This window comes from Rhinolophus sinicus, chromosome 18 (genome assembly GCF_057876585.1).
Source record: "Rhinolophus sinicus isolate RSI-liver-muscle chromosome 18, RSI-T2T, whole genome shotgun sequence".
In the NCBI taxonomy this organism is placed as follows: Eukaryota; Metazoa; Chordata; class Mammalia; order Chiroptera; family Rhinolophidae; genus Rhinolophus; species Rhinolophus sinicus.
In genome coordinates this window covers 71,263,886-71,552,243 of record NC_142518.1, presented here as the reverse complement: position 1 = coordinate 71,552,243, position 288,358 = coordinate 71,263,886, and the positions used below count along the sequence as shown (strand labels likewise).

The window sequence follows — 288,358 nt, the reverse complement described above, 5'->3', positions numbered from 1 at the left end:
TCTCTGCTTCTTCTTGTCTGCTGGTGATTCCTTCTAGTACATTCTTCATTTCAGTTACTGTACTCTTCATTTCTGACTGGTTCTTTTTTAAAATGATTTCTGTGTCCTTTTTTATGCTTGATATCTCTCTGTTGCAGTTCTCACTAAGTTTCTTGAGCATCCTCGTAACCATTGTTTTGAACTTTGTATCTGGTAGTTTGCTTGACTCCATTTTATTGAGTTCTTTTTCTGGAGTTCTCTCCTGTTCTTTAAATTGGGACATATTTCATTGTTTCCTCATTTTGGCTGCCTCTATACATATTAGGTAGATCTGCTATGTCTACCAGTCTTGACAAGGTGGCCTTATGTAGTAGGTGCCCTGTGGGGCCCTGGCAGAGTCTCCATGGTCACTTACTTTGGGTGCTCCAGGAGGATCCCTTGTGTGGGTTGTCTGTGCCCTGCTGTTATATTTGAGACTTGATTGCTATTGGCATGGCAGTGTGTGGGGCTTGCCCCACTTAGTGGGATTTGCCCTAGAGGGCTCTGGTGCCTGATGAGACTGCCCTTTGTGTGTGTCACTTGTGGGGATAATTGGGTATTGCTCTGCTGTGGTCTGAAGCCAACCCCCAAATATGTTGGTTCTGGGGTCTCTTGCAATGGGCTCTGGTGCAGACTCAGTTTATTCACTGCCTGTGACCAGCCAGGGGCTACATAGTAGGAGATACAAAGTGATGCATAGATTTTCACTACCTGTGCTAACCCTGAAGATACATGGGAAAGTCCACACTGCAAACAGAGGATGGCTGTCACCAGTACCAGGCCTGAGGTAGCTCTACAAAATGCCAGACACTCCAAGGCCTGATGCCATCTGCCAGCTCCCTTAAGGTTCAGCCACTGATAATGTCTCATGCAGTACACAAGTTGGCTGAGGCAGGGTCTCCGGGCTTCAATAGAGTGGAAAGAGTTGTGTTCCACAGTTTAATATAGACTCTGGTTTGGTGCCAGTGCTGAGTCTTGAGCTATTCAGAAAAAGTCTCAGAGCACACCAAGGCCAGTTGCCACCTACCTGGGGCCCATGAACTCCAATAGTTTTCCAAGAGAAAGTGCAATGTGGGCAGGGCTGGCCACTCACTGAGAAAGTGCCTCTGGTGTTGGTCGAGTTGAGTGGGGTGGGGTATCAGGGAGTAAGCAAGGTGAGCAGCAGAGCTCACCAGGTCAATCAGATTCAGATTTGGCCTGTTGGGGAGGGCTCAACACAGGAAAGAGGGCATCTGCCTACCAGCTGCACAAGAGGAGAACCACACACAGGGAAAATAGCGACTGTTCTCCAGCCCTTGCTCCAAAGCCACACACTTCAGTCTGCCCCCCGTATGTCTCCGACACCCCCCAAGTTACTGTCCCTCTTCCAGAGCCCAAGGTGAGTGCCTGCAAGTGAGAGAGTCTGTGGGTGGGCCATTTAAGATGATCTCTGGGTTTCCTGCGATTTTCCGTCCCACCAGGATGGCTGGAATCCCCACTGTTTTTCACAGCCAGATGTTGTGGGGACTCCTCTTTCCGGCACAAGTACTTTGGGCTGGGGAGGCTGGTGTGGGGTTAGGGTCTCTCACTCTTCCAGGGCGGTCTTCCATGGCTGAGATGTCTGTCCGGATTCTCAACTGCCACATGGAGGTTTGGGGCCAGCTTGTTTCGAGTCTCTGCCATTTGTACCAGTGTCAACATGGCTTCTTCTTTACATACTTAGTTATAAAACTTCTGTTCAGCCAGACTTCAGACGGTTCTCCAGTTTGATTGTTCTATAACTTAGTTGTGATTTTAATGTGTTCACAGAAGGAGGAAGCAGAGCATTTATCTACTCCACCATCTTGGATCCTTGCAGGGTTTAAAATACCAACTACTGCTGAACTCTAAATAGAAAAACTTCAGGCTGAAAAAGTCTTTAAGCAAATAGCTCATTAAGTCTGCTCAGTTAGAAATAAAATGTCAGATTAGAGAGCTTTATAGCTCATTCCTTAACAAAGATAACTAATAAACTGGCAAAACTGGTCAGAATCAATGTTTCCAAACTCTGGAAACTAATCAAAATTGTTTAATAATGAGGAGTTGGTGGGAATATAGACTGGTGCAGCCACTATGAAAGGCAGTGTGGAGGTTCCTCAAAAAATAAAGAAGAGAATTACCATATGACCTGGCAATCCCTCTCCTTGGTATCTACCCCCAAAAATCTGAAAACATTTATCTGTGAAGATATATGTACTTCAATGTTCATTGCAACATTATTTATGGTGGCAAAGACATGGAAACAACAAAAGTATCCTTTGATAAATGACTGGATAAAGATGTGGTATATATACACAATGAAATACTACACTGCCATGAGAAAAGATGAAATACTGCCATTTGCAACAACATGGATGGATCTTGAGATTATTATGCTAAGCGAAATAAGTCAGACAGAAAAAGTAGAGAACCATATGACTTCACTCATATGTGGGATATAAAACTGAAAGCAACAAAGGAACAAAACAAACAAGTAAACAAAAAGTCATAGACACAGTCAACAGTTTAGTGGTTACCAGAGGGTAAGGGGGTGGTAGAAAAGGGTAAAGGAGGTGATGGAAGGAGAACTGACTCTGGGTGGTGAGCACACAATGTGATATACAGATGATGTATCATAAAATTGTACACTTGAAACCTATGTAATTTTACTAACCATTGTCACCCCAATAAATTTAACTAAAAAAAAAATGAGGAGAATGCTTAATCAAGAAAAAACTGCTGAATCTAATTAGGCAGAGAGTTTTTTGAAATTTTAAATTATCTTGTTTCCATCTTCTGCTTCCTAGCTCCATGGCGGTCTTGAAGACAACAGTCTACATTCTGGATAGAGATTCTAGTACCAGAGCGAGTAGAATAGACTTTTTTTCTCAAAGAATTACAGTTGTTTGCTTCGATGGCTCCCTGGAGAACAGGATGTAAAAGCTTGCCTTTATTTCACCTAACTCTGAATTGTTCTACTGCTTAGAAAAGGAGTATTTGTTGAAAATATTTAAAGACCAATGACCTAGTCACTATTGTCTGAGAAAATCAGTAACAATTGGGAAAAACAATAGACTAACCAAAAACCTTGGGAAGGAAAGCTGGACAATGAGATGCTTTGGGGAATAAAGGCCTTCAAAATCTCTGGAATATTTTTGGCAATCTATAAGTCTACACAAATGCCCAGGGCTGGGTACATTCTCAGAAAATAGCTGAGAAAAACCTAAGCCTCACCTCTGGCTGATCTTCAGGCTCTGCGACAACAGGAAGTAAAGTCTAAAATACAGTTGTAAATGATCATGCTGGGTATGTGAGGAGTGCGCTAATACACACACAGATCCCATTTGGGCAGACTTTTTGTTTGTTTCAAGCATATGAGGAAAACTATGTCTATTTCCTACCTGACCACTAAGCTAATGGAGCAAAGATTTCATTGGCTGCACATGAAAAGGACATAGACTTTAAAAAATTGTTTCAGAAAAGCAACTAAATAAACAAACAATAACAACTGAAATAAGCAGCAATAGCCAACTCTGCAGATGAGGGTATATCTGATATCCAGAATTGCCAAAATATAATATTCCAAATGCTTAGTTTTTAACAAAAAATTGCATGACATAAAAATAAACAAGAAAAGATAGCTAATATACAGGGAATAACAAGGACATAATAGAAACTGTCCCTGTGGAACCCAGACATTGGAATTCTAAGACAAAGAGTTTAAAATAACTGTTTTAAATATGCCCAAAGATCTAAAAGAAACCACATAATAAGAATGAAAGGAAACCACAAAAATGATGTTTTACCACATAGATAATACCAATAAAGAGATTGAAATTATAAAAATAAACAAAATAGAAATTCTGGAGTTAAAAAGCACAGCAACTGAAATAAAAAAAAAATCACAGGAGGTACTCAATGCAGATATGAACTGGCAGAATAAAGAATTTGCAAACTTGAAGATAAGTCAATTGAAAATCAGAAAGAAAAATTAATAAAGAAAAAATGAGGAGAGCCTATAGTACCAGGTGTGATCAAACAATGTGGTGGATTTTTAAATAAAAAATTATTACACTAAAAGACGCAATGCCATTAATCACACTCAAAATATTCCGTCTCATTTCACACACACTTATCCCAACGTTCTTGCCACTTTCTGAACAATTCTGGAAGTCCTCTTTCCTGAATGTATTTAGTTGCACTGCGGTCGCTGCCTCCATGTCCTGAATTGATTCAAAACATTTACCTTTCAAGGTCATTTTGCCTTTGGGGAAGAGCCAGAAGTCACACGGTGCCAGATCTGTTGAATAAGGTGGATGAGGAAACAATGTAATGTTTTTACTTGAAAGAATTTTGGTACCAGAAGCGATGTGTGACACGGAGCCTTTCCATCCTGATAAAAACATGTGGTGAATGCTGTTGCCAAGTGCCATCCAATGGAAAGGCACGGATCTTCAATATGTGATGCAGCACATCAAACCTTAGTAAGAGTGAGTGACAAGTTTCAACTTGTTCGGTGCAGTCAGGTGTGAGCTATGATTGAGAGAAGGTGTGTTTTAAAGTGTGCTATACATCATGGATCATGAACAATACATTAACATGAGCTGGGAAAATGGTTTCATTCTCCATCATGAGAACATTCAACCATGGAGACCAGAAGGCAATAGGAAGACATGTTCACAAACTGAAACACAAAGGATTTCAAACAAATAATTATGTATACAAGAAACTATCCTCAAAATGAAAGTGAAATTAAGATTTTGCCAGAATGGAAAAGGAAAAAAAAAGCTGAAGGAGCTTGTCATTGGCAGACTTACCCTATAAGAATTGCTACAGGGTATCCTTCAGTCTGAAATGAAAGGTCACTAGATAGTCACTCAAAAACGACATGAAGAAATTAAAAATGATATCAAATGTAACTAGAGAGAAAAATAAAAAATTCAGTATTAATATATTTTTGTTTTGTAACTCCTCTGTTTTCTTATATGATTTAAAAGAACTACAAATCAATAATTATAAATCTATGATAACTGACTCATTATGTATAAAAATAAAGATATAATTTGTGACAATAACACTATAGGGAGCAGAGCTACATATGACCATTTTTGTTACGATGTCATAAATAAGTTAGTATAAATGCAAAATAGATAGTTACAAATTAAGATGTTAATGAGAATTACAGGGCAACAACTAAGAAAACTGAAAAATATAGTTTAATAAATTACCAGAGAAATAAAATGATACACTAGAATATATGTATTTACCAGAAAAAAAGGCAATGATTGAGCAATTGAGGACAAAAAAATATATGACATGTAAAAATCAAGTAGAAAAATTACAGATGTAAGTCCTTCCTTATCAGTAATTATATTATACATAAATGGATTAAACTCTCCAATGAAAAAAGGCAGAGATGGAAGAATGAATAAAACTCCTGATCAAACCTTATACTTTGTACAACAGACTGACTTTAGATTCAAATACACAAATTTTGAAACTAAAATGAAGAAAAATAGTAAATAAATGAGAGCTGGTGTAGCTATACCATTATTAGACAAAATATACTTTAGACAAAAATTATTAAAATTACATAAACACATTATATAATGATATGTTTTCAATTCATTAACAAAATATAATAATTATGAACATATATGCACCTGACAGCAGAACCCAAAGTATGAGACAAAAATATACAGAATTCAAGGAAGAAATAGGTAATTCAACAATAATAGTTGGAGAGTTCAATATCCAGTATTCAATACACAGAACAGCTAAACAGAATACCAGCAAAGAAACTGAAGATTTAAATAGTACTATAAAGCAACTAGACTAGCAGACATATATAGAACACATCACTCAAGGACCGCAGAATACATAACCTTCTCATGTTCTCATAGGACCTATGATAGGATAGGCCACGTGTTAACATACAAAACTTGTATTGACACATTTAAATTATTGAATCACATAAATTATCATCTCTGATCAGAAGAGAATAAAATTGGGAATCAATACCATAAGAAAATCTGGAAATTTCACAAATATGTGTAAGTTAAATATCACACTATTAAACAACAAAAAGTTAAAGAAAAAATCATAAGAGAAATTAGAAAATACTTTGAAATGAAAGAAAATGAAAAAATGGCATACTAATACTTATGTATGGGATGTTGTAAAAGCAGTACTTAAAGGGAAATATACCTGTAAACACCAAGATTAAAAAGTAAGAAATACCTTAATCCACCTTAGGAAACTAGAAGTACAATAGAAAACTAATCCTGAAACAAGCATAAAATATAATAATAAATATTAGTTTAGAAATAAAGAAAACTGGGAATAGAAATACAATAGATATGATTAACAAAACCAAAAGTTATTTCTTTGAAAATATAAAAAGAAATATTGATACGCTCTTGATAGACTCACTAAGAGAAAATAACCAAATTACTGAAAGTAGAAGTGAAATTGGAGATATTACCACTGTCCTTAGGGAAATCAAAAGGATTATAAGGATACGGTGTCTTATTGTAGGCCAATACTTAGGTTACCTAGATAAAATGGAGTATTTTCTCGAAAGATACAACCTATGAAAACTAGCCCAAGGAGAAATATAAAATGTAAATAGTTCTATAACTGATACAGACAATGAATAATTTTTATGCGTTAAAAAGGTTTTTTTACTCTCAGACCTCACATGCCCAGGCCTCCCCATTTTCCTAGGTGCTGAGACAAAGTCGGGGCTTGGGTGATATATATAAATATATATATATATATATATATATATATATATATATATATATATATATATATATATATATATATATATATATATATATATATACTTATCTCCACGGGGCCAAAATAATGTACACATGTGGACACTTTGGTCAACATTGCTCAAGTAGTAGTTCGCCATAATCAGAAGTGTCTGGACCCTGATGATAACCTCTTTGAGCAACGCTTCTAATTGCAGAAGTCAAATGTGACTTGTATTCATCTTTTGTTATTGGTATATATCGAGTATTACAATTAATACAGTTTTCCTTTCTTAAAATGTGTACACATTTTTTTGGCACCCTCTGTGAGTGTGCGTGTGTGTGTGTGTGTGTGTGTGTGTGTGTGTGTATCTTTACTTCATCCTCCATCATGGCAATACTCCATGTCACACATCGTTTCTGGTACATGGCAATTTCTGTCAAATAAAAACATGACAGTGTGTCTTCATCCACCTTATTCACTAGATCTGGCATTGTGGGACTCCTGACTCTTCCCCAAAGTCAAAATGACCATGAAAGGTAAATGTTTTGAATTGATTCAGGACATGGAGGCAGCATCAATAGCACAACAAAAGACTCTCACAAAAGAGGACTTTTACAGCACCTTCAGAAAGTGTCAAGTGTGGTGGGATAAGTGTGTTCCAAGCGAGGGAGAATATTTTCAGGGAGATTAATGGCAGTGTGTCTTGTACTGTAATAATTTTTTTAATTTAAAATTGACCATCTGTTTTGATCACATCTCGTGTGTTTGTGTGTGTGTGTGTGTGTGTGTGTGTGTGTGTGTGTGTGTGTTATGCTAGGGAAACATTACAGATGAGGAAATAAAGGCTCAGGGGTGTAAGGAATTTCCCCCCATACACATGGATTTTTAGTGTTAAAACCAGGATTCTCACCCAGGCCATCTCACTCTTGAGCCACTTCTTTTGGCTTCAACCCCATTTGTCTCCTGGAAAAAAGAGAAACGGCATTGCCGGCAGTACTGATATATTTCCAAAGTTGCTTTCCACTGCAGCAATTCACCCACAAATTAAATCGAAAATAATAAGTGCAGTCAGAAACCTTCATCAGCTTTTCAGTAGGAGCCATGAGTTTCTAATACACCAGTTGGAAAGTTGGAACTTGGTTTCAGAGACTCAATATCTCCAACAGAAGGAGGGACAGATCACAAGTCCTCTTGATGATACATTCATTCACTCATTCATTCAGCAGATGTGAATGGAGGGCCTACTGTATGTCAGAATATGTTTTAACAAAGCAAAACAAAAATCTTCATGGAGCTTACATTCAAGTGTGGAGAAACAGACAGTAAACTGTATAAGTAAAATTTACCAGGTCTTACATGGTGATGTGTACCATGAAGAACAATAAAGCAGGAAAAAGGAAAGTACAGCAATTCAGATATAATGGTTCCTTTCTGCAGACTGGAAAAACAAGAGTTACTCTTTTTGTTTGATATACTACATTTCCCAGAACTTGAGATGAAATGCCCCCACAAGGTCTAAGTTGATTTTTCTCCGCTATCACTTATTTGTTTTATTTCTTTGCAAATTATTAACTTTGCAAGATATGATGTTGCAAGGGTTTGTCTCAGTCTGCACTCCCCTACCCCCATTCCACTGTGGCAACTGTCTTATCTACTTTCCCTGTCCATACTGCCCACTCAAAAGGCCTGCTCTTTGCTGGTTGTGAGCCTATGATAAAATAGAAAAAAAAAAGAAAGAAAAAGAAAGAAAAAAAAAACTCTCTGATTTGTTCCTCTATTTTTCTGCTTCTTACCTCAGGTTTTACTTTCTTTTCAAGGACCTGGGGTAGCATCACAGGTGTGAATTTTGGAGTCAGAGAAGCCTGAGTTTAAACCTTAGTTTTTCTACTTACTGACTATGGAAACCCTGACAAATTACTTAATGCCTGCATAGTATGAATTGGATATAATTCTAGTGAAATGATCTGAAGTCATGATCTAGATAGAGAAGTTGGCACCAGAATGTAAATCAATGCAACTTTTCAGACAGGGAATCACAGAGCTCAGATGAGCCCAAAATTAAAAGTTTGAGTATGCCATTGAACAATGAAATTGAACTGCTGAGGTGCTGCTAAAAAGAGAGGGGGTTATTAAATGGAAAGTTGAGGAATGAAGTTATAAATACTAAATATGACCTCAATATCAACTACAGAACTGAAGGCTTCTGTCTATACAAATAGGTTCTTTCTTCTTGATCATGTATCTTTTTCTATATATTTTAATTAACATATATTTTCTTTCTTTTAAAATTGTATAAAAACTGTGATTATAGTGGCTAAATTCACTCCACAGGTTTAAGAATATGGAACCATAATCACAGTGGATGTAGAGGAGGTCTGAAGTGGCTGAAGAAATGTTGGGAAGTGACAGAGTATTTTTTTGGGTTATACATGAAATTATTTTATCTTTTTTAGACAGAGACATTTTGGAAGAAAGTATATGAAAATAAGGGTATGTAGATGCTGGGCAGCCATAAGCATGGACTCTAATGGATATGTATTGCTTTTTGGCAAACTAGCATTAAATTTGCCCTCCTGATAATGCTCCACTTTCCTTTTATAGATTTACCGTTGCCTTTTATATTAAGTCTACTTAAAGCAATGGCACTGCTCTACTTTAACCAAGAGGCACATCCTGACCTAAATCAGGATAATGTAATGCACTGTGGTTAGATTTTGGATTTTAATAATAAGGACAAAAAAATAAATAAATAAATCAAAGGGCAATGTATAAAAATCCACTGCATTCCTATATAGTAACAATGAAATTTCAGAAAATTAAATGAAAAATACATTTCTTTTTGCAATTGCAACAAAAATAATAAAACACCTAGGAATCAATTTAACAAAGTATGTGAAGTACCTATACACTGAAAACTATGAGACATTATTAAAAGATATTGAAGAAGACACAAAAAAATGGGAAGATATTCTGGGTTCATGGATTGGAAGAATAAACATAGTTAAAACGTCCATACTACCTAAAGCAATATACAAATAAAATGCAATCCCCAGCAAAATCTCAGTGACATTTTTTAAAGAAATAGAACATAAAACTATCAGAGTTGTATGGTATCACAGTATAAATAAACCCTAAGAACATTACACTAATTGAAATGAGCCAGTCACAAAATAAAAAAAATACTTAATGATTCCACATACTGCGGGTGCCAAAAAATGTATTCAAGTGGACACTATGGTCAGTGTTCCTCAAGCAGTAGTTCACCATAATCAAAAGTGTCTGGACGCTGATGCTAAAAACTTTGAGCACCTCTTCTAATTGCAGAAGTCAACTGTGACTTGTTTTCATCTTTTGATATCTGCACATATTGAGTATTACAATTTTAATACAGTTTTCCTTTCTTAAAATGTGTATACATTAGTTTGGACTCTCTTAATATGATGCGTCTAAAGTAGTCGAACTCTTAGAAAAAGAAAGTAGAATGGTGGTTGCCAGGGGCTGGGGGAGGGAAAAAGAGGGAGTTACTGTTTAATGGGAACAGAATTTCAATTTGGCAAGATGAAAAAGTTCTAATGATCGGTTGGAAAACAATGTGCATAGAGTTAACAGTATTGCACTGTACTCTTGAGATGGCAAATTTTATGTTAAGTTTTTTTTTTTTTAATCAAAATAAGAAATAAAGGAAAAAGTCAACTAGGAGTGACATAATAAAAATGGCAGCGTGAGGTGAGCCTCTTGAAATCTCCCTTGGAATTTACAAGAACTTGAACAACTACAACTCCACAAAGGACTCCCTGTGCAGCAGACAGGGAAGATTAAGAGGCACACTACAGAAATAACCTAAAGGTGGGCAAATTGCCTGAGCGGGGTGGGGGGAAGGGAGAAGTGTGGAGACAGAGCCATGCAGGTGCAGAAAGCAGACCTAGCGCAGTGCTCCAAGCTCTCTGCATCCTGAAGCTAACACAGCTGGGGGAGAGGGAAGATCTCGGACTGCTAGATCTCTGCTTATGGCCCACAGGGCTGAGGGGGCAGCATATAACATGGCTGAAGCCAATGATCACAGCAGAAACTTCAGAGCAAAGACTGAGGGAAAAAGGCTGAAAACGGTGGTTTAAGCCCTCACTGCCAAGCAGAGAACGGAAGCCTTAGGCACTGAGACTAGCCTCCCCCTCCCTACCCTCCCAGTGCTCGCCCCACCCCCACCTGTCCGGTGCTAGAAGCAGAACAGTAGCAGTATCAGATCAAAAGAACAGAATATTTACAGTTCTGAGAACTGTGGTCTGCAGACACAGATTCGCAGCACAACTAATTCTGGCAAAGGGGAGGAAGCTGTGGAAGCAGGACTGGCTGTGGTGGTGGTCGCCGCCATTGCTCTGGGCCACCTCTCACAACTCACCCCGCCCCTGGCCCCACCTATCTATGCGAAACCCTGCAGGAATAAACAGAACCGCTGAAACACACAAGCTCTGAATCTGGTGCAGGAAGAATTTGGAACTTCAGAAGCTCTCCACATCCCCCTAAGGAGGTGGCACCATATGACCCAGGCAAACTGTTCACAGAGGAGGTCACCTTCCAGGGAATCCCACCATTGTGTGAGAAGCTGGAATACTGCAGAGAAAACATAACACTACAGTGTGAGAGAGAGAAAAGGCTGTAGTCGGAGAGAAAATAAAACATTTTACCAACACGTACTGGAAAACAAAAGAAAGACCTCTTCCTATCAACCTATTGCAGAAACCACTCCTGGAGATGTCTAGGTAGAGAAACAATAAATCATTAATTGCCATGCATTACCAAGGCAACAAGACAGCTCAGAAAGAAAGTGAAATATCTCCAGAAAATGAACTTAAATATATGGAAATATGTGACTTAAATGACAGAGAATTAAAGATTGCAGTTCTGAAAAAACTAAACGAGAGGCAAGAAAACACAGAGAGACAGTTTAATGCACTCAGAAACACAATGAAAGAACAGCATGAACACTTTACCGAGAGATTAACATTTTAAAAAAAGAACCAAATAGAATTTCTGGAGATTAAGAACTCAATAGAAGAAATGAAGAACGAGATAGCCAGCTTAGGTTGTAGAGTTGACCAGACGGAGGAAAGAATCAGTGACATCAAAGATAGGAAACTGTAAATGACATCGATGGAAGAAGAAAGAGACTCGAGACTTAAAAGAAATGCAAGAACTCTACAAGAACTTTCAGACTCCATCAGAAAGAGGAATATAAGAATAATGGGCATAGAGAAGGAGAAGAAAGAGAGAAGGGAACAGAGAGTATATTCAAACAAACAGTCGACGACAACTTCCCAAACTTGAGGAAAGAACTGAATCCTCGTATCCAGGAAGCAAATATAACAGTTAATTACCTCAACCATAACAGGCCTTCTCCAAGGCACATTGTATTGAAGCTGTCTAAAATTAATGACAAAGAAAGAATCCTCAAGACTGCCAAGGAAAAGAAGACGGTAACCTACAAAGGAAAGCCCATTAGAACATCATCAGATTTTTCAGCAGAAACTCTACAAGCCAGAAGGGATTTCAAATATTGAAACTATTGACAGAGAGAAATTATGAGCCAAGAATAATATATCCAGCAAAGATATCCTTTAGATATGAAGGAGGAATAAAGACCTTTCCAGACATTCAGAAGCTGAGGGAATTTTCTAACACATGACCTGCACTACAAGAAATACTAAAGGAGGCTATTTGATCACCATCAACAGGGACAATTTGTGGCAACCAAAACATAAAATGGGGGAGAGTAAAGGCCAGAACCGGAATATGGGAATGGAGAAAGTAAGCATGCTGAAGAAAAGGGAATACTCTAAATATCAAACTTTCTTTTACATAAACTTAAGGGTAACCACTCAAAAAAAAAAAAAATCCAGAACTGAAATATATACTGTAATAAAAGAAGAAACAGAGCGATGAATCATAGAATACCACCACACAGAAATAATAGAAAACAACAAAAAAGCAAAGAAACAATGGAGACACAGTCTTACCAGAAAACAGAAGATAGAATGATAGGAAATTCTCACATATCAATAATCACCCTAAATGTAAATGGACCTGAACTCAGCAATAAAGAGGCACAGAGCAGTAGGTTGGATCAAAAATCTAAACCCAACCATATGCTGTCTCCAAGAGACACATCTCAGCTACAAGGATAAGCATAGACTCAAAGTGAAAGTGTGCAAATTGACACTCCAAGCAAATGGTATCCAGAGAAAATCAGGTGTGGCCATAATGATATCAGATAAAACAGACTTCAGGGTGAAAAACGAAACAAGAGACAAAGACGGACACTTCATAATGTAAAGGAGACTATACAACAAGAAGACATAACAATCATCGATATTTATGCCCACAATCAGGAAACACCAAAATATACCAAGCAACTAGTAACAGAACTAAAGGAATAAATTGACCAAAACACAATTACACTAGGGGATTTAAATACATCATTGACAGTTATGGATGGATCATCCAAACAGAAAATCAATCATGAAATATCATATCGGACTATACATTATTTTCTAGTGTACATGGAACATTCTCAAGGATAGACCATATATTGGGATATAAAACTAGCCTCAGCAAATTTAAGAGGATTGAAATCATGCCAAGCATATTCTCTGATAACAACGCTTTGAAAGTGGATATCAACTGCATGGAGATTAAACAACATACTTTTAAAGAAAGACTGGGTCAAAGAAGAACTTAGAGGAGAGATACAAAGATACACAGAAACAAAAGAGAATGAAAATATATCCTACCACATTTTTGGGATGCAGTAAAAGCAGTTTTAAGAGGGAAATTTATATAATTACAGGCCTATCTCAAGGGAGATGAGGGTAAGGGGGATCGAATATATGGTGATGGAAGGAGAACTGACTCTGGGTGATGAACACACAATGGGATTTATAGATGATGTAATACAGAATTGTACACCTGAAATCTATGTAATTTTACTAACAATTGTCACCCCAATAAATTTAATAAAATAAAATTAAAAAAAAAAAGAAACAAGAGAAATCCCAAATTAATAACTTCACATTATACCTTAAAAAACTAGAAAGGAAGAACAAATGAAACCGAAGGTCAGCATAGGAAAGGAAATAATAAAATCAGAGCAGAACTAAATGAAACAGAGAACAAAAGGACAATAGAAAATATTAATATGACAAAGAGCTGGTTCTTTGAAAAGATTAACAAAATCGACAATTCCTTGGCTGAATTCTAAGATAAGAAGAGAACAGACACTAACAAACAAAATTAGAAATGAAAAGGAGGAAGCTTTCACGGATGCCACAGAAATACAAAGGATCATCCAAGAATACTATGAAGGACTATATGCCACCAAATTCAATAACCTAGAAGTAATGGACAAGTTCTTAGAAATATGTAGCCTTCCTAGGCTGAACCATGAAAAACTGGAAAATCTAAACAGACCAATCACCAGTAACGATATTGAATCAGTCATCCAAAACCTTCCCAAAAGCAAAAGTCTGGGACCAGATGGCTTCACTAGTGAATTATACCAAACCTTCAAAGAGGATCTAATACCAATCCTGCTCAAACGCTTCGAAAAAATTGAAGAAGCGTCAGTGCTCCCTAACTCATTTTATGAAGCCAACATTACCCTGATACCAAAACCTGGTAAGGACAACACAAAAAAAGAAAACTACAGACAAATATCTTTGATGAATAAAGATGAAAAAATCTGAAACAAAATTCTAGCAAATCGAATGCAACAATGCATTAAAAAGATTATTCACCACCACCAAGTGGGGTTCATCCCAGGGCACAAGGGTGGTTCAACATCTGCAAATCCATCAATGTGATACATCACATAAACAAAATAAAGGACAAAATCATATGATTATATCAGTTGTTGCAGAAAAAGCATCTGACAATATACAACATCCATTTAAGATTAAAACATTTAATAAAACAGGCATAGAAGGAAAATACCTTAACATAATAAAGGCCACATATGACAAATACTCAGCTAATCTCATAATTAATGGTGAAAAACTGAAGCCCTTTGCTCTATGTTCAGGAACACGACAGGGCTGTTCCCTATCACCTCTGCTTTTCAACATAGTGTTGGAAGTCCTCGCCAGAGCAATCAGGCAAGAAAAAGAAATAAAAGGCATCCAAATTTGGAATGAAGAAGTTAAATTGTCACTCTTTGCAGATGACATGATGCTATATATATGGAGAACTCTAAAACTCCACCAAAAAGCTATTAGAAACAATCAACGAATACAGTAAAGTTGCTGGCTACAAAACCAACGTACAAAAGTCCATTGTATTCCTATATACTAACACTGAAATCTTCAAAAAAAAAAAAAAGGAATAAAAATAACAATTCATTTTGCAATTGCAGCAAATAGAATAAAATACCTAGGAATAAACTTAACCAAGGATGTGAAAGACCTGTATACTGAAAACTATAAGACATTTTTAAAAGAAATTGAAGAAGACACAAAGAAATGGAAAGACATTCCATGCTCATGGATTAGAAGAATCAACATAGTTAAAATGGCCATATTACCCAAAGCTACATACAGATTCAATGCAATCCCCATCAAAATCCCAATGGCATTTTTTAAAGAAATAGAACAAAAAATAATCAGATTTGTTTGGAACCACAAAAGACCCCAAATAGCCAAAGCAATCTTAAGAAAAAAGAACAATACTGGAGGTATCACACTCCCTGACTTTAGCGTGCACTACAGGGCTACAATAATCAAAACAGCGTGGTATTGGCAGAAAAACAGACATGTGGACCAATGGAATAGAATTGAGAATCCAGAAATAAAACCACATAAATATGAACAGATAATTTTTTGACAAAGAAGCCAAAAACATACAGTGGATAAAAGACAGACTCTTCAATAAATGGTGCTGGGAGAATTGGATAGCCACGTACAAAAGAATGAACCTGGACTGCTATCTGTCACCCTGTACCAAAATTAATTCAAAATGGATCAAAGACTTAAGCATAAGACCTGACACAATAAACTGCATAGAAGAAAACATAGGTACTAAAATTATGGACCTTGGGTTCGAAGACCATTTTATAAATTTGACTCCAAAGGCAAGGGAAATAAAAGCTAAAATAAGTGAATGGGACTATATGAAACTTAAATCTTCTGAACAGCAAAAGAAACCATTGACAAAAGAACGAGGCAACAAACTGAATGGAAGAAGATTTTTGCAAACAGTGCCTCCATTAAGGGGTTAATATCCAAAATGTACAAGGAACTCATGAATCTCAACACCAAAAAAACAAACAACCCAATTGAAAAATGGGCAGAGGACCTGAAGAGACATTTCTCCAAAGAGGACATACAAATGGCAAATAGACATATGAAAAAACGCTCAACGTCACTAATCATCAGAGAAATGCAAATCAAAACCACAATGAGATATCACCTCACCCCAGTCAGAATGGCTATCATCAACAAGACAAATAGTAACAAGTGTTGGAGAGGCTGTGGAGAAAAAGGAACCCTCATACACTGTTGGTGGGAATGCAGACTGGTGCAGCTGTTATGGAAGGCAGTGTGGATGTTCCTCAAAAAATTACGAATAGAATTATCATATGACCCAGCAATCCCTCTCCTGTGTATCTACCAAAAAAATCTGAAAACATTTATACATAAAGACATGTGTGCTCCAATATTCATTGCAGCTTTGTTTACGGTGGCCAAGACATGGAAACAACCAAAATGTCCTTCGATAGATGAATGGATAAAGAAGTTGTGGTATATATGCACAATGGAATACTATTCGGTGGTAAGAAAAGATGAAATAGGACCATTTGTGACAACACAGATGGATCTTGAGAATATAATGCTGAGCGAAATAAATCAGACAGAAAAAGCAGAGAACCATATGATTTCACTGATATGTCGTATATAAACCAAAAACAACAAAAGAACAAGAGAAACAAATGTGAAACAAAAACTCATAGACACAGACAATGGTTTAGTGGTTATCACAGGGTAATGGGGGAGGACGGTGGTAGATGAGGGTAAAGGGAATCAAACATATGGTGATGGAAAGAGAAGTGACTCTGGGTGGTGAACACACAATGTGATTTATAGGTGATGCAATACAGAATTGTTCACCTGAAATCTATGTAACTTTACTAACAATTGTCACCCCAATAAACTTTAATTGAAAAAAAAATAAATAATAAATGTTTTTTAAAAATGAGGCAAAAACTGATAAAACAGCAAACAAATAGACAAGTCCACTGCAATACTTAGAAACTTGAAAAAATTCTGTCAATCACTGATAAATCAAGTGCGTAGAAATTTAGTTAGAATATAGTAGATGTGAACAGGACAGTTAAATTGACTGAATTGACATGAATAAAATAAAATGGGATCAAATATGTGATGATGGAAGGAGAACTGACTCTGGATGATGAACACACAATGTGATATATAGATGACATATTACAGAACTGTACACTTGATTCCTATGTAACTTTACTAACCATTGTTACTCCAACAAAATTTAATGAAAAACATAACATACTTGCAACAACTACAGAATATACATGTTCCTCAAGCTCACTTGGAGTATTTACCATGGTAGAATACATTCTGAGCCACAAAATACATCTTAACAAATTTAAAAGTATAGAAATCTTACAAAGTATGTTTTCAGAATGCAATTGAATTAAACTAATAATCAACAACAGAAAGGAATCTAGGGAATCCCCAAATATTTGGGGATTCATCAACACACTTCTAAGTGAAACATTGCTCAAAGAATAAGTCCCAAGAGAAATTTTAAAACATTTTAAACTAAATGAAAATGCAAAATATATATAAAAAAATGACAGGCTGCAGAAGCAGTGGAGTACTTAAGGAGAATTTACAACATCAAATGAATATATTATAAAAGAAGAAAGATCTAATACCAGTAATCTGTGCTTCTCTTTTAGTAACCTAGAAAGGAAGAGAACTTGACCCAAAAGCAAGAAGAAAATAAATAATAAACATTTGAACCAAAATGAAAAAAAAGTTGGAAAGAGAAAAACAATAGACAAAATCAATGAATCCAAAAGCTAGTTCTTAGAAAGAGGAATAAAATTGATAAATGTCTGAGTAAGCCAACCACAAAAAAAGAGAACACACAAATAACAAATATCTGAAATGAAAGATGTCACTACTACTAATCCCATGGACATTTAAAGATAATAAAATAATACAAGGAATAATTCTATGGCCACAGATTTGATGACTTAGATGAAATGGCCCAATTCCTTGAAAAACACAAACTAAAAATGCTCACAAAAGAAAAAAATTAGCTCCTCAGAATAGGCCTATATCTATTGAAGAGATTGAAGTAATAACTAATAGCCTTCCAAAAAAGAAATCACCAATCCTATAGCTTCCCTGGTGGATTCTACCAAACACTGAAAATGCAAATGATATCAAATATCCACAATCTCTTTCAGAAAATAGAAGCTGAGGGAATGCTTCTAACTCATTCTATGAGGCCAGTATTACCTATCCTAATACCCAAATGAGATAAAGACATTACAAGAAAAGAAAACTATAGACCAATATCTATCACAGATATAGAGGTAAAAATTATCAACAAAATATTAGCAAATCCAATCAAACAATTTATAAAAAAATTATACACCACTGCCAAATGTGATTTATTACAGATAGGCAAGCCTGGCTCAATAATTACATATCAATGTACTTCACCATATCAACAGGCTAAAGAAGAAAAATCACGATTGTATCAACTGATGCAGAAAAAGTTTTTGACAAAATTCAACACCCATTGAGGATTTAAAAAATATTAACAAAATAAAATAAAGAGTAACTTCCTCAACTTCATAAAAACCCACAGCCAACATCATACTTAACGGTGAAAAATTGGAGCCTTGTGCTGTAATATCAGGAACAAGGCAATGATGTCCTGTTACCACTCCCATTCAACATCATACAGTAAGTCCTAGCTGGTTCAATAAGGGAAGAAAAGGAAATGAAATTATTGTCTATAGAGAAAATTACATGGAACGGACAAAAATAATCTGGAAATAATGTTACTGTAGCAAGGTCACAAACTTCAAGGTTAATGTATGTTGCGTCCTGCGCAACACTGGCTGTGGGGAGGTGAGAAGAGGCGGCTTTGGGTTAAGCTGTAAGAAAGAAGCAGAGACTCAATGCAGTTAAATCTCAGAGAGCCAAGGGTCTCGCAGCCTCGAAAGACTAGAGCACCGAATCGGACCAACTGAAGGTATTTATTGATTACACACAAGGAAGTTACACTGTTTAAGACACGGTCTGTGAAACTCAACCACTACGTCAGAAAATGACTTCAAACAGAAATTATTTGTCCCGAAACAGCTGAAGCATATAGTCCCATGGTGACTAAGGTGCGGTATGCACCTCCCTGGGGGGATAGTCTCTCGTGGTAAAACAATTCCATGAGCTGAGAAGAAACGGCTTGATCTTATCGCTCTAAAGACCTCTCTCACAATCAGGTGAGAGGAAGCAGCAAGAGTCAGCAGCAGCTTTTCTCAAGCACGGGGCAAGTGGAGGCAAGGCCCCTTCCCAGATCTTCCAAGGCAGCTCATCGGGGCTCTCAGTGGGGTTCCGTCTGGCTTAAGTTGCCCCCCCCCACCCACGTAGGGAATCTTACTCGTTTTTGACTGCAAACCCTTCTTTTGGAGACCAAACAGAGAGACACAAGGTGTAACAAACTCAGTCCCAGAGAAGCACGGTCCCACAGACTCTTCTTTCCTTAAGGAAACGTGTGGAGGGACAAACGGCTAGGCTGTTGTGTGACCACAAATATATAACAAATTAAATGCTTTCCTAAGTACCTGCAATGAACAGTTGAAATTTGAAATATATATATATATATATATGCACATATATATACACACACACACACATATATGTATATGTATACACACACACACACACACACACATACACACACACACATATATATAGCAATAGCACCAAATAAAATAATTAGGTATAAATCTAAAAAAAAAAAATCTGTGGGGTCTATATGTATTTAAAAGTTTATATGGAAATACAAAAAGCCTAGAATAGCCAACGTAATACTGAAGAATAGAAACAAAATTGGAGGACATAAACTACTCAATTTTAAGACGCACTATAAACCTATGTTTTAAACAAGACAGCATGATATTGGCAAAAGAATAGACATATAGAACAATGGAACTAGAGAGAAAGCCCAGAACTGGACCCACACAAATACAAAGTGTGATAAAAAATATGCTGTTTAAACAAAAATTATTACAGTAAATGACACATTGCCATTAATCACTCTCAAAATACTCCCCCTTGCTTTAACACACTGATTCCATCGTTCTTGCCACTTTCTGAAGCAGTTCTGGAAGTCCTCTTTCATGTCTTTAGTTGCGCTGTCATGGCTGTCTCGATATCCTGAACCATTTTGACTTTGGGGAAGAGCCAGAAGTCACATGATTCCAGATCTGGTGAATAAGGTTGATGAGGACCCACTGTAATGTTTTCATTTGACAGAAATTGCCATATACCAGAAGTGATGTGTGACATGGTGCATTGTCATGATGGAGGATGAAACTGTTTGTCCATTTCTCAGGCCATTTTCTATGCACTTTATTTCTTTAATGTTCTAATAAGCCCTTATAATATTCAGAGTTTACCGTAATGTTCCTGGCTACTAACTGAGCTCGCACAATTCCATCAAGGTCAAAAAAAACAACAACCACAATTAACATCATCTTTCCATTGGATGACACTTGACAGCATCATTCACCATATGTTTTTGTCACACCTCCTATAGTCAATGGACTTTTGACAAAAGAGCAAAGGTCATTTTATGGAGCAAGGGTAATTTTTCAATAAATGGTGCTGGAATAATTGGATATCTATATATAAAATAAATTAACCTAGACATCGACTTTGCACCTTTCACACAAATTGATTCAAAATAGATCACAGGCCTAAATGTAAATCACAAAACTATAGACTTCTAAAAATATATTGGGAAAATCTAGGAGTTCGTTCATTTGGTGATGAGTTTTTAGTTTCAGAATCAACATCATAATCCACGTTAAAAATAAATTGATTAATTGGATTTTAACAATTTAAAAGCATCTGCTCCGAAAAAGACACTGTTAAGAGAATGAAAATAAAAGCCACAGACTGGGGAAAATATTTGCACAATTATATCTGATAAATGACTTGTATCCAAATATAAAAAAATGACACTTAATATTAAACAATAAGCAAACAAACAACCCAACTGAAAAGTGGGCAAATATCTGAACAGAAACCTCACCAAAGAAAACATACAAATGAAAAATAAGTACATGATCCCTGATGATGTAGATGCCTGATTACTGCACAGTACAGCTGAAGCTGTAGCTGAATAATAATGTCAATTACAATTACATACATATATATATATATATATATATATATATATATATATATATATATATATATATATATGTATATACACATATGTATATATGAAGCACAGTACAGCATTAGGAATAGAGACAGTGGAAATGTATTGGCTGTGTGCGATGTCAGAGAGGTAGTGGATAGGAGGGGGGGTTGTCACTATGTGAGGGATATAAATTATAAATGTCTAACTATTACATTGTTTTGTGTACCTGAAACTAATAAAAATGTTTTTAAAAGTATATGAAAATATGCTCAACATCATATGGCATCAGGGAATTTAAAATTAAAACAATGCAATACCAGTATAAACCTTTTAGAATGACTAAAATCCAAAAGACCATCAAATGTTGGTGAGATTGTAGAGCAAGAACTCTCATTCAGTCATAGTGCCAATGCAAAATGGTCCAACCACTTTGGAAGACATTTTGGCAATTTCTTACAAAGGTAAACATAGTCTTATCATAGAATGCAGCAATTGATCTCCTGGGTATTTACTTAAGTGATTTGAAAACTTATGTCCACACAAAAACCTGCATGTAAATATTTATAGCAGCTGTATTCATAATCACCCCAAACTGGAATTAACCAAGATGCCTTTGTGTAGGTGAATGGATAAATAAACTGTGGTATCGCCATACAAGAAAATATAACTGAGTGATAAAACGAAAACAACTGTCAAGCCATGAAAAGTAACGGTTCAATTTTAAATCCATATTGCTAAGTTAAAGAAGTCAGCCTGACAAGACTACATAGCGTATGATTGCAGTTATATGACATTTAGGAAGAGGAAAATCTATAGAAACAGTAAAATTATCAGGAGTTATCAGTGGTTCAGGAAGAAGGGGAACTGAATAGATAGAACATAGGGAGTTTTTAGGGCAGTTAAACTATTCTGTATGATACTGTGTTACGGGATATATGTCATTCTGCATTTTTCAAAATCCATAGAAATTTACAGCACAAAGACTGAATCTTAAATTATACAAATTTAAAAAAAATAATTTGGAAGGTCAGAGGACCCCAATAAGGAATGCAGACTGTGGAGAGAGAATGTAACTGTATTATAAATGTAAAAAACAACTTCACTTTAGAGGGTTGGGTGGGAAAGGTGCTAACCTATGTAACTTTGGAAAAGACTAAAGTCTGTAAGATGTAAAGTGAAATGAACTTCATATTATCATTGTACTCTAGGTCATAAAGTGTTTTCCCCTGGGGGTGTCATTTAACAATTCCCAAACCACTACACATTATACTGGAATTGAACAAATAAGTGAATGGATGGAGATTGGTAGGAAGTAGGATTTTTCCTATTGTAGTGGGATAGAAATAAGCAAGGAGAGGAGGCTAGAAAAATCCATGTGGTAACAGACTAGAGTTGGAGATATCAGTATACACCCATGTTTAGATCAATATTAATACAGATGGTTGCATATAGAAATCTTATAGATATGGGTACATACACTGGTTAGCATGCACACACGTATTTTCTTGCTCTGTTACCTTAGAGGGCCTAGAAGCAATGACACTTCAGTAGCAAGGAGCACACCTAGTGCCCAGACCTTGGTTTCTATTACTATTCTCCAAAACAGTATTCAGAGCTTCTTGGAGCAAATAATGATTCTAAGAATGAGGTGAGAAATATACAAAATAATTCTTGAGCCTATTGTAATGACAAACTAAAGAAATGCTTGAAACAACCACAACTTTGGAGGCATGTCAAAGATACATAGGAGCCAACTGCAAGATCTTTCACTGATCAATGCTGGAACAATTTAAGCAAAGTAGTGTTGGATTATAATTCAAAGTATAAAATTCATATACATGAGTCCATACTTACATAAATAAGTGATTTAATAAATGAATACATAGGGGGAGAATAGACAGATAGCCTATGCAGTTGAATTCCAAATAATCTATGTAGATACTCTGCCTTCAAAAAAGTGGAGCATAAGTCCCCCTCCTTTAAGTGTGGGCTGCACACAGCGACTCCCTTCCAGAGAATACTGGATGGAAAGAGGAAAAACAAGAGCAAATTTACAAGGAAGAAACCTGACAAGCACAACTCTATCAAGGTGATCAAGGTGAACATCAACAGTGATAAATCAGATTGACCGTATGAACCCTTGATATGACATGATAAAAATGGCCATTTACCTCTGTTATCTTCCTTAGAAAACTCAAAACCCCAGTCTAATAAGAGAATAGCATAAGAAAAATCTCAGTTGAGAGACAATTTATAAAATATGTGACCAGTACTTTGAAAACTAAGCCATCAAAAACAAGGAAATCTGATAAACTGTCAAGCTAAGAGTAGCGTAAGGGGACATGGCAAATAAATATAATATGACATCCTGGATGGAATTCTGGAACAGAAGAAGGACATTGGGTAATAACTAAGGAAATCTGAATACAGTACAATCTTTTGTTAATAACAATGTATCAATATCATTTCATTAAATGTAACAAATGTACTATACTAATGTAAGATGTTAATAGTAGGAGAAATTGGGTGTGTGTATATGGAAATTCTTTACTACCTTATGCATTTCTCTGCAAATCTAAAACTATTATTAAAGAGGAAGTTTATTTTGAAAAAATAAACTTTTTTGAGGTATGACTTATGTAAAAGAAATAGGATCTGGATGGATCTTGAGAGAGTAATGCTGAGCGAAATAAGTCAGACAGAAAAAGCAGAGAACCATGTGATTTCACTGATATGTGGTATATAAACCAAAAACAACAAAAGAACAAGACAAACAAATGAGAAACAGAAACCTATAGACACAGATAATAGTTTAGTGGTTGCCAGAGGGTAAGGTGGGTGGGGGGTGGGGGGTGGGAGATGAGGGTAAGGGAGATCGAATATATGGTGATGGAAGGAGAACTGACTCTGGGTGGTGAACACACAATGGGATTTATAGATGATGTAATACAGAATTGTACACCTGAAATCTATGTAATTTTACTAACAATTGTCACCCCAATAAATTTAATTAAAAAAAAAATTTGGGGATTAGAAAGGAGGAAGTAGTGGCCAACATCTGCTTAGAAGCCCTAGTAGATAATTGCAAGATAATTCTGGATAAGACAAATCACTAGTGACTGGATTATGTTATGTTCCCTTCTCTAGTTCTCTGACAATTTTGTGATTCAGCTATTGTTTCCTTTTTACTATCAACCAACTGTGTTACTATCAACCAGAGTGATGAGCTCCAATAATCACCAGTTACAGTGGAGATTAATACTGGGTGGAGACTTTGTGCCTCATCAACCTTCACTATTGGTAAATTTATAGGTGACTTACTGGGTCAGATCTTTATCACTAATTCAAGTCCGTGTAGAGGGCCATTTGAATAGATACTAATGTGTGGTGGGAAGACATTTGGTTGACACTAATAAATATTAATTTTCTCCTTCAAAAAAAAAAAAAAGAAAAAAAAGAAATAGGATCCATTTAAACTATCTGAAGAGACTTTTAAAATAATGTTTTTTTAAAAGTCATTGTAGATTCACATGCAGTTGTAATAATACAGAGAAATTCCATGCACCCTTTACTCAGTTTCCCATAGTGGGAATAAAACTATAGACAACACTACAACCAGAATATTAACATTGATACAGTCAAAACACAGAGCAGTTCCATCACCACAGGGATACATAGGTGAGGGAAAGGAAAAGATGGAGAAGATCGTATGGTTATAAAAGGGCAATAGGAGTGGTCTTTGTGTTGATGGAACTATTCTGCATCCTGACTGTATCACTGTCAGTATTCTGGTTGTGATACTGTGATACTGTGAGATATCACAAAGAGTTACTACTGGAATAAATAGGGTAAAGTGTACACAGGCTCTCCCTGCATTATTATTTTCAATCTGTTTCAACCCTACGCTGTCTTTTTCTTCCAATAGAACTTATCACAGTCTAAAATTCTATGCAGTTTGCATATTTATTATATTTATTAATTTCTGTCCCTAGAATATTATACTAGAATTGTAATTTTCTTAACTGCATGAATCCCTTGGTGTTTTGCTCCTGCTGTATCCTTAGTGCCTATGACAGTTCCAGGACATATTATGGGTTCAAAACTATTTGTTGAACGAAGTGAAGTTTATAAAAGTATCGCTCTATTTCATTATGGTATATTCAGACCTAAAGGGTGTTTCCCTCCAAGAGCTCAAGTCTGAACTTGGTGTCTCTCACATTCCTCTTGTCCTGTTGGCAATGAGTTAGCACTTCTAATACTAACACAGCTCAGAGTGGGTCTACCTACAGGCTGCTGTTCCCAGGATCCTTCCTCTCACGAGAATCTAACTGGGAAATCCTAAAAATGGTATCACATATGGTCTGCCCCTTGATCTGCACTTTTGCCCTTACTCAGCATTAGCTACCAAGCACTCTGCCTCTTATTAAAAAAGTTGTTTGCTATTTGAAAAGAAAATATGGACATCTTTAAACGTCGACTTCTAAGTATTTCAACAATCCTCAAATTGATACATGCTCCTGTTCCATCAAAATATATACATTTTCCTCCAGATTTCTAAGAAAGCTATATGCTTGTCCAACTGATTCTCTAGCATCAACTTCCTCAAATTATAGGGCTATAGATATAGCAGGTTCAGGAGAAAAGGCATCCTTCCATTCTGCTTCTCTCCATCTCCCAATGGAGACCGTGCCACAGCTGTACTCTTGTTCAGCATCCTAATTGTTCAAAATATTTGCTTACATTTATTCACTGTTTCCTATTCTTTTGCTCCAATTCCTATTATTCCCATAATTGCACTGAAAACACTCTCATTGATGTTACTAAGGACCTCTCTGTTATTAAATCCCATGGCTAGTTAACTGGCTTCATCTTACTTGACCTATTCATTTTTGACATTGTTGCTCACTCCCTTCTCTTGGAAATACTCCTTTCACTTGACTTTCAGGACACCACACATTTTTGGTTTTCCACCTAACTCACGGTCACTCTTTTTTTTCATCTTATTTTTGGTTTCCCCTACTTATTTGAACTTCTAAATATTAGAAAACCCCAGGTTCATTTTTTTAGACAATTTCTTTTCTCAATGTACACTCACCCCCTAAAAATGTGATTTCATCTCATCTGTTGGCTGTATTACCATCTATACACTTCTTCGACAGCCTAATGAAAATTTCAATTTTAACATGTTTTAAAACAATTTACTGAGCCACTTCCAAACAAACAAAATGAAACACAACAAACAAAACCTTACTGAATTTTTATTTTTATCTATCCATTTCAGTTCCTTCTACTTGCATGGAACAAAAACCTTGGAATCATCCTTGACGTTTCTCTTACTTGTACTCCTTAAATATAATTGAACTGGAAATCCTCTGGCCCCACCTATGAACAATATCTGACTCCCTTCAATGCTACTACCCTGGTCCAAGCCACCATCATCTCTCAATTTGTTTATTTTAATAGTTTTTTTTATTTAGTCTATTGGGGGGACAATTGTTAGTAAAATTACATAGATTTCAGGTGTACAATTCTGTATTACATCATCTATAAATCCCATTGTGTGTTCACCACCCAGAGTCAGTTCTCCTTCCATCACCATATATTTGATCCACCTTACCCTCATCTCCCACCCCCCACCCCCCACTCTTACCCTCTGGTAACCACTAAACTATTGTCTGTGTCTATGAGTTTTTGTTTCTCATTTGTTTCTCTTCTTCTTTTGCTGTTTTTGGTTTATATACCACATATCAGTGAAATTATATGGTTCTCTGCTTTTTCTGTCTGACTTATTTTGCTTAGCATTATACTCTCAAGATCCATCCATGTTGTCACAAATGTTCCTATATCATCTTTTCTTACAGCCGAATAGTATTCCATTGTGTATATATACCACAGCTTCTTTATCCATTCATCTATCGAAGGACATTTTGGTTGTTTCCATGTCTTGGCCACCGTAAATAAAGCTGCAATGAACATTGGAGCACACGTGTTTTTATGTATAAGTGTTTTCAGACTTTTTGGGTACATACCCAGGAGAGGGATTGCTGGGTCATATGATAATTCTATTCGTAATTTTTTCAGGAAACTCCACTCTGCCTTCCATGACGGCTACACCAGTCTGTATTCCCACGAACAGTGTATGAGGGTTCCTTTTTCTCCACATTCTCTCCAACACTTATTACTATTTGTCTTGTTGATGATAGCAATTCTGACTGGGGTGAGGTGATATCTCATTGTGGTTTTGATTTGCATTTCTCTGATGATTAGTGATGTTGAGCATTTTTTCATATGTCTATTTGCCATTTGTATGTCCTCTTTGCAGAAATATCTCTTCAGGTCGTCTGCCCATTTTTCAATTGGGTTGTTTGTTGTTTTGTTGTTGAGTTGCATGAGTTCCTTGTATATTTTGGACATTAGCCCCTTAATGGAGGCACTGTTTGCAAAAACCTTCTCCCATTCTGTTGGTTGCCTCTTTCTTTTGTCGATGGATTCTTTTGCTGTGCAGAAGTTATAAGTTTCATATAGTCCCATTCGTTTATTTTAGCTTTTACTTCCCTTGCCTTTGGAGTCAAATTCATAAAATGCTCTTTGAACCCAAGGTCCATAAGTTTAGTACCTATGTTTTCTTCTATGCAGTTTATTGTGTCAGGTCTTATGCTTAAGTCTTTGATCAATTTTGAATTAACTTTGGTACATGGTGACAAATAGCAGTCCAGTTTCATTCTTCTGCACATGGCTATCCAATTCTCCCAGCACTATTTATTGACGAGGCTGTCTTTTCTCCATTGTATGTTTTTTGCTTCTTTGTCAAAAATTATCTGTCCATATTTATGTGGTTTTATTTCTGGGTTCTCAATTCTATTCCATTGGTCTATGTGTCTGTTTTTCTGTCAATACCATGCTGTTTTGATTATTGTAGCCCTGTAGTACAAGCTAAAGTCAGGGAGTGTGATACCTCCAGTATTGTTCTTTTTTCTTAAGATTGCTTTGGCTATTAGGGGTCTTTCGTGGTTCCAAAAAAATCTGATGATTTTTTGTTCCATTTTTTTTTAATGCCATGAGGATTTTGATGGGGATTGCATTAAATCTGTATATTGCTTTGGGTTATATGGACATTTTAAGTATGTTGAGTCTTCCAATCCATGAGCACACAATATCTTTCAATTTCTTTGTGTGTTCTTCAATTCTTTTAAAAATGTCTTATAGTTTTCAGTATACAGGTCTTTCACATCCTTGGTTAAGTTTATTCCTAGGTATTTTATTCTATTTGCTGCAATTGTAAAGAAATTGTTTTTTGTATTTCTTTTTTTTTTTTTTTTTAGATTTCATTGTTAGTATAAAGGAATGCAATGGACTTTTGTACGTTGATTTTGTAGCCGGCAACTTTACTGTATTCATTGATTGTTTCTAATAGCTTTTTGGTGGAGTCTTTAGGGTTTTCTATATATAGCATCATGTCATCTGCAAAGACTGACAATTTAACTTCTTCATTCCCAATTTGGATGCCTTTTATTTCTTTCTCTTGCCTGATTGTTCTGGCAACGACTTCCAACACTATGTTGAAAAGCAGAGGTGATAGGGGACAGCCCTGTCGTGTTCCTGAACACAGAGCAAAAGGACTTCAGTTTTTCACCATTAATTATGAGATTAGCAGAGGGCTTGTCATATATGGCCTTTATTATGTTAAGGTATTTTCCTTCTATACCTATTTTATTAAGTGTTTTAATCATAGATGGATGTTGTGTCTTGTCAAATGCTTTTTCTTCATCAATTGATATAATCATATGATTTTTGTCCTTTATTTTGTTTATGTGATGTATCACATTGATGGATTTGTGGATATTGAACCATCCTTGTGCCCTGGGATGAACCCCACTTGGTCGTGATGAATAATCTTTTTTAATGCATTGTTGTATTCGATTTGCTAGAATTTTTTTTCGGATTTTTGCATCTGTATTCATCAGCAATATTGGTCTGTAGTTTTCTTTTTTTGTGTTGTCCTAACCAGGTTTTGGTATCAGTGCAATGTTGGCCTCATAAAATGAGTTAGGGAGTACTGTCTCTTCTTCAATTTTTTGGAAGAGTTTGAGCAGGATTGGTATTAGATCCTCTTTCAAGGTTTGGTAGAATTCACTAGTGAAGCCACCTGGTCCAGGACTTTTGCATTTGGGAAGATTTTGGATGACTGATTCAATTTCGTTACTGGTGATCGGTCTGTTTGGATTTTCCACTTCTTCATGGTTCAGCCTTGGAAGGCTATATGTTTCTAAGAACTTGTCCATTACTTCTAGGTTATTGAATTTGGTGGCATATAGTCCATCGTAGTATTCTTGGGTGATCTCTTATATTTCTGTTGTGTCCGTGATATCTTCCCCTTTTTCATTTCTGATTTGTTAATTAGTGTCTTCTCTCTTTTTATCTTAGTGAGTCTAGCCAAGGGTTTATCAATTTTGTTAATCTTTTCAAAGAACCAGCTGTTTTTCACATTAATTTTTTCTATTGTCTTTTTGTTACCTATTTCATTTAGTTCTGCTCTGATTTTTGTTATCTCCTTTCTTCTGCTGACCTTGGGTTTCATTTGTTCTTCTTTTTCTGTTCTTTGAGGTGTACCATGAGGTTATTTATTTGGGAGTTTTCTTGTTTCCTGAGATAGGCCTGTAATGATATAAATTTCACTCTTAAAACTGATTTCGCTGCATCCCAAAAATTTTGTTAGGATGCATTTTCATTGTCATTTGTTTCTATGTATCTTTTGATCTCTCCTCTAATTTCTTCTTTGACCCGGTCATTCTTTAAAATTATGTTGTTTAATCTCCATGTATTTGGGTTTTTTCCTGCTTTCTTTTTGCAGTTGATATCCAGTGTCAGAGCCTTTTGATCAGAGAATATGCTTGGTAGGATTTCAGTCTTCTGAAATTTGCCAAGGTGATTTTATGTTCCAATATATGGTCTATCCTTGAGAATGTTCCATGTACACTGGAAGAAAATTTATAGTCTGATGTTTTAGAATGAATTGCTCTCTATATGTCAATTATGTCCATTTCCTCTAATGTGCCATTTAGGGCTGTTATTTCGTTATTTATTTTCTATTTGAATATCTATCCATAGCTGTCAATGATGTATTTCAGTCCCCTAATATGATTGTGTTTTGGACAATTTCTCTGTTAGTAGTTGCTTGGCATATTTTGGTGATTCCTGATTGGGGGCATAAATATTGATGACTGTTATGTGTTGTTGTATAGTCCCCTTTACCATTATGAAATGTCTATTTTTGTCTCCTGTTACCTTTTTCACTCTGAAGTCTGTTTCATCTGATGTCAGTATGGCTACATCTGATTTTCTCTGGATACCATTTGCTTGGAGTGTCAATTTCCACCCTTCCACTTTGAGTCGATGCTTGCCCTTGTAGCTGAGATGGGTCTCTTGGAGACAGCATCCGGTTGAGTTTAGTTTTTTGATCCAATCTGCTACTCTGTGCCTTTTTATTGGTGAGTTCAGTCCATTTACATTTAGGGTGATTATTGATATGTGAGGATTTCCTGTCATTCTATCGTTAGTTTTCTGTTAAGGCTGTGTCTCCATTGTTTCTTTGCTTTTTTTTTTGTCTATTATTTCTGTGTGGTTTATTCTATGATGTTTTCCTGTTTCTTCTTTTATTACAGTATGTATTTCAGTTCTGGATTTTTTTTTTTTGAGTGGTTACCCTTAAGTTTATGTAAAAGAAATTTGATATTTAGAGTATTCCATTTTCTTCAGTACGCTTACTTTCTCCATTCCCATATTCCGGTTCAGGTCTTTACTCTCCTCCTTTTTGTTTCGGTTGCCAGAAATTGTCCCTGTTGATGGTGGTCGAAAAGCCTCCTTTAGTATTAGAAAATTCCCTCAATTTTGTATGTCTGGAAAGGTCTTTATTCCTCCTTCATATCTAAAGGATATCTTTGCTGGATATATTATTCCTGGCTCATAATTTCTCTCTTTCATTAGTTTAAATATTTGGTTCCACTCCCTCTTTGCTTGCAGAATTTCTGCTGAAAAATCTGATGATAATCTAATGGGCTTTCCTTTGTAGGTTACCGTCTTCTTTTCTCTGGCTGCCTTGAGGATTCTTTGTCATTGATTTTAGACAGCTTCAATACAATGTGCCTTGGAGAAGGTCTGTTGGAATTGAAGTAATTAAGTGTTCTATTTGCTTCTTGGATTTGAGGATCCAGTTCTGTCCACAAGTTTGGGAATTTCTCATCGATGATTTGTTTGAATATATTCTCTGTTTCCTTCTCTCTTTCTTCTCCTTCTGGTATGCCCATTATTCTTATATTGCTCTTTCTGAGTCCATTAAACTGCCTTTCTGTGTTTTCTCGCATTTCGTTGAGTTTTTTCAGAACTGCCATCATGAATTCGCTGTCATTTAAGTCACATATTTCCATATCTTTAAGTTCCTTTTCTGGAGACTTTTCACTTTATTCTGAGCTGTCTTGTTGCCTTGGTTATTCATGGCAATTAATGATTTATTACTTCTCTTCCTAGACATCTACAGGAGTGGCTTCTGCAACAGGTTGATAGGAAGAGGTCTTTCTTTTGTTTTCCAGTACTTGTTGGTAGATCGTTTTATTTTCTCTCTGACTGCAGCCTTTTTTTCTCTCTCACATGGTAGTGCTATATTTTCTCTGCACTATTACAGCTTCTCGCACGATGGGGGGAATCCCTGGGTGACGGGCTTCTCCTCTGTTAAGAGTTCACCTTGGTCACAGGGCGCGGTGTCCGTGTGGGGATGCGGAGATCTTTTGAAGTTCCAAAGCTCTTCCTGCACCAGATTCAGAGCCGGTATGTTTCAGCAGTTCTGTTTACTCCTGCAGGGATCCACCCAGATAGGTGGGGCCAGGGGCGGGTTGAATTGCGAGAGGTGGCACAGAGCAATGTTGGCGACCAGCACCAGAGCCGGTCCTGCTTCCTCATCTCCCTACCCTTTGCCGGAACTAGTTGGGCTGCGAATCTGTGTCTGTGTTCCACAGTTCTCAGAACAGCAAATATTCTGTCTTTTGATATGATACTGCTACTGTTCCACTTCTACCCCTCAGCAGGTGGGTGTGGGTTGAGCCCTGGTAGGGTAGGGTGGGGCTGGCTTGTCTCAGTGTCTAAGGTTTCCGTTCTCTGCTCGGCAGTGAGGGCTTAAACCACTATTTTCAGCCTTCTTTCCTCAGTCTTTTCTCCGAGGTCTCTGCAGTGAGCGTTGGGTTCAGCCATGTTATATGCTGTCCCCTCAGCCCTGTGGGCCCTAAACGGAGCCGTAGCAGTCCAATTTCTTCCCTCTCCAGCAGCTTCGGTAGTTTCAGGATGCAGCGAGCTCAGAGCACAGAGCCTGGTCTGCGTCCTGCACCCATGCAGCTCAGTCTCGGCACTTCTCCCTCTCTTCTCCCCTGCTCGTGTGATTCGCCCACCTTTAGGTGATTTCAGTAGTGGGCCTCTTCGTCTTGCCTGTCTGCTGTGCAGGGAGTCCTTTTTGGAGTTATAGTTGTTCGATTAGTTGTAAATTCCAGGAGAGATTTACAGAGGCTCACCTCATGCCGCCATTTTGATGACATCCTCCTATTTTTATAGCTTTTTAACTGATTTTACACTTGCTCGCCTACACTTTATCCTCAAAAAATCAGATTAACCATTTTAATACCTAAGTCATCTCATACATTTCTTATGCATAACATCCTCTCAGAATAAAATCCAAAGTCCAAATGTTCTACAAGGTCTTGAATTTATGACTTCTACTATTCATCATGTGAATCGACAACAGCAATTCTCATCTCTTTTCTTTTTGAACATACTAGGAATGTTCCCATCTCATGGTCTTCGTACTTGTTATTTCCTGTTCCAGTAATTTTTTTTTGAAATAGACATGGGGCTTGCTCCTTCACGTCTTTCAAGTACTTGATCAAATATTCACTTAATGAGCTTACCCTGACCACCTTATTTAAAATTTCAACCAACTACTCCAGAACTCCTACCTTTTAGAATGCTTTATTTTTTAAAATAACACTTAATTTCCTAAAATACGCTATAATTTACTTATTCATTTTATTTATTTGGTGTCCCTCTCTGCTAGAAATTAAGCTCCACAAGGACAAAAGATTTTGTCTCTTTTGTTCACTGCAATGTCACCAGCAATTAGAAGAGAACCTCACAAACATTAGGTACTCAAAAAAGTTGGTGAACTTTGAGTCATACTCTACCTGGACTGTTTTCAAGGCTTCAAGGCTGTTCTTACATGGACATGTGTCACAACTTGAATTTATCCATCCTCACCACTGTTATGTTGCTGTCACTGCATAGCGTCAGGTGATTGTTATTGTTGTAAGTGCTAGTTGTTGCTGTTACCACTTGGGGCAAACTTGTACATGTCCACTTGCATGGACCTCTTGTCTGTTCAAATGCCACTAGTCATCTTTGCCACCTCATACCACAAGTTAGAGTTTGTCTGAGTCTTAATCTGAACCATCACAGTGTACTTTTGATATAGTCATTTGTTATAATTATCTCTTGGGCTTAAGCCTTTTGGAACTAGAAGGAAATGACTTTTTATCACATCTTTGTGCTGGTTTAGGAAGGTCTAAATATGCAAGGAACATTTGTGTTATAACACATTAAGTTTTATACTCACTCACAGTTATTTCTTTTCCTAGGTTACAAAGGTGCTTCTTAGGCATGGGGTCCTGGTGGGTTCAGTCACCTTGGATTGAGTATGTCTTAATGTCGGAATGTACATATTGCACTAATACTGTTCTCTAATTTCAGTCTCTGATACATGGTTGACTCATATTGCTGTATTGTATATTCTGTCATGTTGGATTTATTTGCAAGGCCCTGCTATCTCTTCTGTCATACTTTTCCCATACAGTTTGTCTGATGTGCCTCTATGCAGATCACATAAACCTTTAGTGAACAATTTCAAGTTCTTTCCTAGGAGATGAATTGCATCTAAAAACCCTTCGTCAAGGATGGCATCACTGAGGTCTTAAAAAACAAACAAACACCAGATTCAATGACCTCCATCTATCTGTCAAATGTGTATAGGAAGGTGTTTACATGACAACATGAAAGCAGATTTATTCATGGAGTCAGGATGCTTTTATTTCAGGAAGATTGTGTCCCAGGAGTATGAAAGAAAAAGTACCCCCTGTGTTTCTTTTCAGCTGTATTTCGGGAAATATCACTGAGGAAAAGATACCATAGACTTGAGGACTGGGTTTCCCTTTCTGGGAAAGCAGTGTTCTGATTTAGTCAATAGGGCCTAAGATCTTACTGCATTCCTGGCTCTTAGTTCTTCCTTTGAAAAACACTTTATGATAGTTAAAGTTAGGATATGCTGCCAGGACAGAAAAAAAAAATCAAAATTGCAGTTGCTTAAATACTTTAGAAATGTATTTCCTCATGGAAAAATCTGGAGTTTCACATATCAGGGGTGACATGGCAGCTCTGATCAATGAAATCATCAAGGACTTAAGCTCCTCTAGTTCACACTCCACCTTACTGAGAGTGGCCCTCATCATTAGGTCTAAAACACCAACTGCATTCAAAGCAGCAGGACAGAAGAAGGAATGAAGAAAAAAGGCACAAAGTGCCAACTTCAGTGCTTTTATAAAGAAGGGTGTTGAAGCTGTCACATAAAAGTATAAAGCACTTCTACTTTCATCTTATTGGCCAGAACTTAATCCCACACCACAGTTAGGGAGGCTTAGAAATTTACTCTTTATTCTGGGCAGCTGCATTTCTAGCTAAAGTACTAATACCTGGCTGATTGAACCTAAGAGTCTGTACCAGGCTTTAGAAGAACAGATATTAGGAAGTCTCTGCTACAATCCTTTTCAATTAAACTAACTTTCAATTACATATATGTGTAGCATAGTCAGCATTTATAGGTGTGTGTGTGTGTGTGTGTGTGTGTGTGTGTGTGCATGTGTGTTTGTGTAGTAGTAGGAGTAGCCATTATGGGAGAAGTGGTATGAGACGACGTAGTGAGTGGTTAAAAACATGGACTTGAAAATCCCCATAAACTTGAGTTATCAGACCTCAGATTTAAACCTAATTTTTCTACTTATAAGCTTTATGACTTTGGACAACTTATTTCACCTCCCTGAACTTCAATTTCCCATCTGTGAAGCAGAACTAACACTAATTTAGGTGGTACTGTAATTTTAGTATAAGATATATATATATAAAACTTGAGCACAATATTTGACACAGTTTTTTTTTTTGTTTTTTTTTTTCTTTTCCTTTTATTCATTTTAAGTGTGTTTTTCCAGGACCCATCATCTCAAAGTCAAGTAGTTGTTTAAATCTAGTTGTGGAGGGTGCAGCTCACAGTGGCCCATGAGGGATCAAACCAGCAACCCCGGTGTTACGAGCATCACGCTCTAACCAACTGAGCTAACCGGCCGCCCCCCTCTTTCTCTCTCTCTCTCTCTCTCTCTCTCTCTCTCTCTCTCTCTCTCTCTCTCTCTCTCTCTCTCTCTCTCTCTCTCTCTCTCTCTCTCTCTCTCTCTCTCTCTCTCTCTCTCTCTCTCTCTCTCTCTCTCTCTCTCTCTCTCTCTCTCTCTCTCTCTCTCTCTCTCTCTCTCTTTTCTTCCCTCAAGCATCATGAGAGGTAACGGGAATGCAATAGAGCAAGTATAAAGTACTTCCTCCTTAGCATCCCTGATCTCCACACACTACATGCTAGCAGCACCCACCTCACTCATTTATGACAATGAAAATTGTCTCCAGACATTGCCAAATATTTCCTGAGGGGGTGGGCAAAATTGCCCCAGGTTGAGAACCCCTACTCAAGACAATAGGATACTGAAATAATAAATGATACAGTTATCACTTTAGAATGTTGACTGTTTAACAAAAATTGTTCTAAATATGACATAAACTTAAGGCATTTTTCCTCTTTAGTCTCCTGGTGTGTAAAGTTATATGTCTTTTAGTAATCACAGATTTATACTGGAATGGCAAATGAATGCAGGGAGCTGGAATTTTAAATAAAAAGACATTCTATAATGCTGAAATTGTTTTACGTTCTATAATACTACACTTGTTTTAAAGAATCTGGTATGAAGTGAAATAATGAAGCTGAGTATCACCTATATATCCCACCCCTAGGCCTTCCAAGTGACTTCATCCAGCCTTTCACCATCACAGTTTCTGAACTCACTCATTTTGAGCAAGGGAGTGGAATTTTGGGAGGAAAATAGGCCTGAATTTTTATCATTATTCTTGAAGGACTCCAAGAACATCACATCTACTTTCATAAAATAGTGGAACTCATGTCTCACATTTCTCATACTTGAGCCTATAGCTCCACTTAGTGGCTAGTATGGTTCAAAAAAAAAAAAAAAAGCAAATTTAAGAGTAATTTTCCTCATAAGTCCAGTAGGAAAATAGATGTTATTTCTATCTTCTGATTTGTTTTTTCATCTCCACATGTTTGTGGTTTTTCCTGCTTTCTTTTTGCAGTTGATGTCGAATTTCAAAGCCTTGTGATCAGATAATATGCTTGGTATGATTTCAATCTTCTTATATTTGCTGAGGGTAGTTTTATGTCCTAATATATGATCTATCCTTGAGAATGTTCCATGTACACTAAAAAAAAATGTATATTGTGATGTTTTAGGATTAAGTGGTCTATAAATGTCAGTATTGTCCATTTCATCTAAGTGGACAATGACACATTGTCCTGTGTCACTTAGGGCTGCTTTTTCATTATTTATTTTCCGTTTCGATGATCTATCCATAGCTGTCAGTGATGTATTTAGGTCCCCTAGTATAATTGTGTTTTGGTCAATTTTCCCTTTTGTTCTTTAGTAGTTGCTTGGTATATTTCGGTGCTCCCTGATTGGGGGCACAAATATTGATGACTGTTGTGTCTTCTTGTTGTGTAGTCCCCTTTACCATTATGAAATGGCCATCTTTGTCTCTTGTTACCTTTTTCATCCGAGGTCTGTTTCATCTGATATCAAATGGTATCTTTTCTCTGGATACCATTTGCTTGGAGTTTCATTCTCCACCCTTTCACTTTGAGTCTATGCTTCTCCTTGTAGTTGAGATGTGTCTCTTGGAGACAGCATATGATTGGGTTTAGTTTTTTGATCCAATCTTCTACTGTGTGCCTTTTATTGGTGAGTTCAGTGCATTTACATTTAGGGTGATTATCGATACGTGAGGATTGCCTATCATTCTGTCTTTGATTTTCTGGTACGATGTGGGGAGCCATGGTTACAGGTGACTCTAAGCTTTACAGAATGGCTCCGTTTATGCTTAACCTGTTTCCTCCCCTGAGGCAATTGTCTCTGCCTGCACCTGGGGGGAGCTTGAGCTTGTAAGCTGCTGAGGAATGTGGTGGGAAGGCCAGTTCCTGGACACAGAGGGCTGATGCCTATCAGGGCAATTGATAAGATAATTGCTTGTGAGAGTTTCAGTGAATTTTGTATCCTCTATGTGAAAGTTAAAAAATTTACATTTGTTATGTTAATACATACTTGCACGTACTCAAACTGCTTATATGGGTGCAGTAAAATAAACTTAGTGGCTTCAGCATCACTGAGGTACGCGATCGCCATCATCATATGTGTGTCTTTTATTCATTCCCACTCCCCCATTCGGGAACCTATCGACTTGTGGCGGCTGGCCCGTCACAGTACGACCGCGTCTCTATTGCTTATTTGTCTTTTTGTTCTTGTGTATTATTTCTGTGTGGTGGTATTCTATCATTTCCCCCTCTGTTTCTTCTTTTATTATGTTATATATTTCAGTTCTGGAATTTTTCTGTTTGCTTACCATTACATTTATTTAAAAGAAACTTTCTTATTTAGAGTATTCCCTTTTCTCAGCATACTTACTTTCTCTATTGCCAAATTCCAGTTCAGGCCTTTGCTCTCCCCCTTTTATGTTTTGGTTGCCACAAATTGTCCATGTTGATGCTGGTCGAATAGCCTCCTTCAGTATTTCTTGTAGTGCAGGTCGTGTGTTAGAAAATTCCCTCAGCTTCTGTATGTCTGGAAAGGTCTTTATTCCTCCTTCATATCTAAAGGATATCTTTGCTGGATATATTATTCTTGGCTCATAATTTCTGTCTTTCAATAGTTTGAACATGTGAGTCCACTCCCTCCTGGCTTGTAGAGTTTCTGCTGAAAAATCTGATGATAATCTAATGTAGTTTCCTTTGTAGGTTACCGTCTTCTTTTCCCTGGCTGTCATGAGGATTCTTTATTTACGGTTAATTTTTGACAGCTTTAGTACAATGTGTCTTGGAGAAGGCCTGTTGGATTGAGGTAATTAGGTGTTCTATTTGCGTTCTGGATTTGAGGATACATTTCTTTTCACAAGTTTGAGAAGTTCTCGTCAACTATTTGTTTGAATATACTTTCTCTTCTCTTCTTTCTTTTTTCTCCTTCTGGTACGCCCATTATTCTTTTTTTTTTTTTTTTTAATTTTATTTTGTTAAATTTATTGGGGTGACAATTGTTAGTAAAATTACATAGATTTCAGGTGTACAATTCTGTATTACATCATCTATAAATCCCATTGTGTGTTCATCACCCAGAGTCAGCAAAAGAAACCATTGACAAAATAAAGAGGCCACCAACTGAATGGGAGAAGATTTTTGCAAACAGTGCCTCCGATAAGGGGCTAGTATCCAGAATATACAAGGAACTCATGCAACTCAACAACAAAAAAACAAACAACCCAATTGAAAAATGGGCAGAGGACTTGAAGAGACATTTCTCCAAAGAGGACATACAAATGGCAAATAGACATATGAAAAAATGTTCAACATCACTAATCATCAGAGAAATGCAAATCAAAACCACAATGAGATATCACCTCACCCCAGTCAGAATGGCTATCATCAACAAGACAAATAATAACAAATGTTGGAGAGGCTGTGGAGAAAAAGGAACCCTCATACACTGTTGGTGGGAATGCAGACTGGTGCAGCCCATTATTCTTATATTGCTGTTTATGATGAAGTCAGAAAGTTCTTGTAGAGTTCTTTTGTTTCTTTTATCTCTCAACGTTCTCTCTTCTTCCATGTGTGTCATTTCCAGATTTTTGTCTTTAATGTCACTGATTCTTTCCTCCATCTGGTCAACTCTACTACCTAAGCTGGCTATTTCATTCTTCATTTCTTTTATTGAATTCTTAATCTCCAGAAATTTTATTTGGTTCTTTTTTTAAAATTTCAATCTTTTTGTAAAATGTTCGTTTTGTTCTTTTATTGTGTTTCTGCATTCATTAAACTGCCTGTCTGTGTTTTCTTGCATCTCATTGAGTTTTTTAAGAACTGCAGTCTTGAAATCTGTGTCATTTAAGTCACATATTTCCATGTTTTTAAGGTCATTTTGTGGAGGCTTTTCATTTTCTTTCTGAGCTGTTTTACCTTGGTTATTCATGGCAATTAATATATATTATTTATCTTCCTAGGCATCTACATGAGTGGGTTTTGCAACAGGTTGATAAGAAGTGTCTTTCCTTTGCTTTCCAGTAGATGTTGGTAGAATGCTTTATTTCTTTCCAACTGCAGTCTTTTATTCTCTCTCACACTGTAGTGTTATCTTTTCTCTGCACTGTTCCATCTTCTCACACAATGGATGATTTTTGGAAGGTGGGCTTCTCCTCTGTGAGCAGGTAGGATGGATCTCAGGGCATCGCCTCCATGGGGTATGTGTAGAGCTTCTGAAGTTCTGAAGCTCTTCCTGCACCAGATTCCAGGTCTGTGTGTTTTAGCGGCTCTGTTTACCCCTGCAGGGATCCACCCCGATAGTTGGAGGCTGGAACCCAGTGGATTGTGAGAGGTGGCTCCTAGCAATGGTGGTGACCACCCACCAATCCTGCACCCAACCCTCTCTCCCTTTCACAGAATTAGTTAGCCTGGGAGTCCATGGTTGCAGGCCACAGTTCTCAGAACTGCAAATATTCTGTTCTTTTGATCTGACACTGCTAGTGTTCAGCTTCTAGCACTGGGCAGGTGGGTGTGGGGTGAGCTCTGGGAGGGTAGGGAGGGTTTCTGTTGGCTTAGTGCCTATGCCTCCCATATTGTGTTCGGCAGTGAGGGGTTAAACTGCTGTTTTCAGCCTTCTTCCCTCAGTCTTTGCTCCGAGGTCTCTGCATTGAGTGGTGGGTTCAGCCGTGTTATATGCTGATCCCTCAGGCAGGATTGTGAGCCATAGACAGAGGACTAGCAGTGCGAGTTCTTCCCTCTCCAGCGACTGTGGTACCTCCGGAATGCAGGGGCCTCGGATCTCCTAGCTTCATCTGCTCTCTTTGGCTGGTACAGCAGCCCATGTCTCCACACTTCCCCCTTCCCTCCTCCCCCACTAGCCCAATTTGCCCACCTTTAGATGGTTTCAGCTGTGAGTCTCTTAATCTTGCCTGTCTGCTCTAGGCAATCTTTTGTGGAATTATAGCTGTTCAATTTGTTGTAAATTCCAGGAGAGATTTCAAGAGGCTTACCTAATGCCACCATTTGTATGACATCACTCATCACATACGTTTTTACTCCCCCTTTTTGTTTTTAATGTCACACTTCTTTTTATATTGTGTATTCATTGACAAATTATATTAGCTGTACTTACTTTTGATACTCTTTTTCTTTAACATTTATACTATAGTTAAGAGGTTAACACAATTTCATATTATAGAATTTGAATTTTCTAAATCTGTGTATATATTTACCTTTACAACTGTGTTGATATGTTCACATGTTTTAATATTACTAATTTGTGTCCTTTTTTTTATCTGTGAAAGCCTTTATTTCTCCTCATTTCTGAAGGATAAATTTGCCAGGTCGAATATTACTTGTTGGCAATTTTTTCTTTCAGCACTTTAAATATAACCTCCCACTCTCTCGTGCATGTAAGATTTCTGCTGAGAAATCGACTAATAGCCAGATGGTGGTTCCTTTCTAAGTTACAATATTTCCTTTCACTTGTTGCCTTTAGCATTCTCTATCCTTGAATTTTTTGGTTAAGTTTATTGGGGTGACATAGTTTAGTAAATTATGTATGTATCAACTGTATAATTCCATAATTGTGTTTGTTTTTGATAGTTCTACTATGATGTGTCTTGAAGAAGTTTTTTTGGATTGAAATAATTGGGTAATCTCTTAGCTTCATAAACTTGGATGTCCAAATCTCTGCCCAGTTTTGGGAGGTTCTCAGATATTTTTTTTTTTTTCAGATTTGTGTTTTTTTAAATTAAAGTTTATTGGGGTGACAATTGTTAGTAAAGTTACATAGATTTCAGGTGTACATTTCTGTAATACATCATCTATATCTCACATTGTGTGTTCATCACCCAGAATCAGTTCTCCTTCCATCACCATATATTGATTTAAATAAGCTTTCTGAATCTTTCTCTCTCTTTTTACCTTGTGAAACTCCAAAGATATTGATATTGGTTGTTGTTGTTGTTGTTGTTGTTGTTGCTGTTGTTATGTTTTGTTGATGTTCTCCCATAGATCACATAGGCTTTTTTCACCCTTTTTCTTTGTTCTCCTCTGACTGGGTTATTTCAAAGTTCTTATCTTTTATCTCACTGATTTATAAAAAAATTCTGTTTGACCTATTCTGCTATTCATGCTTTCTATTGCATTTTAATTTCATTTATTCAATACTTCAGCTCCTGAATATCTGTTTGGTCCTTTTCTGTGATTTCTAATCCTTTGTTAATTTCTCATTTTGATTATGTATAATTTTTTTTCTGATTTCATTGAATTGTCTTTTTGTGAATTTTGTAGCTCATTGAGATTCCTTAAAACAGCTATTTTAAATCCTTTATTGGGTAACTCATAGATTTCCATATCTTTGTGTTCAGTTATTGGGAGATTATTGTGATCCTTTGGTGTCACATTTCCTTGATTTGTCATATTTCTTGGAGTTTTCTGTTGCTGCTTTCATATTTGAAGCATCAGTCACTTACTTCAATCTTTACTAACTGCATTCAAGGTAGAAATCACTTTCAACAGTACTGCTGAAAATTCTGTGTCTTTCTTGGACTTTGCATGGATACAATTTCTTCACACTTCTTGTTGCCTCTTGTGGCAGAATTCTTAAGCTTGTAAGTCCTCTTTGAATCCTACAATGCAATAGGCCAGCTGCTGATATCCTCTTTTTAATTTTCTTGAAGTTGGCACTACAATTCAATTTTGTGCTTTTACCTTTGCATGCAGACCTTGGCCTGCATTTGTGCATGTTCCCTAATCTTTTCCCAAATCTCCCTCTCATCACCACCACAGGGAGAAAATTACAGAATTGAGGGAATGTGGGTTTCCTTGTGGGCCAGTTGGGAGGATCTGTGGGTGAGATTTTCTTGCAGCACATGAGCAGGCTTTCTGATGGAGTCTAAAATACAGTTCGCAGAAACCGTGTCCCTTTAATACCCTCTAGGAATCTGACATGCCACTACCCCCTGATGTGTTCCTTCCTCCCAGTCATGGAACTCCCAAGTTAATATTCTGGATGCTGTGAGAGAGTAATAAGTCTCTTTGGCAGTGTTCCACACAGCTGGGGAAGCCAGGTGTTCACCCACCCACTCTTTCATTTTCCCATGGGCGAAATCATGGGCTAATTTTCTTAGCCCTAAGCTGTGCTTCCTTGGGGGAAGGGTGATGCTGGCAAAATTGAGGTTTTTTTTTTTTTTTTTCCTTACCCATTCCAATATGTCCAAACTCATTTTTTTTTCCTCCAAGGGAGTGCTAGAATTTCTCCTCTGAAAATCTGGACTTGCACCAAGTCTCTCTCATTCATAGCTATTTGCCCAAGTTTGTGTTTCCCAGGTGCTCCCAGACCATGGCCAAAAGGGAATGGAACTGGTTTAGTCTCATGTAGTTTCCATAACCAGTACCAACGTTTGCTGTATTACACAATTCATAAGTGGGCAAGACTTTTCCAAATCCTTTGACATATGGTGCTGCATCCCAGAGCTCCCATAAAGGCACTTTCTTTTTTGTACTATTTTTAATTAAATTGATTGGGGTGACATTGATTAGTAAAATTATATAGGTTTCAAGGGTACATTTCTATAATACATCATCTATATATCACATTGTGTGTTCACCACCCAGTCAGTTCTCCTTCCATCACAATATATTTGATCAGTTTTACCATTTTCTATCACCCCTCCCTTATCCTCTAATAGCCATTAAACAGTTGTCTGTGTGTATTTGTTTCTTTGTTTGTTTGTCTTGTTCCTTTGTTGCTTTCAGTTTTATATCCCACATATGAGTGAAGTCATATTGTTCTTGACATTCTCCGTCTGACTTACTTTGCTTAGCATAGTAATCTCTAGATCCATCCATGTTGTCACAAATGGCAGTATTTCATCTTTTCTTATGGCAGAATAATATTCCATTGTGTACCACATCTTCTTTATCCAATCATCTATCGAAGGACACTTGGTTGTTTCCATGTCTTGGTCATCATAAATAATGCTGCAATGAACACCATGGTACTTATATCTTTATGGATAAATGTTTTCAGATTTTTGGGGTAGAAACCCAGGAGAGGGATTGCTGGGTCATATGGTAATTCTATTCTTAATTTTTTTAGGAAACTCCATACTGTTTTCCATAGCAGCTGTCCCAATTTACATTCTTACCAACAGAGGCACTTTCATTCATGGATGAATACCAAAGTTTTGTTGTCAAAGAGCGAGACAAATCAAGGGTTGTCATATGCTACCATGATCTTGATGTTTAGATGGTTCCAATATTTAATTCATCTTACAATTGGTATCTGTTTAATATATTTTCTTATTCAAGTTGTGATTTCCCTGATTCTTAGTATGACAGATTTACATTGTTTCCTACACATTTTATTTATTATGTTAAGAGATATCTATTTAAATCTGTTATCTGAATAGGCAGTTACCCTGCCTTGTTTCAGTACCCAGGTCCTGGTCTACTTTTGTGGTCTATGGTTGCAATGACAGTTTACTGAATTTCAGAGGCTTTACAGTATTATTTTGATCAACTTGGTTCATCTGGTGCTATTGTAGTTCCCACTGGTACCTGCCGGTGGAGCAGAAGATATTTCCCTAGTCTTGGGTGCCCGGTGTCTCTGTGTGGGGGAAGGGAGTCTTAGGCCATGGAGTCAAAGAGATTTCCCTAGCAGTGACGTGTTGTGGCATGCTTGCCTCTGTCTGTGGATGATGAAAAGTATTGCTCTGACCGGGAACGTATTGTAGGAATCCATCTACTTGTACCCTAGAGACTCTGAGTGGGGAAGGGGAGTTTAATGACAGTGGAGACAAAGAAGCTTTTGAGGCTGGGCTGATTATTGCTAGAATTACCAGGTTGCCCTAGCGTCATGCAGGGTGTCATGCGGGGTCTCTGGTCTCAGTCCCCACATAGGAACACAGGACATGGTGAGGTCAAAAAGGACCACCCACGGAGCCATAGATAGGGGAGTCATACCACTATATTCTCACTGACGGCTGGGTTGGAGACACAGGAAGCGGGAGCCACACTATCTGCCAGCTGCTGTACACGTCTCTCTGCCAACCAACCTCACTTGCTAGCTGCAATCCGCTCTTGCTAGCTCAGCCACCATCTTCTTGCTAGCACCCATTTTTCTGCTAGTGTAGCCATGGCAGTTATATTAGTGGCCAATGGCTCACTGGTTACAGATGACAGCCAACTAGCCACAGCTGATGGTCATTCAATCACAGTTGATGGCCATTTACTACCTGAGCCAGCACCTTTCCACGTGAGGGTGAGAGCCTGGAAACTGCACTCCTGGCTCTGTCCCCACACCCAGTATCTTCCAGTGTGGGATTGGAGTTTCTGGCCCAGTGGAGAAAGAGAATGACTCCCTTGGCACCTTGGCGACTTATTCCTCATGAAGCTCCTGATAAATCTCTTTTCTGGTGGTGTTGGGCTTGTCTGATGTTGTCAGAGGAACTCTTGTTAGATCTGAGAAAGATGTGAGCTTATCTGGGCTACTTTCTCTTACCCAGTTGAGGGTTGGGAAAACTTAAGACAATTTGCCTCTATGTTGTTCCTCCAGTCTTGAGAGTCCCAAAGCACTTTGCCTTCCTTTTACCACATTTCAAAGCTCTCCTTTGGTTTCCAAGAGTTTCCAGAAAACTCAATGAGATGCAAGAGCCAGGAGTGCAGTTTCCAGGCTCTCAGCCTCACGTGGAAAGGTGCTCACTCGGGTAGCAAATGGCCATCAACTGTGATTAGATGGTCATCAGCTGTGGCTGGTTTGCTGTCAGCTGTAACCAGTGAGCCATTGGCCATTAATATAACCGCTGTGGCTATGCTAGCAGAAAATAGGAGCTAGCAAGAAGATGGTGGCTGAGCTAGCAAGGGCGGATTGCAGCTAGCAAGTGAGGCTGATTGGCAGAGAGAAGTGGACAGCAGGTTGCAGAAAGTGTGGCTCCTGCTTACTGTGTCTCCAACCAAGCCGCCAGCGAGAAAATAGTGGTATGACTCCCTTATCTATAGCTACATGGGTGTTCCTTTTTGGCCTCACCATACCTTGCATTCTGTGCAGGGAGCAGGAGCTGAGACTCTGCATGACACACATGCCTCATAAACCCAGAGATTATAGTTGTACCTGGTGCGAAGGGACAGGGAGAAATGAGTGTCCTGCATCTTGTACCTAAAACTTGCAGTGACCTAAATAATGCATCCATGAATTTTTTATTGCCTTTTCTTTCTTTCTGACTCACTCTACCAACTCTCCAACTCCTGTTTTCTGAGATCATCTCTCAAATAAACTATCTGAACCCAAGTGCTTGTATCAAGTTTTGTTTTCACTGAAAGCCAAAGAAAGATGAACCCAGTAGGCTAAAATAGGCTAAAGACATGAAAAATACGATCGTCAAAAGAAATAGGAAAAACTTATAAATTTATTAAAATATGTTTGGCCCACTCATAATGAAAAAAAATAAAAATGAGAACAAAGACACCATTTCCTATCTTTCAGGTTGGCAGAGGGTAAAGATTTTGATATTACACCACCTGTATGTGCTGTCACTGCAATCTCTTCACAAGGCAATTTGACAATAACTTTCAGCACATACATTTCCTTTGATCCAGTAATTTTACTTCTAGAAATATATACTGCATATGTACTAAAACCTGTATACTGGTAAATGCACAAGGATGTTTATTACAGGGAGTCTGCCCACCATTGTGGCCCCAAGAAGTGGAGAGAGAGAGAGAGAGAGGAAGAGGAGCATGTAAAAACACGAGACAGGCCCCTTCCACCAACTCCCAAGTGTGAGGTCTTGTTTCTGGCTTCACAGCAGGAGAGGGGGCAGATGGAACACTCAACAGAATATTTGCAGTTCTGAGAACTGCGACCCGCATCCACGGACTCACAGCTCATCTAGTTCCGGTGAAGGGGAGGGAGCCCAGGGTGTAAAACAGGCTATGCTGATGGGCGCCACCATTGCTCACAGCCACCTCTCACAAACCACCCTGCCTTCACCCCCACCCATCTGGGCAGACCCCTGCAGGGGTAAACAGAGCTGATGAAACAAACAGGCTCTGAATCTAGTGAAGGAAGAGCTTTAGTAATTCAGGTTTCCACATCTACCAATGGAGGTGGTGTCCTGATACCCAAGCAACCTACTCACAGAGGAAAAGCCCACCTTCCAGGGAATCCCTCCATTGTGTGAGAGTATTGAACCATGCAGACAAATATAACACTGCAGCATGAGAGAGACTTAAAAGCTGAAGTTGGAAAGAAAATAAAGCATTCTACCAACACCTACTGAAAAGCAAAAGAAAGACCTGTTCCTAACAACCTGTTGCAGAACCTACTCCTGTAGATGCCTAGGAAGAGAAATAATAATTTACTAATTGCCATGAATAACTAAGGTAACAAGGCAGCTCAGGAAGAAAGTCAAAAGTCTCCAGAAAATGAACTTAAAGACATGGAAATATGTGACTTAAATGACAGAAAATTCAAGATGGCAATTCTGAGAAAACTCAATGAGATGCAAGAAAACACAGACAGGCAGTTTAATGAACTCAGAAACACAATCTAGCACAAAATGAACATTTTACCAAAGAGACTGAAATAAATTAAAAAAAAAAAGGGATTTCTGGAGATTACAAATTCAATCAAGTAAATGAACAATGAAATAGCCAGCGTAGGTAATAGAGCTGACCAGAATGAGGAAAGAATCAGTGACATTGAAGATAGAAATCTGAAAATGACACAGATAGAAGAAGAGAGGGACTTGAGAGTTAAAAGAAATGAAAGAACTGTACAAGAACTTTCTGACTTCATCAGAAAGAGCAATATAAGAATAATGGGCATACCAGAAGGAGAAGAAAGAGAGAAGGGAACAGAGAATATATTCAAACAAATTGTTGATGAGAACTTCCCAAATTTGTGGAAAGAACTGGATCCTTGAATCCAAAAAGCAAATAGAACACCTAATTACCTGAATCCCTACAGGCCTTGTCATAGGTAATTATATTGAAGTTGTCAAAAATTAAGGACAAAGAAAGAATCTTCAAGGAAGCCAGGGAAAAAAAGACGGTAACCTGAGACTTCCGGAAAAATGGTGGAGTGAGGTGAGCCTCTGTAAAGCTCCCCTGGAATTTACAAAGAATCGAACAACAAAAACTCCACAAAGGACTCCCTGCACAGCAGACAAGCAACACGAAGAGGCCCACTACCGACTGAAATCACCTACAGGTGGGAGATTCGCGCGAGTGGAGGGAGGAGGAGGAAAGGGAGAAGCGCGCGGAGACGGAACCGCGCGGGCACAGGACGCAGACCTAGCTCAGTGCGCCGAGCTCGCTGCTTCCCGGAACTACCGCAGCTGCGGGAGATCGGACTGCTAGGGCTCCCCCACGGCTCCACAGGGCTGAGGGGACAGCATATAACACGGCTGAACCCAACGCTCATGGCAGAGACCTCGGAGAAAAGACTGAGGGAAAAAGGCTGAAAACGGTGGTTTAAGCCCGCACTGCCGAGCAGAGAACGGAGCCTTAGGCACTGAGACTAACCGCCCCCTCCCACCCCTCCCAGAGCTCGCCCTGCCCCCACCTGCCTGGTGCTAGAAGCGAAACAGTAGCAGTGTCAGATCAAAACAACAGAAAATTTGCTGTTTTGAGATCTGTGGACCGCAAATACAAATTCACAGCCCAACTAGTTCCAGCAAAGGGGAGAGAGCAGTGGAAGCAGGACCGGCTGTGGTGGTGGTCGCCGCCATTGCTCTGGGCCACCTCTCACAACTCACCCCGCCCCTGACCCCACCTATCTGGGCGGATCCCTGCAGGAGTAAACAGAACTGCTGAAATATACGGGCTCTGAATCAGCAGCTGGAAGAGCTTTCGAACATCAAAAGCTCTCCGCATACCCACCGGGACACTGCGCCCTGTGACCTAGACGAACTATTAACAGAGGAGAAGCCCGTCTCCCAGGGAATCCCCCCCATTGCGTGAGAAGTTGGAATAGTGCAGAGAAAACATAGCACTACTGTGTGGGAGAAGAAAAATAAGTTGCAGTTGGAGAAATAATAAAACATTCTACCAACAAGTACTGGCAAACAAAAGAAAGACCGCTTTCTATCAACCTGTTGCAGAAGTCACTCCTGTAGATGTCTAGGAAGAGAAATAGTAAACCAGTAATCGCCATGAATAACCAAGGCAACAAGATAGCTCAGAAAGAAAGTGAAAAATCTCCAGAGAAGGCACTTAAAGATACAGAAATATGTGACTTAAATGACAGAGAATTCAAGATTGCAGTTCTGAAAAAACTCAACGAGATACAAGAAAACACAGATAGGCAATTAAAGGAACTCAGAAACTCAATCAAAGAACAGCATGAACATTTTACGAAAGAGATTGAAATCTTAAAAAAGAACCAAATAGAATTTCTGGAGATTAAGAACTCAATAGAAGAAATGAAGAATGAAATAACCAGCTTAGGTAGTAGAGTTGACCAGATGGAGCAAAGAATCAGTGACATCGAAGATAGAAACCTGGAAATGACACAAATTGAAGAAGAAAGAGACTTGAGACTTAAAAGAAATGAAAGAACTCTACAAGAACTTTCTGACTCCATCAGAAAGAGCAATATAAGAATAATGGGCATACCAGAAGGAGAAGAAAGAGAGAAGGGAACAGAGAATATATTCAAACAAATTGTCGATGAGAACTTCCCAAATTTGTGGACAGAACTGGACCCTAGAATCCAAAAAGCAAATAGAACACCTAGTTACCTCAATCCCAACAGACCTTCTCCAAGGCACATTGTATTGAAGATGTCTAAATACAACGACAAAGAAAGAATCCTCAAGGCAGCCAGGGAAAAGAAGACGGTAACTTACAAAGGAAAGCCCATTAGATTATCATCAGATTTTTCAGCAGAAACTCTACAAGCCAGGAGGGAGTGGAACCAAATATTCAAACTATTGAAAGAGAGAAACCATGAGCCAAGAATAATATATCCAGCAAAGATATCCTTTAGATATGAAGGAGGAATAAAGACCTTTCCAGACATACAGAAGCTGAGGGAATTTTCTAATACACGACCTGCACTACAAGAAATACTAAAGGAGGCCATTCGACCACCATCAACAGGGACAATTTGTGGCAAACAAAACTCAAAAAGGGGGAGAGTAAAGGCCTGAACCGGAATATGGGAATGGAGAAAGTAAGCGTGCTGAAGAAAATGGAATACTCTAAATATCAAACTTTCTTTTACATAAACTTAAGGGTAACCACTCAAAATAAATCCAGAATTGAAATACATACTGAAATAAAAAAAGAAACAGAGGGAAACATCATAGAATACCACCACACAGAAATAATAGACAACAACAAAAAGGCAAAGAAACAATGGAGACACAACCTTACCAGAAAACTAAGGATAGAATGACAGGAAATCCTCACATATCAATAATTACTCTAAATGTAAATGGACTGAACTCACCAATAAAAAGGCACAGAGTAGCAGATTGGATCAAAAAACTAAACCCAACCATATGCTGTCTCCAAGAGACACATCTCAGCTACAAGGACAAGCATAGACTCAAAGTGAAAGGGTGGAAACTGACACTCCAAGCAAATGGTACCCAGAGAAAATCAGGTGTAGCCATAATGATATCAGATGAAACAGACTTCAAGGTGAAAAAGATAACAAGAGACAAAGATGGACATTTCATAATGGTGAAGGGGATTGTACAACAAGAAGACATAACAGTCATCAATATTTATGCCCCAATCAGGGAGCACCGAAATACACCAAGCAACTTCTAACAGAACTAAAGGGAGAAATTGACCAAAACACAATTATACTAGGGGACTTAAATACATCATTGACAGCTATGGATAGATCATCCAAACAGAAAATAAATAACGAAATAGTAGCCCTAAATGACACATTAGATGAAATGGACATAATTGACATTTATAGAGCACTTCATCCTAAAACATCAGACTATACATTCTTTTCTAGTGTACATGGAACATTCTCAAGGATAGACCATATATTGGGACATAAAATCAGTCTCAACAAATTTAAGAAGATTGAAATCATACCATGCATATTCTCTGATCACAAGGCTTTGAAATTGGATATCAACTGTAAAAAGAAAGCGGGGAAAAACACAAATACATGGAGACTAAACAACATACTTTTAAAGAAGGACTGGGTCAAAGAAGAAATTAGAGGAGAGATCAAAAGATACATAGAAACAAATGACAATGAAAATACATCCTTTGAAGAAGACACAAAGAAATGGAAAGACATTCCGTGCTCATGGATTGGAAGAATCAACATAGTTAAAATGGCCATATTACCCAAAGCAATATGCAGATTCAATGCAATCCCCATCAAAATCCCAATGGCATATTTTAAAGAAATAGAACAAAAAATCATCAGATTTGTTTGGAACCACAAAAGACCCCGAATAGCCAAAGCAATCTTAAGGAAAAAGAACAATAATGGAGGTATCACACTTCCTGACTTTGGCTTGTACTACAGGGCTACAATAATCAAAACAGCATGGTATTGGCAGAAAAACAGACACATAGACCAATGGAATAGAATTGAGAACCCAGAAATAAAACCACATAAATATGGACAGATAATTTTTGACAAAGAAGCTAAAAACATACAATGGAGCAAAGACAGCCTCTTCAATAAATGGTGCTGGGAGAATTGGATAGCCACGTGCAAAAGAATGAAACTGGACTGCTATTTGTCACCATGTACCAAAGTTAATTCAAAATGGATCAAAGACTTAAGCATAAGACCTGACACAATAAACTGCATAGAAGAAAACATAGGTACTAAACTTATGGACCTTGGGTTCAAAGAGCATTTTATGAACTTGACTCCAAAGGCAATGGAAGTAAAAGCTAAAATAAACGAATGGGACTATATGAAACTTAAAAGCTTCTGCACAGCAAAAGAAACCATTGACAAAATAAAGAGGCCACCAACTGAATGGGAGAAGATTTTTGCAAACAGTGCCTCCGATAAGGGGCTAGTATCCAGAATATACAAGGAACTCATGCAACTCAACAACAAAAAAACAAACAACCCAATTGAAAAATGGGCAGAGGACTTGAAGAGACATTTCTCCAAAGAGGACATACAAATGGCAAATAGACATATGAAAAAATGCTCAACATCACTAATCATCAGAGAAATGCAAATCAAAACCACAATGAGATATCACCTCACCCCAGTCAGAATGGCTATCATCAACAAGACAAACAATAACAAATGTTGGAGAGGCTGTGGAGAAAAAGGAACCCTCATACACTGTTGGTGGGAATGCAGACTGGTGCAGCCGTTATGGAAGGCAGTGTGGAGGTTTCTCAAAGAATTACGAATAGAATTGCCATATGACCCAGCAATCCCTCTTCTGGGTATCTACCCAAAAAATCTGAAAACATTTAGAGATAAAGACACGTGTGCTCCAATGTTCATTGCAGCTTTGTTTACGGTGGCCAAGACATGGAAACAACCAAAATGTCCTTCGATAGATGAATGGATAAAAAAGTTGTGGTATATATACACAATGGAATACTATTCGGCGGTAAGAAAAGATGATATAGGAACATTTGTGACAACATGGATGGATCTTGAGAGAGTAATGCTGAGCGAAACAAGTCAGACAGAAAAAGCAGAGAACCATGTGATTTCACTGATATGTGGTATATAAACCAAGAACAACAAAAGAACAAGACAAACAAATGAGAAACAGAAACTCATAGACACAGACAATAGTTTAGTCGTTGCCAGAGGGTAACGGGGGCGTGGGGCGGGGGGTGGGAGATGAGGGTAAGGGGGATCGAATATATGGTGATGGAAAGAGAACTGACTCTGGGTGGTGAACACACAATGGGATTTATAGATGATGTAATACAGAATTGTACACCTGAAATCTATGTAATTTTACTAACAATTGTCACCCCAATAAATTTAATTAAAAAAAAAAAAAAAGAAAAAAAAAAGAAAATACATCCTACCAAAATTTTTGGGATGCAGCGAAAGCAGTTTTAAGAGGGAAATTTATCTCATTACAGGCCTATCTCAAGAAACAAGAAAACTCCCAAATAAATAACCTCATGTTACACCTTAAAGAACTAGAAAAAGAAGAACAAGTAAAACCCAAGGTCAGCAGAAGAAAGGAAATAACAAAAATTAGAGCAGAACTAAATGAAATAGAGAACAAAAAGACAATAGAAAAAATTAATATGACAAAGAGCTGGTTCTTTGAAAAGATTAACAAAATTGACAAACCCTTGGCTAGACTTACTAAGATAAAAAGAGAGAAGACACTGATTAACAAAATCAGAAACGTAAAAGGGGAAGTTATCACGGACACCAAAGAAATACAAAGGATCATCCAAGAATACTATGAAGGACTATATGCCACCAAATTCAACAACCTAGAAGAAATGGACAAGTTCTTAGAAACATATAGCCTTCCAAGGCTGAACCATGAAGAACTGGAAAATCTAAACAGACCGATCACCAGTAACGAAATTGAATCAGTCATCCAAAACCTTCCCAAAAGCAAAAGTCCGGGACCAGATGGCTTCACTAGTGAATTCTACCAAACCTTCAAAGAGGATCTAATACCAATTCTGCACAAACTCTTCCAAAAAATTGAAGAAGAGACAGTACTCCCTAACTCATTTTATGAGGCCAACATTACCCTGATACCAAAACCTGGTAAGGACAGCACAAAAAAAGAAAACTACAGACCAATATCTCTGATGAATACCGATGCAAAAATCCTAAATAAAATTCTAGCAAATCGAATACAACAATGCATTAAAAAGATTATTCATCACGACCAAGTGGGGTTCATCCCCGGGGCACAAGGATGGTTCAACATACGCAAATCCATCAATGTGATACATCACATGAACAAAATAAAGGACAAAAATCATATGATTATATCAATCGATGCAGAAAAAGCATTTGACAAGATACAACATCCATTTATGATTAAAACACTTAATAAAATGGGTATAGAAGGAAAATACCTTAACATAATAAAGGCCATATATGACAAGCCCTCTGCTAATCTCATAATTAATGGAGAAAAACTGTAGCCCTTTGCTCTACGTTCAGGAACACGACAGGGATGTCCCCTATCACCTCTGCTTTTCAACATAGTGTTGGAAGTCCTTGCCAGAGCAATCAGGCAAGAGAAAGAAATAAAAGGCATCCAAATTGGGAATGAAGAAGTTAAATTATCACTCTTTGCAGATGACATGATGCTATATATAGAAAACCCTAAAGACTCCACCAAAAAGCTATTAGAAACAATCAACGAATACAGTAAAGTTGCCGGCTACAAAATCAACGCACAAAAGTCCATTGCCTTCCTATATACTAACAATGAAATCTCAGAAAAAGAAATACAAAAAACAATTCCTTTTGCAATTGCAGCAAAAAGAATAAAATACCTAGGAATAAACTTAACCAAGGATGTGAAAGACCTATATGCTGAAAACTATAAGACTTTTTTGAAAGAAATTGAAGAAGACACAAAGAAATGGAAAGACATTCCGTGCTCATGGATTGGAAGAATCAACATAGTTAAAATGGCCATATTACCCAAAGCAATATACAGATTCAATGCAATCCCCATCAAAATCCCAATGGCATATTTTAAAGAAATAGAACAAAAAATCATCAGATTTGTTTGGAACCACAAAAGACCCCGAATAGCCAAAGCAATCTTAAGGAAAAAGAACAATAATGGAGGTATCACACTTCCTGACTTTGGCTTGTACTACAGGGCTACAATAATCAAAACAGCATGGTATTGGCAGAAAAACAGACACATAGACCAATGGAATAGAATTGAGAACCCAGAAATAAAACCACATAAATATGGGCAGATAATTTTTGACAAAGAAGCTAAAAACATACAATGGAGCAAAGACAGCCTCTTCAATAAATGGTGCTGGGAGAATTGGATAGCCACGTGCAAAAGAATGAAACTGGACTGCTATTTGTCACCATGTACCAAAGTTAATTCAAAATGGATCAAAGACTTAAGCATAAGACCTGACACAATAAACTGCATAGAAGAAAACATAGGTACTAATCTTATGGACCTTGGGTTCAAAGAGCATTTTATGAACTTGACTCCAAAGGCAATGGAAGTAAAAGCTAAAATAAACGAATGGGACTATATGAAACTTAAAAGCTTCTGCACAGCAAAAGAAACCATTGACAAAATAAAGAGGCCACCAACTGAATGGGAGAAGATTTTTGCAAACAGTGCCTCCGATAAGGGGCTAGTATCCAGAATATACAAGGAACTCATGCAACTCAACAACAAAAAAACAAACAACCCAATTGAAAAATGGGCAGAGGACTTGAAGAGACATTTCTCCAAAGAGGACATACAAATGGCAAATAGACATATGAAAAAATGCTCAACATCACTAATCATCAGAGAAATGCAAATCAAAACCACAATGAGATATCACCTCACCCCAGTCAGAATGGCTATCATCAACAAGACAAACAATAACAAATGTTGGAGAGGCTGTGGAGAAAAAGGAACCCTCATACACTGTTGGTGGGAATGCAGACTGGTGCAGCCGTTATGGAAGGCAGTGTGGAGGTTTCTCAAAGAATTACGAATAGAATTGCCATATGACCCAGCAATCCCTCTTCTGGGTATCTACCCAAAAAATCTGAAAACATTTAGAGATAAAGACACGTGTGCTCCAATGTTCATTGCAGCTTTGTTTACGGTGGCCAAGACATGGAAACAACCAAAATGTCCTTCGATAGATGAATGGATAAAAAAGTTGTGGTATATATACACAATGGAATACTATTCGGCGGTAAGAAAAGATGATATAGGAACATTTGTGACAACATGGATGGATCTTGAGAGAGTAATGCTGAGCGAAACAAGTCAGACAGAAAAAGCAGAGAACCATGTGATTTCACTGATATGTGGTATATAAACCAAGAACAACAAAAGAACAAGACAAACAAATGAGAAACAGAAACTCATAGACACAGACAATAGTTTAGTCGTTGCCAGAGGGTAACGGGGGCGTGGGGCGGGGGGTGGGAGATGAGGGTAAGGGGGATCGAATATATGGTGATGGAAAGAGAACTGACTCTGGGTGGTGAACACACAATGGGATTTATAGATGATGTAATACAGAATTGTACACCTGAAATCTATGTAATTTTACTAACAATTGTCACCCCAATAAATTTAATTAAAAAAAAAAAAAAAGAAAAAAAAAAGAAAATACATCCTACCAAAATTTTTGGGATGCAGCGAAAGCAGTTTTAAGAGGGAAATTTATCTCATTACAGGCCTATCTCAAGAAACAAGAAAACTCCCAAATAAATAACCTCATGTTACACCTTAAAGAACTAGAAAAAGAAGAACAAGTAAAACCCAAGGTCAGCAGAAGAAAGGAAATAACAAAAATTAGAGCAGAACTAAATGAAATAGAGAACAAAAAGACAATAGAAAAAATTAATATGACAAAGAGCTGGTTCTTTGAAAAGATTAACAAAATTGACAAACCCTTGGCTAGACTTACTAAGATAAAAAGAGAGAAGACACTGATTAACAAAATCAGAAACGTAAAAGGGGAAGTTATCACGGACACCAAAGAAATACAAAGGATCATCCAAGAATACTATGAAGGACTATATGCCACCAAATTCAACAACCTAGAAGAAATGGACAAGTTCTTAGAAACATATAGCCTTCCAAGGCTGAACCATGAAGAACTGGAAAATCTAAACAGACCGATCACCAGTAACGAAATTGAATCAGTCATCCAAAACCTTCCCAAAAGCAAAAGTCCGGGACCAGATGGCTTCACTAGTGAATTCTACCAAACCTTCAAAGAGGATCTAATACCAATTCTGCACAAACTCTTCCAAAAAATTGAAGAAGAGACAGTACTCCCTAACTCATTTTATGAGGCCAACATTACCCTGATACCAAAACCTGGTAAGGACAGCACAAAAAAAGAAAACTACAGACCAATATCTCTGATGAATACCGATGCAAAAATCCTAAATAAAATTCTAGCAAATCGAATACAACAATGCATTAAAAAGATTATTCATCACGACCAAGTGGGGTTCATCCCCGGGGCACAAGGATGGTTCAACATACGCAAATCCATCAATGTGATACATCACATGAACAAAATAAAGGACAAAAATCATATGATTATATCAATCGATGCAGAAAAAGCATTTGACAAGATACAACATCCATTTATGATTAAAACACTTAATAAAATGGGTATAGAAGGAAAATACCTTAACATAATAAAGGCCATATATGACAAGCCCTCTGCTAATCTCATAATTAATGGAGAAAAACTGTAGCCCTTTGCTCTACGTTCAGGAACACGACAGGGATGTCCCCTATCACCTCTGCTTTTCAACATAGTGTTGGAAGTCCTTGCCAGAGCAATCAGGCAAGAGAAAGAAATAAAAGGCATCCAAATTGGGAATGAAGAAGTTAAATTATCACTCTTTGCAGATGACATGATGCTATATATAGAAAACCCTAAAGACTCCACCAAAAAGCTATTAGAAACAATCAACGAATACAGTAAAGTTGCCGGCTACAAAATCAACGCACAAAAGTCCATTGCCTTCCTATATACTAACAATGAAATCTCAGAAAAAGAAATACAAAAAACAATTCCTTTTGCAATTGCAGCAAAAAGAATAAAATACCTAGGAATAAACTTAACCAAGGATGTGAAAGACCTATATGCTGAAAACTATAAGACTTTTTTGAAAGAAATTGAAGAAGACACAAAGAAATGGAAAGACATTCCGTGCTCATGGATTGGAAGAATCAACATAGTTAAAATGGCCATATTACCCAAAGCAATATACAGATTCAATGCAATCCCCATCAAAATCCCAATGGCATATTTTAAAGAAATAGAACAAAAAATCATCAGATTTGTTTGGAACCACAAAAGACCCCGAATAGCCAAAGCAATCTTAAGGAAAAAGAACAATAATGGAGGTATCACACTTCCTGACTTTGGCTTGTACTACAGGGCTACAATAATCAAAACAGCATGGTATTGGCAGAAAAACAGACACATAGACCAATGGAATAGAATTGAGAACCCAGAAATAAAACCACATAAATATGGGCAGATAATTTTTGACAAAGAAGCTAAAAACATACAATGGAGCAAAGACAGCCTCTTCAATAAATGGTGCTGGGAGAATTGGATAGCCACGTGCAAAAGAATGAAACTGGACTGCTATTTGTCACCATGTACCAAAGTTAATTCAAAATGGATCAAAGACTTAAGCATAAGACCTGACACAATAAACTGCATAGAAGAAAACATAGGTACTAATCTTATGGACCTTGGGTTCAAAGAGCATTTTATGAACTTGACTCCAAAGGCAATGGAAGTAAAAGCTAAAATAAACGAATGGGACTATATGAAACTTAAAAGCTTCTGCACAGCAAAAGAAACCATTGACAAAATAAAGAGGCCACCAACTGAATGGGAGAAGATTTTTGCAAACAGTGCCTCCGATAAGGGGCTAGTATCCAGAATATACAAGGAACTCATGCAACTCAACAACAAAAAAACAAACAACCCAATTGAAAAATGGGCAGAGGACTTGAAGAGACATTTCTCCAAAGAGGACATACAAATGGCAAATAGACATATGAAAAAATGCTCAACATCACTAATCATCAGAGAAATGCAAATCAAAACCACAATGAGATATCACCTCACCCCAGTCAGAATGGCTATCATCAACAAGACAAACAATAACAAATGTTGGAGAGGCTGTGGAGAAAAAGGAACCCTCATACACTGTTGGTGGGAATGCAGACTGGTGCAGCCGTTATGGAAGGCAGTGTGGAGGTTTCTCAAAGAATTACGAATAGAATTGCCATATGACCCAGCAATCCCTCTTCTGGGTATCTACCCAAAAAATCTGAAAACATTTAGAGATAAAGACACGTGTGCTCCAATGTTCATTGCAGCTTTGTTTACGGTGGCCAAGACATGGAAACAACCAAAATGTCCTTCGATAGATGAATGGATAAAGAAGTTGTGGTATATATACACAATGGAATACTATTCGGCAGTAAGAAAAGATGATATAGGAACATTTGTGACAACATGGATGGATCTTGAGAGAGTAATGCTGAGCGAAACAAGTCAGACAGAAAAAGCAGAGAACCATGTGATTTCACTGATATGTGGTATATAAACCAAGAACAACAAAAGAACAAGACAAACAAATGAGAAACAGAAACTCATAGTCACAGACAATAGTTTAGTGGTTACCAGAGGGTAAGGGGTGCGGGGGGTGGGGGGTGGGAGATGAGGGTAAGGGGGATCGAATATATGGTGATGGAAAGAGAACTGACTCTGGGTGGTGAACACACAATGGGATTTATAGATGATGTAATACAGAATTGTATACCTGAAATCTATGTAATTTTACTAACAATTGTCACCCCAATAAATTTAATTAAAAAAAAAAATAATAAAAAGACGGTAACCTACAAAGGAAAGCCCATCATTTTATCATAATATATTTCAGCAAAAACTCTACAAATCAGGAAGGAATGGACTCATATATTCAAACTGTTAAAATAGAGAAATTATTAGCTAAGAATAATATATCCAGCAAAGATAGCCTTTAGATATGAAGCAAAAATAAAGACCTTTCCAGACATACAGAAGCTGAGGGAATTTTCTAACATATGGCCTGCACTACAAGAAATACTGAAGGAGACTATTCAACCTGAAACAAAAAAGCAAAAGAATACAAAACTATGAGTAGTATTATGAACAGACAGAAGCAGGCAATGGCAACTGTTACACCAAAGAAGACACTATACCCTTAAACATAACACACAGGGTAAAGAAAGAAAAAAAACAAAAAAAAAACATTTAACAAAAAAGAGGGAAAAGACAACTTGCTACTATAGCACAGGAATCAACTCACAGCATACATAGGGATAAAAGGTGACAAGAAAAACATAAAAGCAGGAAGAGCAAAGATCTGAACCGGCATAAGGGAGTGGAGAAATTAAGCATGCTGAAGGTAATGGAATTCTCTAAATATCAAATGTTCTTTTACATAAACTTAATGGTAACCATTAAAAAAAGAAATCCAGAACTGAACCATATAATGTAATAAATGAAGAAACAGGGGGAAACATCATAGAATACCACCACACTGAAGTAATAGATAGCAACATAAAAGCAAAGAAACAATGGAGACACAGTCCTACCAGAAAACCAAAGATAGAATGACAGGAAATCCTCGTACATCAATAATCACCCTAAATGTAAATGGACTGAACTCACAAATAAAAGGCACAGAATAGCAAATTGGATAAAAAAACAAAACCCAAACTTATGCTGCCTCCCAGAGGCATATCTCAGCTATAAGGACAAATATAGACTCAAAGTGAAAGGGTGGAAACTCATACATCTAGCACATGGTATTCATAGAAAATTAGGTGTAGCTATACTTATATCAGATGAAACAGACTTCAAGATAAAATAGGTAACAACAGACAAAGACAGACATTTCATAATGATATAAGGGACTGTACAACAAGAAGACATAACAGTAATCAATATTTGTGTCCCCAATCAGGGAGCACCAAAATATACCAAACAACTACTAACAGAACAGAAGGGAGAAATTGACCAAAACACAATTATAGCGGGGTACCCAAATACATCATTGACAGCTATGGATAGATCATCCAAACGGAAAATAAATAACGAAATATGCGCTAAATGACACATTATATGAAATGGACATAACTGACATTTATAGAGCACTTCATCCTAGAACATCAGACTACGCATTGTTTTCTAGCGTACATGGAACATTCTCAAGGGTAGACCATATACTGGGACACAAAACTAGCCTCAGCAAATTTAAGAAGTTCGAAATCATACCAAACATAATTTTCTGACAAGGCTTTGAAAGTGGACATCAACTGCAAAAAGAAAGCAGAAAAACCCACAAATAGTGGAGATTAAACAACATACTTTTGAAGAACAACTGGGTCAAAGCAGAAATAAGAGGAGAGAGCAAAAGATGTACAGAAACAAATGACAATGAAAATACATCCTACTAAAATTTTGGGGCTGCAGCGAAAGCAGTTTTAAGAGGGAAATTTATATCATTACAGGCCTATCACAAGAAACAAGAAAAATCCCAGATAAATAACCTCATGTTATACCTTAAAAAACTAGAAAAAGAACAAATGAAACCCTTAGCAAAAGAAGGAAATAATAAAAATCAGACCAGAACTACATGAAATGGAGAACAAAAAGACAATAGAAAAAATAATGTGACAAAGAGCTAATTCTTTGAAAAGATTAATAAAATTCATAAACCTTTGTTTAGGCTCACTAAGATGAAAAGATAAAAGACACAAACAAAATCAGAAATTAAAGAGGGGATGTTATGACGGATGCCACAAAAATACAGAGGATCATCCAAGAATACTATGAAGGAAGATATGTTACCAAATTCAATAACCTAGAAGAAGTGGTCATGTTCTTATAAACATACAGCCTTCCTAGGCTGAACCATGAAGAACTGGAAAATCTAAATACACTGATCAACAGCAAGGAAATTGAGTCAGTCATCCGAAACCTTCCCAAAAGCAAAAGTCTGGGACCACATGGCTTCACTAGCGAATTCTACCAAATATTCAATTCAAAGAGGTTCTAAGACCTGTCCTACTGAAACTCTTCCAAAAACATTGAAGAAGAGGCAATACTCCTGAACTCATTTTATGAAGCCAACATTACCCTGGTACCAAAACTTGGTAAGGATAGCGGACAAAAATAAAATTACAGACCAATCTCTCTGATAAATACTGATGCAAAGATCCTAAACAAAATTCTAGCAAGCCAAATGCAACAATGCATTAAAAGGATTATACATCATGACCAAGTGGGGTTCACCCCAGGGGCAAAAGGATGGTTCAACATATCCAAAGCAATTAGTGTGATACACCACCTAAACAAAATAACGGACAAAAATCTTATGATTATATCAATAGATGCAGAAAGAGAGTATGGCAAGATGCAACATCCATTTATGATTAAAGCGCTTAATAAAATAAGTATAGAAGGAAAATACCTTAACATAATAAAGGCTAGATATGACAAACCCTCAGCTAATATCATAATTAATGGTGAAAAACTGAAGCCCTTTGCTCTACGTTCAGGAATATGACAGGGCTGTCCCCTATCACCTCTGCTTTTCAACATAGTATTGGAAGTCCTAGCCAAAGCAATCAGGCAAGAGTGAGGAGTTAAAGGCTTCCAAATAGGGAAAGAAGTAGTTAAATTGTCACTTTTTGCAGATGACATGATGCTGTATATAGATAACCTAAAAACCCCACCGTTATTAGAAACAATAAACGAATACAACCAAGATGCCGGCTACAAAATCAACATACAAAAGTCCATTGCATTCCTATATATTACCAATGAAACCTCAGAAAAAGAAATTTTAAAAAGCCATCCTTTTTGCAATTGCAACAAAAAAGAATAAAATACCTAGGAATAAACTTAATTAAGGATGTGAAAACCTATATACTGAAAAGTATGCGACATTTTTAAAAGAAATTGAAGACACAAAAAAGTGGAAAGATATTCTGTGTTCATGGATTGGAAGAATCCACGTATTTAAAATGGAAATATTACCCAAAGCAATGTACAGATTCAATGCAATCCCCATCAAAATTTCAAAGGCATTTTTTAAAGCTATAGAACAAAGAATCATCAGATTTGTTTGGAACCACAAAAGACCCCGAATAGCCAAAGCAATCTTAAGAAAAAAGAACAATAATGGAGGTATCACACTTCCTGACTTTGGCTTGTACTACAGGGCTACAATAATCAAAACAGCATGGTATTGGCAGAAAAACAGACACATAGACCAATGGAATAGAATTGAGAACCCAGAAATAAAACCACATAAATATGGACAGATAATTTTTGACAAAGAAGCTAAAGACATACAATGGAGGAAAGACAGCTTCTTCAATAAATGGTGCTGGAAGAATTGGAAAGCCTCATGCAAAAGAATGAAACTGGACTGCTATTTGTCACCATGTACCAAAGTTAATTCAAAATGGATCAAAGACTTAAGCATAAGACCTGACACAATAAACTGCATAGAAGAAAACATAGGTACTAAACTTATGAACCTTGGGTTCAAAGAGCATTTTATGAATTTGACACCAAAGGCAATGGAAGTAAAAGCTAAAATAAACAAATGGGAATATATGAAACTTAATAGCTTCTGCACAGCAAAAGAAACCATCGACAAAATAAAGAGGCCACCAACTGAATGGGAGAAGATTTTTGCAAACAGTGCCTCTGATAAGGGGTAATATGCAAAATATACAAGCAACTCATGAAACTCAACAACAAATAAACAAACAACTCAATTGAAAAATTGGCAGATGACCTGAAGAGACATTTCTCCAAAGAGGACATACAAATGGCAAATAGACATATGAAAAAATGCTCAACATCACTAATCATCCGAGAAATGCAAATCAAAACCACAATGAGATATCACCTCACCCCAGTCAGAATGGCTATCATCAACAAGACAAATAGTAACAAATGTTGGAGAGGCTGTGGCGAAAAAGGAACCCTCTTACACCGTTGGTGGGAATGCAGACTGGTGCAGCCGTTATGGAAGGCAGTGTGGATGTTCCTCAAAAAATTATGAATAGAATTCCCATATGACCCAGCAATCCCTCTCCTGGGTAACTACCCTAAAATCTGAAAACATTTATACATAAAGGCACATGTGCTCCAATGTTCATTGCAGTTTTGTTACGGTGGCCAAGAAATGGAAACAACCAACGTGTCCTTCGATAGATGAATGGATAAAGAAGTTGTGGTATATATACACAATGGAATACTATTGATGTATAAGAAAAGATGATATAGGAACATTTGTGACAACATGGATGGATCTTGAGACTATAATGCTAAGCGAAATAAGTCAGACAGAGAAAGCAGAGAACCATATGATTTCACTGATACATGGTATATAAACCAAAAACAACAAAAGAACAAGACAAACAAATGAGAAACAAAAACTCATAGACATACAATAGTTTAGTGGTTACCTGAGGGTAAGGGGGCGGGGGGTTGGAGATGCGCATAATGGGTCAACTATATGGTGATGTAAGGAGGACTAACTCTGGGTGGTGAACACACAGTGGGATTTATAGATGATGTAATACAGAATTGTACACCTGAAATCTATGTAATTGTACTAACAATTGTCACCCGAATAAAAAAAGAAAGAAAGAAATAAGAGGCATCCATGGGGGGAACCCAGAGTTGGCCATCTACTTCCATGTGGGGAGCAGTTGCCCCTCTGGTAAATACATGTGGACTACCAGGTGAGCATGGAGATGCCCCCAAAATTGTGGCTGAATTTATGCATTTTTTAAGGAAGTATACATTACATACTACGTCAAGGAAGGAAAGTGCATGGCTGCAACTGTGGCCTGGCCCCTCTTATTGCAGTTCAGCTGGCTGCTACTAATGTCCAGTTAGAAGCAGAAGCCAGGTTTAGAAAATTAGAGGAAGAACTGAAACTAATATATATACATACATATATATATATATATATATATATATATATATATATATATATACACATATATATATATATATATAAAACCTGCAAATATATGTAACCTGCAAATATAATATATATCATATGTTATATGATATCATATATTGTATTATATTATAACATATAATATTATATCATATCTATTATATCATATTATATTATATTATAACATATATTAATATTTTGCCAATATTATATCTATTGCAAAAATGTATAATATATCATATATTATATATTATATCTAGATACATAGATATATAGATCTAGGTCTAGATATAGATATATAGATGTAGGTATATAAATATAAATACAAATGTATAGATATAGATACATAGATATACAGAGGGTGCCAAAAAATGTATACACATTTTAAGAAAGGAAAAACTATATCAAAATTGTAATATTCAATATATACCAATAGCAAAAGATGAATACAAGTCACGTTTGACTTCTGCAATTACAGGATGTGCTCAAAGTGGTTACCATCAGCAGAATTTTAATGCAGTATTTTTCTTTCTTAAAATGTGTATGCATTTTTTTTGGCACGCTGTGTATATACACAGGGTGTGCATACAAAGATGTATGCATGAATGTTCATAGTAGCATTATTCCTAATAGCCCAAAGTGGAAACCCATAGTGTCTATTAACTGATGAATGGATAAATAAAATGTAGTGTATCCACACAATGGAATATTATTCAGCAATAAAAGGAATGGAGTACTGATACATGCTACAACATAAATACCTCAAAAACATTTTGCTAACTGAAAAGACTCAATTACAAAAGACCGCATGTTGTGTAATTCCACTTACATGTACTATCCAGAATAGTCAAATTTATAGAGACAGCATATTAACAGTTGTTAATGGGTGGAGGTGTAACAGTGCATGAACGCTAAAGGATATGAGATTTCTTTCTGGGGTTATAAAATGTTCTAAAATTTGTTTATGGTGGTGCTTGCACTATATGTAAATATATTAAGAACCTTTGAATTGTGCATTTAAACCAGTGAACTTTATGGCATGCAAATTGCATATCAATAAAGCTGTTTTTAAAAAATGAATATATCATGTAAGCAGTAGGTTATGTGAGTCTGGATCTCAAAAGAGTGATTCAGACTGGAGATAACTATTTGGGTGTTGCCAGTGTATACATGACATTAAAATGCATGAGAATAGATGTTATCATTTAGAAGAAATTGTAGATAGAAGAGATATAAGGTACTGGAATTGATCCCTGAGGCATTACAAAATGTAGAGAGGAGAGAGATCAGAATAATACAGAAGAGAAGAGTGGAAGAAATGAGACCAGTTAGCAGAGTTGTATATTTTTCTATAGCCACAATCAACTGCATTAGTGATGCAGGAGACAAATCAGGAGAAAGTAGTATCCCAGAAGCCAAGAGAATAAACTGTTTCAAAGAAGAGGGAGTGTGATCAATTTTGCCAAAGATTGCTGATATGTTAAATAAAAGAGGACTGAAAAGAATTGGCATTGTATTTAACAATGTGGAAGTCACTGATGAATGGTGAGGATGAAAGTCTGACTGGAATTAATATAAAACTGATTTGGTGAAGAGGAATTGTAGAGATTCAATTTGATACATGAGTGGATAATGTGGTGGGAACTACTGACTACTTTTATTTTCTCAGGGAAGTAGAATGCAGATCATTAGGTGAGAATAAGAAGGAGGGAGAAGGTTTTAGAGGATTAAGGACAGAGGAGACAATATGACTTTTTCATCTTCCTAAATGTAAGTGGGAAAAGTGAGTGATCTAGGGAAATGGAGTACAAGTCACTGAGTGGTTTTCAGTCATGAATTAAAAATGAGACCAGTTGACACAGTTGTGTACTTTCCACAGGTACAATTAGCTGCACTGATGTGGTGTGGAGGAGACGAAGTCTTCAATTCAAGCAAATTTGTGATTTTTCCAAGCTAAAGAAAGGCATGGGAGTGAAGGGTCCATGTAAAGGTTGATTATGTTGATACATAATGAAATATTGTCTTAGAAAGTAAGAGATTGAGAACTTTTTTGGGTGAAGGTGATGGGCAGTAAAAAGATGTTAGGATGAATGGATTGTGGGTTCATATGAAGTCAAAGAATTTTTGTAGTCCAGTGATAGAGTCAGCTATTAAAGTGAAGGTGGTGGTCTGAAAGTGGGACAATTGAAACTGAGCTTACGAAAGAAGTATTGGTAATGATATATAGCAAGAGATTCAAAGGTGGGGGATTACTAAGGAAAAGGGCACAATAATCTCAAAGAGACAATTGTTTGGGAGCTACAACAGGGCACAAAGGAAAGGATCAGGGTACTGAGGAAGGGATTGTAGAGAGGTTAATGAGAGATGGCTAGGGATTTCTGGACTTAATCACAACAATAATAGTGCTTTGTTTTCCAAAAATTTCATTTCTTTGATTACATTGATTTTTTTTTCATGTGTAGGTGACAGGATAACTAATTGTGCTCTTAATTTGTTCTCACTGAATTTCCTCTTCCCAACTTTATGGAGGGTTCCTTTTTCTTAGGCAGGTACGGAGGTTACATACTGCAACTTAAAGCAAAAATTGTCTCAAAATCTCTTGCAGGATTTTTTTTTAAGCCTAAACTCTTTGACACAGTTATGTTAGGGCCTTCTCATAAAGGGACGGGAAAGATGTAAATACATGTTATATGGAATGAGGTGGGGATAGAAGGACAAGAACTTAGTGGGAGAGAAAGATTCACCAGGAATAAAGGATATGAGGAACTGTGCTTACTGAAGCAGCAGGGACCCATGCCCACCCGGCACCCAGAGAGGCAGTGTGATCACAGTGGTGTTGACCCTAGGTATCTGAGCTCTGACAGATTTCCAGGGCCACATGACACAGAAGTCTGAGTCACTGCAAGAGACTAAAGGAACAATGAGTGTATTAATGTCGACCAATGTAGACTATAGACCAGTGGTGTATATCCCTGAATTTTTTGATGTCACAGATCTTCGTACAAACCTAATGGATGGATGAAGAATGTCCAAATAATGATTAAGATTAAATTTCCTCTCAGACTGGTGGAGTAAGAAATGATGTTCAAGTAACCATTTTTTGCTTTGGTTTGGTTTCTGCAAATTCAGGTTTGTGGAGTAAAATTCATAAATACTTTTTGTATTGTCAAAAGTATCACCTATTTTCCCAGCCTGTCATACAATATTGATTTTAGTTGTAGGGAGAATGTTTTCGTTTTTGTGTAGTCCAATTTACTTTGAATTTCATTATATTTATTTCAGACTGTCTCAACTTGTGAGACTTAATTTCATGGTGTTGCATGCTTGCTTTTAGACTTTTGGAAAGATGGTCCCATTTGGCATGCATTATTTTTAATACCAAGTCTTTTTATTTTGAAATAATTATAGATTCATAAGGAGCTGTTAAAATAGTACAGAAAGGTCTCATGTACCTTTCACTCAGTTTTCCCCAGTGACAGCATCTTACATGGCTATGCATTTTAATGGCTACTGTTCACCTGTAAGTCAGATACACTCTTTCATCTGCTAAAAAAATACCTCAGGGAATGCCTGAAATTAGATATATCTGTTTGTGGGAACATAATTTAAATTTCTGGATCAAAAAGTATATATTGACAAGCTTCGATGACTGACCACTAAAGCTATCTCAGGATGCCACAACATAGTCAATCTTGTGAATAAGAATCATATTCAAACATTTAAATCATACTCAAATGTTTGTACAGAACAGCCAGCTGAATGGCTTGTTTTGTGCTTTTTTTTTTATTATTAAACAATCTTTGTTAATACTCGTGATTCTTCGGTAATTACTAAAGAGGCCGAGTGGACCCTTATGTGTTGCTTTTAAAGATAAACAAAGCTTAACAAGGAACTATTTTAATTTTATTTTGACCTATCCTTTGTTTCTTTTCAGATTTATAGGGTAAAATCATTTGAAATTACCCAAAATAGGTCATTACCCTTTAGTCACCAGACACAGATGGTACTTTGATGAATATAATGGATTTGTGAATTTTAAACTGTTGTATATAAAATAGCAGTAAGGACAATCAAGGTAAAAAGAAAAAGGCCCATTTATCTCTTTCAAGTCATGTTTTTATTGAGCCTTTGTTGTATGTTAAGCACCAAATGAGGCACTTTGACATATAGGGTAGCAAAACTATCAGAGAGAGTTAATCCCAAACCTGATTTTTTATTCATCTGCAAAGTAGGCAGTGGACTAACTTCTGAAAATGTAAATCCATACAGAATCAATTTTATTCCCTTAGGAATTATTCTTTTCGAATTAGTTGACATGGTTGTGGACAACATAATATGTGACATGTGATATTTTCTGAAACATCTTTGGCCTTTAATTCATTAGCTGCTTCCATTCAATTTTTGGAATTAAATAGCAGCCGTACTCAACGGCCTTGTTACCTGCGGGGATCTGAGTATCCTTAAATAAGGGCTAATGACCCTACAAATAAAAAAGTGCTATTATATTGGAAATCACAGTGTTGGAAAAAGATTCAGTTAATAGACTTGCAGTATTGGAGTTTATAAATCCACTGCCCCCTTATTTGTGACTCTTACTCATAACCTACCCCTTCCCCATCTTTGATCCCTAGGGCAATGATCCCTAGGGCAATGTCCTCTCTCAGCCTTGGGGCATCATCCTGCCCATTTTAATTTCAATCTGTGATGATGTTTTTGCCTCTTGGCTCATAAAATTGTCCCTTAAAGTCTTTTAAGTCTGTGGGCCTTGAATCAAGCTGATTCACTCAATTTGATTGCAATGAAGCAATTTGAATTTAGCCTCTAAAAGCCTGTACAAGTTTGTCTGGGTAACTCAACTCCTAAATGCCTGGACACACTTGACAAATTGGGATCACACCCAGCTGGCCCTAATGGGAAAGCTTGATGAAATCTCTCCAGAATGTTCCAAGACAATAGATATTCATGGGACCTTGACTCTAATGATTTTGTGACCTGCTGAGAGAAGTGCTGCTCCTCTTATGGCCCCAGTTAAAGGGCTCAGCTTCCCTGACAACCAACCATGATTATTCCATCTTCCATTTTCCACCATTAGCTTGCACTAATTCCTTTCTTAAATGCTAAGACATTATAAATCTGTATTCTTCTCTTTGGATAAGGTTAACCTTTGGATAAGGTTCCTTTTTTCTCCACTGGAATTCAGGACACTGGGGTGGGACGGGAAGAAGTGAGCATTAAAACATGCTTGGGTTTTACCCACCCCACACGAGTCTGTATATCTGTGTAAAATTCCACACATTTAGAGTAAAATTAATCTATTTCTAATCCCACGACTGAATCCAGAAATATTTTTAGCCAGATTAATATATCCCTACTTGGCCAGAATTCCTTATGGAACAACAGGTAGAACCTCTAACACCTTCCAGTTAGCACATTATTACCTACTTTAAATAAGTGAGTATTCCTTGAATGAGTACTAATTCTGAGGCATTAGACATGTGTATTTCAAATAATGACATCAATCAATAATTTAAAAAAATTTATTTTTAGAAGTTGAACAACGATTCATTGCAGACTTTCTGATGAAACAATTAGCAGTCTCAAAGATGATTTCAATAATTTTTAAAGAGCACCGTGTGAACACAAATCAATCTAAAGAGGCACATTTTTGCAAAGAATTAGAATACATAAAAGATCCCATTGAATACACGTGGCATTATTCCTAGTTTTATGGATACTGTGTTAAGTAAGTCCTGGCAGAAAATACTTACTGATAAATTTATCTATAAATTGGTAGCACTGAAAATATTAAAATTTACCTATTTGTGTGGTGTGTGTTTGTGTGTGTGTGTGCGCACACATGCACATGTTTGTGATTTTTGCTTTGCTTATTTTTTTTTATGATTATCCTTTCTTACTGTTTGCTCTGAGCATCTTTCCTTACTTCAACTGACCAAACTACTCAGAACTTTTCTTGACACTCCTTTTCACATGTCACTTTCCAGTTTTCAAATATTTCCAATAATGCCTTTTATTTTGGACAAGGACTTTGGTGGAAAAAAACCGAAGTACACTAAAATGAAACTGGACTCTATCCCAGTTCTACTCACAACCTACCAGAACTGTAATGCTTCAAACTAGGGCTAGGGAAATTAGCCTGTCAAGAACACCTCCACCACATTTTTGTGATGGGCCGGAGCTTCCAGGTGCTGCTGCTACAAGGTGAGATGTAGATATATTTTCCTCTATTACTGTGCACTAACTATGAAATTTGATTGTCTCTTCACTTTCTTGTTTCAGCTGGCAAAGTATATAAAAATTCTAGATGGATCGATACCTAAATAAGAAATATTCATTACCTACAAAGCACTTTAAATATTTTCAATCCTTTCTATTTGACTACCCAACATTTCAATGTCCCTTCCTAATATAGGCCCAGCTTCCTTTCTTTATTCACACCTTGTCCTTTAAAGGTCAGTTACACATTTTGCAATCTCTCCAGCTTATTTACCTTGGGACATCTCTGTAGATGTAGCTCACTGTTGTCTATGTTTACTAGAATAACAGCCACAAAGCACAATGGGAGTTGACTTCCTAATTACTCTCTTATTGCCTTAAAAATATGATTTTAAAATAAAACTTATGTTTGAATCTTAACTTTGAGTAAATATTATGAAGAAAAAATGAATTCTTAAAAGACTTTATTCTACATACTACTTAAATGAGAAAATTTTCTGAAATTCAAACATAGCAAGCTCCATTTGCTCAGCAATGAGGTACTTGCACAAAGTTCCCCAAGGCCTTTTTGGTGTACAAATTTATAATAATGAAGACTACTTCTAAGGAAATAATTTGACATAAAAGTTTTTTTTTCTCATTAAACTACTGCATTTAAAAAGTCACTCGAGTTGTAAACTCTCAAGAATAAGCCAGTTTTAGGATCACATTATTGTGTCACAGTAACAGAAATGTGAATCACATTTATTTCTTTAATTATAGATTCAGGTTCTCCTACATTCTTATTATTGAGCTACTAAACTCTTGATATCAGTTGCTAGGAAAATCCAAATCATCATTCCTGGCACCAAGGTGCCAAGAAAATAATGTGCTATCATGAAAGCACATATAATCAGCTGCTTTTGTATTTTGGTTAACCAGGTAGTTTGAAAATTATGATCCCACCAGCACTGTCTTCAGATTTTAGAAGCAGAACTAGAGGAATTATACTGAGGTATACTTTGTGGTAGTTCTGTTGCCTCTATTGCCCCAGAACTAACCATGTTATTGAGGATGGATATGCAGAAATTATGCTTTACACCAGGTAGCAGTTACCATAGGTGACCAAACACCACGTGTGTATGGCATCTGTAACACATAGGGGTGAGAAACTAGCATGATTTTTCACTACTCTGAATTTGTGGACTTATGTATTTGAGCAAATTGTATTTTTTTCAAAATCTTTTCAATTTTTTAACCTATACTATTAAGTCCCCACATGTGGACTTATAACTTTTAGATTAATTTCCTATCTTACAGAAATATAAACATAAAAAACAAACAAACAAAAAACAAACCAAAAAAAAACCCAAAAAACAGGTTTTAGCCACCAAAGTTATTTGTTACTTTTTTTAGGGAAATTTTTATATAATTTAATCTGGGATTGGGAAAATATTTAACATTATCTGATGGTTACACAGTTGGCCAAATAAGACTTTTGATAAATCAACTAATCTGTCCTTGGGGGTAGAATTTGACGCCTACTTTAAAGTATTGAAAAAAAAACCACTAACTCTACAGTACATGTGTATAGGAGTTCAGTATTGTATTCAGGCTTGCAAATGTATTATTTGGTGGTTTTCACAAAGCTATTGCACATATACGGGGGTTCTGAGGAAAATAAAGCTGAGGTTTTGTTCCTTTCTTCTTACTGGGAGAAAACCAACTTAACATGGGGTGAGAAAAAACACAACTGGTCTCCTACTGTGGGCTTAACTGTTATGGAGCAATGAGAAAATACTTACTACTTTAAAGGCTTTTTCCCCTTTATCACTGTGGTTTTCTCCAGGCATGCAGGTTGTTCAGCTTTAGCCTTGTTTATAGCATAGTCCTATTATTTTCATTTCATAATATAAACTTTGGTTCTTTACACTTTGCAAATTCGTATATGGTTTGCTGCTATTTTTATTTTTTCTGAAAAACCTCATTCAATGCCAGTTCTTCTGAAAACTCCTTAAAATCTAACTCACTACAGGTTTCTTTACTCCATGTTATAAAATCTGAATACAGATACTGTCCAAACTGTCCAAAGAATAATGTTTGAATTCACAGTAACAAAAGTTACAAAGTTTGTGCAAAAGACATTGTACACCATTGTAGTACATAGAGCTTGCTATAGTTAATTTTATATATAAAGCTGCATTTCTCATTAAAACTATTCTGTGCTACATTAAAAGTAAAGTATCTGATTTAATTTTTCCTTAATAATAAAACTGAATGCTCATTTAATCTCAGAAAATTTAAGATGCAAATTGCTTATTTATGATGTTTGTAAATGTTGTAATAAATCATTGGAACCTTTTAAACACCATAATTGCTTTGGAGCTCTTCAAGTTTTCCAAGGGTCATAAAGTAAACCCGGCTGTGGCGATTGCGCAGGGTAGAGGTAAAAAACAGCTTTAAAAAGAGAGAAAGAGACTCCATCAGTAAATGTTTAATATATTGTAACCTGATATTTAATAGATGCAACTATAATTTCAATTTATCTGCATCAACAAATTAATATATTGAGCCATACTGTTTTTCAGAACAGGAATTCCTCAAATTAAAGAATAAGAATTTAAAATAGTATGTAGTCTAAATTATATATTACAACATCTGTTCATTTTAATTTTATTAAAATAAAACTAACATACAATATTATATTAGTTTCAGGTGTACAATTTCACGTGTACAACATTTACATACTTAAAGAAGTGATCACTATGATAAGTCTAGTAACAATCTGACACCATACAACATTAGTATTACAATATTATTGACTATATTCCTTATTCTGTACATTATATCCCCATGATGTATTTTATAAGTGAAAATTTGAACCTCTTATTCCCTTTCATCTTTTCCCCCCTTTTAAAAAATTTTCAACTACAGTTGACATTCAATATTCGTTTCAGGTGTATAGCATAGTGGTTAGCACAAATTCTAGCACATGATTATGTGGTAAGCAAACATAAGTACTTTTCCTTTTTCTGTTACTGGATTATGTTAAAAACTATAAAAGTCAGATTTACTTAATCATTCTATTTCAAATATATTAATGTGAACATAGACAATAATGGATTTTGCACCCAACAGAATAACCACTAAACTTTGCTTGGGACATGTCAGTATTTTTAATTTTTCTGAAAAGTGTTTTCTTTTTTTAAAAAAATTAAATTTCATCATTTGCCAGGTCAATGTTTCTACTTCCAAATGCAAAATTGTTCTTATCAATATTATGCCAATTTGGAAAATATAGCATAAATATATTTATGGTCAGAAGGAAAAGTATATAAATTTCCTTAGTTAATTTTCATTGCTTGCTTTATTTTTTTCTCTAACTGGAGGATGTAAACTATACCTTGTCACCTCGGGTACACAGAAATCTCAGCTTCTTAATTGACCTGCGCTTCAGTTCACTTTCCAAAAGACTTGATTGCAAAGAGCGGACTTCAATTGCCTTTTGCCCCCATCCTGTGGTTCTCTGTGTACACTCATAAGCTACAGTAAAAAATTAAAAGTCAGAAATTCACAAAATATTTCTATCAGTGATAGAAAATTATAACCACAGTCAACATTCGATTATTAAGAGGCTGATTATTACATTCTTTTTTTCCTCCTTCTATAGTCAGTTATTTAGCCATTATGCTGCCCAGCAGTGGTGTTAAAACCAGCTATCTACTGTCAGCATTGTGACCAACACTGAATAACTAGATCTCAATTAGTTTTTGTAGTCATATAATCCAATACCACAGACAAAGCTAAGAGTTAATTTTACCCTGTTTGTAGAAAGCCAAATCTACCCACAGCTATTCTTTATTTTACAGTCTAGTTGAGGTATAGCATTCCATAATGGTTTGTAATTGTGCTCAAGTAGCATACATGGAAACTTGACAAATATTCAAAATTAAAACTTAAAGGATGACTTGCTCAAATAATGATTTTAGCAACTCTAATGCAAGTCAATGAATTACTACATTATAAAAAGAAATAAAGGTAATTTGATACTGTTAATGCTCTCTCTTGCTCAGGAAGCTTTTATAAGATTTCAACTTTTGTACCCTGGTTTATATTACTAGATGACAATAAAGATTATACAATTGCTTTAAAGCAGAAAACCTAATTATGTAAATAGCCATATAGTCAGCTAGTGCTATAAGGTATTTTTGACACAGGTAACAGTATTATTGATAAATGTTTAACTTTCAAGTTGATGTTCTTTATGTACCTTATGGGGAAGCAAATTTCCATCAGTAAATACAATCCTGTACTTAAAATAACATTAAAATTTTGAGTCAAGTTAAAATAATCTAGAGAACACTAGAAAACAAGGCACCTTCATTCCAATATTAACACAACTAAAATTAGAATTCATTTCATTAGACTTTGCCTTTTCTTCTATTATACTCTGCATTGATATAATTACAATATAATTAAATTTTTTTCCTTATCTTTCTCAAAGGTTCTAGGATGCCTTTGTTTAAACAAAATCTACCTGGCACACACACACACACACACATACATATATATGTATATTTAATATATATATATGCATACACATATATGCATATTTAATATGTATATATACGCATACATACATATGTATATGTATGTGTATATATGTATATATATATACATATTAAATATGCATAAAATAACCCATGAAAAAATATTAAACTTCTATAAAAGTGAATATTTATAAGCAGTGTGAGCCATTTGGAATCCCTCAATTAAAACTTGCCACACATTTATTTCTTGCTTCCTTTTACATTACAATTCAAAACATTTATGTGTATTAAATTGACACAAAATTGTAATTAAATTACAATCATTTTATTCAAACAATGGAAGGAGACTTTATAAGTCCAATTTCAGACTAGAATTAAAATCATTCCAGATATAAGGGAAATAAGTGGAATCCATGGCCTGAGTGATGGGAATGAGTAATAGATTTTGTCTATCTAGATTTGAATTTTTTCAACTATGTGAATACATCATTAAAATTGAATTTTTGTTATCAACCACACAGAGTAAAATTTTCTAAACTTAATGCCCAGGTTACTTGCTGAGTCCAAGAACTCAGTTCATATGACATTACAAAATCTCCACCTTAATTCTGAAATACACCAATCTGCCACTTAACATAGTTACTGAGCTAGCTTACTTACGAGATAGAGTCCAATGATTTGGAGTGGGAATGCTTAGTGTTACTTGCTGTGTTTGTATATAGATTTTTGTTAAGTTTGTATATAGATTTTTGAACATCTAGAGCAATGATCTTATTATTGAAAACATTTAATATAACCTAAGGGAATGTAAATTTCAGATTGGGGAAATCTGGATCTTGGTTAGTTTCAACTAACAAAGCAGTTATTTTTAGACAGAAAAAGAAAGCAATTGAATTCCTTAATATCAGTGTTATACTACAGTCTTTAATATACTCTCAAAATAGCCTTAATACACAAATCAAAATATCATGTTCTCATGTTATAATTTATTTTACACATAAAGAGATGGTTTCCAAATTCTAGCAACTTAAAATAGCTTTTTGTTTTAGATCCAAAGTTGTCCTAAGGACAAGAGCTGTACCAGATGACTTATGATTGTCTAGCAGCATACATATAAAGGTTTGTTCAGTTTCCCATTTGAACTGAATTTTCTTATTCTAACTTTTGATTAACACATTGATCACAAAATTACCAATTTAATGGTTAGATCAGGATTCATTATTTTCAGGTTTTATTCCTCAAGTAAAGGTAATTTGTCACTTAAAATGATTTTAAACCCTCTGTGAGTTCTTACATGTTTGAAGAAATTGGAGGTTTTCCCAAAAATCCTTAACTATATGCATGCAAAAATAAATGACTCTACAGATGCAGTGCAAAGAGTCATCACCCCATAGTGAAACAGATTTCCATTAAAAGGCAGTTCTTTCAAACTGGACTTACAGCCACATGAGGATTATATTTAGCCACTTAATAAAGATTTCAGAAGCTTCTGGCTTCTCTATTGACAAACTACCTCTCTCTCTCTCTGCCTCCCTTCCTCCCTCCCTCTCTCCTTCCCTCCCTCCCTCCCTATCTTTCTCTCTCCCTCCCCTTTATTCTTTATTTGTTTCATTACACTCCTCCTCCTTTCAGGAACATTTATTCTCCATCAAACTATTCTAGTCTAATATTTTTATGGTTCATATGCATTTGGTTCTCTATCTAGAATAACTTCTGTAGTCACCAAGCCTCAGAGACATATAGAAGAATCTTAAGTTATTCAGATTTCCCAGATATGCAGTCCTGCATTGGTCAGGAAGAAAAAATATCCTGGCTGATGACCGGCCTGATGAAGATGAAAAGGCAGTTTTCTTCATGCTGCCATCTGGGTGCTACCTATTAGGCTTTCCGGCCAGTCATATTTATCTCTTTGTAAATGAAGGATGATGAAATCTTAGTGACAACCAATATGTCATATATTCAGTTTGTATTTAATTCTTCATAAGAATATTACTCATTAAACAGAACAGTATTGACTGCATGAAATAGAACCATTTTGCTTTGCTTTTATGACTATTTGTCAGTCTCCTAAGAAAAAGTTAAATCCCAAAATCAATGTGATGTGATGAAACATTTTCAATATCTGCAAGCAAAAAGAATTAAAATAAAATTGTACATTATTGTGGAAAGGAATTCCTTCCTATTTTAATTACATGATTATTGGAAATAAACAAGACAGCCAAAATCAGTCTCTTTGTTAAGTAGCCTGTGGATTTGTTAAGCTTATGACAAGGGAACAAGTATGCAGTATCCCAAATTAACCATATGCCTACAGAAAACGTAATACTTCAGGAAACAGAAGCTTCTACGAGATTATCTGAAAGAGGAAAAAATTTTATACATACCTACTGAAGATGGTATGTCTTTCCACACTTCAAGGATCTTCTTGAAGAGTTGTTCATTTGCTTCCATAGACAGGTCTTCAGCATTAAAGGTGAGCATCATGCCAATTCCCAAGGAATCAGGTAAAATGATGATATTCTGTGGTATAATGATTTCCAGGGGTTGGAATTACGTTTCATCAGGATTTATATGTCCAACATTTTATCACTACTAGTTTAATTGAATCAGATTGTTTGAGCAATAAAGACCAAAAAGGGGTTCAAAGTACAGGGAAGAAGAAAGAATTCTATCTCAATATTAAACAGCATGGTATCGAACCCTTAAAAAGAGCCTTACTTATGTCATAAATTCATCACTGTTTAATATTCTCCTTTATATTTAGGAGAAATCTTTGCTTGAAAATGCAGAGATATATTTTCAACACAGAGAAATTCATTAAAATTTCACAAAGTATTACGTAGAATGATAGAAGAAACATTACTTGTTTCAGAGATTGATTTCAGTACATTAATGAATACTTTAGTAATGAATGTGTGAATAAAGTAAAAAACACACAATCACTGGTTATCAGAAATAAAAAATTAACTTAAAAATAGATTGAGCTTGAAATTTTTACAAGGGGCCACTTTATAATCTTCACTGCTTGAAATATGTTACCCTCCCTTCAGAAAAAAAACATAGGATTTCTTATCCAATTTATGTAATCTTAAAACACCGTCAATATACAAATTTGGAGACATATTAGGTAACATAATATTAAATACTAAGAATTTCTAAATTTCATGATACATAAAACAATGTAACAAAATTTACTTAAACTACAGTTATCGCCATGTTAATAGTATTTCCCTGAGAAATGAACAATTATATTCCTCTATCATTTCTCCTAATTAGCAAGTTACGAGTAAAAAAAAGGTCAGAAACTATACTTGCCAAACCCAGAGTACTCAGGCTAAGTGCTTGAGGCCATGTCTCAGCAACAACAATCCTTAAAACTAAAATGGGGATCCAGAGGTGAAAAGCAATTTTTATGCGTTCCCTGGGCACTCGCATGAGCAACTGAATCAGAAAAGAGATAAAGGAAGAGAGAAAAAGAAATTGCAAGAAAGAAGGTTGTCCCCAAAAAAATCTATTTAGAATAAAGCTGGACTTCCGTAAATCCAGGCAGCCTGAGAGGTAATTCTCTTGCCTCTCAGATGGTTCCTGAAGTAATCAGATATTCTTTAACACATGTGGCTACTTTGTAGCATTACAGCTTTTGTAATCTAGCAGTCTTGAAAAAGTATTATTTTTAGTATATGTTGTTTCAGAAGACACTCTTCCCTTATATTAGAGTCCTTTCTCTTTTAATGGGTCAAGACACTAGGGTGTTTAGCTAAAAATACAATTTTTGAATATACTGAAGTTATCCTAATTAGGTCAGACAATTTAAAAAGAAAAAAACTCACCTTCTCTCCTTGCTTCCACAATAATTACCTGATTGCTTCAAAAGGAAATAATTCTCCTTGCTTAGTAATCAAGTGGAACACAGGATTTAATCTTGTTGAATTACTTTTGAAATAAGTGTAAACTTGGACCAGTGCTGCAATGGTCAATACTGCACTAGCTTCAAAATAAAGCTGTGTCACATAACATTCAAAAATAAGATGCAGGAAGCTATGAGACACTCCAACTGAAGAATACTATAATACTTACATTAAAATTAAACTGATTTCTAAGTGCCTTTGGCTTGGCTTGGTTCAGTATTTTCTACATTATGAATAGGGTGATCTCTATATAATCATAGGTGACAACTGAGTGATCAGTTAATTATATTAATTATATTGTTACTATGACCAAACATTTTTTTTAAATGTCTCCACTAATGATTTGACAATGGCTATATGTAATTGTCAGAGATGTATGAGCTAATCCTGCAAGTTATGCAAAATATCACATTAGTGATTTAAAAGTGCAAAAAGTTTTCTCTTGGACTTTTGTATAATGTTAAACTGCTAAAATTTTAGTTGTTGACAAACTGAGGAATTAAGAAAGGGTAAAACAGATTTGTTGTTTCAGCCCTTCCTTTTAAATATAATTTTCAACAGGAAAACATCATTGCCACCAATAAATCTGAGACACAGGCAGAATTATATTTTGTATGGTGTGTGGGGGATGGGTAGTATTACATTATGTTTCAGCTGTTTATAGAAATGATGCATACAGTATTTTTACAAATATCCATTTCTTAGATGTGTCATATTTTCATTATTTATAATTATTTAAGAGTTGAGATGCATTAGCTTTATAATATTGAATTCCTTGATCAGAAATTCTAAGTATAGTTGATATTGTAAGAGAACACTTTATGATCATTTTCTATATATCAAGTACTATAATATGGATAAAGAAGGGAGATACACATAAAAATGCTGCAATACTGGTGTATTTTTAAAGAATCTGCTAATAAATTATGGGGTGCAGGAGGATTAAACAAGGAATGCAAACTCATATGTCTATTAGTGGAGGTTATTATAAATACATAAAGGTGAATGGATAGAGGATGTATAGCATATCCTCCATCTAAAAGGAGGCAGGCACAAATCATTTCCAATTGATAACGACTAGGTGGTAATATGTGCCTGGTGCTGTCAGATCTTTTGGTTTATCAACCGAAGTCCAGATTGTTAAGTGTAAGCTCTATTCATTTAAAAACACACGAAAAGCACTGTGCCAGACAAACACTATTTATCTGTAGAACAGACTCAGCTGTCTGGACTATGAAGCCATTAGTGATTTTTGTTTATTCATTTTACTTTCTGGCACTCTAGACTTACCTTTTAGGTCTCAGTTCTAGTATAGATATTGATAATCATATTTTTAAATCTTTAAGAGTTTTGACAGTTGTTGAAAACTCAAATTGTGGTAAACAATAATTTCCAGGGATCTTACGTTATTTGGCAGGGTCACATCAGACATAACCTCAGATTCTGCATCAATGATGTGATATCCATCTGCTGAGCTGAAGAAAATCTTTAGTCTTTTTTCAGAACCAATAGCCAGGTCAACTGTCACTGGCTTATGACCAAGTGTTGGAAATACCTGTAAATATAAAACCAAATATGGCCAAAAGGCCAAAAATGACACTCTAAGGCAAAAATTCCCCTGCCCTTTTGTTTAACAGCTTTATAAAACCCAGATGATTTTTTAAAAATGACATCATGTATTTAGAGACTTATATATTACAACTATTATTAGGTCTGGTACTACAATAAGAACATACTTATATTCAGGTTCTCAATATTGACTTTCCCTTCAAAGCCCAAATCTCTAATAATCATAAGAGCCTTGTATGGCCCTGAACCCTGTTTGCTGTCTTTAAATTCCTTGCCTTGAGCTTCAGCAAATGAAGGAGCTCATCTGGTCTCTTAAAACGGTTCGCTGGATCAGCTGCCTGTATTTTTGCCAGTATTCGTATATAGGCTTCATAGGACATGTAGTCTCCTTCAGAGTCTGCTGATTGATCAATGCATACTTGGTGGGGAATGAAAAAGGCCAGACACGTTAACCTACCATAGACTGGATGTACTTTAGGCTCCTATGGTTCCTAGTCCAAGGAAACAAAAAGCCAAACAGGATTCACTGCCAAGTTCAGGTCACAGTAGAGGACTGGGCATCACACGATTCACCATACTGTAGCCATGAGGTGGGATTCAAGAACTGGAGTGAGGACTTGGACGAGGAACTGTGTATCAGGCTAGACAGAGTGTTGGTACTTATCTTCTTTGCTTTCCAGCTCCATACCAGGCAGCTCTGACCAATCAGCAGACACCCAAGAATAAACCCATATCCAAATACTGACAGCTGACCCAAGGCCCAATTTAGGGAGATCAGATCAGGGATGTGATTTATGTCAGGGAAGGCCCAGATTGTCTGTATAGTAGTCTGTGCTAGTTAGAAAATAACATATTTACTGTGCAAATAGACATTGAGGGGTAGCCATAAAAATTAGCTCATCTTTATTGTATACATATGATGTTTTGGCATACAATATACACCATGTGAACAGATCTTGACTTAAGACACAAAAGAATTTCATGAATACCTTGCTGAGGTCTATCATGATGTGTCCTTATCAGCACTTTGTAAAAACTTGTCCATGGACCAACTAGTTCAAAATCACCTGGGACATTTGCTAAAGATTCCCAGGCCACACTCCAGATGTATTAATTTGGCCTGGGGTTGGGTCTGAGATTTAAACATTCAACAAATGCTCCAGATGATTCTTATGCATGTCCCAGATTAAGACTCCATATAATGCTACCAGTTCATTAATCAGTCCTCCATACTATGGAATAAGTATAACATAATCTTATTTATGTGGAATTCCGAAGCATTATAAAATGATAATGCAGGTAAAAGGAGTCCCCAGTTTATGAGATGTGGTCTAAAAAACCATCAGCAACGTAACTGTTTAGGACGCTAAATTGTTACCTTAAGAGGCTGATCCATAGAAGTTCAGTTAAACCACAATAAAGATGGAAATAGTACTGGTAATCCAAATAAGCCTAACCACCATTCCTTGCAATAGTTCTAGAGAAAAATGTGTTTAGAGTTCCAGCTTGGAAGGAATATAAACCCACCTTTTCCTCCCCACCCCCAGCTATTGTAGCCCTAGTAATTAAAGGCTTTCTCTTCCTTCATTCTTCTACCATTGGGTTCCCCCCTCTACCATTGCCACACCTTTCCTTACCTTCCCTCTGCTCTCCACCCCCCACTAAGATTGAACGAGGACTTTCTCAACTTCAAGTCATTGGAGTGGCACCCAAGGCCTGTGTTGGGGCTCTAGAAGAGAAGGTCTTCATGTTGACTACAGGAATTGGGAGTGAGGAGCTGGTGGGGAGGTCCTCTAAGGGAAGGAAGGGGTCAGGGATTTCCCTCACATTCTCCCTTGCTGTGAAGCCTGTGAATTGTCTAAAAAAAGGGTTAAATGATAATTATTGAGATGGCATATTCAAATTACATTAACTGTAGAAGAATAGTATATATTTCTGCTATTATACACCAAAATATTTTTCGGTTTACAATTTCTCAAAATAAAAAAATGTATTATCAAAAGGAAAAGGAGATCACTTACTTTAATCGCAGTGCTTTCATCAAAGGACTTTGGTGCCCAAGCATAAAGGTGAATTGATGATTTCAAAGCAATTGCAATATATGTTGTTTCTTCATGTTGGACTACAATGATAAAATACAAAGAAGTAACAATGCCACAGAGTTAACAAGAACACTCAAGTATTTGTATTTGTCACTGAAGTCTAATAACCACAGTGTAAGAGCACAGATCACATACTTTTAGAAAAGTTATTTGGTTACAATTTGATGCCCCCCCCAAAAGGCAACAAAATTATTATACAGTTTAATGGAATGTAAGCATTAGCCTTAAAGAGCACTTTAAGTTGTACACTGCAAACTGTAGACCACTGCTCAAATAAATTAAAGAAGACCTAAATAAACTTAAAGACTTCTTTTCTTCATGGATGAGTAGATTTAGCATTATTAAAGGGCAATACTATCCAAAGTGATCTACATATTCAGTGCCATCTCTCTTAAAATTCCAGTGACCTTTAATGCAGAAATGCAAATGCTGATTCTACAATTCACATGGAATTTGAAGAGGCCCCACATGGGCACAACAATCTTGAAAAAGAAAAACAAAGTTGGAGGACTCACACTTCCCAATTTCAAAACTTACTGCAAGCTCCACTAATCAAAACAGTGTAGTACTGACATAAAGATAGGCATATAGATCAATGGAGTAGAGTTGGGACTTTATAAATAAACCCATACATCTATGGTCAATGATGTCAAGATCATTCAAGAGAGAAAAAAAATAGCCTTACCAAGTTTTTGTATCAGGGTAGTGTTGGCCTCATAAAATGAATTAGGAAACAGTGCCTCCTCTTTCATTTTTTGGAAGAGTTTTAAAAATGGTAGCAAGAGACAAAGATGGATATTTCATAATGATAAAGGGGACAAAACGTAGAAGACATAATACTTATCAATCTATATGCTTCCAGTCAGGGAGCACCAAAATATATAAAGCAACTACTAACAGAAGAAATGCTACTAAAGAAGGACTGAGTCAAAGAAGAAATAAAAATAGAGACGAAAAGACACATAGAACCAAATGAGAATGAAAATACAACATATCAAAAAATTTGGTATGCTGCAAAAGTGGTAATAAGAAGGAAGTTTATATCATTACAAGCCTATTTCAACAAACAAGAAAAATCCCTAATAAGCAACCTAACATGACATCTTAAAGAACTAGAAAAAGTAGAACAAACGAAGACCAAAGTCAGCAGAGGGAGAGAAACAATAAAAATTAGAGCAGAACTAAATGAAACAGAGAACTAAAAGGCAGTAGAAAAATTAATGCAACAAAGAGCTGGTTCTTTGAAAAGATTAATAAAGTTGACAACCCCTGGCTAGACTCACTAAACAAAAAAGAGAAAAGACACAAACAAACAAAATCTTGAAAGGAGAAGTTATGACAGATATCACAGAAATACAGGGGACCAATAAAGAATACTGTGAAAGACTATATACTACCAAATTCAATAACCTGGAAGAAATGGGTAAATTCTTAGAAATATATAACCTTCCTAGATTGAATCACCAAGAACTTGAAAACCAAAATAGACCAATTAACAGCAAGGAAACTGAAACAATCATCATATATAGATGATGTATTACAGAATTGTACACTTGAAACTTACGTAACAACAAATGGTACTCGGACAACTGAATATCCACATTAAAAAGGGGGAAAGTTGGACCCCTTATCTTACACCATACATAAAAATTAAGACAAAATGTAAGAGCTAAAATTATAAAATTCTCAGAAATAAATATAGGAATAAATCTTCATGGCAATGGATTCTTATATTTGACACCAAACGCATAAGCAAAAAAAAAGTATTAAATCATCTTTTAATACTTGGTAGAATTCACTCGTGAAGTCATCTGGTCCTGGACTTTTGCTTTTGGGGTGGTTTTTTTTGTTTGTTTGTTTGTTTTTTACACTTAAAATTTATCGGAGTGACAATGGTGAGTAAAGTTACATAAGTTACAAGTGTACAATTCTGTAATACATCATCTATATATGATGATTGTTTCAATTTCCTTGCTGTTAATTAGTCTATTTTGGTTTTCAAGTTCTTGGTGATTCAGTCTAGGAAGGTTATATATTTCTAAGAATTTACCCATTTCTTCCAGGTTATTGAATTTGGTAGTATATAGTCTTTCACAGTATTCTTTATTGATCCCCTGTATTTCTGTGATATCTGTCATAACTTCTCCTTTCAAGATTTTGTTTGTTTGTGTCTTTTCTCTTTTTTGTTTAGTGAGTCTAGCCAGGGGTTGTCAACTTTATTAATCTTTTCAAAGAACCAGCTCTTTGTTGCATTAATTTTTCTACTGCCTTTTAGTTCTCTGTTTCATTTAGTTCTGCTCTAATTTTTATTGTTTCTCTCCCTCTGCTGACTTTGGTCTTCGTTTGTTCTACTTTTTCTAGTTCTTTAAGATGTCATGTTAGGTTGCTTATTAGGGATTTTTCTTGTTTGTTGAAATAGGCTTGTAATGATATAAACTTCCTTCTTATTACCACTTTTGCAGCATACCAAATTTTTTGATATGTTGTATTTTCATTCTCATTTGATTCTATGTGTCTTTTCGTCTCTATTTTTATTTCTTCTTTGACTCAGTCCTTCTTTAGTAGCATTTCTTCTGTTAGTAGTTGCTTTATATATTTTGGTGCTCCCTGACTGGAAGCATATAGATTGATAAGTATTATGTCTTCTACGTTTTGTCCCCTTTATCATTATGAAATATCCATCTTTGTCTCTTGCTACCATTTTTAAAACTCTTCCAAAAAATGAAAGAGGAGGCACTGTTTCCTAATTCATTTTATGTGGCCAACACTACCCTGATACAAAAACTTGGTAAGGATAACACACACACACACACACACACTACAGACCAATATCTCTGAATAAAACAGATATGAAAATACTAAACAAAATACTAGCAAATCGAATACAACAATACATTAATAAGATTATACATCACGAGCAATTTGGGTTCCTTCTAGGGCTATAGGGTTTGTTCAACATATGGAAATTGAACAATGTGGTATATTACATAAACAAAATAAAGGATAAAAATTGTATAAATAGATGCAGAAAAAGCATTTGACAAGATACAAATTCCATTTATAATTAAAACACTTAATAAAATGGGCATAGAAGGAAAGTACCTAAACACAATATACCATATACAACAAACCCTCAGCTAATATTATACTTAATAGTGAAAAACTAAAAGCTTTTCTCTAAGATCAGAAACAAGACAGAAATGCCCTGTGTTACCACTGTTATTCAACGTAGTGTTGGAAGTCCTAGCCACAGCAATCAGGCAAGAGAAGGAAATGAAAGGCATCCCATTGGGAATGAAGAAGCCAAATTGTCACATTTTACAGACGACACGATTCTTTATACAGAAAATCCTAAAGACCCCACCAAATAACTATTAAAAACAATAAACAAATACAGTAAACTTGCAGGATACAAAATCAATTTACAAAAGTACATTGTGTTCCTATATACTAACAATGAAATTTCAGAAAAGAAATGAAAAAAAGCCCATTCCTTCTACAATTACAAAACTAAAATAAAATACTTAGGATAAACTTAACAAAGGATAAGTTTTCAGACCTACACACTGAAAACTATAAGACATTATTAAAAGACATTGAAGAAGACACAAAGAAATGGAAAGATAGTCTGTGTTCGTGTATTGGAAGAAACAATATAGTTAAAAATTGCAATATTATAGATGATGTATTACAGAATTGTACACCTGAAACCTATGTAACTTTACTAACAATTGTCACCCTAATAAACTGTAATTAAAAAAAAAACACTGGTAATATTATGCAAAGCCATATAGAGATTTAATGCAATCCCCAGAAAAATCTCAATGGCATTTTTTTAAAAAAGAAATAAAGCAAAAAATCATCAAATTTTTATGGAATCACAGAAGACCCCAAATAGTCAAAGCATTCCTGAGAAAAAAGAACAAGGGCAGAAGTATCACACTTCCTGACTTCAGAGTATACTACAAAGCAACAATAATCAAAACAGCATGGGACTGACAGAAAAACAGACATACAGACCAATGGAACAGAACTGAGCACTCAGAAATAAAACCAAATATCTATGAGCAAATAATTTTTTTAAAAATGGAGTTAAAAACATACAATGGAGAAAAGAAAGCCTCTTTAGTAAATGGTTCTGGGAAAATTGGAAAGCCACATGCAAAAGAATGAAAATAGACTGCTATCTGTCACCGTACACCAAAATTAACTCAAAATGGATCAAAGACCCAAATATAAGACAGGAAACAATAAATCACATAGACGAAAAGATAGGCACTAAACTTATGGACTTTGGTCTTAGAGAGTATTTTATGAATGTGACTCCAAAGGCAAGGGAAGTGAAAGCAAAAATAAAGGAATGGGACTATATCAAACTAAAAAGCTTCTGTACAGCAAAAGAAACCATCAACAAAACAAAGAGGCAACCAACCGAATGGGAGAAGACATTTGCAAACAATGTCTCTGATAAAGAGCTAATACCCAAAATATATTAAAAACTCATACAACTCAATAACGAAAAAAGCAAACAATCACATTAAAAAAAAAAGGGCAGAGGATCTGAACAGACAGCTCTCCCAAAAAGACATACAAATGGCCAACAAATATATGAAAAGATGCTCAATTTCACTAGCTGTTAGGGAAATCCAAATCAAAACCACAGTGAGATACTACCTCACATCTTTTAGAATGGCTATCATCAACAAGACAATTAATAACAAGTGGTGGAGAGGTTGTGGAGAAAAAGGAGCCCTCACAAACTTCTGGTGGGGATGTAATCTGGTACAGCCACTATGGAAAACAGTATGGAAGTTCTTCAAAAATTTAAGAATAGAGTTACTGTATGATCCAGCAATCCCTGTTTTGGATATCTATACAAAAAATCTGAAAACATTTATCCATAAAGATATATGTACCCTTATGTTCATTGTAGCATTATTCAAGACAGGGAAACAAAAGTGTCCTTTCATAGATGATTGGATAAGGAAGCTGTGGTACATATATACGATGGAATCTTACACAGCCATTACAAAAAATGAAATACTGCCATTTGTGACAACATGGATGGATCTTGAGATTATCATGCTAAGCGAAATAAGTCAGGCAGAAAAAGTAGAGAACCATATGATTTCACTCATATGTGGAATATGTAACGGAAAGCAACAAACGAACAAGATAAACAAATAAGCAAAAACTCATAGATAAAGGTGCCAGTTTAATGGTTACCATAGGGTTACCAAGAGGGAGGGGGAAGGTAAGAGAAGGTAAAGGGGGCCAAATATATGGTGATGGAAGGAGATTTGATTTGGGGTGGTGAACACACAATGCAATATATAAATAATGTATTATAGAATTGTACACTTGAAACCTATATAATTTTATTAACCAGTGTTGTCCGAATCAATTTAATTAATATTTAAGAAAAATAAAAAATGTAGATAAACCAGATTTTATCAAAATTGAAATGTCTGTGCATGAAAGGACACTGTCAGAAAAGTGAAAAGGCAACCTATGAAATGGGAGAAAATCTTTGCAAATCGTTTATCTGATACTGGTCTAGTATAAAACGATTGCTTTACGATTCAACAACAGGAAGACAAATAACCCAAGGAAGATACACAAATGGCCATTAAACACTGACAAAGATGTTCAATGACAGTAGCCATCAGGGAAATTCAAATTAAAACAATGAGATGCATGCAACATTTCACCCAGTTGAATGCTAGAATCAAAAGACAGACAATTGCAAGTGTTAACAAGGATGAAAAGAAAATGGAGCCTTCACACTTATGGCAATGTAAAATGGTGCAGACACTTTGAAAAACTGTCTGCAAGTACTATCCAAGAGAAAGAAATCTTTCATTCTCATGTATAAAGACATGTATGAAAATGTTCATACCATCATTATTCCTAACAGCTAATAAGTGGAATGAGTGTAAAAGTATAAATAAGAGATACATTAAAAAATGGATTAACCGAAGGTGATATATCTATAAAGTGCAATACTAGTCAACAACAAAAAGGAAGCACTGATACATGTTGCACAGGTTACAGAATGGATGAACCTTGAAAATATGTTAAGTGACAGAAGCCTGTCACAGAAGACCTCATAATGTAAGATTCCATTTAAATACATTGTCCAGAAGAGACAAATCTATAGCAAAAGGAAGTAGATCAGTGGTTACTGTGGACCCTGAGAAAGAAGATACCTACTGAGAAGTGTACCTGATGGCTAAGTGGGCTCGAATTTAAAAACAGAGCCTGGCAGCCATTTCTGAATAGGGGCCTCTCATACAAACCATACTTCAGGGAAAAGCCTGCAATCAACTGCCTGCCTCCCACAGTCAACTGCCTGTCTGCTCTGTGTTTCTGTTAGCTGAGCTAGCTCTTATAAAGGAGTTCCTGGAATTGTATTTCAACCAATAGGACTGAGGCTTTCCTCGTCCAATCCAAACTGTGCAGCTATATCCGCAACAGCATCTTCACCAACCCATCAGAATGGCCCCATTATGACTAACCAGGGCAATGACCTTCAGACCAATCAAACTATGAGGATTTGAAGTCCTCATTTGCATGAAGATGAACCAATCAGGGACCAGGGGTGGGGACTTCTGCCTACTATATAAGTCAGCTCCCCTCTGGCTCATACAGCACGCTTTCCTTTTCCATGGAAGAGTAAAGCCTGTGTTTCCGAACTGGATCTGAAACACCAAATACATCTCACTAGAGCAGAGTGGAACAGATCAGCACAAGGCAGAATGGAGTGCACCAGTCTGGAGAAGTGGAGCAGACCAGACAAGACCAAAGCAGAGCTGTCTAGCCTGAGAGGGGCCTCGCCACAAGGCCAACTCACAGCCATGCTGTTTCACAGCCTTGCTGCTTCATAATTGAGCTGTAATACTTTTGAACTGTTACACAGTTGCGCTGTATCACAACTGAGCTGTTTGCATTGAAAAAAGTGTCCTTCTTTACCACATCCCTATTGGGGATTCCTGTTGGCACTGGAATTGGCACCAACGACCATCAGTTGACATTACCTAGGATTGTGAGGGGAATAATGTGAATGTAAGAGGCATTGAATGTGGAGTGACTGCTAATGGTGGTGGGGAAGATGAAAATTAAATCATGGTGATGGTTGCACAACTCTATAACCATAACCATTTAATTATATACTTTTAAATGGGTACATTTTTATGGTATGCAAATTATTTCAATACAGCTTTTATTTAGAGAAAAATGCATAAAATAGTATATGGTTTTCTTTCTAGCTAGACCTTTCGTCTCTTATGGGATATATTGTCCTACCTTCTAGATTTATACTTTGTACTAAAACCTCTCTTACTTCACAGGGACATTGCCTCTGTCCTCTCTAGCCAGACTTATCTGAAACCAATATGTAAGGTCTCTCTTTCTCTTCTAGTTTACACTTTGTTTCCTTTGCACTGTTCCCAGATGTTCAAGGAAGCATGATTAACTTGAAACCTATATAATTTTACTAACCATTGTCACCCCAATAAATTTCATAAAAAATAAATAAAATAAAACCCCAATAAGCAAAGTAATTCTACTGTTCCAGCTGTCAGTAGGACAAATGTTTTTCTTCATTATGAGAACTGGGATGGGTTGGAATGAGATCAGCTAGGAACACTAGACTTAGCTAGTCCTAGTTCTTCCATCTACCAAGAGCACAGATTTGCAAGATGGTTATCTTTGTAAACTCTCTCTTATTGAACTAAAAAATTTGCAAGTTGGTAGGAAACAATTCTGCTATATGAATTCCTGGGTTAACATCTGGGGATATCATTCACTTCTGGCTACTACATTTACATAATATGACTTGAAGGAAAGTGGTGATACATAAAACTAGAAGAAAGTAGTATATTTAATGTCTAATTTGGGTGTTCATTTCTCTCTTCAATGGTGTATGTGACATATGTACACACATATGGAAACCTATCCTGGGAAAGCCTCTTTATATGCAGAACAGACATTGTCAGTCAGAATAGAAATAGACTGATGCAACTCATATTATGCAATTCTAGCTATCTCTTACCTGTATCATTAGTTCTGTCTCATGGGGCAACTAGTGAAGAAGAAGAAAATGAAGGCTGAGAGTAGGGGGATTTGCTTCAGAAACAGAACAGAATGGGATAACATTATTTCCTAGTTGTTGACAGATGAGAGCAAGATTCTGAAACTCTGGAGTCATTACTCCATTTCACAGTGGATGGTTGTGAGGAGACAAGGGATATGAAAACACTCTAATAAGACAGGAAATATTTAGCAGTTATATTCATGAATCTGGACAGTGGGAGTGAGAGCCAGCAGATCATAGAAGAATTTTCCTTTTGATTCATCGTAAAGTTTCCTGGTCAGTATTAAGAGGGGTTTTGCAATTAAAAATAAAAGGAATTATTATGTGATTTTATTTATTGCTGTTTCAAAGAAAGGTGTCATACGAATCACCATTCAGGTTACTGAAGATACATCAAGGATATTTATATAGTTGAAGTTAATAAAGAGACAGGAAAATAATATCAGTTCATCTGGACTAATTAGAGTGACTGGGGAGAAAAGAAAGGAGAGAAAGTAAACCAAATTTAACTTCAATAGCTATTCAAATCAATCAATATTTTCTCAATAACAGCCATAACTGTGGCATAAAAGACCTGGAAGATGTCTCAATGAAATTCACTCATTTTTGTATATGAAGTTACAATTTTTTTTTCTCTACTTTCCTTTCACAACAATGTACTTCACCAAATGAAGGGAAGCAAAATTTGTCTACCTATGTTCAATATGAAATGGGACTTACGAACACTGAAGTGTTCACAGCCTGTCAACTTATCAATAGCTTTGCAGGCTTCCTCTGTCTTTAGCATTTCCTCTTGTCTTCTTTTACTTTCTGGATCATCATTCAAAATCTTGTTCCTCAGCCAGGTCAAATGATATACCCGAAGTCTGTTCTTACGTCCTGACAGATAAGAAAAGATAGTGTTTCAATTCAGTCTAGTTTGCATATATTAGAAGAATAAAAAAGTAAAGGTATTTTGCCTTTTAAACCAAATTTTTTCGCTAAAGTTAAAAGCACTTAAACACACACACACACACACACACACATGCACACACACACACACTGCATTAGAGTCATCCCTTCAGAGTTTGGACATTGAGAGCAAAGTTTCTTACAAAAGGTAGTCGAAGTGTCTCCCAGCTACCTATGTGCCTGTCTGAAGTGAATGTAAAATACTTCTTTTGGAGAACTTAAGCCTGCCACTGTGCAGACAACAGAATTACCATTCATTCATTTGTACCTTGGCTTTTATATAAGTCATGGCCCTTCTAGGATTCAAAGACCCAGAAGCTGTCCCTGGTAGTGTGTATGTATGAGAGAGATGTCTAATGTATTGATTGCTAGGCATTCAGGGACAGTGGGATGGATCGCTTTGTGCTCTTTCATTTCAGCATACTTACAAAATAATTGAATGGTTTCACAGTTACTTTTTCTCAACCCAATTTATCTTTAATGTTAAATTTCTAATTGTACCGTGTTTCCCCGAAAGTAAGACCTAACCAGAAACTAAGCCCGAGCATGATTTTTCAGGATGACCTCCCCAGAACATAAGCCCTAATGTGTCTTTTGGAGCAAAGATTAATATAAGACTTTGTCTTATTTTCAGGTAAACACGGTAAATCCCATTAAATACTTACAATTCCTTCAGAAAAAAAAACCACAGGCAATTAAAATTACCCATTTCTTTTTCTCTATAGTAAATTTATATTAATTTTTAAGGTTCACGACTACAATATTTCTAGGCCCAATAAAAGAATTCTTACTTATGCGAGAATGTGAAATACAATTTTACATGACATGTTTTGAAACAGTGTTAGAATTCAGACATCAATGTCTGTTGCCATTCTAAAATGGTAAAATAAGTTTGTGCTCTAAATTAGGCATATTTCAACACTCATGTTCTCAGCATGATTTGATGAAAACAATAATCCACATTTGAGAGAAACTTAAGCATTAAAAAGGGCACATTTGTGTTAGAGAAAGCACACCAATAGAGGATTTTCTCCTCTAACCAAAACTTAGTTAAAGCAAAGTTAATCATATTTAGAAATACACATAATCATTAATTAATGTGCAATATGGCTATTAGGTATGGACAGGAAGTATGCAAACATATATAGATGACTGTGAGTAGCATCATTTTATTCTACAGTCAAACCGGTTTTTTTTACTTTCCCATACTTTCATTAGTCATCTTTTAACTATAGTCAGCTTTAATGCTAGCGTTTTCCTGATACCAAGTACTGTTTAGTAATCACAGTCATTGCTAACATCCATTTACTTGCTCTCTTATCTTCAAACGTTCACGCTCTGACTGACCAAAGCTGAGAAATTCAACTACTACCGTGTTTCCCCGAAAATAAGACCGGGTCATACACCGTATTTCCCCAAAAATAAGACTGGGTCTTATATTAATTTTAGCTCCAACAGATGCATTAGGGTATATTCTCAGGGCATGTCTTATTTTTTCATGTACAACAATTTACATTTATTCAAATAGTCATGTCATCTTCTTCTGGAATATCGTCATAACGTACTAAATGCGTCCATCTGGCTGACAATCTTAACCGGGGCTTATTTTCAGGGTAGGTCTTATTTTCGGGGAAACGGTATGTGGGAAGAGTAGAAAGGCCTTAGGGGAATCCGTTCTTGCTACTAACCCTATCACTAGGCCCTTATGATAAAGTTGTGTCAGGGACAGACAGTATCAATTTTATCCAATTATTGTTCACTCCGTTCTTTGTTATGTTGGCTATATCATAAAAAAAAAGGTGCATGGTGGATGTTAATGTGGTCTTGTGTATAGGTAGGTGAAATTGTAAGTTATGAAGTAGTAGGTAGCTATTCAAAAAAGACTTGAAAGAATGCAGATGGCATGTTTTTTTTTCTTATCACAGATCTAGGTTAGGTACATTACAATAAAATATCCAGATACCAAAGGAGAGTTAGAAGTTACTTGAAGTTGTAAATAGGTAAGAAAATACAAGTTGGAAAGCCTGGTGTCCCAATTAAATGTTTTATTTAAAGTGCTTTCCTATGAACACTTTCACCTGAGAAAGTCCTTAGCCCAGTTTGCAACCTAATTAATCTATATAATTACTCAGCTAATTTTAGTTTTTAAACAAACCGGAGATGGTAATCAGCAAATTGAGTGGCTCTACAACTTGAATCTGACGGAATGGTCTTCTTTTTATAAGTTTAGTAATATCTGCCTTTCCGCTTCTGTCCATCAGATACAGATTAGATCGGGTTCCCAACAGCAAATTCACTCCTGTTCATATATAAAAAGAAAAGTGCTATATTAACTCAGATTACATTTTTATAATTGAATTTATGTTAGTATTGTTAGTATTTCTGCTATGCTAATATTCTGATTTATGTAAAGGTGACTTAACATTTCAGTCTAATGTTAACCTCATTCTGTATAACAATGGAATCTCTACCAACAGAACAAAATTTCATTGAAATACATAAAAATATAGGCGATAAACTCTTGGCAATATTCTACTGGCTAGTGTCTAGTGTGCCATTTCACAAATAGAACTTTATGCATATATCAGCACCCTTTAGTAGTATCCCAAACTTTATAAAAATGAATCAACTTTTTTGAAAATTACCATTAAACACTGAGGATGTCTAGCATATGCAAAGACTTTGATTCAGTTGATTTCTCATTCCTAAGTATAACTAAGGACTTTAATGCTTTAAAAAAATTATATGTAAACTGATTTTAAATTGAGTGATTCTGTGTTCATGAATACATTTAAAAACTTATATTGCTAAATGCCTATGAAATTAATTCCTATTTTTATGTATTTAAATTCCTACACTCTATTATTTCTCTGCTGGCCCTATTCACTCAAATATAAGTACTGTTTTAAAAGACCAGAAAGACAGGACTGAAATAGAAGATCAAAGTAAAGTCAGAATATACTTTAAACCACTGTAGGAGTTTCCCCCCATATCCTAAGACACAGGAGAAAATCAGCAAAGTCATGTAAGAGAGCATACTTCAGTGTCTTCCTTCTACTTGGAGAATGCAGAGGGTGCCAAAAAAATGTATACACACTTTAAGAAAGGAAAAAACTTTATTAAAATTGTAATACTCAATATATACCAATAACAAAAGACGAATACAAGTCATGTGTATACATTTTTTTTGGCACCCCAGTATTTGTGCTTTAAGGTTATAAGGAGTAAAGACAAGGGTCTCTGCCTTCATTTTCCCACTCTGTGCTTTACCAGTTCTCTAAGTAACAGCCAATGACAGGTTTATGAACTGTGTATTCCTCCCACAGGGGAAGCAGAGAGGGAGAAGGAAGTGCAGTAAATTTTGACTATAATCTTTTATTTTTCAAAAGAAATTTTCACAAGTTATAAAATGAGTTATTGGACATAAACTGGGTAGTTGCCTGACTTAAATGATAATGAAGTAAACTTGGCTTTCTTGTGATCTGACACATTACTTTAGCAGAACCTTGAGGATGACGTGTTTTTTCCTAAATTGTTCAATCCATATAACTATAATGTCTGCTACACTGCTCTATTTTTAATTTGAATTCTATCCCTTGTTCAATCATACATTAAGTAAAATCTATGAAATTGCAAGTTGGAGGTTGGCATTTACTTTGGATTACTCTCCTTGTGTTCATTTATTGTTTCATTTATGACACAGACTGGCTTGAGGTAAAAGATTGTCTCAGCACTGCCAATGTTATTATAATTCTTCTGGAACAAAGGATTGAAAATGTCTATCAGAGTTAAGAGATTATAGAAGGAACTTCCTCTGCAAATCCTCAAGATTATTTTAAAATAAGAACCTGCAGAAATCTTTCTTATAATATCTCATTAGGTATTACATGCTGCACACTCCCTTAAATTAAAAAACACTAAGCTCAAATTTTCAAAAATCATAACCTAGTCCAATTTTATATGTTAGCCCAGTTTAATCAGGTTAAAAATAAAAATAGAATAAAAAGGGGGGAGGGAGCATCAATTTAAACATCAAACCGCATTCAGTCAAAATAAATCAGCAAAAAAAGAGCAAATTAACCACTATAAATACCTATAAACACAAACACACACACACACACACACACACACACACACACACACACTTTCTTTTTGGTAATAACGAACAAATGTTTTACACCTTTGATTTTGCACAACATTGCTACATAGATAAAATATATTCTTTAAAAGAATGACTCAGTTGTATAAAACCAAACTCACCCCACAAAGAACCACAGCATATCTCAGAAGTGAATTCCTTTTCATACATGTGGATTAGTGGTTTTTTACATTCAGGAGAGACATACAGTGGGTTAACATTCACTTCAGAGGGTTTCTTAGGTGATTTCTCAGTTACTTCCACTAATCCAGCATATACTGTGAAGAAGTAAGGGAAATATATTTAGAGCAATTACTAGTGTATACACTGTATGTGTTGAGTGTTTTCACAAATGAGACACAGCCTAGAAAAGTTTCTTTGCCTTCATAGTACTTTAATTTTTTACTGGAGGTATCATTTGTGTAACTCCTAAACCAACAGATAACGTAAGTTATGATAGTTAAAATATTTCAGAATATGAATGTATCTCAAGTTACTATGATTAGATTGCAAAAACCACCCAGATCAGGGACTCAATTTCTCAACTGTAGTTCAAAAATATAGGCGCCATAAAGACTCAGTAAAGAGTAGATTTTTAAAGCACATATCCATCTGGATTTATGGCAACTAAGTATCAGAATGATTTGATTTTTTTTCAGATTATGAACCAGTGGTCAAACACTGTATTTAACATGTGAACAAACTGCATTTGGAGGCAATATTAAACACACTTACAGGTGGCACTAGCAAAGTCAGCATTTGCAGCCCTCCCAGAAACGTTGGAAGGAGATGAGTGGCTGGCAGAAGAACCCGATTCTGTTGATGCTTCCGATATGTCTATACTGCCATTCTCACCATCAGGGGCTGCACCCGCAGCACCTGAGGCAATGACATTTGAGGCCTCACTTCTACCAAGTGACTCCTAAAAATGGAAAATTGATTTTGACTTTATTAGGAGACTAACAGTGAGAGAAATATAACATGCTTAGGGGCCATTTGAAAAAAAGAATGAGTTTTACTAACAATTGTCACCCCAATAAGCTTTAATTAAAAAAAGAGAAAAACAGAATGCAAAATTTGCAATCTCTATAATTCTGCACCCTTATAAAATCCACATTTACCAGATAAACAACAATGTTATCAGAAGAGAGAGAAATAATCCATATTGAGACAATTGATGTCAGAGTAGAAATTCAAGGAGCTTAAAGTCCCTAGCTGTACAATTTGGGGACCTAACATTTGTGGAATTTTTACTTTATACCACGTGTCCTGCTGGGCATCTTATTTACAAATCGTTATCAATCCTTACAACAACCCAAAAAGTAAGTATAATTATTTCTATTTTATTTATAAAGAAACTAAAGCTTAGCAAAGTTGAATGTATTCAAGGTCATAGAGATAAGTAAGGGAGCCAGAGATTGAAACCAAAGTCTGATTCCAACCTTACATTCAGCTATGCTATGCCTGACAACCATTTGAAAATATTAAAAGCACCAGTTTTGGGGTATCAGTTCCAGTTTGTGAAATGGCAAAACTACTGATGGAAAATCAACCAACACAAACTCAAGAGTGTGAACATGCTTCACTAAAAATGTAGCTGGCTTCCATTAACTTACAGGGAAGAAATTCAAGGATAAAAGCCACAAAATGTGACAGATTTTGTGGCAGAAACTCATAGACACAGATAATAGTTTAGTGGTTGCCAGAGGGTAAGGGGGGTGGGGGGTGGGGGGTGGGAGATGAGGGTAAGGGAGATCGAATATATGGTGATGGAAGGAGAACTGACTCTGGGTGATGAACACACAATGGGATTTATAGATGATGTAATACAGAATTGTACACCTGAAATTTATGTAATTTTACTAACAATTGTCACCCCAATAAATTTAATAAAAAAAAATGTGACAGATTTTACGTGGAATGCTATATCCTGTGGAAAAACATACCAACTGTTTTTGGTAAGCCTGTCTGTTCATAAGCAATTTGTGTGTGTGTGTGTGTGTGTGTGTGTGTGTGTGTGTTTCTAAACAGGGATACTTGGCTTTGAGAGAGTTGTGCTGCCCTTTCAAGATTTGTTTTTATGACTTTCCAACCACCAAAGTGCTATGTGGCAACACATCCTTTTTAAATTAAAAAGAAAGATCCAATCACTATGTAAATGTCAAAAACATTCCTTAAGGTAACTGGAGGTACACAGGTGTGCTGTGAAAACTGTGTTGGGACATCCTGTTTTAATGTCTTTAATTTAGATAGGTAGGTAGGTAGGTAGGTAGATAGATAATAGATGATAGAAGATGATGGATGGATGGATGGATGGATGGATGGATGGATGGATGGATAGAAAGATAGATGATAGATAGATAGATAGATAGATAGATAGATAGATAGATAGATAGATAGATAGATAGATAGATAGATATAGACAGACAGAGACAGACATACATTCCCACTGATACTGCTTTCCCATTGGAATCCATCTAGGGAATTTCCTTCCTACCTTTTTTCTTTGTTTTCTCCCTTCATTGATTTCTTCCATAATTATTATGTGCTTATCATAGACCAAACCCTAGGTTGGACCCTGAGATTGGATGAGTTGGTAAGGAAAAGTAATCAAGGATAGATTAAACAGTATTTCTGCATTTTAAAAGTTCACAATCTACTATGACAGAAAAGCAAGTAAACAACCAAACTACAATGTCATAAGCACTAAAATGAAACTATGGGCAACATTCTTGCAAGCACAGTGGAAGGGGTATATAATTCTACCTTGGGAAGTCAAATATATAAATTAGATCATGAAGGATGACTAGTTCACTAAGCAGAGAAGAGGAGAGAGGGCAGCCTTATAGACAAAGTAAACAGCTCACACAAGGGCACTAATTCATGAAAGAGAATGGTATCTTCTAAGTCAGTTTGTGTGATAGGATGCTAGGCTTGGAAAGTAGATTGGCATGATGTTTCCTCTGTCTGGAATCTTACCTGTGTTTGCAGATATCCAAGTACTCCTCACTTATAAAGAATTAATGCTCCAGAAAATCTTCTCTGTGATAATTCCTATTGATCTAGCATCTGTGAAGCTACTTGAGTATTTTTAGACCTATTTATAAAGCTAGTAAACCTTTCGTAAATGACAAAATCATTATCTAAACATGGTTTGTTACTTAGGTTTTATTGTATGTGTTAATAGTACCTTAAAAATTAAAATGGAATCTAGCAATTTCATTCTAGCAATTATACATCTAGACAGTCCATTCCTAGATATAGTCGTATAGCCCAAATAATTGAAAACAGTAACTTGAACAATAGATACTTGTTCATGAATGTTCACAGCAGCATTATCCATGATAGCAAAAAGGTGAAAACAAGTAAAGTGTCCATGATCACATGAATGGATAAACAAAATGTGATGTATTCACATAACAGAATGTTATTCAGCCTTAAAATGAAAGAAAATTCTGACACATACTACAACATGGATCAACCTTGAAAATATTACGCTAAGCTAAATAAGCCAGACAGAAAAGGAAAAATACTGTATGATTCTGCTTATACAAGGTACCTAGACAAAAAGTAAAATAGAGGTTACTAAATATTGGGGAGAGAGATAATAGAGAGTTAACTGTTTAATTGTTCGGGATGATAAAAATTTCTAAACATGAATAGTAGTAATAGTTGTACAACATTGTAAATGTATTTAATTTCACTGAATTGTACACTTAAACTAGAAAATCTTATGTAATGTATATTTTACCACAATAAAAATGTCCTAGGAAAAAGGTGTGTGTTAAGAGACACTATCTCAAACATGTGATCTGAGTAATAAAGGAAAACAAAGAAGATAGTTTTGTTCCTCAAAGTACAATAGGAACCATCCAAATGAGAAGATGTAAAGATCTATCTACAGCTATAATTCAAAATATTTAAGACTTTGGGATAAAAGTTTAAAACGTGGAATGGCTGGAAATGTGACATACCACATGAAGAAATATATTCACAATGAGAGGAACCAATTCTTTTCAAATGGTGCATTACCTCTTGTTCATGTTCGAAGTCCTCAGATGCTGGTCTCTCCAATTCTGGACCATCTCTCTCTGAGCAATTATCTCCTTCATTGAGTTCAAGGGCATCACTCTCTTCATTGATTTCACTGACTCCTCTACCCCCATCATCCTTTTTGCCTCTTCTTCTGCTTCCTATATTGACTCTAGGTCCTTCTTGGTCTCCAACAGTTGCATTGCCACCACTGGGTGCGCATCCTCCATGGCTTCTACTGGCTCTCTGGCTTCCATAGCTGCTGCAGGTTCCTTCTCCTCCATCACTCTCATCTCTACCATTTTTCTTCCAGCTCCCACCTCTACCATAGCTTGGCCAGACAACAAGATTCAGTTAATGACTGGGTGAAAGCCATTCAATAAAAAACACATTTGAAAGTCATCAAATTAAACAGAATTACGATGTGTCTTATACACATGTACCATCTCTAAAACATTTTTGCTCTATGTGAACACTACTTGTAGGATAAAGACGAGAAAAATGCCCCTATGTCCTTTCAACGTTATATATTGAGTTAACACCATATCCATCGTCAATCTCCTGGCCACATTTGGATGGGAGATGGGAATGAACGTGAAGCCTTTATTAGGAACACAGATTGGTAGCAAGAATATGCATTTTTTTCTTAAATAATAGACTATTTCATGCATTAGCAACTTCATAGCCACACGAATGATTAAGCCCATGTTCTTGGCTCAACCACAACATATTTGAATAATTTTTCTTGTAATATATCTAATTTATGCTAATGTTAACATGTGCTTTGATTTTTAGCACGTGTATTGACTGCTTTGCTACAGAATCCCATTGATTGTTCTACTACCACCACGAAGTTCAATAATATAGATCTCATTAAGCTAAGATAGTAATTTAATTAGTTCCTAAGAACACCAAGCTTAAAAAAATTTCTCAGTGATGTTTTACATAACAGACATCATAAACATGTACCTATTATAATTCTAAAACAGAATTTATTTGGCAATGGAATTCCCGGTAGATTTTTTAGTTTGCAAAAAACTAAAAAAAATGTTGAATGATCTATATTCTGTTCTGTCACGTACATCCCCCCAATAACATTTAAAAACAATATATAGATTTCAAAATTATAGAGCAAACAATTTTCCCACTGTTAATTATTTTTCTAAAACTGGAAAATATATTATGTAACTAATCTTCTTTAAGAGCAGTTTAAATACAAACCATGAGCATACGTAAATAAGAACACACTGGCTGTTTAGATTCGGTGCAAGGGTCTCTCTCTCTCTCTCTCTCTCTCTCTCTCTCTCTCTCTCTATATATATATATATATATATATATATATATATGTATACATATATGTATATACATATATATACATATATACATATATACATATATATATATATATATATATATATATATATATATATATATATATATTATACAGCAGACAACTGTTGGTGTGTTAAAAACACTACTTCACTAAATATTATCACTTTGGGCAGCTACTCTATAAGAAGCTAAAGTTGAATGAGTACTGAATTTCGTTACAGCATTTTTCAGAATTCCAAAAATAATGCCATGTTTGTAAGTTGCAGCTTAAAAAATATCAAGTGAAAGTCAAGTTAGCGATCATTTTCTTTTTCAGCAAATTTAGAGATTCTGTTCACAAATACTAGGGCTTCCTCTTACCGTTATTAAGAAGCACACTACTAAATTTGTCACCCTATTTCTCATAGTCATTGCAGTTTTACAGGGTAGGCTGATTCAGCAGCATTGATTCTAACAGCAGCACCCAGACAATTCCAGTTCTAAAGAGCCTTACAAATATTTGAATGATAATAAACTACTATATACAAAAATGCAAAATTAAGTGTTTTGCATTAAAAAATTAAAATGTATTATTGAAACTTAACCATTTACCACTATGCAAGTGCAATTCATTCACCCTCTTAGTAATACATTTTGAAAGTAAATCACAGATGCATATAGTGCTGAAATTATAAAACATGGATAGTGCAAGTAATGGATAAAAACCAACCTTGGCCAACTAGTAGCATCATCATGATTATTGTCTTTGTCATCAACAGCCTCATCATTGCCATCGTCACTAGGGTCTTCATAAACATCATTAGCCTGACCAACTTGTATATCCAAGGCATCACTGCCATTGTCATGGCCATAGCTATCTTCATACACATCATCAGAATCATCATCATCACCATCAGTATCAACACCAGCATCATAGACTTTAACATAATCACCATTTTCTTCAGGGGGCTGAATGACTGGTGCGGGAGTTAACCAATCATTCCGGAAGATTTCAGAGAGCGCATTATAGCCTTCCCATTCATTTGTCAAGTAAACTGGGGGTGATATTTTTCCTACTTTAAATCCATCTGGAACCTGTGTACAGAAGAAAGGTTAATGTAGTCTCTAGTCAGCTTCCATTTTCTTCAGATTGGAAAGTTTCCAAGCTGACAATATTTTAAAATATATTTTCAATTGAAATGAAGATAGTAACTCAGCAAATAAAGCCAACATTTTCGTGAAGCTGAAATGCCAAAATCCAAACAGCAGGCTGTGATCATTAATGACTTTTCTGGATCACATAGAGAAAAATTTACCCACTTTGTTTTTTATTACCCCCACTTGTCTTCTGAGGAATAGACATTTGGTTTTGGTGCTGGAGAGCAGAACAGATAATTTGATGCTCTATAGAAGATACAGTCACTTTTTCCTTTTGTTTTATCCTCTGATATTGGGATTAACATATAGCTCTTAAAATTGATATATTAATTTCCCAGCTCTAGTTTTATGCAATATAGGTTGTCTTAAAGTAACTCAAACACTTATAAGAAGCATATTAATATAAATCCATCTTTAAGTATGTTATGTGTCATATAAGCAACCTTGGGGAAATCTGAAAATGATGTGTGTGGTAAGGTAGGAGTAATTAACAAAAGCAAAATGGAATAATCAAAAAAACACTGCAAAAAGAACTGGAAGACTTTTTATTTATGCAATCAGAGGCCATTTTATTTTTCACTATTTTTAAAAATTGTTATGCATTGTCTCATCATCCAAGAAATTATATTAGACAAAAATGGAGCAGCTAGCCTCTACTCCTTAATTTGAGATTAGCTTTTTCAAGTAGCTTTTTATCACTCCTCTCTTGAATATGTTCTGACACACGAATATGAAAATAAAATGTTTTATGATCAATTAAATGTTTTTTTCCATTTCAAATTTAATTTTTAGATTTCATATTCTGTGTGCTCACATAGCAATGAAAATCTATCTGTGAAGGATTAATTTAAAATTAAACACTTTAACCCTCCCTTCAAGTAAAGATGAAAATATGTAAATCAAAAGACACTGAAAATGAAAAAGAACAGACATAAATGTGTTAAGAGTTAAACTAGAAACCTACATGGACGTCAAGCAGCAACTTCTGATCGATAGTAGAATAAGGCGGTGATGACTGGGACCTTCTCCCAATTATAGGACTCTCTTCCTCAGAAGATTCTGTGGAATGCCCAGAAAACATTAGTAACAGTGGTGATCACAGCTATTGCCTTCATTTTTATAGCGTGCCAGTTCTATCCCTTGGTACTTTTCTTGTAGACTCTTTCCATTCAAGAAATATCACCTGATAAATTCTCATGGGGCCAGAATCCTGGGTTCTATTTTCAGTGGTAATGACAGGCTCAAGGTTTGTACTGTCTGTAGAACTACACGACTTTTCTGTTTTCAATATTAAGGGTACACTTGCTAAGTATCTCTATTTGTGTAAGAAGGTACACAGTGAGATGGGTAGACCAATAGTTCTATTAAAAATATTTGCATCAAGAATAGGAAGGGTTGAGTGGTACCAGTGGCCTCCCATACTAACCAGAAGAAAAATAGCCCAACAATGTATTAGAAGATGATAGATTAGACAAAATTCTCAAGAGGAGAGTTGACTCTGCAATCTTAATCACACAATTTCCACTCGGGGATGGAGCCATAAGTATTTCAATACAGATGAAAAGTGAACAACTGAAAAGAGACAAAACTGAGCTCTTTTTATAAAACAGGAAACCTTTGTATAGGGGCATTGTGCAATAGAACTTTCTGCAGCAATATAAATGTTCTGTATCATTACTGTCCAATATAGTAGCAACTAGCCACGCATGACTATTAAGTAGTGTGCCTAAGGGTTGACTTCATAATTTTATTTAAATTTCATTTTAGTTTTAATTTTAATAGCCACACATGACTAGCTGCTACCACAATGCACAACTCAATTTTATAGTGTAAATACTTCCATTAAAAGTGCAAATTTATCTGGATGGGAAGTTTGGATTTTTGAAGTTAAGATTTGTGTTATAGCAAGTAACACCTGGCATTAAAATGCAGTGGGAATACTTAGGGTAAAATATTAGTAGATCTGGGTAAGTGTACTTAGAAAAAGCTTCACTAAGGTGACAGGTCCCTGTTCACTGTTGTTGTGTGCTTGGATTTTAAAAATAAATAGTACTATCCCTCTTTTATTTGTATAGCCTTGGTAGATATAGTCAAAGTATAGGGACTACAAACCCAGAATGCATGCATTTGGATACACTGCTATCATTTGAGACTATTACACTGCACACATCCTACAATTTGTGTCCACGTCTTCTGGCACTACTGTACATTTTAAATTAAATTTATTGGGGTGACAATGGTTAGTAAAATTAGGTAGGTTTCAAGTGTACATTTCTATAATACATCATCTATATATCACATTGTTTGTTCAACACCCAGAGTCAGTTCTCCTTCCATCACCATATATTCGATCCCCTTTACCCTCATCTACCAGCCCCCTTCCCCCTTACCCTCTGGTAACCACTAAACTATTGCCTGTACCTATGAGTTCTTGTTTTTCTTGTTCCTTTGTTGCTTTCAGTTTTATGTTCCACATATGAGTGAAGTCATGTGGTTCTGGACTTTTTCTGTCTGACTTGTACTTTTGCAGTTTCTTATCTTTCTGCAGGAAACCATTTTCTCTCAAATCTCTTGGTGTGTTATTAGGCTAAATAAGAAGTTTGGGTGAGTGTTTGAGATTTGGGGGCACATTTATGGTAAGGTGCTCTGATTTCCTGCATGATGAAGTATGCAATCTCATGGGAAACTTCAAATGCTCTATGTAGCACACATAACAAATAATAGAATTTTAGAACTGCAAAGATCTTTAGCTAATATCTACACAGATGCTATCCATCCCATGCTCCCTCTCACTGCTGTTCATGACTGCTTTGGGGCCTAATCCAGAATTTGCTTATTAAAAAAAAAAGCAATGTGAACAAACCTTAAATTTTTAGTTGTTTGCCCAGTATCAGAGAAATTGCCTTGGGTAAAATTCTTAAAGCGATTCTTCACACAGGCTTACCTTATTTCTCACAAGATAATATTTCTGCAGGAGGGGACACTACTATTTAAAAGAATTTTGCCATTATCTAAGTCTCCTAAGAAGAATGGGGCTTTTAACTTCAGGTCTGTAAATATGTGATTTTACACCTATACATCCTTTTTTATTAACACTTAAATAAAATTACTATTAATTATTAATTAACACTGTACTAATTGTTTACTAACTAATTGTTAATTAGTTTATATATAGTACACCTATATATTTTATCACTATCATTTTAATTAAATCTGTATGCTACATTTTTACAGAGACTTGGGGACTTTGCTATTTTATTCTTGCTTAACATACTTGAATTGTTTAAAAGTAGATAACATCAGATTTTATGATCCAATGCACAACTTTTGGTTTTGTTTATCCAATATTTCACAAATCTATAATTTAAACTCTCTCAAATATGTCACAAAGTAAAAAATTTGTTTGAAATTAATATCACAATTAGTTAAGCTATTTTCTACGATTTTATTAATTTTTCATGTATTTTGAGTAAAAACATCAATTTGCAACATTTAGAAATGTTTGTGAGATACTGTATATCTTTTATTTCAGGAGGTTAAATAACAAACTGATAAATAAAACACATGCTTACAAGTACTTCATCTAAAATTTCAACATTCTAAACACAGCCTATAAATTTTAGCCCATTGGAGCAGCTTCTCCCCCGTTCCTTCCCCATATTTTTCACACGTTATGGAATCTAAAGTTGACACACATCCCCACCTCCCTAGACACATTCCTAGCTACTATTCAACTAAAAGAAGAAACTTCAGAAAAATTATTTTCCATTTCTCATAGGTCACCAATGACCACTGAATTGCCAAATCCAGTGGCCTCCTGGTTTTAATCTTACTTGGCCTCCCTGACACTTTTGAATAATTCCTTGTTGAAATTTTTTCTTGACTTCTAATATAAATTGTGAAACATTAACTCCACGTTTTGACTATTTGTGCTTTTAATCACCTGATGTTGCTGAACAATTCTGAGGATTTTGCAAACTCCTTTGTCTGGGGTCAGTAGGCTTCTGAGCTTGTTCCAAATGAGACCGCTGAGGAACACTAATGAAAAGACAGAAAAGAATGTGTCATGTCCTAACATTCATGGACAACTCAACATCAAGGCCAACAAAAAGTTTTAAGTATATAGGTATATATCAAACTGAAAAAAAAGTAGAACTTAAGTAATATTTTCCAATTTCCATTTTCCCCATAGCTGCTATTTTATCTAGAACAAAGAAACAATTTCCAAAATATGAAAATATATTTCCATATAGTACCGTGTTTCCCTGAAAATAAGACCTAACTGCAAAATAAGCCCTAGCATGATTTTTCAGGATGACAGCCCCTGAACATAAGCCCTAATGCATCTTTTGGAGCAAAAATTAATATAAGACCTGGTCTTATTTTCGGGGAAACATGGTATAAGTTTCTTTCACATATCTTATTTATTTCTAAAAATTCTTATAAACTTTCTTTAATCTAATATTCAGACATTATTATTACCTGGATAACACAGCAGTAAACATAATTTTATAGCGATGTGAGGATTTCTACATGATAAAAAACTTAAGTAATTGTTATGTGAGATATTCCACTACTATTATCCTGATTTCAAATGCTTGGAAGCCATGTTTCTTTTTCTATTCCTGATATAGATACTTGGATGAACAGATAGATAGAACACTTTAGTTTTTACTATTCAAATTCAGGGACTATTTAGATTTTTTTTTTTTTATCAGTGCTGCTAAATTTTATAGTTGCTTTAGAATTTCTATGTAGGAAGGATGGTGGTTATTGACTTAGGCTTAGAACAGACAAGAGTCTTTACTACGACACAAAATTTCAGGGAAAGACTCAAGTTGCATTTAAATTAATTTTGTAAATTTAACCATATTTAAAGTTAACATATTTGCTAGTCATAAATTCAAAAATCCTTTGGTGACATGGTCAACTAATTCCTGTTTAATAGCAATATCATTTTTTATATATTGGGTTTTATTGAAGTCATACCCCATGATACCAAAAACAGATACACAAAACTAAACTGGTATCATCCCTTTGTGGTCAGAATGACCATGACAACTCATTCATTGAATTCAGGGAAAGAGGAAGTTTCCAATCTTGTTTTCAAATTTTCCAAAATTTCTAAACACCATTTAAATCTAAGGACATAAACATATGGACTTTTAAAATATATCACAGTAAGAATATGTATACTACATACTAACAACTCTAAGCCAGTTGGCCATACAGCCCAGTATCTTGAATATAGTAATTACTCAATAAATATTCACTAAATAACTGTGAATGAATATAGCCTACGTTCTATTCATTATTAATTGGGGCTGGGAGTATGATTTTCAAGGAAAATCTACATAAAATTCTAGCTTTTAAATATAACACATTGCATTCAACATCGAAAATATGAACCATAATCTCTGAAAATTACTGAAGATCACCAATATTACAGAGATAAATATAAAATGACTGGTATAAACTATCACTGATGTAATATTTAGATTTAGGTTTGATTTTCCCTATAGGTGATATCAGTCTTGCACATTCTGTGGCATTAGCTTCTGAGGTTAGGGATTATTTTTGTGTGTGTTTTATCATGTATTGCATGATAAAATGTGTAGGTGAAGTACATGATACACATGAAATCACACATCTTTTTATTGTAAATTACTATTTGAAAGCTGTTAAAGAATTCATTGTTTCTTTTATTAAATTGTGGATTTTACCATCTAATCATCAAACTAAATGACACTAAGATTGCACATGTTCGAATGTGAAAGATCTAGTTAATAATGGATTGTTGCAATTAAGGTTTTAAATATGGGCCATTGGTGACAATATTACACAGAATTTAGTGTCAAATAAATAAGCTTTAATTTTCCATGTGATAGTAAACTATGAGTAATTTGAATATAAAAATTAAAGAAATACCTTGAAGAGAACTTGACGTGGTGTGTACGATCCTGGTTGTAAGACACAGAAGTAGATCTTTCTTGGACCTCAAAGACACAATGTGATACTTCTATAGAATTCTCCATCATAAATCATTTTGAGTTATTAATATATGGTAAAATGCCTTTCTTCAGATAGAGATATTTTCTCAATAACACAACTTATAAAATCTGATTTTTATAAATACGAGGTCCGACAATTAAGTTCGAGAAGTCATCCTAGAAAAAGTGCTACATACCTCATTGCTGAATATCATTATGGTCACCTTTGAAGTACTCCCATTGGGAAGCTATGCACCGATGCCAGAGCCTAGTCCACCCTTCAAAGCAATTTTGGAACTCTCTTTCTGGAATGGCCATCAGAGCTGTTGTCCTATTACCCTTGATGTCCTGAATGTCATCAAAATGTCTTCCTTCAATAATCCTCTATCTTCGGGTAAAGAAGGAAGTCATTAAGGGCCAGATCAGGTGAGCAGGGAGTGTGTTCCAATACAGTTAATTGTTTACTGGCTAAAAAGTCCCTCACAAACATTGCTGTGTGAGCTGGTGCATTGTTGTAATGCAAGAGCCATGAATTGTTGGTGAAAAGTTCAGGTCATTTTCGTCTAACTTTTTCACGCAGCCTTTTCAGCACTTCCAAATAGCAAGCCTGCTTAACTGTTTGTCCAGTTGGTACAAATTCATAATGAATAATCCCTCAGATATCAAAAAAGGTTAGCAACATTGTTTTGACTCTTGATTTGGACTGATGGAACTTTTTTGGTCATGGAGAATTGGCTGACTTCCATTGTGCACTTTGACGCTTTGTTTCACGGTCATATTGACACACCCATGTTTCATCACCAGTGATAACATGGCCCAAAACATCGTCTTGTCTCTCCAAAAGGTCTTGGGAAACTTCGACTCTCCTTTACTTTTGTGCATAGGTGAGCTCCTTTGGGACCATTTTTGCGCACACCTTTCTCCTGCCAAGATTTTTAGTTAAGATTTTCCTAACTGATGCTCTATCAATGTTTACTTGTTTTGCTATGCTTCTCACAGTCAGCCGATGATTTTGGTGCTCGATTCGATGAATTTCTGCAATGTTTTCATCAGTTCTGCTCGTTACTGGTCGCCCTGACCTCTCTTCATCAGTGACGCATTCTCTCCCTTCAGAAAAATTTTTAATCCATCTGTACACTGCCGTTTTCTTCATGGCATTATCCCCATAAACTTGGACTAACGTGTCCCTGATTTCACTTCCACTCTTGCCAAGTTTAACAAGAAATTTGATGTTTGTTCGTTGCTCTAATTCAAGCTCAGATATTCTTACAATGGCACACAAAAACACACAACAACAATAATGAATGCCACTCAGCAAGACACCACCACACGTTGACACGAACACAGCTATGAGACACTGATATACCAAGGTTATGAAACCTTACAGGGCTGTGTGCACAGTGCTGCCAATATAAGTGCATGGTGGAAAGTTCGCAAACTTAATTGTCATACCTCATAGATCATATTTTCATAATAACTTATAACATTAGAACTGCTTAACCATAACTTCTAATGATATCCTTGAATTTTAATATAATAACAGATTCTGGAGAACATATAACCAAACACTCTAATTTTATTGAGGAATCTGTAACCCAGAGAGGGAAAATTACTTTCTAAAGAATTTTACATCAAGTCAAAGAATATCTATAAATGAGAATGTAGGGCTCCCAACTGCTAATTTAATGTTCTTTTTATGTTTTCATATTCTTTTTTATATCAAGTCCAAACGTCTCACTCAGAATTTAACTTCAAACTTCTCTTTCACTTACCCTTTCTAGCTAACTCTAGATTTTCAAAAGGTGTAATACATACATATACACATTATTAAAATCCCTCAAGAGTAAAAAATGTCCCATCTTTAAGAAAGTGTTTTTTCACTTTACAATTTGACAGTAATGTCACAGTGTTCCAATATTTTTTCAATTTTAAATGAATTAATTTGAATTTTATTAATTATTCATTCATGTAATACAGGAAAACACTTGAAAAAGAGCCCATACAATAGGTAAACTTCCTTCAGTGGGGCACATTTATTTTCTGATGTTAGTAGATAGGACCATGGAGTGTTGCCTTATCTCATTTAGTTTTATATCACTAGGTTACTGTTCAAAATAGTTTTTAGCTATCCAAAAAAATAGGTCATTCTGATTTTCAACAAGGCAGTGAGACTAGATTCTTTAGAAAAGAAAATTCAACGTGTGACAGTTTTTTAAAAATCTGGGATTTTCATGCTGATAATGTTACTCCATAGTTTCTAGAAACTATACTAACCTTACTATTTATTTTTCTATGTAGTGACTTACCAAGATTGTCTTTACACTCCAACAGACAGGTAAAAAATGAAAAATGTTGTCAATCATTCACATGATTTGCTAATGAGTATTTCCAAATATAACCAGATGTTTGGCAGTATGCAGGATAAGCATCTTACTGACTTTTTCCACTTTCGATTCAGATAGCTGGCATCATATTGACCCAGTCTAGGCCTCTTGGTTTATGAAGATGACCTCAGAAAGTTTATTGGCAGTAGTAAACCAGAGGCTAAAACTGCTTGGGATAGATGAATGCCCAAAATAAGAAAGGATAATATCTAATATGAATTTTTTGTATTTGGTCTGAAAATGGGGAGAAGAAAATAACTAGTATGAACAGCATATGCTAAGGCAAATGATGTATTCCAAACCAATCAAACACAGCTCATTATATTTCCTACTTAAGGTGCCATGCTTACCGTAATAACTATTATTTGAGAGTAAGAGTAAAATCATCATTTAATAAGGGAGAAATATTACCAATTGTAACTAAGTAATACAATCCAGCTTATGTTTCTTCTGCCAGTGGTTACTACTTACAAAACAATATTCTATTATTCTCTTCAGAAAACTGTTAGTATCACAAAAAATATACGCATTTAAAAAGGATAATTGTCCATGAAAGACATCATAGAAGACTACTATGAAGCATTTTGAAGTAAGCGATATAGCGATCTGGGGCCCTTGTGCTGACTAAGAACAATAATGAGATTCCTGACCCACTATCAGTAAGACAAGAACTATTTTTTTGAAATTTTTAATAAAATATAGCTAACATACAATACGATATTACATTTATATATTATTTAACATTTATGTACCTAAAGAAGTGATCACCATGATAAGTCCAGCAACCATCTGACGTCATACTATACTATCACAATATTATTGACTATATTATCAATGTTGTACATTACATCTCCATGATGTATTTGTTTTATACCTGGAAATACCTGGACCCCTTATTACCTTCACCTTTCCCTTCCATTTTTATTTTTTCAGTTACAGTTGACATTCAATATTATTTTATATTAATTTCAGGTGTACAGTATAGTGGTTAGATATCTATGTAATTTAAGAAATGATCCCCCTGACTAGTCTAGTACCCACCTTGCACTACACATAATTATTACCATATAATTGACTTTATTGCCTATAGTTTACATTACATCCCCATGACTATTTTGTAACTACCAATTTGTATTTCTTAATTCCTTCACCTTTTTCACCCTGCCCCCCAAACCACCTCCCATCTATCACCCTGATAAAACTAGTATCCATCTAACACCATACAATACTTATTACGATATTGTTGACTGTATTCCTTATGCTATACCCTACATCTCCATGACTACTGGGTAACAACCAATTTGTACTTATTAATCCCTTCCCCTTTTTCACCCACTCCAATCCCCTTCCTATCTTGCAAGTATCAAAATGTTCTCTGTATCTGAGTTTATTTCTATTTAGTTTGTTCATTTTGTTTTTTAGATTCCACTTATGAGAGAAATGATGACATTTGTCTTCCTCTGTCTGACTTACTACACTGAGCACAATGCCCTCTAGGTCCATCCATGTTGTTGCAGATGGCAAGATTTCATTCACTTATTATGGCTGAGTAATATTCCACTGTATATATGTACCACCTGTTCTTGATCCATTCATCCATTGATGGACACCCAGGTTGCCTTCATATTGTTGTTATTGTAAATAATGCTGCAATGAAAATATGGATGTACATATCCCATAGAAATACCACTTTACCCAGAAGTGGAAATATTGGGTCCTGTCTTGGTTTTATTACAACCTTTGTTTTAATGTCTATTTTGTATGGTATAAGTATTGCAAATCAGCTTTTTTTCCATTTCCATTTTAAATAAATATCTTTTTCCATCTGTTTACTTTCAGTCTGTGTGTCTTTCAATCTGAAGCAAGTCTCTTGTAGGCAGCATATGTATGGGTCTTGTTTTTTAATTCGTTCAGCCACCCTATGATTTTTGATGAGAGCATTTAATCAATTTACATTTAACATTATTGTTGATAGATATGTAGTTAATGCCATTTTATTATTCATATTTTTATTTTTTTTTTGTCTTAAATAAGTCCCTCTAAGATTCCTTGTAATAGTGGTTTGGTGGTGATGAATGCTTTAGCTTTTATTATCTGGGGAGCTCTTTATCTGTCCTTTGTTTCTAAATGATAGCTTTGCTGGGCAGAGTACTGTTGGTTGTAGGTCCTTGTTTTTCATCACATTGAATGTTTCCTGCCACTCTCTTGTGACCTGCATGTTTCTGTTGAGAAATCAGCTGACAGTCTTATGGGAGCTGCACTGTAGGTAACTAACTGCTTTTCTCCAGCTGCTTTTAAGATTCTCTCTTTGTATTTAATCTTTGGCATTTTAATTATGATGCGTGTTGGTGTGAGCTTTTTGGGTTTATTGTGTTTGGGACTCTGCACTTTCTGGGCTTGAATATCCATTTCTTTTGTCAGGTTAGGAAAGTTTTCCCTCATTATTTCTTCAAATATAGCTTATATAACTTTAACAATACCATTGACTATCATTATTTCTGACTGGTTCTTTTTCATGTTTTCTATCTCCATTTTAATTCCTTTTTCTCTCTTTTCCTTCTGATACACTAAGGATGGGAATGTTGGTACACTTGTCCCAGAGGCCCCTTAAACTGTCCTCATTTGTTTGGATTCTTTTTCTTTTTGCTTTTCTGATTGGGTGTTTTCTGTTACCTTATCTTCTACATCTCTGATTCCATCCTCTGCTTCATCTAATCTACTGTTGATTCCTTCTAATGTATTCTTCATTTCAGTTATTATATTCTTTGTTTCTGACTGTTTTTTATTAGTTTCAGGTGTACTAAGCAACATAATAGACTTTTTTACCCCTCATAAAGTGATAACTCCCCTCCTCCAAACTACTACCCCTCTGACATCTTATATAACTTTTACAATACTATCTTTATTTCTGACTGGTTCTTTTTTATGTTTTCTATCTCCATTTTTATGTTTCCTGTCTCTTTGTTGAAATTCTCCCTGAGATCACTGAGCACACTTAGAATCAGTGTTTTGAACTCTGCATCTGATAGATTGCTTGTCTCCATTTTGTTTAGTACTTTTTCTGGAGCTTTGCTTTGTTCTTTTATTTGGGACATTTTTCTTTGTCTTTCCATTTTGGCTGACTCCCTGTGTTTGTTTCTATGTATTAGGTAGGGCTTCTACGTCTCCCAGTCTTAGTAGAGTGGCCTTATGTAGTAGGTGTCCTGTGGGGCCCAGTGGCACAATCTCCCTGATCACCACAGTCAGGAGTTCCAGATGTATCCTTTGGGTGGGTTGTGTGTGCCCATGGGGTTGCTGTTTGCATGTCAGTGGGAGGGACTGACCGTCAGGTTGATTGGTTGTGAGGACTGGCTGTGACTACAGTGGAGTAGCTGTTGTGCAGGGGCTGACCCTACAGCACAGGATTCACTTTAGCACAGCTCTGGTGCCTGTCCAGTGTCCTGTTTTGGTGTGCCATCCTTGGAGGAAGTCAGGTGATGCTTGGCTGGTTCTAAAGCTGGCCATTGGACATGTCAGCCCTGGGGCCTCCTGAGAGAGGCCCTATCACAAGCCCAGTTCAGCCACAGCCTGTGCCCTGCCCAGGGTCACCTGGAATAAGCCACAAAGCAATCTTCAGATGGCCGCCATCTGCACTGTACTTGGAGGTGCCTCGAGAGGCCAAACTGTGAATCAAGGCTGGCTGTAGCTATTGTCAGGCTTAGGGCTACTCAGCCAGAAGTATAGGACATGCTGAAGCCAAATGCTGCTTGTTTGGGTTTGTGAACGTTTGAGAGAATTTAGGACAGTCTGTAGCATGAGTCAAGAAAGGCCATTTGTTTGGAAAAGCCACTGGAAGCAGCTTCGGTGTGCCAGACAGTTGGATGTTGCAGGGTCTCAGAATCACCAGGATGGGGCAAATAAATGGTGTTAGCTAGGCTGATGAAGACTCAGATATGGTGACTGCCTGCTTCTGCATGCCAGGTGAGGAAAGGGCTCAACAAAGAAACAATAGATTCTGCCAGACTGTCTGTCTGGGGGAAAGCTGACACTTGAGCCCTCACCCTGAAGCCAGACATATGTTACTCTCTGTACATCCCTGGCCTTTTTCAAGCTGCTGCCCCAGTGATGGTGCTGAGAGTGAGTGAGTCTGTCAGCGAGTAATTCCATGGATGGGCCATTTAAGAGAAGCACCTAGTCCTTCATTCACACTTGTCTTACTCAGCTATCACATCTGCTGGTTTTCATAGCCAGAAATTATGAGGCTTCTCTCCCAGGCACTGGAACCCTGGGCTTGGGAGCCTGGTGTGGGGCTTGGACCCCCTTACTTCTCTGCTGTTTATCTCCACAGCTGAGATATGCCTCCCAATTTTTAATTATCACACATGAGTGTGGGACCAGTGTGTACCATGTCTCCGTCCCTAGTACCAGTCTCGAGGTGGCTTCATCTGTATCTCCTTAGTTATAGTGCTTTGGGTTCAGCTAGATTTCAGGCAATTCTCAATGATGGCTGTTTTGTAGATTAGTTGTTTTTTTGATGTAGTCGTGAGAGTGTGCATGCACAGCATTTACTTACTCTGCCATCTTGACCAGAAATCCAGGCAAGAATGTTTTTTTTTGTTATTTACATCAATATTTAATAAGTGGATAAGTATGCTATTAACATGCAATGTGTTCTAATTGTATTCACATTTAATGACCTTAAAAGGTTTTTTTGTTGTTGTTTTAAGAAAAAAACTAAATCCAGATTCACATTTCATCAGTGAAAACACACAGGTTTGGAGAAATAACACCAGGCCAAGGCCTCAATAGTCACTGTAACATCCGCTGTGCTGACATTTTTTTTTTTTTTTGGGGGGGGGAGGGTGTGGAGGGTGCTGTTCAGCTTCAAGTTGTTGTTCTTTCAGTCTTAGTTGTGGAGGGCACAGCTCAGCTCCAGGTCCAGTTGCCATTTTCTAGTTGCAGGGGGCACAGCCCACCATCCCTTGCAGGAGTCGAACCGGCAACCTTGTGGTTGAGAGGACACACTCCAACCAATTGGGAGCTCAGCGGCAGCTCAGCTCAAGGTGCCATGTTCAATCATAGTTGCAGGGGGCACTGCCCACCATCCCTTGCGGGACTCGAGGAATTGAACTGGCAACCTTGTGGTTGAGAGCCCACTGGCCCATGTGGGAATCGAACCGGCAGCCTTTGGAGTTAGGAGCATGGAGCTCTAACCGCCTGAGCCACCGGGCTGGCCCTGTGCTGACAGTTTTTATGCTGAACATGCTAAGTAAGCACCAGCCTGTGCTACAACCTCTGAGCGACTGCTTTGGCATCCTCAACAATTGAGAGTTCACTCTAAACTTGTACAGAAGACTCTCCTTGAACTTCTTCATCTTTATTTTGATGTTCAGCTTTCTGGAGAAGCCTGGGGCCCAGCAAACCAATCAGGAGACTTCCAATGGGGGCTGTGATGAGAATGGCCAAAAATGCTACTGTCAACACATCCATTCCATATTCTTCTAACTGTTTCTCTCCATGAGATCTTGCTCTGTCCAAAGCCACAGATCCTATTGCAGCCTGCACTGTGGCCTTTGGAAGCCATGCAAAAGAAATAAATATATTTTCCTTTATGTTAAAACCAGCAAAACACACCATCAGAAATGTAGTCAAAATTCGTATCAATACTGCAATGCCCAGGGTGGCAACACTAAGGCCTACAGTTTCTGGTCTGAGAGATGCAATAGATACCTCTGCTACAATCAGTCCAAAAAGAAGAGGCTGAAAGATGTCCCAGGCAACTGAAATAATTTTTTCAACCTCTGTCTTTTTGCTGCTCCATCCCAGGCCTGCAAAGAAAGCCATGACCAATGTACACAGTCCTCCTGACCCAGGGAAACCAAAATACACACTGCTGAACACCGCTAGCACAGAGAGCCCCAAAACAAGGAATGCTCTCTTCCACACAAGTTTGTCCTGGTCACTGCTTGGAAAGTACTGAATAAAAACTCCAAGAAGAGATCCAGTTGCCACACCGGTTACCACCTCCAAAACTCCTCTGAGGACATTAAAAACTGTGGAGCCTGTGGAAAAGGCCATGCCCAATCATGTGTTGAAGCCAGTGATGGCCAGAATGTCATCAAAGCTGCCAGCAGCCATGAGTAAGGTCGGGACACCTTTTTCAACACCATAGCCTCCTCCCTGCAAAAGGAGCATGGAAGGCACCACAACAGCTGGAGAGACAGCACCTAAGACAAAACCCAGTATAAATGCCCACTGCCACGGTAAACCCATTAGGAAGTGGGCAAGAAGAGCAGATGTACAAGCCTCCACAAGACAAGGACCCACGGATAACCGTCCACAAACACCCTTCAGTTTCTTCAGAGCCTTTGAATCAAGCCCAAGGCCAGCACGAACCAATATGACAGACAGGGCTATGCTTCTCAAAGAGTCGGACCACTTGTGCCTGATCTGTACATTATCACTTATGACGGGGATATTTCTGAGGAGAAACCCAGCAAGGAGCATGCCAAGAAGAGGAGGCAGTGGAGGCAGTGTAGGTAACTTAATGAGCCCTAAAAGTTTACCTCCAATGATGGCACAATAGAAAAGGATTATAATTCCAAATAGGTTTCCTCCAGGAAGACATTCACTGCCGGTAATTGACCAAACTACAGCCCACAGAAGAACAACGATGGTAACTGTGTTTCTTGATATGTAGAAGCTGTGTGATTCACTCCTGCTGATGGTTCCAATTCTTCACCGTCAATTGTTTTATCTTGATTCCCCATGATTTATAATTATGATGGCTCGTGATCTCCGGCGCAGGCACTCGGCTCTGCCCAACGACTAAAAGATGGGTTAAAAGGTCTGCGGAGCAGGCTCCTCTAGATCTGGTGCCCTGGGCTTCCGGGGAGCGCATCACTACAGGCGGAACCCCTGGCTGCGATTATTGCAGTTCTCGGGGCCGCTGGGCGTGCTGCGGGTATCTGCGGCCCCGCCTTCTCCGCCCGCGCGCTGGGCGGCCCAGCAGAGGGAGAGCCGGCCCGCGACGCTGGAACCCACCCGGGGTGAGCGCGGGCTGGATCCCTCTCACGCCCTCCGTGGGGTTTGGGGTCAGACGGCGCCGGCCCCCAGGCAAGAATGTTTGAGTTCTTCAGCCATCCACCTAGTTATCTTTAGTGACCAAGTAACTTTTAGATGGCTAGATGTTAAAATGCTGTCTATGATGATACTGCTTTGTCCACACAGGACTGAAACTGTAACTTGAGCCTCACTAGTATCATGTGCCAAACAGCTATTAATTTAGACATGAGTACAAAAGCCAACGTCGATACCAGCACTGACTTGATTATTTCGTAAATCACAGATTAGATGAACCAGATCCTGTCATAAATTACATCATAGAACAGAGACAATCAATGAAAAAGGTATGTGCAGTTGAATATAAAGAGATCCTGAGACCAAAAAGTTTAAGAACCACTGTTTTAGGCACTTATTAATGTCACAGCAACACATACTGAAAAACGTACCTCATTTCCTTTAGGATTTGGGAAGTATGGCTGCAACGGTTCTATTTGGACTTCAGCCTGAATTGAATGAAATACTTCATCATTGTCTGACGATTCATCTTCTTTGTCCTTTTGAAAGAAAAGGAAAATAAATATTTCAATTGTTGTTAAAATGCAAATTATGGGAGCAACTCCATAATCCTGGTATATGAAGGAATAACTTTCAAATATTAAAATTGAATTAAAGCAGTAGTTTTTAATAGTTTTTGGTTCTGAATCTCTTTTAGAATTTGAGGAATGCTACAGATTCTCCATAGAAAACTTTATACAGACACACTTGTCCACATATATTTTCAGGGGGATCATTGACCACTTGCAACTCATCTATTAGACCCAGGTTAAGAATCTCTGGTTTGAAGCTTAACTCGTAACCCCAAACTGCACATTTACTATGCAGTTGTAACTACAAAGTTTGGTCCTCTTGTGCAATGGAAGATCTGTAATACAGTGGTGCAAGTATTTCTCCATAATTGAGCCCTGGGAGCTTACAAAAGTTTGTTTTCCCATTTAAGCCAATCAGTATTTTTCTTCTACTCCAAGAGAGTAATGAAAACATGTTTTCTTTGTCTCTGGTGAGTTGAAGCACTCATATATGTCTCTAAACTCTAATACATTTTCAGGTATTTCAAAAGACCTATGAGACTTTTACTATAGTATCAGTAACTTACTTTTCCTTTAAAAGTGGCACATAAAGATAGGAATGCTTGTATAAGATCCTGTGGTCATTATTAGTAACTATTAGATCCGGAGATTAGTGACTGTTATTTATTGATTTTTTCTTCGATTTCAGAGTGGCTTTTCACATATACAATATATTTAAAACATTAAATGACAATAAGTATGTGCATGCTACTAATACTATGAGTTTTGAAGGGATGCATAAAGGTCTTTTTCACAAATGCAAAACCCATTAGATCTAGTTGTTACTAGAGCCCATTGAGAATAGTCATTAGCATTTTAAATGCCCTAATTACAGGCAAATATCACCATTCTAGACCCATACCGCCCCTTTTCTATCTGGTCTCTTTCTTTCCCTATATCCCACATTTTAGGGGACAAGACATACACTTCCCATTTTAAGCCTTTCTTCTCTTGATGCCTTTACATTTTCTCATACAAGATATGTCAGGGAAATAGCATTTGTTCAATTGGATCAATAGACATACACTAAAAGACTTAGAGGTTAGAGGAATGAAACCAAGTTTGTTTCTGTCTTTACTTTTAATAAGTTACATCGGAAATTTTGAACTTTGAAAGTAATTTTTAAAGATCCAAATAGTTATTTTAAATATGCACATGGTGTCCCTTTATTCATTAAGGAAATAATAGGTAGAAAACTAATAATTAAAGGTGTATTTCCACAGAGATATTAAGCAACTACTGTACCATTCAAGCAAAATTTTCTTTCTCAAACTTAGTCACAATTATCTGGAAATTTCAGGATAATTTACCTGAAGCACAAATTATTTAGTTAATTTTCTCTGGGACGCAAGGAACATTTATTTCATTTGGTTTTACAGAGGGAAAACGTAAGTATGAACTAGCACATTTTCTCTACGAATTTGATTCAGTGAAAATATCAGAATCTCTTACATTTGCAACTTGTTTCAAGTCTTCCTCATGTTGATTAAAGATATCCTCCCATCTGTGTTGGCGTCTTCGCCTGTGGGCTTCTAAATCTGAGAGCTCAAACTCTTCAGGTCTCCGTGATAACTTTGCCCGAAACCTCTTCGGTGATAGTCTTTTTGCCAGTGCCTGCCTTAGACTACAAACCTTTGATTTTTTCTTCTGAGCTTGTTCTGGTTGAGAGTAAAACATGTTTGATGACAGGTTTTCCATCAGGGTTTGCAGTGGACCAAGTGGCTTTGAGTTATGTGAGTTTGGTGCTCGAAGTAAGTCTCTTGATAGCCCCTCTATCAGTGCTTGAACTGAGTCAACTGCCTGTGGGGGCTCTAGTGCGCAGGCCTGTGCCTGGGGTGACCCTTTGGTTTGCCCCTCTACTGGAATGAGTACCTGAGTATCTAAATGTAGTGGCAACAGCACATGGTGGTTCTGTGACAGTAGGGGCAGGAACACCTGCGCATGTACTCGTAATGACTCAGGTTCCTCTGCCTCAGTCTCTGCCTGTGTGGGCTCAACAGCCTGTTCCTGTATGTCTGGCTGTTCAGGTACTGGGTTCTGCTCCAGATGCTGTTCAGGTACCTGGTTCTGCCACTGCTGTTGTTCAGGGGCCTGGCCTTGCCTTTGTTGTTCAGGTACCTGATCTTGCCCCTGAAATTCCTCTGGTACCTGGTCCAGATCCTGAGGCTCTTCTGATGCCTGGGCCTGAGCCTGCTGCTTTTTGGGTACCTGGGCCTGTAGCTGTAGAGGCCTCAGTGCCTTAACCTGAGCCTGTAGTGGCATGAGCATCCAGGCTGCCCTCCGTAGTCGTGGAGGTGCCTTAATCGTCATCTGTAGGGGCCTAGACGTCTTAGCCTTAACCTGAGCCTGTAGTGGCATGAACACCCGAGCTGCCCCTTGTAATCGCTGAGATGCCTGGGTTTGCCCTTTTAGACACCTAGGTGCGTTGTCCTGAGCCTGTAGTGGCATGAACACCCTGGCTGCTCCCTGTAGATGCTGAAGTGCCTGGATCTGTGGCTCTTCTCGATCAGGTAACCACCTTGGCTGAGAGGGTTCTCCATGTAGGACTCTAAGTGGTCGACATCTACTGCTAGTTGGCAGTCTCAGAAGCTCATGAGTACAAGAAGGTCCTCTAGAAATAAAGATACAGATGGTTGCCATACAGTTAGAATTGTCAGTGGAGTGAAGCCTTTCAGGGGAAATGCTTTTATTTTAAAAAATGGGTATTTTCTGCTATGAAGATATTTTCAGTAAATCTTTCTTGAAATATTCCTATAATGTCTAAAATCTTATTTGCATTACTAATATATTCACTACTAATGGTCTAATAATAGACTTGATTATTCAATTGCCAGAAATTAAGGAATCTTTTAATAGTAATAAAAATGTTTCCCTCAACATTTCCACTCAACTATCTTTTGAAAGTAGAGAGCTGTTATTTGTTGATGAGAAAGGATTAAGTTTTTCTGAGTCCAGTGCAACAGTGTGGAAACTGACTGTCTTACAGGAATTGCTAACATCAAACTCTATTTGTAATTTGTCTAACGCACCTGAATCTTCTCATGGTGTACTGCTCCTTAATAGCTTCTTCTCTTTCAAACATCAGAGGCATTCCTTTATATGAAAGAAAAAATAATGCGTAACCATCAGCATATATTAATTTAATCCGGCTTATCCAATTTCCAACCTTTATTGCACAGGATGTTGGGTGAATTTACACAGACAAGAAGTAACCTTTCATATAATACGTGGTTGGTACCGTAGACAATATCCTAGTTCCTAGGTCCATTTTTGCAGCTCAGTGCAGCTATTTAATACAGACTAACTTCTCTGAGCATAGGAAAGAAAATTTAGCGATCTGATTGCTACAATTCTAAATAGAAAGAATTGAGAAAGGCAAAGGGAGAAAGGGACAAGAGAAACTCAAGATGGTTGGTGAGCACAGCTTATAGGTGTGTGCTCTAGATGTAAAGATTTTATGGCTTGGGCCCACACCTATCTTTGGTCCTTTCAATGAGAAGGTAAAAAAATCTAAATTCTGGGTTTTACAGGTAGCACACTGAAAATGTTCAGCTTCTTTCCTGTCAGCTGTTCAGTACTGTAATATAAACACAAACAAAATAGTACTCTTTTGAATTCCGTATATTAAAGTGTTTAGGGCAACTATATTTATGTCTTCCATGTAATCTCCATATAAACGTGACTTCTTGTAGGTAACATTCTGGAAAACTTGCAACTCTGGAAATTAGCAAATTCTCAAGTAGATGAAGGATCTTTCTGTACCCATTTGAAACTGGCTGGTTTTTGTGATGTTCATCCAAGGAATTCTCTGCCATGGCTAAATAAACTAATTCCTGCTGCTTCTGACTCCAAAATAGGATACATATCGTTCCACAGATTGAAGAAGCTCCACTGCAATCAATCCTGTAGCTAATCTGAGAATGCCTGCTATCTTTTCCAGATTCCCCCTTTTCCATTCCATCACCACTCTCAACCCTGTCTATGGTGCCCCAAATTGAATGTGAAATATGCCATACAACCTATAAGGTAGAATGGCATAAGGTAGAAACAACCTCCTATGCAATTTCCTTTGGATTTGATGAAAACCCATTCTGTCATTTTGGCATTAATATATAGAAGCTTACTTTTATTTGTATAAATTAATTCATTTAATTATATCTTATAGTTAGAGATTAATACATAAAACAAACTTTGTATGGTGCATAGACTTCAAAATTAAAAGTCAATAAATGGTTAATCACAAATCCGTTTATCTCTTTGGAGTTAATTAAAATGTCAGCCAAAAAAGAACAGGAAGATACAGACTTTGTTATCTTTTTATTTTATTTCTTTAGTTAGGAGTTTATTTTTTAAATAAAATTGGCACATCAAAGAATTCTTCTTGAGGCTTTGGAGGTCTTTGTAAATATGAATACTTGCCACTGTAACTGGCAACAATTTATAATCTTATATACATAAAGATGATCAGGTGAGGGGTAATGAATTAAGTGCACGTGATATATTAGTGGAAACACTAAGTATCAAGGGCTTCAGAATTTTACTTTCAACCTATTTTTTTTTAAATTTATTTTTCCTGAAAAAGCGAATAAATTCCATTCTTATCTGAATATTCGTTCCAGCAAACCAAAAGTTCATGTATTCTACCTTTTTTCTGTCTCTTTTTAATGATTCCAGTAAGATGCTTCTTTAGTGACTCAACAACATGTCCTTCATTTTTTATATTCCTAACAAATGGGTGATGAAGCATGTTTGCAGAAGTAGGACGAAATAGGAAATTTTTTATCATGCACTTTTCCATGAAATTGTGGAACTTGCGGGACCTAAAAGAAATGAGTCAAAGAAATTAAAGAGCATTCTCAGACCTACCCCACCTCCGCCCACCCCTACCCACATGCCACTCTGAAAGTCATGTTTTTGGAGAGAGTTGCCTCTAGTTATAGGTGTCTTTTCAATTGACGAATATCCTGCAGCTCGACAACATACATTGTACAGCAATGCTATTCAAACATCAGAGGAGATAAGTAATTGGCTTTTTTTTTTTTTACCCAAATAATAGTAGAGACTTCAATGAGTTCAGAAGTATGTACATGATGGGATGGCAATTAAGTAGTAAATATGATATATGTAGACCATGAAACTAGATTGGTCAGCCCATAGCAGTCACACATTGAGGCCTGCGTGACACATTGAGCAGTCACACATTGATTAAACGCACTTTGAACTACAGAGGTATAGATATAATGATCCAAAAAAGGGTGTTATTGGACCTAACTAATCTTATAAAATAACCCATGAAAACAGATGTGACCAGAAAGACTGAATCTGTGGGAAGGGTTACATTGAATCACAAGCAAGAATGTCAGCAATCAAATCATAGTCACCACTCCTACCAGGGCAAGCAGTAAATGCTAAGAATAAGCAAGAACATCAAGTACTAGATCAAAAAGCTTCATTGAGAAGGATTCCCAAGCTTAGTTGACCTGTAGCACCCTGGGAGAACAAGTCCTCTTTTCCAGTTCTGTCTATGGATGTTTAGTTTAATGGGTCAAATAACTGGCTTATCTATCACAATCACTGACTGCCTACCTAGGTACAGTGAAAAATGTTACAGATCATTTCCATTGGTCCATCTCACCACTGGAGAAAAACTGAACATGCCATTAATGCCAGGGCAGTAGTGTCATCATAACATATTCGTACTCTAGAGGGTATTACTTATTCTAGTCGGCTAGCTAGCACTTAATGAAAACTAGTCATTTAAACCCAATGCTTAAGGTATTGGTTATTTAGGAAATATTGCCCAACAAGGATGTTGAAACAGGACTGACCAAATGAAAGAAAACTTATTTGTTACATAAAAAAAGCCATGTTAATGTGTTTGGGATATTAAGTCATTTGTCTTTACCATCCACTGGATTTGACTTTGGGAGCAGATTCCCGCAAAATAACGAAGAGGGCTTCCAAGGGCTGAAGGTTACACAGTGCTGCAAAAGAAAATAGGTAAATTTAGAATGAATGAGAAGTGTAATCACAGAGAACACTCCTCATTCCAAAGGATTCTCAGTGTTCTTTCACATACTGTGTTGAATAGACACTAAGGAACAGAAAAAAAAAAAGTAGTTACAGGAAAAGCTTATCTCAATGCAAATGGCCATTTATAAAAGATCCTAAAGTTTCACTATTGCCAGTTGTGACACATCAATAATAAATTACACTAGATAAAATTTTTGAAATGTGTGATTGATTATTTATATCTAGAGAAGTAAACCAAAAGTGGAGACTAGCACTTTTCTGTGTTTTTGTATTGTAGGTATCTATAGCTGTAAAAATAGAATAGGTAATTATAGACTGGAAAAGTCAATCAGATTAGTATCTAAGCAAAACAAGGTATAAAAATAATTTAGTATTCTAAAAAGATGAGAAGAATCTCTTTTTGAAGCTGACATTCCTAGGAAAAGAGGTAGATATAGTAAAACTGTTAAGGACATATCCTCTAGGCTAAGAAACCTGGGTTCAAATCAGAGCTCTGCCTATGTGACCTATGTAAACCTGTCTGTGCCCCGCTTTCATCATAAACAAAATAAAACAAACAAAACAAAAAACAAACACATAAAAACAAAAACGCAATGGGAAATATATCAAGAATTCCTTCAAAGACTTGCTGTGAGGATTAAATAGAAACCTACACATAAAAGTGCCTGGTACAGAGTAGGCACTTAATAAATATAAGCTAATGATATTATAATAAAGAGTTTAACTGTATGGCACTTCAAGTCTGTGCCAAATTACTGGACTTGCATTCCTTTATTCAGAAACACAGCCCCACAAAGGAAAGCCTATTCCAATATGTGCTATATAAATTCATTACCTCATTGGTTTGGGAGTTCTGGGCCTTTCTATAAGTGTTTAAATATGTGTCTCACTTCAATTACTTCCTCTTGTGTTTTGACTAAAGAAAACTGGCAGTGCAAAAAATTCCCAAAGGAGAGCCATAGTGTAAATCTCACCTAACACTACATGTGTGTCATTCATGTGAGAAAATTTGATATAAATGCCTCTTTAAAGTCATCCTTCCTCTCCCAAAATATATCTCCTGAAAAGTTACAGTGCCAAACTTGCCTGTCATAGCAGTAGAAAAGTACTCCCCAGAGTAGTTTCATTATAGTGATATAAAAGCAATTGTCCAAAGGTCAGGGTTTTGTTTCAAATATATGGTATAAATTAATAGAAAGTGCAGGTTTATAATTGAGGGAAGAATGAACCCCAAACTGCAAAGCTCACGATCATATTTGACGGCATCCATACCCTTACTGTGTCCAATCAGCCATCAGATTCTGTCCTTTAAAAATATTGGAAGTGAGTTTGCACAATATTATGCAGTTGTTACTTATTAACATCTGAGAACCATTCAGTCAACTAACATCTTCAAGGGCCAAGTGTTACGGCATAGACTAGGTAAGTTTTCATTCAGGGAAAGGAGAAGACCACAAAGGAATGGAGTACAAAGTGGGTACAAAAGCTATGGCAAACAGCAATTGCAGAGGTTTCCTATAGGGTTTAATTTCAGGAATGCCAGTAAATGCCCCTTTCACACCATATCTCCTAACACTGCCTACATTTTCACCATTAGAGGATAATTCATTTAAATCTCCTTTAAAAATGCGTATCTGGATTTCTGGTCAAGGTGGTGGAGTAGGTAAATGCTGTACTTGCACCCTCTCATGACCACTTCAAAATTACAACTAAACTGCAGAACAACCATCATTGCGAATTGCCTGAAATCTAGCTGAAGTTCTACAACAAAGGATATACAGAAGTCACCAAGAAACTAGCAGGAACATTGGAGAGGTGGAACAGGCTGGTCCTACACCCACATGTGGCATTTAAAAAACTGCGAGGGATATCTCGGCTGCAGACGGTCCCTTTAGGAGGGAATGGTCCCAGTCCCGCCCAGGCTCCCCAGCCCAGGGTTCCAGTGCCAACGAGAGAAGTCCCCACAACTTCTGGCTGTGAAAACCAGCAAAGATTGTGGCTGAGTGAGGCAAGGGCGGCCGCAGTCCCAGGCGTTCCTGTTAAAGTGCCCATATGTGGACTTACCCACTGACAAACTGACTTCCTATGAGCTCCAGTACTGGAGCAGCTGGAAAGGGCCAGGGGCATACAGGGAGGAAGTGAATTGAGTGGTTTCTGGAGGAGGGCTAGTGGGGCAGCTTTCTCCCAGACAGAAGGGTCAGCAGAAGCCATTATTTCTTTGTTGAGTTCTCCCCACTCATGGCATGCAGACGCAGGTGGCTGCCATATGAGTCTCCATCAACTTGGCTAACACTGTTCACCCTGTACTGGTGATACACTGAGACCCACCTCAAGCCACTTCTAGTGGCTTTTCCATACAAAAGGCCTGTCTTGGCTCATGCTTCAGACTTTCCTAAAATTTCTCAATAGTACACAAGGAGCATCTGGCCTCAGCACGCCCTGCACCTCCTGCTGTGCAGCTCCAAAACCTGCACCAGTGGCATCCACCCTTGGTTTGCAGATTGGATTCTTCCAAGCACCTCCAAGCCCAGCGAGAGTGGCAGCCATCTGTGGATTGCTTTGTGCCTCATTGCAGGTGGCCCTGGACAGGGCACAGGCTGTGGCTGAACTTGCCCTGTGGCGGGACACTTCCCACGAGGCCCAGGGGCCTGCACGCCCAGTGGCCAGATTCAAACAGAGCCAGAGTACCACAAGGCTGCCTGCACAGATGACAAACACAAAGGGAAGATTAGACAGGTACCAGAGCCCTGCTAAAACAAATCTGGCTCTGTAGGGTCAACCCCTCCACAACACTCCTCCACTGTAATCATGGCCAGTCTTCACAACCAATCAGCTTGAGGGTCAATCCCTCCAATTGATTTTCAAACAACAACCATGGCTCAATTACAACAGGAGGGCACACAACCCACACAAAAGACACACCTGGAGCACCCAGCTCAAGTGACCAATAAGACTGCACCACTGGGTCCCACAGAACACCTCCTACATAAGGACACTATACTATGACTAGGAGACAAAGCATCTCTACCTAATATATAGAAACAAACACAGGGAGGTGGCCAAAATGAGAGACAAAGAAACATGTCCCAAATGAATGAAAAGAACAAAGCTCCAGAAAAAACACACACAACTAAACCAAGTGGAGACAAGCAATCTACGAGATGCAGAGTTCAAAACACTAGTAATAAGGATGATCAATGATCTCATGGAGAACTTCAACGAAGAGATAGGAAACAAAGAAACAAACAAACAATGGAGACAGAAAACATAAAAAAGAACCAGTCAGTAATGAAAAACACAATAACTGAAATAAAGAATACATTAGAGGGAATCAATAGATTAGATGAAGCAGAGAATCCCATCAGCAATTTAAGATAAGGTAGCAGAAAACACAAATCAGAGTAGCATAAAGAAAAAAAAAATCTAAAACCATGAAGATAGTTTAAGGGGCTTCTGGGACAACATCAAGTGTACCAACATTCTCGTCATTGGGATACCAGAAGAAGAGAGAGTGCAAGGAATTCAAAAACAATTTGAAGAAACAATGTGGGAAAACTTCCCCAACCTGGTGAAAGAAATAGACATACAAGCTCAGGAAGCACAGAGAGTCCCAATCAAGATAAACCCAAGGAGCGCACATGAAGAAACATTAATTAAAATGCCAAAGGTGAAAGAGAAAGAGAGAATCTTAAAAGCAGCAAGAGAAAAGCTCCCTACGTGGGAGCCCCAATAACTGTCAGCTGATTTCTCTACAGCAACTTTGTAGGTCAGAATGGATTGGCATGAAATATTCAAAGTGATGAAAAATTACAACCAAGATTACTCTACCCAGCAAGGCTATCATTTAGAATTGAAGTACAGATAAAGAGCTTCCCAGACAAAAACAAAAACAAAAACAAAAAGACAAAAAAAACAACAACACAAAAAACAACAACAACAACAAAAACAGTAACAACAACAAAAAACTAAAGGAGTTTATCACCACCAAACCAGTATTACAAGGAATCTTAGAGGGACTTTTTAAAAAATAAGAACAAATCATCAAAATGGCGGTGTGAGGTGAGCCTCTGGAAATCTCCCCGGGAATTTAAACAAATTGAAAAACTATAACTCCACAATGGACTCCCTGCACAGCAGACAGTTACGACAAAGACTCTCACTACTGAATTGACCTACAGATGGGGAAATTGAGCGAGCAGGGGAGAAGGGAAGGGAGAAGTGCGAAGACAGAGCTGCTCGGGTGCAGGATGCAGATCTAGCTCAGTGCTCCGAGCTCGCTGCATCCCAGAACTACTGCAGCTGCGGTAGAGGGAAAAACTCGGACTGCTAGGGATCCATTTATGGCCCACAAGGCTGAAGGGACAGCATATAACACGGCTGAATCCAACACTCAAGGCAGAGAACTCAGAGCAAAGACTGAGGGAAGAAGGCTAAAAACGGTGGTTTAAGCCCTCACTGCCGCAGAGAACGGAAGCCTTAGGCACTGAGACTAGTCGCCCCCTCCCCACCATTCCAGAGCTCGGTCCGCCCCCACCTGCCCGGTGCTAGAAGCGGAACAGTAGCAGTGTGAGATCAAAAGAACAGAGTATTTGCAGTTTGAGGACTGTGGTCCCCAGACACAGATACACAGCCCAACGAGTTCCAGCAAAGGGGAGGGAGCTGTGGAAGCAGGACCCGCTGTGGTGATGGTTGATGCCATTGCTCTGGGCCATCTCTCACAACTCACCCCGCCCCTGGCCACACCTATCTGGGTGGATCCCTGCAGGAGTAAACAGAACTGCTGAAACAAACGGGCTCTGAATCTGGTGCAAGAAGAGCTTTGGAACTTCAAAAGCTCTCTGCATCCCCACAGGGATGTGGTGCCCTAAGACCCAGGCAGACTGTTAACAGAGGAGAAGCCTGCCTACAAGGGAATCCCCCCATTGTGTGAAAAGCTGGAATAGTGCAGAGAAAACATAACACTGCAGTGTGAGAGAGAAAAAAAGGCTGCAGTCGGAGAGAAAAATAAAGCATTCTACCAACACATGCTGGAAAACAAAAGAAAGAACAATTCCTATCAACCTGTTGCAGAACTCACTCCTGCAGATGTCTACTTAGAGAAATAATAAATCAGTAATTGCCATGAATAAGCAAGGCAACAAGACAGCTCAGAAAGATAGTGAAACGTCTCCAGAAATTGAACCTAAATATATGGAAATATGTCTTAAATAACAGAGAATTCAAGATTGCAGTTCTGAAAACACTAAACAAGATGCAACAAAACACAGAAAGGCAGTTTAATGAACTCAGAAACACAATCAAACAACAACATGAAAATTTTACCAAAGAGATTGAAATTTTATAAAAGAACCAAATAGACTTTCTGGACATTAAGAACTCAATAGAAGAAATTAAGAATGAAATACCCAGATTAGGTAGTAGAGTTGACCAGATGGAGGAAAGAATCAGTCACATCAAAGATAGAAACTTGGAAATGACATGCATGGAAGAAGAAAGATACTTGAGACTTAAAAGAAATGAAAGAATTCTATAAGAACTTTCTGACTCCATCAGAAAGAGCAATATAAGAATAACGGGCATACCAGAAGGAGAAGAAAGAGAGAAGGGAACAGAGAATATTTTCAAACAAATTGTCGATGAGAACTTCCCAAACTTGTGGACAGAACTGAATCCTTGAATCCAAGATGCAAATACAACACCTAATTTCCTCAATCCCAGCAGGTCGTCTCCAAGGCACATTGTATTGAAGCTGTCTAAAATCAACGACAAAGAAAGAGTCCTCAAGCAGCCAGGGAAAAGAAGACGGTAACCTACAAAGGAAAGCCCATTAGATTATCATCAGATTTCTCGGCTGAAACTCTACAAGCCAGGAGGGAGTGGAACCAAATATTCAAACTATTGAAAGAGAGAAATTATGAGCCAAGAATAATATATTCAGCAAAGATATCCTTTAGACATGAAGGAGGAATAAAAACCTTTCCAGACATACAGAAGCTGAGGGAATTTTCTAATACATGACCTGCACTACAAGAAATACTAAAGGAGGCTATTCGACCACCATCAAAAGGGACAATTTGTGGCAAACAAAACATAAATATGTGGATAGTAAAGGCCTGAATTGGAATATGGGAATGGAGAAAGTAGGCATGCTGAAGAAAATGAAATACTCTAAATATCAAACTTTCTTTTACATAAACTTAATGGTAAACCGCCAAAAAAAAAACCAGAACTGAAATATATGCTGTAATAAAAGAAGGAACAGGGGGAAACATCATAGAATATCACCACACAGAAATAGTAGAAAACAAAAAGGCAAAGAAACAATGGAGACACAGTCTTACCAGAAAACTAAAGATAGAATGATAGTAAATTCTCACATATAAATAATCACCCTAAATGTAAATGCACTGAACTCACCAATAAAAAGGCAGAGTTGCAGATTGGATCAAAAACCTAAACCCAACCATATGCTGTCTCCAAGAGACACATCTCAGCTACAAGGACAAGCACAGACTCAAAGCTAAAGGGTGGAAAATTGACACTCCAAGCAAATGGTACCCAGAGAAAACAAGGTGTAGCCATAATGATATCAGATGAAAAGTCCTCAGGGTGAAAAAGATAACAAGACACAAAGATGCACATTTCATAATGCTAAAGGGGACTATACAACAAGAAGAGATAACAGTCATCAATATTTATGCCCCCAATCAGGGAGCGCCAAAATATACGAAGCGACTACTAATAGAACTAAAGGGAGAAATTGACCAAAACACAATTATAGTAGGGGACTTAAATACATCATTGACAGCTATGGATAGATCATCCAAACAGAAAATAAATAATGAAATAACAGCCCTAAATGACACATTAGATGAAATGGACATAATTGACATATATAGAGCACTTCATCCATAAACATCAGACTATACATTTCTTTCCAGTGTACTTGGAACATTCTCAAGGATATACCATATATTGGGACATAAAACTAGCCTCAGCAAACTTAAGAAGACTGAAATCATACAAAGCATATTCTCTGATCACAAGGCTTCGAAATTGCATATCAAATGCAAAAAGAAAGCAGGAAAAACCACAAATACATGGAGATTAAACAACATACTTTTAAAGAACGATTGGGTCAAAGAAGAAATTACAGGAGAGATCAAAAGATACATAGAAACAAATGACAATGAAAATACATCCTACCAAAATTTTTGGGATGCAGCGAAAGCAGTTTTAAGAGGGAAATTTACAGCATTACAGGCCTATCTCAAGAAACAAGAAAAATCCCAAAAATATAACCTCACATTATACCTTAAAGAACAAGAAAAAGAAGAACAAATGAAACCCAAGTTCAACAGAAGAAAGGAAATAATAATAATAAGAGCAAAACTAAATGAAATAGAGGACAAAAAGACATTAGAAAAAATTAATGTGACAAAGAGCTGTCTCTTTGAAAAGATTAACAAAATTGACAAACCCTTAGCTAGGCTCACTGAGATAAAAAGAGAGAAGACACTAATTAACAAAATCAGAAATGAAAAAAGGGGAAGTTATCATGGATGCCACAGAAATACAAAGGATCATCCAAGAATACTATGAAGGAGTATATGCCACCAAAATCAATAACCTAGAGGAAATGGACAAGTTTTTAGAAACATATAGCCTTCCTATGCTAAACAATGAAGAACTGGGAAATCTAAACAGACTGATCACCAGTAAAGAAATTGAATCAGTCATCCAAAACCTTCCCAAAATCAAAACTCTGGGACCAGCTGGCTTCACTAGTGAATTCTACCAAACCTTCAAAGAGGATCTAATACCAATCCTGCTCAAACTCTTCCAAAAAATTGAAAAAGTGACAGTACTCCCTAATGCATTTTATGACACCAACATTACCCTGATACCAAAACCTGGTAAGGACAACACATAAAAAGAAAACTACAGACCAATATCTTTGAAGAACACAGATACAAAAATCCTAAACAAAATTCTAGCAAATCGAATACAACAATACATTAAAAAGATTATTCGTCACGAACAAGTGGGGTTCATCCCAGGAACACAAGGATGGTTCAACATACACCAATCCATCAATGTGACACATCACATAAACAAAAGAAAGGACAAAAATCATATGATTATATCAATTGATGCAGAAAAAGAGTTTGACAAGATGCAACATCCATTAATGATTAAAACATTTAATAAAATAGGTATAGAAGGAAAATACCTTAACATAATAAAGTCCATATATGACAAACCCTCACCTAATCTCATAATTAATGGTGAAAAACTGAAGCCCTTTGCTCTATATTCAGGAACATGACAGTGCTGTCCTCTATCACCTCTGCTTTTCAACATAGTGTTGGAAGTCCTCACCAAAGCAATCAGGCAAGAGAAAGAAAAGAAAGGCATCCAAATTGGGGATGAAGAAGTTAAATTATCACTCTTTGCAGATGACATGATGCTATATATAGAAAACCCTAAAAACTCTACTAAGAAGCTATTAGAAACAATCAACGAATACAGTAAAGTGGCTGGCTACAAAATCAACGCGCAAAAGTCCAGTGCATTCCTATATACTAACAATGAAATCTCAGAAAAAAAAATAAAAAAGACAATTCCTTTTGAAATTGCAGCAAAAAGAATAAAATAACCTAGGAATAAACTTAACCAAGGATGTGAAAGACCTACATGCTGAAAACTACAAGACATTTTTAAAAGACATTGAAGAAGACACAAAGAAATGGAAAGACATTCCGTGCTCATGGATTGGAAGAATCAGTATAGTTAAAATCGCCATATTACCCAAAGAAATACACAGATTTAATGCAATCCCCATCAAAATCCCAATGGCATTTTTAAAAGAAATGGAACAAAAAATCATCAGATTGGTCTGGAACCAAAAAAGACCCCGAATAGCCAAAGTAATCTTAAGAAAAAAAGAACAATGCTGGAGGTATCACACTCCCTGACTTTAACTTGTACTACATGGCAACAATAGTCAAAACACCATGGTATTGGCAGAAAACCAGACACATAGACCAATGAGAATGGAGAACTCAGAAATAAACCCACATAAATATAGACAGACAATTTTTGACAAAGTAGCAAAAACATACAATGGAGAAAAGACAGCCCCTTCAATAAATGGTGCAGGCAGAATTGGAAAGCCATGTGCAAAAGAATGAAACTGGACTGCTATCTGTCACCACGTACCAGAATTAATTCAAAATGGATCAAAGACTTAAACATACAACTTGACACAATAAACTGCATAGAAGAAAACATAGGTACTAAACTTATGGACCTTGGGTTCAAAGAGCGTTTTATGAATTTCACTCCAAAGGCAAGGGAAGTACAAGCTAAAATAAATGAATGGGACTATATCTAAGTTAAATGTTCTGCACAGCAAAAGAAACCATCGACAAGATAAAGAGTCAACCAACTGAATGGAAGAAGATTTTTGTGAACAGAGCCTCGGATACGGGGCTAATATCCAAAATGTACAAGGAACTCATGCAACAAAATATGAAACAACCCAGTTGAAAAATGGGCATAGGACCTGAAGAGACATTTCTCCAAAGAGTACATACAACTGGCAAATAGACATATGAGAAAATGTTCAACATCACTAATCATCAGATAAATGCAAATCAAAACCACAATTAGATATCACCTCACCCCAGTCAGAATGGCTATCATCAACAAGACAAATAGTAACAAGTGTTGGAGAGGCTGTGGAGAAAAAGGAACCCTCATACACTGTTGGTGGGAATGCAGACTGGTGCAGCCACTATGGAAGGCAGTGTGGAGGTTCCTCAAAGAATTATGAATAGAATTACCATATGACCCAGCAATCTCTCTCCTGGGTACCTACCAAAAAATATGAAAACATTTATACATAAAGACACGTGTGTTCCAATGTTCATTGCAGTTTTATTTATGGTGGCCAAGACATGGAAACAACCAAAATGTCCTTCGATAGATGAATGGATAAAGAAGTTGTGGTATATATACACAATGGAATACTATTCAGTGGTAAGAAAAGATGAAATAGGACCATTTGTGACAACATGGAAGGATCTTGAGAGTATAATGCTAAGCAAAATAAGTCAGAGAGAAAAAGCAGAGAACCATATGACTTCACCGATATGTGGTATATAAACCAAAAACAACAAAAGAACAAGACAAACAAATGAGAAACAGAAACTCATAGACACAGACAATAGTTCAGTGGTTACCAGAGGGTAAGGGGGGTGGGGGGTGGGAGATGAGGGTAAAGGGGATCAAATATATGGTGATGGAAGGAGAACTGACTCTGGGTGGTGAACACACAATGAGATTTATAGATGATGTAATACAGAATTGTACACCTGAAATCAAAATAGACTTTAAAACAAATTCTATAACAAGAGACAAACAACGATCCAGTCATCTCACTTCTAGGTATTTACGCAAAAAAACCCAACATGTTCCTTCGAAGGGATGTGTGCTTCCATATTTTCATTGCAGCATTATTTACAATAGCCATTTTGTGAAGGCATCCTGGGTGTCCATTAATGTTTGAGTGGATAAAGAAGAGTTGGTACATATGAATATAAACATGTCATCACTATTGTATATACCTGAAACTAATATAATGTATGTCAACTATAATTGGAAAATTAAAAAAAATAATAAATACATTAATTAATTAAAAAATGTATTTCCTGATGGGTTGCAAATATTAAATGGGTAAACTGAATTAGTTTAAATAATGTGGTTTATTCCTAAAATATGTTGAGGTTTGAAGAAAACTGAATACTGAAGAAATGGTTCTCCTGATGGGACAGTGGTAATTTTGAGTCACGAGACACTAATGTAAAGATTTATGCTTGTGTTCGGGAGGGACACTATAAGAAATAGAAGTAGGAATATAAACATGCATGGTTGACAGTATTAAAAATAATCTCTACGTCACCCAGTAGAATTCTAAAATAGGGAAAGATATGATTTAGATTAAGGTTGAATTGGCTGATGTAAGTCCTTAACAAGGAAGGAGAGTTAGAATAAACTGTCAACACTGTTCTGCTTCTCCACCAAAAAACAATTCACTTTTCTATAACATGTAGAGAAACTAGGAACTTGCATCTTTTCAGTATTAATCGGCCTATGATAGTCTGATGATTATGTAACTACTAGCAATGTTTTGGTCTTGGTTTGAAGATAGACATATGAAGTTTGAATTCCTACACAGAACGTAAGGATTTAAGATCTTGGTGAGCAATGGTCCAGCTCTTCTGTCCTTTGAGAGCCCCTACAGCACCCTTTCAGTGAAAAGTTATTCTCCCTCTTTTTACTTCTCTGAGATAGACTCACCAAAGAAAGAAGAGAATTTTGTGACCTGGAGCTCAAAGGCAATTATCACAGAACTAACACATTGGAAGGCCAACCCCTGTGAGATAATTATCATAACCTGAAGTATTTCTGCAGTGAAACTGATGTCAATAATTTCCATAAAGTTAATACTCCAGGCAATAAAGGAGGCTTGTGAAAGACTAATTTTTTTTCAGCAGTGCGGCTATTTCAAGTTGCTCATGACCAAAGTTGCACCATTCCAATCACTTACTCAGGCATGCTGGTCCTATTTTTTCTCATTGTGAATTAATAATCTCTTGGTCCTCACTCTTCTCTTGCAAGAAGTTTGCCATTAGTGTACTCTGTGCAAAATTCCTTGTCTACATTCCTGTGAGCTTGCTCATTACCCTTTTTTTCTCCCATGATTTAATATTTTAGAATAAAATATGAAACCAAAAAAGTGAACCAAGAAGTACAAATCTGAAAAATGTAGAAAGCTACTTTTTGAGAAGATGTGGTGAGGAACACTCAGAAACAATAGAAAAAAAACGTACTACTTGATGCAGTCATGAATCCTAATCAAATACATGTATCATACTAATATGAAGTACCATATTGTGTATTTAGAGAGAAAGAGAGGAAGAGGGAGGGAGGGAGAAAGGGAGGAGGGAAGAGAGAGAGAGACAGAGAGAGGGAGAGAGAGAGAAGAAGGATGAGAAGGAGAAGGAACAGGAGGAGAATGGGAAGAGGAGGAGGAGGAGGGGAAGAGCAAAGCAATTTTACTCCCCTACCCCACCCCCAACACACACTCCAGGCATTTCTCTCACTTCTCATCCAACAATATCAGGAATGTGTTTATCATTTACAGCTTTGCATATAGGTAATTAAGACAGCAAATGTGCTCTGCTTATGGGGCCATACATTAAATGGCTGTCAATCATTTATACCCAAGTTCACATTCCATTTTCGCTTTCCTACCAGAGGGCAGTAGCTTGAAACAGGATGCTGACAGGTCATTTAAATGATTGAGAGGAGGGGTAAACAAGAGGAAATGGAGCCTTCTGAGTTATTAAGGGTACTGGACTGACTGAAAAGAGCAAGGAAGGCACCAAAGGTGAGCTGGACTTACTCCAAAGGGAAAAAGAAAGCTTACTTTCCAACACTGTTGAGAATTGGCTCAATTTCAATGAACTACTAGAAGATTTTCTCAACTGTCCCAGTCTGAAGTAGTAATAGTGTATGACTGTAAGTGTTCTAAATATTCCACCAGTCAATATGTATCAGAACGCTTTTAGATTCTTCTTGGTCAGGACCAAATACTATTGTGGCTAAATTTAAACAATACTCAATCAGCCTAAAATAAGATACATAAGAGAGAAAAGCATAGACTTTTTATAGACATATCTGGCCATTCTGACTACAGCATTTGGTAATCACTGGAAAGGCCATCATTTACAGTTTGGCAGAGTGTGGCACCTGTGTGGCCAGTACAAGCTGACTGATACAAATGGCAGATTTGTACAACGTGTGTTTTTTCAATTTTCATTCATTATTTAATTAAAATTTTAACTTTTTAAAAAATATTATATTCCGGTTTACATGACAACATAATGATTAGACATTTATACCCCTCACAAAGTGATAAGCCCCCCCCCCAAGTCTATTAACCCTCTGACATTATATAAAGCTGTTACAATAACATTGACTATGCTCCCTTGGCTGTACTTTATATCCCGTGATTATGCATACACACACACATACACACACATTTAATTATAGTTGACATTCAATACTATTCTACTTTAGCTTCAGGTGTACAACACAGTGGTCAGACATCAATACAATCTGTGAAGTGATCCCTTGCAATGTCCAGTACCCATATGGCACCCTACATACTCTTTACAACATTATTGATTATATTCCCTATACTGTATTTCACATCTCCATGAGTATTTTGTGACTACCAATTTGTACTTTCTAATCCCTTCACCTTCTTCCCTATCCCCAACCCCACCCCTTTCTGTCTAGCAACCCCATCTGTTTTTTCTCTGTGTCTCTTAACCTATTTCTCTTACCATTTGCAACAACATGGAAGGACTCAGAAAGTAGTATGTTAAGAGAAATAAGTCAGACTAAGAAAGGCAAATAGTACATGACCTCACTTATCTGTGGAATCTAAAGAACAGTATAAATGAGCAAACAAAACAGAAATAGACTATGAGATTCCCTAACTTTTAATAAATATCAAACATTTTTACTCACGAGGAGCCCCTTCAGCCATTTCAATAGCAGTGATTCCCACGGACCACACATCACTCTGCAAAGGAAAAGATGGCCCCCAAAATGTGACTTAAAATGTGAAACTTATAGTATTTAGAATCTCAAAACAATCTTTTGCTTGGGGGGAGTCAATGCCAGAGCCGTTTTATGGGTGTTCTATAATGAAGCTTTATTACAGACTGATGTTACAAGAAGACATTATCTGAGCTTGTGACCAGCTTGTATTGTACTACACAATTTGATATGCGATGGGGTTAAGTGACAGGAAAATTTATCTTTGATGTATTGCTATTGTTGATTTAACTGAAATACCAAAAGGAACTTGCTGTAAAGAAGTCTTTCCTATCACATAGACCTATTACCTGTGCCATCTTAGATAAAAGATTTAACTCTCTATACTTCAATTTCACCCTATGTAAAATGGAGATAACAATGGTATCCACTTCATAGTGCTGGTATAAATTTTAATTAAATTATATACATATACATATACATATACATATACATATATATATATTCAGCAGTTCTTTGAATATACTAAATTGAGGATAGAATTATTATAATTTTAGGAAATTATATTCAAGGAGGCTCTAGGAAATTATCCTTATGACTATTAACTGTACTTTGATTTTTAGAATGTGGAAACAGCACAAGGCTAGAGGTACACTGTCTGGCTGGATGACTCCTAACCAGGTTAATTGAATTATTAGAACCTCATTTTATAGATCTCTTAGCTTCAAAAGGTTGTTGTGATCTAAGTGTAAGCTTTCTTTCAGCTACCTGGGGCTAAAAATTAAAAATAAATCATTAATATGGGTGAAAATCCTTGGAAGACTACAAGAAAGTTACATCTACAAAGTATTATTTTTACAGAAGGCCACTTAAACAACTTTATGCTTCCATAGTCTCCATAGCTACTAATAGCACTGGACTATACACTAAGCTTTCAATAGATCTGCTTGCAGATCAAGCAGAGGGCATTTAAGGGAAAAGGGAAAGAGATGAAACTTGAATTAATCAACTTCAAGTATCCAGTCCTAGGTTCCACACAACGAAACCACAGTGAATTGTTTGGATGACTTATGATGTGGAGAGTGAGTGTGGTTTTCCCAGTCTATAGCAAATGGAGAGTTTTCCTTCCACATCAGCTTTTTGAAATGTGTACATAGATGTATATTGTCCAAATTTCAGCTTCAGTGGAAATTTTAATAAACAGCATGAATTGTTACTTAATTTGTCTATTCCACTGATCTTCTGTGGTTAGAAGGTGAACCATGCCAAGGATTTTCTCCATTACCCGTAGCGATCAAATTATTATTTTTTTCTTTTTGGAGCTAGGTCACTGTGGGGATTAATAATTGACTTTACATTTATTCATTTTTAAGTTTGCAAAGCCCTCTTTCCCTGAAAGTTAAATTCCATATAAAGCCACATAATATTTTACCAAGAAATTGCAAGCAACATGAACTAGACATTCTTCCTCAAATACGGATAACTCCCAATTGTCTATTTTGTCTACATTCTTAGAAAATATTATTTTTATCCATGTAATCAAACCACATATTGAAATAGTGGTTAGTTCTTCTTATTAGCGTTTAATGTGAAAAGAGGAGCTGTCTGAATTTTAATTCTTGTATTTTATCATTTTAAAGTAAACATTACTCAAAAGTCCTTTCCAAATTTTTATTCCCACTATCTGAATCTTCACACTTACTCTGTAATCATAGGAGCGTCTTGGGTCCTCGTCACAGTCAATCACCTCAGGTGCCATCCAATATGGTGTCCCGATGAAGCTATTTCTCCTCCCATTAGTTCTGCTCACCTGGGCACTCACTCCAAAATCCACTGCAAAATTCAGCATATGTCAAAATAATTAATCAGTAACAAAAAGCTCAATAAGTTATTGCTTTAACTTGGAAAGCCAATACAAAAGCCACAATGGATAACAGATTTTTATTCCAGCCGAGCAAACTTTACCATGAAGTCTACTCCAGGAATACTGGGAAATAGGCCTTTTCTGATATTTATTTTGGAAAGAGACTCAGCCGTGCTATTATAAATCTACAGTAGGTTTGGCTGAATGTTTACCATGAATATTAAAAATAAAGTTCCATCAGTACACTCTGAACCTCTGAAGTGATAACATATGTAGTATTTGGACCTGCCACCAAACTGGAGGAAGACCAACACTATAAGCAACATCTAAGAAATCTAAAACCTAGTAATAGTTTATTAGGAAGCCTCACTCATGACATTAGAAATTCCTATCACACTGATACTATAAATGAGTTTTTTGCTAGAATTTAGTTTAAGTTCTTCTACAGATCTTCTGAATCAGATGCAAATATTTACTGTGGTATTCATATCTTAGCTTAGACTATAAAAGTTCAGCCTTCTATTCATCTGTGGGATACATTATATGAAAATATTTTGTATGGTATCCTCAGAAACAGACAGAAAATGGCTAAAGTAGACTGGAGTTATTTAGTCCAGAAAAAATAAGACAGGGATAAAAAATGGAGTATATTTTCTAATTTAGAATGGTTTCCAGGAATCAAGAAGATGGAGAACAACAATGACTAAAAAGTAGCTTGAAGGATTTAGGAGAAGAAAAGAAAAATTTAAAAGTTAAGAGTTTAAAACAACAAAAAGTCCATAATGTGTGAACATCATCATTGGGTGTTGTACAATCTCATTATCTAGATTATTTTTGGAGAATAGGTTAAATCAGAACTCAGCATTGTCACTACTCCTGAAGGCCAACTTTAAGGACCAATAAGTACCTATGAAGGCCATAAGTTGATATATGACATTCATGGAAGAAAATGAAAGGAGAAAAGACTAGAAGAAACAGTGATCACTGGAAGAAAGGGTGGGGGGGAAGAAAAGTTGAAATTAAAAGTAGAGATGAGACCTCCAGAGTTGCATAATTTAACCTTTCCTTTAATGACGTAGGGACCAGAATATGAGGATAATTGGTCAACTGCCATTACAATACAATCATTTTCCAGTCTCCGTCCTTTCTGTTACTCCCTTTGACTGTCATTGGAGTTGCCCTCTGCAACCTTCTCCTTAAAAAACGTTGCTTAAAAATATGCTAGAACCTGAGAAATCAAAAATCATATGTACAAGAGTTATGTGTAATACAAGTCTGATTAAATTCTAATCCAATGCTAAAAGGTCTCTCCTACAGAGTAAAGTAAATAAGCTTTAGTGCATGGACTTTGTGACAGATTCTTCAGCGGCTTTTCACTTACTTACAATTTCTCCTCCGTGTTGCAAATAGTAGGGCTGGCCAGCAACTTGATCCAAATATACGGGAGTTCTACCACATGTAAACATAGTGTGTAGCCTTGTGACAGAATATCTATCCTGCACATTTGAATGTGAAATTCAAATTCCCCTCATGTATTTTAACACAGTGTCTTAAAATAGTTTCTAGCTTTTTAGCTTTTAGACATAAAAGACATAATATGTTTTCTTGAAAATACTTTTCACTTATTTCAAGAACAATTACCTCATGTTTCTTCTACAAATATTCAACGAAAAACATTCTCAGTGAATGAACAAAATCTATTCTGGTTGTATTTGTTTAGCAGGAAAATGAGAACTATCCTAAGGTCATGCTAGAGACATGGTAGGCAAGAACTGATATGATTAAAAAATATATAGAATTTGATACCAGTGATTTATGTTTGTATCGATGAAGTTATCTGCCACATGGTATTATTTTAAAACCAACCAACAATATTTACTTTAAACTTTAAAAGATGTAAAATATTTTTCCTATATGACTGTGAGACAACGTGTATTGTTATTTTCCTATAAATTATGTCATTCTGAGCCCTGGAATAGAAGGCCAGAGACTTTCTGGTCTTTTGATTTCTAATTCTGAATTTGATTTGGATATTACTGAAGCATCATTTCTAATTGATATTAGTTCTTTAAATATTTGAGGGAAATTCCAAAGAAGCAATTTGTGCTTAAGTAATTTAAAAGTTCTTTGATATTCTTTGGAAAGTATGGCTCTGTGATATGGAAGAATTGTCTTTTTTGTTTGATCCTTGTCCATGGTGTGGAAACTTGCACATGGTAAATTCTCAATTGAACTGTTGAAATAAATATAATAGGTAGGTCTGATAGAGGATAAAGCAATGATCAAATGTAAATCTCCCATTATAATTTAAAAGTCGTTTTTATCTACATGATTTCAGAGAAACAGTTAGGTGCATCCTTGTCTTATCCCACCTGCCTTCCCAAATAAATTTTCAAATGTTGACTGGTTTTGCAGGCAGGGAAGACACAGCTTAAATAAGTAAAATATATTGTTAGTAACATGATAGGAAACACAATTATCTCAAAGAACTTTTCTTCTTTTAAAATTTATTTTTTAAATTTATTAGGAACATTTGTGACAACATGGATGGATCTTGAGAGTGTAATGCTGAGCGAAATAAGTCAGACAGAAAAAGCAGAGAACCATGTGATTTCACTGATATGTGGTATATAAATCAAAGAACTTTTCTCCAGTAAGCTATTTGGACTTCGCTTAAAGTATTGCAAAAATAAACTTACCTAGTTTTACCTCAGCATTATGAGTCAATAGCACATTCTGACCTTTGATATCCCGGTGAATTACGCGGTGTGCATGAAGATGAGCTAAGCCCTGCGTAAAATATATTTGTATTTTTTTAAACAAAGCCACAACAGTATATATATTTTTCTATTTTTCTGGTCCTGTTCTTAGTATTTTTGGAAAAACTTTTGGTAATAAAAATGGCTCAGATTTGCATTTTTCAGACAAAATTCTTTCTTTAGGCTGGAATTACTACAACCAGTTCCCAGAAACACTACTTTTGGCTATAAGGAAAGGAAAATAAATCAGGCACCCATGAAAGAAAAAGAACACCAAAAAGTAGTATTTGTGTATACCTTGGGCCATTTACCTTTCTTTCTAGCCTCCATAATTCCAACTAACCCTAAGAGTAAAGATATGGACATCTTAAATATCATAGCTCAGCCATTGTTTTGCTCTATTCCTCACCCAACCATTTATTTAGTCCAAAATATTTTCTGGTCAACCTTGTAGGCTGAGAATGTGGGTAAATTGGAAATTCATTTTAAAGCATTTACAGTTTGTATTGGCCTATCACACTGGCTCCACTAAAACTAACCCATGACCTGGCTTCAGTGAGATCACTCCAGATACTAACTGGGAATTAATAATAGCAGTAACAGTGAAAACAGCTAATATTTACTGAGTTCTTATTCTTTGCCAAGCAATATGTTGAGTGCTCTACATGGAAGAGATTATTAAATCCTCAGAACAACCACTTGAGGAAGGTGCTAAATCACTCCATATTACAGATGAGAAAGGTAGGATTTGAAGAAATTAAGTAACTGACTCAAGGACACACATCTGATATGTGTTTAACCTGAGTATAAAGTCAGTCCAGAGTTTCTACTCTTAGCACAAGGGAATCCAATTAAGATGGGAGGAAGGACATTTTAACTTAGTATCAGTAGTGCTGTTTAGTTCTGCTCATATCCTTCCTGGGTGACCCTAAGCACTTAAGTCACAGGAAAAAATTGAGTTTGGTAGATCAAGTAGATTGTCACTCTCATACAATTTGGTTTTCAAAATAAAGAAAGTTTTAAAAGTAGGTAATTTTTCTAAGAGGATATCTGTCTACAAAATGAGTTCAGATGGTTTGGGGCCATTCTATAAAACATTGCCTTTCTGCCTCACCTTCATCTTAGTCTCTAATAACAGTGCTATGCTTTAAAAAAAAAAAAGCACTCTAACAAGCATAATAACATAATAAACACTTCCAGTGGTCTTGTCCATGGCCTTCTGAATACAATAATCTGAATTTGATGGACACATTAAAGGCCACAATCTGGAAGGACCTGGTTACAGACCCGTGGTCCACCTTAAAGGACATCACCTGAAAATCTGCTTTCTCTAAAGCCGTTTGGTGTTTTTTTGGTATCCTGATTCAGAGGTTATGTTTAGAATTATTCCACCATCCTATATGAACACTTTGTAAGATACATTGTATATATTACTCCCAAGTTTTTTCAAGGCTAGAAGAGACTGTATGAAGACTCACCTGAAGGATTTCTCGGCAGATATAAGCAATCCAATCTTCTTTCAAACTCTGATTTCTGGTCATTCTCACTACATCGGTGACTGAGCCTGCTGCACACAACTCCATGACCATCTGCAGGGAAGCCAGCAAAGTATCAAGAATTAAAAAGTAATTCTCTGAAAATAGCTGGAGAGTTTTAGTCCATATGGCTTGTATTTATACACAATGTTTAGAGATTAAGACACTGCAAAGACTAGCGCAATTGTCTGGTGGAAGACTCCAAAGGCTAGTGGAATTAGAAAGAGTTGGGAAAAATCCAAATAGAAGGCAGGAACTACACCAGGGATACTTAAGGAGCAGGTGGGATTTGATATAAGACTTAAAGGATACATAGTTTTGGATATGCTGAGAAGGAAGCACATTCAGTTTATTGAAAACAGAATGAGTACATGCCTTTAGAAAGAAGCTCGTGCAGGGGACAAGCCTGAGTGATGGTTGTTGTGGAACAGAAACTGTTTTGGATGTGGTAGGCTGTTTATTCTTTTCTATTTCATTAGATTGTTTGTACTCAGGTGTATGACAAGCAATAATATCAGTTGTCAACATATATAAATAAGGGGGTAATTTTCTGAAAAGAAAATCTTAGTATTCCAAAAGGAAATAAGGTATATTTTTCGAATATTCATGATTTGGGGTTTATTCTTTTGCTTCCCTTCAACTATGGAAATAATTAACTTGCCTATAGTTTTAAAAATACATCTTTTGTTCTATTGATAAAGTAGTTTTGACGTGGGCACTAATGCATGAACCAATACTTAAAGTTTGCTAGTTTAATTATAATAGATTATTCTCCTTCATGTCAGTCAGTCCTCTACTTAGTAAATGTATGGAAGCAAATTTACTAGTTGGGCACCTGATTCACTTACGGTAGAAATAAATTTTCTGAGAAACTGAATTATAAAGCAAAATCTGAATGAGACACTGTCAAAAATATTAGCCTTAAAATAAACATTTCTTATAAATAAATAATTTGGGAAAAATAAATGGCCTACAAGAATGCAACTGATAATTTTTCCTTTTGAGTTGTAGTTTGGAGAAAAATAATCTAGAATTTGAAAATAAAAACAAAACAGTTATAAAAAATAAATAAATAATAATAATAATAAATCTAGTCTTAATGTTGAAATGTAAATTCTTTTGAGATCTTCCGTACCCTGCTTCTCCATCTGCAATCAAATTGACTCAGTTCAAGGAAAAGTTTCCCAAGAAAGAGTTTCTCATTCCCCAACTTAATTTAGATTTATTTGTTATTTGTCTACATAGAATAGAGCATTTAGTTAACTGGACATTTGGGAGAAAATAAGGTTAAATTAAAGACCTCTAAATTTGCTGGTTATCAAAGTGTGGTACCCAGACCGGCAGCATCAACATCAACTGTGAACTTGTCATAAAGTACAATTTTGCGGACCCACAGCCCAGACCAACTGAATCAGTAACTCTGTGTGTGGCTCAGCAACTTACTTTATCAGGATATCCAGGAGATTCTGATGCATGATAAAGTTTGAGAGCCACTGTTTCAAATTTAGTCTCTTGTTGAAGACCTTTCTATAATGTCCACTGTCCTACTTCCTAAAGCCCATTATATAAAATGTAACAGAATCTTTCCTTGACATTTGAAGATCCTGAAAAGTCTCAGTCATAATTTTAGAAAAAATACTATTTCTTGACTTGGACTGAAAATGGAAATGTCGCAAGTGTACACTAGCCCCTGCTAATGTTTTAAATGTTCTTTTTCAAATAAAGGTATCCTTGACCAAAGCTCATTTTCTTTTGATTTGACTTTTTATTGTATAGTGGAAGGCAGAAACAATTCTGGTAACTGTAGTGTGGGTTTCAGTTAGCTTTTAAAATACCTCATTGATCTGTAATTTGTGATACTGTAGGTATGATGACTAAGAAAAGGGTAAGTGAACTAAAAATTTAGAAAAGAGTTTCTAGGAGTCAGATTTAAACATAAGTACATATACTTAGCAAACACTTAAAATGCACCCATATGTTCATATCAAATGCTAATTAGAATTGATACTTATCAAGTCATTATTTCCATCAGGCAGTCTCCTTAGTCATATCTCTAATTTACCAGCAAATTAATAATTACATAAAATTAAAAGCAGCAAAACTAAAACTATACTTGAAAAGAAATATGTTAGAAATTTCAGTGTTCATTTGAGTCCCCCCCCCACCCGCACCCCCCGACCATCCTACCCCCAAGCCCCTTGCCAGGTACTTAAGTTATTTTTTTTTTCCATATTTTATCCCTCCCATCTCCAGGAATTAGAGAACATTTTGTCATACTCTTTTGAGAATTTGAATGCTTAACTTTCCCTGTAAGTGCACAAAAGGGGCATCTCAGTTTATGAAAGTATATGCCCTCAAGCGACACCTAGTCTTATGGAATAACATCAAGGTAATTAAATACATACCCAAAGTTGGTGCCTCTGGCCAGGGGGACTCAGCTTGAAAAATGCACCATAGAAAGACACAATGTTCTTGTGGAAAGAGTACTTCTTCAAAAGGTTGAGTTCAGTCCTGAGATCTTCTTCCTCATCCTGCAGAATAAGAATAAAGCTCCTAAACTGCCATTCAATGACACTGGGAGTCTAAATTATAAAAGGGGAATCCTATGGCCACCTATTATGTCCCACAGCTATTTATAATAAAATCTCAACTAGAATTGTCAGAGAACGGACATCTCCAGTTAACTGGGAATTTGGAGAAAACAAAAGTTAATTTGAAGTTGTTTTAATTCAATGGTTCTCAAAATGTGATCCCTGGACCAGCAGCAATGGCCATTGTATGAAGTTTTCACTGAATGGCATCACAGTTTTGTTTGTTTGTTTTGTAACAGTTTTATTGAGATATAATTTATATACCATACAATTCACCCATTTAAAGTATAGAATTCACTGCTTTTTAGTATACTTACAGATTTATGCAACTATCATCACAATCAATTTTAGAACATTTTTGTCACCCCCCAAAAGAAACCCATACCTTTTAGCTATCACCCTTAAATTCTGCCACACACATCTGAGCTTTAAGTAACCATTAATATCCTTTATGTCTATAGATTTATCTATTCTGGTAATTTTATATAAATGATAATCACATAATACATGGACTTTTGTGACTAGTTTTTTTGCCAAGATTCATCAGTGTTATCACACTTACCAGTAGTTCATTCTTTATCATTTGTCATTCATTAAATGATGGAAATTTAGGATATTTCGACCCTTTGGCTATTATAAATAATGCTCTTATGAGCATTTATATAAAGTTTTTGTGTGGTTCTGTTTTCATTACTCTTTAGTATATGCCCAGGAGTGAAAACGTTAGGTCAAATTCTAACATTTTGGTAAAATGCCAAACTGTTTTCTACAGTGGCTGCACCATTTTACATTTCCAAAAGCAATGATAATTCCAATTCCTCCATATCCTCACAAACATTTATTATTTTATGTTTTATTAATATCACCATCCTAGTGGGTAAAAAGTTGTACCTCATTGTGGTTTTGATTTGCAAATCTCTGATAACTAATGATGCCAAGGATCTTTTCACATGTTTCTTGTCCGTGTGTATATGATATTCAGAGGAATGTCTAATCTAAACTCTTTGCCCCTGGTTTTTAATCAGGTTATTTGTATTTTCATTACTGAAACATAAGTTTTACTTCTATGTTCTAGATACAAGTACTTTATGTGGAATATGATTTGGAAATATTTTCTCCCATTCTGTGGGCTTTCTTTTCACTTTTTTGATAGTGCTCTTTGAGGTACAATAAAAAAATAATGAAGTCCAATTTATTGATTTCATGTTTTGTTGTTCGTATTTTTTTTTAATTTAATTTTATTAAATTTACTGGGGTGACAATTGTTAGTAAAATTACATAGATTTCAGGTGTACAATTCTGTATTACATCATCTATAAATCCCATTGTGTGTTCATCACCCAGAGTCAGTTCTCCTTCCATCACCATATATTCGATCCTCCTTACCCTATGGCAACCACTAAACTATTGTCTGTGTCTATGAGTTTCTGTTTCTCATGTATTGCCAAATATAAGACCATGAAGATTTACCCCAACATTTTCTTGTAAGCATTTTATAGCTCGGGCTCTTAGATTTAGGTCTTTGTTCCAAATTTAGCTAATTTTCGTATTAAATAAGTGTCCAACTTCATTCTTTTACATGTGGATATCCAGTTTTCTTAGTAATATTTGTTGAAAAGACTATTCTATACCCATGAATTGTCTGTGCACCCTTTTCAAAAATCAGTTTAATATATATATATATATATATATATATATACACACACACACACACACACACACACACACATATATGTATAAAGAGTTCTATTCGATTTATCTATATATATGCTTGTCCTTATACCTGTACCACACAAACTTGGTTAGTTTGTGATTCAGTGTGTTTTAATGGCACGGGTTTGATCTGTGCTGATCTGTTTTAAAATATATGCTTCAATTCTGGTCAAGGTGATGGAGTAGGTAAATACTGTACTTGCATCCTTTCACAACTACATGAAAATTACAACTAAATTATAGAACAACTATCACTGAGAATCACCTGAAGTCTAGCTGAAAAGAAGTTGCATAACTAAGGATATACAGAAGAAACCATTTGAAACTGGTAGGACGGGTGGACACACAGAACTGGCTGATCCCCATACCCACATGTGGGGATTAAAAATCAGGAGGGATATCTGGGCTGCAGAGGTCCGCCTGAAGAGCAAGGCGTCCCAGTCCCTCAACAAGCTCCTCAGTCCAGGGTTTCACTGCTGAAAAGAGAAGTCCCACAACTTCTGGCTATGAAAACCAGCAAAGACTCTGGATAAGCGAGACAAAGTGCTGCTGGAGTCTCTGGCATTCCTCTTAATGGGCCCACACAAGGACTTACTTACTTGCTGACGGATTCAGCTCTCAGCTCCATCACTGGGGAAACCACTCAAAACACACCAAGGACATACTGGGAGGAACTGAATTGATGGATTCAAGGCAAGAGTTGGAGGGGCAGCTTTCTCCCAGACAGAAGTGTTCGCAGAAGCCATTATTTCTTTGTTGAGCCCTAACTTCTTCCAGTGTGCAGACACATGTAGCCACCATATCTATGTCTCCATCAACCTAGCTAATACTGTTCACCCCATACTGGTTCCCTGGGTAAGAAAACAAGACTCGTGCATATGCTGCCTACAAAAGACTCACTTCAGATAAAAAAACACACAAAGACTGAAAGTGAAAGGTGTGAAAAAGTTATTTCATGAACATGGAAATGAAAAAAATAAAAAAGCTAGGGTAGCAATACTTATACCACAGAAAATAGACCTTTAAACAAAAGCTATAACAAGAAACTAAGAAGGACCCAGTAATCCATTTTTGTGTGTATTTATCTGAAGAAACACAAAACATTACTGCGAAGGACATGTGCATTCTTACATTCACTGCAGCATTATTTATAATAGCCAAGATATGGAGGCAACTTGGATGTTCATCAATGGAAGCAAAACAGATTAATCTGTCCCAGACCTTTAAAATCAACCCCTAAAATTTAGCATGAATTTTACTATCTAACGATAACACAGATCCATAAAATTTATGGCGTTCATAAACCGAAATGTTCGTCAACGGAGACATTCGAAAACCGAGGTACAACTGTACATTTTTTGGTGCCCTCTGTATATAAATTTCATTCTATTATAATTTTAAAAAGGTCTCCTACTATATGTATAAAAGTTCAATTTATTTAACCTATTCAGGATGCTCTTATTGTACAGTGTGAAACATATTAATATTAATAGTATTTAAAGTAAGCAACACTTAAAGATACAGTTGAGATACAGTTGAGCTCCTAACCTATTGAGGCAGGTAGTTAGCATGACTTCAGGCTGTCAGGAATTCCCTGGTAGAATGAACAAGCACAGTCACATCTGCAAGGTCGTTGCCCTGAGAAACATCATTAGCACAAGACAGCTGGTTTGTTTCAAAAAGTCCCATTCAAAAAGTTCTGGTTTGTTTCAAAAAGCCTTCTCAGAAGCCTCCTCAAGGCTGAGAAGGTGATAAGAATGTACCAGTAGGCATCAGCTTTTCTCCTTAGATTCATAAGTAAAAGTATAAAAACAAGTGTCATGCAGTGTCGCTAGTCCTGCTCCCCGCACAAGAAGGCAGGATATGGTGAGGCCAAAAAGGAACACCAACAGCGTTATAGATAGGGAGTCATACCACTATATTCTTGATGGCAGCTGGTCGAGACACAAAAGCAAACATCCTCCCATACCCCAATGAGGGGTCTTCCTGCACCCCAGTCTCACTGGCAGCCTGGCGAGACATAGGAAGTAGGATCCACGCGATTAGCAATCCGCCATCTGCTTGCTAACCACACTTGCTAGCCATGATCTGCCATCCGCTTGATTGCCTGCCAATCAACCAACCCACAACCCTTTGCTAACTGCAATCTGCCCTTCCTAGCCCAGCCACAGCAGTTATATCAGTGGCCAATGGCTAACTGGTTACAGCTGATGACCAACTAGTAACAGCTGATGGCCATCTACTACCCAAGCCAGCACCTTTACATGTAAGGCCGAGAGCCTGGAAACTGCTCTCTGGGACTCTGTCCCCACAAGTCTGTGCGTTAGCTAGTGGGCATCCCAGCTTCGGGTACCCCTGCCCACTTGGGATCTGTAATTCTTTGCTTTGATAAACTATCCTCTTCTGCAACCTCTCCAGTGCATGCTTCCATTCTTCAGTTTCATGCAACTATGATCTTGGTGCACATAACATAGCATCAGAATCCTACATCATTTATTGGGGGCTCGTATGGGATTGAAGCAGAGGTAATCACACTGCTTCTGCTACTACTTGCCCGGCTTCAGGCTTCCATTTTAATGACTCTCAACAAAACTGGACCTCTGTCAGCCACTTAAAAGTGAATAGCACAGCTATTCTGCAGTGGGTCCCGAAGGCTCCCTGGGTCTTCCCCTGGCCCGACTGCCTGGAAGGGTACTGATCAGAGGCTGTCTCTCCCCCTCTCTGCTACTTTCTCCTATTCCTCTGCTGTTTTTTTCCTTTTTGCGAGGAGGCTGAATACTGGTGTGTGGCTAGGATTGTGGGCCTTTGCAGACAACTGAGGGGCTCTTTCCATGGCTACACTGTGGTGGGTCCCAAAGGTCTCTCTGGTCCCTTCCCAGCCTGACCGCCCATAAGGGTGCCAGTTGGATGACTCCTCCATCTATACTGCTATTTTTCATCCTGTCACCATCTCTCCTCAGCTCTTGAAATGCTGGTCCAGGGTCTCTTCCCTGTGAGACCTCCTCAACACTCTCCACCAGCCTCAAGACATCTTAAGGTAAGAACATGGACCTCTGTCTCTATAGAACATCTCTTGTTACTCAGGATAAGATTTACTGGCGTTTGGCATACTCTCTCATATCATCCTATTGGAATCTCCTCCACGTTTTAAAGTACAAATGGAGGTGTCCTGACATTCACACTGAACATGTCTTGTTTTTGTAACCTTCCCACCAATTACTGATTTTTCCAATAACTGTTTAGCAGCCCAAGTCCATCTAGGACAGCACCCGTGGGGTCCCGAATTTCTCACTGCTTTCCTTTTACACCTTTGTTTTTGCGAACCATCAGACAACATCCTTGGGGAAAGCCAACATATTCCGGAGTTGCTTTTCCTTAAGGCAACTGCCTTGTCCGAAGCCTTCTGGGGCTTCCAATACCTTTTTGTGCCCCCTAACACATTGGACTACATGGCCTCCCTCCACACCCTTTCGTCCAAGCAAGGTACCTTCTTTACAGACTTTGAGCATATACTCCCTGCTTAACTATCTTTATTTGAAAGGCCACCATTACTTTGACCACACCATCAATTTTTGAGACACCCAGAGTTTGGCCATACACCCCTCCACTTTAAGACACCTCATTATTGGCCACTGCCTTTATCGGCCTGCGGGCCAGCACCAAATATTCAGGCGGGGACACACATGGATTTGGGTAGTCGCTCACTGGGGACATGGGCCAGGCAGCCCAGGTAAGCACAACTAACTCTGGCATGGCGTGTCTCCCTACATGCTTCAGAACAGGTCGTGCAGTCTCCTTGGCCCAAGCTTCTAGGGGACACCCTAGACAACGCTATTGGGAGATGAATTGCAAAGGGATGCCTTTCTTTTTGCCTTCCCCTTCAGATGGGCAATCAGCCTTCATGTGCCTTCACCTCCCTGAATTGCACCTTGAAACACTGAGACAAATCTGACCCTCAGACTCTGAAGAAGTGGTGCCTGGTCTTCTTTTGTTCCAAGGTTTGGCCTCAATACAAACTAGAAGATGGGGAAACTTGGCCTTTGGATGGAAGTAATAACTATCATACTATCATACAGCTAGATCTGTTTTGCAGATGGGAAGGCAAATCATCAGAAGTTCCATATGTGCAAGCTTTTTTCTCTCTAAGGGACAACCCAGACTTCTGACAAAAGTCAAAGTTGACCCAGCTCTTTTGGCTGTGATTTCTTGTCTCCCTCCTCTAAAGAAGACCCATTCAAAGGAACCTCCAACGGGACCCTCCTCTTCAGAGGAAGTCCCCTCAGTAGACACCCAGTCAGAGGAATGTCCCAAAACTCTATACCCTACCCTTCCTCCTTAGCCGGCTCCTGTCCTGGCTCCCTCTTGTTGCTCTCCATATCCAGGACCTCCTGTACAAAAGCACCCCCAGCTAGGAGCAAATCTTCCTCCCTTACAGGAGACGACAGGAGAATTTGGGCCTGTGAGGGCTCAAGTCTCTTTCTCTCTACAGGATCTCAGACAAATAAAGGGAGATCTAGGGACGTTTTCAGACGATTCTGATAAATATATAGAAGTTTTCCAGAACTTAAACCAGGTCTTTGACCTCTCTTGGAAAGATGTGATATTATCTGTAAATCAGACTCTCACTAATTCTGAGAAACAAGCAGCCTGACAAGCTGCCGAAAAGTTTGGAGATGATCAGTTCCTAGCATATCATGATGAACAGGCAGAACGAGACTCCATTTGGGAGTATTTCCCTACAGGGAAGTAAGCAGTACCCACTAATGATCCACAATGTGATCCTGATACAGCCATGGGAAATTGGCTGAGAAAACACTTTCTGGCATTCATATTAGAGGGACTGAGGAGAACTAGGACCAAACCCATCAATTATTCAAAGCTGTCTACTATTAGCCAGAATTTGGAAAAAAATCCCCCAGACTTTTTAGAAAGGCTCAGGGAGGCCCTCATTAAATACACTCGTATCGGGCCAAACACCCTCAAAGGGGAAATTCTTCTAAAAGACAAATTTATAACTCAGGCTGCCCCAGATATCTGCAGGAAATTACAAAAATTGGCTATTGGCCCTGAAGGCACCTTGGACCAGTTATTCAAGGTAGCCAACACCGTCTTTTACAATCAGGACCAGGAGGAAGCTCAGGACAAGGAGAAGGAAATAAGAAAAAAGGTGGAAGTATTGGTGGCTGCCTTACAGGCTACAACCCAACAGGGTACCCAGGGAAAGTCTGATTGCTACCATTGTGGATAGTCTGGTCACTGGCGAAGGGAATGCCCATGGTGACTGGAGCCGACCCAGAGACCTCCATGGCCCTGTCCCAGCTGTGAAGGGGATGACTGGAAGTCAGACTGTCCCCGGTGGCCTCCACCTTCAAGACCAGCCTCGCCCAGCCAGACTCCCACATAGGACTGAGGGGGCCCGGGACTTCTAACAGAGGCTTCTTTGTCCCATCTAATCATCGGGACTCCCGAGCCCTGGGTAACCCTAGAAGTAGAAGGAAAATCTATTGATTTCCTTCTAGACACAGGAGCCACCTAATCCATCCTCCTCTCCAACCCAGGGACCCTCTCTAATTGAGATGTTACTGTCCAAAGAGTAATGGGCAAGCCAAATTACTAAATATTTTTCCCAGCCCTTAGGCTGCATATGGGGTGACCTAATGTTCTCCCCTTCTTTCTTAATCATTGCAGAAAGCCCTACCCCACTACTGGGTACAGACATTATGCCTGAGATGGGAACTATTATTCTCCTAGTCCCTGGAAGTATTCCTAGCTGCCTCCCGGTAATGGAAGCCAACATCAACTCTGATATTTAGGCCTCACAAGGGGTAATTGGTCGTGCCTTCATGGCTACTCCAGTCCACATTCATCTTAAGGACCCCACTCTATTTCCTTGCCAGAAACAATACTCTCTAAAACCCGAGGCATGGAAAGGACTAATACCAACCATTAACAATCTCAAATGACAAGTCCTTCTTAGAGAATACAGCAGTCCTTGCAATACCCCCATCTCAGGAATTCCCCAAACCAAATGGGGAATGGAGACTAGTTCAAGACCTCTGGTACATCAATGAGGCAGTTATTCCTAGACACCCTATAGTTCCAAATCCTTACACACTCTCAGCCCAAATATCTGAGACTACCAGATGGTTCTTGGTGTTAGATCTAAAAGATGCCTTTTTCTAGATACCATACACCCTGACTCACAATATCTCTTTGCCTTTGAGGACCCTGAAAGCCAGCCTGCCTTATCTGGCCCTCTTGTTAGAAGGTCCTGTAATCCAAATATGGACCTGTTCCACCCTCAACATGGCCACATTTCTCCCTAAGATGGAGGAAGAATTAACTCATAACTGCCAACAAGTCTTAATGCAAACCTATGCTGCTAGAGCAGATTTACAAGACATACCCCTAGACAACCCAGATAGAACTCTTTTCACTGATGGGAGATCTTTTATACAAAATAAAACTTTTCTCATTTTTCTTTTATTCATTATTAGAGGGATTACCTCATGCTGTTGCCTACAATGCGTCTCAGCTTGCAGACCACCTAATGGCTGGCTATGATGGTCTACAAGACAACAACATTCTCACCTGGACTCGTTCATCTACCAGGGACCTTTAGATAGACCTCTAGACAAGTCCTAGCTGCTGGTCTCTCTATCCCCCTCCCCAACCTGAAGTAGCCAGAATGGTCATCACCCCTACTCCCTAATGGCAGTTAGGGTTTCGTCTTCAGAGGGAGGATTCAGGCAGGTTAGTTAGCATGACTTCAGGCTGTCAGGAAATCACTGGTATAATGAACAAGTACAGTCATATCTTCAAGGCCGTTGCCCTGAAAAACATCATTAGCACAGGACAGCTGGTTTGTTTCAAAAAGTCTTGTTCAGAAAGTCCTGGTTTGTTTCAAAAAGCTTTCTCAGAAGCCTCCTCAAGGCTGAGAAGTTGATAAAAATGTACCGATAGGCGTCAGCTTTTCTCCTTAGATACATAAGAAAAAGTATAAAAACAAGTCTTTCCTTTAGCTAATGGGCATCATTGCAGCTTTGGGTAGCCCCTCCTGCTTGGGAGCTGTAATTCTTTGCTTTAATAAACTATCCTCTTCTGCACCCTCTCCAGTACATGCTTCCATTCTTCTGTTTCATGAGACTACGACCCCAGTGCACATAACATAACATCAGAATCCTACATCATTATGAAATCCAGTGAAAATGGATACCATTGACTTCATTTGGGCATGAATTAGAAAAAGGCCAGTCGGCATGAAAAGTAATAAAGGGGTTAACTTCTAACTATCATTAGTTCTCCGTAGAATTTTCTTCATTCACCTTGACTTGATGGCCTGGGGTTAGGGGAAATACTTCTTTCAGCTAAAATGAATAGTTAACCGAATATATGCGTATCTAGTCAGTTATCATTTTCCTTCCTTGTTAACTTATTTGCTTCGACTGAGTAGAAAAAATAGGCAATTACTTTTCATATTTAGCTATATTGTGGTTGGGATTTAAAAATAGTTCTAAATAAATATATGGCAATGTACTAGGTTTTGTAGTATCCCCAAGTATTCATAATATATCTTGTAAAAAAAAGTTTGAAATCTAGGAAAATGGTTGGCAGCTGCAGAACATTATCATTTCCCTAGGATTTTCCAGTGGACTTACTCATAAACATTCATCTACCAGAAAACAAATTAGACACCTATTTGTCTTTAGGGGAAGTAGATGGTGCCTGATTTCTCCAATTGGGAACCCCATGGCAGGTTCTCTGCTTGTATTCATTGTATAATAAAGGCATGCACGAATAAAACAATCAACTTGGAGTAGGGTTTCTGGGGTGGGGGAATTCCTTCCCGCCCATTCTCAGGAAATTTTTTTGCTTTCCCATTCCTGAATCCCGAGAAAAGTTGGTCAGGAAATTGGGAAAATTGGCTCCTTGAACCCAGTAATACCCACAATGGGAAATAAACGTACTACTCACAATGTACCTCTTAGACATTTTTTCTATTTATCGCTATCTAAAGTTTCATTGTGTTACAATGTTACAGGCCACCAGACATGCACGCGCAACACCAGAATCAGATATCACATGACCAGCTAATTTTAGCTCTTATAAATCGAGCACATTTTGTCATGGAGAACAGAAAACAGTTTGTATTTACACAGAGAAATATTTATTTTCACAACCCAGGATTTGACTACAAAGTCATCTTCAGGTGAACTAAGGAAATCTAAGGTAGTGTACCTTAACATGACATTGTAGTCAAATCCTGGGTTGTGAAAATAAATATTTCTTTGTGTAAATACAAACTGTTTTCTGTTCTCCATGATGAATCATTTCCACAAAGTGACGGCCAATACTACCAACGACATTCAATCAGTTTGTTTGCGGCTGACAATTGTGATGTATGTGAGTGTTCTTGGCTCTCTCAGCTGCTGTGGGTAAGTCAGTCTATTTAAAAACAACTTGTACTGCTAATATTTTATTCCAATATTACAATAATTTCCAATCTCATATCATAATGTTTTGTGGCACTTTTTAGCTATAAATATTCACTGCACAATATAGGTGTTTCTTAATTTTTTCTTAATGCTTTTAAAGGAAATAAAATTTGAATTGGTTAAATGTAGAGATCTTGTGTCTCTACACAAGAGATCTTGTGTTTCTCACAAAATACTTGTCTTGTAAATAGAGATCTTTTGTCTCTCACAAAATACTTGAGCAACGTTAGTTGTCTATGTGAAATGTAAGAGGATGAATTTTTTGCCTTGTCAAGTAAGAATGAAATTGCATGATTGGCAAAGTCATTAAAGGAAAGACTTTTTAAAGGAACATTTACAGCAGAAGAAGTTCCAAGAGAAGAAATAAAGGATCTCCTTACTGAGAGTTCTGACATTAAATCAGAATCTGCTCTGAAGTGTGAATTGACTAAAGCAATATCAATTTCGATATCAAAGCCTAGCCCTATGCATGCAGACAAAATATTTGCTTCTTTAAGGAAGGAAATGAGCTTATATGAAGCAACGCATTCTCTCACTCCCAACTTGAAGATGCTTTTAGATGCACTCATAACAGTTCGACCAACATCTACAGAAAACGAAAGAAATTTTTCCACATCAAGTATATTTGTTACAAATGGAAGATCACGATCGTCTGATTGGGCAATTAGTGCTCTATGTTTCTTAAAGTTTCATTTTAAAAATGACAAATAAAAATGATTTGAAGTACTTTTTTAAAAATTTTCAAACGAGTAATATTTCATTTGTTTTCTATTAATGTTTAATTTAATAAATAAAATATTTAAATGAGTTTGGGAATGTTAATACATTGTGTGATGTATGTAAAAACTCACTGTATACTATAAGGTTGGGTTAAATAAAGTTTGTATTAATTACATTGTTTGTATTTTGAGAAAACCTGAAATATAACAAAAACCTATCCAAAATGATACCGTAGTGACCCCTATTTAGCACGCAGGGCAAGAGATGCGCTAGTCATTAAATTCCGGTCGACCTCCATTTAGGAAATTTTATTTACTCTTTTTTTTAATTAAATTTATTGGGGTGACAATTGTTAGCAAAATTACATAGATTTCAGGTGTACAATTCTGTATTACATCACCTATAAATCCCATTGTGTGTTCATCACCTAGAGTCAGTTCTCCTTCCATCACCATATATTTACTAAAGTTTTGTGTTGATCTTTTACATATAGGAGTGTCTTGAAACCTCTGAAAGACTGCGCTGGGGCCACGAACCCCAGTTGTTCCATCTTCTCTATGGCTTTTCTGTTTATTAACATTTACTGTTACAGCCATTATTACAGATGATCAATGAAAATTAAATGAAAAAGATTATTTCGGGAATTCTCGAGAATTCTTGGGAAATATGATTTCCCGTTCTTGATTCCTGAAGGTTCTAAAATGTCGGGAATTTGGAAACCCTAAGTAGGAGTATGAGGATTATATGGAGGTTCAGGTTCCAGTCTCATCCCAGCCTCTAACAAATTCCTGTTTAATTCGCTTTACCTGTTTTCTACAAAAAATGTTGATCTTTGTGGCTTTCATTCTTTCAATGTAGGACCCTTAAACTCAACTTCCCTTGTGATGTGGCTCTCCTTTGAAATGGTAACAATATCTGCCACCACATAGTGATAAACCTCAGGCAGTAGTAATTCTGTATGTACTTTGGCACTCTCAGTTCCTAGTAAGGCGCAGGGTTCTGCTGAGAGGAAGATACATTCATAAAGAGTGCAATAAATAGAAATGAGATGATGGTGTGAGGATAATAACACAAAGAATAGGTTAAAGAAAAGCAGGGGCCAGACTGGATCCTTTGACTTGTTTGGCAATTTGATATCGAGGACTTTCCTTTTCTATTGGGTTAGAAAGCTTTTGTCCCAAACCAAGAATAGGATAATGGCTGGGCTCTAGATACTATGTAGTTGCATTTGACCATACTGTTTAACCATGTCTATAAGTAGGCCGAATACTCTGATGCCATTTTATCTCTGAGGAACCTGAGGCCTAGACAGGTAAGACCACTTTTCCAAGTAATTCTTGGCTACTTAGTGGTAGACTTGGGATTTAAACTCATGTTTCTGGACTTCCACATTATTGCTATTTCCATAAACTTCTTACTGAAAAGGATGTGTATGCAAGTCACAAACTTCTGTCTGTGGTTTTTTTTTTCAATTAAAGTTTATTGGCACAAACTTCTTATCCCAAGGGATTCAAGATGATTTAGAGATGCTAACTGGCTGATCTGCTAGCAATTATTTTTCTTACTAAAATATATAATCAGATGATTCGAAGTTCCCAACTATAAAAAGGTTTAAGATTGGGTTTCCCACATACATGTAAATTCCCCCCAAACCAATAAAGCAAGATCAGATATGTTTGTAAATCTTTAGTGTGTTTGCCGTTCTCAATTAACAGGAAGTTGAACTTGTGAGAAACACGTATGTACATTATATCTATCAGGCCAAGTGGGTAATTTAAAACTCTCACACATATCTCAGTAATATGATGCTATAGCATTTCCTGGCTCAGGGCCAGCTGATCCCAGAGGTGGCCCGAATATCCTGTTTTTTGTCAAAAAGAAGCAGTTCAAGAACGTCAAAACTTCCTTTGTAATTTCACCCAATTCCAAAATCAAAATTCTTTTCCCTCTGTAAAGAATACCTGAGAGTGTTTAGGGAAGATTGTTAAAGGGGTTTATTTAACACAAATGTTTGATAAAAACAGAATTGGTCAATTAGATTTTTCATACATTACCTTTCACAGCTCCTTGATCTACCAAAGCATATTATTAATGAGTACTACCTGTTCCATTTGGATATGCTCTGTCTCCCAAGATACACTGTAAACAAACAGGAGCCTAGTACTTAATAGATGAATCATGAAGCTGTTTACCAATATTTTTTCAATATAACTAGAATGTTTTTCTGAGTATGACTGTTAATGAAAAAGGTTAATTTTAATGTGCCTGAGATCATATTTATTAAGACACAAAAAGCTGAAAATACTTGAATTCCAAATACTTGACCTCAGGGGAGAAAAATAAGAAAAACAAATATCAGTGTATTTTATTGATAAGAGAAAGGGTTCTGCTTTTGCATCACAGAAAACTTTGATAGGTCACCAGCATCTAGATCACCAACATCTACTGGAAAAGAATTTTCTTTGCCCGATCTTATTCTAGAGCCTGCAAATTATTGGGGTCATAGAGACTATATTGTAAGGCAGTTAAAAAGGTTCAAGTAGAAAACATCTTCACAGTCCCTCATGTATTTCAGTACTGTGCCAGATATTTGAAGACTTTTAAGCTGGGTATCCTGTTAAGTTTCTGTCTGCTATCATTCTTGCAATAAAAGACGGTAGCCCTTATTTGGCTCATATCCAATGGCGATGTTTCTTAGAATCATAATGGGGGGAAAGTCAGTCCGAAATAAGATGTAGAAGGTGTGAAAGAGGATCTTGATGAGGCCAATTTTTGGCAAAAGTTGCTCTCTGTCCCATCATCCCCTTTGTCTCTACTCAGCTAGTGGGCTCTATGCTGGGTAGATTGTCCTTCACCTGCAGTCAACACTTACTTATTCAGGGAGCAGTTTCTTCTAAGTTCTGCTTTCTGACAGATGCCAGTGTTCAAATATGATGATTGAATCTATGCGACTATGTTAAAAGATGAATATGTTATCCCTTCCAGACAAGAACATTTTAGTAGTGGCCTTCTAAAGATAATGATACAATAAAAAGGAATTAGTTTAAAGTTGAAAACTAAAGGTAAGACTATTTGGGGACTTTCAGTACTCACGCTGTATCTCCATCCCACAGACTTTTGATATTTATTCACTCTCACTCGCCTTCCTATTTCAGGTAAAGGCGTCTGCAAAACCAAGTAAAAAATGTTATTAGATCCACTGGTACATTCTGAAAATAAGTTATTCTTCAGTACTTTGTGCTCTTTGAGTACTAAATGGAAGAATACAGTAATACTATTCCTCTCTCAAAATTTGCTAATAGTTTTAATAAAAATCATATATATATATATGATTTTTATTAAAACTATTAGCACAATTTGAGAGATTATATATATATATATATATATATATATATATATATATATAGAGAGAGAGAGAGAGAGAGAGAGAGAGAGAGAGAGAGTGAGAGAGAAACTTGGCACCAAATTCATAGTAACAGAGTTAACTGTCATATTAATGAGAAAATTACAGTTTAATGTAAGTAAAGTGCTATTTCCCCTTACAAAACAAGGTAATTGACACGATCAATGGGCTGAATGAAATACTTAAACAATATGTTGTTTAAGTATTTAAAAAGTTAGAGTATCTAACAAGTAAATTGAATGAGGAGCAAAGTCTCTTAAGTTAAAACAAGGAAATAAGTATTTTGGAGAGTGTTATTCAAATAATGCTAGACTGATTATTTGAGAGTCATGGTTTGTAGGACAAAATAAATCCATAAAACTTCAAAACCCCTTGAAACTCACATTGGTTTGCAACATTTGACGTTTACTGACAAGACAAAAAGCATGCAACTCTTTAAATAGTTTCAGCAATTCACTCCCTGCACAAATTGTAAAAGAACAATGGATGGCATTGATAACAATTCACTGAATATGTATAGCTTTTCAAATACAACCTTTGAGAATTTTCCTTTAGGGTATAGCAAAATGAAAATTTTGTGACCTTTGCTATGTTCATGCTAATATTACCTTGAGAAAGTGAGGCACTCATGCTAAAGAAAGAGGACAGAAATCAGTACTTAGCAAATTCTATGACAATATGTTATGAACCGTGACACAACTTTATGAATGTTACCAGGAACAGTGCCAATTAAACTGTCTCAGTTGTTCATCTGTCAGAAAATACAAGAAAAGTTTGCATATCTGACAAGTTCTTTCTTTCTACCTGTCATTGAGTATCTAATGGCCTCGATTCTCAAAAGGAATAGTTGGAGAGGGAAAAGAATATGATGGAACACAGAAAGATTAGCACAATATTAGAAGGAATCGCCTCTTTGCCATTCCTGGAAACAGATAATCAACTAGAAATAGAAATACAGATAATGTCTTTATTCTTAGAGAATACCAAAATATGTCAAACTTTCACTGTGAGTAAAGCATTTTATGGGTAAATATAATACATCAAAAAAATAAAACACACTAATGATAGAAATAATACTAAATGATAAATATAATAAATCTAGATTCATATCATTATAATTACATACTAATGATTCAAAAAACAAAATAATATTTTCTGAGCTATTTATCACAAGACCATAATCCATTAAGAGAGCAGAATACAGAGAGTATATAATATTACCTTACGAGCATTCATCACTTTAACAGCTGTAAATGCACCCGTCTTTTCATGGAGTCCCTGAAACACAGGATAGTAAAAACAACATCAAATGCTGGTTATATAATCAAGCAAACAGAAAGCAAAGTGAAAAATATTCAAGTTCAATAAGGTGAAACACTCTAGCCTACCATGAAATATAAAGTAGTATATAAAGAGTAAATATAGGGTATGATATAGAGAATAGAAACATTACATTATGAACATTATAAAGAAATACCAAATATTCCACTCAAAAATATCAAGCATATTTATGGAATAAGTTTTTTTTCCCCTTTTTATTACAGTATTCTTGAAAAACAACATTACATTAATTTCAGGTGTACAACATAGTGATGTAGCATTTATATACCTCACAAAGTGATAACTATGATAAGTCTGGTCACCATGCACGGTACAAGTTATAAAAATATTATTGACTATATTCTCTATACTGTACAATACATCCCTGTGACTTATTTCTTTTATAACTCGGAATTTTAATTTTTTATTATATTAGTTTCAGGTGTACAAAAAAAAACATAATGATTAGATATTTACACCGCTCACAAAGTGATAACCCCTATATACTACTATAATTTAAAAAAAATACCGAGAGAGAGAGAGAGAGAGAGAGAGAGAGAGAGAGAGAGAGAGAGAAGAAGAAGAAATGTATACACATTTTAAGAAAGAAAAAACTATTAAAATTGTAATTCTCTATACTGATAACAAAAGATGAATACAGGTATATTATCATGGGATGTAAAGTACAACATAGGGAATATAGTCAATGGTATTGTAACAGCTACGTATATACTATGTCAGAGGGGTAGTAGACTTGGCGGTAGTTTGTACCTCTTAATCTCCTTCACCTTTTTCACCCATCCCCCAAACCCCTTTCATTCTGGCAACCATCAGTTTGTTCTCTGTATCTGTGAGTCTGTTTCTGTTTTGTTTTGTTTTTCAGATTCCACATATAAGTGAAATCATATGGTATTTGTCTTTTCCTGTCTATCTGAGTTATTACAATAGCATAATACCCTCTAGGTCCATCCATGCTGTTGGAAATGGCAATAATTCATTATTTCTTATGGCTGAGTAATATTCCATTGTGTATATATACCACATCTTTCTTATCCATTCATTTATCAATGGACACTTAGGTTGCTTCCATAGCTTGACTACTGTAAATAATGCTGCCATGAACATAGAGGTGTTGAGTATCTTTTCAAATTAGTGTTTTTGTTTTATTCAGATAAATACCCAGAAATGGAATTGCTGGGTTCTATGGTAGTTTACTTCACTGAATTTACTTTATTATTTACTTATTTCTACTTATATTGGACTTCATTTTTAATTTTTTGAGGAACCTCCATATTGTTTCCCATAGTGGCTGCACCAATTTACAATCCCATCAATAGTGCACAAGTGTTCTCTTTTCTCCACATCACCAACACTTGTTATTTGTTGTCTTTTTAATAATAACCATTCTGACAGGAGTGAGCTGGTATCTCATTATCATGTTGATTTTCATTTCCCTGATAGTTAGTGAGGTTGAGCATCTTTACATGTGTCTGCTGGCCTCTGTATGCTTCTTTGGGAAAATGTCTGTTCAGATACTTTGCCCAGTTTTTTTATCAGACTGTGTTTTTTTACGTTGAGTTTTTAAAACGCTTTATATATTTTGAATATTAACCCCAATAGGATGTACCATTTCCAAATATATTCCCATTCAGTACGTTGCCTTTTTGTTTTGTTGATGCTTTCCTTTGCTATGCAAACACTTTTTAGTTTGATGTGATCCCATTTGATAATTTTTGCTTTTGTTGTTATTCTCTGAGGAGACAAAGACAAAAAAAAAAAAAAAAATACTTCTAAGGCCAATGTCAAAGAGTTTAATGCCTGTATTTTCTTCTAGGAGTTTTCTGGTTTCAGGTCTCACATTTAAGTCTTTAATCCATTTTGAAAAAAAAAAAAATGCCATTGGTATTTTGATAAGGATTGCATTTATTCTGTAGATTGCTTTGAGTAGTATTAAAATTTTTTATTAAAGTTTATTGGGGTGACAATTGTTAGTGACGTTTTAAGTATATTAATTCTTCCAATCTATGAACATAATATATCCTTCCATTTATTTGTGTCATATTCAATTTATTTTATCAATATATAGTTTTCAGAGTACAGATCTTTTAGCTCCTTGGTTAAATTTAATTCTAGGTATTTTATAATTTTTGATGCAATTGTAGATAAAATTGTTTTCTTAATTTCTCTTTCTGAGAGTTCATTATTAGCGTACATAGACACAAGTGACTTCTGTATATTTTGTATCCTGTTATCCTGTGAATTTACTGAATTTGTTTATTAGTTCTAATAATTTATTGATGGAGTCTTTAGGGTTTTCTATATATAGCATCGTATCATCTGCAAATAGTGACAGTTTTACTTCTTCCTTTCCAATTTGGTGCCTTTTATTTCTTTTTTTTTTTTTTTTTTCTTTTTTTTTTTTTTTTTTTCTTTTTCTTGTCTGACTGCTGTGGCTAGGACTTCCAATATGATGTTGAATAAAAGTTGTGAGAGTGGACAACATTGTTTTTTTCCTGATCTTAGACAAAAGCTTTTAACTTTTCACTATTGAGTATGATGTTAGCTGTGGTTATGCCATATATGGCATTTGTTATGTTGTGGTATGTTCCCTGTATATCCACTTTATTGAGTGTTTCTTATCATTCATGGCATTTACATGATGTCAAATGCTTTCTCTGAATCTACTGAGATCATATTTTTATCCTTCATTTGCTAATGTAATGTATCATAAAGACTGATTTCTGGATATTGAACCATTCTTGCCTCCATGGAATAAATCCAACTTGATCATAGTTGATGATCCTTTTAATGTACTGTTGAATTTGATTTGTTAATATTTTGTTGTGAATTTTTGCATCTATTTCATCAGGGATATTGGACTGTAACTTTTCTTTTTTGTAGTGTCTTTGTCTGATTTTCGTATCAGGGTAACACTTGCCTCAGAATAAGCTTGAAAACATTCCTTCCTCTTTTAAATTTTTGGAAGAGTTTGAGGATATGTATTAATTCTTTTGTAAATGTTTGGTAGAATTGATCTGTGAAGACGTCTGGTCTTGGACTTCTGTTTGTTGGGAGTGTTTTTGAATAGTGATTCAATTTGATTACTTGTAATTAGTCTGTTCATATTTTCTGTTTCTTCCTGTTTCAATCTTGGAAAGTTGTATGTTTCTAGGATTTTATGCATTCCTTCTAGGTTGTCCAATTTGTTGGCATATAATTGTAGTATTCTCTTATGATCCTTTGTATTTCTGTGCTATTGGTTGTCACTTCTCTTTCATTTATGGTCTCTCTCTGTCTGTCTCTATCTCTGTCTCTCTCTCCTGGCTAAAGGTTTATTATTATTATTTTGCAATGGACCAGCTCTTAGTTTTGTTGATCTTTTCTATTATTTTAGTCTCTATTTCATTTATTTCCACTCTACTCTTTATTATTTCCTTCCTTCTACTTACTTTAGACTTTGTTCTTCTTTTCTAGTTCTTTGTGTAGAAGGTTAGGGTTTTCTTTTTTTCCTTTTTTCTTTTCTTTTTTTTTTGTGTGTGTGTGTGTCAGTGTGATTTTTCTTGTTCCTTGTGGTAGGCTTGTATTGGTGTAAACTTCCTTCTTAGAACTGCCTTTGCTGTGTCCTATGGATTTTGGAATACTGTGTTCCATTTTCAGTTGTCTCAAGGTATTTTTTGATTTCCTCTTTGATTTCTTAGTTGGTTGTTTAGTGTCATGTTGTTTAGACTGCATGTGTTTTTGGTTTTTCTGTTTGTTTTGGTTCCAGTTTTCTTCTTTTAATTGATTTCTAGTTTCATACCATTACAGTCGTAAAAGATGGTTGACGTGATTGCAGTCTTCTTAAAATGACTTATTTTGTGGCCTAAATGTGATCTATCTTATGAAATGTTCCATGGTCACTTGAAAAGAATGTGTATTCTGCTGTTTTGGGATAGAATTTTATGTATGTTCCATTCATTTGATCTAATACGTCATTTAATTCCAATGTTTCCTTGCTGATTTTCTATCTGGATGATCTATACATTGATGCAAGTGGAGGTGTGAATAGCCCCTACTATTACTGTATTACTGTCAGTCTCTCTCCCTTTATTTTTAATATTTGCTTTATGTATTTGAGTGCTCCTATGTTGAGTGCATAGATTATTACAATTGTTATATCTTCTTGTTGGTGTGATCCCTTTATCATTATGTAATGCTCTTCTTTGTCTCATGCTATAGTCTTTGCTTTAACATCTATTTTGTCTGATATAAGTAAAGATTTATCAGGATTCTTTTCATTTCCGTTTTCATGGTATATATTTTTTTGCATTCCTTCACTTTCAGTCTGTATGTGTCTTTAGATCTGAAGTTAGTCTTTATAGGCTGGATATGTATGATCTTTTTTTAAAAAAATCATCTACATTATATCTTTTGATTGTAACATTTAGTCCATTTACATTTAAAGTGATTACTGAGAGAATATACTTATTGCTTTTTTTTTCTGTCATTTTTCTCCTGCTCTCTTCCCTTGTGATTTGATGACTTTCTTTAGTGTTGTTTGGTTTTCTTTCTATTTATTTATTTATATTTTGTGTGTATCTATTATAGGTTTTTGGTTTCTGGTTACCATGAGATTTACATATAACAACCTATGTATACAGAACGCCATTTTAAATTCATGTTTGCTTAAGTTCAAACACATTATAAAAGCTGTAGATTCTTATTCCCCCTCCTATGTTTTGTTTTTGACATCATATTTTACATCTGGGTGTGCATGTGTATATGTGTATCCCTTAATTAACTATTGTAGATATAGTTTTATTAGATCCACTACCTTTACTATATGTTTGACTTTAACCAGTAAAATATTTTTTTGAATATATTTTCTTATTTCTAGATTTGGCTTTTTCTGCTTAAAAAGTCCCTTTAATATTCTTTCCTTCCTCCCTCCCTTCCTCCCATTCTTTTTTCCTTCATAATTCTGGTTTACTGGTGGTGAACTTTCTCAGCCTTTGCTTGTCTGGGAAACTCCATCTCTGTTTCAATCATGAAAAATAACTTTGTTGGGTAGAGTATTCTTGGTTGTAGTTTTTGTTTTCATCATTTTGAATATATTGTGCCATACCATCTGACCTGCAAAGTTTCTGCTGAAAAATCAGGTATCTGAAAATCTTACGGAGGTTCCCTTATAGATAACTAGTTGTTTTGGTCTTGTTGCTTTTAAGATTCTCTCTTTAACTTTTGACAGTTTAATTAAGATGTGTCCTGGTGTGGTTTTTTTTGTGTCATCTTGTTTGCCATCTTTGATTCCAGAGCTTCAATGTCTGTTTCCTTCACTAAGTTAAGAAAGTTTTCAGCCATTATTCTTCAGATAAGTTTTCTGTAACTTTCTCTTTCTTCTTTCCTTCTGGGACTTGTAAAATGCAAATGTTAGTACACTTGATGTTTTCCCAGACATCCTTTAAACTATCCTCATTTTTTTTTTAACTACGAGAAATTAAATGCTGCCTTCCCTTTGGAGAGGAGGGGAACCAGAGTTTGTTGACCCAAATACACTTTTGGGATATTATTTTTTTAAATTAAAGTTTACTGGGGAGATTATTATTAGTAAAGTTACCTTTGTTTCAGGTGTACAATTCTGTAATACATCATCTGTATATCACATTGTGCTAACCACCCAGAGCCAGTTATCTTTTTGTCACCTCATATTTGATCCCTTTTACCCTCATCTACCAAGCCAATCCCTGCTTATGCTCTGGTAACCACTAAACTATTGTCTGTGTCTATGAGCTTTTGTTTATTCATTTGCTTGTCTTGTCCCTTTGTTGTTTTCAGTTTCATATACCACATATCAGTGAAATCTCATGGTTCTCCACTTTTTCTGTCTGACTTATTTCGCTTCGTATTATAACCTCAAGAACCATCCATGTTGTCACAAATGGTACTATTTCATCTTTTCTTATGACAGAATAGTATTACATTGTGTATATATACCACAACTTATTTACTATTCATCAATCGAAGAATACTTGATTTGTTTGCATATCTTGGACACTGTATATAAAGCTGTAATGAACATTGGAGCACATATGTCTTTATGGATATATGTTTTCAGATTTTTTGGGTAGGTACCCAGGAGAGGGATTGCGAGGTCACATGGTAATTCTATTCTTAATTTTTTGAGGAACCTCCACACTGCCTTCCATAGTGGCTGCACCAATTTGCAATCCCACTAACAGTGTATAAGGGTTCCTTTTCTTTCACAGCCTCTCCAACACTTGTTATTATTTGTCTTGGTGGTGACAGCCATTCTAACTGGTGTGAAGTAATATCTCATTGTGGTTTTTATTTGCATTTCTCTGATGATTAGTGATGGTGAGCATTTTTTCATATGTCTATTTATCATTTGTATGTCTTCTTTAGAGAAATGTCTCTTCAGGTCCTCTGCCCATTTTCTAATTGGATTGCTTGTTTCTTTGTTGTTGAGTTACACAACTTCATTCTATGTTTTGGATATTAGCCCCTTCTAAGAGGTGTTGTTTGCAAAAATCATCTCCCATTTGGTTGGTTGCCTCTTTATTTTGTTGATGGTTTCTTTTGCTGTGCAGAAGCTTTTTAGTTTGATATAGTACCATTCATTTATTTTAGCTTTGACTTTCCTTCCTTTGGAGTCAAATTCATAAAGTGCTATTTGAACCCAAGGTCCCTAAGTTTAGTACCTATGTTTTCTTCTATGCAGTTTATTGTTTCAGGTCATAAGTTTAGGTCTTTAATCCATTTTAAATTAATTTTGGTACATGGTGACATACAGCACTCTAGTTTCATTCTTTTGCATGTGGCTTTCCAATTCTCCCAGCACCATTTATTGAACAGGCTGTCTTTTTCCCATTGTATGTTTTGGGCTTCTTTGTCAAAAATTATCTGTCCATATTTATGTGAGTTTATTTCTGGGTTCTCAATTCTATTCCATTGGTCAGTGTGTCTGTTTTTCTGCCAATACCATGCTGTTTTGATTATTGTAGCCCTGTAGTTCAAGCTAAAGTCAGGGAGTGTTATATATCCAGCATTGTTCTTTTTACTCAGGATTGCTTTGGTGATTCGGGGTCTTTTGTGATTGCATACAAATTTGATCATTTTTTTTGTTCTATAGCTTTTAAAAATTCCATTGGGATTTTGATGGGGATTGCATTAAATGCATGTATTGCTTTGGGTTATATAGTCATTTTAACTCCGTTGATTCTTTGAATCCATGAACACAGAATGTCTTTCCATTTCTTTGTGTCTTCTTCAATTTCTTTTAAAAATGTCTTTCAGTTTTTATTGTGTAGGTCTTTACTGTATTCGATTATTGTTTCTAATATCTTTCTGATGGAGTCCTTAGGGTTTTCTATATATAGCATCATGTCATCTGCAAACAGTGACAATTTAACTTCTTCATTCCCAATTTGGATGCCTTTTATTTCTTTCTCTTACCTGATTGCTCTGGCTAGGATTTCCAACTCTATGTTGAAAAGCAGAGGTGATAGGGGACAGCCCTGTCGTGTTGCTGAACATAGAGCAAAGGGCTTCAGTTTTTTTCACTATTAATTATGATATCAGCTGAGGGTTTGTCATATATGGCCTGTATTATGTTAGGGTATTTTCCTTCTATACCTATTTTATTAAGTGTTTTAATCATAAATGGATGTTGCATTTTGTCAAATGTTTTTCTGCATCAGTTGATATAATCATATGATTTTTGTCCTTTCTTTTGTTTATGTGGTGTACAACAGTGATCGATTTGCAATGGAAAAACCTTGTGCCCCTGGGATGAAACCCACTTGATTGTGATATATAATCTTTTTAACGCATTGTTGCATTCGACTTTCTAGAATTTTGTTTAGGATTTTTGCCTCTGTATTCATCAGAGATATTCATCTGTAATTTTTTGTTTTTTGTTTTATCATTACCAGGTTTTGGTATCAGGGTAATGTTGGCCTCATAAAATGAGTTAGGGAGTATTGTCTCGTCTTCAATTTTTTTAAAGCATTTGAGTAGGACAGGTGTTCGGTCTTCTGATTGTTTGGTAGAATTCACTAGTGAAGTGATCTGGTCCCAGAATTTAGCTTTTGGGAAGGTTTCCCATGTCTGATTCAACTGTCTTACTGGTGATTGGTCTATTCAGATTTTCCAGTTCTTTGTGATCTAGCCTAGGAAGGTGATAGTTTTCTAAACACATGTCCATTTCTACTAGGTTGTTGAATTTGGTGGCATATAGTCCTTCGTACCTTTCTTGGATGATCCTTTGTATTTCTGTGGCATCCGTGGTAACTTCCCCTCTTTCATTTCTGATTTTGTTTATTTTTAGCTTCTCTTTTTATGTTAGTGAGTCTAGCCAAAGGTTTATCAATTTTATTAATCTTTTCAAAGAACCAGCTCTTTGTTGCATTATTTCTATTGTCTTTATGTTCTCTATTTCATTTAGTTCTGCTCAGATTTTTATTATTTCCTTCCTTCTGCTGACTTTGGGTTTCATTTGCTCTTCTTTTTCTAGTTCTTTAAGGTGTAATGTGAGCTTATTTATCTGGGATTTTTTTTTTTTTTTTTTTGAGATAACCCTGTAAGGATATAAATTTCCCTCTTAAAACTGCTTTTGCTGCATTCCAAAAATTTTGGTAGGATGTATTTTCATTCTCATTTCTTTCTATGTATCTTTTGATCTCTCCTCCTATTTCTTCTTTGACGCAGTCGTTCTTCAAAAGTATGTTGTTTAATCGCCACATATTTGTGGGTTTTCCTGCTTTCTTTTTGCAATTGATGTCCAATTTCAAAGCCTTGTGATGAGAGAATATGCTTGGTATGATTTCAATCTTCTTAAATTTGCTGAGGCTAGTTCTGTGTCCCAATGTATGGTCTATCCTTGAGAATGTTCCATGTAACTGGAAAAGAATGTATATAGTCTGATGTTCTAGGATGAAGTGCTCTACAAATGTCAATTATGTCCATTTCATCTAATGTGTCATTTAGGGCTGATATTTTTTTTTTTTTTTTTTATTTTCTGTTTGGATGATATATCCATAGCTGTCAATGATGTATTTAGGTCCCCTACTATAACTGTGTTTTGTTCAATTTGTCCTATTATTTCTGTTAGTAGTTGCTTGGTATATTGGTGCTCCCTGGCTGGCAGCATCAATATTGATGACTGTTATGTCTTCTAGTTGTATAGTCTCCTTTACCATTATGAAATGTCCATCTTTGTCTCTTGTTACCTTTTTTATCCTGAAGTCTGTTTCATCTGATATCAGTATAGGTACACCAGCTTTTCTCTGAATACCACTTGTTTGGAATGTCCACCGTGTCTAGAAAAATAGAAAAGTTTCCACCGCTTCTGTTTGAGTCTGTATTTGTCCTTGTAGCTGAGATGTGTCTCTTGGAGGCACATGTGCTTAGGTTTAGTTTTTTGATCCAATCTGTGATTCTGTGGTGATTTCAGTCCATTTACATTTAGGTTGATTATTGATATATGAGAATTTCCTATCAGTCTATCTCTGGTTTTCTAGTAGGACTGTGTCTCCATTGTTTCTTTATCTTTTTGTTGCTGTCTATTATTTCAGTGTGGTGGTATTCTGTGATTTCCCCTCCCCCTGCTTCTTCTTTTATTATATTATATATTTCAATTCTGGATTTTTTTTTGAGTCACCATTAAGTTTATATAAAAGAAAGTTTGATATTTAGAGAATTCCATTTTCTTCATCATACTTACTTTCTCCACTCCCTTATGCCGGTTCAGACCTTTACTCTTCCTCCTCTATGTTTTTGATGTCACAAATTATCCCTATTTATGCTATGAGTTGATTCCTGCACTGCAGTTGCAAGTTGTCTTTTCCCTCTTTTTCTTTGTTTTTTTTTTTTTCTTCTTTACCCTGTATGTTATGTTTAAGTGTATAGTGTCCTATTTGGTGTAGGGGTTGCCATTTCCTGCTTCTGTCTGTCTGTTCGTAATACTACTCATGGTTTTGTATTCTTTTGCTTTTTTGTTTCAGGTCAAATAGCCTCCTTCAGTATTTCTTGTAGTGCAGGTCGTGTGTTAGAAAATTACCTCAGCTTCTGTGTGTCTGGAAAAGGTTTTTATTCCTCCTTCATATCTAAAAGACATCTTGCTGATATGTTATTCTTGGTTCATATTTTTTCTCTTTCAATAGTTTGAATATTTGATTCCACGCTGTCCTGGCTTGTAGAGTTTGTGCTGAAAAATGCTATGATAATTTAACGGGCTTTCCTTTATAGGCTACCATCTTATTTTCCCTGGCTGCCTTTAGGATATTTTGTTAATTTTTGACAGCTTTAATACAATGTGTCTTGGAGAAGGCCTGTTGGAATTGAGGTAATTGGGTGTTCTATTTGCTTCTTGGATTCGAGGATCCAGTTCTTTCCACAAGTTTGGGAAGTTCTCATCAACTATTTGTTTGAATATACTCTCTGTTCCCTTCTCCCTTTCTTCTCCTTCTGGTATGCCTATTATTCTTACATTGCTCTTTCTGATGGAGTCAGAAAGTTCTTGTAGAGTTCCTTCATTTCAAGTCTCAAGTCTCTTTCTTCTTCCATCCGTGTCATTTCCAGATTTCTATCTTCAATGTCACTGATTCTTTCCTCCATCTGGTCAGCTCTATTACCTCAGCTGGCTATTCCTTCTTTATTTCATTTGTTAAGTTTTTAATCTCCAGGAATTCTATCTGTTGCTTTTTGAAAATTTCAATCTCTTTGGTAATATATTCATTTTGTTTTTTCCTTGTGTTTCTGAGTTCATTGAACTGCCTGTCTGTATTTTCTTACATCTCGTTGAGATTTTTCAGAACTGCAATCTTGAATTCTCTGTAATTTAAGTCACATATTTCCATGTCTTTAAGTTCATTTTCTGGAGACTTTTCAGTTTCTTTTTGAGCTACCTTGTTACTTTGGTTATTCATGGCAATTTGTGAATTATTATTTCTCTTTCTAGGTATCTACAGGAGTTAGTTCTGCAACACGTTGGTAAGAAGAGGTCTTTTCTTGCTTTCCAGTAGGTGTGGATAGAATGCTTTATTTTCTTTCCAAATGCAGCCTTTATTCTCTCTCAAACTGTACTGTTATATTTTCTCTTCACTGTTCCAGCTTCTCAAATATTGGGGGGATTCCCTGGAAGGTGGGCTTCTCCTCTGTGAGCAGGTTGCCTGAGTCTCAAGGCACTGCCACCTTGGGGATGTGAAAAGCTTCCGAAGTTCCTAAGCTCTCCCTGTACCGGATTCAGGGCCTGTTTGTTTGAGTGGCTATGTTTACCCTTTCAGGGATCCACCCAGATAGGTGGGGCTGTGGGCTGTCTGTGTTGTAAGGGGTAGCTGTGAACAGTAGCAGTTCCACAGGCACAACCCATCCTGCACCCAGGATTCCCCACCCTTCGCCAAAACTAGTTGGGCTGTGAGTCCATGGCTGCGGGGCTGCAGTTCTCAGAACTGCAAATACTCTGTTCCTTTGATATGACACTACTACTGTTCTGCTTCTAGCACTGGGAGGGTGGGGTTGGGGCGAATTCTGGGAGGGTAGGGTGGGTCAGCTCCCTGCCTATGTTTGGCAGTGATGGCTTAAACTGCTGTTTTTATCCTTCTTTGCTCTGTCTTTGCTCTGAGGTCTCTGTCGTGAGCAATTGGTTCATCTGTGTTATATGCGGATCCATAAAGGGGGTGCTAGCAGTCGGAATTCTTCCCTCTCCAGCAACTGGGATAGCTCTGGAATGCAGGGAGCTTGGAGCTCCAAGTTCCAGTCTGTGCATGTCCTGGGCCCACCTGAGCCCTCCTCTCTGCACTTCCTGCTTCTGTCCTCCACCACTTGCTCAATTTCCCCACCTTAAATGATTTCAGTTGCGTATCTGTTAGTCTTTCCAGTCTGCTGCACAGGGAGTCTTTTGTGGAATTATTGTTGTTCATTTTATTTTAAATTCCAGGGGAGATTTCAAGAGGCTCACCTCATGTCACCATTTTCATGACATCATCCTGGGATGTTATTTTAATCTGTTTTTTAATCCTCAATTTTGAAAATTCTGTTTTATTTTTATGTTTGCTGTTCCAATTAGGTGATTTCCACTACTCAGTCTTCCACATTAGTGATTTGTTTCCATGTATCATCTAATCTGGTGTTGGTTCCTTCTAGTAAAAGTTCCACAAATGTTAGGTCCCCAAATTGTACAGCTAGAGACTTTAATATTTTTCATTTCAGTTATTGTATTCTTCAGTTTTGATTGTTGTTTTTGTTTTGTATTTTAATATTTTCTAACACTTTATTGGACTTCTCACTGTGTTGATCCCTTCTTTTCCTGAATTTTGTGAGCATTTTTATCATGCTTTTTATCTGGTACACTGCTTATATCAATTTCGTTTAGTTCTTTTTCTGGGTTTTTGTTTTGTCCATTTATTTGAAACATATTCCTTTGTCTCTTCATTTTATGACTCTCTGTGTTAGTTTCCATGTATTAGGAATATCAGCTACATCCCCCATTCTTAAAAGAGTGGCTTATAAAGAAGGTATCCTGTGGGAACCAGTGGTTCAATCTCCCCTTGTCACCAAAGCCAAGTGTTCTGAGGTGTCCCCTGTGTGGGTTGTGTGCAAACTCTTGTGGTTGGGGCACAGTTGCCTTGTGTGTGCACTGCTGGGTGGTGTTGGCTCCCAGACTTACTGGCTGTGAAGCCTGTCCATGAATGTTGCAGATATTGGTGGGCAAGGCTGGTCCCTTCTCAAATGTCTAGGCGGAGGCCCAGTTATGTCTTGTGGGCATACTGGTGGGTGGGGCTTGCCTCAACCCTGCTGTCTGTGAGGCTCTGCCTCAACTCCTGTGGGCATGGTAGTGTGTGGGGCCCAGACCCCTGGAGTAGTAGCTGCTTTGGAGAGGTGCCAGTGCTGGCTGAAGTCACCCACTGGATGGGGTATGGTGGAGGTCACTATGGAGGGCTGCCAGTACTGCCTGAGCCCACCTTCTGGGTGTGGAGGAGTAAGAGCTGCATCAGCCAGAAAGGTCTTGTTAGTTGGGGGTAAGGTTGTCAGGGGAATGCTGAGGTGGGGCCACCAAGCCTAGCAAGTTTAACGGAACATGTCAGAAATGGTGCCCGCCTGTGCTAAACCAGCTAAGGGAAAGGGCAGTAAAAAAGAGAAAAGAAAAAATGGCACCCACAAGCACTTTTGTCCCTGGAGATAGTTCCAACAGATTCCTGCCTATCTGGCACATGCCCTAAAATTAATCAATGTATCTCCTTCACATATGACTCAGACACTTCGAACTGCTGCCTCTTTGCTGGGACTCAGAGTGAGTGATTTTGTGTGCTCCTTTAAGAGTGGAGTCTTGGTTTCTAAATAGCCCTTTGCCTCTCTTGGACAAAAGTCCTGTTGGATTTCAAATCAGATATTACGGGGGCTTGTCTTCCCAATTCAGGTACCCCAGTCTGGGGATCCCAATGTGGGGGTCAGACATCTTGCTCCTCAGGGGGGACCATGATTGTGGTATTCCTTCCATCTTGATGGCTGCCTCCCTGGGAGTGTGAGTCTTGACTGACCACATCTCTGTCCCTCTTATCTTTCTCAATATGGCTTTTTCTTCATTTCCTATTGTTGTAGAAAATCTGTCCTGCTAGTCTTCAGCCCATTTTCAGAAATAGCTGTTCTATATGTAGTCGTAATTTTGATGTGTCTGTGGGAGGAGGTGAGCTCATGATCTACCTATCCCACTAGATTGACCCCATTCTTCGTTTTGCTTTTTACATTTGTATTAAATAGTGGACTTAATTGGTCATTTGAAGACATTGCTTTCTTCGTACATTTAGTCTAGGTTTATATGGCACCAAAGCATCCAGATGAAAGGTACAATTTTCAGATTGGGGATGAGGAAACAGGAGATGTTCTACTGAACATTTTTTCATCTGATTATCTGCAGACATATCTTTCCACTGCATCTCCCTTCATACACTAAACAAGTTTTTCCATAAGGATCACAGGTAAGAGTGATATATAAGTAATTAAATGGCCTCTAATCCATTTAGCAAGACCTCAGTCACATAAACCAAAGATATTCATGAAAGGAAAAAGTTCTGAAAGATTCTTTCTTATTGAAAACATTATGAGTTCTAAGAATTTAGTATTATCCTAAATGCAAGTATAACTTACAGATTTATAATTTTCAAAAATGAATATAGAGGTTTGGAATCAGCATTCTTGTTTTGTAGTTGGTGCTTTTTAAAGTATTTCAAGCTGTAGTCACAGAAAAAAACTTATGTCTGGTGTTGACATGAGTTAGGCTTCACCTTAAAACAGAATGCCTTCTCTAATAGTTCTCTAGCAGAAGATTTCATTCTTGGGCTGTGCTGAGTTAGATAGTGTCTCTTCAAAATTTAGGTTCATTCATAACCTCAGAATGTGGCCTTGAAAAAAAACAACAGGGCCATGGCAGAGGTAATCAAGTTAAATTAGGTCAAACTGGATTACAGTGGTCAATGACTGGTGTCTTTATAAGAGAAAGGGATTGGAAATTTGGACACACAGATACAGACACTACACAAAGGGAAGATGGCATTGTGAAGACAGAAAAAAGCTGGAGTGATGAACCTGCAAGCCAAGGGATGACAAAGATTGTTGGCAACCACTAGAAGCTAGGGAGAGGGAAGAAAGGACTCTTGTCTAGAGTATTCAAAGGGAGAATGGTCCTGAAAACTTCTAGCCTCAAAACATGTAACAAACTAAATTTCTGTTGTATTCAGCCACCTAATTTGTGGATTTTTTTTTACCACAGCTATAGGAAACTAGTAGGGGAATTCAAACAAAAGGACTGTCACTAGTCACAGCTTTCATGTGAAAGACAATATTTTTTTACTTATAGAATGAGAGTCGGTGTGTCTGGATAGTACTGTTAATACCTTGGGTAACCTGTCAAGTAAGAAAATATGCAAAAGATCAAGGTTCCTTGACTTCAAGAAAATGATTAACTATATGGCTTGTTGGTTGTCAAATTTCTTTTATATAGAATACACCTTGAAGTATATGAATACTGATTTTAGATGACTATATTAAATACCTACAGGTTTTTCTCATCAAAATAAACCCAACTGATAATAGAAGGTCAAAAGGAAAAAAAAGAAAAACAACCCTCTACTGTTACCACCAATGTTCCATGCTACATATGAATGCTATCATTTCTCCACTTTTCCCCACTGATAAAACTGATAATATTTAATGCCATGCATTTAAGGTTATTTAAATTCTATTGAGCAAGCCACTGTTTGTAAATGGGGTCCATGTGTCAGAAATTGATCAGAAGACTTTCTAGGAAATACAGTAACTCTAGCAACACAACACCTTTACTTAACTCCAGTTCTTGCCAAATAATTAAGCATTAAACATTTATAATGGTTACATGATTATAGTGCTCATGGTAAGTGGCAAGGTTTTCTGGTTTTAGTTTATGGAATCAGGCCTGAGAGTGTCAGGTCAAGGTATTTTGTGTTGAATTGTATCCTCCAGAAAGATATGCTGAAGTTCTAACCACTAGTACCTGTAAATATGACTGTTTTTGGAAAAAGGGTATTTGTAGATGTCATCAAATTAAGATGAAGTCATATTGGATTATGGCAGGCCCTAAAACCAATGACCAGTGCCCTCATAAGAAGTGGGAAATTTGGACAAATACCCAGTGAAAATGCCATGTGATGACAGAGACAGAGATTGGACACATGCATTTACAAGTGAAGGAACAACAGGGATCACCGGCAATCACCCAAAGCTAGAAGGGGCAAAGAAGCCTTCCTCACTGGAGCCTTCAAAGGTAGAATGGCCCTGCAGAAACCTTGATTCTGTAATTCTAGCCTCCAGAATTGTGAGGGAATAATTTTCTTTTAAGCCAATTTGTGGTAATTTGTTATGGTAGCCTTAGGAAACTAGTATACAAGGATAGAAGGATAGAAACTAAGCAAGGAAATGGGCTGGACTTTGGATATGGTTTAGAAATTACTGATAAAGAGACAAGAAAATGTCTAAAATCAGGTAAGAAGTTTTCAGTAGAGCGTGAGAACTACCAAAGACTAGAATTTTAAAGTTGTAAGTTATTGACTGATCAGAGAAAAGTAGTTAATATTTTGGATATAACCCCTTATCAGATAAATGGTTTACAAATATTTTCTCTTATCCCATAGGGTGTTTGTAGTCCCATTTAATTTATTTTCAATTTTGTTGTGTGTGCTTTTGGTGTCATAGCCAGGAAATCACCACCAAGACTAATGTCAAGGTTTTCTTTCCCCCTGTTTTCTTCTAGGAGTTTTACAGCTTCAAGTTATTTAAGTCTTTATTGTATTTTTGAGTTAATTTTTGTGAGTGGTGTAAAATTGGGTTCCAATTTCATTCTTTTGCATATGAATACATGAATATGTTAGAGACTCCCACATTTATTTACATCTCTAGATAAAAATATATATTAATATTTTTATTTATTTAGCCCTAAATCGTGACTTAGGAATTATTGATTTTCTGTTGATTCATATAACTCTTTCTAGTCAAATTTTTCTCACATCTGTTTTCACAAACACAGCATATTGGGAACTGGTTCTCACACACCCTTTAAAGGAGTTACATGTTTTCTTCTTTGATCCTAAGAGGTTATTTATGGGCCAAAATACTATTGTGTACAACACAAATATTTGGCATGCTAGCAAAGATATTAGCTGTATGTCATTTTATTTTTTTAAAATTAAAGTTTATTGGGGTGACAATTGTTAGTAAAGTTACATAGATTCCAGGTGTGAAATTCTGTAATACATCATCTATATATTATATTGTGACCAATGATTATTAAGCACATTTCTTTTAAAGTATGAAGTACACAGCCATCATACTCATGACACACATTAATTAGATAACTGGATGGCTTTAAAGATGCCACTAATTGCCACAGAACGGGGGAAAAATCAGCTAAGTTCTGCCTTCATTATCTGTGATTTATTCTCTCACTTGAAAACGGGACAACGTTGTTTTGTCAGACAAGGTATCCTAATGTGGGGTTCTTGGAAAACATGCTCACTGTGTCCATACAGGAAATAAACCTCAGATCTTGGAACCATGTACTGGGTTAATATACCTAACCATTTATTCAAGCGCTCATTCAAGCTTTCATTATCCATTTAATAGATAAATGGAAAATTGCTGATTGTTAACCTAGTATTTCAGAGAGTTCCCTCTGTATCTTGACTTTTTAATTTATTTATTTTTTATTTTGAAATAATTTTAGACTTAAAGAATGGTTTCAAAGCTAGTAAAAAACATCCCTGTGTATACTTCACCCAGCTTCTTTTAATGTTAACATCTTATATGACCATGATACAATTGTCAAGCTAATAAATTTATATTGGCCCAATACTCTTACAAACAAGAAATCAAGAGAAGGCTGAGACTTGCAAGGACAGCACTGAAAGAATTAGAAAAGATCACCGAGAACAAAGATGTGTCATACAGACCATGACGAAGATCTTTCACACCCTTCTATTCGCTATTACTATGTATGGATGTGAAAGTTGGACAATGAAGAAGGCTGAGAGGGGAAAAAAATTATTCATTTGAAACATGGTGCTGGAGGAGAGCTCTATGGATACCTCAGACCACCAGAAAGAAAAACAAGTAGGTCTTAGAGCAAATTAAGCCAGAAACATTGCTGGAGGTAAAAACGACAAAACTCAAGTTGACGTAATTCAGACATACCACAAGAAGGCAGGGTTCTTTGGCAAAGATAATAATGCTGGGAAAAATAGAAGGCAGCTGGAAAAGGGGAAGACCAAATATGAGATGGATTAATCCCATAAAAGAAACCATAGGCATGAGTCTACAGCAGCTGAACAAGGCTACTGAGGACAGGACACTGTGGACATCACTTATTCATAGGGTTGCCACTAGTCAGAGCCCTCTCAACAGCATGTAATACACACATAATACTCTAAACTACATTATAGTCTTTATTTGGATTTCTCCAGTTTTTCCACTAATGTCCTTTTTGTAGGTCCCAAACTGGGATTCCACATTCCATTTAGCTGTCATGTCTCCTGAGGCTCTTCCAATCTGTGACAGTTCCTCAGTCTTCTTTCCTGTTTTTTCATGACCTTGACACTTTTGAAGAGTACTGGTCAAGTATTTTGTAAAATGTCGCTCACTTTACGTTTGTCTGACATTTTCTCATGATAAGACTGAGGTTAAGGGTTTGGGGAAAGAACACCACAGAGGTGAAATGTTCAACTTATCACATCATGTCAGGAATACATGGTATGACCATGACTGATCACTGGTGATGTTAACCTTAGTTTGTTTAAGTGGTTTCTGCCAGGTTTCTTCACTGTAAAGTTACTATTTTTCTCTTCCATACTTTATTCATTAGAAGGCATTGACGTTGGCTTTGAAAAGGGATAACACAATTTTTAAGCATTTATCTAGCGAAGTCATCTTGAGATTAACTAATTGGTCAGTGATGCCATCTTGTGGTTCACTAACTCTATAGAAGCTGTTTTGTGATCCCTTAGCTGAAGGTCATGTCAAAAAACAGATTGCCTCGCTAATGAGATCTTGAACCAGGACCAGCAAATCCAATTTCTAGGACTTACCTTTTTTTTCAATTACAATGTGTGTTTTATAGCAAATTAATTTAAAATTAATCTGCTATTTACTGGAATCACATAGAGAATGCTAAGAAATTTTTTTTTTTCTTTTTATTCTAGAGTGAGTGTTAAATAACCTCACAGTTCCCACTGGCCTTGGTGAATATTATAGAGGAAAATCACAAGGAAATCGTTAAACTATAAATGTGGGGAATTTTGTCTGTTTTTTTCCTACCCTGAATATTAGATCTAATATCATACAGGAGCCACTAACTGCACTGGATTAACAATGTTTCTTAAATAGAGTTTGGGTGCAAAGAATGACTATTTAATTCTCAATCATCACAGAGCAAGGAGCATAAAATTCTCCTAGCTTTCATGCCAAAGAAATGTGAGATATAATGTATTACAGAATTGTACACCTGAAATCTATGTAATTTTACTAATATTGTCACCCCAACAAACTTTAATTAAAAACAAGAAACTGCTGCTGAAATATTTTGTATAAGTTCATAGGCCCTCTCATATTTAAGTAACAGAAGATGGTATGTTATAACAATGCTTTGTAGCTATTCCTGATTCTAGGCTCAAGCCTACTGACATTTGGAATAAAGAAATCTGTATCTTCACCTCAGGCAATTCTTTGTCTTGTCATCACGCTCTTTCAAATTATTCAATCTTAATTATTACTAGATGCAGCTCATATGATGTGATTTTAGGGGCAACAGAAGGTCAACTACACCACAAATCCCTCCCTCCACCCCACCACCCACTATAAACTATAAAAATCATTCATTATGTCCTCAATTTTATTAAAGTAATGAAATTCCCTGATTATTCAAATGTTAGCTGAGAGAAAGATACATTTAGTTATTATTTGTCATGAACACTTTAGCATGAGTTAGGTGATAAGATTAGAAATCTGTAAGAATAGCAATAAATAATTAAGTGTTGATGGAAGCAGAGGTGGAGGAAGGAAAGGGCTAGAGTCTGAGGAGTTCCAGGAGAGGTCGTTCCTCAGCCATAATGAAGGTAGCAGGTGCCTGGAATGGAAAGCAAGGCAAAGGTGAGTGAGAAGGGATCCTCAAAGTGTGAGGGTAGTAAAAAAGTGAAGGGGGAGGGAATGGAGAGGTGAGAAGACAAAATGTGTCAAGTAAAACTTTTATTGGAAAAATTTACAGTTTTTAAGATATAAACCTCTGAAACAATTAGAGGACAGAACCAAATGAAAAAATTGGTTAACAATATGAATTCTTGGGTACCAAATTCAGTCTACATACAGTTTGAAGGGTTCAAGAGAATGAATATACGATACCATGTGAAGGTCTCCAACAAATTCTTAAAAACCTTCCCTAATTTATGCTCTCACGACTAACTATTGTCTAGGGTTGTATTCTAAAATATAATAATTAGGACAAACACGTATTCTTTTTCCAGAACCATTTGAAATTAAACAGGAGATAACATAAATTCCTCAATGTGTTGGTTTCAATTTGGCAAAGACTTGTGTTCTCAATGAATTAATTTAGATAATCAAATAAACAGCTTACTTAGTCTGCTTCCCCCAGGAAAAAGAGAGTTTATTACTGTGCTGTTCAATGGCTCTGAGCTGAATATTAGTATTCTGAAGCATGTTCCTGAATTTAGGATACCATCACACATTAAAAACATTGTTAAAAAGTATATCTGCCTGCTTTAAACAAAACCCAATGCAGGAAAATATTGATATACATGACAAAAAAATGAAGGGACAGTCATAAAGTAACTCTCTAATTTAGCAATGAACTTGTACCAGCTTTCATTAAGCATCAAACACCTTAAATGTATTTTGGAAAGTCAAATTACCAAATTTCAGATTACTTCTAATTTAGGGGAATATCTCAAAAGTAAGAAAGCAAGGTCAACTTGCACATTGGGGATCCAGAATCAAACTATAGGTTACCTAATCACTGCAGAAGAAAATTAAAAATCATCAGTATCCTGGTCACTTATGACTTATCCTTGCTGACTTCTAACTGACCAGCCAGTCCACCATACTTCCTTTTAATACACAGCATCTTCCAATTTCCACTTTTGATTTATAGGTCTGTCGTCTGCTTTGGGGCCTTCTCGAATGGCAATAAATGGCTATTCCAGTCATTCATTATAATTCCTGTTAGCAAATCTAGCAGGTAGATGTAAATGTGGATGGGAGAGCAGAGAGAGGGGTAGTGGTAGAGCAGAAAGTAGGTGACAGCACTAAGTGGGCTCAGTCTTCTCAAATCCTTTATAAAAACAGAACTGCATTGACAATGATAAGCGAGGTACATTGGCTAAATTAATTACATACAGAAAATTATAATGGAAAAATACATTACGGCAATCAGGTCTACTTATCAAACATATTGTTATATCAAGGATTTAGCCACTCCATCTATAAAATCAGGTGAAACATAAAAATTCTTTAAGTTTGGAAATGTATTTATTTCATTTGCTATCTCTACTGCCTAGCACAATGGCTGGTACACAAGACCCTTTCAATGAATACTAGTTGGGTGAATGATGAATAGAGTAACTAGGAAGGTTTCCCAAAAGAGGTAGATTGTCAATTGGACCATGAAGATGAGATAGAATTTGAACAGATTCTGAGGTGTACGATGGACCCAGTGACATAAACTATGAGCCAAGGCTATGAGATAATGTTGAGTTTGAAGGCATAGCCATTGAAGAAGAGAAGAAAAACTGGGGGTGGACATAAGAGAAGAGAGATGAAAAGGAGAGAATGAAAGAGTGCACCTGTTTGTATCATGCCAGAAATTTCAGTGTAAAAATTCTTTAAATAAAATCGTATTTAAAGGAAGACAGACGTGATCCTTGAGAAATTACTAGTTTAATACTTTATGACTGGTGTTTGTTCATTAATGGTCTGATGCAAAACTCAGGGTGGTTAAGGCACTGAATACAGTACTGAATTGCAGTAATGATCCATTTCTTGGGGATTACACATTTTAAACCATAACAAATGATTTAAAATAACAGTTGTGACAGCTGTGTTGGAAAAGTCCATCATTCTGAAGCAGTTAATTACCATGTTTTTCCCCAGAAAGAATACAAGGCAGTCCTTGATGGCCTTGTACTTTTGATTAGGTTAAAAACTTTATTTTTAATTATGTAGTTAATGAAACTGTTGTCAAAAAATTGCTGACTATGCAGCAGTTTCTACATAGTCCTTCTAGTTATTTGCTTTGCCTTCTGTTGGCAAAGCTAACCCACATAATCCCCAGGGCATTCTTTCTGTCTTTTCAATTGGTTTTGAGGTGGCAGGAGGCCACAAGGCACTCACCACACACATGTCCATTCAGTAACCTTGTTTTTCATTCACACAATTTTGTTCTTCTAGTTATTTGTCTGGGTTCCAGCTTTCCCCTAGCAAACAAACCAAGTGATTCTTCAAGGCTATCAGGAGTGCAGCCATAAACAGCATGCAGAAGTACTTTGTGCTGCTGTGCTGTGGCAGGACGAGACAATGTGGATAGCAGGACAGTTTTTGTCAACATTGTGTCTATGCCGAAAAATGACATGGTGCTGGGGAGGCCTTAAAGGTTAGCAAGTCCACATCCCTGATTCCTAGCAGAGCCTTTCCTAAAGCAGTGCTTGAGATGGGAAGTAATGGTGGTTTGGTTCTTATTTGGAAGTATTTTCGTTGTTTCCCTTTTCAGTCTTCACCACCACCAACAGCTTAACAACACCAAAGGGATAAATGGGATCAGAGCAGTAAGGGATTGGAGGTGTGACCACGATTGGGGAGAATCTAATCTAGTACAGACTGGTAGTAGCGGTGGGTGGGTAGAGTTGGGGACATATAAGGGAACATGTCAATCACCCTTCACCTCACACTTTATCCATCAGGAAAATTTACTTATATCTAAAGATTGACAAAGGATGAGATGCAGCCTGTTTGGGGAGCTTGTTAAAGGAATTTGACTTTAACTTCAGATTTGCTTTAAAAAGATTTCAGGAACTCACAGGTGTGTAGGTGTTTCTTAAGTGCTATTTGATAATTGGTGGATTAAAATGGACGTTTTTTATAAATCCCACAATGCATAGTGTAGTGCTAGGCCAAAAAAAAAATGGTGCTCATTACATTTGATCGAGGAGTAATAGTCATTTGGCTGTTGAAGGGCACTAAAATTCTCTGATTCGATATTTGTATAAGCACCTTTTCCTCACAAACATTTTTTTGTCAATTTATTTCAACTGAAAAAAAAAGCAAGCTCACCATTACTCCCACCACCCAGTCCTTGTATCTGGCAACCACTAATCTGTCGTTGTATATATGAGAGAAAGAGTGTGTGTGTGTGTGTGTGTGTGTGTGTGTGTGTGTGTGTGTAATGAATGTATATGTGTGTGTGTGTGTATATATATATATAATTTAGATTCCACATATACCAGGGGTGCCAAAAAATGTATACAAGTGGACACTTTGGGCAACGGTGCTCAACCAGTAGTTTGCCGTAATCAGAAGTGTCTGGACACTGATGGTAACCACTTTGAGCACCTCTTGTAACTGCAGATGTCAAACATGACTTGTATTTATCTTTTGTTATTGGCATATATTGAGTATTACAATTTTAATACTGTTTTCCTTTCTTAAAATGTGTATACATTTTTTTGGCACCCTCTGTATGTAATTGTAGTTTTGATGTTGCTTTTTCTGCATGTATTGAGATGATGATATGGTTTTTATCCTTCATTTTGTTAATGTATATCACATTGGCTGATTTGTGGATATTGAACCATCCTTGCATCCTAACCACCATGTTGTAAATGCCACTTGATCATAGTCAATTATTCTTTTAATGGTTTGTTAAACTTGGTTTGTTAATATTTTCTTGAGAATTTTTGTATCTATGTTCACCAGGGATATTGGCCTGTGATTTTCTTTCCCTGTGGTATCCTTGTCTGGTTTTGGTATCAGAATAATGCTGGCCTTGTAATATGAGTTTGGATAAGTTCTCCCCTTTTCTTTTTTTCTTTGGAAGCATTTTAGAAGGATTGGTATTAAATCTTCTTTAAATGTGTGGTAGAATAATTCACCAGTGAAGCTGTCTGGTCCTGTACTTTTGTTTGTTGGAAGGTTTTTGATTACTGATTCAATTTCCTTAGTAGTGATCAGTCTGTTCAGAGTTTCTATTTTATCATGATTCAGTTGTTAGGTTATATATTCCTAGAAATTTATCCACATATTTTAGATTGACCAATTTGTTAGTGCATATTTTTTCATAGTTTCTTATGATCCTTTTTCTTTCTGTGGTATCTGTTGTAACATCTCTTTCAGCCAAGTATATCAAAGTTGGAAAATTATTTTTCAGTTCAACTTCCTCCTTCTGGAGAGAACTCAGAATAAGCAGGAGCAGATATTTTTGGCTTTGAGCATATGGAGCGTAGAATTCAATAAATACTATAATATTTTAACCTTGACACCTTAGGATTGGAAGTTTCTATAACCAAGGTGCCACAACTTTCAAGTACAACACTGCACCTTGGGGGTGGGGAAAAACAGGAGCTATGCTTCTGTCAACAATAGTAACAATGAGATTGTTGCTAGACTTCATAAATATACATAATTTTTATGACACAGTTGTTACTTTTAGGTCACTACAAAGAAGTATCATATCTTTATAAATATATCATGAGAATAAATTTGCATTCAAGTTATTTTAACAACATAAATGAAACATTATAAATTGGTACTTTATGTTCCTAAGGTCACATAAGTTCCTTTTACCTAATTAGTCTATTTACCTATGCATTTTAGCATTTAGACTAGCAGCTTTCTAAGGGCAAATTTCCTCTCTATATATCTTTAGTGTACAATGCCTGGCACATCATCAGCACTAAGTAAATATGTGTTAACCTAAACCAAGTCAATCTCCACATAGGCTCTAAATTAGGGGAGGGGATGCATGGGCAAAGCTGTGTATGCACATGGGTGTGTGAGATAATGGAGGAGGCACAAGGATACTTTTAATGCCAAGTTATATGGATGAAAAATTAGAAGGAGACCAAAGTCCAATATGCCCCATGATAAACTGGGGTTTCCTGATAAAGACTGTGAAATGCTGCATTACAGTAGAGTACTCCAAGAATTGAAAGGCCATTATTTATCCATAGGTGAATTTCATTATTTTGACCCTACAATCATCTTGCAGTCCTATTGTGAAGTGATTCAAAGTTCCTCACAACTCTCTTTAGTCAGAATGACTCAAGGGAGAAGATATGAGCTAGTCAGAAAGCATGAGCCTACAAAAGTAACGTAAGTGCCAAGGCTCTTGCCAAATTAGTACAAGTTTGGTTTCTCAGTTGACATTCCCTAATTCTTCTCCACTCTTCTGCTAACCATGGCTACTACTCCCAAAGCTTCTTCCCCAACATTCTGTTGTTTAGAGCCCTTTGTGGCTGTATCAACTACGAGTACATGAGATGGTGAGAGCTCCAAGTCCTTCACCTCTTTTTTTCTGTAACAAAACCCCAAATTACCCAAACCCTAGCTAAATGTAACCAAATAATATATATCGAAACAGAAATTTTATAGCTAAAAAGCTACTGAACCACCACCGTAATCCAAAAGAATAATATTTTTCCTCATCCAGAAATCTGGGACAGTCATGGTCATTCTTATTAGAACTGTAAAAGGAGTCAGAAGTGGGCCTTCGTGGTTTTGGTGGCTTTGTAGCTTAGAAACTGCCCTGGAATCTGAGGCAGGTATGTGTGCTTATACAGCAGCTTCAACTCAGCTTTATTAAAATTGTTATTACTCCTGCAGGAAAAAATAAGTCAAAATATATAATAACATCATTTGCAAATGGAGCTCCTTTCTATTGCTCTACAGCACTCACACAGCAAATTTCACAAAATGGACAATAAAGTTCAATGTTCTTGGATGCAAGATGCATACAACATTTGCTGGAAATAAATGAATAGCTATTAGTAGGCAACTAAAGGAAGACATTAACGCACTGCTATGTGACAAGAATATGCCTTTCTAAGGGGGAAAAAGTACAAATTTACTGAGGGTTGTTGTTACAAATGGGTGACATCATAAAACCTTCAATACTGGTCACAAATTCAAGTTAAAAATCATAGTCTATAACAGTGCTCACGCTGAGGAAACTATATAGGAACTTTGTGAGACTAGGGCCCACACTGTGTCAAAGGATCTGAAAACACTTCCAAGCAGCTTTATTTATAAAATATAGTGAAATCATGATCAACTAAGAAACGGTGATTTAGTTCTCCATGTGTGAAACTTCCCAATGATATTTTTTCCCCCTATGGGGGCCCATACACTACAAACATAAAAGGGAACTCAGCTACCAGAAGCCACTTTTGTATCTGGATTTTTTCCCCTTCATTTCCCATTTTCTTCCATTCTTACAAATAGTATATATTTTTTTCTTTAAGATTTGTCCAGGCTTGACCATGGAGCAGTGGGTAAGGGTGTAGAAGGGCAAAGAATCAAACCCTCTATAAGCAAACAGGTTTCAGTACACAACAGATAATGCTTCATTTCAATGTCACAATGTTTTCACACAGATTGTTTCTTTATGCAGTGCATGAATCACTTAACCCTTACGCAAAATCCATTCCATCTACTCAGACAGATGTAAGCTGCAGTGTTTCCAGTTCTATCAAACAGCACAACTAGTTGAAGGAAAAGCACTGAGACAGATGGGTGATGGGTAAGGAGAGGGACCCAACCAAAATAAGCAGCTTTGCCTCAAAATCTACCCAATCAAAACAAGATTCTCAACTCTCCCAGTTCTGTCTACAGAGGTACAAACACAACAGTTCTTAGCATGAAGCTAAGGTGGAGAGGATGTTGATGCTTTAAAGGAAAAAACACACACATCCTTATACATTGAATTGTCTCCACATCTACATCAGTGATTAGCAGTTCTCAAAGGCATCTTGGAAGTAACTAATTTTTACTGGGATAGACACTAAGACTTAGAGAATTCGAAAAGGAGGAGGGAAAATAGAAAAGAAAGAAATAGTGAGGGAAATGAGAGATGAGGCCAGGAGTAGAAAAGATTGAGAAAGGAGAAAAAAAGTGGCTTCCATTGAAGATAGGCCAAAAAATATCAACAGCTTTCACAGTATAGTTGATGTTCTAAAGCATAAATGTGTGAAGAAAGTAAAGGACATTTTTCCTCAATATCAACTTGGTAATTTAACGTTTACTCCCAAGACCTGCTGGCCTGAAAAATTTTGGGAGTCTTCATTCCAGGCCCTAAGTTGACTTAAAATTACTTCTCCTTGAATTGAGCTTGAATTGACCCTTGTGGGTAATTCTCCATGTCCCAGATGTTTACTCCCTTCAGGATCTTGCTCTGGCCTTTTCAAAGTCAAAGCATTAGCTAACCTTCCCTTACTTATGTAGTGACCTCCCTTCTCACCAAGGTACTACATGTGCATTTTAACCGGAGTTGTCTGCTTTTTAGAGAGCCTTTTTAACTCTTAGGAATTAACTAGGCAGTGGGAATTTCAGCACGTTTTGGCTTCTATAGTGCTGGATTTGCCATTAACAGGCTATTAACTTCAAACCCACAGAAATGGAATATGAAGAGTGTGAAATCAACTAAAAGGCTCAAAGTTAAAGTAAACCCTCAGTGTATCCCTCACTGTTATGTGGCAGACAAAAGTGGGTGGTGGGAAAGGATAGTAGGATATTACTACCCACAGAATGCTGAGCTGAAAACTATAGCATGACAAAAGGAGAATGATACTGGTGCAGAGGAAAATAAAATCCAATTTCAGGAAGATCTTAGTTAAGGCTACCTATCCAAAAGCAGATAGTCGCTATGGCAAGTCAAATCTAGTAAGGCAATATGGAAGACTAAGAGACTAAGACAATAATAAAGCTGAATAATAAGGCTGAAAATAAGGCTGTAAACATACGTTCATATCAAATATCTGGTTATATCAATAAAATCTGTGTATATGTGGGTGGAGTATTAGTGGGGAGCAGTGTGTGTATAGCAATGATGGTTCCCAGATTTGGAGGAAAGGTACAAAAGAGATCTAAAGGATCGTGGGAGCAGATAGAAACCAACTTTGCCTTCTTCACAATTTTCAGTTTTTCTGTTTTTAAAATAGGTTTGCCTTTTCTTCCTGCTGTATTTTCCACCACTAGTCCCCCAGGTTAGTAGCATAGCCACAAATTAAGCCCAAGGCTCCCTTCCCACTCTGCTGATCTTTTTATTCCTTCATACAACCTTTCACATTTAAGAATATTAAGTCCCACTTACATGATAGACACCAGGCAATGCATTATAAAAATTAGTTACAGTCTCTTCTAAGGAATTTTAATACTAACAAAGATACACAAACTACCATAATGCAGGACAATGTGGGAATTTTTATAAGAATGGTGCAAATGAAAAGTTACAAGTTTCTTGAAAATATTAGAATGATATGTAAGATTTTCCTGTTGAAAATACATCACAACTCCAGACCAACATTCCCCCAAATCCGTGAGATTCTATATATTTGATTATTCCCAGTATATATTTGAAATCATAAGTAACAGCTACATTTTTTTTTAGGTCATAGGTTCTATATAGTCTCATATTGATTATAATGCTACAGACGAGGTCTGACAAGTGCACGACTCATCCTAGAAAAAGTGCTACATACCTAATTGCTGAATATCACTTATGGTCACCTTCAAAGGACTCCCCTTGAGAAGCTATGCGACACCACCAGTGTCTAGTCCAAAAGCAATTTGGGAACTCTTTCTGAAATGACCATTAGAGCTGTCGTCATATTAGCCTTGATGTCCTGAATGTCATCAAAATGTCTTCCTTCCAATATTTCCTTTATCTTCAGGTAAAGAAGGAAGCCATTGGAGATAAGATCAGGTGAGTAGGGAGGGTGTTCTAATACAGTTATTTCTTTCCTGGCTAAAAACTCCCTCACAGACAGTGCCGTGGGAGCTGGTGTATTGTCGTGATGCAAGAGCCATGAATTGTTGGTGAAAAGTTCAGGTCGTCTAACTTTTTCATGTAGCCTTTTCAATACTTCCAAGTAGTAAACTTGGTTAATTGTTTGTCCAGTTGGTACAAATTCATAATGAATAATCCCTCTGATATGAAAAAAAAAGGTTAGCAACATTGTTACAACAAGTTCACGAACTTAAATGTCCGACCTCATACAGGTTACTGTTATAATCATAAGCTTCAGGATGGACCCATGATTAAATCCAATGGAGAAAAGTGCTAATATTTGGAGGGTACAAGGAAAACAGGTATAACAGGCTAATCGATATTTTTCATGTTTTAATTTCTATTTACAATGGAAAAGAGAGTTTCATCTATAAAAATTTCAGTGAATTGAAATTCAGATACAAATGCACTGTTTAAATATTTCCTTAACCAGTTAAGTATTTCTCTGACAATGCTGGGAATTATTACAAGATAGAGGTATGTTTAACGAGCTTTAGTATCAAAGTGGGCTTGCATAAATCAGGGACTAGGGCCTAATTATTAATCGTATTAGGCCAATATGTTTAGGTGGCCTATCTATAACCTTAGAAATCTCAGCTTGGCTAATCATCAGATCTTTCAAAAACCATATATCTACACCTGGCTTAAGAGTGTGGAGTCCAGAGAAAATACTTTATACACACCTGCCTTGAGCAAGAGAGCATTTCTAAGATGTAGCTTTGAGAGTCACTTTGTCTTTTGAAAAAGTTAAAACAACTATACCGGGGGTGTCAAAAAATGTATACACGTGACTTGTATTCATCTTTTGTTATCGGTATATATTGAGTATTACATTTTAATACAGTTTTTTTTTTCTTTTTTGAAATGTGTATATATTTTTTGGTACCCTCTGTATTAATATTCGTTAATTTAGCAGAATTTTCAGGAAAGCCAATCTGAGTGACTTCAAAATCTAAATTGAAGCAACTTCAATATATTGACCCAGGTTGTCTAATAGGAAACTTTAAAGAATCTACTGTAATGATTGAGTAAGAATGATTTTTCAATTAACTCATGAAGGCTATACAAAGGAATAGTTTTTCACTATTTTCTACTGTATACAATCCAACAATAATTAAGCAAATGCCTGTTTGCAAAGCATTGTGCTAGCTAGTATGACAGAAAATCCAGTGTTGCCAAAGGACTTGAAAAAATTGTTATCCTAAAAAAATTAAATAATCTTCTTATGATTGTCCATCATATGAATTTGCTTAACCAACAGGTATTTATGAATTATTATGCTACGAGTTTACTACTATTATTTGATATACATGGGAGGTTCCAAAAGCTCTTTTCTTAATTGAAAGTATTATTAGATTGGACAAATATCTGATTGAATAAATATCTTTGAGTATATATTAAATATCCATTTCTCTATGAATTATTTGCATATGCATGTATCCAATTTCTAAATACATGAGGATTTTTGTCACCATTTTGTTGTTGCTTTCTAAACTGTATTGAATTTTGTTCACAGTGTGTTCTGCAGGGTATGGATCCTTTAGTATTTAAGATTTTCTTTATAGTCCAGCATATAATCAATTTTTCAAAATTTCTCTTATGTGCTGGAAAGAATGCTTATTCCCTGGTAGTTGATTGCAGAGTTCCACATATTTCTAAGAAACCGAGCTTGCTAATGTATTTTTATTAATTCTTTTGTCAACTTGATCTATAAAAATTCTTCTGTTGTTATTGTGGATGGATCAATATTTCCTTGTATTTCTTTCACTTACTTTTACGGTATATTTTTTATATGCATATGTGTAGAAGTTCTGTTATTTTAGTACTTTACCAATAGATTTGTAATTGTATCATAATGCAATAAACTTCTTTTTTCACTAATAAAAATATATTTAAGCCAAGAAAAAATATTCATTTGGGACCTCATAACAGAAATTGAAACCTATCATGCAAAAATCCACTGACTTTTATTGCTTAATTTTTGTTGCTTTAAGTGCCTGACTTACATTTTTTGAGAGCTATGCCACCTACAGTACTCCCCAGGACAAGCAGTGTTTCACTGAACTGACTGTCAAATGGCTGTGTTGGCAAAATATAAATAAGGAAAAGATTATCTTTCTATAACAATGCCTACTAAGCTATAAGACCAATATCTTTTTCCTTAATAAGTCTTTGAAAGATAAAGAAATAGAGCCAGAGGCCTGCAAACAAAGGTCGTAATGGTAGTTTTTCTTTCTGCATTCCAATTTTATTTATTAATACACAAAATCCAATTCCTTTCAGGCCCAAATTGTAATGTTTAAATAAATAATCGGTCAGCAGCCTTCACCACTTATGTGTGTTTAAACATTAGGTGCACCCATTAACAGTTGCTCAAACAATGCAGGTTTCCACTTCAGGAAGATATCTAAGCCCACGAGACAGTGGGATATATATATATATATATATATATATATATATATATATATATATATATATATATATATATACACACACACATATCTAAGCCCACGCCTATATTTCACAAAATTAAAACACTCTGGTTTCAAGGGTCTTCATTGGTGATATGGTCATGAGTCAGTACCAGTGAGGTAATTTAGAATTTGCACTTATTTATCATACACTATACTTTTATTTCATTGCCAACTATGATAAGTCAAAAAATTCCAATGGGATTTTTTGGGACCTTTATGGGACAGTACCAAAAGAGTATGAGCTCAGGGGCTTCCTTAAGGAGGACATGGTACCTGTCAAAATTAAGCCTTCCTTCCACTAACTCCCCTCCCACTCTCCTCAACCTACCACTCCAGGTGTGGACTTAGAGAGGTAGTGAGATTGTTTTATAATTGTCTTGCTGAAATGGAACCCCTGAAGTATGTTTCAGCACCTGTTAAGGAGTGCAACAAGCATTTAAATGCAGGAAGATTCACAGATTAAAGTAAAAATCAAAGGCAATCTTGAAGGGGGAAAAAGTATCCCAAGAAGAGGGCCGGCCCGGTGGCTCAGGCGGTTAGAGCTCCATGCTCCTAACTCCAAAGGCTGCCGGTTCGATTCCCACATGGGCCAGTGGGCTCTCAACCACAAGGTTGCTGGTTCAACTCCTCGAGTCCCGCAAGGGATGGTGGGCTCTGCCCCCTGCAACTAAGATTGAACATGGCACCTTGAGCTGTGCTTCTGCTGAGCTCCCGGATGGCCCAGTTGGTTGGAATGCGTACTCTCAACCACAAGGTTGCCAGTTCGACTCCTGCAAGGGATGGTGGGCTGTGCCCCCTGCAACTAGAAAACAGCAACGGGACCTGGAGCTGAGCTGCACCCTCCACAACTAAGACTGAAAGGACAACAACTTGAAGCTGAATGGCACCCTCCACAACCAAGATTGAAAGGACAACTTGACTTGGAAAAAAAAAAGGCCTGGAAGTACACACTGTTCCCCAATAAAGTCCTGTTCCCCTTCCCCAATAAAAAAATCTTAAAAAAAATACCCCAAGAAGAGTCTGAAGTCTGGATGTGTAGGAGAACAGTGGAGTAGACCCAAGCACTTTGAGTGGGTGACAGTGCAACTGTTGATGGGATGATTAGCTGTAGGATGCCTTAGTGCCCAAACTGGAGGAGAGATGAGGGAGGAAAGGAGGGATGGGAGGACAGAGTGATGAAGGGAGGGAGGGACGGAGGGAGAGAGGTATGGGGGGAGAAGGGTGGAAGAAGGAGGAGGAGAAGAAGGGGGAGATGGAGGGTAAAGGCTAACTCTCCTTAGATTGTGGACAAAGTGTGCAGCCAAAGCAGTTCATCTTATTGGTCCTTTTTGCCTAGCATCTGTGAAGTTTACTAGTCTCACAGCAAAATTCAGACACTCTAAATGACCTAGTTTTATTCTCTCAAATTTACTCTGGCCTGACCAAGTTTTGCCATACAAAAAGCCAAATGGGAACTGGTTTTCATACTCTGACAAGTTTAACTACCAAATTACATCAATAAGATTATTCAGGTATTGAGAACCATACGAGATCTGACAATTAAGTTCGAGAACTTGCTTCAACCATGTTGCTAACCTTTTTTGATATCAGAGGGATTATTCATTATGAATTTGTACCAAATGGACAAACAGTTAACCATATTTACTATTTGGAAGTGTGGAAAAGGCTGCGTGAAAAAGTTAGACAACCTGAACTTTTCGCCAACAATTCATGATTCTTGTATCACGGCAATGCACTAGCTCACTGGACACTGTCTGTGAGGGAGTTTTTAGCCAGTAAACAAACAACTGCATTGGAACACCCTCCCTACTCACTTGATCTGGCCCCCAATGACTTCTTTCTTTACTCGAAGATAAAGGAAATATTGGAAGGAAGATATTGAAGACATTCAGGACATCAAGGGTAATATGACGACAGCTCTGATGGCCATTCCAGAAAAGAGCTCCAAAATTGCTTTGAAGGGTGGACTAGGCATTAGCATCGGTGCATAGATTCCTAAGGAGAGTACTTCAAAGGTGACCGCAGTGATATTCCGCAATGAGCTATGTAGCACCTTTTCCTAGGATGAGTTTGCGACCTTAATTGTCTGACCTTGTAGATGTGTGTATGTGCACGTGCATGCTTAACTTTATAGTTACACATTCATTAAACTTTGGACAGCTTGATAAGTCTTTGCCACCAGCTAAAATAAATTGTGATTTCTATAAGATCTGATTTCATCCTCTACTTGGTATATTTGATGTTTTCAGAAATTTTCCACTAATAATCATTTTATTCCTTTTAATTCTAAAGGATTTAGAAACTTCTGCTCAAACAATAGGAGGAGACTTTTCTAATAAATAGGGTGAGTAAATTTGCAGAATTGGCCAGTTATAACTGGGTAGTGACACATAGATGTTTTAAGATATCTATGTTTACAAGGTACCTACATATACTACACAGCATTATCTGCTTTTTGCCTAGGTCCCATTTAGGTTTTTGAAATTAAGTAACACCGAGTACTGTGGGATCCTTTCCATAGGGATTTGTAACTCTACGCTCTGCCCTTTCAGATGTATAAATTACCCTCAGCATATCCCTACAGTATACATTCCAAATAAAGTTATAGCAATAGAGAAAAACTTTTTTTAAAATTTATTTTTTTAAAATTTATTGGGGTGACAATTGTTAGTAAAATTACATAAATTTCAGGTGTACAATTCTGTATTACATCATCTATAAATCCCATTGTGCGCTCACCACCCAGAGTCAGTTTTCCTTCCATTACCATATACTTGATCCCCCTTACCCTCATCTCCCACCCTCCACACCCCTTACCCTCTGGTAACCACTAAACTATTGTCTGTGTCTATGAGTTTCTGTGAGAAAAACTTTTTTAATCTAATATTTAAGACTCCATCCGAATGAAAATGTTATATTGTTATGTATGACACTGTATGATCATAAATAAAGGAAAACTTGGAAGGTGATCCTCTTGAAAAAGTGACTCAATTCAGTTAAATAATTATTCTCCTGGGTTAATGATCAAATTGACTCCAGTGACAATAGCCTTTGAGAAATGCTTGGGCATAAGTTTTGCTTATATAGTTTTCAGATATGACAATACATTGTGAGAAAAAAAAGTTTGAGAACTGTCAAGGTGAGAAATGGGAGTCTTCTAGGTAGAATTCTGAGATAGCTGGGTTCCATCTTTCATCTGAAAAAAAGTACAAAAAGTGCAGACTCTCCTGAAGGGACTGTACTTAAGCCAATTTGAACCTTATTATCTTTTAAAGAGAAATATACTCTTTTACAAAGAATAGTAGAAATGATTGAAGTGATGGTAAATTAATCTTTCTAGGAAAGTTTAGCGGTACTGGGGTTGTTAAGCTGAGAGAAAAGAATGCTCAATGGTAACCTGGAAAATTGTCTTCTAATATACAGAAGGTCATGAATGCTGCTGTGACTACAGGAAATTGATAAAAAGGAAATAAGCTTTAATTAAAGCAGGAAAGATTTTGACTAAACATCAGCAGGAATTTTGATAATTAGAATGGTAACACATGGGAATGAGTTACTTTCTTTTCACAGAGACTTTTAAAAACTGTGTGTGTGTGTGTGTGTGTGTGTGTGTGTGTGGTGTATAACTATGCAACCTGAAAATCTGAAGTTCAGTCAGTCTAAATAGAGGGTGTTGGAACAAAATGCTCTATTCCCTGGTAGTAATAGTATTGAATAATACAAATTCCACCTTAACTTTTGCGACTTCAGCATCCTTAGAATCATCCCTAGTGTTTCATAGTGACTTTCTTTCTTGCTTTTGCCTTCCAGGAAATGCAATCAACGTGATACAGAAGCCTGGGCTATGGTTTCATAAAGATCATCTATCATACCATCCCATAGCTTAACTATTCCTCGTCCACCGCTTATACAATATTGGTTTTGTTTTTCCCAGGCCTATCCCGCAGGATAAATGGAATATAATCTTTCCTGCTACTTTCTAACATTGCAATGACTAAAATCCTAATCTCAAAACAGCCATTCACCATTTGGAAGATTTAAGGACAGTTAAAGTACGAACTTCCTAAGTACTATGTAGGACCTCTCTGACAAATATATTGCCTGCTGGAAAGACATTTAATCAACTTGCTGAGATGCATTAAGAACACAATAAGCACAGCCCCTCCACCTTGGTTTTAACATCTGTCACTAATTGTATCCATCGTAAATGTTGCCTAGGAAATTTAAAGCCACAAACACACCCATTTTAAAACCTTTTTCTCTGTATAGTTTGTACATCAAATGATCCATGCCATAGTACCAAAATATTCTGTCACCCATTGCTATTCTTCAAAACAAATCTCTGGATCATCTCAGCCAAAGGAAAATTATGAGGAGAATAGCCATTCAGAGGCTAGAAAATGTATTTCTTCTTCATTTTTGAGATGAGTAAGAACATTCCTTTCATTCTTATTTTTAATGTCATATTTCATTTATATAGGGTAATTATCTTGCTGTTTCTTTTCTTTTTCCTTTTGTAATTTTAGTGGCTAACCAGTAAGAAATTCCCTTGCATTTAATAAGAGGCAGTCAATGATGACATTTATATATTACCTTATTCAAAACTAGCTCTTGGGTAATCCATTTCACAGTTAAGGTTAAACTATAGTAGAGAATAATTTACTTTAACAAAGACTCAAGTATAATTATGTTCAAATATCTTATCACTGCCTCATTTTGTGTGAAGTTGAACTATCTAAATCAAACCCATGGCAGACATCATAAAAAAAACTTTGATAACTACCGTGTTTCCCTGAAAATAAGACCTAGCTGGACAATCAGCTCTAATGCATCTTTTGGAGCAAAAACTAATATAAGACCCAGTCTTATTTTACTATAATGTAAAACCAGATCTTATATAATATATAATATGATATAATATAATGTAATACCGGGTCTTATATTAATTTTTGTTCTAAAAGACGCATTAGAGCTGATTGTATGGCTAGGTCTTATTCTCGGGGAAACACGGTATATGAAAATAAATTGAATAGACTCTTACATTTATGTTTATTTACCATAAACATGACTGTTGACAACAGTGTCAAGACAATTATTGAGAAGGAATAAGCCTTTTTCACAAATGGTTTTGGGACAACCTGCGAAAGATTGAAGTTGTACCTCTCCCTCATACCATGTATTAACCCCAAATAGACCAGCTACCCAAATGTAAGAGCTAAACCTATAAAACTCTTAGATGGAAACAGAAGTAAATCTTTGTGGCATTTGATTAGGTAATGGTTTCTTCGAGCAACTAAAGGAAATATACATAAATACTGAAAGCAACAAAGGAACAAGACAAACAAATAAAGAAACAAAAACTCATAGACATACACAATAGTTTAGTAGTTACCAGAGGTTAAGAAGAGAGGGGGGTGGTAGATGAGGGAAATGGGCATAAAATATATGGTGATGGAAGGAGAACTGACTCTGGGTGGTAAATACACAGTGTGATATACAGATGATGTAATACAGAACTGTACACTTGAAACCTATGTAACTTTACTAACCATCGTCACCTCAATAAACTTTAATTTTTTAAAAACGGGGGATCAAATATATGGTGATGGAAGGAGAACTGACTCTGGGTGGTGAACACACAATGGGATTTATAGATGATGTAATACAGAATTGTACACCTGAAATTTATGTAATTTTACTAACAATTGTCACCCCAATAAATTTAAAAAATAAGTTAAAAAATTGGGTTTCATCAAAATTAAATGAAAACCCACAGAATGGGAGAAAATATTTGCAAATTATATCAGGGATTAATATCAACAAAGGATTTGAATAGACATTTACCCAAGGAAGATACACAAGTGATCAATAAGCACATGAGAATATACTCAACATCATTAGTCATTAGGGAAACGCAAATCAAAACCAAAATAAGATACCACTCCATATCCACATATATATTTTATAGTACATATTTTTTAATGGAAAAGAGTGCTGATAAGGATGAAAAGAAATCAGACTTTCAAACACTGCTAATGAGTTGGAGAAACGGTGCACCCATTTTGGAAAAGAGACTTGTGGCTCCTCAAAAAGTCACAAATACTTACCATATAACCTAGCAATTCTATCCCAAGGTGTATACCTACTAGGGTTAAAGACATACTCTTGCAAAAACTTGTACATGAATAATCATATCAACCTTATTTATAATACCTCAAAAACTTGAAACAACTGAAATGTCCAGCAAAACTGAAGAATAGATAAACAAAATGTGTTATACCCGTACAATGGAATATTGTTTGGCCATAAGAATGATGTACTGATTCATACTACAACATGATGAACCTTGAAAATAGTATGTTAAGTGAAAGTAGCTAATAACAAGAGGTCACATATTATATGATTCCATTTATGTGATATTTCCAGAATATGCAACTATTCTGAGACAGTACATTACTGGTTGCCAGTAAAAGGGGGATAGGGAACAATTGCTAATGGGTACAAAGTATCTTTTGTGGGTAATGAAAATATTCTAGAATCAGATGGTGGTCATGGTGGTACCAATTTGTGAATATACTAAAAACCACTGAATTATACATTTATTTTTTAATTAATTAAAAATTTTTTTCAATTACAGTTGACATACAATATTATGTTAGTTTCAGGTGTACAACACATGAATTATACTCTTTTAAAAGGTAAATTTTATTTCAATAAAGCTGTTATTTAAAAATGAAAATATTATTAAGTCATATAATGACTATGGGAATGTTAAGTATGAATTTCCTCTAGTCTTAGCTGAACAATTTAGTAAAAGAAACAGCTTAATAATAATTATTAACGTATTAGAGGGACACATTAATATTTGGACAATAAAGCAAGCTTTGGTATGGTATAAAGAGTGTGTTGGTCTCAGAATTTCAGCTGTTTACCATTATGTGACCAACTATTAGGCAAGTTACTTGACATCTCTGAATCTCTGTTTCCTCATCTGTAAAATAGAAATGGTGATAACTTTCTCAAACAAATGCTTTGGAGATTGAAAGAAGTAATGCACATGAAAAGAGTAGCGTTGTGCCTGACACACATTAAGCACTAAAAATATATGAAACACAACAGAACTAATTCATTCAATGCAAAGTGCTGGACTTGAGCTTCAAAACAAATTAAGTCAAGGACTTCATTCACCTTTAAAAGGTTCAGGGTCAACGAGGCTATTAAAAATTACCATAAACCAGTTTTATTATTCTTTCCAAGCTTCCTGTGTGGTGAGGGATCACCAACTACCCATTTGCCTCTTCAGAAGGTTTCTATACCATCCCATCCCCCACTGTCACACATGATTATGGAAACATCAAATAAGGTAGCACAAAGAATTCTACTTATGCATATCCCTGTTGAATGAACGCTATAAAGCAGTTCTCTCTCATTGAAGATATCTATAATATATAGTTCAAAAGTATTTTACAATAGAAACCTAGCTTCCATGCACTGTCAAGGAACACATTCCAATGTGTTCCTGAGACTGCTCAGTTGGTGCTGCTCTCAAGGTTCAAGCCACATTTTATCTCATCTACATACTTGTTGGCTCATGAGTCACTAAAATAATGCTGATACTGGCTATATACAATTATTTGACAAGCCATTGACATAAAAGTACTCTAATTTGTCACAGGAGAATCTTACATGGTAGATTCCTTTTATAGATACTTTTCATAGGCTGAAGACAACCAAGTTCAACCAGAGAACATGGTTTGCTTTACTCCTATTATTTCTTTTTCAAAATCATCATCTTATAAAGTTTGCTACTTTATGTAGGTCTAATTGTGCTTAAAAATGGAAATCCGGGTCTCCCAAACATAATCAGGTTATATTATAGCACATATCAACACTGCTCAATGAATTACTCTTTCATATTCTATACTGATTCGATCAATACAAGTTCTTCTCATTTCTTCAATTGAAAGAGATCTATTCAAGCAAGCAATTACAGGAAAGCAAGACAGCGAAATATTTATAAATAATACCTACTCATCTTAGGGGCAATCTTTATTTTTCTGGGTATAATTCTCGACACTGAAAATAGCTTCATTAATTTACATTCTCTTCCCCCACTGGCTCCAAAAAATCCCCAGTTCTTAGAAATTAAAGAATGTGAAAACAATCCTAAAAACTATAAAACTGATAATAGTCATTTTTCACTCTGACAAAAATGTCTTGGGTCAACTAGATTCTGATTTCAGTAACCTGATACATTACTTCAACCCAGATGGCTCCATCTTGACCCAGACGTTGCTATAGGCAAACAGATGTTTCTCAAATTTCACATGACATTATCCATTCCACCTGTTTCTGTGACAGATGATTTACTTTCTGACACTTAAACAAATCTCCCTAACTGCTCCTCCCCTTCTCAGGTCACCTCAACAGAGAATAGCCTGAGCTTAATGAGATTCTAGTCCAACCCCTTAAGTTTACAAAAGAGGCAGAAATAACCTCCAGAAAGGGAAAGTAACCTTATTGATGTCACTTGGAGAAGGGGTGTAGCCAGTGGTGTAGCTGAGCCTGAAATTATGCCTCTGTGGCCTCTCAGTCTTTTCTATAACTACACACTTTTATCTATATAGCATTTTGGACATCTGTCCATTCATCCATCTATATATCTTTCAATCCTTTCCCTTTCTGATACCAAGAAGAAGAAAAAAAATGGAGACAGCGCACTTTTTGGGGGGATTATTGAAGTATAATTTACATTAGTAAAATTTACCTGTTTTACTGTATATTTCTATGAGTTTTGACAAACACATGCAGTCATGTAACCACCATCACAATCAAGATATAGACTAGTGTCACTATCCCCAAAAGTCTTCTTGGGTGGCACTTTATTCTTTCTATCTTGATAGTGACTGTAATGGACTTAGAAGTTAATAGAAAGTTCTATTTGACTAAATGTTAAGCTTAACTGTGAGGTAACCAAAACATACATTTTATCCCACTTTTTTTTTCTGAAAGGCTTTCTAAAATGCCAGAGTCTGTCTGCTGCCTTATTTAAGGAGAGAAGCGAATGGCAGGATATATGAGCCAATTTACTTGATCAGGTAGGGTTCCTCAGGTGACAAGCCTGGCAGGAATTCTACCAAATCAAAGAAAGGTCGAATGAAGTAGGAAGGGAGGAAAGAAAGAAGGTGAGGGAGGGATAGAGGGAGGGAAGATGAAAGGAAGGAAGAAGCACCAAAAGAGGTAGGGGAAATAACAAAGGAAATTTTGTTTATTCATGTATTTTGCAGAGTTAGTCTTGAAATCTAGACAGATTTGTGAACCCCTGCTGAACATGTGCCCACCTGCTACAATATGCCTGGAAATAGTTTTTTGTGCTTGTTTTATTATTTTCCACATTGTCCTAAAAGTTGTTTATGTAACAAAATCCACAGTAAATAAAGTCTCCCTTTGGTTTGGCTTAACCAATTAAGATATATGATTGCAACAAAATTAGTTTTTCTTTCTTTTGAAATATATAGTTCTCTACAAATTGATATAAATGCCATCATAGTTTTGGGGGTGGTTTTTCTTTTTATTTTTGGCCTCGAATGCCAGGAAATCCAGATCTTTATTATTCAACTGAACTCATTTTCTTATCTTTGATTATTACGATAATTATCTTGATTCCTCTTCTAATTGGTTTGTGATCTCTCACCTTGGTCTTGATAGTGCATTTTCACATTATAAATTACCTCAAATCCTTTGAAAAATGGTGAGGTTTAATTTGTAAACTATTTACATCTTGCTTGCTTGGTAGCTAGCTAAGAGACATGTGGAACATGGACCTGTACCAATCTTTTACTACTTACCTGATAGCCCATATTTTAAGAAGAATGTGATTCTAATCACAGATTACAGAGCAATACTATCAATAGTAGATAAGTGCAGTAACAATAATGATTGCTTAAAAAAAGGAAATGACTCAATCTCAATTTCTTCAATATGTTGGTTATTGTCTCACCATTAATCCAAGGTAAGGAGCCATTAGACTCAAATAACTAATAACAATGTTAAAAATAAATAATTTTCAGGTGGTTTTCTATGTACCAGGTTCTGTTCTAAGAGTTGTGACATATGTAAACTCAGTTAATCTTCACTACTGCCCTATGGGGTGAGTAGTATTATTATAATCACCGTATAGATGAGAAAATTGAGAGGTCATATGTCAAAGGTCACATAGATATTTAGGTGGCAGAGCCAGGATACAAATTCATAAAATCCAGCTACCACGATTTTAAAGATTATACAATACTGCCTTTCATTATTTGTTGAGTCAAATAATTAACAACCCACTTATTGATCAAACTTACTTGATTTAGCATCTGTTTGAAATAGCCTCATATACATGGATAGTTCAGTTTAGATACTGCTGTATTTAAGGAAATCAGGCCTTTTTATTTCTATAAGTAATCCTGAGGTCCCTATTTCTGTCCCTAAATAGTCAGTGGTCCTGTGGCACTGGTATCCTTAACCAGATACATTATTTTTTCCCTACTTTATTGAAATTGGAATGGTCTGCAAGCATAATAAATAATGATGTTGTTTGTTACTGCTGTTCATCCATGAAGATTCTTAAATAATAATGTGCCAATATGCACATTGGCAATATCCAAGTGATGCCAGAACATTAAAATGTTTAGTCAAATATCCAAATGTTTAGCACCTTATGTACATGAGCACTAACCCTATGACATAATAATGAACGAAAATGAGATTTTTCATGGCATTCCAGGAGCATTAGTGTTACTTTATTACTGACTGTTCACATACCATTGAAGATCAAGTGGCAAAAGTGACGAATAAACACAGTCTCAGAATTGGGGATTCCTTTAAGTACAAGAATTCTAGTGGAAGTTGTTAGGTATATAGGTGCTTCCTCATCAGTTTTCTCATACATTTCTTGCTTTTTAAATTTGTTATAAGCAAATTATTAATATATCTAAATAATAGATTTAGATATATTTTCATAAGGTATAAATTTAAGTCTTTGATAAACTGTCCAAAAAAGTTTTTTTGTGTTTTATTTTAATTATAGAAGGACTGATTACAGGAACTAGATCAGTAGAAGCAACAAAAATGTTATTACCCTAAATTTTCTTTTTTGAGTATGGTTGATAAACATGAAACTTAAAAAAATGGTTAAAATATTAGGCAAAAATTATTTTCATGGATCAAATAGCTCACAGGAAAACTATATTGTTCATTGACTAACAGCTATAGTGACTATTTGTTTAATGATCCTTAGTTTATTTATTAAACTTATTGTTCCCTTCATTTTAGGTACATTAGAACAATGTTTAAAAAAATAAGCCATGAGGTGATACCTTAATTACATATTTTATCTTCCACAAAAAATATAGTATCTGCAGTGGTTTACTAGATTTCATTTTCATGTTATCTTCCTTTCAGTGTCAGAGCACAGTTTTTGTTGTTGTTGTTGTTGTTTTGTTTGTTTGTTTTTTAAAGTGAGGCATGGATATCTATAGGTCCCTGCTGCCAATAACTTTTCTTTTTTTTGTTTTTGTTTTATAAGTTAGATAAAGATCATAATTCAGGAATAGTCACCTGAAGAGATGATTAATTGTGTATGCTGCAAATATAGACTTGTCTCTTGGCTAGAGGAGGTGATAGAGCAAGAGGAAAAAGCTTCCAGAAAATCCCCCATCCCCAATTTTCTCAATCAGAATAATTTCAATATGTCTCTCCTTTCTTGTCTCCCACAATCCCTGTCATGCGGGAGACCCTGCTCGCTGCGCCATTTGTCGTGCGCGGAGGCCTTCTCACCGCGCCATCTTTCAGGCGGGGTGGCCTGCGGGGTCTCTGCTCCCGCTCCCCACACAAGAACGCAGGACATGGTGAGGCCGAAAAGGAACACCCACGGAGCCATAGGTAGGGGAGTCATACCACTATATTCTCACTGGCAGCTGGGTTGGAGACACAGGAAGCAGGATCCACATGATCTGCAACCCCCCATGCTTACTGCAACCCATGCTTGCTAGCTCAGCCACCATCTTCTTGCTAGCCCCCATTTGCTGCTAGCGTAGCCACGGCAGTTATATTAGTGGCCAATGGCTCACTGGTTACAGCTGACGGCCAACTAGCCACAGCTGATCGCCGTCCAATCACAGTTGATGGCCATTTACTACCCGAGTGAGCACCTTTCCACGTGAGGGCGAGAGCCTGGAAACTGCACTCCTGGCTGTCCCCACACACGTGCACTTACAATGTTATGTACCAGACTATAGTGAACCTGACTTTAGTCAACTTGGGTTCAGGTTAAAAGAAATGTAGGTGAGGTGTACTAGACTTCAGGTGCTAGACTAGGTTTGGTGCTTCCTGTGACTCAAATGATTACATTTCATACAAAGCCCATTCACCAAATATAAAATCATATTCATGTGGCTTGCAGGTGTTAGTGTTTCTCTTGCTTCCTACTAGGAATATATCAAACTTAGGCTGCGTCTTGAGGCTACATGACTGTAATTAAATAACCAGCCATATAGTTAATCAAGAGCGAATTTAGTCAAACAACTAGTTTGACAAACTTTCTTTTTTATTAATAAATTGATTGACAAAGTTGACTGGAATAGACCAATCTGTTTGGCAGCAAAACAATGAAAGTTGTCAAATCATCTGCAAAGTATCTCACTCTGTAAATCCTACCAGGAGAGGGGATCATACAGCTCTCTCCATTACTATTCTGAACTTCTGCCCTTACTGAGAAATCTTGCCCAGGTTTCCAGATCTGAAAGTTCTGCAGAAACATTTAGTGAATTCTAAGCCATCATCACAGGCAAATTTACTGCAGAATGCTGTTATAGTACTCCAACCCATGGCACTAATCTGCCACCACTAACTTGCCAACAAAGAACTTTGTGAAGACAGCCCCAAAATGCTACTCAACTGTATATTAAGATGTAAGGAACAAATTGCTTAAGTTTCCACTTCACTAACAGGATACATATGCAAAGCAAGGAAAAGTAACTAATTCTATAATCAAAACCAGGGCTACATGTATTCCTAAACTTTTAGGGATTTGTGGTATGGGAGTGGGAGAGTCAAAAGATTTGCTTTTATCGATGCTCAAGGACATTTTTCATAGTTCATAGTTTATTTTTACTGTGAAAGACAGTCTTGACTATCTTCCTCAAATCTATATACTCTAAGAACTTAATCTGGAGGATAATCTATATAAATGCATATGCCTGACATGGGGACATTGTAGTACATGCAATAGAGGCACAAAGAGTACCATCAAGGATGGGATATAATTATGGAACATACTAAAGCAGTGGCTCTCCAATTTGGTGCATGTCTCCGAACTGCCCAACCTGTTCAAATACAGATTGCCTGGCCCCACAAACTGGTACTCCTTCCCCAGCGTTTGGGTTTCTGATTTACTAGTTCTGGGGTGGTAACCAAGAATTTACACTTCTAACAAGTTCCTGAGTGATACTGATGCTGCTGGTGCAGAGACCAAACTTTGAGAACCACTGTACTAAGGATTTTATTTTATTTTATTTTTTTATTAAATTTATTGAGGTGACAATTGTTAGTAAAATTACATAGATTTCAGGTGTACAATTCTGCATTACATCATCTATAAATCCCATTGTGTGTTCATCACCCAGAGTCAGTTCTCCTTCCATCACCATATATTCGATCCCCCTTACCCTCATCTCCCACCCCCCACCCCCCACCCCCCTTACCCTCTGGCAACCACCAAACCATTGTCTGTGTCTATGAGTTTCTGTTTCTCATTTGTTTGTCTTGTTCTTTTGTTGCTTTTAGTTGATTTTAACACGTGAAAGTGGAATCTGTGAAAATACCACTCCAAAAGGCCGTAAAATGGAGACTAAATAGTCATTTTAACATGGCACTGGACTTTACAGGAAGAAACTGTAGGCCAGAGGAAGAAAAACAACTAATTTCATTACTTGGTTGATGGATTTGAAGTTCACAAAGGTATAATAGAGTTCTCTCTCTCTCTCTCTCTCTCTCTCTCTCTCTCTCTCTCAATTTCTCTCTCTCTCTCTCTCTCTCTCTCTCTCTCTATATATATATATATATATATATACACACACATATACATTAAATTTATATATATATATATATATATATATATATATATAATTTATTTATTTATTTAGTTTATTTTTAATCACAACATCCCACCTTCCTTTGCCACCAAGACTGCTAAGGTCTTGGTGGAGTTTGAGCATATTTCCAGCAAATCCATATTGACTAGATTTTAATTCCACTATATTATCCACCAAGTTTTCAATCCTGGCTTCCTGGCTTCTGGGCTTCCTTAACAAAGTGGTCCCCACTCATGCCACTTCTGCTGGCTTACTTAATTAAAAACATTGGTGCTGCTTTAGGAAATGGATACTAACTTGGGTGGTGGTGGTGGTAAGAAAGCTAGTTCATGAGCTTAGATTGGTTTAAATCCTACTGCTTAGGTTTGATATGTTCTTTAATCCCCCTTTTACATGGCCAAATATAAGACAGAAAAAATAATAATGAAAAGTCCAAGACTCAAGTCATCTGACCAAAGAGCAACTGAATGATCCAAGAGTAGATGAATCAAAACCACATTTTTTAAAGGAACATAGTGTCTTAACTATATACTGCTCAGAACATCTGGACTAATGGGCTTTATTGATATCTAGAGAGATTAAAAATTCATAGCAGAATTCATGTCTAGCGATGTCACAAGACTTCTTTTCCAACCAAGACCAGAACTTTCACCATTTCACTATTTTCCGGTTAACTTTAAAACAGCCAAATCTAGATGACCATTTCCCCCTTCCTCTCTATCCCACCTTCAGCCTAGATCCCTGCAGGTGCCTTTTCAGCATATTGAAAAGCTCTGACAGTATTTTTTCTTTCACTCAAGAGTCAGTTTCCCTACCCACCAGAGGACTTAGTAGGACCCACAGCTCTGGCTGAGGTTCAGGTAAGCAAACGGAAAATGACATTTGCAAAAAGACTGAGAATGTTGTTTGTCTATTTGTCTAACATCGCTTAACTGTTTTTCATGAATTGATAAATAAATTTAAAGAGTTTCTTTGAGTGTGTGTCTGTGTGTGTGTGTGTTTTCTTTTCACTGAATAGGCCAAATCAATCAGCTGTTTTAATACTTAAATCCCTCTAGGCTTTCTCCTTTTGTTGCTTTGCATTTAAATGAACCAGGGTTAGTGGAGGGTCATTCTAAGCAAGAGAGACTTGAGCCTGTAAGAGTGAGGGAGGCAGGCTCCCTCCATCAAGGGCAATTGGATAACCTCTGGCAAAGTGTATTTTGCATTCATCTCCTGCCCCTCTTTCACTAGCCCCTCCCATTTCACCCCTAAGACTCTCTTCTCTAACAGAGGTGCGAAACCTGGCTTTGCTTTCCTTGGGAACAATTTCCCATGTTACAAAACTCTCCCTCTCCCCTCTCTCACAGCCATCAAAAATAATTTACCTGCCTTGTACCTCATTTCCCTTGAGATTAAGGTGAGAACTAATCTCATCTGTGCTAAAGTGTTAATTAATGGTTTAATGTATTAGCTAATTTACAATATGCAAGTAAACAGGTGATTTCTGGTAAGAAATCCAAAGGAATGACTCTCTCATAATGGGGATTTCAAGGAATGTGGCACATGGCTGTGGGACGTGTTTTTGGTCTGGGGTATCATTCCCGCAAATAACACCATATTGAGTCAAATCTCTGCTCTCCCAGAGTGTATGCTTCATTTTTTTCCACTTCTGGAAAATGTAATAAACCCTCTCTGAGATTTCTAATTCCCACCTAGAATCTCAAGTTCAGCTAGGCAGTGGTCCCCAACCATAATCTCTTAGAGTGGGTCCTAAGCATTTGCATTTTCAAAGGATTTCTCCAGAGGATTTTGATATGCACTCCTGCTTGAGAACCATTGAAATATGGAAAGAAGGGCATTCTACTCCATCAGAAGGCAGCAAGTCCAGGCCTGATACTGTCCCTGTTCACAATATTGCTTAAACAGTTTCTCAGTTCATGTTAAGTTGTGGATTGTTCTTGAAAGAATGCAACATTGAGATCTGAGAGTATATATTCTCTCATTCATTTTCTCTCCTTCACCACCTCAAGCCCCTTTGCATATCTATTATCAGTGGTTAATGTAAATTGAATATCCGTTACCCATAGATATAACTCAAGAGTATGGAAGTACATTTGAATTGTCATTTCTGTTTTCAAAAACAGTATGTTTCACTAGTATAATAAGACAATAATTATTACTGTAAACTTGAATCATCAGTGTTTTAATTATTCACAATCTAGTATGAGAGAGAAAATGAGATATTTCATCCTCAGCTCCCTAGAAAGAAGTGGGATACTTAGGGGATGACTATCTGAAATTTAGAGTATTAGTTAATATCTGGGAAGCCTTGAAAGACTGTGTGTTAGCACAGGATAGGGACATGGTATTTCTATAACAAAGTGAGGCTTTACACCTTAAGTCACTTGATGTTAAGCAAGTCACTTCCCCTCTTAGGACTTGTGTTTTGCCATCTGTAAATATTATGATGTCTAGGGAGTCTTTCTAGCTCTGTCCTGCAGTAGAGTTTGATTCTTCCTCATGTTCCTCATGCAGTGAACATTATAATAATCTTTATACTAAAGAAAGGCATTCCTCCACTAATCCCCCACTCTCAGAGGTAATAACATTTTATGTTTACAGTATAGATGAAAGACTTTTATGCATGTTCTCTCAAGGGGATAATAACAGCTACTCGGCATAATGGGTTTTATTGTCCCAGTTATTTTTGTGAAACTGAGGCTTAGAGATGTTAAGTGACCCCAGTTCCTGGTCACTCACCTTATGGAGTTAAATTCAGATCTGTATGACACCAAAACTCACGCTGCCACTGTGGCATGGCAGAAGACTAGGCAGACTTGATTAAAGGATGGAAGCTGTATACTTCAAACTTATGTCAAAATAAGTCCCTACATGATTTTTTAGGTGACTATTTAGAATCTATTTCATGCACCTAAACTGATACCTTCTTGGCCAGGGCTCTCATCAAAGAGATTTGTCTTTTTTTATGATTATTCATTTTTTAAAATTTATTGGGGTGACAATTGTTAGTGAAATTACATAGATTTCAGGTGTACAATTCTGTATTACATCATCTATAAATGCCATTGTGTGTTCACCACCCAGAGTCAGTTCTCCTTCTGGAGATTTGTCTTTTAAATAGTATGTGTCTACTGTCAAGTTTTTTATGTTTGTTTGTTTGCTTGTTTTTTGAGAGAATAGCTTTCCCTCTCGAAATTGTATAGCACAGTATCGATAGCATGTCTAATTTATTTCTGTTCCGGTTGGTTCTTAAAACTATATTGCATACCAGACAATTTGCTGCTGAAAGATTTTACATAAAATTTATTCTTAAAAATAAAAAGCTAGCTCTCAGTAAGAAAATTTAATTGAATGCTTCTTAAATATTTACTCTTCAGAATAGGCACTTCCTAAATGGCTGATTATTTTCTAATGTAGCTACTAATAGTCCCCATAAAATGTTCTATGTAATATGGCTTTGTCAATTGACTAAAAAGATAATTCTCTAACTCTTTCTATCTTCATAAAGAAGACTGAGACTGGCTGGAGGAAAACAGTAATGCTACTAAAACTGGGAGAGTTGTATATAAGCTGGAGCCTCATCATTAGCACTTCTTAGGTGCTTAGGAACCACCTTCCAGGTTCTCACTGATCCAACCATATCATGTACTATTTTGTACTTGATAATCCTTTGTAGGTTTTTTTTTTATATATATGTATATATATAGCATAGTAAAAAGTGAAGGCTTTGCAGGCCAGAGAGATCTGGTTTCAAACGTTGGCTTAGCCACTTACTGTATAGACAATTTATTTAACTTCTCTACGCCTTAGTTTCATATACAGAATGAAAATAACATTTATGAAAACTACTTCATGGGATGTCTATGAGGATCAAATGAGTTAATGCCTGTGATGTATATGCATTAGTGTCTGCTATATAGTAAGTACTTGGTAGTAACTTGAATTGTTATTGGCTAGAATTCAAGACTGATTTATTTTGTATCTATACATTACAGTACATAGCCTTCCCAACTTCTTGTTTAGAAACTACTTTTTCCTGAAGTACTAGAAAGAATTAATGATAATAGAAGGTCCAGCAAATGAAGTCCCTGAGAGAGCTGGGAGACAGTGATATTGTTTCAGGCTCTATTTTTCTCTCTACTAGGACTCTTAGCAAATCCAGAGAGGGCATAATTAACAAGGCCACATCAACTGAAGACCTCCAGCATACTGCTTCCCCTTTTGGAATCTTCTTAAAAGCTACAGAAGCATACTTCATTTGCAGATTATCAGTTGTCCTTGAGGAAACATTATTTACGAAAGGGAGAGAATAATCAGTACATTCTCTGGGCCATCCTGAGGGAATTGGGAGCAGCATGATATGCTGGTTGGATTTAAACAGTTCTGATAACAGTTTGCCTCTACTTGGCACTGTAGATCACTCATGCCCTATGTATCCTTCCTTAAGGTCCCAGTATTACAGATAAAATTAGTGATTTAATTTACAACTCAAAAAGGAAATGGACCTCATGTAACAGGCTCTAAACAACACAAATAGTCTTTCTTTGAGCAATCTCTAGATTGAAACCAGTAATAGCTTGGGCTGTGAAACAGAAGAACATAAGATCTAGGGTAAGGGAGATCGAATATACGGTGATGGAAGGAGAACTGACTCTGGGTGATGAACACACAATGGGATTTATAGATGATGTAATACAGAATTGTACACCTGAAATCTATGTAATTTTACTAACTATTGTCACCCCAATAAATTTAATAAAACAAAATTAAAAAAAAAAAGATCTTTCACCAAACAAACAAGTAAACAAACAAACACAAAACAACACTGATTGATATTTATTGCAATCACACTAGATGCATGGACCCATATGAGGCACAGTAAAACTGAAGAGTGACCAATTAAGTCACCAGCCCAGAGTCCTTCCACTTTGGGAGTTAAAAAAAAAAAAGAGAGATAACAATTCAAATTACTACCAAGTACTTACTATATACCAGACACTAACGCATATACATCACAGGCGTTAACTCATTTGATCCTCATAGACATTCCATGAAGTAGTTTTTATAAATGTTATTTTCATGTCAAAGAGAAAACTCTCCTTTCCACTACTCAACCAGTCAGTAAGGAGAGGATTACTTAGGTGGACACAGCAGCCTCTATAGCTATTAGCAAAGCAGCTTTGTTCAGCAGCTCTGAAAGCAGCACCAAACAACATTTGCCAGAAAAAAAGCAGGGAGAACTAACGAGCAGCTGTTGTAGGACAAGACAACCACCTCCTCCCCACTCTTTGGCAGCTTCTTAGATTGGCTGAACCAGCATTCTGTGCCATACCAAAACAGGTGGGAGAGACAGTTTCTCCCTCTTATTTCTTAGCACAGGATTGGCAGTTGGCAAATCTGTAATCAGGTAAAGTTAGTTCTAAATAAGTTTGGAAGATAAAAGTACAGGACAGGCCCAGTTAAATTTGAATTTCAAATAAACAAGTAATTTCTTAATATAAGTATATACTATTGGGACATACTAACACACACACACTCACACACACACACACACAAAAGCAAACAAACAAAATAAAACCACGTTCTTTATCAACGTTCTTTATCATGTGGGGGAGTGGGAAAAATGGAGAGAGGCACTGCAATGTAAGATTTTAATAAGGAAAACCACAAAATATAGACTTAACCAATAAAATTTGAATCAGTACAGTGCTAGTACAGGGAATATTAATGAAGCAGTGTATATTATCTAATCCCTGCCCTCACAGCCTTTTTAGAATGAAAAGTTTGATTGGGGTCAAATGAAGTTGCTTCAGTCCACATCTCATTCCACAGGTTGTAATGCAAATAAATAGAGGGCAAGTTGCATCCTTAAAGACTCAAGTGACTTTTGCTTCTATATAAACCTGAGACACATCCTCAGCTACTAAATCTCTGTTACTGTAACTTATTCAAACTGCATTATAATTATCTACCAAGTACATAATGATATATAAAATGTGAGTAAATGGCAGGACAATTCACATCACCAACAAAGCGCAAAAGAAATGAGCATTTATAAAAGAGTTCAGAGCACATTACTATGTTTACTAGTCACTGTAGAGAGGCAGATCTTCTGTCTATTTTAAAAAAATAATTAATATAAATTCTCCTGATTTGTAAAGAGCAATGAAGGTTTTACAACTCAGCCTTAATAGAATAATAGAAATAGTTACTTTGCAATTTCTTTCTTTTTTTTTTTTTAATTAAATTTATTGAGGTGACAATTGTTAGTAAAATTACATAGATTTCAGGTGTACAATTCTGTATTACATCATCTATAAATCCCGTTGTGTGTTCATCACCCAGAGTCAGTTCTCCTTCCATCACCATATATTTGATCCCCCTTACCCTCATCTCCCACCCCCCACCCCCCACCCCCCTTACCCTCTGGCAACCACCAATTTATTTCTTTAAACAAATTATCTTACATAAATTAACTGGCCACACAATGCGATATAAACAAGTAGATGATGTATTACAGAACTGTACACTTGAAACCTATGTAATATGACTAACCTTTGCCACCCCAATAAATTTTAAGAGAGAGAGAGAGAGAGAGAGAGAGAGAGAGAGAGAGAGAGAGAGAGAGAGAGAGAGATTAACTGGCCATATTCTAATTGACTTCTGTCAACCCTCTTCCAACCCAACTTACCTATCTATCACTCATGCCTCTGCCAGATACAAAGAGGTGGAGAGAATGGGGGGAGGTTACCTGGAAAGTTCTGGCCTCACACCAGAGCACCCCATCTAAAGGGCCTCAGGGAGGTAAGGTGACAGTGAGTTATGCTTCTCTCATCTCCCTCCCTCAAAGTCCAAGCAGTAAGATACACCTGAGAAGTCCCTTCTAAAAAACATCTTGGATGAGATGTAAAATACCCAGTTTCCATTTTAGCATGGCTATGTGTAGATGCCAACAAACATTTTTGTAATTTCCTTTAAATAACTAGTCAATAAATTCTGTCTGTATATTTTTGAAGGTGGGAGACAGTGGCGGTGAAGAAATCAGTCAAACCAATTTTCACATTACACTGGCTGGGGTAAACACATACTCTACACCCTTCAAACATCACCACTCTGTTTTCCACTTCTCTTAAACTAGTATGCACATTTCTATTCACATCTGTTCTGCCTTTAGGGCAGTTGAGGGGAAGATATAACCATTTCTTACTCAGTATATGTTGCTCAAGTATGAAAAGGCACAAATTCAGCATATACGAGTACATATGGCATGCCAAGCTGTTGGAAGTCTTTCAGGAAATGGGACTAAAAAGTACCCAACAAACCAAGGCAAATTATATGCGCATATATATATATATATATATATATATATATATATATATATATGCCCGGGGTTGCCAAAAAATGTATACACATGACTTGTATTCATCTTTTGTTATCAGTATATATTGAGTATTACAATTTTAATACAGACTTTTTTTCCTTTCTTAAAATGTGTGTACATTTTTTGGCACCCCCAGTATATATAGAGATGCAGAGATGGATATAAATATAGATATAGATATATAGATATAGATATGACAGTGCAGGACCTGAGAAATCCACATTTCTAAACATTTTAGAGTTTAATATTTTACCATTTGGGGGCATTTTATTTTTTGAAAGCCACTAAAGCTTAGGGTAGTTAAAAACAAAACACAACAAAAAAAACGTTACGGCACCTGGCAAGCATGGGTGGAAGGCTAAGAGAAGCAGGGGCATTTGTAGGCTCTTATTTATGTGTTTTTCTTTCTAACGGCTGCCAATCCTCCAAGTCAGGAAATATTTGCACATGTTCTAGACATCTTCCTGAAGGTATGAGGCTCTCTTGAAACCATCCTTACATTAGGCTGTGCCAGCAACACTACAGCAAACTACAGTACCCTAAGAAAAAAATATACCCTTTCAAGCTTCCTAAATGACTCATTCAGCAGAAAGTAATAAAAAAAAAATAAGGCTAATATTTCCATCCTATGGAAATATTTATCTGTACACTGTGCCACCTTTTTTTCTATAGTCAGAGTAGAAAGTTACTTAGGTGGTATAATTTTGAAAGGCCAACCTGTCTCCAGCATTTGCTTAACAGGGTGTCATTAGTCAATCCTTTCCATCAAGGTACATCTGCAGAGAGCCCCTGTTAAAACATGTCATTTGGGAGAAGGTCACTTTTGCACACATATTTTTAGTCCCACAAAAAATTGTGCCAAGCACCCATATGTATAAGCATTCTGCTAGTCCTAAAATTTTGCAAAAGTAATGATAGATTTTCTGGACACACCTAATTTTTTCATAATACCTACTACTTGAGAATGACAACACTGATAATAAAAGGAGGAAATGTGTGTGGGCAATAGAAAACACACTAAGACATCTACATTGACATTTTTGCTTGCCCTGTTGACCTTGTGCCTACTATGTACAGGGTGCTTTACTAGATGCTCAGAAGGTGTAGCTAAAATGAAAACATCCTGGCCTTCATTCCTGAAGAAACTTGTGAACGAGTTTTAAAGACTAATGAAATCTTAGGCATCTACTCAAAGCCTTGTAGCTAGTTTTCTACGGTCATTGCAACACTTTATTTTGTGACAAGGTGGGAGGAACTTGGCTGCTTGAAAAATTCTTGTAGAGGTTAACCACCAGGAAAGCCTTAAGCAGTAAGTTCTGTTGAAACCTGCAACCCCATGTGATGAGACAGTACAAGGAGAAATTTACTTAAGCAGTACACCTGATATATACACCTCCTCATCTCCTCATCTTAATAATGCCAAACCTGCCTCCATCCACCTGCTTAACTCATTTCCTCTGCCAACCTCTAACCTTCCAAGCTATAGCCACATAGCCCCTCCATGTAATTTATTCCAGCCTAGACTCTGGGAGAAGTTCTGCTCTTAAGTAGTGAACAAACAACAAGGGTTATAATTAATTCTATATATATACAAAATTAATGCTCCTAGAAATGCATCTATTAGAAAATACACAAATTATTTTTTTCATCCATGCTTCTAGAAATGCATCTATTAGAAAATAAACAAATTCTTTTTTTAATTTGTTAATTTTTAAAATCACCACCATTCAGAAACCAATCATCTACAAAGGAGACACTGAAGTCCTATTTCATCTTTTAGAGACACTAACTTTCAGTGATCCTTTGTTGCTTCCCTCTTCCCTGGGGCTCCCAGTAGGAGCACTAACTGAAGCAAAATACATCTGGCCCTGGAGACAGGCCCCTGCTTACTAGATGAGAGTAAATGAGTGACAGCAAGCACTCCCCTGCCTTCCTAGGGCTTTCAGGAGTCTGAGTAGGAATTTAGCCATAAGCTTCAAGTGTCCTGTAAAGCTCATCTGCTTGTCCCGGTCCACTTCTGAAATTCTACCAAGTCTCAGAAAACGTCAATCAGACTACAGTGTGCCTTAGTGCCCATCATGAAGAAATGTACTGAAGGGACACATCATGAACGATCTTCATCACTGACCTCAGCTCACCAGTTTCCTGTCAACTTTTGTACTTCGGCAGATAGTTCTTTCAACTGGCTGATCTAGTTGAATGCTTTCTGACTCCAGCTTGCACATGTTGGGCCAAATATAATACAGTAAAGAGCACAGACCTATGGGCCAGGCAAATTTTGGTTGACTCCTCACTTTGCAACTTACTAGCTTTGTGAACTTGTTCAGTAACTCAAGTTCTTCCATCCTAAGTTGTCTAATTTATGAGATGGGAGGATGATAATATAATGGTACCCACCTCCTAATACTCTTATGAGATATAAGTGATATAATGTAAATTAAGGACTTGACACAATGTTAATACTCAGTAAATATTACCCGTTTTTAGGAATTTGAACTCACTATCTCTAAAGTGGCTAACATTTTATTCTCTCTTTTATTTTCTCACCCAATTTGTATACCAGATAATTTTATTTAATTTTAATTTTCTTCTCAGCATCCAGAAAAGCTGTCCTTTTTCTGAGGACTTTTAGATTTGTCCTTTTTGATCATGGCCATGTTTCTGTTTTATTTTGTTTCTCTTCAGAGTTAATGATTTATACAAAATGTTACTGGCAGTGCTTAGAATATAATCAATCTTCTTTTCCCTCAGGGGACCCTGAATAATCCAACCTCCTTTTCCTAGTCATAAAGGAACTCTGCCTATAAATGACATACCTGAAAAGAGATTTCTTATTTTTCCAACACAAATTACACATAAAACATTTCATGTCATTATTTCTCCAATTGAAATGACACACAATTTATACCTTATTGTTTCTCTCTCCATGCTCTGGTAGAGGAGAAATGTGTTATAACTTGGGTGTAGCTGAACAAGGAAAACAATAACACTGTAGGTTAAAGAACTGCTTATATAGTCCAATAATTCTTTTATATTTTAGCATAATTTTACTCATAGGCCTCTTTCTTTGTAAGAGCCTTCTTTCAGTGTAGCCCCAGAAACAAAAGTGTGATGGCTTCCACTGTTCATTTGACACCATCAGACATCTACAGTGGCACATTAATTTCTAAATGTAACTTTGGCATCACCCACAAAGCTACCTTAGATACAGACACACAAATATAGTAGAATTAGAAAGTTCTAAAACCAAGTTAGGACTCATTCTTCTTTCAAGTGTTAGAACTGCCTAAATGCTATTTTCCAAAATGTGGTGAGGACCCAGCTAACTAGGTTTTAGTGGTCAACTACTAGAACAAGGAAAGCAAGAACTCCTGATATTTCAACAATCAACCACCTTCACTGAATTTACTGAGAGTCTGACCACAATCATTCATATATATATATATATATATATATATATATATATATATATATATATATATATATACATACATATATATATATACACGTATATATATACACATATGTTTCTATGTAGTATAATTTATAGTATATATACATATACATGTATTTTGTGTATATATTTATATACATATATGTGTGTATATATGTACAAACCTATACATATTTTTCAATACATACGCATATATATGCAAAATAAAACAAATGTTAATTTTCAATATATTAGACAAAGAGTACATTAGTTTTTCTAGCACTGCTCCCACCCACTCCCACCACTCTATGAAATGGTTTATAAAAGCTTGTCCTCAAACTGTAATTGAAAAATAAGTTAAAAAAAATTTTTTAAAGCTTGTTCTCATAAATTTTCCTAAAATTGATATATTAAAAATCAGCTTTAAGTCTATAAGCTAAGCATCAATTATGGAATTTTGCATATCTGTTTTTAGTAATTGTAATATTCCCACACACAAATTTTTTTAAAATTTATTTTTTAAATTTATTGGGGTGACAATTGTTAGTAAAATTACATACATTTCAGGTGTACAATTCTGTATTACATCATCTGTAAATCCCATTGTGTGTTCACCACCCAGGGTCAGTTCTCCTTCCATCACCATATTTTTGATCCCCCTTACCCTCATCGCCCACCCCCCACCCCCCTTACCCTCTGCTAACCACTAAACTATTGTCTGTGTCTATGAGTTTCTGTTTCTCATTTGTTTGTCTTTTTTTGTTGTTGTTTTTGGTTTATATACCACATATCAGTGAAATCACATGGGTCTCTGCTTTTTCTGTCTGACTTGTTTCGCTCAGCATTACACTCTCAAGATCCATCCATGTTGTCACAAATGTTCCTATATCATCTTTTCTTACTGCCATATAGTATTCCATTGTGTATACATACCACAACTTCTTTATCCATTCCTCTATCGAAGGACATTTTGGTTGTTTCCATGTCTTGGCCACCATAAACAAAGATGCAGTGAACATTGGAGCACACATATCTTTATGTATAAATGTTTTCAGATTTTTTGGGTAGATACCCAGGAGAGGGATTGCTCGGTCATATGGTAATTCTATTCGGAATTTTTTGAGGAACCTCCACACTGCCCTCCATAACGGCTGCACCAGTCTGCATTCCCACCAACAGTGTATGAGGGCTCCTTTTTCTCCACAGCCTGTCCAACACTTGCTACTATTTGTCTTGTTGATGATAGCCATTCTGACTGGGGTGAGGTGATATCTCATTGTGGTTTTTATTTGCATGTCTCTGATGATTAGTGATGTTGAACATTTTTTCATATGTCTATTTGCCATTTGTATGTTCTCTTTGGAGAAATGTCTCTTCAGGTCGTCTGCCCATTTTTCAATTGGGTTGTTTGTTTTTTTGTTGTTGAGTTGCATGAGTTCCTTGTATATTCTGGATATTAGCCCCTTATCAGAGGCACTGTTTACAAACAGAGAGATTTATACTTATGTTTTATTAAAAATATATAATTGGGATGCTTTTATATGATTGACCAAAGCCACCATACTATAGTTTATCAGTATTCACTTCTGTTTAGCAATATGTGTCTTCTTTATACATTTAAATTTGTCTTTTCTGCCCCTGGAACAATTTTATAAAAATCAACGGGACTAAGTATATGAAGATACGAGATATTTGCATTACCCCAATATACCCAAGCACTGAACTTGAATATATTTCCATGTATATCTGTGACCTTATTAAACAGATTAGTGTTGTGGTGAAAATGTTTAAATGTGGCCTCTTGAGAGCACAAATCTCACGTATGACTTTTACTTTCACCTCTTGTTCCTATCCGGCTATTGCTTCTTCCTTCCTTCCTTAAGATTTATTAGGAGGCAGAAGTAAATTTTGGTGTAATAAAAAAAGGAAAAGACAAGCCTGTAACTCAGAGCCTGGGATATATTACACAGTTGGAGAGATGTCATGGCCAAGATAGAAATATTCCATTTTCTCCAAGGCTTTTAAGACTCAGCACTTTCCACTAATTTGGTCCCCTGAGTCTCAATTTCTTTACCCTATGTTTGCCCCCTTTGCAAATATTCAATCTCGGTTCTCTTACTGAGGAAAACCTTGTTCCTGGAGTCTCAGACACTTCATTAGACCTTCTACATCCAGGAAAAAAATGGCAACCCTTTTTCCTCCTTCCTTTTTCCCAGTCTCACCCTAGCTCTCCCTCTCCTTCCTGTTACCCACCACTCTCTCCTCAAATGTAGAGGCCACAATCAGTGAAAACCTCCTTCCTTATGTCTACTAAAACTAAATAAATAAAAAATGACCAACCCACCTCCCCCCAAAAAAAGTGTTTTCTGATCATCTTAACTAGCGCCTAGTATCTAACACAGTGCTTGGAACGTAGTAGGCATTGGATTGATATTTAATTTTTTTTATTATAGAAAAATTTAAACATTCAAGGAAATATTTTTATTTAGTGGATAAATTTAATGCTTCCTATTGTAGAGCAGCTAGAGGGTTACTTAAGAAAGACCAATCCTTACTTTTGAAGCCTATTATCACAAGGGGGTGATGTCACGGGAAGAAGGTGGAACCAAGAGAGAGCTATGGACTTATGGTACTGTGTTAGGAAGTCATAGCAGCCTGATAAGCAGGTGGCCTCAACTCAGCTTAAGCTTGAATTCCTGCTTCTGAGGCTTGTGATGTATGATGAAATGCACCGTCTTATGCAATTTATGGATTCTCAAGCAATACTTGTTGGCTGAATTAATTGAGCTACATTTACAAAATGGCAAGGATTTGAAGAAACTTTCTTACCTAAAAAGAAAGCGTTCACATTGCTAGACATTTTATAGGCAAATAAACAATATAATTTCAACCTAAAAGGAAAAATACTCAAACCCCTATCCAATAGGCCTACTGGCTAGGCAACCCAAAAGTCAGCACCATGTTTCTGAAACTTAATTAAAAATACCGTACATTGTGTGTCATCAACTTCGAGGACATTTCTTTTGTGACTTTCTGTTCCCACTCCCTACTCAACTTCAAATGCAGAAAATGTAACTAGTAAACCTAACTCTCACCTGCCTGGTGAGATTTCCAAGTAAAAGCAATGTATCAAGCAGTTACGTAAAAAAAATCAAATGTAAGAGTGAAGCATTAGACAGTGTTTTGAAAAAAATCCATATTTAATGGTGCACTTCCAGAGTACAAGCAATTCAGGAATTTTGATCATGATTGTAATGCCACACCTTCATATATCTAACTTAATCTGCTGACTACCAAAGGACAGATGACTGCTCTAATATCTTTCAAGAATGGTTTCTTACTTATGCCCTGGATATGCATTTAAGTTTTAGAACAATAAGATATTTTGGGCAGTCCTTTCCTTCCACCAGCATTAATTGATTTCCAACTAGGCATCATGCACACGTGACAATTAAGCTGTAGACCCAATTGTGGAGATTTACCCTATTTCAGGTGAAGTTTTCCTTTGCTCAAAATGGTTGCCTTGAACCTTTTTCCACTCCTATTTATGTCCTCACCACCTGCAAATGGCAATGTGGGAATGGGTGACTGAGGTTAAGGGTACAGTCAATACTTTATTCAGGTCAAGGCAAACTGATTCATTTTGGAGATTCAGTTCATTGTCTTAGATCACTAGTAGTCTGCTTAATAAAATGGTGTTAGCTAACAGTAACATATGATGAAGGATCCTGCATTCCCAATTTATCTGCTACCCAGTTATACCTTTGCATTGGGTATCACAGTAGTTACTGTGATATCAGTTCTTACTATCAGATGGCAAAGTAGAAGAGAGAATAGAAAAACATGATGAAAATAATTTAATTTAATGTAATGAGGACTACTCCAACTAGTAGTTAAAATCAGTTTCTATTTTGCCATGTGCTGAAGGGACTATAAAATAGTTATTAATATGCTGATGACAGTAAGAACAACAACAGCTTACTTTTTATTGCATTCCGGTCACTGTGTTAGCCGTATTGCCAAAGAGCCAGAAGAAACCCTGGAGATTATCTAACACATTTATTTTATAGTTGAGGAAATGGGCCCAGAAAAGTCAAGTTATATGTATAGTGTCAGTTAGTGGGAGATTCAGGTTGCCACCACCCACTGTGCTACCCTAAAGTGTGTTGGTCTCTTTCTTGATATTTCATAAAATAACTGTGGTTTCTAGGTGTGCATTGTTCTTTGGGAAATTAATTTTTAGTAGTACCATTACAAAACAGTTACAACCTGTTTTATTTTTGCTCAGATGGTTTCACATGGGCAAATTCTAAATATTCCTTCAATTCGAATGCCAACTCTAAAGACATTAGCAGCTAAAGATGAAGAGGAAGCTATGTTTTATCTCTATTAGGAGTAGAAAAAGAAGAAGAATGGTACTTTCTTTTAAAACAAGAGAGAAAAATAAAAGCCACCATTTTAAGTGAGGTTTCTACTGGCAGGAGGTAGGAGAGAGTAGAAAGATAGGCATCTAGTTAGAAGAAAAAGAAGGAAAAGAAAAAGGTTTATAATGTGGCAACTCGGCCTTTATTTCAATGTGCACAGACCTCAGCAGACAGCTGGAAACCTGCCAGAGAACGAGGCCTTGGAAACAAGCTGGAAGACATTGGAGAGACTTTAACCAAAACAAACACCAGTAGGGGATGTGGTTGGCAGCAATGAAAAAGGAAAGGACTCTATGAGTCATTCTGACATTAATTTTGAATGGTATCAAGCTTCCATTTTGTTGTGCAGTGTTTGGTACTGTCATATATGTATATATGTGTGTGTACATATATATATATATATATATATATATATATATACACACACACACACACACACACACACACACACACACACAAGGTTTAACAATGAAGTTGATGAACTTTGTTGCAACAATGTTGCTAACCTGTTTTGATATCAGAGGGATTATTCACTATGAATTTGTACCAACTGGACAAGCAGTTAACCAAATTTACTATTTGGAAGTATTGAAAAGGTTGCGTGAAAAAGTTAGACGAGCTGAACTTTTCGCCAACATTTCATGGTTCTTGCATCACGACAATGTACCAGCTCACACGGCACTGTCTGTGAGGGAGTTTTTAGCCAGTAAACAGAGAACTGTATTGGAACACCCTCCCTACCTACCTGATCTGGCTCCCAATGACTTCTTTCTTTACCTGAAGATAAAGGAAATATTGAAAGGAAGACATTTGGATGACATTTAGGACATCAAGGGTAATATGGTCACAGCTCTGATGGCCATTCCAGAAAAAAGTTCCAAAATTGTTTTGAAGGCTGGACTAGGTGCTGGCATCCGTGCATAGCTTCCCAAGGGGAGCACTTCGAAGGTGATCTTAGTGATATTCAGCAATGAGTTATGTAACACTTTTTCTAGGAAGAGTTCGCGAACCTAATTGTCAGACCACACACACACACACACACACACACACACACACACACACACACACACCGTGTTTCCGCGAAAACAAGACCTAACCAGAAAATAAGCCCTAGAATGATTTTTCAGGATGACATCCCCTGAACATAAGCCCTAACGTATCTTTTGGAGCGAAAAATAATATAAGACCTGGTCTTATTTTCGGGGAAACACGGTATATAGAAAAAATATAGAATAAAAATTATACTCAGTATCTCACTATTCACTATTTTTCATGTGCATTTTTCCACATAGCTGTAATCAGAGTGTACATATAATATGGCATAGTTAACATCTTAAACAGAATTCTATGTTGCTAGATATCTTCATAAGCATTACTTTTCAGAGCAATGATATACTGAATATAAGACAGTTTACTTCATCTTAACTATGATTTTGCTAAATTTATTTTTATAAATAATAGCAACAGTAATAATGATATCGATAACTATCTTTAAAATATATCTACCATGTGACAAGCATTTTATGCACATTATTTTTAAATTTTATCAACTATTGCAATGTAGGTATTATTAGCTCCATTTTATAAATAAGGAAAATATACTCAGAGTTTTGTGACTTGCTCAAGTTCATAGCTAATGGCCAAGTAAGCACTGAATCAGGCTCCAAAGAAGGCCCCCTTTTCACCATAATATACTACCTTTCTGCTAAAATGAATATTTTATGCTTTTTCTGTATGTTTGGTGTTTATAATAGATTTTCAAATGTTAGATTACTGATGTTAAGTGTATGAATACTTTAAAAGCATTTACTACATACTCAAGATTGTTTTCCATGAAGAAGGTATTCATGTATATACAGAACCACCCCAAAACTTTTTACAGAGGGAAATTAACTTGAAATAGAAAAAAAGCAGTCACACCAATGAGTGACAAAGGAAAATCTGTCTAATGAAATAAAGCATCTGTAATCATCTATCCCTATCCTAACAACAAAAAAGCTGAATAATCAACAAAATCATAATTTTTCCTGAACCCAGAAAGAAGTCTCACAGCAAGCACTTCCAAGGAGAGATGGGATATGAGCACTGGCTCACCTGTGCTTGCACAAGGAAGACAGTCACCATAGAAGCTAGTATAAAGAATCCAGCTAAATTTTTAATGAACTGATAAAGGCCAAGTATGGGCTAGCATGAGAGTACAGTACCCTTGTGAGCCACAGATACAAGAGAAATCTATACACACTTGTAGTTTTTTCTCCACAGATTTATAGTAATGACCTGGTGGAGAGGAGAAGCCATTGCATAGGAAAAGCATGCAACTATGTCCAATTGCTTCCCCTCTAAGGAATAAACACCTTAAGCTGTAGGGGAAGGGCAGCAAACCCTGCTTCCTCCCTTCCAGGGTATAGATGAAGACCTACTGCAGCTGAGGGAAATGTAAAAGAAAATGAAGTCCTCTACTTCTTCAGGAGGGGCAGAAATTAGTCCTGTGACCAGACCATTTAGAAGTGTCCTACCACTAGCAGAAGGTCAAGATAACTAATAAATTCCCATTCCCATGACCCAGAGGCACAGAATCTGCGTAAGACTGAAGCTGAAACAGGAAAGCAGGGAAATCCTCCCTGCCCCCCACACCACTAGGCTTTCAATCACTTATTACGAAGCAATTGCAGTATATCACTAGGTGAGGCACAAGAGCATGGAGAGAGAATCTGAGACACAGATACACAGGGAAGGTCTAAAACTGAGGGTAGAGAGGGAATATTGAGAAAAAAACATTCAGCAGACAACGCTAATGGTAACCAAAAGGTAACAGAGGAAATTTGAAGGTGGTGGTGAAGTGAGGGTAACCATAGCAACAACTAATGGGCATAGCTCATCTTCTTATTAGTTTGACTTAACCTCCCATATTATTGACCTAGTAGAACAAGTGCACCAATTTTAAGACATATACTTCAACCTCTCCTGTTGTACATACTGTGTCTGGCATTCAAACCAAATTTTTGAGAAACAACAAGCAAGGGAAAAATAAAAGCCCACTCTCAGACAAAACAATCAATATAACCAGCCTCATAGATGACTTGGAGATCCAAATTATGAAACAGAAAATTTAACGTAACTATGATTGATATGTGAAAGGCTTTAGTGAAACATATGGAAAATATGCATGAACAAATGGAGATTTCAGCCAAGATGTTAACTATAAAAAATGAGTGGAAATGCTGGAAATGAAAAACAGTGAAAGAGCTAAAGAATGCCTTTGACAAACTCATCAGTAAAATCAAAAGAGCTGAGAAAGGAATCAGTGAAACTGAAGACAGGAAAAGAAAATTGACCCAAACTGACACACAAACAGAAAAGAGAATGAAAACAAATAAACATGTGTGTGTGCACTCGCATGTGCACACACACAAACACACACACACACACAGAAATGAAAAACAAAACAGAGCATCCAAGATCTGTGGGTTAATACCAAATGGTCTAACACATATGAAACTAGATTTACACAAGGAGAAAAAAGAGAAAAAGGAAGAAGATATTTGAAGAGATAAAGGTCAAGAATTTCTCTCAAATAATAAGACATGCCAAATTACATATCCAAGAAGCTCAGAGAAACTCAAGTATGATAATAAATTCCCCACCAAACACACACACACACACACACACACACACACACACACACACACACACACGACATTTCACATTTAAATTGCTGAAAAATAAAGGTAAAGAGACAACTTTTAAAGGCTGTCAGGAGAAAAATACAAAGGAGCAAACACAGGAAGACAATAGAGTGGTATCTTTAAAGTTCCAAAAGAAAAAAAAATAACTGTTAACCCCAAATTCTATATCCAGTGTAAATATTTTTCAAAAATTCAGGAAAAATGTAGACTTTTCATGCAAACAAAAGCAGAGAATTCTTTACCAGAAGCCCTGAGCTATAGAAATGTTAAAGGAAGTTCTTCAGGGTTGAGGAGTATCACACCCAGATAGAAACTTGGATTTATCCAAAGAAATGAAGATTCCAGAAGTGTTTCAAATGCGTATAAATATATTTTTGTCTTTTTAATTGCTCTAAAAGATATCAACTAAATAAAAAGTAGTAATGTTGAGTATAAGAAACAAAGTAGTACTGTGGAATTATATCATACGTAAAAGCAAAACGCGTAACAAACATAACCATAGTACACAAACTGGGGAAACACACACAGTGAAGTAGTAGAATATTACTTGAAGGTATATACTGTGTAATTTAAGATGTATACTGGCAAATCTTGATTCAGGTGTTAATTACATGAATTAATGTTTTTGAGTAAACTCAGAAAATTGTACATTTGAAGGGGTAAATTTTACCAAATATAAACTGCAGTAAGTTGTCACTTAATATCGATAGGTTTAGTGACTTTTGACGAAAAGAAGTATAATGAAAACAAATTTTACCATAAGCTAATAGGTATAAATGAGAGTTAAGTTCTTAATGACATCCCATCAACATTATAACAAAATGACATTGAATGAAACAACATTATTTGAGGATCTGCTGTACATCTCAATAAAACCTAGTTAAAAAAAAGAATTATCATGCACAACTCACCTTTTTAACCTCTTGACTTTTCTTGTTTTTATGGTATCACAGTTCTGATGACTGATGATGAGAACCCATATTTTTGTGCTATCTAACCTTACCTTTGCTTTTTACCTTATATAACTGAAGTTTTTAATCCTAAAATCTGGTGGTATACAGAGCTCTGTACCTTCAAATCAAAACAAGTATACACACACACATGTGCGCGCGTGCACACACACACACACACACACACACACACACACACTCTTAAATACACAACCCTCAGGAATTAAAATGTGATAGAGCCATGGAGATTACGAACGTGCCATAAAGAAGAGGAACTTCTATGTATGAGGTATGGGTACTTATGTATAACATGGCAAAATTGACCTAGATCACACACATGTTAACTTATCATTCAGTCTGGAATGCAACTGAGTTAACATAAACAATATGCTTGTATCTGTATCACATCACTGTCTATAGGTTGCTGGTTCTATTAATAGGTAAGGTCAAAATTGTTTGAAAAATCTTTTGTTATGAACATTTGCATTCTTGCTGTTACCTAAAGTGACCAAGGTTCTTTCTCCTTTTAGGACCCTTCCACAATGCTTCTTCTACTACTCAACTTCTATGCTATAAGCACTTTTGGGCAAATTTTAAAGATCTCCCCCACCCTAACCTGGGTAGATAAATGAATAAAGGAACCCTTTTTGGACAGATGCAGCCCTAAAGGCACTAGGCTTGGCAAACACAGGGCATCCTTGTCTGAACTAGAAAGAAGCCCTTCTGTTGGACCTAAACCAGGGCACCTCTACACCACTCCCATATAGAGGACCTGTGGTCAGTGGACAGTAAGGATCAGCCTAGGAACAGTGATCCGGTTTTTGAGGGGACAGACCTTGGAAAAAGGAACACTGCATTTGTATAGAACCTTATACAAGATGAGAAAATGTTTATTCTTCACATTACAGAGTGGGGGAAGGGCACCTGATCAAGATGATAGGGCCATTAAAGCAACACCATCTCCCAGCCAGCCTTTAACACTACCCTGCTTCTGCCTAGATGGCATGAACATAATCTTCTACAACCACACTTTTGCTTGGTTATCTCATAATTTGTTCTCCTGGTACCAGTTAACCAAGCACTTCCCCAAGAAGACCAAAGCTGACCCTTCAATCTAACTTATGTCCTCCTGTTCTATGCTTTTTACATCACTAAGAATTTTCTTAGTGAGAATATACTACAATTACAATTATACAGTTATTTGTGTGCCTCCCTCAACCCTTCCCATATACTCATATGTAATCACTTACACATTTCTAGACCACCAGCCACAGAAGAACATGGACCATCTCTTTTGTTCATTGCTTTGACAGTTCAGAGACTATCACAGTGCCTGGCACATACTTTGTGCTTAATAAATAATCGCTAAATAAATGCAGAGTTTTTCTTGTTCAATTCTTTGGCAAATTCTGTCACACACATGAGCACTCTCATGTACAGTATGAATGAGAATGCTATGGAAATTTTCCCTTTTATAACACTCAGTTTAAAAGCTGAAAGTGAGTAATTAGAATGGTATGGATATGTAAATATATAACAAGTGATATTTTAGTTGGGGACATCTTATTTGAATTAGTTCCCTTTTCCATTGGTGATTTTATTAATTTTCTTCTAACAATTTTTAAATCTTACGTTTGGTTGCTTGTTTCACTATAAATCCGCAATGCACTCCTTTTGTAATAATTTTTACAGATGTCACTGAACTATCTTAATTTGATTCATCTCTCAAAGTTTGATGTTGTGTTTTGACATTATTTGATTTTTGATGTAGGTTTTTGACTTGCAATCACTGTTGTTATTAGAAACTGAGGAAAGAATACATAATCTATCACTACTTACCAAATAGATTCTTCCATAAGTACCAAGGCCAATGGTTTTGTCCAGTGAGAATATTCCAGTTGGATCCTGAAAAAATTGCAGAACAAAAATTGTCAATCTTCTTGAAAAACAGGCAAACATTCAACTGTCTAGAATGGCATTTCCAATCTGTTTTGCTCCTTTAGAATTTCCATGGGAAGAACTTAAGTGTCATTTACCAAGGAACAGACATGTCACAATCCCCTTGGATGAAGTGTAATCATTTATAAAAAAGAAACAATGATATTGACACTAAGGAGTTGTATAATTATCACAAAGCTGTAAAATGCATACAATTATGTCTAGTTAAGGAATGTTCATAATACAATTAGAAAGAATATTAAAACAGAAATAAGTTCATTGCATGCAATTGAAATACTCTTTTAATATGCATTTTTTGAGTGCTAACCAGACAGGCAGAAGGTTTATCTTAGAGCAATGATGAGTACATATTAGATATAAAATCTAGATAGCTTATGCATATAAAAGAAATTCTTAAGAAAGAATATCATCTCTGAATGTAAATAACAAAGCAAAATCATGGCATTAAAAGAGGGTTATTTTAAAAACTAGACAAAGTTGTTTTTGTTTGTTTTTTAAATTAGTCTTTGCCTATCTTTTCATGGCACAAATTCACTGATATTTTCTTTGTCTTAACCTTGCATCATAGCAGACAAAATATGACATATTTATGGGCAGATTCCTAAGGCTTCCATATTCATCCTAAAACATTGTTTCCTTATATGTTAAAATATGGGTATTTCTTTCTTGTTCACCACAAAACATGATTTCTGAATTTAATCACTACTTACACTTTTAGTGCAGCAACTTATATGAGGAATCGGTAGATGCCAGTTTATATACAAAGTGGTAGCACCATTGGCGAATTCTTGGAAATTCATGTACCTTATAGAAAGCACACTTTATATACACAAACATTGTTTAACCTTGTTTGAAAACATTTTTATTACTGTGACAAATGTGAGCTAAACAGAAAAACTATTGAGCATATGCAATATATATATAATGAAATTATAGACTCTTTAAAACTGGTGTGACATTTGTGTAATCTAGCAAAACTGTCATAGGAAAATGACACAGCTCTGGGATTACTTCAGTCAACAAGTATTCAACCAGACAGAGTCTGGAGACTGGATTTTCAGCCTCAGCTCTGCCATTAATTAACTATATGACTCTGGGTAAGTTATTTACTCTCTCTGGGACTTACTTTTCACATATATAAAAAGAGGGTGCTGTGTTAGGTGATTTCCTAGCCCTAGCTCTAAAATTCTACGAGAAAAATCATATTCCAGCATTCTAAAATCCAGATGTTTCTACTGGATTGACACAACTGTTGTTAGAAAAATCAGCAGCCTTCTTTCTGAAAATCATCATCAAAATCAATGTTGCAATATGCTCAATATCATTATAAGCAAATAATTCAGTGAATATACTCCCAATGAAATTACAAAAGTTATTTAAAATGACAATTTTGAGGATTCAAGAGAAGTAAAAATGTATTGTTATAGTGGCCTTGATATTAAGCATGTCATTGTTGTTATAACTCACTGAAAAATTTATGGGGAAAAGTTAGCCAACAAAGGAGTTGCTAAGATTCAGCTTGAAGAGTTTATCACTTTAGTATATTTCTTTGAAGAATATCATTGAGGGTTTATATTAGACATTATTAATTCTGGAGAAACAGCCTCCAGCCATCTGTCAAAAGAATCAGATAGTTTAGCTGGTTCCTATTGGTAAAATATTCTTTGTTATGGTTAAGGCTGAATTTTAGCTGAAAAAGTTACCATATATTAGAGAATTACTAAAATATCTGAACAACTTTATAGTCTTAAATTTCTTTAATCCTTTTTCTACCCCTCAATGACATAAGTACCTTGCTCATATTTGATCTCAGGTATCTAATTACTCAAAAAAGACACCAAGGAAATGGACAGGGACAATAAAATGCCTGTGGAATTCGTGGAGGCCTTATTTTATCTATATTCATATTTGTCCAGAAACTTTTTCCTGCTCACACATGACCAAAACATCTTAATTCTCTTCATGCTCACATTAAATAAAAAGCTTTTACCTTTTTTCTTCTGTGTTTAAAGGCAGCTCAGCTTAGTATGCACCAATTCTAAGAGTATTTCTCATTAGTTTTATGCAATATTTCTCATTCCCCATATTCACACTAGTATCTTTCAAGACTGAATGACAAACTGGGGGAAAAGAGACCTATACTAATTACAAGGGTAATATTACTCAATTTCTTATATCAAATTTTTCCACTGAATTACAGTCATAGAAAGTTTATTCTGGGCTCCCACGAAAGGAAGCATTAAAAATGAACCTCTTTTTTTGACAGGGGGGTGGGTGTCATTGTGAAATTTAAAAGTCTATATCAGAGGGAGCTCCATAATTACTTTGTCCTTTCCTCTGCAGTGCCACTCCAAGATAGGAAAACCAGAAGAGTAAAGATCTTTATATCTGTGACAGCAATATCAATTTGAATATTATTTGGTGGTTCAGTATGCTTTGGTGTTCCATTTAGTAAAAGTAAACAAACAAACAAACAAAGTTCGTAATCAAGAAACCCTAATTCATAAAAGCTTTGCTCAAAATAGATTACTAAAACATTTTTGAACCTTAAAATGTTGGGCAAATACTTTATACTTTGTTAAATTTTTCTATGTATCTAAATTATTACCTGCACTTTAAAAGACCTAGACTGGTTGCCCCCAGAAACCTAGTATTTTGGGGAGTTACTTATGTCTTCTGAATTCAAGGAGAGGAGGAAAGAATAAGCACCTTAATGGACAATTTGATTAAGGGCAGGGGGTGGGGATGGGGGTAACAGGAAGAAAAAGAACCACTAGAAGGCAGTGTTTACTGGTCATGGAAGAGACTTAGAAGCAGAGGCTGAACCAAATACAGCAGAAATAAAGAACAAAAGGGAACCGTTAAATGGTCAATATGGGTAGTGATAAATTTTAGACTTAAGGCAGTAAACAAGGAGAATTAGGGAACACATTCCAGTAGTCAGACAGCTGAAGGAAGGAACGAGGTTACACAGTACTTACAAGGAATAGCAGAGACTTTTTTCTTTTGTTTTGAATATTAAAAATAGCAATTTTATCAAAAGACTTCATGGAGAGAGAACCTGAAAATGGTGGATATAACAACGTAAGTGCCAGAGTGAGTTTCAGAGGTAGTTGGAAGAAACGGCTTCACAATTCAAATGGAAAACAGAAAAAAAATCTCTTCCTCTAGACCACTGTTTCTCAAATTGTGGACTATACAGACTCTCCCTACATGAGAACCATCGGGGAACTCTTGTTTATTAAAATACAGATTCCTTGTCCCTATCATGGATTTATGAAATCGGAATTTCTGGAGATGAGTTCTAAGATCCCCAGATGATGTGTGTGTAGTATTCTTGCACACTAACATAAAACCCACTGCTCTAGAAACTGGACCCAAAAAAATAAGACTGAGAACATAGACTGAAATACAATGTGTTGCTGAGGTGATGCTCTACACTATGTAATGGAGGATATGCTGAATGTTTCAATCTTTGTGGACTAGAAAGTAAAACTGCTTCAAAACGGGGCTAAAGGACTCTGTAAAGTGGGAAGGTTCTAAAGACTGAGCGTGGGAAGCAGGCTTGGTCTGAGTGGTGGAAGCCTGGGAGAGCTAGAGCTGGCATTTGTATTTAAATATAAACTTAATGTAATTCAAATATAGTTTTTGGATCATATGCTATTTCAGATCACCTCTGCCACTACTGTCCTCCAAGCCTGTCTAATCCTGACCCCAATATAGATTAGGACTACACATGGCAGTGTCAAATACCAAGGCCACAGCCGTGAGGAATGTCATTACCATACTGGGCACAGAAGGCAAAGGGGACTATCATAGTGAAGAGATGCCAGATTTGGAGATGAAGAAATAGCTTTCAGTCCCAAGGATTGAGTGACATAGGCATACTAAGAAAATATATGTATGTATACATATACAGACACAACCCCAGGTATTGCAGGCAGGCAAGGGGAAAAGAACACACACACACACACACACACACACACACACACACACACACACAGACATAAGGCTTTGCAATTCTTTCAAAAGAAAGTGCAAACCACAGATCTCAGTCTTTTCCTTTATGTTTTGTCACATATAGGAAATATTTATTCAATAGTCAGTCAAGAAAAATTACAGCCACCTATTAATTAACAAACAAAATGTAGTTAACTTGTCATTCTCTGGTTATTATGTTGGCTGTCTTATTTTATGTCTGTAACTTCAGGGTATTATGCAAAAAAAAAGTTATATAATTCCCTCACCACTTCCAGCTTCCCCAGTTTTCACTACTGTTTACTATTTTAGGTTTAAAAATAAAATCTTAAAAAAAAAAAAGCCAGCAATGTAAGGCTTAGCTTTAAAAATAATATCTGTATAATAACAAAAAAGACCAACAAATCCTCCACGACTTTCTTTAAATCCTAATTTGCATAGCAAACCTGACCTCTCTCAAGGGTCCTTGTCTTGTGGTCATTTAGCTGGCCAGCCCGACAAAGGACATAATATATCCATTTTAAAATGGACCCATATTTAATTATTCTATACTCTGCAAGATTTTCTTTCTCAATGTGTAACTCCAACATCTGAATTACCCCTCATTATCTGGCTGTTGCCAAATTGGTATACTTGGTGTTGACAGATGCCAACTTTGTCACCTTCATATATATCCTATTGAGGATAATTATCACAAGGGTTCCCATCACATGCAGGTTTCTTTGCTTGATCATCTCTACTTTTCATCAAAATGCAAAATTCTAAAGCGCTAACTTAGATATCTCTTGACCTCTTCATTTAATTTTACTTCTTCAGATATTCAGAAATAAGCCAAATACAAAGAAATCCCAAAACACTAAAATATGCCTCATTGACCAAAGCAACAGTGAATTTTTTGTGTCTCTAGAAAATGATATAAAACACATGGCAAAGGGATGCTACTTTTCTGCTAGATTTCTTAGGGTTTAGACTTTTATGTTTGGGGAGAGAGGATAATTATGTATAATTTGTTCAGATGATGAAGACCTTTACAGTGAGATAAAATTACTCCTGTACAATAGAAATTTAGAAATTGTTAGAAGTTGAGTGCTTTATCAGACTTTTATGAAGTCTGTAAAATGAGGTCAAGCATCAGTGCCCTGAGGTTTTGTGTCTTATCCCTACTCTTACATTAACAACCAGCTTCATCTTTCTCCCCTCCACACCACCACCAACCTCCAGAAAACTAATATTCCACTGAACTGCAATGTAAAGATCACAGCCTTTCTCCTTATCTACTTGGCTCTCACCAAGTTCTTATGTCCCAGGGCCATGACCGGGTCAGCTAGTCTGGGCCATTTCCCCCCAATTTTTTTTTCTGTGTGGTAATAAAACCTTTTTTTTTTTTTTTTTTTTTTAGCTTGAGTTTGGAATTCCCTGCTTTATCATTTCTATGAGGTCCTTCCCATTTCTCTCTTTAGCCAACTTTAGAAAATACTTTTTTTTTTCAGTTTGCCCATGTATGGTTTCATATCATTTGCCCTAGTTTAATTTTTTCTCTTTCCCCCACCATACACAGAGAATGCTGGTGGAGGGTAACATTTAATTTGTTGGTTTAATGCTTTTGCTTGGGACCAAATGTAGCTGAAATACCAAAGTTTTGTTTAGAAAGGAAACCACCAATTGAGTCCTCCATATATCAGAAATATCATGTATGCACTGGGCGCATGCCGGGTGGAAAAAAGATTTAACCTTTAAACATCCTGTGACTTTATTTATGAAGCTGCATCAATAACCATAATGCTAATATTTTAATTCAGCATGTTTTTTTAAAGACTGAGAACAATTTGCTAAAATGTTACCCACGTGCATCACCTCTTCCTCCACCATTCTAGTGTAAAATTATATAGGTGAGCTTAGGGAATGTCCCATTTTTGAGGGGTTAGGCATCTGCCATCATTAAAAAGACAATCTTTAAATGCCAAATACGTGTAAAATTAAGACACTGCTACTTTGAATAGTCCTATAACCTCAAGGTTAATATTTAGCTTTTCCCAAAGCAAGCAGGCCACTGCTCTGAACTACAGTTGCCTGGTGATCGTTCTAGCACATGTATGCTTATTCCCTTTCAGAAAGTCCAGGGGCCCTTTGCATTCAAGAGGGTGCGAGTGAAATGCCAATCTAAAAAGAGAACTTAAAAAACGTATTTGGGTGGGATCCAGTATCTGCCAGAAGGCAAATGCCAATGAAATAAATGGCGCTGCTAAAATAATAAGTCTACTAATAATAACGGCGATAATAGCTCACCAATCAATTACAACTCTGGAAGAAAGCTGGACATTCAGTAAAAGGAGAAACCACAAACGACCACCACGAGAAAAGGCTAAATCTGGTTAGCTAGTGAAAGCAATACTTTTTGTTTTGTTTTGTTTTGTTTTGTTTAATTGGGGTGTGCAGAATTCACTTCTTCCCCAAGTGGCGTCGAGTTCTTTCGCTCCTGCAATACTAAATCTGTAACAGTGCCCTGGCAGAATAAGGTTTTAGAAAGTGAGAGAAGTGAGACTCCAATGCTTTAATTTTCTAGCCCACTGTCACCTACAAGTAATCATCATTCCATGAGTGGGCGTCTCCGCTGGAAAAAGAAGCAAATGACGGGGCGGTGGGGTGACAGGGAGGAGTACTGTAAGGAAACCACGCGTGCTTGCGCTCTTTGGCCTCTCCTGGGGCCTCTCTAGGGCAGGTACAGGAGCGCCACTAGAAAAAAAAAACGGACTACTTTTAGAAAACGTCCCACTGTTTAGGGCCCGCACCACCGCTACCTATTCTCCCCTGTCCCTTTGCTTTCGCGTGAATTTGGCGTGGCCTGGCTGCCCAGCGGACGCCTCTTCCGCAAGCCTGCTCTCGGAGTCCCCTACGGCACCCGCGGGCCGGTTGAAGTTCTAGCCTAGCCCAGCTTGTGGAAGTCTGTCCCCTTTCCCGGTGCTCAGAGCCCAAAGAAGAGAACACTTTGGGGGCGACGGATCTTTTCTACTCACCGGCAAGTGGCCCAGATCCGTGACCTCCTTGTCCCTCCAACCCCCAGGTCCCGCCATGGCTTCGAGCGGAACAGGAGCAGGCGTATGAGTTAGGCACGCTCTAGGTGTCTGAGGTGGAAGCGGACAAGAAGTTGAAGGGGGGGAGAGGAGAAGGAAGAGGGCGGGGAAAAGGAATGGGGGACGGGGGTTTGTGGCGTGGGAGACAGAAAAGGGGAAAGTGGGAAAAGAGCTAGGAGTGAAGGGAAGCCTGAGTTTCCAAGGTGGGAAAGCAAGTTTGGCTAATGCGAGAGAAGAGCCTGAGCTTCCGTCTTAGAGACCAAGAAGCTAGAGGGGTGCTCCGCTGGCGAGAGCAGCGTCTGCCCCGGCGGGTGCGCCTCTTTCAGGGTGGGGAGGGGGGCGGTGCAAGGAGCTGGGGGCCCCCAGGAGCAGCTCGAAGGGGATTGGTGAAGCGTAACGTCGCCAGGTGGGCAGCTGCGCCGCAGGGAGGCGGGCTGGGGGGGGGTCACTGGAGGAGGGAGGTGCTGAAGGACTATAACGGTTTGCGAGCCGCCCCCTCGCGGCCTCCCCCGCCCTCCTACCCCCTCCCACTCCCTCCCAAGTCCACGGCTGCACCCGCCGCCCCCGCCCCCGCTGACGAGTGTTCCACAGGAAACTTTTTCGAGGCAGCTGCCAGCCCGGGAAAACCGGTCCCGCTCCGCACCTCTCCCAGTCTGGGCCCTACAACTCTGCCACAGTCTAAACAGCCCGCGCGCCCCCATCTCCCCACGAAACACTTGTGACTTTTCTAGTTGTCTATTTTCTCTTTCTGCGCCTTGATTTTATTGTTCCATTTATTGCAAAGTCCCATCAAGTTAGATAAGGAAATGACTTGGGACTGGGTTAGGGATCAGACCTAGGCGAGCCACTGTGCGGACGGGGAGAGAGCACTAAGTACTCCACGGGGTTACCACAGCTCGTCTTTCGAAGCCAGTAGTCCAGGGCAGCGCAGCGTGAACAGGGCCGCTGCGAAGTCTCCTTGAGGTGGGCCACATCTCTGCTGGCCCCGGGGCTACTTGGTACTAGGCCCTCACCGCTCAGTGGGAACCGCACCTGTTCTCAGGTGCTAGGAAAAGAGACTGACTGAGTTTCTGAAGCCCCAGCTATCCCAGGTCAAAAGTTTGTAGTTCGCTGTCTTCGCAATGCCCAGAGAAAGCCCCAGCGTCCTTCCCAGTCTCCGGCTTTTTAGGGCTGGGCTTCATTCATTCGCTCATCCGTTGCAAAAACGTTTCCGGGCGCCGAGGCTATTCGCCTCGGTTCACCCACAAAGCGCAGGGTGTCTGAAACAATGGTTTAAAAGAATCTGACAAATGCGACTTACCCTTGAGAAGTAAGATGCCTTTTGAAGACTTTATGTGAAAGGGAGTCGGTGCGTAAAACTGACCGCATTCTAAGCTCTTCTTGCACTTACTTCAGAGAGCACTTTAGAAAAATGTCCTGAAGCTGCTTACTTATCTTGGAGCTCACAGACTGCGTTCCGCACCCGCACTACGGGGTTGAAACGCGATGTGAGGGGTTTATTTCCTCTTTCTTTTTTAATTAAGAAATTTCACCTCCTCTAGGAAGATTTACCCAAATAATTTTTCCCAGCGACCTGGAGCTCACCATTTCTGACCCACACTTCTAACTTTTGTAATTATTCTCTTTATATATTGGTGGATTTTGTTTGTTTCGTGTCTGTTTCGGCTTCTGAGTTTGACCTCTTTACATTCCTTAACCTCCGGGAGACTCAGTGAGCTCTGTAATCACCAGTCTCTTTGAGGAACCGGCCTCCCTAAATAAAGAAAATTCTCTGTTAACAGGAGCGGAAAAAACAAACTGCCATCTCCCTCCAAAAAGAAACTGGTGTTCGGGATTGAATTTTCGTGTTAACTTATATATGATGTAAACCATACAGAAATTACATTTCCCAAGAATTCAAATCTTGCCAACTCCACTGCACAAAATATTTCCCTTTTAGAACACAGTTTAAGAATTTCTGGATGGTCAGAAACTCTTCTGGATCTTGCAAAACAGGAGTCTGAAAATAACATTTCATAACTAGAGATGGGCAGGTGAGCTAAGTTAATAGAAAGTTATGCTTTTATATACACACCTTGTTTTTAGAAATCAAGACATTGAGTAAAGAAATACAACCTTTAAAAAACTGAAGAGATTCTTTGCTAAAGGGAAGAAATATTCATAAGTTAAGACTTTTTTTATGTTTGACAATGCGGTTTGCTGAAGGTAGGGTGTGGGGAAATGCCCCGTGGCCCCCAGTGGCAGAGACTGTTTTAGCCTGTCTAAGGGGACAAGTCCAGACCAGGCAAAAGATTCCAGGCTAGATCATTGGACTCTCTAGTTGCAAGGCTCAGTGGGAGGCTAGCAGCTTCATGACTCCGTAGGGATTAGCCACATCCCGCCCCCCACCCCTGTTGGACCCCCATGGTGGGGGGAGGAAGGGGAAGCTTAGGTGTTTGACCAGAACTTGACAGAGAACCTACACATTTTAAGTTATTATTTTCAGTGAAAAAGGAAGCATGGAAGAGCATGTGAACTTTGCCTTGTAAATTGGCATTATGGGGATTTTTGTGGCCAGCTTGGGGAAGGTCAGTCCAGTTAGCAGACCAAAAGGCAAATAGATGGCCCCCAAGCATTAGGCTCAGCCCTGAGAGAAATCTTGAAATAGGGCACTTGTTTTCCAATTTCAGGACTTCTTTTCCCTTCACCTCACAAACATCGCTTCCCTTCCCCCTTCCAAAGTGTTCTATTTTTCTCTCTTTCTTTCTTGATTTTAAACTGCGTAAAAATAACCCTAGTCCATCCGGGGTCTAGTAACTTGTCAGATTGTGTCTTACCCAGAAATAATTTCTCTGCCAGCACTCTATGTACCATATTTATTCTAACCCTTTCTCTTCCATTCCATTCAGTTATCTTAAGGTCCTGAGTGCTTTGTAACGTTTGATTGTTGGCATTTTTTAATAGCCAAAACTTATTGACTGCTTGCTACATGTTCTGGACTAGGTGTTTTTTATACATCATCTAATTTAATTTTGTCAAAAATTCTGGTAGCTTTTTAATTATTTCCATTTTATGGGCAAGGAAATTGAGGAACAGAGAGATGAAGTACCTTTTCAAAAGCTTCACAGCTAGTAACTGGAGGAGCCTGGCTTCCAACTCAGGCAGTCTGACTCCAGAGCCCACTTGTCAATGACTGTTGAAGGACCGGTGCATATTTTGAGACTGTGTGAAGAGGAGCCAAATTCAAAAAAGCCTCAGGGTAAATGAGATCAAATGACATTAGCTAGGCCCCTGAGCTATCCAGTTCCCCTTTCCCCCTTTCAGCCCACAAGCCCTCCAAACAGAAATAACAAGGGCTTTATAAAAAGAAATGGAACCCAGTTATAGCCCAAGAGTAGCCAGTGACCTGCCTGAGCAGAGATTACCAAGTGGATCACCTCACAGGGAAAAATGGATTTTAAGCTTAAGAACCTTCCACAGGAAAAACAACAACAACAACAACAACAAAAAAAAACAGAAATTTTCAATGCTTTAAAAATATTAAAATCCATTTCTATTCCTTTCAGAGAGTTTTCCTGCCTGAGAACAAACCTTATTCAGCAATGACTTGAAGGAGGCTGAGTTTTTGAGCGGTTGTTCTTAGCAGACCTGAGATGCTAAATGGCAAGGTTACAGCCAGTCATCTCAGCTGGTAAGAGTACTGCAGACGTGGTGCTGAGAGTATGTATGGGTTTGATCCCCCAGAGGGACAGTGTGCATCTCTCTCTACACTGTGGCTCTTGATGGCACCTCCCCTGTGGCCAGCAAGCACTGCCTTTTTGCCAAAACAACTCCAAAATCAGTACTTTTGTCTTTGAATACAAAGAACTGCATATTTATTTTTTTCCATATAAGTTGCTCATCATCATAATCTGGAGAAATTATACTGCAAGAGCATGTGTGTGTTATGGAAAATATAGATTCAAGAAATTCTAGGCTGCTTTTTTTTCATTTACACATTTATGATTGGCAATATGTATCTTCAAACTTTAAAAATGAATGTCATAAAAATGCTTTATTAAGCACTTTTTAAGCACTTAAACACCTAAAAGAGTCAGTCATTCATTGTTTTTCCTCTACGTGGACACCTCATGTATGAAAATGAGTATCTTGCAAACTTCTGTTGGGACAAGTTTGCTATCTACATTACTGGTCCTGGATGGGAATAGTAAAATAAGGTTACATAGCAATCTTCTTGAACAGGTACTTTCACACATTTGTGATTGCAAACACTCAAGGTCCGGTATCTTCCAGTATATCTGTGAGAGGTTAGGGCAACTAATCTGAAAGAGACTCAGGAAGTCCTTGTTGAGTTAGGAACCTCCTTAGGGAACTACTTGGCTAAAGGATATTCTTCAAGTTTTCTTTCTTTTTTATGGAGACACCTTTGCAACTGTAGGATTTCTGCCACAGTCCCCAACCCTCTTACCATCACTCCTTTTGATTTCTTTTTATGTGCTACTCTTCTGAAGACAAAGCAACAAGGCACCTGATGTTTCTCAGGCTAAAGGTCATGAAATGTGCTTTCTGACCATAGTTCGCAAAGCTTCTGTCACTTGTCATGGAATGCTCTTAAGCTCGGCATGATTTGAGCTATGCTTGTTTCTAAAATGGGGCCTGGGGAAATCTGATCCTAGCTGATCACAGGTCTACTTGCTATTGAAAACTGGAATGCTACTCTATAAAAAGACAATTGTTTAATAAAGAGAACTAAAACAGGGGAATTAAAACCAAAACCAGATATACTTCTGAAATTGGTAATAGACTTCCTTTCTTAAACTCAGTCTTTTCCCTCTTTGGAGGCCCTACCATCCTAGTCCTGGAATTCCCAGCCAAGCAACTTCAGGTTATCCCCCTCAACTGCCCCAGCACAATCAGCAAACAGGAACACATTTACCTTGATGCTAATGAAGCTTATGCTTCAAGACAACTCACTTGCACTCCCAAGGGCCTGGCAGTAGCCCTAGTAATTCTGTATTGACAATTTTACATTCCTTTTTTAAGTGGGCTCCACAAATTAAAAAAGCCCCAGATCCAACAAAACTTGGATTTGACCCTGCATGCATAATGTATAGATAACATAGTAAAGTTGAAATATGTGTGTGTATATAATCTCCATAACATCGCTGAGGCTTGACAAAATGAGAGTTGTGATTAGCAATCTACAACTAGAGACTGTGTATTTTGAAAATAGAAAACTCTGGGTGATGAACACACAATGGGATTTATAGATGATGTAATACAGAATTGTACACCTGAAATCTATGTAATTTTACTAACAATTGTCACCCCAATAAATTTAATAAAATAAAATTAAAAAAAAAAAGAAAACTCAAAGAAGGAGAAAAGGAATAGCACCGAATTTTAAGAATGTATCCATCAATGTAGAAAGGAACACATCACATAAGCAGGATAAGTATCATTTTGATTGAGGATAAGAAAGAAAGAGGAAACACGTGTTGTTATGGGAATATGCTATGGACTGATGACAGATACTATAATGGGTAATACTTTCCTAAATCTAGGTCACAACACTGCCACTGGGGGAGGCAGTAACAATGATAGAGAGCATACTTTTAATGTCTTATTGTATGAGAGAATTTCATAAACTTAGTATATACTCATTGTAATAAGTCAAATATTTCAAAGGTGAATGCAGAAAAAGGGACCAGTCTCTAACTTCTACATCCAATCACACACCACCAATATCACTCCATCCCTCAAGATGTTAACAATTCGGTGCATATATTTCTACACAATTCTCCATGACCAAAAACTTTATGAAAATGCACACATGTGCGCGCGCGCACACACACACACACACACACACACACACACACAGTTTTCCTTACTCTTTTATTTTTTAACAAAAAATGGAACCATATCATATATACTAGCTTGCAATTTAACAACATACGAGGTGTAATCAAATAATAATGTGAATGTTTAAATAAAAAAAAAATGTTACAGTGAAAGACACATTGCCATTAATCCTGCTAAAAATACTCCCCCTCACTTCAAACACACTGATCCCCTCGTTCTTGCCACTTTCTGAAGCAGTTCTGGAAGTCCTCTTTCATGACTGTCTTTAGTTGCACTGTCGTGGCTGCCTCGATGTCCTGAATCATTTTGACTTTGGGGAAGATCCAGAAGTCGCATGGTGCCAGATCTGGTGAATAAGGTGGATGATGACACATAGTAATGTTTGCTTTTTTTTTACAAAAACTGCCATATATCAGAAGCGATGTGTGACATGAAGTGTTGTCATGATGGAGGATGATTTATAGCACACTTTAAAACACACATTCTCTCAACCATAGCTCACACCTGACTGACTGCACTGAACAAGTTGAAACTTGTCACACACTGTTACTAAGGTTTGACATGCCACTTCCCATATTGAAGATCCCTGCTTTTGTATTGGATGGCACTTGGCAGCAGCATTCACCATATGTTTTGATCACAACGGAAAGTTTCTGTGTCATACATTGCTTCTGGAACGTCAATTTCTGTCTAATAAAAACATTACTGTGTGTCTCCGTCCATCTTATTTACCAGATCTGGCACCCTGCAACTTCTGGCTCTTCCCCATAGTCAAAATGACCATGATCGGAAAACATTTGTATCATTTCAGGACATTGAGGCAACCACAACAGTGCAACAAAAGACTCTCACAAAAGAGGACTTCCAGAACTGCTTCAGAAAGTGGCAAGAATGATGGGATAAATGTGTTCGAAACACGAGGGAGTATTTTTAGGGGGATTAATGGCAATGTGTTTTTTACTGTAATATATATATATATATATATATATATATATATATATATATATATATTTAATTTAAACATTCATTGTATTGTTGGATCACACCTTGTATATCAATAACAACTTTTCAGGTTAAATATATAGATATAATACATTCTAAAATTATTTCCTTAGATTTTTTTCTAAAAGAAAAATCAGAATTTGACAATTTCTTGAATTGCCATGCTGATGATTTCATGTATTGGAAGATAAAAGAAACAATGAGAAAAACTGCTACTTTTGATTTAATTCTGAGCAATGAAGAAAAGCTAGTTGGTGAAAATCTGTATATACACACACACATATATATATATGAAGCGTGGTTCTTGTTCATGGTTCTGTTTTGCAGAGAGCAACATATATGCATACACACACAGAGAATCAAGAATGTTCTGAGAGAACATTAGTTCAACGAAAATTATTGTGACACACTACACAACAGTGGAAGAGAGGAGAGAAGAGAAAATCGATAGTGAGTACCCAGTTGTTGTGCTCAGGAGCAAATATCCAGGCTTAGAAAAATGACAGACTTACAAAAACAGCAATAGTGCAGATGTGATTATAGTGATCTTGGAACATAGAAGTGCCACAAGTTTGAAAAGAGGAAAAAATTCAAAATTTCAATATAGAACAAAAAGATAGATTCCAGAAACTATAGATAGACTACTAAACTTGATGTTGGGCAATTCTCACAGAATACAATACAGATATACAGATGGCTCTTAGGAGAGGCTTCCCAGAAACAAGCAGAGATACACTAATAATGAGTGATGCAGAGATACACTAATAATGGGTGATGACGAACCAGCTAATTTCTGTTTTGAATGATGAGATATCAAGCCTTCAATGTACCCCTCAATGAATCAGACATTTTGTTATTCATGGCACTACCTTGTGTGTTCTCCTTACTCAGTGAATCCCGGCTGACATTGAAGCAGGCCTGTGGTGAGAACTACATAGAGAAGAACTGAGCCCATGGACAATAGCCAATATCATCTTGCCAATCTTGTGATGAACCACTTTGGAAGTGGATTCCTCAGCCCTATCCAAGCCTTAAGATGATAGCAGTCACAGACATCTGACTGCAACTTTATAACAGATTCTAAGCTCCCAAATTCCTATCCTACAGAAAACATGACAGAAAAGAAAATATTACTATTTTAAGCCATTAAATCTGGGGATGTATTGTTACAAAGCAATAAATAACCAATCAAATGAGTTGTTCACCAAATAGACAAGGATACTACTATAGTTAATGTATTTTTATTTCAGCAAAGGATCATATAATATCCTCTTAGACAAGAAAGACAAATGTGGACTGGATAAAGCACAGGCAAGCATACACATGAACAGTTGACTAATGAATCAATAGAAAATAGGAGCTAATTTGTAATAAGTTTATGCTGAGCATAATCAAATATACACTCTGAGTAGCACCATCCAATGGAATTTTCTGTGGCGGTGAAATTATTCTATATCTGCTCTGTCCAATATAATAGCCACTAAAAACATGAAGCTCAGTACTTGAAATGTAGCTACTACAACTTAGGAACTGCATTTTCAATTTTATTTACTTTAATTAAGGTTAATTTAAGTTTATATTGACACATGTGGCTAGGGGCTACTGTATAAGACAGTGAAACTCTCTATGATTTAAGAAATCAGATTTGTTAAAATTTAGAGAAAAAATAAAATAAAATCCTAAGGACAGAAACTCTAAAAGGAACATGATACAGATTTTCAGTTTTTGTCTCAGTGTTCAACTTATTTATCGATAGTTTAACTGACAACATGAAAGACATGCATATAACTTTTTTGATGAACCCAAATTGGGAAGAATTAATTATTAACATATAGGTTGACAGCATTGTTCCTGGGTCTGACACTCCGAGGTCAGAGCAAGAAAGGAGTAGACCTAGGGAAGTGACTGGGGTGAGACATAAGGTAGTCTTTAGGGTTAGTACAAAGGAAAGATTCCCAAGGCCAGAACAGGGTAGAGGAGAAAAGCAATAAATTGGGCACAGGTTTGGGAGGCAGTGAAGCAGACAAGCTAAGAAGATAAAACTAGAGATGAGACTGGAGCTGACAGGAAACTAGCATGATGAATGACCAGGAGGTTAGGAAAGGGAGGCAGGGGGCAAATTGAAATGGGGCAAAGAAAGCATATATGAAGGCCAGCTCTTGCTGGCTTTTGACTGTCTTGTTCCAACTGTTGTTTTTGCTTATGGCATTTTGCATTCCCTCTGGGCATGGGCTAGAGCATTAAAGTCACAGGGCCATTCTGTAGAGAATCAGACCATGCAAGAGCCTGCAATTATTGGCCTCAACCAACCAGATGACATTTTATAGATATAAGTGTGAAACTTTGCATCTAAGTTTAAAACAAACAAGCAAACAGCCAAGTCTATAAGCACAAGAAGTGAGAAACTAAACTTTAAAAAGTAATGTTAATCTAGTATTGCAGTGATACCAGAAAGACCAGTAAAATATCCAAATCAAGGACAATTTTCTGAATTGCACCCTCTACCAGGTAAAGACATCTGAAGTGTGATTATTTCAAAGCATTACATTTTAAACAAATTAAATAGTCACCAAAACAGAGAAAGTAGAGTGATGAATAAATCAGAAATCATGATATTTGGAAAGGTTGAAGGACTGGTGATCTGTAGCCTTTTGAGGAGAAGGTTTAGGGAGATGGAATAGCTGTCTTCACATATTTTTAATGTGAAGTCACAAGGAAGAAGGATGAATGGATAGAGGTTCTAAAAAGGTAAAACTCATAGCAATTTAAGGAAGAACACTCTAATAATTATCACTGTAAAGAATTATCTGCTTTATAAAGGAGAGAACTCTCTTTAACTAGAAGTATTTCAAATGGAGACTAGATGATCATCTATCCTGGATTTGTACAAAGAACACATGGGTTACAAGATAGATTGAACTAATGCAACTCTACATTCAAGTCTGAGAAACTTTGAAACTACCATTCTTTTCCTCCATGTATTGTGGTCATTGGCTATTTACCCAGAAGATATTGCTATTCTGTTTCCAACCTAGGGACATGTACTATACTTAAGTCACATCCATGAAATTATATTTTATATAAAGTCACAGAACAAATTCTACACTTGGTCAGAGTGCAAAGACATAACTAGCTATTTTTGTATGTGGAGCAAGTGCCAAGCAATGCAAACATTGCCACCACCCCTTTCCTCTCCCTTTAACCTCCTCAGGATCCTAGCCTTATGCTGCAAAGTGTACTCTCATCACAATCTGCAGATATCTACTTTCATCTCTTCTGTTTTTCTCCTTGTGGTATTGAGATGTTAAAGAGGATTCTTTAAGGTGAGGTAGTGTGTGTATGTGTTGGGGAGGGATAGTATGTTACCTCTGGGAATGTGTCTGAGTGACTGTGTTACTCGCCTAACTATAAGTTATGGAACAAATTCAGTAACTTATTCCTCTTGCAGTGCTTTCAACGGGAGTCGGTGAAACAAAGTGGTGCTTGTCCTACATGATATACATTGACCAAGGAAGATGCTGAAAACATAGTGATGGTATTCTTTAAGTTTTGGGTTTTTTTTTTTTTACCATTTATTGGATGCTATAAAATTACAGTAATCACATATAATTACTGTAACAAGTCAAATCATTAGGGATGTGTAAATAAAAAGTTAACAATTGCCTCTCCCTTTATCTCATACCACTGAGATAATCAATATTAACAGTCTGGGTTTTATCTTTCTATATATTTGTCTTTACTCATACAAATATATGCAAACATACACAATCTATTTTCCTCTATATTTTAAAAATAAGAAGATAGGATCATACTATACATATTACTCAGTAACATGCTTTATTTCACTTAATATGTTACAGACTTCAAAACATAGATTTAACTTACTGTTTTAAGAGCTGTGGGAAAATACTGATAGGTTTGATCATAAAAAATCTAAAAAAATTCAATGGACCTGGAAAAATATTTGCAACGTATGTGACTAACAAATGGTTAATATCACTAATAGACAAGGAGCTCTTACAATTTGATAGAGAAAAAGAAATTATCCAGTGGAAAAATGGGCAAAAGTTATGAATGAGCAATTCACAGAAGATATACACGTAACCAATACATATATGAAAACATGCTCCACTTCATAGTAGTCAGGAAATGTAAATCCAAAGAAAATGCGTATTTCATTAAAATTATGAAAGTAGTAAACTCTCATTGTAAAAATAGGGTAACAGTAAAACTATATAGAAGTACATAAAGAAAAGCATAATAGTCCCATCTTCATCCTCATGGTCTCACTTCCCATGAGTTAACCATATTTTCTATTTACCACAATACTCCATGCTCTTAGAAATATAAACAAACACATAAAAAGGCTGTTTTAAATAAAATTGGGGTATCCTAAATTTATTACTTTGCACTCTACTTTTTTGATTTTAGTCATTTCCATGGACATCTGCCTGGTCAATATGCAAAGATCCAACCCATTGTTTTAAATAGCTACATAGCATTCCATAGGATAGATCTATTATGATGTAGTCAACTTATTGATGGACTTTCAAGTAATTTCCAGATAGTATGTTTTCAAATAAATAACCCTTCAATAAATATCCTTATAGATATATCCCATGTGCTGATGTTTATACTCTCAAGTACAGATTTCCAGAACTAAAATTTCTGTCTCAAAGGGGAAATGCAGTTAAAAATTTTAGTAGCTATCACCACATTACTTTCCAAATGTTTAGTAGCAAACACATTCCCACCAGCACTTTACAAGTGTTCTCATATTTCCACACACTTGCTCCGATAGATGATGCCAGTATTCTCTCTTTTATTCTTTGCTTTTTAAAATAGCAATGGAATTTCCATGCTGTTGGGTTCATGAAGAAATACAATCCTACCAATGTTCATGCATATAAATAAGTTTTCTGATTTTAAAACAAATACAATACAGCAGGTTCTTGTCAACATGGGGGAGTAGGTAAACACTATGTGTGCCTCCTCCTATGACCACATTAAAACCATAACTAAATAACAGATAATCAACTGGGAGAACCACCTGAAGACTAGTGGAGTGGAACTCCTATAACTAAATATGTAAAGAAGAGGACAAATCGAGACCAGTAGGAGGGGCAGAGACACAAAACAGGCTCATCCCACATCCATGTGTACCAGTTGAAAATCGGGAGGAATATCTCGACTACAGAGATCCTCACTGAGGACTGAGGAAGTCAAGCCCCACACCAAACTCCCTAGCCCAGGGATCCAATGTCAAGAAGAGTAGTCTCCACAAGAACTGGCTGTGAAGATCAGTGGCGATTCTGGCCCAACCCAGTGAGATCAAGGGCTGCTGGAAACTCAGACGCCATTTTAAAGGGCCCACATACAGACTCGCTCACACACAGACACTCACCCTGAGCTCCAGCGAAGGGACAGCTGCTCGAAAGGCACCAGAGACTAACAAGGAGAAACTGAATTGAGTGGCTTCAGGAGAAGGGCCACCATTGTCCTTGTGCCGAGCCCTCCCCCTACCCAGCCTACAGGAGCAGGCAAGGGTCCATATCTGACTCTGCATTAACTAGGTAAACACCACTAACCACACCCTGGTGACTCCATGAAACCCCGCCCAACCCAACTCAGTTGGGATTCTATCCGGGTAGGCGGGAGAGCAGTTAGAAACCTAGACTTCCTCTTAAAGGGCCATGTACAGACTCACTTGTTCACAGGCATTCATCCTGAGCTCCAGCAAAGGAACAGCATCTTGAAAGGTGCCAGAAGTATATGGGATAAAACTGAATTGTGTGGTTTAAGGGTAGAGCCACAGTGTTTGCTCTGTTGACTCCTCTCCTCATAAAGCCTGCAGAGGCAGGCAGGAACCAAATCTGAATTTGTATTAACCTGGTGAACGCAACTTGCCCCACGCTGGCTACTCCTTGAGACCGCACTCAACAAAACTAGCACACTGCTCTTGGCTCTTTTGGTGGCTGTACCTTATGGGCAGCCTCTTCCCATGCTGCACGCTTTCTTAAAAACTTTCCAAGTTCTGCAGGTCCCAGTCAGGTGGTGCCTGGCCTCGGTGTGCCCTGTGCCTTTTCCTGGGTAACCCCAGGTCCAGCTTAGGTGGCAGCCCGGCTTGGGTACCAGTGTGGCCTCTATCACATGCCTCCAGTCCCAGCACAGGCAGCTGACAACCACTGATTCCTTTTCAACTCAGCCCAGGTGGCCCTGTGCTGGGAAGAGGCAGTGACTGACCTCAGCCTGCACCAGAGCCCCTACCAAGAGGCCCCAGAACGAACAAACCTGGTGGCCAGCCTTATTACATAACATAGAATAACCCAATTAGCTCCACAAATTGCACACACAAAGGGTGATCTGAGCAGGCACCAGAACCATTTGGGAGCAAATCCCACCCTTTCAGGAGAGCTCTTGCTGTGGTCCTGGGTAGTCCTCACAGACACTCAGCCCAAGGATCATCCCCAACCCCTGAAGAGAAAACAGAAATCAAGGCTCAACTACAACAGAAGTGTATACATAATCCACACAAAGGACACTCCTGGAGTACCCGGGTCAGGTGCCTGTGCACCCCACAGGACACCAACTACATAAGGCCAAGACTGGGAGACATAGCAGATCTACTTAATACATAGAAACAAATACAGAGATACAGCCAAAATGAGTAGACAAAGAAACATATCCCAAATGAAAAAGCAGTATAAAAGTCCAGAAAAATAACTAAATGAAATGGAGGCAAACAATTTACTAGATACGGAATTCAAAACACTAGTTATAAGGATGCTGAATGAACTTAGGGGAAGATTAGATCTACTCAGTGAGAACTTCAACAAAGAGATAGTAAATGGCAAAAAAGTACATAGGAACCATAAAAAAAGAACCAGTCAGAAATGAAAAGTACAATAATTGAAATGAAGAATATGCTTAGATGGAATCAGCAGCAGACTAGATGAAGCAAAGGATGGAATCAGTGATTTTGAAGACAACGCAGTGGAAAACACACAACTAGAACAGCAAAAAGAAACAAAAAGAATCCTCCCCCATGAAGATTGTTTAAGGTGCCTCTGGGACAACATCATGTGTACCAATATCTGTATCACTGGGGTACTAGAAGGAGAAGAGCGAGAGCAAGGGATTGCAAATATATTTGAAGAAATAATGACAGAAAACTTACCTAGCCTGGTGAAGGAAATAGACATACAAACCCAGAAAGAGCAGAAAATCCCAAACAGTATAAAACCAAAGAGGCCCACACCAAGATATATCACAATTAAATGCCAAAGTTTAGAGACAAAGAAAGAATCTTAAAAGCAGCAAGAGAAAAGCAGTTACTTATCGACAAGGGAGCCCCCATAAGACTGTCAGCTGATTTCTCAACAGAAACATTGCAGGACAGAAGAGATTGGCACAAAATATTCAAAATTATGAAAAGCAAGTTCCGATAACCAAGATCATTCTACCCAGTAAGGCTATCAGAATCAAAGCACCGATAAAGAGCTTCCCAGACAAGAAAAAGCTAAAGGAATTCATCACTACCAAACCAGAATTACAAGAAATGTTAAAGGGACAAGAAAAAGAAGGAGGAGGAGGTTGGTAAGGAGGAGGAGGAGGAGGAGGAGGAGGAGGAGGAGGAGGAAGAGTGTGAGGAGGAGGAAGAGGAAAAAATGTAAATATGAATAACAATGACAATAACTACATACCTCTCAATATTCACTTTAAGTGTAAATAGATTAAATGTTCCAATCAAAAGACATAGGTTGGCTGAATGGAAAAGAGAACAATACCTATACATGTGCTGTCTACAAAAGACCCATTTCAGATGGAAAGACACACAGTAAAAAGACACACGAAAAGTAAAAAGATATTTTAAAAGTAAAAGTAAAAAGATATCTCATGCAAAAAATGGAAAAAAAAACCTGGGTTTGCTATACTTATATCAAAAATATAGACTTTAAAACAAAAGGTATCACAACAGACAAAGAAGGACACTACATAATGATAAAGCCATCAATACAACAAGAAGATATAATCGTTGTAAACATATATGCACCAAACATAGGAACAAGTAATGCAATAATTGTAGGAGACATTAACACCCCACTGACACCAATCAACAGATCTTCCAGACAGAAAATCAACAAAGAAACAATGGCCTTATATGACACATTACACTGGATGGATTTAATTGATATTTTTAAGAGTATTTCACGCCAAAGCAGTAAACTATACATTTTTTAAAATGCATATGAAACATTTTCCACAATAAATCACATGTTAAGCCACAAAACAAGCCTCAATAAATTTAAGAAGATTGAAGTCATGTCAAGCATCTTCTCTAACCACAATTGTATGAAACTAGAAATCAATTAAAAGAAAACAAGTGAAAAACACACAGACACTTGGAAGCTAAATAACATGCGACTAAACAATGAATGGGTTAACAGTGAGATCAAGGAACACATCAAAAGATACCTGAAGACAAATGAAAATGAAAACGCAACAACCTAAAACCTGCAGAACATGGTGACAGCAGTCCTAAGAGGGAAATTTATAGCAATACAGGCCTACCTAAAGAAACAACAACAAAAAAATTAAAATGAGCAATCTAACCTTATACCTAATGGAACTAAGAAAAGAACAGCAAACAAAACCCAAAGATAACAGAAGGAAATAAAATAAACATCAGAGAGGAAATAAATGAAACAGAATGTAAAATAACCATACTAAAGATCAATAAAACCAAGAGATTTGAAAATATAAACAAAATTGATAAACCTTTTTTATTCTTTTAATTAAAGTTTATTGGGGTGACAATTGTTAGTAAAGTTACATAGATGGATAAACCTTTTAACCACACTCATCAAGAAAAAAAGAGAGAAGACCCAAATCAGAAATGAAACAAGAGAAGTGACAACGGACACTACAGAATTACAAAGGATTATGAAAAAATATTATGAACAATTATATGCCAACCAATTGGACAATCTGGGAGAAATGATTAAATTCCTAGAAATATACAGTGTTCTAAGACTGAATCAAGAAGAAACAGAAAATCAGAACTGACTCATTACTACTGATGAAATCAAATCAATAATCAAACAAATCCCAACAAACGAAAGTTCTGAACTGGATGGCTTCACAGGTGAATTATACCAAACATTCAAAAAGAATTTAACACCAATTCCTCTCAAACTATTCCAAACAATTCAAATGGAGGGAAAGTTCCCAAGCTCTTTCTACGAGGCCACCATTATCCTGATTCCAAAACTAGACAAACACATTACAAAAAAGGAAATTATAGGTCAGTATTCCTGATAAACATAGATGGAAAAATCCTCAACAAAATATTAGCAAACTGAATTCAGCAATACATTAAAAAGATCATACACCACGATCAAGTGGGATTTATTCCTGGGATGCAACCTTGTTTCAATATCCACAAATCAATTAATGTGATACACCACGTAAACAAAATGAAAAATAAAGTTCATATGATCACGTCAATAGAAGCAGAAAAAGCCTTTGGCAAAATCCAGCACTGATTTATGATAGAAACTCTCAGCAATGTGGGAATAGAGGGAACATATCTCAGCATTATAAAGCCCATATATGAGAAACTCACAACTAATATCATATTCAATGGTAAAAACTTAAAAGTGTTTTTCTTAAGATCAGGAACAAGACAAGGGTGCCTACTTTTACTACTTTTACTCAACATAGTATTGGAATCCTAGCCACAGCAATCAAACAAAAGCAAAAACAAGCAAACAAACAAACAAAGCCCCAAAAACAAACAAACAAAACAAATTGGAAAGGAAGAAGTAAAATCGTCATTATTTGTAGATGATATGATATTATATAGAGAGAACACCAAAGACTCCACCAAAATCTCTTAGAACTGATAAATAAATTCAATGAAGTAGCAGGATACAACATTAATATTCAGAAATCAGTTGCACTTTTATACACCAATAATAAACTGTTGGACAGAGATATTAAGGAAACAATCCCATGTGCAACTGGATAAAAAAAATACATTGGAATAAATTTAGTCAAGGAGGTAAAATACCTGTACTCAGAAAATTATAAGACATTGAAAATAGAAATTGAAAAAAGTAAGCACATACTGGGTAACAGATAGGAATAATTAACATTGTTAAAATGTTCATCCTACCGAAAGCTATCTATAGATTCAATGCAGGCCCTGTCAACATACCAAGTGGGTTTTCTCACAGAAGTAGAACAAATAATCCTAAAATTTACATGGAACCACAAAAGACCCCAAATAGCCACAGCAATCTTGAGAAAGAACAAAGGTGGAAGTATCACGCTACCTGATATCAAACTATAGTACAAGGCTATAGAAATCAAAACAGCATCATACTGGTATAAAAACATACACATAGAGCAATAGAACAGAATAGAGAGCCCAGAAATAAGCCCAGGCCTATATGGTCATTTAATCTATGAGAAAGGAGGCAAGAATATACAGTTGGGTAAAGATGGTCTGTTTAATAAATGGTGTTGGCAAAACTGCACAGATAAATGCAAAAACAAACAAAAATAAAATAAATACCTCCCCCCCAAAACTGGACCACATTCTTACACTATATATAAGAATAAGCTCAAAATGGATTAAAGGTTTAAATTTAAGACCCAAAACTATAAAACTCCTAGAAGAAAACTTAGGCAGTAAAGTCTCTGACATTGCTCTCAGTAATATTTTTTCCTGATCTATCTCTTTGGGCAAGGGAACCAAAAGAAAAAATAAACAAATGGAACATGGAGCTAAAACCTTTGCACAGCAAAAGACACCATCAGCAAAACAAAAAGACAAGCTATTCAATGGGAGATGATATTTGTCAATGATATATCTGATAAGAAGTTAATATTGACAATTTATAAAGAATTCATACAGCTTAACACTAAAACTAACAAACAGTATAATTTAAAAAATGGGCTAAGGAACTGAACAGACATTTATCCAAAGAGGACATACAGATGACCAATTGACATACCAAAAGATGCTCAAAGTCACTTATCATCATAGAAGTACAAATTAAATCCACAATGAAATATTACCTCACACCTGTCAGAATGGCTGTTATCAATAAGTCAACGAACAACAAGTGTCAGAGAGGATGTGGAGAAACGAAACCCTCATGCACTGTTGGTGGGATTGTGCATTGGTACAGCCACTATGGAAAAAAGTTTAGAAGTGCCTCAAAAAATTAAAAATAGAACTACCTTATGACCCAGCGATTTCACTTCTGGGTATTTATCAGAAGAAATCCAAAACACTAATTTAAAAAGATACATGCGGAGGAGGATCAAAATGGCTGTATGAGGTGGAACTCTGGAAATCTCCCCTAGAATTTACAACAAATCGAACAGCTATAACTCCACAAAGGACTCCCTGCACAGCAGACAGGAAAGACGAAGAGGCTAACTACTGAATTCACCTAAAGGTGAGCAAATTGTGCGAGCAGGGAAGGAGGGAAGGGAGAAGTGTGGAGACGGAGCCACGCGGGCACAGGGCGCAGACCTAGCTCATTGCTCTGAGCTCACTGCATCCTGGAACTTTCGCAGCTGCAGGAGAGGGAAGAACTCGGACTACTAGGGCTCCGTTTATGGCCCACAGGAATGAGGGGACAGCATATAATACAGATGGAACAAACGCTCACGGCAGAGACCTCGGAGAAAAGACTGAGGGAAGAAGGCTGAAAACGGTGGTTTAAGCACTCACTGATGAGCAGAGAACTGAAGCCTTAGGCAATGACACTGGCCGCTCCCTCCCTACCTTCCCAGAGCACACCCTGCTCCCAACTGCCCGGTGTTAGAAGCGGATCAGTAGCAGTGTCAGATCAAAAGAACAGAATATTTCCAGTTCTGAGAACTGTGGTCTGCAGACACAGATTTGCAGCACAACTAATTCCAGCAAAGGGGAGGGAGCTGTGGAAGCAGGTTGGCTGTGGTGGTGGTCACCGCCATTACTCTGGGCACCCTGTCACAACTCACCCTGCCCCTGTCCCCACCTATCTGGGCGGATCTCTGCAGGAGTAAACAGAAGTGCTGAAACACACTGGCAATGAATATGGTGCAGGAAGAGCTTTGGAACTTCAAAAGCTCTCTGCATCCCAACAAGGACGCGACACCTTATGACCCAGGTGAGCTGTTAACAGAGGAGAACACAGCCATTCAGGGAATCCCCCCATTATGTGAGAAGCTGGAATAGTGCAGAGAAAACATAACACTACAATGTGACAGAGAAAAAAAGGCTGTAGCCAGAGAGAAAATAAAACATTCTACAAACACGTACTGGAAAACAAAAGAAGCAACTATTCCTGTCAACCTGTTGCAGAACCCACTCCTGTAGATGTCTATGAAGAGAAATAATAAATCAATAATTGCCATGAGTAACCAAGGCAACAAGACAGCTCAGAAAGAAAGTGAAAAGTCTCCAGAAAATGAAGTTAAAGATATAGAAATATGTGAATTAAATAACAGAGGATTCAAGATAGCAGTTCTGAAAAAACTCAACGAGATGCAAGAAAACACAGAAAGGCAGTTTAATGAAACCAGAAACACAATCAAAGAACGACGTGAACATTTCATGAGAGATAGAAATTTTAAAAAAGAACCAAATAGAATTTCTGGAGAGTAAGAACTCAATAGACGAAATGAAAAATTAAGGAGCCAGCTTAGGTAGTAAAATTGACCAGATGGAGAAAAGAATCAGTGACATCGAAGATAGAAACATGGAAATGACACGGTTGGAAGAAGAAAGAGACTTGAGACATAAAAGAAATGAAAGAACTCTAAAAGACCTTTCTGACTCCATCAGAAAGAGTAATATAAGAATAATGGACATACCAGTAGGAGAAGAAAGAGAGAAGGGAACAGAGAGTCTGTTCAAACCAATAGTTGATGAGAACTTCCAAACTTGTGGAAAGAACTGGATCCTCCGATCCAAGAAGCAAATAGAACACCTAATTACCTCAACCACAACAGGTCTTCTCTAAGGCACATTTTATTGAAGCTGTCTAAAATCAATGACAAAGAAAGAATCCTCAAGGCAGCCAGGGAAAATAAGATGGTAACCTACAAAGGAAAGCCCATTAGATTATCATCAGATTTCTCAACAGAAACTCTACAAGCCAGGAGGGATTGGAACCAAATATTCAAACTATTGAAAGAGAGAAATTATGAGCCAAGAATAATATTCCCAGCAAAGATATCCTTTAGATATGAAGGAGGAATAAAGACCTTCCCAGACATACAGAAGCAGAGGGAATTTTCTAATATATGACCTGCACTACAAGAAATACTAAAGGAGACTATTCGTCCACTATCAACAGGGACAATTTGTGGCAACCAAAACATAAAAAGGGGGTAGAGTAAAGGCCTGAAAGGCTTGAACGGGAATATGGGAATGGAGAAAGTAAGCATGCTGAAGAAAATGGAATACTCTAAATATCAAACTTTCTTTTCCATAAAACTTAAGGGTAACCACTCAAAAAAAAATCGAGAACTGAAACACATACGGTAATAAAAGAAGAAACAGAGGGAAACATCATAGAATACCACCACACAGAAATAACAGACAACAACAAAAAGACAAAGAAAAAATGGAGACACAAACTTACCAGAAAACTAAAGATAGAATGATTGGAAATTCTCACATATCTATAATCACCCTGAATGTAAATGGGCTGAACTCACCAATAAAAAGGAATAGAGTTGCAGATTGGATCAAAAAACTAAACCCAACCATATGCTGTCTCCAAGAGACATATCTCAGATACAAGGACAAGCACAGACTCAAAGTAAAAGGGTGGAAATTGACACTCCAAACAAATGGTATCCAGAGAAAATCAGGTGTAGCTATATTGATATCAGGTGAAACAGACTTCAGGGTGAAAAAGGTAACAAGAGACAAAGATGGATATTTCATAATGGTTAAGGGGACTATACAATAAAAAGACACAACAGTAATCCATATTTATGCACCCAAACAGTGAGCACCGAAATATACCAAGCAACTCCTAACAGAACTAAAGGGAAAAATTGACCAAAACAGAATTATACTAGGGGACGTAAATACATCATTGACAGCTATGGATAGATCATCCAAACAGAAAATAAATAACGAAATAGCAGCCCTAAATGACACATTAGATGAAATGGACATAATTGACATATATAGAGCACTTCATCCTAAAACATCAGAGTATACATTGTTTTCAAGTATACATGGAACATTCTCAAGGATAGACAATATATAAGGAAATAAAACTACATCAGCAAATTTAAGAAGATTGAAACCATACCAAGCATATTCTCTGATCACAAGGCTTTGAAATTGGATATCAACTGCAAAAAGAAAGCAGGAAGAAACACAAATACATGGTGTTTAAACAACATACTTTTAAAAAACGACTGGGTCAAAGAAGAAATTAGAGGAGAGATCAAAAGATACATAGAAACAAATGACAATGAAAATACATGCTACCAAAATTTTTGGGATGCAGCGAAACCAGTTTTAAGAGGGAAATTTATCTCATTACAGGCCTATCTCAAGAAACAAGACAACTCCCAAATAAATAGCCTCATGTTACACCTTAAAGAACTAGGAAAAGAAGAACAAGTAAAACCCAAGGTCAGCAGAAGAAAGGAAATAGCAAAAATTAGAGCAGAACTAAATGAAATAGAGAACAAAAAGACAAAAGAAAAAAATTAATGTGACAAAGAGCTGGTTCTTTGAAAAGATTAACAAAATTGACAGACCCTTGGCTAGACTCACTAAGATAAAAAGAGAGAAGACACTAATTAACAAAATCAGAAACGAAAAAGGGGAAGTTATCACGGACACCACAGAAATACAAAGGATCATCCAAGAATACTATGAAGGACTATATGCCACCAAATTCAATAACCTAGAAGAAATGGACAAGTTCTTAGAAACATACAGCCTACCAAGGCTGAAAGATGAAGAACCGGAAAATCTAAACAGGCCAATCACCAGTAACGAAATTGAATCAGTCATCCAAAACCTTCCCAAAAGCAAAAGTCCAGGCCAGATGGCTTCACTAGTGAATTCTACCAAACGTTCAAAGAGGATCTAATACCAATCCTGCTCAAACTCTTCAAAAACATTGAAGAAGAGACAGCACTCCCTAATTCATTTTATGAGGCCAACATTACCCTGATACCAAAACCTGGTAAGGACAGCACAAAAAAAGAAAACTACAGACCAATATCTCTGATGAATAGCTCCGATAAGGGGCTAATATCCAGAATATACAAGGAACACATGCAACTCAACAACAGAAAAACAAACAACCCAATTTAAAAATGGGCAGAGGACTTGAAGAGACATTTCTCCAAAGAGGACATACAAATGGTAAATAGACATATGAAAAAATGCTCAACATCACTAATCATCAGAGAAATGCAAATCAAAACCACAATGAGATATCACCTCACCCCAGTCAGAATGGCTATCATCAACAAGACAAATAGTAACAAGTGTTGGAGAGGCTGTGGAGAAAAAGGAACCCTCATACACTGTTGGTGTGAATAGAGACTGGTGCAGCCGTTATGGAAGGCAGTGTGGAGGTTCCTCAAAAAATTACGAATAGAATTGCCATATGACCGAGCAATCCCTCTCCTGGGTATCTACCCAAAAAATCTGAAAACATTTAGAGATAAAGACACGTGTGCTCCAATGTTCACTGCAGCTTTGTTTACGGTGGCCAAGACATGGAAAGAACCAAAATGTCCTTTGATAGATGAATGGATAAAGCAGTTGTGGTATATATACACAATGGAATACTATTTGGTGGTAAGAAAAGATGATATAGGAACATTTGTGACAATATGGATGGATCTTGAGAGTGTAATGCTGAGCGAAATATGTCAGACAGAAAAAGCAGAGACACATGTGATTTCACTGATATGTGGTATATAAACCAAAAACAACAAAAGAACAAGACAAACAAATGAGAAACAGAAACTCATAGACACAGACAATAGTTTAGTGGTGAGCATAGTGTAAGGGGGGTGGGGGGTGGGCGATGAGGGTAAGGGGGATCAAATATATGGTGATGGAAGGAAAACTGACTCTGGGTGGTGAACACAATGGGATTTATAGATGATGTAATACAGAATTGTACACCTGAAATCTATGTAATTTTACTAACAATTGTCACCCCAATAAATGTAAAAAAATAAATTAAAAAAAAAGATACATAGAAACAAATGAAAATGAAAATACATCCTACCAAAATTTTTGGGATGCAGCAAAACCAGTTTTAAGAGGGAAATTTATATCATTTCAGGCCTATCTCAAGAAACAAGAAATAATCCAAAATTAATAACCTCATGTTATACCTTAAAGAACTAGAAAAAGAAGAACAAGTAAAACCCAAGGTCAGCAGAAGAAAGGAAATAGCAAAAATTAGAGCAGAACTAAATGAAATAGAGAACAAAAAGACAAAAGAAAAAAATTAATGTGACAAAGAGCTAGTTCTTTGAAAAGATTAACAAAATTGACAGACCCTTGGCTAGACTCACTAAGATAAAAAGAGAGACGATACTAATTAACAAAATCAGAAACGAAAAAGGGGAAGTTATCACGGACACCACAGAAATACAAAGGATCATCCAAGAATACTATGAAGGACTATATGCCACCAAATTCAATAACCTAGAAGAAATGGACAAGTTCTTAGAAACATATAGCCTTCCAAGACTGAACCATTAAAACCGGAAAATCTAAACAGACCAATCACCAATAAGGAAATTGAATCAGTCATCCAAAACCTTCCCAAAAGCAAAAGTCCGAGACCAGATGGCTTCACTAGTGAATTCTACCAAACCTTCTAAGAGGATCTAATACCAATCCTGCTCAACCTCTTCCAAAAAATGAGGAAGAATCAGTACTACCTTACTTATTTTATGAGGCCAACACTACTCTGATACCAAAACCTAGTAAGGACAACACATAAAAATAAAACTACTGACCAATGTCTCTGATGAATTCAGATGCAAAAATCCTAAAAAAAATTCTGGCAAATCGAATGCAACCATACATTTAAAAGTTTATTAATCATGACCAAGTGAGATTCATCCCCGGGGCAGAAGGATGGTTCAACATATGCAAATCCATCAATGTGATACATCACATAAACAAAATAAAGGACAAAAGTCATATGATTATATCAATTGATGCAGAAAAAGCATCTCACAAGATACTACATCCATTTATGATTAAAACACTTAATAAAATAGATATAGAAGGAAAATACCCTAACATATTAAAGACCGTATATGGCAAATCCTCAGCTAATCTCATACTTAACGGTGAAAAACTGAAGCCCTTTGCTCTACATTCCGGAACACAACAAGGCTGTCCCCTATCACCTCTGCTTTTCAACATAGTGTTGGAAGTCCTTGCCATAGCAATTGGACAAGAGAAAGAAACAAAAGGCATACAAATTGGGAATGAAGAAGTTAAATTATCACTCTTTGCAGATGACATGACGCTATATATAGAAAACCCTAAAGTCTCCACCAAAAAGCTATTAGAAACAATCAACGAATACAGTAATGTGGCCAGCTACGAAACTCAATGTACAAGAGTCCATTGCTTTCCTATATACTAACAATGAAATCTCAGAAAAAGAAATAAAAAAAACAATTCCTTTTGTGATTGCAGCAAAAAGAATAAAATACCTAGGAATAAACTTAAGCAAGGATCTGAAAGACCCATATGCTGAAAAGTATAAGACATTTTAAAAAGAAATTGAAGAAGACACAAAGAATTGGAAAGACATTGCATGCTCATGGATTGAAAGAATCAATGTAGTTAAAATGGCCATATTACCCAAAGCAATATACAGAGTTAATGCAATCCCCATCAAATTCCCAATGGCACTTTTTAAAGAAATAGAACAGAAAACCATCAGATTGTTTGGAACAACAAAAAACCCCGAATTGCCAAAGCAATCTTAAGAAAATAGAACAATGCTGGAGATATCACACTTCCTGACTTTAGCTTGTACTACAGGGCTACAATAATCAAAACAGCATGGTATTGGCAGAAAAACAGACACATAGACCAATGGAATAGAATTGAGAACCCAGAAATAAAACCACATAAATATGGACAGATAATTTTTGACAAAGAAGCTAAAAACATACAATGGAGCAAAGACAGCCTCTTCAATAAATGGTGCTGGGAGAATTGGATAGCCACGTGCAAAAGAATGAAACTGGACTGCTATTTGTCACCATGTACCAAAGTTAATTCAAAATGGATCAAAGACTTAAGCATAAGAGCTGACACAATAAACTGCATAGAAGAAAACATAGGTACTAAACTTATGGACCTTGGGTTCAAAGAGCATTTTATGAACTTGACTCCAAAGGCAATGGAAGTAAAAGCTAAAATAAACGAATGGGACTATATGAAACTTAATAGCTTCTGCACAGCAAAAGAAACCATTGACAAAATAAAGAGGCAACCAAGTGAATGGGAGAAGATTTTTGCAAACAGTGCCTCCATTAAGGGGCTAATATCCAAAGTATTCAAGGAACTCATGCAACTCAACAACAAAAAAACAAACAACCCAATTTAAAAATGGGCTTCCAAGTTTTAGAAATTGTGCATAAATTTCTATAAACATCTGTGCACAGGTTTTTTTTAAGTTTATTGATGTGACAAATGTTAGTAAAATTACATAGACTTCTGGTGTACAATTCTGTGTTACATCATCTATAAATCCCATTGTGTGTTCCCCACCCAGAGTCAGTTCTCCTTCCAGCACCGTATATTTGATCCCCTTTACCCTAATCTCCCACCTCCCTCCCCCTTTACCCTCTGGTAACCATTAAACTATTGTCTGTGTCTATGAGTTTTTGTTTCTTCATTTGTTTGTCTTGTTCTTTTGTTGTTTTTGGTTTATATATCATATATCAGTCAAATCATATGGTTCTCTGCTTTTTCTGTCTGACTTTTTTCGCTCAGCATTACACTCTCAAGATCCATCCATGTTGTCACAAATGGTTCTATTTCATCTTTTCTTACCGCCAAATAGTATTCCATTGTGTACATATACCACAACTTTTTTATCAATTCATCTATCAAAGGACATTTTGGTTGTTTCCATGTCTTGGCCACCGTAAATAAAGCTGCAATGAACATTGGAGTACCCATATCTTTATGTATAAATGTTTTCAGATTTTTTAGGTAGATACCCAGGAGAGGGATTGCTGGGTCATATGGTAATTCTATTCGTAATTTTTTGAGGAACCTCCACACTGCCTTCCATAACGACTGCACCAGTCACCAGTCTGCATTCCCACCAACAGTGTATGAGGGTTCCTTTTTCTCCACAGTCTCTCCAACACTTGTTACTATTTGTCTTGTTGATGATAGCCATTCTGACTGGGGTGAGGTGATATCTCATTGTGGTTTTGATTTGCATTTCTCTGATGATTAGTGATGTTGAGCATTTTTTTAATGTCTATTTGCCATTTTTATGTCCTCTTTGGAGAAATGTCTCTTTAGGTCGTCTGCCCATTTATCTAGTGGGTTGTTTTTTGTTGTTGTTGTTGTTGACTTGCATGAGTTCTTTGTATACTTTGGATATTAGGCCTTTATCGGGCGCACTGTTTGCAAAAATCTTCTCCCATTCAGTTGGTTGCCTCTTTATTTTGTCGATGGTTTCTTTTGCTGTGCAGAAGCTATTAAGTTTCATATAGTCCCATTCGTTTATTTTAGCTTTTATTTCCCTTGCCTTTGGAGTCAAATTCGTAAAATGCTCTTGAACCCAAGGTTTATATATTTAGTACCTATGTTTTCTTCTATGCAGTTTATTGTGTCAGGTCTTATGCTTAAGTGTTTGATCCATTTTGAATTAATTTTGGTACATGGTGACAAATAGCAGTCCAGTTTCATTCTTTTGCACGTGGCTATCCAATTCTGCCAGCACCATTTATTGAAGAGGCTATCTTTCCTCCATTGTATGTTTTTAGCTTCTTTGTCAAAAATTATCTGTCCATACTTATGTCGTTTCATTGCTGGGTTCTCAATCTATTCCATTGGTCCATGTGCCTGTTTTCCTGCCAATACCATGCTGCTTTGATTATTGTAGCCCTGTAGTACAATCTAAAGTCAGGAGTGTGATACCTCCAGTATTGTTTTTTTTCTCTTAAGATTGCTTTGGCAATTTGAGGTCTTTTGTGGTTCCAATGTGCACAGGTTTTTGTGTGTACGTAAAATTTCACTGCTTTTTGGGGTACATACCAAGTAGCATGATTGGTGGATCATTTGGTAAGACTATGTTTAATTTTGTAAGAAACCACCAAAGTTTCTTCTGCATTACCACCAGCAATGCATGAGAGTTCTTAATTGCTTCACATTGTCGTCAGCGTTTGGTGTTTTCAGTGTTCTGCATTTTGGCAATTCTGGTAGGAGTATAGTAATATTTTGTAGTTTTTTTAATTTGCATTTTCCTGATGATATATGATGTGGGACATCTTTTCACAAACTTATTTGCCATCAGTATATCTTTGATGAGCTGTCCAGTAAATTCTTTTGTTCATTTTTTTAATTGGGTTGCTTGTTTTCTTATTGTTGAGGTTTAAGTGTTTTTTATGTATTTTAGATAACAGTTATTTATCAGATGTGTCATTGGCAAATATGTTCTCCCTTTCTGTGGTTGTCTTCTTATTCTTTTGGCATTGTCTTTCATAGACCAGAAGTTTTTAATTTTAAGAAGTCCAGCTTGTGTATCTTTTTTTTTCATAGAGTGTGCCTTTGGTGTTCTATCTAAAACGTCATCACTATACCTAAAGTCTTCCAGGTATTCTCCCATGTTACCCTCTATATGTTTCATAAGTTTGCATTTTACATTTGTGTTTGACCCATTTTGAGTTAGTTTTTGTGATGGGTGTAAAGTTTTTACCACTCTCTGTATATATAAATTTTTTGTATATGGAGGACCAATTATTACAGCATGATTTGTTGAAACGACTGTCTTTGCTCCATTATATAGACTGCTCCTTTGTCAAAGATCAGTTAACTATATTTACATGGGTCTATTATTCAGCTTTGTGTTCTGTTCATTTCATTTATTTGTCTCTTCTTTCACTAGTATCAAAGTGTCTTGGTTACTTTAGCTTTACATTAAGTCTTGAAGTCTGGTAGTGTCAGTCCTCCCACTTTGTTTTTCTCCTTCAATATCATGTTGGTTAGTCTGGGTATTTTACCTCTCCATATAAACTTTAGTGTTAGTCAATATCCACAAAATAACTTGCTGGGATTTTGATTGGGATTGCACTGAATCTATAGGTCAAGTTGGGCAGAATGGACATCATGACAATATTGAGTATTCTTATCCATGAACACAGGCTATCACTCCATTCATTTAGTTCTTTTTATTATTTTATTCATCAGGTTTATGTGGTTTTCCTCGTGTAGACCTTGTGCATATTTTGTTAGATTTACATATTTTAGGGATCCTAATATAAGCAATATTTTATTTTAAATTTCAAATTCCACTTGTTCATTGCTGGTGTATAGGAAAGCCATTAACTTTGTATATTAACTAGGTGTTCTGCATCCTGGCTATAATCACTTATTAGTTCCAGGAGTTTTTCTGTTGATTCTTTTGGACTTTCTACTTAGATAATCCTCCCATCTGCAAACAAAGATGGTTTTATTTCTTCTTCTTAATCTGTATCCCTTTTATTTTATTTTCTTGTTTTATTGCATTCGCTAGGACTACCTGCATGATGTTGAAAAAGAGTAGTAAGAGCAAACATCCTTGCCTTTTTCCTGATCTTAGGGGAAATACTTCTAGTTTCTCACCATTGAGTATGATGTTAGCTGTAGGGTTTTTTTTGTAGATATTTTATCACAAGTTGATGAAGTTCCCATCTGTTTTTCATTTTCTGAGAGTTTCTTTTTTTAATAAACAGATATTGGATTTTATGAGTTATTTTGTCAATTATGGCAATTACTTTTTGGATACAATGTTTTTTCTTGTTATATATATATACATACATATATATATACTTTTTTTTTTTTTTTTTACTTTTTTCCTCCCCCCTTGTTTGGGACAGGACAATTAGAATGGACTGAATTTGGAAATTTCACTTCCCCCAGGTAAATTAAGCTCTGATTATGACTTGGCAGGTTAGGCTCTGGTTAACTAGTTTCCCATGATCGTGGGCCTTGTTAAGAAGAATAGAGTGCCTTGGTGTGTTTCAAAATGGTTCATTTTACCTACCTCCTTGCTGGAAGCACAGTGTATTTTTCTCCAATATTTACTGTGAGAACATGTTTAAGCACCTGAAGGTGAATTTCACAATATCATGGGGACCTCCCTATGACTGAGTCCTCCTTGGAGTTTTTAACTCTCAGGCTTGTCCATGCTTAGCCTCCAACGATTCCTCACATACAGTTCTATTTTTCCTACCCCGGCACTGTTTCCCATAGCAGTTTCTGCTCATGAGTCTGAATTCCTGTAACCTGCAGTTCTCTGTATTTACATTTGTCTTTCCAATATTCGGGGCAACAGTTTTCCTTACATCTTCCTCTCTCTTATGGACCCAAGAAGAGTTGTTGATTTTTCAGTCCATTAAGCTTTGTTTCTTTTTAGAATAGAGTGGTGACTTCCAGGTGCCTTACATACAGACCCAGGTCTTGAATCTGTTGATATTTTTCCTGTCAAGAGTATGGGTTTATGAGATGGGGTGATGGTGGTGAGAAAAAAAGTTGTTTAAATGTAGCAAAGTATTATTATATTGAGACCTATCACTCATTTCATTTCATCTAACTCTGCAGAATTCTTGATTTCAGCTTCTGCCTTGGTGTCTGATAACCTTAACCCATCTGGTAAACTGATGAGAAGAATTTCAACTAATACTGTCAATGTACCAATTAAAATTTAGAGTCGATATTGCTGCACACCAGCTAAACTAACGTGATAATTATCATTTCATTGAGGAATCGTTATCATTGTAGTGATATGTTTTTTATGGAGATCACTGTGGAAATTAGCAATCTTCTAAAAAGAAGGTACCAGTGTTTAATTTGGGGCCAGAGAAAGAAGAGCCAAGATTGGATGCTTTCCCAGATTTCAGTTTAGAGCTTCTGGGTCAGATACCTCAATAAAACATCAGAACTGGCACCTAGTGTTCTTTCATGGCCCATACAGCCCAGCATTTTGTCTCAGACCCAGATAAGAATATTTGAAATAGTTTGATTTACTGCATGCTTAAATCATGACAGGCACTGTGCTGATGTTTTACATTCATTATTTCATATGAATTCCATGAAAATGCTTTTAATACCCTTACTTTTGCATAACAAAATTGAGGAAATTGAGGCTCACAGAGATTAAGTAATTTGTTCAAGGCAGAGTGAGGCCTTGAACCCAGCTCTGTGAAACTTTAAAGCTACTGTGGTGTATGGCAAGGGTCAGCAAACTTTTTCTATAAACGGTCATATAATAAATATTTTTTTGGCTTTGTAAACCATGCAGTCTCTGTTGCAACTGTGCCATTATAGCATGGAAGTACACATAGATAATACATAAGCAAATGGGAATGGCTGTGTTCCATTGAAACTTTATGTGCAGGTACTGAAATTTGAATGCCTCATAATTTTCATATGTCATGAAATATTGTTTTCTGTTTAATTCTTCAACCATTTAAAAAATGTAAAAAACATTCTTAGCTTGTGGATCATACAAAAACAGGTGGTAGTCCGAAATTGGCTATGGGGTCATAGTTTTCTGACCCCTATTCTATGGCATCTGAAAGGTTGCAGAGCCTACCAAACACATAATTGAATGACTTCATCAACCACCCTAGATTCCCTTAACAGCTCAATGTGGGTCAATCATTCATATATACTTCTAAGCCTTTTTTTTTGGGGGGGGGGATATTTGCCTATTCAGTACCATGTATGTACTGATTTTAGGTGGCACAAAGTAACCTTTTCCTAAGGATGTATTCAAATATTCTAGCATTCACTGAACAAGCTTGTGTTTATTGGAAATTTTTTTAAACCCTGCTCTTCTTTATTTCACATACCATGCCAATGGTTTGCCCACCATGCCAATATTTGCTCTATAGTATATTCATTCTCCAACAGCTTACGGGCACTTTCTACACAACAATTAATGACTCTCATAAAAATAACAAAAATGTAACCTTTTAAGTATTAAGAGGTAAAGCATTATATTATTGTTAATGAATTTAACAGTAGACAGCTTTGCTATAAAGCTCTCAGACTTTGCACTACATTCCAAGAAATGCCCTTTTTTCTTTCATGATCCTTTTAAACATTACTTTTTTGCACTGTATTCCTCAATACTGAGATACTGAGATAATACCAGTAAAAGTCTTGCTCACCAGTTCCTAGCATAGTGCCTATCAGGTAGTAGGCACTCACTTGTTAAAAGAATCATTAAACTTCCCAGGTTAGCTGGAAAATACACACACCCATCAGATCATAGATTCTGTTGATTTTGATGAATCACAGTATAAGATAGTTAATCTCTTCAAAAGGATTTATGGGTCTCCAAAATGCTAAAATATCAGGGATATTTTTGAAGCTTTGTGAGAGAGAAAAACAGGAGGTGTTTTCAAGACTTTTTCTGTGTCAGAAGAATCCCTACTAGGCCAAACAAATTACTTAAGAATGGAATACCTCATCTCCAGAACTTCCAGTGATTAATTGGGTAGAAGATCCCCCAACCTATTCTACAATTTGAAGATTAGCATTTGGGCCACAGTTACTGTCTGACAAGGGAAATTGCAAAGTTATGTCTTGGTTCCTATGTGCTTGGCGTTATGCATTCTATGCTCTGTTATCTGAATAACGTGGGAGGATAAAGGTTAATAAAATAAAAAATGTGATGTATTTTGCATGTGGGCCTTTTAGCTTTTGCTGTGTTCTAGAACGGCAGACACCAACACTAACCATTGTCAACTCTGGTATAACTATAGCTTTCATCACAAGATGAGAAAAGAGAGAGTGTGTGTGGGAATAGCTCAATACAAACCTCTCTCCACTATTTTTAAATAAGTTCATAGCATATGTCTTACCCATGGTTGTGGGTCAGAAGTATCTGTCATCCTTGAAGAGATTTCCAAACGGAAATGAAAGTAAGTGGGTAGTGACAGAAGATTATGATTTCATTCTGCTCCCTACTCATAATGATGAAGAACAGCTCTTGAAGCCCAGTGTCCCTCAGTTTATATCCACACTACATCAGTAAAAATATGATTTTTTTTATCCTATTCATGAACAATCCATGCTAATTCTGTTGCTAAATCATACTTTTTGGAGAAATGGAAAACTTTTTTCTCTAAAGAATTGCTAGCATTTGTCCCAAGGTGTTTAAATCTGTATACCACTTGATAATGACCTTCCATTTGTTAACAACTCTTGAAAGTGAATAAACATTGCTAAGTTGTGCAGTGGAATCTAAAAGTGTACTAAAGTCTACTTTTCTTGATTTGTAGGTCCAACTGACTTTGAACATTGCACCATGATCAGTTTGCGGGTGAATGAAATAATCCCAATTCCCAGAATAATATATTAAATTCTGAATTGTGTGGTATAGCCCTGACTTTTGGGATCTTAAATTATACTGGGCTTGCATCAATAAGGGGAAAAACATTGGCTTTTTCTCCTCCTGGATCTACAGACAGAAAGAATAATGCTAATATGTTTGCCATTTAATATTACTTTAGGAGATGGTAATTTTAACAACGTTTATTTCTCTCAAATTTCTGAGTTTATTTCAATGGATTCTTTCAAAAAGAAATTTCACAAGTTCTCTGTTTTTCATCTTCCTGAAGTATTTCCTGTCGGATGAGGAAAGTTGGAAGAGGAGGGCATTAATACCCTAATCATGTTGTACCCTTTGTTGCCTTAATCCTGCTAGTCAAACTTGAGCTCCAAGTCTCATTCACACCATTCCTTAGTCACTCAAAAAGGGACTCCTTGATGTTTTATTCAAGCATATTACCTATTTAATTTGTGCAAAATAGCATTTCTCAGCAATGTTTATGGGTTTCGCAGGATGGTCATATCCTTACCACATTAGCCTCCATGCTCAGTCTGTTTCATAACATCATGACTTCATTTCTCAAAGTAACACTGGTCGTTGGAGGTTTTCTGTTTATATTTACAAAAACACACTCACACAGTGAATTTTCCTTTGGGGAAATTTTCGACAATGTTTGCACAGGCCTGTATGGCTACGGAATTCTTTTTTTTTTTTTTTTCTTCCTAGGTAAAGATTTGGATTCCTTTGGTCTTTGTCCTTTGCTTGGAATACTATTTTATCTAGGCATATGAGGACCCCAACTAATGAGACCTTTTTTTGTTTGTTTGTTGTTGGTGAATATTCTTCAAATATTAAGTATTTACAATTAATAAATTAAAATTTTAGGTAATATTATTTAAATATTTTAAAAGGTGTCTTTAAAACAAACTATTTTGCCATAAAAGGAAATCCTCAAGCTCATCAATACAAATACTATATTTTATTCATTTCTAAAGAACAAAAAAGTACTCTCAGGTTTATTTAATGCAGTTTCACTCTGACATATAGCTGTTTGTTTTCTACCATTCATGTTATGAACTTTCATTGTCATCAAAGAGCCAAGTTTACTATTATGTAACACATGTACTGTTATAGGACCTGGATAAACTAAGTTGCAGTGAAAGAAAAATGATCACTAATTATATGTCTTTGTTTTTCTCTACACATATATTTGGAATATATCACTCTGTTATCTAAATGTTTTCTATAGAAATTCTAATGGAAAAATATGTTATTCTATTTTGTTTTTATTTTCAATTTGAGAGAATTATTTTTTTTACCCCATTTAATTGGCTGTTTTTGTTTTGCTGCCAATGTTACTTTGTATATGAACTATTTGGACAATTGGCTGTTAGCAGTGTGATGGCAGCAATTTTATGAGGAAATGAAGGGTCCTGCTAATCCCCATCTTATCTGGGTACCTCCATATTCTTAGCTAGCTGGCCTTGGAACGTGTAATGAGAGGCCTAGCTCTGTATTAGATGTCATTGGGGACACCCATCTAAGGATAAGATTCATGTAAGTGGATATTATATGTGCTACATTTTGATTAATTATATGTCTTTGTTTTAATACCCTACTCTTCTTGAGCAAAGGAGTTACCTTAAATCTCATGGCTCGCTGATTAAGTCTTGACTCAATATATTGCCCTCCTATAAAGAAATACTACCATTTTTATTACTGTATTTTTAAAAATCATGCCATATTTTTTCAGTTAGATAAGCCAAATGATAGGGAGATTACTACATGAAAGGGTTCGAGTAGGTATAGGTTCACAGAAGTAGAGCAAGAACATTGCTCCAATGTTTCGTGACGTTAGGTCTGTTCTCTGACCTAGAAGCTGCCCACTCAGTTTCCTTTTCCCAAATACTCCCTTTGTTTGTTCTTTTTTCTCTGCAAGTGCCAAAAATATATTGCTTATATGTGGTGGTGGGGACAGGACGTGGGGAATGTGTGTTATTCAGAGATCTCTCTCTCTCTCTCTCTCACCATGATTAGTATTGAACTTATATTTTCTTCACTAATACAATGCTTTTAACCCTATTTTATTATTGTGTATATTTTATAGTGCAGCTTACCAACTTCAAAATGGGGCTATTACTCTACCATTTGAACAATCAATACGTAGGCTACCATGGTGTGGGGACAGAGCCAGGAGTGCAGTTTCCAGGCTCTCGGCCTCACATGGAAAGGTGCTGGCTCAGGTAGTAAATGACCATCAACTGTGATTGGATGGTCGTCGGATGTGACTGGTTGGCAGTTGGCTGTAACCGGTTGGCCAGTTGGCTGCTGATGTAACTGCCATGACTACATTGGTTGGTTGGCTGGTTGACAGGCAGAAAAAGCGGACAGCAGATTATGGATCGTTTGGATCCTACTTCATGTGTCTCGCCTGGCTGCCAGTGAGAATATAGTGGTATGACTACCCTATCTATGGCTCCGTGGGTGTTCCTTTTTTCACCTCACCATATACTGCGTTCTTAATACGGGGAGTGGGAGCTGAGACCCCGTGTGACACCCTACATGACAAATGGTGCAGCGAGCAGGGTTTGGTGTCCGCCAAAACTCTCCGTAAGGTAATGGAGCAGTTTATACGTATGAAAGCTCAGTTTCAGAAGGTGCGTGAGGAGCTGCACCAGAACGGGAGGCATGGTCTGCCTGGGAGACTCGAGCCTGCAGATGGCACACCACCTTCTTGGCCATAGAATGTGTCACCTTCCTCTTGGTAGTCTGCTGCTGCCGTAGGCTCCGAGGGTTGCGGACATCTTGCTCTGAGGCCTCCATCCAATCTGATGCCTGGCACGGTGAGCAAGATTCTGGCCAGGTAGGAATGGAGTTTGACTCTTGGCAGGAGGATGTGTGGCCCCCACACAGTGTGTGGTACCTGGTAGCCACTGTTCTCAGGAGTTGGACCCCCGAGGAGGGGTGGGAGGACATGGATGGCTCTCTGGCCAGCGTGGAGAGGGCCCTGCGGGCTCTGGTTGAACCGTTGCTGGAGGAGGAGAAGACTATAGCCGGCCGCGTGGGCTGCATGTTCCTCACCATCTTGCGTCATAACATGGAGGACGTGCTTAATGAAATAGCTCAGGTGCAGGCCCAGCAGCCCTGGGGCCGGGGGAGGCACTGGAAGCTCGGGACCATCAGTTGGAGGAGGTTCTCACGGCAGTGCATCATAAATCGCAGGAAGCGCTTACTGGAATAGCCCAGGTGTGGGACCAGGTGTCCTGGTGGGAGGTGTTGGAAGCTTGGGTCCGCCTGTTAGACGAGGAGCCCCACAGTGGAGACTCTGAGGCAGAGGCGGACATCGCAAGTGGAGACAATGTAGCTCCCAACCCCCATGCCCAGCCCATTATGAAGCAAAAGGTAAAGTATGAGCAACCTTTGGACCCCGAGGACGTTGCTTCAGGCAACCCAGCTGTGACTGAGTCACAACCTACACCCCTTACACTCCCACTGAGTTGCAGGAACTGGGGACGCAGTGCCGTCAGTCCCCTGGAGAGCCAGTCTCCGCTTGGCTACTGCGTTTATGGGATGAGGGGGCAGACAGCATTCTCTGCTCCCCAGGCGAGAAGGAAACGCTAGGCTCCATGATGGGGCATCTGTCCCCGTGACAAAGTTACAGAATTGCCATAGGTTGGCCCAAGACCATGGCAACCACTCTCTAATGGAGTGGCTCACTGCTGAGGTACACATGGTATGGGGACAGGCTGGCGAGCTGCCAGACACTGTGAGTAAATGGCAATTGTATACTGAACTTACTCAAATTATCCGTGAAATGGGTATGAGATGTGCTATGTTCAACCCTAATTTGCATGGCCTGATGACGAGCTTTTTACAACCATCATGAGAGATCTGGTTTTGGATACTGCACCTCCGAGTGCTTTTCAAACCTTGGTTGCCATTCTTATGCCCTATGTGGGGCGGCGGATCCATGAAATTACCATTGCCATGGCCACCCTAGGGGGTGTTGAAAGCTGGTGGCAAAGGAAGTTAAGACAGGAGGTCCGAGCAGTTAAGGCCCAGAAGCCCAAGTCAAAAGTAAGGGGGCGAGGTCGCGGGCCTCAGAGAGTAACACGCACGCAGATGTGGCATGATGTCGTGGAAGCAGAGGTCGATCGGGAAAAAATAGACGACAACCCAATGCACTCTTGTTGGAACTTTGGAAACAGTTGCGTCAAGAACAGCAATTCCAGAGAAGCCTGAAGGAGAAGTCTGGGAAAGCGCAACCCGTGTCCCTCCAGGACTTCATGCGGCTGCTTGAGGCTGACTCCTTTCAGCTTGATTAGGGGTGGGGCCAATCTATCTTGTCAGAGGGGACAAGTGGAGACCAGAGGCCCCACGTGGAACTGTCCATACATTGGTCCCCTTCAAATATGCAGAGGGTTTTGGCCCTAGTTGGTACTGGCACAGACTGCAGTCTTGTTTATGGGAACCCAGAACTGTTCCCCGGACAGGCAATCTCTATTGATGGCTACGGGGGAAAGACGGTGACAGTAAAAGCTGTTTCCTTACCACTGGGTATAGGAAGCCTTCCCCCCCTCCCCAGTACCTACAGGGTGTATGTCTCCCCCGTTCCAGAATATATTCTAGGAGTGCATGTGCTACATGGCCTCAGCTTACAGACGTCGGTAGGAGAGTTCCGTCTCCGGATCCGGGTGGTGAAAACAGTGACACATGGGCATGCTCACCACCCTCCTCAAGTGTTGCTGCAGCCCTGGCACGTGGTTACAGTGAGACAGTACCGCCTGCCAGGAGGACAGGAGGAGATTGGTCATACAATTTTGGAATTGGAGAAGGCACATACTGTGAGGCCGATGCACAGTCCCTTTAACTCCCCAGTATGGCCTGTCAAGAAGCCAGATGGGACCTAGCGAATGACTCTGGACTATAGGGAGTTAAATAAGGTGATGCCACCTTTGCACACTGCAGTACCTTCAATTCACGATTTGATGAATCATCTGACTGACCGCCTGGGGACGTACCACTATGTAGTGGACGTGGCCAATGCTTTCTTCTCCATTGACATTGCACCCAAGTGTCAAGAGCAGTTTGCTTTTACTTGGGATGGGCGGCAGTGGACTTTTCAAGTCCTTCCACAGGGATACTTGCACAGCCCCACTATCTGCCACGGGCTCGTGGCCCAGGATTTGGCACAGTGGGATCACCTGTCCTCTATGATCTTGTTTCACTATGTTGATGATATTTTACTAACATCTAATTCTCTTTCAGATTTAGAGCAAGCAGCTCCCTCTCTTCTCTGCCACCTGAAGTCACGTGGCTGAGCGACGAACGAGGAAAAGTTCCAAGATCCTGGCTTATCCGTCAAGATTTTGGGTGTTGTGTGGTCGGGTAAGGCAAAGGTCATACCTGAGGTGATTATTGACAAAATAGAAGACTTTCTCTGGCCGACCAAGGTTTCCCAAATGCAGACATATTTGGGTCTGCTGGGGTATTGGCGGGCGTTTGTACCCCATTTAGCACAAATGACAAGGCCATTGTATACCATGGTGAAAAATGGGGCCTCGTGGGATTGGACAGAGGCTATAGAGCAAGACTTTGTTGCGACAAAATGGGCAGTGCAGCAGGCACAGGCTTTGAAAGTAGTAGACCCTGGTCGCCCATTTGAACTTGATGTTCACGTAACCCAAGAGAGGTACGGTTGGGGCCTCTGGCAATGGCAGGAGCATCTCCACTCACCAGTGGGATTTTGGTCCCAATTGTGGAAAGTAGTGGAAGTCCACTACTCTCTAATAGAGAAACAGCTCGCTGCTGTATACGCAGCCCTAGTGGCCACAGAAGCCATCACAGGAAAGGCACGGGTGTTGGTTCGAACAACCTATCCCGTCCAGGAGTGGGTCTGTATGTGAACCCAGGGACCCAAAACGGGGGTGGCACAGACCACCACCATCGCCATGTGGGGTGCCTACTTGGAGCAACATTAGCCCCCTTAGTTCAAGCCCTTTGTGCACAGAGCTACAACAGGTTCTGGGGCCTTTGGAGCTTGTAGCTCAGGCTGAGCCAAGTACTCTGCCTAGACTTGGGACCCTTGCCATGCAGAGAAGGACAGCCCCCAGTACCTGAGGATGCCTGGTTTACTGATGGTTCCAGCTTGGGAGCTGCAGACGTTCGGACGGCTATTGGTGTGCAGCCCAAAACAGATACCATTTGGTTTGATACTGGGACAGGCCAGTGTAGCCAGTGGGCTGAGCTACGGGCTGTGTGGATGATAATCAGCCACAAGCCTGGGCCCAAGTTATTTGTACTGACAGCTGGGTGGTGTTCCGGGGCCTAACATTGTGGCTCCCTACATGGAAACACCAAAACTGGTTGGTAGGACACCGTCCATTGTGGGGTCAAGCCATGTGGCAGGACCTCTGAGACCTAGGGCAGAGAAAGGCGGTGACCCTAATGCATGTCACAGGTCACTCCCCCTTAGTGTCCCCAGGTAATGATGAAGAAGATGCCCTAGCACGGGTCCGATGGTTAGAACGGGCTCCTGCCACTGATGTGGCCCATTGGCTGCATAGGAAATTGCAGCACTCTGGAAGACGAACCATGTGGCAGGTGAGCAGACGTTGGGGTCTGCCTTTGAAATGGCAGGAGATGGCAGATGCCTGCTATGACTGTGCCATCTGTACCCAGGACAACCCCCAAAGGTGGAGGCTCCCCTGGGAGACACAGCAGATTACGCGAGGGAGGGTGCCCCTCACTCGCTGGCAAGTGGATTATATTGGACCCCTGCCTAAGGCCCACAATACAATATATGCGTTCACAGCGGTGGACACTGCTATGGGGTTGATGTTTGCTTGGCCGTGTCCAGCTGCGGTCAGTGGCATACAGTGGTCATTCCTACACGGCTGTGCACCCTGTATGGGCGCCCCCAAGTCATTGAAAATGACAGGGGTACCCATTTTACGGGGCAAGACATGCATCGCTGGGCTGCCAGGATGGACGTGCAATATTGTTTCATACCCTGTATAACCCACAAGCAGCTGGCATGATCGAACGCTACAACAGCCTTTTGAAGCAAGGTCTCTGGGTGTCAAAACACCCTCCCATGATGCACGACTGGACCTCGCGTCTGTGGGATGTCTTGATAATCCTGAATGAGAGACCACGGAAGGGAGGGCCCGCACCAGTAGAAGCTCTGCTACATCGAACGGCCACTCCCATTCAATTACCAGTTACCACAAGTGAGACTCTGTTAAAGCCAGGCTACGGCAGAAATGGAAACATTTTGCTGCCAGCACCCACATGCTTGAAAACAGGGGAACGGCAGCAATGGACTTGACCCTGGCGGGTCAAAAGACCCCACTGTTGTTGGTTGAGCCTGATAGCTCCATGGGGGACCGGTTTGACTCATGATTTGCAAGTGACGCCAGGGGTGGTGGCTGAGTGGCCACCGCAAGTGACTGTAGTATACAGAGGTCCCGATACCGGGATGATTTTGCGAGGAAACTATGTGCTCTCACTATGGCCTATTATGGGGTCCCCTGTTCTGTTACATGCTGAAACTATGCAAGGGACCCCAAGCACTGTCATAAAGGTCTGGTACCACAAACTGGAAAAGGTGCCAGTGTCAGCGACCCTCCTTTCCCAGGACAAAAAGCTAGCGTGTATCCTTTCAGATGGAAGGGATTTGTCACTGTTGGTTCCCAAGACTGCTATTTCTTTCCTCTTATAGCTGCCTATGGGCTAATACAGTGCAGGGCCCCTCGCAGAAGACGCCTGTCGTGTACATTGTGAGGTGAAACCCTGTAGGGGTGGAGTATGGGGACAGAGCCAGGAGTGCAGTTTCCAGGCTTTCGGCCTCACATGGAAAGGTGCTGGCTCAGGTAGTAAATGGCCATCAACTATGATTGGATGGTCGTCGACTTTGACTGGTTGGCTGTCGGCTATAACTGGTTGGCCAATTGGCTGCTGATGAAACTGGCGTGACTGCGCTGGTTGGTTGGCAGGCAGAAAAAGTGGATGGTGGAATGCGGATCATGTGGATCCTATTTCATGTGTCTCCCCCGGCCGCCAGCGAGAATATAGTGGTATGACTCCTCTATCTATGGCTCCGTGGGTGTTCCTTTTTGGCCTCACCATATCCTGCATTCTTATGTGGGGAGCTGAGCTGAGACCCCGCGTGACACCCTGCATGCCACATGGTATGAGTTGAAAGGTGCTGAAATCCTTCCCTGCTCCCCAGTCACTCTCTAGTTAGACTGTACCAGTGCCTGGAATTCCCACCATAGATTATCCTTTCATCCCTTGGATTAAGTCTTTGTTGAAGTCTCCTGCTAAAATGTGTGTATACCTGGGGGTTAATAAATCATCCTGAGCCTTTAATTCCTTCCTTAAATGATTTTATCTGATTATATCCAGAAGAAAACAGACTTCTACAGGAATAAGACACACACTAAAAAAGACATGGGGGAAGAAGTATCTTATCTATTACTGGAGACTGGGGAGAAAACTGGGAAGCCAGATTGAAACTCAACAATTTTGCTTATTTATCTCAACTAAAAGCAACCACAGTGGCTTAACCCTACTTGAGTGGCGGCATGTTCCATTAAACATTGCCTATCTCAATGGTTTCCACAATGTTGTTGTTGCTATTATGTATTTGTTCTTATTTTACATTTCTTTTTAAAATTATTATTGATTAAAGCATATTTGACATATGTTATATTACTCTCAAGTGTACAACAGAATGATTTGACATTACATACCTTATGATGTGATTACCACAATAAGTTTAAGAATCATCTGTCACCATACAAAATTATTGTGATAATAACTATTTTCCTATGCTGTACATTGCATCCTTATTACTTATTTTTTCATAACTGTAAGTTTGTACTTGTTATTCCCCTTCACCTTTTTCACCCATCTACCCTCTCACAACAATTAGCTTGTTCTCTACATTTATGGATCCATTTCTGTTTTGTTTAATCATTTGTTTTGTTTATACATTTGTTTTGTTTCTTTAGATTTCACATATAAGTGAAATCATATGGTGTTTGTCTTTCTCTGTCACACTTATTTTACTTAACATAATGTCCTTCAGGTGCACTCATGTTGTCACAAATGGCAAGATTTCATTGTGTATGGCTGAGTAATATTCCATTGTAATGTATATATATTACATTGTACTCACATTGAGATATGACCTCACACCTGTTAGAATGATTATTATCAAAAAGTCATTCTTCTTTTATGCTTTCTTCCAGGGTTTTTTGGTTCAGGTGTCACATTGATGTGTGTGTGTGTGTGTGTGTGTGTGTGTGTGTGTGTGTGTGTGTGAGTGTGTGTGTGTGTGTTATATTTTCTTTGTCTATTTGCCTATTGATGAATACATAGATTGCTTCCATATCTTGGCTGTTGTAAATAATGCTGCAATGACCATAAGGGTGCATATATCTTTTCAAATTAGTGTTTGTTTTCTTTAGTTAAATACCCAGAAGTGACAATGCTCGATCGTATGGTAGTTTAGTTTTTAAGGAAACTTCATACTATGTTTCATAGTGGCTGCAAAAATTTACAATACCACCAACAGTGCACAATGGCTCCTTTTTCTGCACATCCTTGCCAACACTGATTGTTGAGACTTTTTGATAATAGTCATTCTAACTGGTGTGAGGTGTTATCTCATTGTGGTTTTGATTTGCATTTCCCTGATGATTAGTCATGTTGAATATCTTTTCATATCGGTTGGCCATAAGTATATCTTCTTTGGAGAAATATCTGTTGAAGTTCTCTGACCATTTTTAAATCACATTGTTTGGATTTGATGTTGAGCAATACGTGTTCTTTATATGTTGTGGATATTAATCGCTGGTATATCATTTGCAAAAGTATTCTGCCATTCAGTCTTTTTGTTTTGTTGATGGTTTTCTTTGCTGTGACAAAGTTTTTTTACTTTGATATAATCCCATTTATGTATGTTTGCTTTTGTTGCCCTTGTCTAACCAAAACCAACAACAACAAAAATACCGATAAGAATAATGTAAAGTTTATTGCCTCTGCTTTCTTCTAGGGTTTTTATGGTTTCAGGTGTCATATTGATGTCTTTAATCCATTTTGAACTTATTTTTATATATGGTGTAAGAAAATGGTTCAGATTAATTTTGTTTGCATATTTCTGTACAGTTTTGGCCACAGAATTTATTGAAGAAACTGTCTTCTCCCCATTGTATATTCCTTATTCCTTTGTTGTAGATTAGTTGATCATATATATGTGGGTTTATTTCTGGGCTGTCCATTCTGTTCCACTGACCCATGTGTCTGTTTCTGTTCCAGTACCATACTGTTTTGATTACTGTAGCTTTATAGTATCGTTTGAAATCAGGAAGCACAATACCTCCAACTTTCTTCTCAAGATTGCTTTGTCTATTCAGGGTCTTTTATGGTTCCATATACTTTTTAGGATTATTTGTTCTAGTTTTGTGGAAAATGCCATTGGTGTTTTGATAGGGATTGCATTTAATATGTAATTTGCTTTGGATAATATGGACATTTCAACTGTATAAATTAATTATCCCAATTCATGAGTATGGTATATCCTTTTATTTATTTGAGTTGTCTTCAATTGATTTCATCAATGTCATATAGTTTTCAGAATACAGGTATTTTACTTCCTTGGTTAAATTTAGTCTTAGATATTTTATTTTTTGAAGCCATTGTAAATGTGATAGTTTTCCTAAATTCTCTTTCTGATAGTTCCTTATTAATGCATAGAATGTCTTTGATTTATATATATTAATTTTGTGTTCTGCAACTTCACTGAATTCATTTATTTCTAACAGTTTTTTTGTGAAATCTTTAGGGTTTATAAACATATATATGGTGTTATGTCATCTGCAGATAGTGACAGTTTTACTCCTTTCTTACACCTTTTATTTCGTTTTATCTTTCCTACTTTGCAAGCCATTTGGATGAATGGTTTTCCTTCTTTCTTACTTCACTTCTTCCTTCCTTCCTTCCTTCCTTCCTTCCTTCCTTCCTTCCTTCCTTCCTTCCTTCCTTCCTTCCTTCCTTTCTCTGTTTAGATTCTCTTTTGAAGACCATTTAAATCTCTTAAATTCCTTTTCTCCTTAAATGATTTTTTAACTTTGAATAGATATGAGGTTAAAAGTCGTTTACTGACAGTTTAAGGCACTCAGATAAAAAATGAGAAAATTTCTGTTTTAAAAAGCTACTTTTTTTGCCAGTTTTAAAGCACTAAGGACTAGTATTGAATTTTCTTTATTTTCTCTTTTCCTGTGAAAGAAGGGAAATTCTGTTTGTTATCCTTTTAAACACTGAAGTGAAAAGTTACAAGGTGCTTTATCTCTGCTCAAAGCTTTACATCTTTCCTACAATCAATAGAAGTTACAGTAATCAGGCTTACTTTGTACTTTCCAGTTTCGCACCTTTCAGGTCGTGGTGGTGTGGTGTACTTCCCAAGCTTCTTGAGTGGCATTTTTAATGGTAGTTAAGGAATGAGAGTAAGTGTTCAAAAAGAGAAAGGAAGAAGCAAATTGAAACAAGGAGTGGAAGCTGGGAGGGATACTTTTCATAGGCAATAGAAAGTAGCATAACAGAAAGGGGCAAGGCGATGAGCCTTCCAGAAATACCTTCAAAAGAAATTTGTATTAAGGTTTGAGTTTATTTTTGGGAATACTAACATCTGCCTCATGGGGTTACGTTGGTAATTAACAGAGATAATGTTGTATAAGCACTTTGTATTAAAGAATTACACAAATGTAATTAATTTTTAGAGGTTTTTAAAATGCATTTTTTTAATTTTTCAATTACAGTTGACATACAATATTGTATTAGTTTCAGGTGTACAACATAGTGATTAGACATTTATATAACTTACGAAGTGATCACCCAGGTTAACCTGGTACCCATCTGAGACCATAATTATTACAATATTATGAACTATATTCCCTATGCTATAGATTACATCCCCATGACTATTTCATAACTACCAGTTTGTACCTCTTAACCCCTTCCCTCTTCAGTCATCCCCCAAAACCTCCTCTCATCTGGCAACCACTGAAATGTTGTCTGTATCTATGAATTTGTTTGTGTTTTGGTTGTTTGTTTGTTTAGTTAGATTCCACATAGAAATGAAATCATATGTTATGTGTTTTTCTCGATATGACTTATGTCACTCAGCATAATACCTTCTAGCTCCATCCATGTTGTTGCAGATAGCAAGATTTCATTCTTTTTTTATGGCTGAATAATGTGCCACTGTATATGTATGTGTTTGTATACATGTGTATATATACATATATATATACATATATATATACATATATATATATGTATATATATATGTATATATATATGTATATATACACATATATAGTCTGACAATTAAGTTCACAGCTTGATGCAATGATGTTGCCAACCTTTTTTGGATATTAGAGGCATTATTCATTATGAATTTGTACCAAATGGACAGTTAACCAAGTTTATTATTTGGAAGTGCTGAAAAGGCTGCATGAAAAAGTTAGACAACCTGAACTTTTCGCCAACAATTCATGGCTCTTGCATCATGACAATGCACCAGCTCACATGGCACTGTCTGTGAGGGAATTTTTAGCCAGTAAACACATAACTGTATTGGAATACCCACCCTACTAACCTGATCTGGCCCCCAATGACTTCATTTTTTACCCAAAGATAAAGGAAATATTGAAATGAAGACATTTTGATGACATTCAGGACATCAAGTGTAATACGGTGACAGCTCTGATGGCCATTCCAGAAAGAGTTCCAAAATTGCTTTGAAGGGTGGACAAGGCACTGGTGTCAGTATATAGCTTCTCAAGGGGAGTACTTCAGAGGGGACTGTAGTGATATTCAGCATGAGGTATGTAGCACTTTTTCAAGAATAAGTTTTTTGAACTTAATTGTCTAACCTTGTGTGTGTGTGTGTGTGTGTGCATGTGTGTATGTGTGTGTATATAAATGCCATACATATATAGTATTTATATATATTATATATATTATAGTATTTATATATTATACATATTATAGTATTTATATATATTATATATATTATAGTATTTATATATATTATATATATATATTTATATATATATATATATTTATATATATTATATATATTATAATATATATATATATTATAGTATTTCTTCCTTATTCATTAATCTATTGATGGAGACTGAGCTTGGCTATTGTACACAAGGCTGCAATAAAAACTACAGATGCACATATCTTTTAGAATTAGTGTTTTAGGATTCTTTGGATAAATATCCAGAAATTGAATTACAGGGTCCTTCTTTGTGTCTTGTTATAGGTTTTGTTTTAAAGTCTGTTTTGTTTGGTATAAGTATTGCTATCCACACTTTTTAAAAATTTTCATTTTCATGAAATATCTTTTTCCATCTCTTTATTTTCTGTCAGTATGTGGCTTATGATTTGAAGTGAGTGTCTTGTGGGCAGCATAGGATATAAAGGTCTTGTTTTCTTATCCATTCAACCAACCCAAGTCTTTTGATTAGAACATTTAATCCATTTAAATTTAAAGTCATTGTTGACAGATATGTAGTTGTTGCATTTTATTTTTCGTATTTTTGTCTTTTTTTATTCCTACTATAAAAGTCCCTCTATATTGTAAAGTGGTTTGGTGTTGATGAACTCTATTAGCTTTTTCTTGTCTAGGAAGATTTTGTCTGTCCTTCAATTCTAAACGATAACTTTGCAGGATAGAGTAATCTTGGTTGTAGGTCCTAGCTTTTCATCATTTTGAATATTTCCTGTGAGTCCTTTCTGGCCTACAAAGTTTCTGTTGAGACATCAGTGGACAGTATTATGGTAGCTCCCTTGCATGTAACTAACTGTATTTATCTTGGTGCTTTCAAGATTTCCTTTGCCTTTAACCTTTGACATTTTATTTATGGTGTGTCTTGGTGTGGGTCTCTTTGGATTTATCTTGTTTGGGACTCTCTGTGCTTCCTGGGCTTATATGTCTATTTCCTTCACCAGCGTAGGGAAGTTTTCTATGTTATTTCTTCAAATATGTTTTCAATTCCTTGCTCTCTTCCTTCTTCTGGCAGCCCTATGATGCAAATGTTGATATGATTGATATTGTATCAGAGGTCTCTTAAACTCTCCTTACCTTTTTTTTTTCCAATAATTTTTTCTGTTTGCTGTTCTGATTGGGTGTTTTCTGCTACTTTATCTTCCAAATTGCTGATTCAGTCCTCTGCTTCATGTAATCTATTGTTGATTCCCTCTAATGTATTCTTCATTTCCATTATTGTGTTCTTCATTTCTGTTTCTTTTTTATGTTTTTCATATCCATTTTTGTGTTTCCTATCTCTTTTTGAAGTTCTCACCAAGCTCACTGAGCATCCTTATAACTACTCTTTTGAATCTTCTTGTAGATTGCTTGTCCCAATTTTGTTTAGTGTTTTTTTTTGTTTGTTTGTTTGCTTTTTCCCCCTAGAGCTTTGATCTGATCTTTCATTTGGGACTCATTTCTTTGTCTCCTAATTTTGGCTGCCTCCCTGTGTTTGTTTCTATGTGTTAGGTAGAACTGCTATGTCTACTGGTTTGGCTAGATTGGCCTTATTTATTAGCTGCCCTGTGGGGCCCAGTGGCACAGTCTCCCTGTTCACCAGAGCCAGTTGCTTCAGGTGTGCCCCTTGTGTGTGTTATGTGTGCCCTCCTGTTGTAGTTGAGCCTTGATTGCTGTTGGCACCTCATTGGGAACGACTGACCCTCAGGCTGATTGTTTGTGAAGACTGGCCATCACTATAGTGGAGGAGATGTTGTGCAGGGGTTGGCTCCACAAAGCAAGGTTCATTTTAGTGGGGTTCTGGTGCCTTCTGAGACTACCTTTTGGGTGTGTCCTTTGTGGAGGTTAGGTGGTGCTCTGGTGTGATCAGAAGTTGGCCACTGGGTGTGTTGGTACTGGGACCTCTTGGGGGCACTGTGAGGCAGGCCAAGGTCAGCCACTATCTGTGTCCTGCCCAGAGCCACTTGGTCTGAGCTACAAAGTGATCTGCAGATGGTAGCCAGTTGTGCTGGGCTTGGAGGTGCCTGGGAGTGTCTACGCTGCAAACTGAGTCTGTCTGCTTCTAGTGCCAGGCTTGAAGCTTCTTAGAAAGAGGTATGGGGCATGCTGAGGCCAGCTGTTGTTTATTTGAGTTTTGTGAACCTTTGAGAGATTTTACGAAAGTCTGTAGCATGAGCCAAGACAGGCTGTGGTATGGAAAAGCCACTGGAAGTGGCTTTAATGGGCTTACAAATGGGGTGGGGCGAGTTCTCAGGAAATCACCAGGGAGGGCTGAATGGTGTTAGCTAGGTTGAGGGAGTCTCAGACATGGCACCCACTTGTACATACACACTGGGTGGGGGAGGTTTCAACATGGGAACAATGCTTTCTGCCAGCAGTTCTGGAGGAGAAAGCTGAACAGGCCTTTCTCTGAAGTCGGGCAATTCAGTTTCTCCCCATATGTTCCCGGAATCTTTCAAGCTGTTCTTTCACTGCTGGAGCTCAGAGTGAGTGAGTCTGTCATCAAGTAAGACTGTTTGTGTACCATTTACGAGGAACACCTGGTCCTCAAGCAGCCCTCCCTCTCCCTTAACCACAATCTCCACTGATTTTCACAGCCTGAACTTATGGAGACTTCTCTTCCTAACTCCTCAATGGGGGACCTCTGCTGCCCAGATAGTTCTCCTGATTTTTGACCGCCCCTCCTTCTGTGTCTTTCCCCTTCCTACCAGTCTCAAGGTGGCTTTTTCTGTGTATCCTTAGTTATAGGACTTCTGTTCAACTAGACTTCAGTTGATGTTTGTTTCGTAGTTTAATTGTAATTTTGAGGTGGCCATGGGACGAGGTGAGCACAGAACCTACTCCATCATCTTGACTGGCAACTACAAATGTAATTCAAATGTCAATCTGTCAGTCTTCCCCTCAAAAGAAACCAGAAAACAAAACAAAACAAAACAATTTTTTGTGGTTCTTTCTTCTTTGGCAGAGAATCTCACAGAGTGAACACTGATTCTGGAGTCAGGTAATCTTGGATTTGATTCTGAATTCTGTTACTTTCTCATTGTATTATCATTGGACAAGTCATTTTATGGACCTTGACTTCTTGTCTTATAAAACAAAGAACATGTCTATCTAACACAAGTATTGAGAGGATCGACTAAGATGATATATGAAAAGCACATGCATAGTACTTAGAATATGTTAGGTACTTAATAAATTGTAGCCCCTCCCTCACTGTTCCCATTGTAGGTGACCATTAAAAGAATGGAGAAAACTTTGTCCAAGTAGAACCTCTATTTTTTTCTTACTTGTTGAATCCCATCTTTTCAAAATGGCAAAATCTCCTAAATGACTTCTGGATTTTGTATTTTGATTGAGATTATGACTACAAAGGAGGTAAATTTCCACTGAAATCTGGAATTATCAGGCTGCAGCATTGCTCATTCCTACTTGTGGGTCTCTTGTGGAACTGCACACTTGTTGGAAGAAGCTGACCTTCACAGAGTGAGGCCTATGTTCTTTGATTAAGGTTACTGGAACAGCTGTGCACTCCTGTGAAAAGACTCCAAATAAATGCATTGGTACTTCTGATAACCTTTTCTCAGTGTGTTGACATATCTGTTGGCTTTGAGTAGCCCTTGATATTTTAATATGTTTAAGCACAGTTGATAGGTCATTTCCTAGCAAAGAAAGACTTAACTACAACAGAGCCTGTTAGTTTCCATATGTGGACCTTAATATATAAATTATTTTCCAAGGTTTGCTTTAAGAATCATTGACAGACTCATAACTTTGTTGATATCAACTTCATCTGTCATTATAATTCACAAATGAGGTTTTCATGTTTCAGTGATATTCTTGCCATTTGAACAAGGCATTATCTTCTAAGTATCCCATATGCTCTAGATTTTGTTTGTCTTTTAGGACACTCTTGGAAGCATTGCCAGAATTAAGAGGCTGTCAAAATTCTATTACAAATATTGTTTTATTACTGATGTAAGGCAAAGTATAAAGAACATATCATAGAAGTTACAGTCAAATCTGAGTCTTCCTACATTGTAGTCCCAGTTATAAATATTTTTCTATGATGCTTATAAATATTAGTGACTTACATGTCCACACAGATTTTAAGCATAAATTTGAGGGCTTTTGAAAAGCAAGTGGAAGTGGTAAACTTAACATTCAGGAGTACATAGTCAGATTGATTATGGGACCTTTTGAATGTTTCCCCTTTAAACTATCTCAAGGATTTCACAGAGACCCTTATTTCCTTAAATAGATCCTGCCATGTTTAACCATACTCAAAGAATTATTTGGGCCCCAGTTTGCTCAGTGGGCACAACAATGGACATAGTTTGGGTTGAGATTGGAATTAATAAGGGGGTAAAAAGAACATGAGTTAGTTTTGTCCATTTTCCTTCTATCATACAGATGTGATCCCCACTCTTAGAAGAGGGTCATGCAAAAGAAAAAAAGGAAAGGGGAAAATATAAAGCACAGGAAAGGTGGGGGGAAAATAAAAAGAAGGCAGAGAATAGATAAAATAACAAGATAAAGCCATGCGGGGTATCACATTGGAATTGGGGAGGAAAAGTAAATGGAAGTTGGAACGAGAAACTCCAAGAGACAGAAGTAGTCTTAAGGGTCTAAGTGGCAAGTGTTTTAGTTAGTTTAGGGAAAGTTCTGGGAATCTAAGCTCATTAGACAATTAGAATTCGACTTTTTTGTGCAAACAAATTGTAAAGCATAGTTTGGAGTCTTTGATTATGAAATTGTCTCTAACTTTATACTGGACAGGACTTACCTTTTAAAGTTATTTTCTTTTTCATCCCAGGTATTCTCTCAGCTGAGTCTATTGAAGCAGCCCTTTGGGTGATCAAGGCAATAGTTATTTCACTATTAGTCAGTTATTTATTTATGTGTTGCAGGAATCTCTGTAATTTTCAATATATCAAATAAAATGTCTTGATCAGCTTAAATAAAATAAACATAACCACCCCCAAAATTTGAGGAAGATTACCATCACTGTACCTTTGGAAATAAAAAATAAAAAAAAAAAGCACATCAGGCATGCTACCCTCAAGGAAATTACATTCCAGCTGATTTTTCACAGTACATTAGCAACTTATAGGATCCTCTATTTTTGTTGTTGTTGTTGTTATTGGCTAAGTCATGCTATAATAATATGTCAAATCACAATGCTTAAAAATGGCCGAGATTTGAGCAAGTTCACACACACACACATCTGCATGGAAGCTTGATTCCTATTAAACAGAAGGTGTGAAATATATGAAAAACAGGAGGTACTTGCCCTCATACAATGGAAAATTAGGGTGATTGGTACTGTTCAAGAAGAGTTGTTCCATACCTTATCTTATTTGTTTTCTCTATTCAACCTAATGGGTTTTGTAACTCTGGAAAAGTTGCTTAACAGAGGCTGAGTCTTAAAGTCCTCATCTGTATAATGGGGGTAATATTGCGTACCTTACAGGGAAATTATGATAATTAATGAAATGTAACTTATAAAACGTCTGTGGTAGAAACAATGAATTGTTTCTCAGTATTCTGTACTACTAGTCTTAGAAAGGTAATTTTTTTTTTATCAGAGGGCCAACTAGAATAAATACTTAATTTCCCAGGATCTTTCGATCTGGGGTGGCCATGTGATTAAGTTCTCATTAAAGGGATCAGATTGGAGAAAAAGGAACTGGCAAGGAATAGGGATAACTTCCAACCAACTGCCAGCAAGAAACTGAATCATATCAACTTCCATGTGAATAAGATTGGAAGTATATTTTTCCTCAGTCAAGCCTTCAACTGAAACAGCTTCAATCAACACCTTGACTGTAGCCTTGTGAGAGACTGTGAGACACAGGACACAGCTAAGCTATGCTCAGATTCCTCACTGACAGAACTGTGAGTTGTTTTAAGCTGCTGAATGTTAGGATAATTATTATGCATCTGTATGTAATTTATACAGGGTTAAATGTGGGAGTGAAATGTGTGAATTCCAGAAAATGTTCTTAAAGAGAGAAGGTGTGCCTCCCTTCTGCACTTAGCTCATGGTAACTGAAATAAGAATATAGTGCATCGAACTCTAGTAGCTATTTCGAATCATGAGGTGACAATAGAAAAGAAGAATAAGTAAAAAAGAACTGGGATTCCTGAGATTATTATATGTAATACTACTCTGGATAACCTACACCTACCTATACAAAAGAAAGAAC

The 288,358-nt window shown here is 37.0% G+C and overlaps 1 protein-coding gene and 1 pseudogene across 2 annotated transcripts; both read right to left on the bottom strand.

Moving 5' to 3' along the window:
- Positions 1 to 69,944: 69,944 nt before the first annotated feature.
- NRK (Nik related kinase) lies at positions 69,945 to 236,980 on the bottom strand. 2 transcript variants are annotated; one of them, XM_088794783.1, is made up of 29 exons: positions 236,586 to 236,980; positions 229,474 to 229,539; positions 162,462 to 162,518; positions 160,931 to 161,002; positions 146,724 to 146,849; positions 144,262 to 144,372; positions 142,724 to 142,814; positions 139,863 to 139,993; positions 138,131 to 138,185; positions 124,398 to 124,476; positions 123,137 to 123,312; positions 121,522 to 121,585; positions 119,945 to 121,103; positions 118,313 to 118,420; positions 108,377 to 108,444; positions 106,392 to 106,486; positions 103,413 to 103,507; positions 102,021 to 102,385; positions 99,980 to 100,310; positions 96,683 to 96,869; positions 96,070 to 96,225; positions 93,965 to 94,108; positions 91,579 to 91,737; positions 82,685 to 82,783; positions 80,937 to 81,082; positions 80,498 to 80,647; positions 77,569 to 77,704; positions 74,038 to 74,177; positions 69,945 to 73,091 (listed from the first exon to the last, which is right to left on the bottom strand). In XM_088794783.1, the coding sequence occupies exons 1-29, from the start codon at positions 236,640 to 236,642 to the stop codon at positions 72,996 to 72,998; spliced, it is 4,719 nt and encodes a 1,572-aa protein (XP_088650909.1). In that variant the 5' UTR covers positions 236,643 to 236,980; the 3' UTR covers positions 69,945 to 72,995. The 2 variants fall into 2 exon arrangements, with proteins under 2 accessions (XP_088650909.1, XP_019569424.3); XM_019713865.3 differs by lacking the exon at positions 80,937 to 81,082 and having other exon boundaries at positions 82,683 to 82,783; positions 236,586 to 236,977.
- LOC109435785 (sodium/hydrogen exchanger 9B2 pseudogene) lies at positions 115,671 to 117,586 on the bottom strand (annotated as a pseudogene).
- Positions 236,981 to 288,358: the final 51,378 nt, after the last annotated feature.

Coding starts and splice junctions, on each gene's coding strand:
- NRK (XM_088794783.1), bottom strand. CDS start 236,642: ATGGCGGGACCTGGGGGTTGGAGGGACAAGGAGGTCACGGATCTGGGC. Junction 142,815..144,261: donor TCTGCCGAGAAATCCTTCAG/GTGAGTCTTCAT, acceptor TATTTTACGCAG/GGCTTAGCTCATCTTCATGC. Junction 121,586..123,136: donor TAAAAAGAGACAGAAAAAAG/GTAGAATACATG, acceptor TTTCATATAAAG/GAATGCCTCTGATGTTTGAA.